At 47.5% G+C, this 229,736-nt stretch overlaps 7 protein-coding genes and 1 pseudogene across 9 annotated transcripts; 2 read left to right on the top strand and 6 right to left on the bottom strand.

The window, feature by feature from the left end:
• Nucleotides 1–9,619: 9,619 nt before the first annotated feature.
• Nucleotides 9,620–11,103, bottom strand: LOC119800668 (annotated as a pseudogene).
• Nucleotides 11,104–13,352: 2,249 nt separating this feature from the next.
• Sars1 (seryl-tRNA synthetase 1) lies at nt 13,353–29,645 on the top strand. Of its 2 annotated transcripts, XM_038311835.2 has the most exons (12): nt 13,353–13,613; nt 19,113–19,183; nt 20,414–20,494; nt 21,943–22,101; nt 22,994–23,137; nt 24,507–24,662; nt 26,753–26,974; nt 27,476–27,605; nt 27,864–28,021; nt 28,253–28,324; nt 28,854–28,983; nt 29,265–29,645. In XM_038311835.2, exons 1-12 carry the CDS (start codon nt 13,478–13,480, stop codon nt 29,414–29,416), a joined length of 1,611 nt encoding a protein of 536 aa, XP_038167763.1. In that variant the 5' UTR covers nt 13,353–13,477; the 3' UTR covers nt 29,417–29,645. The 2 variants fall into 2 exon arrangements, with proteins under 2 accessions (XP_038167763.1, XP_038167762.1); XM_038311834.2 differs by lacking the exon at nt 28,253–28,324 and having other exon boundaries at nt 13,356–13,613.
• A 14,063-nt stretch (nt 29,646–43,708) lies between these two features.
• Celsr2 (cadherin EGF LAG seven-pass G-type receptor 2) lies at nt 43,709–66,298 on the top strand. Its single transcript, XM_038311238.1, has 34 exons — nt 43,709–47,021; nt 51,592–52,239; nt 54,297–54,519; nt 54,888–55,003; nt 55,124–55,212; nt 55,621–55,778; nt 56,195–56,358; nt 56,516–56,641; nt 56,982–57,148; nt 57,432–57,719; nt 57,810–57,984; nt 58,213–58,354; nt 58,509–58,629; nt 59,051–59,234; nt 59,383–59,484; nt 60,162–60,256; nt 60,466–60,675; nt 61,153–61,336; nt 61,468–61,596; nt 61,697–61,877; nt 61,979–62,146; nt 62,246–62,372; nt 62,487–62,687; nt 63,019–63,193; nt 63,417–63,529; nt 63,663–63,742; nt 63,828–63,954; nt 64,050–64,172; nt 64,566–64,693; nt 64,895–64,983; nt 65,088–65,270; nt 65,412–65,579; nt 65,689–65,923; nt 66,271–66,298. The coding sequence occupies exons 1-34, from the start codon at nt 43,709–43,711 to the stop codon at nt 66,296–66,298; spliced, it is 8,760 nt and encodes a 2,919-aa protein (XP_038167166.1).
• A 4,888-nt stretch (nt 66,299–71,186) lies between these two features.
• Psrc1 (proline and serine rich coiled-coil 1) lies at nt 71,187–74,122 on the bottom strand. Its single transcript, XM_038312109.1, has 6 exons — nt 74,104–74,122; nt 73,966–74,023; nt 72,912–73,350; nt 72,099–72,213; nt 71,764–72,006; nt 71,187–71,284 (listed from the first exon to the last, which is right to left on the bottom strand). The coding sequence occupies exons 1-6, from the start codon at nt 74,120–74,122 to the stop codon at nt 71,187–71,189; spliced, it is 972 nt and encodes a 323-aa protein (XP_038168037.1).
• Nucleotides 74,123–77,340: 3,218 nt separating this feature from the next.
• Nucleotides 77,341–92,980, bottom strand: Mybphl (myosin binding protein H like). The gene is made up of 9 exons (XM_042054136.1): nt 92,833–92,980; nt 85,088–85,176; nt 84,185–84,380; nt 83,867–84,006; nt 83,577–83,736; nt 83,337–83,473; nt 81,463–81,649; nt 78,806–78,912; nt 77,341–77,598 (listed from the first exon to the last, which is right to left on the bottom strand). The coding sequence occupies exons 1-9, from the start codon at nt 92,978–92,980 to the stop codon at nt 77,341–77,343; spliced, it is 1,422 nt and encodes a 473-aa protein (XP_041910070.1).
• A 6,569-nt stretch (nt 92,981–99,549) lies between these two features.
• Nucleotides 99,550–180,449, bottom strand: Sort1 (sortilin 1). Its single transcript, XM_038311247.1, has 21 exons — nt 180,150–180,449; nt 153,291–153,350; nt 151,073–151,146; nt 136,322–136,424; nt 134,702–134,866; nt 132,958–133,031; nt 129,494–129,543; nt 126,990–127,120; nt 123,952–124,096; nt 122,911–123,066; nt 119,522–119,628; nt 112,966–113,068; nt 112,067–112,235; nt 111,090–111,280; nt 108,883–109,072; nt 105,369–105,485; nt 103,106–103,214; nt 101,834–101,932; nt 101,058–101,164; nt 100,703–100,814; nt 99,550–100,099 (listed from the first exon to the last, which is right to left on the bottom strand). Exons 1-21 carry the CDS (start codon nt 180,447–180,449, stop codon nt 100,085–100,087), a joined length of 2,577 nt encoding a protein of 858 aa, XP_038167175.1. The 3' UTR covers nt 99,550–100,084.
• On the bottom strand, nt 169,796–170,299 carry LOC119800897 (peptidyl-prolyl cis-trans isomerase A-like). Its single transcript, XM_038311248.1, has one exon. It carries the CDS (start codon nt 170,288–170,290, stop codon nt 169,796–169,798), a length of 495 nt encoding a protein of 164 aa, XP_038167176.1. The 5' UTR covers nt 170,291–170,299.
• Nucleotides 180,450–185,057: 4,608 nt separating the features above from the next.
• Psma5 (proteasome 20S subunit alpha 5) lies at nt 185,058–214,815 on the bottom strand. Of its 2 annotated transcripts, XM_038311320.1 has the most exons (9): nt 214,659–214,815; nt 211,203–211,269; nt 203,183–203,309; nt 200,148–200,215; nt 198,917–199,024; nt 198,722–198,780; nt 197,307–197,409; nt 192,274–192,360; nt 185,058–185,297 (listed from the first exon to the last, which is right to left on the bottom strand). In XM_038311320.1, the coding sequence occupies exons 1-9, from the start codon at nt 214,685–214,687 to the stop codon at nt 185,220–185,222; spliced, it is 726 nt and encodes a 241-aa protein (XP_038167248.1). In that variant the 5' UTR covers nt 214,688–214,815; the 3' UTR covers nt 185,058–185,219. The 2 variants fall into 2 exon arrangements, with proteins under 2 accessions (XP_038167248.1, XP_038167249.1); XM_038311321.1 differs by lacking the exons at nt 185,058–185,297; nt 192,274–192,360 and adding an exon at nt 197,060–197,101 and having other exon boundaries at nt 197,286–197,409.
• Between the last annotated feature and the right edge of the window lie 14,921 nt (nt 214,816–229,736).

Below are 229,736 nucleotides of genomic sequence, written 5' to 3'. Positions count from 1 at the left end.
CCACTGGGAAACGCCCATCTGTGGGCGCCTCAGTCCCCGAGGCCTAGGGCATCATGGGAAGGAACATCTTATTTGGAAAGAACACAGGAGACCAGGGTTTTAATGGGGTTAAAACCCCCATTTAACTAGGTTTAAATTAGGTTTAACTAGGTTTAAATTTAACTGGGTTTAACTAGGGACTCCGGCACACAATGACATGGACCAGCTATGGCCATGATGTCTACTAGGTTACAGAGTTACTAACCTCTAGATTGACCAGAAAGGGACTGCATGTAAGGCAGATGCGGTCCAGTCTTCAGGAAGGAAGAGCAGGGATGTTTACAAGGTCTGCACCTGACCGGGCCACTTGTCACCCCCAAGCCTCTGTCATGTTCTCATTTCATTTGTGTGCTAAAAATCTAAAAGACTCCTGGCTTCCATTTCCGGTGACACTCCTTTAAATGGTGAGTAGACTAACTAAAGACTCACAGGTAGGGTGGTTTCCTTTCCCCGCTCCTCCCTTTTACTCCAGCTATAACTGATGAAGTATCTAGAAAAAAATTCCAGTTAACTTTTTCTTCCTACTCCTGAGAATTCTACCTCTTTCATCCCATGCCAGAATGACCGTCTCTTGGTTGAGCCCCAGTTGCCCCATGGTCTACACCAGTGCCCTTTCCCCAGTGACAGGCAGTTGGCACAGAACAGAGCGGCATTTCCGAGTGGTTTGTCGGCCACAAAGTGGCTTGCTCATCTGGTTATCCATAGCTGCCCTGGCAATGGTTTCGAAGAGTCAGAAAGAATTGAAGCTATGCCATGGCTTCTAACCATCAAAGGCATCCACGGAGACCAGGTGCAAGTAGAAACTTTCCTTTGACCCCCGCAAGCTGTCCCTTATTGTGTGATCTCAGGACGTTGACCATGCTGAGATAGTCTTGCATGGATATGTACCCACAGGCAGTCTCCTGCAGCTCCTTGGGCTTCTGCTCCTTGTGGAATGGCTGCTTCCTGTGATGGAGATCACAGGAGATACTTAGACTGCTCTTCAAGATGTGGGAAAAGGTTCACCTCTGTGGGCTTCTTTATTTGGATATCTGGAATCGAGTGGGGCCCCCACCCAAGCATCCTCAGACCGCACTGATTGGATGAGCCTTGGAGGAAGGGGTCACCTGTTGTTTATCTAGCTGCTCAGCAGCTTCAGACAACTTCAGCATCTCTACTAACATAATATACATACTGCGTAAATCACCCTTTCAAGGCCCCCAATTCAGTGACTTGGGTATATCGATTTTAGTTTTCTGTGCTGCAGATGAAACCCAGGGCTTCTCACATGTCAGGCAAAGTGTTCTACTTCTGAGCCACATCAGTGACGATGAACATACAGTTTAGAACACATTAGCCCTAGAGCCAGGGCTGTGGTCGTTTGCACAAGCTTTAGGGGCAGAGCATTGGCTCAGGAAACAGTGTTTAAATTCCATATGGATATCTAGAGTCCTAAAATACACAATTTCATCCTATCGTTATCCTTGTATTTGGCTGGGAATACAAACAAAGATTATGGTATATCAAAGGACCAGGGGATTTCTTATGTCATCAAGACCTTTTTTTGTCTGACTCTATAGTAAAGCTAAGATTGACTATATTTATACAACAGAAGCTTTGTAAAAGATTTTTCAGTTTTGTGAAATCCTATTGGTGTCTCATCAGGACGGGTCGGATTTCCTTTTTAGTCTGTCTCTCAAGCATTTATAGTTTGTTAGGGATGGATGTTGCATGCCTTTTTTTAAAATAAAAACATATCTTTTGAGCTGTCTCTCTTGAATTATGGGTGTGGGTGGCTGGACAGGGGAGCAGGAAATGGTGTCTTTGACATGAAGTCAGAAAAAGTGAACAGAGAAAGGAGCACAGACTTTAGACCAATATGCAGGATGAAGGCTGGATCGTTCTTGCCACCTACTGAGGAATTAATGCTGAACGCCTCATTTTCTGTAATAATAAACTGATACCAAGATTGGGTGAGGGACAAGCGATCTCACACGTAAAAGACAGCATGTTAAGTCCCTTCCCCAAGTCAGGCTTCTCTTGCGTGGCATTAGCCAGCCACACAATGCTTCACGAACACAAAAGAACTTAGCTTCTCCTGGTAGGAAGAGGATTATTACAGACTAGAAGTGGAGAAAGTTCTAGAGATATTACAGACCTATCATTCCCCGGGAAGACTGGGTTTTTCTGATTCTTTTCTTTCTTTCCCTCTAGTTGTGTACGCTGAGACCCCAGAACTGTACCCCCCACATGAGTTTAGACTGCCACAGGCATTTGAACCTGAATTTTATACGGCATGAATGTTCTACATTGGTCTTTGGCTGGGGCAGGATGGGGACTCTTTGGCATCCAACAAGTTTTTCCTCCTCCAGCCCCTCCCACTCGTCTGTCATCAGAGCCTTCTTTTTTCCTGGCTTTTCAAGAGAGGGTCTATCTATGTAGTCCTGGCTATCCTGGAACTCACTCTATAGACCAGGCTAGCCTCAAGATCCACCCGCCTCTGCCTCCCAGTGTTGGAACAAAAGGCGTGTGCCACCAAGGCCTGTCCTTAGAGTCTTTTATATCCTCTTTCTCTTCCTTCATCCCTTTTTTTTTTTTTTGTTTTGGCTTTGTTCGGCTTGGTTTGTTTTTGAGACACTGCATGTAGCCTAGGCTGGCTAGAACTGATTATGTAGCCCAGGCTGGCCTCAAACTCATGGCAATCGCACATGCCTGACTGTGTGTTTTGGTTTTATGTGTATGTATAGGTCTGTCATGTTTTTGTTTTTGTTTGTTTGTTTTTATTTTTGAGACAGGGTTTCTCTGTAGTTTTTGGTGCCTGTCCTGGAACTAGCTCTTGTAGACCAGGCTGGCCTCGAATTTACAGAGATCCACCTGCCTCTGCCTCCTGAGTGCTGGGATTAAAGGCGTGTGCCACCACCGCCCAGCTAGGTCTGTCATGTTGTTGCTGTGTGTGTGTTGAAATCTTTATTCATTTACTTTGTATGTGAATGCGTGTTTAGTCTGTGTGCATGTTTGTGCATCACATGTATGCCTGAAACCTGTGGTGGGCAGAAAGAGGTGTCAGATTCCCTGGGACTAGAGTTTCCGACAGTTGCTAGGCAATATGTGCCTGCTGGGAATTGAACCCAGGCCCTCTGGAAGAGCAGCCAGTGCTCTTAGCTGCATAGCCATCTCTCTGGCCCCACTGTGTTTTGTGCTTTTTGTGGGTTTTTTTTTTTCTGTTACAAAATAAAAAGTAAATTTATTCAGCAACAATGATACATTTTAGCATTATACAGTAAACAGAAGCAAGTTTCTCAGAGTTTTCAAATTTCTTGCAGGTTACTCTTTGACATTCAGGAACACTAAACAGTATATCCAGAAATTCTCAGCAATTTCAAGGTTATGATTATTTTAAACATACTTCCAACACTAAATTCATACTTCACACTCTGTTATATAGATAATTAAAACTCGTGTTTAAAGGAAGACATACTTGTCAGGCAGTGGTTGTGCATGCCTTTAATCCCAGCATTCAGGAGTCAGAGGCAGGCTGTGTAATGAGCTGTTCTGTCTCTTTAAGAGAGAAGCCACGCCCCCATCCTCTGAGGCAGGCAGATCTTCCTTCCTGCTTGCTGGGGGACCAGTGGCCTGTGCCATCCTTGCCTGGGACTGGCTGTTCTTGGAACCCACTGCCAACTGCCTGCCACCACATGGCCCGCTGCCTGCCCCACTCAGGACCTGCAGCATATTTTTATTAATCCATTTTAGGCTGATCTCTGTGAATTCGAGACCAGCCTGGTCTACACAGCTAGTTCCAGGACAGCCAGGGCTACACATCAAGACCCTGTCTCGAAAAACCAAAAAAAGAAAAGTAAGAAAGATCTTCTTGTAGTGTTCCAAAGGAGGACTGCCTTGCTGCTGCTGTGTTGTGAGATAGGATCTCACATGTTCCAGCCTGGGCCTGAACTGGGCCAAGAATGACCTTAACTCCTGATCCATCCGCTGAGAGGGACCATGACTAGATAATAAAGATGCTGAACTTCCAAGATGGCTGGCTTCTTCTTGGCCTTCCTGACCTGAGCCCCCAAAGCTTGGTAGCTTAAAATCAAAGGACTGAAGGGTCTTTTATCCTGCCTGGAGGGACTCCAGTCTGTAAACCCAGCCAACAAGTTCAAGGCCAGACCAGGAGGCGTACCTGGACCTGTTTCCCTATCTTTGTTCCAACTGTGCCAGCCCCACTCCCCTCTCAGCCCCTCCCCTCACTCCACTCCCTCAAGGACGGACCAAGTTTTGGCTTCTCCCTGCTTTGCAGAGGGTCTTCTGTGTGCTTTTGTAGGTAGTAAAAGTCTCTTTTGCTGTCCCGGAACTAGCTCTTGTAGACCAGGCTGGCCTCGAACTCACAAAAGACCCACCTGTCTCTGCCTCCCGAGTGCTGAGATTAAAGGTGTGCGCCAGTACCTCCCAGGGAAAGTCTGCCTTTACCAGGTGATTCTGTTTGCTGTCTGAGATTTCTCCGCCTGCTGTGCTTGAGACTTTTCCTGCTTTCTAATCCTTTATCTGGCAGAGAAAAGACCCTGACCCAGTACCAGTGGAGTGTGGGTTCTCAATGACCACCAGGCTACACCTGTGGATGTTAGAGGACTGTTTGCAGGGGTTGGTTCCTTCTTTCCACTCTGTGGGTCCCTGGGCTTGAACTCAGGTCGTCAGGCTTAGTGGCAGGCCTTTTCCTACTAGGCCCTCTGGGCTTGAACTCAGGTCATCTGGCTTAGTTGCCCGTCTTGCCCGGTTGCTGTTAGGTTGGGAGCAGTCCCTCGCATCTATCCCAGCCCCCCAGGCCTGGTCTGGACTTCAAATCCCAGCAGGCCAGGTCCTGACCCCTTCCTGGGGGTGGGTCTCCCTTTCTCCCTCCTGGGGATCGCATTCCTGTGGCTTCCCGGGATCCCCACCCCCACCCCCCCACCCTCCCCCCCCCCCCCCCCCCCCCCCCCGCCTTGGGGCCACCCGAGAGCACAGATCTCCCATTAAACCTGGATATTTCTTAATTTGGCTTGTTTTGACTGAGAATTGTTGTGTCGTCAGAGAGCTCGTGTTAGGAAATATTCCTAACAGTTGCTTGTTTTTGTTTTGTTTTGTTTTTCTGAAGCAAAGGCTCAGTATACAGCTCCAGGTTAGTCTTTTTTTTTTTTTAAAAAAAAAAAACTTTATTTAACTTTATTTCATGCACATTGGTATAATGATGTCAGATTCTCTTGAATTGGAGCTACAGACAGCTGCAAGCTGCCATGTGGATGCTGGGAATTGAACCCGGGTCCTCTGGAGGAGCAGTCAGTGCTCTTAACCACTGAGCCATCTCACCAGCCCCCCAGGTTAGTCTTGAACTCGCTGTGCATCTCAAGCTAGCCTCACCCTTGAGATTCTTCTACCTTTGTTCGCCGAGTGCTGGAGTTAGAGGCGCCCACCACTGTGTTTGCTTTCACGTCCTTTTTCTGACTCCCGTGCCCTTCAAATGAGCAAAAATCTCGTGACTTCCTTGACAGGCAGGGCAAGCTGGTTGTGTATGACCCAATTCTGTTTTGCCTGGGTGATGCTATTGCCGAACTTGGGTCATAACTTGCATCCCAACTCAGATGCTGAGGTCTGCCCTTCCTCGGTAGGACAATTTAAAGAGCCAGATTAATGGTGAAAAGCAGCAGAGGCAGAAGCAGGCAGGCCACTGAGTGGGGGTTAGATCACCAGCCTGGTCTACAAAGTTACACAGGGAAACCTTGTCTCAAACAAACAAACAAAAATGAGAAGCAGAGCCAGGTGTGGTGGTACGCGCCTTTAATCCCAGCACTCTGGAGGCAGCGGCAGGCGATCTCTGTGAGTTCAAGGATAGCCTGGTTACGTAGGAGTTCCAGAACAAAACAAAACAAAAAAGTGGGAAGCAGAAAAAGATTTGCTCAATATGACCACATTGGAAAGAGGGACAAAGGGATCCAGGGAGCTCTCCAAGTCTGTCTTTAGGGTCTTGAAGTGAAATCTAAGTTTAAATAGAGGGCTGAAGATGTACACAGCTAAGCGGCTCCAGGAAAGGTGTGCTCCTGCCCACCATGTGGGCTTCCGGCTCAACCAGGTGCGCTGTCAAGTTCTGAGACATCTGGGAGACCTCTTTCCTGACTTCCCCTTTCTTTCTCAGCGTGGGGTTCCTGGGCAAATTCCTGCTTTCGGGTCCTTTGTTTCACAGTGAGATTGAGGGCTGCAGTGTCCCAGAGTCCCTTTAGAATATCTTCATTCTGACATGCTGCAGCACTACGCTGTAGCTGCTGGTCCTGGCAGTTAAATATTTCAAATATCACTCCTCCCTGTGGGATAAAATGAAAACTCTAAGGAGTAGAGAAGGAAACAAAATGTTATCTGTTAAGCCCAGAATAAATGCTTTGATGATGTTGCCTGTTCTCAGAAAAGCCTAGAGGCAGGCACGCACTGTTCCTGTTAGGACCGAGAAAGAAATTCCAGTAACTGTGGCCCTGGCCCACAGGTTCCCAGCACCCTCCTCTGCTCTCCCTGGAGCAATCCTCCTGCGGTACTCCTTGGTGGTCTTTCCTCCCTCCTGGCCTAAGCTCCCCTCTTCTTCCTTTACTCCTGACCGGTCTCACAGAGCCTTCAGGTCACTGATTTTGAAAGGTTCTGTCTTCCCAAATGGATGAACATGTGTCATAACCACACGGTAGTGCTGCTGTTTGTTTTCTTAAATTTAACATTTAATCCGTAAATTAAATTTAATTTAATCCGTAAGCCCCAAGACAAAAACTACAGGCAGAACCAAGCTTGAAACCAGACAGGTGGGGCAGAATTTCACAGATAATTTTAAGGATTCCCCAGTCACTGACAAAGAAGAGTGTCCAGAGAAGAAGATAACTTACTACTTTGTCTAATTTTTTTTTCTTTTTATTTGTTTTTTGAAACAGGGTTTCTCTGTGTAGCCCTGACTGTCCCAGAACTCACTAAGCAAACTGGGCTGGCCTTGAACTCACAGATCTGCCTCCTGTGTGCTAGTATCAAAAATGCATGTCACCACCCAGCTAACAACTTTGTCTAAACCTTTAAGAAAACATTTAAAGGCTGAGAATGCAGCTCAGTTGATAAAAGTGTTTGCCAGCATACTGGACGCCTGAGGTTCAATTCCCAGTACCATAAAACTAGGTGTAGTCACCCTTGGCTTTATAATGATACTCCACCCCACACATTGAACAAAAGCTGGTTGTGGTTGTCCCAGCACTTGGGAGGCTGAGGTAGGAGGATTGACGTGAGTTGGAGGTCAACCTCTGTTGTGGAGTGAGACTGTCTCAATACCACAATTAAAACCCAAAGTAGTCAGGCAGTGGTGGTACACACCTTTAATCCCAGCACTCGGGAGGCAGAGGCAGGCAGATCTCTTGTGAGTTCTAGGCTAGCCTGGTCTACAAGATAGGCTCTAAAGCTACAGAGAAACCCTGTATCAAACAAAAATAAAAATAAAATAAAACCCAAACTAAAACAACAGCAAAAAAACCCAGCTAATGGAATGTGACTTGTGACTAATCTTAGCCTTCAGTGATTAATGGGTGGTGTTCGGGTAGAAGGCCCACCCCATGCCCCCTCCCCTGGGAGTTTCCTCAGTTCAGACTCCGCCCCCAAGAAAGCCTGCCAAAAGATGACCCCTCCCCAGAGATGCTTCAGACCACACCCACAGGGCACACACACACACACACACACACACACACACACACACACATGCACGCACGCACACGCAACAAACACGTGGTTTTCTGGTCTTCCTTCCCTATCTCCTCTAGGGGGCTGGAAAGCCACCCAGGAGCGTTGGTATCCATTAAACATGGGTTCTTTCTAATTCTGCTTGATTTGGTCTGATTCGGATTATCGCCTCAGCAGAGAGGCTTATTGGGATGCAGAAACTTTTCAAGAAGAGATTTGCTTTGAATTCAAAGACAACATATTCCAGTGTGGGCTATAGAATGAGACCCTGTTCAACTAATTTATTTTTAATTAAAAAGCTCACAACCCCACATAGAGTGCACCTTCTTACATGGTGTAATGTGACAGGAGTATTGGCTTGTCACCCCAATTCTGTCTGGGGGATAGGCTGGCTCAGCTCCCCCACCCCCAGGTCTGGTAGCTTTCCTTGATCCAGGGACTCTCACAATTCCTTTTGAGCCACCCAGGGGGAGCAGCCTCCCCCTTTGTTACAGGTCTCCCTGAGAGAAGGGGATGGGAAACCCAGAACTGGAATGACTCTGAGAACAGCACAATAAAAACTAGCATGGAGCCAAGTGAGCATGTGACACTCGCCTTTAATCCCAGCTCTCGGAAAGCAGAAGCAGACGAATCTTTGTGAGTTTGAAGCCATGCAGGTCCACATAGAGAGTACCAGGACAGCCAGGACGCCAGAAAGAGACCTTGTCTCAAAAACCAAACAAACAAACTAGCATGTGGGTTGGAAAGATGGTCTCGGTGGCTAAGAGTGCTCACTCACTGCTCTACCAAAAAGCCATGCTTTGCATCCCAGCACCTCCATCAAGTGTCTCAAGAACATATATAACCAAGATGTGACCCATTGCATTTGGTTACAGGGTCACAGTCCTAGGGTAGCGTCAGGATGCAGAGAGAAAGAAAGGGGAGAGAGGGATGGAAGGAGGGAAGGAAAGACAAAGGAAGGAAAGAAGGAAGGAAGAAAGGAAGGGAGGACAGAAGGAAGGGATGAAGGGAGAGAGGAGACAAGGAAGGAAGGAATCGAAAAGAAAAAGAGACTGGAGAGATAGCTGGTTTCCCTTCAGCACGGATGATCCTGATTCTAAACTGATAAATGCGCAGTGCCACTAGGCTAATTCTTATACTTACGACGTAGGATGAGTATTTTAATCTTGTCACGATTTTATTTATGCTACACCTGCTTGTTGGGATGGGGTGTATGCAACATGGAAATCAGTTCTTTCCTTCCTAATTGTGAGTCCCAGGAATTGAACTCAAGAATTTAAGCTTCCAAGCAAGCACCTTTACCTGAGGAGCCATCTCACCAGCCAGCCCTAGCACAAGCATTTTTAAAGAGAGGCCTTTCTTTCTTCCTCTCTTTTTCTTTCTTTCTCTGTCTCTTTCTTAAAATACTACCTAGAGTTACCTAAGGAGATTTCTTATTTTTTAAATTAATTTTTATTTCATATGCATTGATGTTCATGAATGTCTTTGTGAGGCGTTGGATCCCCTGGAACTGGAGTCACAGACAGTTGGGAGTTGCCATGTGGGTGCTGGGATTGAAACTAGATCTTCTGGAAGAGGAGCCAGCACTCTTTTTTTTCCTTTTCTTTTTCTTTTTTCTTTTTTTTTAATGGGGATGTTCACAGGACTTTCTTCGATTTAAAACTGTAAACCATGTTAATCATCTCGATGGGAAAGGCTTACATTTCACAATTCTGAACGCGACTTTATAACCTCCATGCTGGGGTAACACCCTTATGTACCCATCTTGCCAGAATCCGCTCCCGTGACCCCTGTCAACATGCCCATCATTTACCAAGTCAAACTTTCTCTCTCATCTTGAATCCAGCATCAACTAACTTTTCCCTCTCCACCTGGCGCATCAGCCTAAAGCCATGTGTTGTGCGTCCTCTGACCAGACACACGTGCCTTGTCTTTCATCCTCTAGCGTCCATGTCCACAGGAAGCTTTTGACATCTGCACATGACCAGTGACATCTCCGACACTTACACATATTGGTCTTGCTGTAGATGTATTGATTGTTGCATCAATGGAAGTGATCAGTACCAACGAAGGCCTTCCCTGGCTCCCTAACTGCTTTCAGCATCTCCTTAAGCTCATCACAATGTTTGCACATGCCTTCCACGTGGAGAGTACCACTGTAGCCATAGCGCTCCTGAGGGGCAGGGTACAGCTCCAGCCTTTGGTGTCTAAGGCTGACAGTGTGGTGTAGGAGTTTCTTCAGGGCATACATGGAGATTTGGTTCCCATAGAAGCTGAACTTGGTGAGCTGGGGGCAGTTGCGATACGGCGATCCTCAAAATGACAGTCCCTAAGTCCAGGGCCACCAGGGTGGGTCCAGTTTTTACTAACAGAATGCAGAGGGGTTCAGGACTTAAGTTAACCTGGCATTTTCCGAATTCAGTTGTTGCCACTGACTGATGCATGGGAACTCAGAACAGTTCCACTCTGATACCGAGAGTGTACAATGAGTCACGGCCAGGTGATCCAAGGGGGTCCTCATGGACCCAAGCAGCTGGTGCAGGTGGCCCTCAAGGAAGGGGACAGTATCCAGATGCAGCTGGTGGAGGCACTCCAGCTTGAGGAGCTGCGGGGTGAACCCGCTGATGAGATGTCTCCTCTCCTCTGGGGAGATAAAGTTATCTTCATGGATGCTGGTGAGGGATGTTGCACAGGTTCCTCACATGCCCAGGTAAGGAGCCCAGTTAAGCAAGAAAGCTGGGTTGCAGGAGAAAAGAAGGCCCAGTGTTTCTACATACTCCAGGCTCACCTTTTCTGAGAGCTTCTTGTTATAATGGGATGGTGACTAAATCTGATGCCATTCCCCCCACTGCATGAGGTAGGAGGACCGCTGGCTAAGGGGTCCATCCCGGACAACCAAGCCCACTGCCACCTTTAAGGGCTGCTTCACTCCTGCCTTAGAATGGCCTGCCACTGCTCGAGAGTCTCACTTGAGACCTGTAGTAACCAGTCATCCATGGACCCAGGCCACACACCCAAATAGTTTTTCCGACCCGCAGGCCATCAATCTAGCTCTTTCAGTTTGTACTCCCTGGGGTGAGCCTTCTGGATAAGCAGTTTATCAATCTCTTCTAGGACAACTTGTACTTGGGTTTCCAAGTTGATTGTTCTCCTCCTCAAAGCTCCCAGAGGGAGTTGGGGGAAGGGACAGGAAGACACTATAGTCCTCAGGACATCAACATGATCACCATCATGGCTTGCTTAGATAGTTGTGATTATGAGTACTAAGGGTAGGCTCTTTATAACAGTGTTGGCCAAGGCCTCATCTCTCAGCAGGCTCTGCCCAGCCAGGTCCTGGAGTGTGAGTAGGGTCTTACTGCTCATCTTGGTGGCTCTTCAGGGAGAAAGATCACGAAGAAGCATCAGATGTGACAGAGAGCTTTCTATCCCAGTCAGCTAGGTACGACTATGAGCTTCTGGACCGAAACTAGCACTCTTAACCCCTGGGCTATCTCCCCATCCCAAAGAGAGAAGTTATAATTTAATGATAGAACTAATGGCAAAACATGCCTAGAGGAATTCTTTAAAAGATTATTATATGAGTGTTCTGTCTGCATGTACGCCTGCACACCAGAAGAGGCCACCAGATCCAGATCTCAGTACAGATGGTTGTGAGCCACCATGTGGTGGCTGGGGATTGAATTCAGGTCCTCTGGAAGAGCATCCAGTGCTCTTAACCTCTGAGCCATCTCTCCAGCCCCGTAGAGGAATTTTTTTAAGTTTTTTTTTTCTTTTCTTTTATTGAGAAGCCAGAATTTCAAAGAAATAAGTACATTGGCAGTTTCCATGAAGGATCAGAGCAGAGGCACTCCCTCCACCCCCACCCCACAGAAACCCCTGTCACTGCTTTAATACTTTATACAGTTTTGACCCTCACAGGCTTTCAGTGGCCTCAACATTTCGAGGAGGCCTTCACATGTTTTCTGCTAAGACTGTAGCTGTACTTAACATTTATCCCCATTATAATTTTTTCCACTTGATTTCCATTTTCTAGCATTCTGGTTGCTTTTTAGAAATAGGATGGGACACAAGAAGGTTAGAGTAGGTTTTGGGGGGGCTGTTGGTTTTGATCTTTTTAGTAGATATTAACTATGTCAATGTTTGATACTATACAGAAGTGGTAGGTTTGGGATTTGGTTGTGTGTCTTTGTTTTTTAAACAGATTTTTTTTTTTTCCAGAGACAGGGTTTGTTTTTGAAACAGCCCTGACAGTCCTGGAACTCACTCTGTAGACTGGGCTGGCCTTAAACTCACAGAGATCTTCCTGCCTCTACCTCCCAAGTGCTGGGATTAAAGCCACCACTACCCAGTTAAGACAGGTTCTTATTATATAGTTCTGGCTGGCTTAGAACTCAGTATGTAGACTGGGCTGGCCTTAACTTTACAGAGATCTGCTGGCTTCTGCCTCTGATGACACATGCAACAAGCCTGACTGGGCTTTGATTTTTGACATATGCTGGCCCTGAACTCATGATTCTGCTTCTCCACCTCCCAAGGGATGAAATCATGGACAGGCACCACCTCACCTAACCAAGGGAGGTAGTTTCAAATGAGGTCTTCTCACTTTAAGAGTAACGGTGAGCCGGGCGGTGATGGCGCATGCCTGTAATCCCAGCACTCAAGAGGCAGAGGCAAGCAATCTCTGTGAGTTCGAGACCAGCCTGGTCTTCAGAGCCAGTTCCAGGACAGGTTGCAAAGCTACACAGAGAAACCCTGTCTCAAAAAAACAAACAAAACCAAATAGTAGCTGCGAGTGTGTAGAGTACGCATGGTGGTGATTCCAACACTCCCCACACAGAAGCAGGTCAGCCTGGTCTACATAGAGAGATCCCTTCTCAACGAAGCAAGAATAATATGAATGTATTTGTAGAGCAGCTTGACAAAGCTCGAATTCAGTAAACTTGGAATAGTACCCAGTCAGTTTCAGTCCTAAATAGATGCCACAGCTTCTTACAAAGGCCAGCTAGACGACAGGCATTTAAGAGAGATGTACATTATCACATGGAGTCATGGTTTTAAACCTAAAACAGTAGCCCAAACCGCAGGAGACCAGTAAAGGACACACCAAGACCACCCTGCCTCCTCAGTCTCCTTCAGGGTCTCTATTAAATTCATCATTGTCTCTGGCCCTATACTTCAGTGGGCTTGGCACAGGCTTGTTGGAGAACAGGGCTAGTAGTCTAAAAAGAAAAATGAAGATGGTGGGGAGGCACACACTTTTAGTCCCAGCACTCTGTTGGAGGCTATTCTGGTTTACAGAGTTATAGGTGAGACTTTGTATCAAAATCTTGAGATTCGCTAACTGGGTGAACAAATATGTAGCTGTCCTTTGGTAACAAGATAGAGGAAGGCTGACGTCAGCAAGGCGCACTGGCTTGTCAGGGGCAGGCTTCTGCCCACACTGGGAAACGGCCCTTCAACAAGAGGAAACTTAGGCATTCACAATTTCACTGGGCGACCAGATGGCTGGCTCTGCAGAAAGAGGCATTAGGCAGGAGGCCACGCCCTTTCTTTTAACTCCGCTCCCTCCCGACTCCGCCTAACACTGCGGCTTCCGGCTGAGAAAGAGCGTTCGCCTGCCGCCCAGCGCCTGCGCAGCGAGGCTAGGTCAGGGCGCAGGCGCAGTGCGTCGTTCCCCCGCGGCTTGCTGCGGTACACTCCTCACTTCATTTTTAGTGTAAAATCGTGAAGCAGAAAGATGGTGCTGGACCTGGATTTGTTTCGGGTGGATAAAGGAGGGGACCCAGCCCTCATTCGAGAGACGCAGGAGAAGCGCTTCAAGGACCCGGGGCTGGTGGACCAGCTGGTGAAGGCAGACAGTGAGTGGCGACGATGTAAGTGCCTGGATGCTCGCGGCATCTCTCGAATCCTAAACTCAGCCATCGCGTCCGAGGCCACCACTTACACCTTTTGCCAGATGCTCTCTGGCCTGACGGGCTCCAACGCCGCCTGTCCCTAGAAGGGGCTGGGAACCCGGCTGGTCCCACTCTCCCGGCAGCTCCGGCGGCCCGCAGTCCCTCCCGCGCGTGCTCCGTGCCTCCTGTGCCTCCAGAAGGAGCAACGCGCACGCGCAGGGAGAGCTGTCAGGCCCTTGAGTAGCTAGAAGAAAGCCAGAGCTGGAGTTTTAATTGAGGGCGGGTAGAAATTTCTTTTCCTAACGTTTTGGTCGTTCTCAGTGCTTGCTTATCCTCAACAAAGCCAGCGTGGTCTTCCCGGTTTTGATGGGATCAAAGGCTTCTATCTCAGATTGAGTGGCATCTGTCGCACCGTAGGTTTTACTCCACCCCATTCGAACCATTCGGGGACTTTGGAGGCTGCTCTTGGATAAAAGCAATGATCCCGAAGCTTTGGGGATGGCCATTCCTCTAATCCTGTGGGCATACCTTTAAGAATCAGGCTTTTCCGTGCTAGTTCGGAGAGGAGGGAGGGGTGCTGTAAGGCAAGAAAAACCTTGTAATAACTGAGGATGGTTGTGACTTGTGGTCGCTTTCTGGGAAAGACGTTGGCAGAGTAGAAGTGACCCAGCATCATTCATGAAATTAAATAAAGCTCCGGAATCTTCTGCCACCGAGTGTGCCTCTGGAATGATCACCTGGCAGACCGGATGTTGTCGGTGGCATGTGACTCGTTTTGTCTGATGCAATAGGTCTGCAACCAGCTGAGAGCTTGGTTTATAAGAGAACACGCTGCAAAGGCTGTCGCGATCCAAGAGTGTCACGTTTGTTTTGGTGTGTTTTATTTTTTTAGTTTTAGTGACAGATTTCTCTGTGCACTCCTGGCTGTTCTGGAACTTGTAGATCAGGCTGGTGTGGAATTCAGAGATTTGCCTGCCTCTGCCTCCTGAGTGCTTGGATCAAAGGTGTGCACCACCATGCCTCTGAGTGTTAATGGTTTTACCTTTTGGGGACATTAATTTTACTGTTAAAAAATGTTCTTGGGGCTGGGCAGTGGAGGCGCACACCTTTAATCCCAGCACTCGGGAGGCAGAGGCAGGTGGATCTCTGTGAGTTCGAGACCAGTCTAGTCTACAAGAGCTAGTTCCAGGACAGGCTCTAAAGCTGCAGAGAAACCCTGTCTCAAAAAAAAAAAAAAAAAAAAAAAAAAAAAAAAGTTCTTGGGTATCAAAAAAAATTTGCTTAGCTTACAATTGTATTCATTCAGTATGTTCCAGGTACTCTAATAGGTTGGTTTGTAAGAGTCTGCACTCCAATGTAAAGTTTTTAGTTGTTCCAATCTGAAAATGCCTCCATTTTTGTTTGTTTATTATAAAAGTATTTAAGCCAAGGGTGGAGGTGCCTGCCTTTAATTTCAGCACTCAGGAGGCAGAAGCAGGTGGACCTCTTGAGTTTGAGACTAGCCTGGTCTACATAGTGAGCTCCAGGCCAGCCAGGGCTACATAATAAGATCCCGTCTTGGAAAGAAGAGAAAAAAGGGAAAATATTATGAGCTGGAGCTGGTGGCATTCACCTATGATCCTAGCACAAGGGAGACTGAGGCAGGAGGACCTGCATTTGAAGGCCGGCATAACCTTCCTGAAAAACAAAACACACACGTATTCTGAGCACCTTGCCTTGAATCATAACCAGGAGTAGCATCCTGTAGCCATTTAGGCGTTGAGCAGCTGTTGCTGTCACTTTAAACATGTTAGGTAGTCTCATATATAACATACACATCGAGGAAATTTGGTCCTTGTCTGTAGAGATGATTGGTGGGCTCCTCAGAGATCCATAAGCTAGACAGATGTTAAAGGACAACTTTAAAAAGTGAGCATTTGTCTTTGTCAAGGCTCGTCTCCTCTCCTCTTGTCTCAGCTGGGAGTGCAGGGTCGTGCTCCCACACCTGCTTTAGGGGTGGTGAGCACAGATTAAACTAGGACCGTGGCAGTTATAAAAAGAGAACCCAGAGTTGGGAGAGACACAGGTTGTTGGGTGCTGTGGGAAACTGGAGAGAGGTAGGTGGCTAAAATATTTTTATTAATATTTTTCTCCAGCCTGGTCTCTAAAGCTGAAAATATTTTTTTTAAAGAAATGCATATAAAAGGGAAAAAAGATTTTACTTTTTCAGACAGGGTCTCTTGTAGTCCCTTTGTAGTTGAGACTGACCTTAAGCTGATCCTGCTTCTTACTTCCCTGATTCTGGGATTACAAGTGTGCACCACCATACTAGGCTTGGGTGTGTGTGCATTTGGGGCTGTGCCTTATGGGTTTTGAACCTATGGCTTTAGTATACGCTGGATAAGTGCTCTACAACTGAGCTATGCCCAACCTTCCTTCAAAAGAAAATATTTGTTTGTTTGTTTGTTTGTTATGAGCTGGGCTGTTGTTATGTTGCCTGTTCTGTCCTCAAACTGGCAGTCTTCCTGCTTTAGTCTCCTGGGCATCTGGGAATACACTCATACACAGCCATGACTTTTTATTTTTTAATTTTTATTTGAGACAGTCTCAAGTCTAAGGGTGCAACTCTGGCTGGCCTCAAACTCAAGATCCGCCTTCCTCTGTGTCTGAAGTGCTGGGATTAAGAAAATACCACACCCAGTTGTCAATTCTGGAACCAGCACACTTTGTTCTATAAAGCAATTAAGTGTTTCAGTGAGATGAACAGAAGGAGATGGCTTTCTGGAGTCTGGCTGAAGAAAGTGGAAACAAAAAGACAAAAGGCACATCAGTCACCTTGAACTTAACAGAAACAGAAAATAGTTTCAGTTTGGTGGCATGGAACTTTAACATGGGCTGTCTCCATTTTGGTTTTTAGTATGGTTTGTTGGAGCTATGAAACAGTGGCCTCCCATAATTTTTTTTAAAAACATGCACATATAACATATACACATGCAAACATAACAATGTTCCAGTGTTCAGCAGCGCACCTCATCCTTAGAGGGTGTGATAAAGGTTTGTGGCATAAATGAAGATCTGTGCTCAGGGAAGTTTGTTTCATTTTGGTGTTTTATTTTTTTTAGATGAGGTTTCCTCACAGTGTAACCCAGTCTGACCTCAAATTGACAGACCCCTGCCTCAGTGCAACCGTGCCTGGCTGTTAAAACGTCTAAAAATTATCATCAGTGTTCTTGCTGGGCTAAGCATACTTCCTGCCTTATTCCAGATGTGTGCGCTGCCTCTGTTTCATCTGCCTTCTTTGCTACCCACCCTGATGCCATTACAGTGCCTCCTTTGTTGACTGTCTATCCTTTTGCTCTCTTCCTCCCCTCTCTCTCTGAGACAAGGTCTCATTAAGTAGCTCTGGCTGACCTAGAACAGGCTGGCTTCAAACTCACAGAGATCTAGCTGCCTGCCTCTGCCTCCAGAGTGCTGGGGTTAAAGGTGTATATGTGTGTATGCAGTGTGTGCACATACGCAGGTGCATGTATGTTCATATGCGTGTGAAGGTAAATGGGTGTCTCAATCACTTACCACTTAATTTGGGGTTTGCGTTTTGGTGTTTGTTTGTTTTAGAACAGGTTCTCTCTAGTCCTGGCTGTCCTGGAACTAACCCGTAGACCAGACTGGCCTTCAGCTCAGCTCACAGAGCTCCCCTGCCTCCGCTTCCCCAAGTGTACCACCACACTAGGCTTTCTCCACTGATTTTGAGACAATGTCATTCAGTGGAACTGGAGTTCACCCATTGGACTGCACTGGCTGTCCCACAAGCTTCAGGGGTCCCAATTCCGGTCTTGTTTTCACAGCAGACACTGACAACTAGAGCCATCTTTAGCTCCTGTATGTCCGCTCTTGTGTAGACGTTAGCATTCATTTCTGTCAAACGTGTATCCAAGAGTAGAAATAGGGTCAGAGATGGCAGAAATTTAGTAGATACTGTCAGTTTTCCAAAGTAACTGTAAGGATTAGTGTTCTGTGTTCTGTCAAGGCTGGCCTTGAACTCCAGCCACAGCCTTCCCAGATTTGAGGTACTGCCACTCCCAGACCTGACTCCATTTTGACTGTAACTAGAGCTGGGCATTGCGTTAGTTTCCATGAGCACGCCTGGCCATTATTACTTCGTGGTGGAGGTTCCAGATCATATGCTATGGTGCAAGAGACAAAAGATTGAGACAGAAGAAACAAACTCATGATTTGCATTTGACTTGATTGTAACACGTAGAACTGGAATTATTCCTTAACTAACAAGCCCACTGGATATAATAAACAGAATCAGCGCTGTTTGCTCGTTTAAGTAGGGGGCTGGGGAAGGTTACCACCTCGTCACTTTAAATGAACTTGAAGACGATTGGGCAGGCTTCAGAGAAGTGTCCCCCAGGTGGCTCTGTTGTATTGCTCTGTGGTGATGTATCGATTATGATACCTTTATTTGTGTTGTTTTTAATTTTGTGTATGTGTGCACATGCTCAGGTGTCTGTGGGATGCTGTGTGCACATGAGTGCAGGTGCCTAGGGAGGCCAGAGGCATCAGATCCCCTGGAGCTGCAGTTGCAGGCAGTCGTGAGCTCTGTGGTGTGGGTGCTGGGGACTGAACCTGGGGCTTCTAAGGAAGCTGTTCATGCTCTTTATCTCTGCCACCTCTCCAGCCCCAGGTTCTGATACTTCACCTTCAACCCCAGACTGGCCTGTCCTTGTCACCAAATACTGGGGATACCCTACTATAGTCGTCTCTGTCAGCTAACTGTAGAGGTCTAAAGCAGAGGTCAGCACTGAGTTAGTCAGCTTTTTGTCAGAGATAGAAAAGTTGGGTGTGGTGGTGCACACCAGGAGGCAGAGGCAGGCAGCTGAATTTGGGGCGAATCTGGTCTACATAGTGAGTTCCCATTCAGTAAAGACTATGTAGAGAGACCCTCTCCTCTACCCCCCCCCCCCAAAAAAAAAGATGAAAGAAGTCAAATATGTGGCACCTGACTGTAATCCCAGCACTTGAGAAACAGAGGCAGGAAGATTGTCAGCAAGTTCTAGGCCAGCCAGAGCTATGTAGCAAGACCCTGTCTTTAAACAGAAAAAAGAGCCGGGCAGTAGTGGCGCCTGCCTTTAATCTCAGGCAGAGGCAGGCGGATCTCTGTGAGTTCAAGGTTAGCCTGGTCGACAGAGCTAGTTCCAGGACAGGCTCCAAAGCTACCGAGAAACCCTGTCTCGAAAAACCAAAACAAACAAACAAACAGAAAAAAGCCCCATAGCAGTTAGGAAGTAAAGGAAGAGAGGTCCTTGGTGCTTGAGGCTAAGTGTGTGACTTCCCTTTAGGTTCCCTCTTAGTGCCTGCCACCTTCCAGTTCTGCCAAACTGAAGACCAAGCCTTTACTACATAGCATAGAGCCTTTGTGGGAGGGGCCATCATGGTCAGGGAGTATCCTAATGACAAGCTTCTCTAACATATTTTTGACTTCTTTGATTTTAGGCAGATTTCGGGCAGACAATTTGAACAAACTGAAGAACTTGTGCAGCAAGACTATTGGTGAGAAAATGAAGGTATGAGAACTAACAGGCTTGGGGCTGAAGTCGAGCTGGTGGATCTGTTCTTATTTATTATGTGTCTAAGTGAATGCCCATGTGTGTAGGGGTCCACAGAGGCCAGAGGAGGGTACCGTATCATTCATACATATACACGTGGTGAGCCAGAACCAGTGCAGAGCGCAGCACAAGGTCCCACTGAGAATTCCTGATAGCGTGCATCCTTAGACAGTATTCTGCTATACTTTGAGCTGTGAAAATGGTTATCAGTTAAGTTTTATTTCTGTGGAACTTGTGATTAATCACTTACAGGTCAGAGATCCCATAGTCATTAGGACTTATTTTTTAAGATTCATTTATTCATTATGTATACAGTGTTCTGCAGGTCAGAAAAGGACACCAGATCTTACTACAGATGGTTGTGAGCCACCATGTGGTTGCTGGGAATTGAACTCAGGACCTCTGGAACAGTAGGCAGTGCTCTTAACCGCTGAGCCATCTCTCCAGCCCTCATTAGGACTTTTATACTCATGTGTACACTACCTAAGTATCCTTTGGATCCTCTACACAGACACAGACAGTGCTAGCCAAGCCAAGCGTTTCACTGTGTGTGAGGACCAGAAATGGTGACCTGCAGTAATGAGTGAGAAACTGGGGGTGCCCCCCCCCCCCGTGTCCGTGCCCCCTCACTCTGTGCGCGCACGCTAGCGTTTTGTCACATTACCTTGAGTGTTCCTCTTCTCACCTCCGTCCATGTTTAACCCTTAGCCTGTTGCCCAGTGTTCCTAGAGTGTTAACAAATTTTATCCTCAGGGCCCACCTTTGACTACCACGTTGGTTTTTTGATTTCTTTTTCTTTTGAGCCATGGTTTTGCTACATAGCCCTGACTGGCCTGGAACTGGCTATATAGACCAGCTAGTCTTGATCTCACAGCAATCCTCCTGCCTCTGTCTCCCAGGTGTCTTGTAGTTTTTGTAGCATTTCAAAGACCTTCATGGTTCCTTGGCTGTTCTGTGTGTGGGAAAAGCTCTCAGCTGTCCGGGATCAGGAAGGAGGTAGTGATGGAAAGGACTGGAAGCTGACTTCTGCCTTTCTTCCTGTTCACTAACTTCTCTACATGTTTCAACTTACTTAATGTAACTGCAGTCTGATTAGTTTATAGGATGTGTTAATTTGGCATGCATTTCATAAAACAATGTCAGTTTTTATTTTTAATTAAATTGCCTTTTCTTTCTTTCTCCCCACAGAAAAAAGAGCCTGTGGGAGATGATGAGTCCGTTCCAGAGGACGTGTTAAATTTCGATGACCTTACTGCAGACACGTTAGCTGTAGGTTTCTGCCCTCTTCTACAATGTCTCTGTTGCTGTCTTACCCTCATTCCCGGAGAGAAAGCTGGCTCCATCCATGCAGCATTGTGGCAGCCTTGCATTCTTGTGCAGGACTGTGCTCCTAACTATCTTATCCTCTGCCGGAGACTCATAAGTCATAGGAGATAGGTGGAGTGCGGAAAGGAAGGGGAATAGGAGAGAAGGCACCGCACTAACTCGTATGTTAGCTCCATTTTCTGCTTTCTTCCACAAGGGAAGGGATTCCTCAGTTTACCGCAGTTAAGCAGTGGGTTCAGGATGGTAACTTTCTGTTTTTGTCACCAAACTTTTCTTTGAAACCCCTAACACATAGCAAGAGTATAATATAAACCAGAGAAGCAAAGGCGCTGTGCTCCGAGGCCTGGGCAGGGCTCCTTTCTGTCCATCTTGATCTGGTAAGGGCTCCCGGGATACAAGACAAACCTAAGGCACAGTCTCTTGCTCCTAATGAAGTTGTTAGCTTCCTGGAGAAGTTTAGATGGGAATGCATAAGAGTGTTAAACTGGTTCAGTCTGGAAAATTAGAAGTGCAAATTAAGGGAAAATTCTCTTAGAGCCAGGATTAAACTCCTGGGATGGATATGAAGCACAAGCAAAGCCAATCTGCACATTTCTGGCCCCCGAAGAAAAGGCAAGTGCTCAAGCATTTTACGGCAGAACTGTCCGCCCTGTGGAATCAACCTGTGTTTTTAAATGCATTTATTTTCAGTACTTGACGTTGTCTTAGAGCTGGGTCTCACAGAGCCCAGGCTGGCTTCAAACGCATTATGTACTCAGGGTTAATCCTGACTCCTCCACCCACTGAATGCTGGGTTACTGGATGGCCTGGATTTGCAGTCCTCCTGCCTTAGCCTCCTTCTTGCTCAAATCAGCAGGTGCAGGGTATCATGTCTTATCATTTTGGTTGGTTGGTTTGGGGTTTTTTTGTTGTTGTTTGTTTGTTTGAGACAAGGTTTTTCTGTGTAGCCCTGACTGGCCTGGAACTCAGTCTGTAGGCCAGGCTGACCTCAAACTCAGAGATCCACCTGCCTCTGCCTCTCAAGTGCTGGGATTAAAGGCGTGTGCCGCCACGACTCAGCTTCCACGTCCATTTTTAAAATCCTACCACTGAGCCGGGCGGTGGTGGTGCATGCCTTTAATCCCAGCACTCGGGAGGCAGAGGCAGGCGGATCTCTGAGTTCGAGGCCAGCCTGGTCTACAAGAGCTAGTTCCAGGACAGGCTCTAGAAACTACAAGGAAACCCTGCCTCGAAAAACCAAAATAAATAAACAAACAAACAAACAAACAAATAAATAAATAAATAAAATCCTACCACTGTGTGTAGTGTGGGAGATGGTTGGGTGATATTTTATTGCTGCCCTGCCTCTGCTTAGTGGACTCTATATGTGAGTCTGGCTTGTTCTTCTGCAGGCCCTGAAAGTCTCACAAATTAAAAAAGTCCGGCTCCTTATTGATGAAGCCATCCAGAAGTGTGATGGGGAGCGGTTAAAGCTGGAGGCGGAGCGGTTTGAGAACCTCCGAGAGATTGGAAACCTTCTGCACCCCTCTGTGCCCATCAGTAATGATGAGGTAGGTGGGGCTGGGCCATGCAGGGGGCTTACTTACTGCCTGGAGCTGTGGAAGGAGAGCCGAGCCGCTCAACACTGGCGCTCTGTCGGAAAAGCCTGCTTTTGTGTGTTCCCTCTGCCCACCAGTTGAGCATTGCAGGAGTCAGATCCCAGCCTGATTGGGAAGTGGCAGAGACAGCAGGTAGGAGGAGACTCCTGGCACAGAAATCTCTTCTAAATGGGGCTGCTGTCTTACACTGCGTGTTGCCCCTGGTAGCAGTAAGTCCTATGGGAGGGACCTGCTAAATCAACCTAACCCCCTCTCACCCACCCCCCGCTGGGAAGCTGCAGGTTGAAGGGAAATCTACATGAGAAAAGTTTCCTGCCGAGCGGGAGCTTCCCCAGCACAAAGCTGCTCTGAGCCCCGGCTTTGTTCCCAGACACCCTAGCTGTGGCAGGGCCCATCTGTGCCTCTTTCATTCATTCCCTTGTGAACACTAAACTTGCGGCGGCTGGGGTATGTGGAGGCCTTGGAGCCCGAGCCGACCGAGGTCAGGGCCCAGAGCCCACCCTCATGTGGCTCAGAGACCAGTGAGCGCCTACAAAGAAAAAAAGTCCCGCATTCTCCTCTGTACCCCAGGTGATGCCGATTGTCAGAGACGGTTCCCGCGCAGGATATTTGAGGAGCCATTTAAAAGGGTAAAGAGAAAGTTTACATTAGGTCGCAGAGCAAATCAGGGCTCCCAGTTTGCCGACTAGGACCACTTTTGTGACTTTGTAAGTCGCTTGTCTGTTGAGCGCGAACTCCCTTCCCCATTGGCTGTGTAGGAGACCGGGAGCTGACCCGTGTTTAGGCGGTGCACGAAGGCGCTGCTGCTCTTGGCTATGTTTCCCTCCTCGGTTTGTTTCCTCAGGATGCAGACAACAAAGTAGAGCGCATCTGGGGCGACTGTACCGTCAGAAAGAAGTATTCCCACGTGGACCTGGTGGTCATGGTGGACGGCTTTGAAGGCGAAAAGGGAGCCGTGGTGGCTGGTAGTCGAGGGTACTTCCTGAAGGTAAGATTTGAGAGCCAGTAGGGAGTAAAGAAGGAATGAAAAAAAAAGTCACCAAAAATGGTAATCATACTTAAAGAGGCTCACAAATCCTCCACTTGTACTCGATGCCTGCCTGTGAACGTGTAGCAATTAGATGCAATTCTCTTTCTGAGGCAAGAGAGTGCTTACCCAGATTCCGTAGAACAAAAGCCACTCAGTGATCCTTCATAATGAATATGTTTTGCTGACTGAATCAGAACAGTCTTTGCCATTGAGGAGCTCAGTGTAATTGGACAGTCAGACAAGTAACAAAGAATCAAAACCCAGTGTGTAAGCCTGCGGTCGAAGTAGACCCAGCGTGCTTTGAGCCCTGGTAGGTGGAGGCTGCTGGCACAGATTAACCTGGGGCAGAGGGCATATGAATTCAGAGAATCCTTCCGAAAGGAAATGGTAAATACTTTTGTAAATGTTGCACACTTAAGCATTCTGCACTTACAAATGAGGCTGATGTTTTAAGAATTAGCACACACAAACACCCATCTGTGCATCCTGCCTGCATAATTCCTTTACTTTGGTCTGTTTTCATGGGGCAAGGGTAGAGGTGGAGGATGTAGAGACAAGGGCTCCAGGTTCACAGCAGTTCTCCCTCAGCCTGGCAGGACCTACGATTACAAATGTGGGCCACTGTTTGAATCTTGCTAGATGGGGTGACATGCCGTTGGCCTTCGGTGTTAAGAATCTGTATACTTCCGATCTGACTTGCATGGTTATCTGTGGTTGTGTGAGTGGAACTGAGCTGGAGAGGTGCTCATCATGCTAATTCCAGATAACTGTACATACCAATTACCAGAGCAGTAAGGAGGCAAACAGGTACCGCATGGAGCTTAGGAAGAGAACCGGGCAATCGCTGCAGTCAGTGTCCACCGTCTTAGCCACTAAGAGAAAGCCCTGTTAGTGAAGTGAGCAAAGTGCTCTTTGCCGGAGCTGAACAACTCAAGAGCCAAAACTGAGTTGTATGTTAGCATCCTAAAACCAGGCCTTTACAGTTTAGGACTGGCTAATTTTGAACAACATTGATTATCCTTTTAATACCTGGTATTGAGTTGGGAAAAAAACTGACATGAAAATTGGTCTCTTCGGTTGAGTTCAATTAATACTGTAAATGTTTCCAAACATGAGTTTTTAATGGACCAACCAAATAAAATACCACATTAAAACCAGTATCTCCTGGCTGGTGTTGCAGTTTGTAGTCTCAGTCTCCCTACGGGAGCTACTGGGTAGTCCTGCTGCCCATTGTTGCCCGACTGTTGGTTCTGGTTAGGGTGTCAGATGGGGGGGGGCTGGTGACAAGACCCAACCCCAGGTGCTCTGTCCTCTGTCTGCTCCCTAGGGGGTCCTGGTGTTCCTGGAGCAGGCGCTTATCCAGTATGCACTCCGGACTTTGGGAAGTCGAGGCTATACTCCCATCTACACCCCCTTCTTTATGAGGAAAGAGGTCATGCAGGAGGTGGCGCAGCTCAGCCAGTTTGATGAAGAACTTTATAAGGTAAGTAACTTGGTAGACAGACTATCCATTGTGAGGCTCAGTGGTGACCGTCTCCAGCGCAGCTTTCTGCCGTGGGAGAGTACTCTAGTGTGCCAGTACAGCCAAGGAAGCAAGCTCGCTAAGCTTATTTGTTGGTTGGTTGGTTGGTTGGTTGCTTGCTTGGTTTTGGCAAGATCTCTCTGAGTAGATAGGCTGACCATAAACTATGTGTAGCCCAAATGGACCTTGAATTTCTGGACCTCCTGCCTCAGTCTACCAAGTACTAGAACCACAGGTTTGTGCTACTATGCTTGCGCAACAGAAATGTATTTTCTTGAAGTTTTGGAGGCCAGTTTCCAAAATGAAGGTATTGGTGTCTTCGAATGCTTCTATCCTTGGCTTGCAGATGGCCAGCCACCTGCTCACTGTACCTGCTCACTGTTCTCAGATGGTCTTCTGTGTATTTCTGATCACTAATTTTTTTTGAAGGGTTTTGTTTTCTGTCTGTCTGTCATGTTACCACATGACTTTATGTTACCCTGGACTTTATGAAGGCTAGGCAAGTACCTACCACTGAGTTATAATCCCACCCCATTTTATTTTGAGACAAGAGTTTGGTAAGTTACCCAGGGTAGCTTTGAATTCACTTTGTAACCCAGGCATGCCTTGAATTTTAAATTGCCCTGCCTAAGCCTCCTGAGTGTCAAGGTTTATAGGTTTGCACCAAGAGATGTGGTTTTTTCTTTCTTCCCTTTTTTTTTTTTTTTTTAGAGAGTACTGGGGCTGGGCAGTGGCGGTGGACACATGGCTTTAATCCTAGCACTTGGGAGGCAAAGGCAGGCGAATCTCTGAGAGCTCAAGGCTAGCCTGGTCTACAAAGCGAGTTCCAGGGCAGCCAGGACTGTTACATTGAGAAACCCTGTTTCAAAAAGGGAGAGAGTATGTGTGTGTCCTGGAGTTATAAGAACGTGCTGCTATGTCCTGCTTGTTTGTTTGTGCTTATTGTGTAGTCGTGGCTGGCCTCACTCTTGGGATTTGGCTTCCCCTGCAGTGTATGGCAGGCACCACACCTGGCTGTTTGCAGAGTTATCTGGGTTTCTTTTATGGTTTGGTGCTCTTTTGTCGTTACAGTTTTTACATTTATTTGGGTTGGGGAGGCTTATGCAGTTCCATGGCATGGAGGACAAAGAACAATTTTCTCCTAAGTGGACCCTGAGGATTGACTTTAGATTATCAGGCATGATGGCAGGCGCTGTTCCCCGTTGAGCCATCTCACCAGCCCAGCAGGTTTTTAATGTCAGTTAATTTAGTGTTAAAAGCCATGTGTAGTTGGCACCTACCATCTTAGCTAGTGTAGAGCAGAACCCCTCTCGGCCTCCCCCAGAAACTCATGTAATGTCTTTAAATTGAGCACACTCTATCACTAGGAGCTTAGAAGAGAAGCCCTTTTACCAGCTTCTCAGACAAGAGGACATTGGAAACGTGGTCTGACCTCACAGTCCTCTTCCTATGCCCTTCCGCTCCTTACCCCAGACTAGAACCTTTCATGGTGAGAGACTGTACCTCCTGTGATCCTTGAGCCTTCTGTTTGAACCTGGGACAACCGGAGGAGTCAGTTGAGCTTCAGAATGTCCTCTGATGAGCTGACTCTAACATAAATACGGCTGCAGTCTGCCTGGCATTCAGACTTGGGTTTTGTTCGTTGACTTAAGGACTTAGCACACACTTACTGAGTGCATAAGTAGATGCTACACAAATGCCACCATTGGCCCTTTAATATCATATTTTGAAGTTGTTAAATAAGTTTTTCTAGGTCCTCTAATTTGGATTTCTTTGTTCTTTTAAGTGTCATTGGATTTTTTTTTGTTTGTTTGTTTGTGGGGGCGGGGGTGTTTTGATCAATGCTCTATAGGCCTGGCTGGCCTCAAGCTCAGGGTTCATGCTTCAGCTTCCTGAGTGCTGGGAACTGTAGGCATGCACCATGCATTTCTTTGCTCCCTAGCAGGGGCTCCCTGTTTTAACATCTATTCCAGGCAGGAACACCCTCTGTGTCCATCGCTGTCTTTCCTATGCTCTTACCCAGTCTTCACTAGCCTGTGTTCCTCCTGCAGGTCATCGGCAAAGGCAGTGAGAAATCTGATGACAGCTCCTATGATGAGAAATACTTGATTGCCACCTCAGAGCAGCCCATTGCAGCTCTGCACCGGGACGAGTGGCTGCGGCCAGAGGACCTGCCTATCAAGTATGCTGGCCTTTCCACCTGCTTTCGTCAGGAAGTGGGCTCGCATGGCCGTGATACCCGAGGTATCTTTCGAGTCCATCAGTTTGAGAAGGTGAGTAGATGAGAGGAGGGAGAGTGGAGTGTTTGTACTGTCCAGATCATCCCAGGAGGAGCATGATCACATGACCACAGTCCCAGAGCCCCACTACGTACAGCTTTCCCATTCATTGCTGATGTCTTTGTGGAGAAGAGCCTGGAAAATACAGAAAGTGGCTTTGTGCACAGACTAGAACAAAGCTCCCAGAATCTTCTTTGCTAGTCTCACCACTTATGAGCTTTGTGACCTGCTAAAGAAGAGGAATGGTAGCATCCACCTCCCTAGACCGACTGGACAGCAAATGAGTATGCTAGGCACTTAGCACAGGACGGGGACTGTAGAATCCATTGTCCCAGTTGTTGCAGTCTGGGCAGTTCGAGCACTGATCTCCTTTGGGACCCAGGCTGGCCGGCCTGTCTCCCAGTGTGGGGCTAGCTCGCTGCTAGGACGTCTTTGCTTCAGCCCTTCAGCTGATGCGTCCATCACCGCTGTCCTGTCTCCTTGCTCCCCGTGCAGATTGAACAGTTCGTGTACTCGTCGCCCCATGACAATAAGTCATGGGAGATGTTCGAAGAGATGATCGGCACCGCGGAAGAATTCTACCAGTCTTTGGGGATCCCTTACCACATTGTGAATATTGTCTCAGGTAGGGAGCTCCGCATCCCTCCGTTCTCCCCTTTCTGCATCTCACAGATCACTATCACCAGCTGAGCCGCCCCACAAAGAGCTAACTCTCAGCTCAAGTCATTAAAATATCACACCTTCTCCCTGGGAGTGTTTGGTGAGGAGCTCTGAGTGTGACTTTCCTCTGGAGCTACGATGTGAAGGGAAGGGCTCTTGGGGTGTGCCACAGAGGCCTTCTGGAACCCCATCCTTCCTTCCTGAATCTAGGGTTCCTTTTCAGGCTCTTTGAATCATGCTGCCAGTAAGAAGCTCGACCTGGAGGCCTGGTTCCCAGGCTCAGGCGCCTTCCGTGAGTTGGTCTCCTGTTCTAATTGCACGGATTACCAGGCTCGCCGGCTGCGAATCCGATACGGGCAGACCAAGAAGATGATGGACAAGGTAGTCAACCCCCAGGGAAGCGGGCAGCAGGGCCTTCTGCACAGGGCTCATTTTTCTTATTTTTCTTTCTTAAGAGTCTATTCGTTTTCAGCTCAGTTTAGATCCAAAAGAAATTAGAAATGACTTCTCCTGAGTCAGGCCTGGGTTCTTAGAGACAGAAACCTAGCCTAGCCCTATTCTACAAGGTGATTCAAGCTTTTCTCTCTTTGCCTTTGTTTTCCTGAACTCCAGAGAAAGAGTAATCTCCGTTTCTCCACACAGAACAAGTTGGAGGCAGTGTCTGCCCTCTTTTCACCCAAGAAGGTCAGGTTGTAAGCTCATCTCTTAAGCAGTCTTCAGAGCTGGCCTTGTGGCCCACACCTTTAATCCCAGCTCTTGGGAGGCAGAGGCAGGCAGATCTCTGTGAGTTCGAGTCCAGCCTGGTATACAGATCTGTATGTTCCAGAACAGCCAAAGCTACACAGAAAAACCCTGTATCAAAAAAATAAACAAATAATTAAATAAATAAACCCAGTTTTCAGATCCTGATTCTCTCCTGAGTTGGTTTGGGATGGGTTAAAAGGAGGACCAAGCTGGTGGTTTCTTCCTTCCCTTCCCACCAAATCCTCTGAAATACTGGAACCTACTATCTGTCACGCATGCAAGCATGAGGAGTCTTCCAGGGTTATCCTGCAGGCAGTGAATACAAAACAGTTAAAGTTTTACAAAGCTGGAAGTGGGTGAAAGCCGTGCTTTGGATTGGGGAAGGAATGGCTGAGTGGCTAGTTGTGGTAGTCAGGAAGATCATCTGAGGACTGGGTTTAATGTTCCCCACGGAACCTGCTCTTCCCAGGTGGAGTTTGTTCATATGCTCAATGCGACGATGTGTGCTACCACCCGGACCATCTGCGCCATCCTGGAGAACTACCAGATAGAGAAGGGCATCATTGTGCCGGAGAAGCTGAAGGAGTTCATGCCACCAGGTACAGCTCCATCTTCACACCTTTCTGAAGAGGCCCTTTGCAGACTGTACCCCATTTTCATATGAGACACGGTCCCCATACTTCTGCCTACCTCACGGTGCTGGGAACATAGGGTGGGTGTCGTACACAGATCCTAAACTCAGACTGGAAAGAAAAGAGTAGAGAAGTCCCTTCATCTTGGGGGTATCCCTTCACTGAAAGAATTACTGACTACAGTCTTCACTGAGGTCCATGGGCTTTGACAGAAATGGCAGGTCACTTAGTGGACTCTTCCCTCGCAGGGCTCCAGGAACTGATTCCATTTGTGAAGCCTGCACCCATTGACCAGGAGCCGTCTAAGAAGCAGAAGAAGCAGCATGAGGGCAGCAAAAAGAAAGCAAAAGAGGTTACCCTGGAGAGCCAGCTGCAGAACATGGAGGTCACCGAGGCCTGAGCGCTGTCTCCTCCAGTGTGCCAGACTTCCTTTCTATCTGCTGGGATCTCTGACCTGCCTTGGAGCAGGGAGGCCGAGTACCACTCCTCACCCTGTCCCATCTGACTGCACAGCCGATGGGGAACCATCTGCCATGTACCAAGCAGACGTTTGTTCCCATCTCCTTGCATGGGCCAAGGGTCTCCTCACTGATGACTGCTGAACCATGCAATAAAGCATTTCCGGGGAAGGTGCACGACTTCCTCAGTCTGCTCCCCAGGCGTGAGCCCCATCTCTGCTGGGTCTCCCAAATAAGGCTGCTCTGCGTAGTGCAGAGCCCTTCAGCCAGTTAATGCAGGCTTTTTAGGAAACCTGGAATCATGACACAAGTTTTCAGGACAAGGATCATGATTCTCTGTCAATTCATTCCTGCCTAAAGGCAAGGAAGCTTTGGGACCAGTATGGTGGAAAAGCCTGCTAGCATTTATATTCCCTAGGAAGAACTCCTTGGAATGGGGGAAGAACTCCTGGTCATGGTAGTTGACACTCGGCATGAACCGTGGTTATGAGCAGCAGCTTCTGTGTTTATAGCTGTCCGCATGTGGGGAGACTCACCACATAGCAGTAATTTAGTGTCAGAGGCAGGGCAGAGGAGTGTAGTTCCTCTGTCCTCAGGGACTCCCACTGTGCCCTAATAGCTGGGCACCTGCACCCTGGGGAAAGTAGTATTCAGGCTTTCTTCCTTCCCCGGCTCCCTTTCATCTGTGATCTGTATCCTCGACTCTAATGACACCCTAGGTCAGTCTGGTGCTCGTCTCCTGGCAGGGTAAAGTGCCTCCTCTAGATGCTCCCTTTTATCTTCGTATGGTCCCAGAAGGTAGGGTGGGGACGTGATTATACCCGTCCCAGAGTGGGAGAGTGAGGTTGTGTGTCCAGGTGGTAGCCCAGCTCAGAGTGGCCGGGTTTGTCTCTTAGGGAGATCGGGAGCTCAAGTGTGCCCTGGCCTGTGACGGGCCTTTAGCTCAGCCCACCTCCATTGTGTGGCCCATTACCGAGCAGGGAAAGAGCCCAGTGCTCCGCTCCTACTAGGGGGTGGTCCCGTTAACCTTGCTCTTGGGTGCTGCAAGGGTGACCACCAAGGCTCTGTTGCCTGCTGTGCCAGCTGGGGGCCTCCAGGCAGGTCCCATGGCCCATTGGCCTCAGCCCTGGGGAAACAAAGCCTGGGCAAGAGGACAAAAGAGCAGGCCGCTCCCATTTGTCATTCAGGGCCAGAAATTCCCATTCCCATAACCTTAACATTCAGTTTGAAGAAAAGCAGCCTGAACCGTGATCGGGAGGCTAGGCTGCCCTGCTTCAAAGTCTATTAGGAATGTCTAGGTGGCCCCGTGTCTGTCTTGGGCCTGGCCGAGGTCTCCATGGCTGCCTTCCCCACTTTTCTATCCTGTCTCTTAATGCCTATAGTCTTCTGGCACAGGGTGCTTTCTGGTCTTGCTGAATCAGCTCTTGCCTCCCCTGCACTGACTGACTTCTCTTTACCTTGCTAGTTTTCTGTAGCTGGCTGTACTTGGACTCCAGACGACCTGAACAGTTAGTCAGTCATTCTTCCCACACCGGTGTTCCTCTGGGTGACCCAGGTGGTCTGTTTCTTATTTTGTATGTGTTTGTTTTTTTTCTTCAAGACAGGGTCTTACTATGTAGCCCTGGCTGCCCTGGAACTAGCTCTGTAGACCAGGCTGGCCTCGAACTCACTCAGCTCTGCCGGCAGGTTTGCGCCACCATGCCCACCTGCCAAGTGGCCTGTTAAACAGATGCGTTCCTCCTTCTTGGAACCAGAGGAGAGAGAAAGAAAGATATCTGGCAGAGATCTTCCTCACGAGAACCTGTTGGCAGGTGGGCACGCCCTCCGACCCTGTTGCTAAGCTCCCTGGGAGCTGAGCTGATAGAGAGAATAGGACATGGTCTTCACTCTCATTCTACTGGGAGGGTGTGGCGTCCTCTCCTCCAGAGCGAACCAGACTCCTTTGCTGGGAGCACTGGCCCAGGCTGATGCAAGCCTTGTTTAGGATGGGCTGACCCACCTGGAAGCTGAGCAGTTGGGAAGGAGCCCAGATAACCTTGACTCCACCCGCAGTTGCCTCCGCAGCCTCCAGCAGATGCCCTCATCCCTGGCACTTCGACTGCCCCATCTCCAACCTCAGCTACCCAGGTTACCTCAGCAAACAACCCCCAGAGGGCCTGTGGAGTGAGTCAGAGCCCTGAGTCCCTTAGTAGCTTTTGGTTCCCACACCCAGGAATCCAGGTCCCAAAATGCAGGTCTGTGTGCATCAAGTAAGCTGCTGGGACCTGATGCTGTCCTGACTACCAGAGAGTCAACTACAAGTCAGGCTTCAGAGGATTCTCAAAGGTCAGGCAGGTGCTTTGGACCCAGTGTTTGCTAGGACCACCTGAGCTCAGCCTGCTGTGCAGACCACCCCACCCCAGTCAAGCATACGCTCCCCAAGGCTGACCCTCCACTCCCTCCAGTCTGCCCAGCTTTACCTTCGCTGAAGCTTTTCCCGTTTATGCGGGGTCCACAGGATACCTCCCCCCAAACTCCAGTACTCCTATGGGGGTGCCTAGGGCAGTCCTGGCTGAACTCCCAGGATAAGTCTGACAGGCAGAACTGGGATGGGCCCCAAAGAAATGTGTTGCATGTCACAGCCTGTGCCAGGATGAGGGGCCTCTACTACTCTCCCAGTCACCTCCCAGCCTGGGGTTCCTCAGCCCCTCCCAGACAGGCGCAAGAGGGGTGCATCCTCGTGGCCCCCACCTACACCAGGGCCTGACTGAGCTTAATGCTCCGCCTCTGACGTTGCCCTTTTAAGAGCCCTCCCAATGGGGGCGGGGTACTGCAGGCAGAGTCTTGCAGAAACCCTGCGCTGTTCAGCTCCCCCACCAAGGTGCCTGGAAAGACCTATATCCCGGTTCTCCAGGCTTTGGTCAGAGGCAGAGGGTCCGGTGATCTCTGAGGGAGCAAACCCCCTTTCCTGGAGGTACGGATCCTCTCTAGCTGCTCTAACCGGCTGGTTTGAAAACCCTGCGTTTTGGAGTCTCATATCCCTTAGTAAGATTGGCCCCCACCCTCTCGCCTACAGAAGCCTGCTGTCAGAAATAGTCTGGGAAATTACATTTGCTGAGGTGTAAATTGCTGATAAGAAGGTATGACCCTTAAGGGACAATTGGATTCCTGAAACTGAAGAATTAAGCTCCAAATTGAGACTAGCATCCACCCCTTCCATCTTGTGTCAGGAAAAAAAAATTCTTTTTATTATTTCAAACCACCCCTATCCTTGTGCCCAGTGTTTCATACTCTGTCTCCTGGGTCTTATTCTTAAGCTAGCTTTCTCAAATTTCCTCTCCTCATCCTCGCCTCTGCCTCCTCTCCCCCAACATCAACCTGCTAACCCTGTCCCCCATCTTCTGACTGCATCCTAGCTGTTTTTTTCCCAAAGATTCCTCATCAAGGGACTCTTGCAATTCTACTGCCTCATCAGTATCCCCAGCCCTCTGGTGTCTCCCCCTTAGGGGAATGTGGAATGTCCCAGATAGAAGAAAGCTTGAGCTGCGGAGGGAAGGTTTGAGGCTGAGGAAGTAGCTTGGGAAAAAACCAGCACCTGCTGTTTCCATAGGCATCTGGGACCTTGTTTTTCCATTTGCCTGGTCTTCAGTAAGACTCGGGACTCCCAAGCATGCAGACTGAGCCTCTCCGGAATTGCAAGCCCCGAGTCCTTACCTGACAGGTCCTTGTCCCCACAATATGTCCACGTGTATTCCTGCCCCAGACACCCGGGACTTACCCTTGGCAGTCTCCTGCTCTGCATTTCAGGCCAGTCTGCACCGAGTTCTCATCGTGAGATCTGCTCATCTGCTGGCATACAGACCACAGGTCCCCTGCACAGCCTCCTTAGGGTGCCAGAATAGCCAGTGATGGGTCAGCCAAGATCCTCCTCTGGGAAGGGCTGGTGACAGGGCTCAGCTGGGAAAGCCACTTACCTACCACCAAGCATGATGAACAGAGTTGGATCTGCAGGACTCAGATGTGGAGGGAGAGGACCAGCTCCTGCAGGCTGTCCTCTGACCTCTGAAAGCATACACACGTACACACAGTGAGTAAGTAAAGGGGGGTTCCCTTTCCCATTTTCATAAAAAAAATCTTAGTGAGCGTGGTCTGGCAGCAGCAGCTGCCTCAGTCCACACCAGACTGGTTGGTCAGACCCAGTGTCTCGCCGGAACTTCATTCATGTGTTTTCTGCCTGTGCACTACCTCCTCCGTCTCCCTGGCAACCTTAACAGCTAAGTTATTAACAGCTTTGCGGTTTTCTGCACAGCCTCAGCCCCAGGCTCCACCTTATCCTTGCTGTGCTCAGGGACCACATTCAACCTCAGCTGCATTTGGGATGGACCTTAACATCATTATAGAATACCAGTTTTTTAAAATTATTTTTATTTTATATGCATTGCTTGTCAGTATGAAGGTGTCAGAATCCCTGGAGCTAGAGGCACAGACTGGTAATCTGCTGTGTGGGTGCTGGGAATTCAACCCAGGTCCTCTGGAAGAGCAGCCAGTGCTCTTAACCGCTGGGCCATCTCTCCAGCCCCAGAGTGCTAGCTTTTTAAGTCATCCCTAATAAATATCTCTGGCACCGTGGATAGAACCTGCCATGGTGAAAGTGTCTGTGCCATCTTTCACTGAGCCCAGTTGAAAGTCTCACAGTTGGGGCATCAGGCCTGCTGTCTCTAGGTACAGGTGGCAATAAGGATGCAGTTTTGAGGCTAAAGTGACACCCAACCGCCTCCCAGATGGAAGTTCCAGGCATGAAGAGACACCTGCCAGACATCTGTGCGGTCTATCCTATCGATTCATTTACTCATTTGATCCATATTTCCTGAGTGTCTACTATGTGTCAGGTCACATACTAGCTGTGAGGTGTTTGGGACACAGTCTCCCGGGTCCTGTGGATAACAGCTGTGCACCAAGTAAATGGCAGGTGCATGCCCTGTGTAATTGCTAATTGCCATACATGAAGAAGGGGGCATTTAAGACTTCTCTGTTCAGCAACTGGGAAGAGGTCCAGTATCCAGAACAGAATGAGGTGTAGAGGGAGAATCTAGGCCACCTTATGGGTTAAAGATTTCTTTTTTTTTTTTTCCAGTGTGCAACAGGGTAGGATTCTCAGAAGGAAAGCAACATACTCAAACTTCAGTGTGAAATGTTACACTCTGTGAAGGACACCATGAAAGGTCCTTAAATCATATAAATCCTTTGAGGGCCTGGTGGCTCACACCTGGAATGCAGAGGCGGGTGGGTCTCTGTGAGTTCAAGTCCAGCCTGCTCTACATATGTGTTCCAGAACACCAGGGCTGTGTAGACAGACCCTGTCTCACAAAATCAGGGAAAACAAAAACAAAATATAGATAAATCCAAAGTGTGGCCCCTTACCAAGAAAACAGACTATGTCATTTAAAAAGAAAAGGGGAAGTGCCATATGGGGCAGCGAGGTGACTCAGCGGGTAAAGGCACTTGCCAAGCCATGACGACCTGCGTTGGGCTCCAGATCCCATAGTGGATGGAGAGAACTAATTAAAGCTGACCTTTGACCTCCACGGCACATCATGGCAAGCATGCGCCCACATTCATGTAACACATTATACATATCAAGCATACCGGTGATAAGTTAAAAAGCAGCACATGACTAGACGCTATGCACAAAAATCCGGCTTGAAAGCAGAAACTTCAAAAGACAGTTAAGAGTTTCACTTGGACTGGGCATGAGATCGTGCTAGGAACTCTCATTCATGCTCCTGGTTGTGGCCATGTCAGAGCCCCTGTGGATGAGCAGGGGAAGAAAGCTGGGCCTGCATCTCTGGTGCAGCCTGCTGAGGGGCCCAGAGTAGAGGCAGTCCAAAAGCTGTGGGAAATACGGCAGTGCCAACAGTTGTTGAACCCTAGGGAGAAAGTATGTATTATAGCATCCTTTTTAACTTATTTTTTTTTTTTCGAGACAAAGCCTTATGTATCCCAGGCTAGCCTTAACCTCCCTATGCAGCCAAGGATGATTGCGTTGGCCTTCCTGACCCTCCTGCCACCACCCCTTAAGTGCTGAGACCTCAGTCTTGCATCACTGAGCCCAGTTTATGCAGCACTGTGGTGTGAACCAGGGCTCCAGGAATGCTAGACAACCGTCCCATTGAGCTCCATTCCCAGCGTGTCTTGTTTTGCTTGCTTTTGAGACGGGGGTTTCCTGGTGTAGCTCTGGCAAGCCTGGAACTTGCTATATAGTCCATGTTGCCCTTGAACACAGTACTGGGATCAAAGGTATGTGCCCACCACACGCTTTTCCTCACCCTCTGACTCTTATAATCTTCCCACCCTCTCTTTTCCAATATTCCCTGAGCCTTGGGTGGGGGTGGGGTGATCCAAACGTTTAAGGCTGAGCACTCGACAGTGTCGATTCTTAGCAGTTTGGCCGGTTATGAGCCTCTGGATTAATTAACTCTGGAGAAACTTCTCTAGCCAAAGTTGAGAGCTGCACTGCTAACCCCTGGATATAAACATAACTGTTTAGAAGGCAGCTTGACAATGTGACCGTTTAACAAAACAAGTAGCAGGTTCCTTCTAGGGCCTATGTCCTTCACAGCCAAGAGCTTTTTTTTAAAAAAATTTTTTATGATTTATTTATCTTTGTTTTATGTGCATTGGTGTGAAGGTGTCAGATCCCCTGGAACTGGATTTTCAGACAGTTGTGAGCTGCCATGTGGGTGCTGGCCAGGGCTTTTGACCAGGCTTACAATACCTGGTATGAATTTGCTAGTGTGGGAGGGGCCTCGAATCCAGCCAGAAATTAGCTGATTACCCCATAACTCTCATGCCACTGTTGTACCAGTGGGTATGTCGTGTAGCATTCAGGGTTTATTGCTGAGTGAGACCACCGCTGACCTTTCTCCCCCGGTGACATGTCCAGCACCTTCTGCACTATGAAAGTTGGCCAGCAGGGAAGAAGTTTTCAGGTCAGTTCCAGCCAGAATCTTCTGTCCTATAAGCAAAGTGCGCCGAGTCTTCAGCAGCAGTACGTTTTTATTTTTGTTTGCTTTCTATTTTGAGACAGCTCTCACACTATCGCCTTGGCTGGCTTGCTATGTAGACCAGCTTGGTCTCATAGAGATCTACCTGTCTCTGCCTCCCTAGTGCTGGGATTAAAGGCATGCGCCGGCAACAGTTGGGTCTCATTGACTTCTGGTGGGCAATCAAGAGCAACGGCAATAAGCTGGGTTGTTTGGGACATTGTGACCTTACTGAGAGGTGTACCACACCTGGCGCTGAAATTGTCATTTCATGCAGGGCCATGTGTTCAAACTCCACATTAACACACACACACACACACACACACACACACACTTTTCTTTTTCTTTCTTTTTAAAGATTTATTTATGCATTTTTTGTACACAAATGCTCTGTCCGCCTGCAGGCCAGAAAGGTGCATCAGATGGTTGTGAGTCACCATGTGCTTGCTAGGAACTGAACTCAAGATCTCTCTGGAAGAGCAACCAGTGCTCCTAACTGCTGAACCATCTCTCCAGCCCACATACACATTTTTCTAATTAAATTAGCTTTAATTTAATTCTCTAATCTAATTTAGATAACTTAGTAGGTTTCCATAAGGGTTTTGGCTAAGCCATGCCCCACCCTCTCCTCTCATTTATCCCCTCCCCCATCCTCACTTAAACCTTTAATCCCCATATTCATCCCCACCACTTCCTCACCCCAGGTCATTCTGGAGAATTTACACTTAAAATTTTTTTATTAGTGTGTGTGTGTGTGTGTGTGTGTGTGTGTGTGTGTGTGTATGTGTGTGTGTACAGGATCAGATCATTCTCAAGAACTTACATTTTAAAATTATTATTAAAGGGGGGGGGGCTTGCAGCAGCATGTGTGAGGAGGCCAAAGAACAATTTTGTGGAGTTTGTTTTCTCCTACCTTCGTGTATGTTCCAGGCTTCAAACTTGGTTCTGTAGTGTCATCAGGTGAGCCAGTTCATTTCTTTCTCCTTCCCTCCCTCCTTCCTTCCCTCCTTCCTTCCTTCCCTCCCTCCCTCCCTCCCTCCCTCCCTCCCTCCCTCCCTCCCTTCTTTCTTTCTTTCTTTCTTTCTTTCTTTCTTTCTTTCTTTCTTTCTTTCTTTCTTTCTTTCTTTCTGTGTATTAGTTACTTTCCTATTCCCGTTATAAACACCATGACCAAGGCAGCTTATAGAAGGAAGGGTTTATTTAGGGCTGCAGTTCCAGAGGAATAGAGTCTGTCGCTCTGCTATCCTATCAGTGTGGCAGGAGCAGCAAGCTGAGTGCTCCTGCCTCATCACTATATGGTCCTGACTGCCCTAGATCTCCAGACATAGACCAGGCTCTAAAGTCCCAAAGGCTACCTCCAGTAACAAACTTCCTCCAACAAAGCTGACCCTCCTAAACCTCCCACAGAGTGCCATCAGTGGGCACTAAGTGTTCAAATGCCAGAGAGGACCCCCTCACCCCCACTGAAACCTCCAGGGTGTGTATGTGTGTGTGCCCATGTGCTCACGAATACACGCACACAGAAGTCAGAAAACAACCTCAGCTCTCCGTCCGTTCCACAGGTTCAAGCTTTTCAGGTTGCTGATTAGATCTGCCAGTTCCCACCTTCCCAGTGCGGGGACTATAAAAGTAAACAGAGAGTCACTTAGTTGCTTTTTCTGTGGATCCTGGGCTTGGAACTCAAGCCTTCAATGCAAGGCAAGTGTTTTACCTACTTCACTCCCGACCCAGCTGCTTCAGAAACATCCTGCCTAAATTACATAGAGCCAGGGCCATGCCTTATCCCAGTGTGTACTTGCCATAGGCCTAGGGACTAGTCTTCGATATAGTTCCCAGCACACCACACATGCCCTTTTGAGTTAGGGTTTAGCTATATTGTATGGGCTGACCTGGGACTCTGATTCTTCTGCCTCAGCATCCTACCTGAGTCTCCAAAGTAGCTGAGATTACAGACATACAATATATTCTCTTAGGTCTGTCAGACTTCATTGGACCTGGGTAGGAACAGGTAGGCAGAAGACCCAGAGTTCCTTATACCTGAAAATTTCCATGATGCAAGCAGCCCTTCTAGGGGGCTCAACACCAGGGTCACCCCATTTTGAGTCTCCCGGTGATGCATATAAGACTTGTAATTTTCCCTCCTGTTCCAGGAACGTGGAAAAAGCTGAGGAGTGAGAGGAGGAAGCTGTCTGTCCCCCTAAGGGGTTGAAACTAGGGGGAGATTAAGTACTATTTGCCAGCTGTGTCCGGAGATGAAAGAAGGGTTCCTTACACACCCCAACCTGTCTTCCTTGAGCAGAAAAGCCACTTGGAGGAAGAGCTGGAGGCCCGAGCCTTCCCTGGCAGCCCTGGCCTCCTGGCTGGGTTTCAGAACCATGGCCACATTCCAGAGTCCAAGTTGCTCTTTCCTCTACCCGAAAGCTCATTTTGGTAGCACAGGGAGCCAGATGAGCAAGAAGCTACAGTTTCTGTATGCGTTGGCTTGGGCCTTCATCAAAAACGAGTCTCATTACCCAACCCCAATTCAAAGGATAATTAACAGACAGTATAATTTCCAAGCATTCTCTGCACCACATGGCCATTAAATGAAAAGCAAAATGCCCACACAATCCTTGGATCCTCCCAAACCAGAGTCTGAGGAAGTCAGGAGAGGCAGAGCCCTGGGCAGATCACTTACTCCACTCCTCTATCTGGAGGGACTTTGTCCAGTTCATCTTGGGCCAGATTGTAGGTTACCCCAGGGGTCCTCCTCCAACCCTACCCACCCACCACTCCCAGGAGAATAGTCTAACACAGCCTTCTACCCAGCTTCTCTTGTATTCCCTGCAGAAGAAGGAAAACTGGCTTGTCATTTTGGGCATGGCTGTGAGGCCACATGGGGGTTCTCAGGTCTAGAGCAAAGGTGGGAGTCCTTTACTGTGACCTTGCTGTGACCAGAGGGCAACCATCAAAGACGGCATCTGATTCAATGCTCTTCCAAGCAGATCCCTAAGGATCCCCGAGGTCCTCAGAGCAGCCCAGGGATTCTCGGTTGCAGTGGCAGGGGAAGGGGGAAGACACAGGCTTCATTCTTTATCCCAGGCATCTGCTTCCTAGCTGAAGACTTGGGTCAGAGAGCTGGCTCAGGGGAAAGCTTGTTCTGCGCAAGTCTGGCACTCCGGGTCCAAGGCCTGAAACCCTCCGTGGAAGGAAAGAAACAATTCTCAAAAGTTGCGTCTGGTTATGGCACATGCCTTTGATCCTCAGGGGCAGAAGGAGGCTGATCTCTGTGAGTTCAAGGCGTGCCAAGGCTACAATAGTGAGACTCTGCCTAAAAAACAAAGAAAACAAAAGTAAGAAAAAAAATCACACACATGTAATAAAACAAATCAGTGAAAAATTCAAAAACATTACATGCAATAAAACAAGAAATTTTAATTAATCAATTAAATTAATTAAGGATTAAATTAAACAGGGATTCACTATGCAGCCTTGGCTGGCCTCAAACTCACAGTAATCCACCTGCCTTTACCTTCCAGGTGAGTACTGGGATTAAAGGTGTGTGCTACCATGCCTGGCTAAAAATTTTTATTTTTTTTTATGTATAGGGGTATTCTGCCTGCATGTATGTCAGTGCACCATGCCAGTGTAGGCCAGAAAGAGGGGACTGGATCCTCCAGGGACTAAAGTTACGGCTGGTAATGCACCACCATGTAAGTGCTGGGTTTGAACAAGGGTCCTCTGGAAAAGCAACCAGTGCTCTTAACCACTGAACCATCTCTCTAGCCCTTAAAGTATTTTTATGAGAAAGATCTTCCACTATAGCCCATCCTACTCACTCAGTCCAGTACTAGGGATAGAATCAAGAGCTTTGAGTAGCTAGGCAAATACTGAGCTCTATTCCCAGCTTGCCAAATACACTTTTGTTTTTGTTTCTGAGACAGGATCTCCTGCAGCTGCAATACATAGCCAAGGATGACCTGATCCACCCTCCTCTGCTTCCCAAGTGCTGGGATCTTAGGCCTGAATCACCAGACTCAACTTAAACCTTTTATTTTCATTTAGTGTGTGTGTGTGTGTGTGTGTGTGTGTGTGTGTGTGTGTGTGTATGTGTACTTGCTTATGGGAGTATAGCAGTTGACATTTGTTTTTTGTTGTTGTTGGTTTTATTATTTGTGTTTTAGTTTTGGGGTTTGTTTTTGTTGTTGTTATTTTGTTTTGTTCTAGCTATCCTGGAACTAGCTCTTGTAGACCAGGATGGCCTCAGACTCATAGAGATCCACCTTCCTCTGCCTCCTGAGTGGTAGGATTAAAGGTGTGTACCACCACTGCCCAGCTGGTATTTGATTTTTTTTTTTTTTTTTTGGTTTTTCGAGACAGGGTTTCCCTGTAGTTTCTAGAGCCTGTCCTGGAACTAGCTCTTGTAGACCAGGCTGGCCTTGAACTCAGAGATCCGCCTGCCTCTGCCTCCCGAGTGCTGGGATTAAAGGCGTGCGCCACCACCGCCCGGCTGGTATTTGATATTTTTGAGACAAAATCCAGTGAACCTTCACGGCATCAGTTAGTCTGACCAGCGAACTCTTAGGATCCTCCTGTGTCTACTTCCCTGACACTGAGAGGACAGATGTGTGCTACTGTGCCCAGCCTTTTAATTAATTCATTTATTTTTATTTTAGAGACTATAACATAATTACATAATGTCTCCATCTCTTTCCTCCCCTCCAGCCTCCCTGTATCCCCTTCCTTGACCTCTGACAAGCTCAGCCTTCTTTTTTTCCATTGTTGTTGCATGCATACACACATTTATATATACATGTATGTTCCTATAAACCACCTGCTCCATCTGTATAACATTACTTGTATTTTTCAGGGCAGGCCATTTGGTATAGGGAAGAGCGCGGGTACTCTTCCCTGCCAAAGACCATTTCTCCCACTGGAATTCCTTAGTTGCCTGTAGTTCTTTGTGTAGGGCTGAGGCCTCCTGGTCCTCTCCTTTCTACTTTGGCGTGTTTACTATTGTCCTTATTCAGCTCACGTTTGGGCAGTCGTGTTGGGGCTACTGTGCCCACCTTTTTATGGGGTGTTGGGAATCCAAACTCAAGACCTCGCTCTTGCACAGTCGTAGTTGTATGATGTTATGCTCTTAGGACTCTTTCGGGGGGCCCACCACCCAGCTCCCAAATGTACCACACAAGAAGTCTTATTCTTAGTTACAAACATCCAGCCTTGGCTTGGCTTGGCTTGTTTCGTGCTGCTTTCCTTAACTTAAATTACCCTGTCTACCTTTTGTCTCTGGGCTTTTCCCATTCTCTTACTTCTGTAAATCTTACTCTGACTCCGTGGATTGCTGTGTAGCTGGGTGGCTAGTCCCTAATGTCCTCTTCCTTCTCTAGCTACTTCTCCTTCCCTCTTCTCCCAGATTTTTCCTCCCTCTCTGCCTGCCAGCCTATCCTTTCTATCCTTTCTCTTACCTCACTATTAGCCGTTCAGCTCTTTATTAGACCATCAGGTGTTCTAGACAAAGTATCACAGCTTCACAGAGTTAAACAAATACAACATAAACAAGAGTAGCACAGCTTAACACAATATTCCCCACACAGCAGTTTCTTGACTGACAGAGCCATCTCCTGGAACCCAGACTGCCACCCTACTCTAATCTGCACATCAATTACTTTACTCACCTCTCTCTCATTTTTTCAAAAGGGAAATTGACCAAGGTCACATAGCTAGCATGTGAGGGTTGGGGTCAAGACTGGAAAGGCTCAGTCTCCTTCCTCAGACAACCTGACACCCTCATTTCTCAGGGTGTAAGAGGGAGAGAGGCTCTCTGACTTGCCCAGCCTTACTTCCTGGCTCTTTGGGACCAGATTCTTGTATGTACCCCTCTCATTGTATTTTTCATACCCCTTCCAGAAGAAGGCCCTGTGGTCCTGTTCCGTGAAGGGCTCAGTAATCCTGTACAATATGACTCTGTCTAGTCACAAAACTGCGGTAGAAGGAGGGCAGAAGTTGGACATTGATCTGGAGGGACCAGGGGGCCTGACTATAGATCAGTGGAGCCACATGTCCTAAGACCCAGGAAGCCTGGGTCCTCTGCAACCAACTCTCGCTGGGCCTAGATATCCGGTAGTGTTAGTGTATTTGTTATTCTGGAGCTCCTAGTTTGCCTCTCCTGAACTACCCAAGTGGTACCCAAGATGTATCGAAGATGTGCTTGTCAGAGGCATCCAAGTAAGATCACAACTTCTGGGATCTGGGCGAGACTTTGTAAGTGTTGAACGAAGCCTTTTTAGTTCTGTCTGACCTGGGACCTGTAGGATGAGGCATCAATGAGGGTTCTCATGAGTAGTAATACTGGAAAGTTGCCTTGTGTGTCTGCGCCCCCACCTCTCCTCCCCCCCACGAAGGCCTTCAGAAGATTTTGAAAGCGCACTAGCTATAGAGTGAGACGTGATTATCATTCCCTGTGTGGCTTCTGATTGCTCATTCCTCTTTAAGCTGTGGTTGGGATCCAGGACTGGTTGGAAGCATGTCTGATAACACTGGGAAGAAAAATGCTACCAGCGGCGGGAATCTTAGAGCATCTGTGCAGAAGAGGGCGCTGGGTGGGACCCACCTCCTTCGGCGCGTTGGGCGTCGCCGCTTTAAGACGGCGGCGGCGCGAGCAGGTCTATGGTAATAAGCCGCCGCCACCGCCGCTCTGCAGAGCTTGCCCGCCCGCCGGGGAGGCGAGGGAACGCGGGTCTGGGCCCGGGACCGCGGCGACCGGCAGTAGCCGCGGCGAGGACGCGGGGAGCGAGAGGGTGGCGCAGGGCAGTCGTTGGCAGCCAGGCCCGGGCCGGAGCGTGCGGCTCCGCAGGCGCAGGTGGGCGATCTCGCGCGGGCAGAGGGGACACCCTAGGTCTCGGGAACCGGGGACCCGGCAGAGCCAGGGGTCCTCGCGGCCCGCGGGAGCAGGTGGAGAGCGCCCAAAACGCAGGTGGAGGCGCAGCGTGAGCCTGCAGTGGTCGCGGTGACTCGGGAGCCGGGCGGGCTTCGAGAGTAGGGTAGCCCGGCGCATCGTGGGGCACAGCGCGCGGCGCCGCCGAGCCATTTAGGTGCAGGCCCTGCGGGACGCACAGGTGGCCCCCGGGGACCGGCGCCCTGGCCCGGGCATGAGGCGCGGCGGGGCCGGCAAAAGCCGGAGGAAGAGCCGCCGCGGCTGTTGACCCGGCTGGCCGGGAACGGGGAGCGATGCGGAGCCGGGCTGCCAGCGCCCCCCTCCCAACGCCGCTGCTGCCGCTGCTACTGCTGCTGCTGCTGCTGCTACCGCCGTTGCCACTACTGGGAGATCAAGTGGGGCCCTGTCGTTCTCTGGGGTCCAGGGGACGCGGCTCCTCTGGGGCCTGCGCCCCCGTGGGCTGGCTCTGCCCAGCCTCCGCTTCGAACCTCTGGCTTTACACCAGCCGCTGCAGAGATTCGGGTATTGAGCTTACTGGCCACCTGGTGCCCCACCACGATGGCCTGAGGGTCTGGTGTCCAGAATCAGAGGCCCATATCCCTCTTCCGCCATCCCCTGAAAGCTGCCCCTGGAGCTGTCGTCTCCTGGGTATTGGAGGACACCTTTCTCCACAAGGCAAGCTGACCCTGCCTCAAGAGCACCCTTGCTTAAAGGCCCCACGGCTCAGATGCCAGTCTTGCAAGCTGGCACAGGCCCCAGGGCTCAGGGCTGCGGAAGGATCACCAGAGGAATCTATGGGTGGGCGCAGGAAAAGGAATGTGAATACAGCCCCCCAGTTCCAGCCTCCCACCTACCAGGCCACAGTGCCCGAGAACCAGCCAGCTGGCACCTCTGTTGCATCCTTAAGAGCCATTGATCCAGATGAGGGTGAGGCAGGTCGACTTGAATACACCATGGATGCCCTCTTCGATAGCCGCTCCAATCATTTCTTTTCCTTGGACCCAATCACGGGTACTGTCACCACAGCTGAGGAGCTGGATCGTGAGACCAAGAGCACCCACGTCTTCAGGGTCACTGCCCAGGATCATGGGATGCCCCGACGGAGTGCCTTGGCCACACTTACCATCTTAGTTACTGACACCAATGATCATGACCCTGTTTTTGAGCAACAAGAATACAAGGAGAGTCTCAGGGAGAACCTGGAGGTTGGCTACGAGGTGCTTACGGTCAGGGCCACCGATGGGGATGCCCCTCCTAATGCCAACATTCTGTACCGCCTGCTCGAGGGGGCTGGAGGCAGCCCCTCGGAAGTCTTTGAGATTGATCCCCGCTCTGGGGTGATCCGAACCCGTGGCCCCGTGGATCGGGAAGAGGTGGAATCCTACAAATTGACGGTGGAAGCGAGTGACCAGGGTCGGGACCCGGGCCCGCGGAGCTCCACAGCGGCTGTTTTCCTGTCTGTGGAAGACGACAACGACAACGCACCCCAGTTTAGCGAGAAGCGGTACGTGGTTCAGGTGCGGGAGGATGTGACCCCGGGAGCCCCGGTTCTCCGAGTCACAGCCTCGGATAGAGACAAGGGCAGCAACGCCCTGGTGCACTATAGCATCATGAGTGGCAATGCTCGGGGACAGTTCTACCTGGATGCCCAGACCGGGGCTCTGGATGTGGTCAGCCCCCTTGACTACGAGACAACCAAAGAATATACGTTACGGATACGGGCTCAGGATGGCGGCCGGCCTCCGCTTTCCAACGTCTCTGGTCTAGTGACAGTGCAAGTCCTGGACATCAATGATAATGCCCCCATCTTTGTCAGCACCCCGTTTCAGGCCACTGTCCTAGAGAGTGTCCCTTTAGGCTACCTAGTTCTGCATGTCCAGGCGATTGATGCTGACGCTGGTGACAATGCCCGCCTGGAATATAGCCTGGCTGGCGTTGGGCACGACTTCCCCTTCACCATCAACAACGGAACAGGCTGGATCTCTGTGGCTGCGGAGTTGGACCGGGAAGAGGTTGATTTCTACAGCTTTGGTGTGGAAGCCCGAGACCATGGCATCCCGGCGCTCACCGCCTCCGCCAGCGTCAGCGTCACCATCCTGGACGTCAATGACAACAACCCCACCTTTACCCAGCCGGAGTACACAGTCCGGCTCAACGAGGACGCGGCCGTGGGCACCAGTGTGGTGACGGTGTCAGCCGTGGATCGTGACGCACACAGTGTCATCACCTACCAGATCACCAGTGGCAACACCCGAAACCGCTTCTCCATCACCAGCCAAAGCGGAGGGGGACTGGTTTCCCTTGCCTTACCCCTGGACTACAAACTTGAGCGGCAGTACGTGCTGGCGGTGACCGCCTCTGATGGTACGAGGCAGGACACAGCTCAGATCGTGGTGAATGTCACCGATGCCAACACCCACCGTCCCGTCTTCCAGAGCTCCCACTATACAGTAAACGTTAATGAGGACCGACCAGCAGGCACCACGGTGGTACTGATCAGCGCTACGGACGAGGACACTGGGGAGAATGCCCGAATCACCTACTTTATGGAGGACAGCATTCCCCAGTTCCGAATTGATGCAGACACCGGGGCCGTCACCACCCAGGCCGAGCTGGACTATGAGGACCAGGTGTCTTATACCCTGGCCATCACTGCTCGGGACAACGGCATCCCGCAGAAGTCTGACACCACCTACCTGGAGATCCTGGTGAACGATGTAAATGACAATGCCCCCCAGTTCCTGCGGGATTCCTACCAGGGCAGCGTCTATGAGGACGTGCCACCCTTTACCAGTGTCCTGCAGATCTCGGCCACTGACCGTGACTCCGGTCTCAACGGCAGGGTTTTCTACACCTTTCAGGGAGGGGATGATGGAGACGGGGACTTTATTGTTGAGTCGACATCGGGCATTGTGCGGACGCTGCGGAGGCTGGATCGCGAGAACGTGGCCCAGTACGTTTTACGAGCGTATGCAGTGGACAAGGGGATGCCACCAGCCCGCACACCCATGGAAGTGACGGTCACTGTGTTGGATGTGAATGACAATCCCCCTGTCTTTGAGCAGGATGAGTTTGATGTGTTTGTGGAAGAGAACAGTCCCATCGGGCTGGCTGTGGCCCGGGTCACAGCCACCGACCCAGACGAAGGGACCAATGCACAGATCATGTACCAGATTGTGGAGGGCAACATCCCTGAGGTCTTCCAGCTGGACATCTTCTCGGGAGAGCTGACTGCCCTGGTGGATTTGGACTATGAGGACCGGCCTGAATATATCCTGGTCATCCAGGCTACATCCGCTCCCTTGGTAAGCAGGGCTACCGTCCATGTCCGCCTCCTTGACCGCAATGACAACCCACCAGTGCTGGGCAACTTTGAGATTCTTTTCAACAACTATGTCACAAACCGCTCGAGCAGCTTCCCTGGGGGTGCCATAGGCCGCGTGCCTGCCCATGACCCTGATATCTCAGACAGCCTGACATACAGCTTCGAGCGAGGAAATGAACTCAGCCTGGTCCTACTCAATGCGACCACAGGAGAGCTGAGACTGAGCCGGGCACTGGACAACAACCGGCCCCTGGAAGCCATCATGAGCGTGCTGGTGTCAGGTAAGGAAGATGCCTGGTGGTGTTGGGGTGGGAGAGGCCTGGGCAGCCACTGGAGATGGAGTATCATCCAAGGAGAAGCTGGTGACCCCACTCTACCAGGTGGGTAGCCCAGAACTGAGATCAGGAACCAGCCTGAGAAGAAACCCCAGGAATCTTGGCGGCTGGCACAGGCCCCGCCTGCTGCCCCAGGCTGGGCTGGGCTGCTTTGGTTGGCTGCCCCCTGCCTACCAGACTGTGACGTGGTGGGGGAAGTGTAGTGAGACTGCCCTGACTATGGATGCCAAGAATTGTGGAAAAAGGGCGCGTGGAAGACTAACCGAGCTGGGGGAGGGGAAGGGAAGCCCTTTGCTGGGAGAGGGGAGGCAACTTGGCCCCTCAGCACCCCTGCCACCCTCATTAGGATGATCCTGTGATCTCACACAGCCTTTGGCAGGTCAGAGGGCTACAGGGACACAGGGTTCCACCAAGGGGTCAGGACCCTGCTCTCCTCTCTCCCGCCTCTCAGCAGAGCTGCAGAATCCGGCTGACACGGACTTTGTCTAGAGCATTCTTTCCCCTCCAGGCAGAAAGAGCCTGGCTCGGCTGCCCCTTCAGAGCTCCAGGCAGGAAGTAGAGCTCATTGTCTTTCAAACAGACCTCACTGTCCTGAGTTCTTGGTTGAGGTTTTGGTTGGGGGAGGGGTCGCAATGAAGTCAGGGCAGACGGACCTTCTGGGCCCCTCAATTCCCTGTGGGTTGTTCTTGGGGCTGCTAGGCCTTCCTTGCTGTCATGATGGCCTACGCTCAGGGAAACAGACCCAGGGATCAGAGTGCACCAGAAATCCTGAGCACTGAGGGCAGAGACTCCACAGTCCTGATTTGGTGGGGGGAAGAACAGAATTCTAGGGGCGTGGGAGCCTGGCCGGAACCCAGACTGGGCATTCCTGTTGCTTAGCCAAGCGCTCAGCCTGCAGACACCTCAGACAGCAGGGGTTGGGGAAGGAAAGCAGGCCTGGGTGACAGTATTCTATCCTTTCTGTCAGTTCTGGGGTGAGAAGTAAGGTAGGCCTGAGGCAGACTCAGTAGCCAAGCACCTTCCTGAGTCTGGGAGTTGGGACTTGGGAAGGAGGTGAAGGAGGAAGAGATTTTCCCAAGGGTGAACCCAGGCATCCACTCCAGGAAGCTTTCACACATCAGGGAAGGGAAGACGGCTCTAGCCCCTTCCTGATCATACTTCTTATGGGACAGATACTTCCTGGTCCCACCTCTCAGAGGCTGCAAGGACCAGGGAGAATGAGCTCGAGAGGCTGTGGATTCTGCTTTGAGCCACCTGAAGCCTCAGTTCCCCTCCAGGAGGAGGAAGGCTCATCTGGACCACCCTCATCTGTGCCTGGCACTAGAGGCAAAAGAAGGAGCCTTTGCCTCCTGCCCTCCATCCAGAGCCTTCTGTAAAGAATCTGGCTAGACATCTAGGGCCAGTGTGGAGGCCAGCCCCTCTTAGTCTTTGTTACCCTAGCAAGGCACACAGCCTCAATCCACAGCCCTTGTGGCTAGAGGGAAAGGCTGGGGCAGCACCTAGTACCACTGTGGCTGGCCTTTTTACCCTTACCTCCCTCCCCCATCAGCCCTGACCCTTGGAGGCAGTCACCAAGGCAACCCCAAAGTTCAGGAGGCTGGGTGAGGGGAACTGACGCCCACTGCCCCTTTGTCTTCCTTCTCTGGTTCTTTGTCTCCTCCTTCCTCCCACCCTGCCCATGGGGACCCTCCTGCACTGCCTGTCTGTCACCTTCTCCCCGCTCCTGTTTCTCTTTCCTTCTCCCCCTTTTCCTCCACTGTTGGCTCTTTTCCTGGACCTTTGTTTTCCCCTGTTGGTCTCTGTGTTTAGATTTATCTTCCCTTCTTCTCTATGGCTGTAACTGCCCTAGCCTGGGCTCCATGGCTCCCTGTAGCCCAAATGGTCCAGGCAGCTGCCTTCTTCAGACACACAGGAGATCCTGCTCAAGGCTTGCTCACCTCCCAGACGGCAGAGCCTCTGCCAGAAGAGGGAAGTCTGGGAGTCTGCTTCTGGCATCCTCCTGGGTACAGCTGGCTGAGGCCGAGATCCAGGTGGTATTTCCTGGGTCAGAACCTACCCCAGTTCTTCTGTCTAAAACAACTTAGGCAGTACACTGGTGGCTCCTATTCCCAACCTGCCTTCGCAACTGACGGGAGACCCAGGTCAGGTCTGGGAAGAGGGACAAAGAGGAGGGAGAAAGAGCAATGGGTTGGTTGCTGGGGTGGGGACAATAGCAGAGGGGCAGGTGGCCACAGATGGTGAGCCAGATGGGAAGTAACAGAAGCAGGCTGAGAGAGGGGCACAGACAGGGCCTGGGCTGGTGGAGGGGACACAGGCAGGAGTGTTGGTTCTCAGGGCCAGGGGATGGCAGAGTTTCTCTTGCTCTGTGTAGAGTCCTGTGTTGCTTTCTGTCTGGAGGGAACTTCCCACTAGAAAACACCGGGCTGTGACATCAGCTCCTGCTCAGACCTGGGCCCAAGTGCAGGCTTCTGAGAGGAGGAGGCAAAGGAATCTGATCATCATGGGGACCTAGGAGCAGGCCAGAGGGCTTGGAGGACTGTGGGCTGTTGTCTTGGTACCTTAGGCAAAGCGGGAGGGCAGAGGTGAGCCGCAGTCAAGGCAGCAGGCTAGTTAGTGAGAGCAAGCAGATCACAGCAATGAGGCTGGAGAGCAGGGAGGCAGGGGGCCCAGGGCACTGCTGAGATGGGTGGCTGTCTTCAGTAAACACCTGGGCTCAACTGACTGCCCAAGGACAGCCACCTAAGTAAGTGTCACATACACAGAACAGAGTTCCATAAGTCTTTCCTACTTCCGCCTCAGCAACACTGGCTCCAGCTCTTTCCAACTTGGGTGCAAATTTTGCATCTGATTGGAGTGTCTGTTGCCATATTTCTCTCTCTCTTTCTCTCTCTCTCTCTCTCTCTCTCTCTCTCCACCTTCCTTCCTTCCTTCCTTTCTATTTCTTTTTCCTTTTTTTTTCTTGTTTTGTTTTTCAACACAGGGTTTCTCTGTGTAGCCCTGGATATCCTGGAACTCGCTCTGTAGATCCTGCTGGCCTCAAACTCAGAGATCTGCCTGCCCCTGCCTCGGAGAGCTGGGATTAGGCGTGTGCCACCACCAGCAGCTTGCTGATGTGTTTTCAAGAGTCCAAGGGGCTCTCATCAGCATCTTAGTTTTTACTGAACACTCACTGTGTGGAAGACACTGTATTACATGGGACTTGCCCCTGTAGCCCTTCCAACCCATTTCCCTTTCTCTACAGTCCAGCTTTCATTTTTAATCTAAACAAAGTCTATTCCTGTGTGTGTGTGTGCACATTCAGGTGCGCATGGCACTTCTGAGCACAGGGTGTGTGGGCGGAGTGAGACACCCGTGCATGTGTTAGTGAGTGAGTATGCTGCCTGGGGGTATGGCAGGCAGACCTTTGGGTACAACTTGGTGAGCCAAGTCGGTGATGAGTAACTAGGAGGCCCTAGTGCCAGAGGAGAGACCAGCCCAGTGGTGGAAGTGGTCTCAGGGCGGAAGCTGCCCAGGCTCTTCTACTCAGATTCCCCACCCCCCCACTTACTTTCTCCAGCTTGGAGCCGTGAGTGGTGCTGCCCCTGGCTAAGGTGGCTCAGCTGGATTTCCTGGGGTGGGATCCCCCAGACTACCCAGAGTTGGGCGGGAAGAAGGCTTTGTGTGAAGGGTGTTGCCATGGGGATAGCAGGCTTGCATGGAAGCAGTCGGTCATGGAGCCGAATGCAAGGGGGACCTGATGGCCCACTGACCCAGTTCATCTTCCACTCCCAGCCTGTACAGTGTGGTGAGAGGCAGGGTTATAGAGGGACGGAGACGTGCGGAGTAAGGGAAGGGAGTCTCTCATGGTACCCTGGGCCCTCTAGGAAAGTGAGCAAGGGCCAAAACACAGTTTGGGGGCAGAACCCAGAGACTGGTCCCAGGGGACAGGGCTTATAATGAAAAGGTTGAAGGGCATAAACACTGGAAGGCAGTTCATGCATCATGCCAAAGAGTATTGAGAAAACAGGCAAAGAACAGGTTAGAAAAATCTCATTTCCTTACGCACACATGGGGTAACCCCTTAAGGAGCGACTGGCTCACAAGCAGTGTGTCTCACTGGCCACTTTTGTGCCATCTAGAAAAAAGGTTTCTTGGGTACCTTGTAGGGTATGGGCTGGATTCTAACCTGTTTGCACCCTCTATTCCTGGGGTTTCCTCTGCCTGGTGCTCCCTCATCCTGGTGCTCCTTCCTCCTGGTGCTCCCTCTTTCTGATGTTCCTTTTACCTAGTGCTCCCTCTTGTCAGTGCTCCCTCCTCCTGATGCTCCCTCTTCTCAGTGCTCCTTCCTCCTGGTGCTCCCTCCTTCTGATACTTTCTCCTCCTTGCTCCCTTTTCTTCACTCCTCCTCCGATGTAATCACACAAACTTTCTCCCTCCTCTGCTCAAAGCCAGGGTTTGTGGCTTGGCACTTCTGTTGCTTGGCACATCTGCTCTGTCTACCACAATCCTAACATTGATCCACGTTGCTTCTCTTCAGATGGTGTCCATAGTGTGACAGCCCAGTGCTCACTACGCGTCACCATCATCACAGACGAGATGCTCACACACAGCATCACGCTACGCTTGGAAGACATGTCCCCAGAGCGATTTCTGTCCCCACTGCTGGGACTCTTCATCCAGGCTGTGGCAGCCACATTGGCCACACCTCCAGATCATGTAGTGGTCTTCAATGTACAAAGAGATACTGATGCCCCAGGCGGCCATATCCTCAACGTGAGCCTGTCTGTGGGCCAGCCCCCAGGACCCGGGGGTGGGCCGCCATTTCTGCCTTCAGAGGACCTGCAGGAGCGCCTGTATCTCAACCGCAGCCTGCTCACCGCCATCTCAGCGCAACGCGTGCTGCCCTTCGACGACAACATCTGCCTGCGCGAGCCCTGCGAGAATTACATGCGCTGCGTGTCCGTGCTGCGCTTCGACTCCTCGGCACCCTTCATCGCCTCCTCGTCCGTGCTCTTCCGGCCCATCCACCCTGTCGGGGGTCTGCGCTGTCGCTGCCCGCCTGGCTTCACAGGAGACTACTGTGAGACTGAAGTGGACCTCTGTTACTCAAGGCCTTGTGGACCCCACGGGCACTGCCGCAGCCGAGAGGGCGGTTACACCTGCCTCTGTCGCGACGGCTACACGGGTGAGCCTAGCACAGGGACCATGAGGGCAGCTAACCACGGGGGCAGCCCTGCAGGGCTGACGCTCTGGTCCAAGCCCAAAAGCAGGCTAATGATGGGGCTGCCCGGTTCCTTCCAAGAGTATAAACTCCAGCCGCACCAGACAGTCTTAGATCCTGCTTGCTGTTTGACAACTGCCTGCTTAGGAAGTCAGAATGAGCAGCCTTCTGTTCGCTGTACAAGCCCACACACCCACACGCGCACTGGCACATGCACGCCTGCACACATACCCACTGAGACTGTATAATTGAGGTCAGTTCTGCACCTGGGTTTGTGTTCCAGCTCTGCCACTAATAGCTGTGTGGAAATGAGAGTTACTGAGCTTCTCTTCCCACAGTCTTTAAGATGGAGAGAACTCATTTATTTAGGTCAAGAGTTGCCTGTGAGGAGGACTCATGTAAACAATTTGACACGCAGAGAAAGCTGGCTTGTGGAGAGTGTTGGCTTTTGTTTAAATGCTGAGGTGAGGCGACTTGATCCAGTTAGAGGTGTTGCTGGCCTAGGACCAGGACTTGGTCCTGCTGAGTGAATCCCTTCATTAACTTTCCCCACCCAGGAGCTGGGGGAAGGCACTGAGGAGCTGGGTTTGGAGGTCTAGGAGTTCCAGGACACTGGCCTGTGGAGCCCTGAGCAGAGTGGCTCCATTTCTGCCTCCCTGTCAGCCACAGGCCGCAGGTCTCTTCACACCCTGCCCCTCCCTATAGACGCTGTTGCTCTTCGACTAGACTCTCTTGCTCCTTTTCCCTCCCAGACTCCCAGGCCTTATGTCCTCCAGCATCGGGCTCACGGGTTCTGCCAGTAGTGTAGGCAGGCTCCCTGCCTCCTGCCGTATCCTCCTGCCCAGAACTTGCCAGACTTGACTCTTCTGTGCTGCTGTCGGGGGAGAGGGGAGGGTGAGTTTGGGAGAAGGAAGGGGAGTCTTTGTCCAGGAGGATGGGGAAGGGGGCTCAGAGTAGGCGAACAACAGTTTCCATGGAAACAAGAGCCAGTCACTAGGCACAGGAACGGAGAACCTATCTCTGGCATCAGAATGGGGAGGGAGAGAAGGGAGTAGGGTTTTCCCATCTGATGTCTGAATTTTCACTCCCCGATTCCTCATCTGCCCTCAGGCTCAGGCCCCACCCTCTCTGTATTGTTCAAGTGCGTAAGGAACCTTAGTTCAGACCCCAAAGTTCTGTTCATGGAGAAGCCCCAGCTACTTCACACCATCGATCCCAACCCATAACCCAAACAGAAGTGGAAACACAGCCACATTTCCAGGGAGGAAAGCTGATCTCCATGCCTGACAGGAAACAAAAGCACCGGTGGGGAAGGGGGAAGCCTGGGGACTGGCACAGCCCTCCGACTGTTCTCTAGGTCCTTCCTTTCTTGGCATTTGCCTCTGCAGGGGCCAGGGCCTTGGGACCAGGGTCCCTGACAGGGCTGGAGAAAGGCTAAAGAGCTCCGAGCGGCTTGTAGTAGAACATACAGGGAACCGCAGTGAGAAGGGTGTGGTGGGCCACTAAGAGCACCTAAGGGCTGGTGTGTGATGGACTTCAGAGAAGAAAGCCACTCAAGGGGGAGTGAGGATGCTTGGGAGAGTCTGGGGTCACAGGAAATAGTCCCAGGGATATATTAGACTTCCGTCCCTGGAGATATCCAAGAGAGACAATTTAAAACAAGAAAGGTAAATTTTTGTCTCGCGGTCTCTGCAGTTTCAGTTCCAGCGGCTGGTTCCTTTGCTATAAGGGAATCAGAGGGGCAGAACATCATGGTGGCGGGAGTGTGTGGTAGCGCAAAGCTGCTCACCGAGGAAAGAAGGGGCGTGGGACAAGATGCAGGCTTTGAGGGCACACCTCCAATGACCTGCTCCATCCAGCTTGCTTCTCCTGATGTTTCTAATCCCTCCTGAAATAGCGTCACCAGCCAGGACCAAGCCTTTACCATATGAGCTTTTGGGAGGCGGTTCATTTTCAAACCATAGCAGGGGGACCTCCCGTTGCCTCGTCAGGGTCTCACCCTGCTTGTCCTTTCCCTCCAGGTGAGCACTGTGAAGTGAGTGCCCGCTCAGGCCGATGCTCTCCGGGTGTCTGCAAAAATGGTGGTACCTGCGTCAATCTGTTGGTGGGAGGTTTCAAATGTGACTGCCCATCTGGGGACTTTGAGAAGCCCTTCTGCCAGGTGACCACACGCAGCTTCCCTGCCCGCTCCTTCATCACCTTCCGTGGCCTGCGCCAGCGCTTCCACTTCACCTTGGCCCTCTCGTGAGTGACTAAGCTCTGGAGTGGGCAGCAGGGCCCTGTGAGAGTGCAGGGTACCTCCTGGTAGGTGGGGTAGCAGGTCAGGCAGTGAAAGTACCTGAAAGTACCGAGAGCCGTTGTTGACAGAGCCCTTGGAGTGACCTGTAGGCTTTGCCAGCCGGCTGTCCTCACTCTCAGGATCTGCCTGGCACTCTTCCCCAGCCCTTGAGGGTGGGAAGCCAAGATGCCAGGGTGCTTGTTTGGGCTCATCATCTGCATTCTGACTCCGTAGCCTTAGCCAAAGCGTCAGCTTTGCTGTTGCTTGGGTGGATGGGGCACTCGCCTACAGGAGGGTGCCCCGTTCCGTGCCCCCATGAGAACCCCCTAAACAGGTTTGCTACCAAGGAGCGGAACGGCCTGCTGCTGTACAACGGGCGCTTCAATGAGAAACATGACTTCGTGGCTCTCGAGGTGATCCAGGAGCAGATCCAGCTCACCTTCTCCACAGGTGAGCCCGGCGCCTCCCTCCCAGCCAGACCTGGCCCTGGCCCCCATCCCTAGATGTGCCTGCATCTCTGCCACTCCCAAATCTCTTCCTGTGACCCAGCTTACCTGGTTCTTTCTCCAGGGGAATCAACCACGACGGTGTCCCCATTCGTTCCCGGAGGGGTCAGTGATGGGCAGTGGCACACGGTGCGATTGAAATACTACAATAAGGTGGGTGTGGTGAGGGCAGAGGAGCTAGAGCGGGGGCCCTGTTCTTGGCTTATATGTTTGCCTAGACCTGAGCATGTTTTGGGGTTTTTTTGTTTGTTTGTATGGTTTTTTTTTTTTTTTTTGGTTTGTTTGTTTTGAGACAGAGTTTCTCCATGTAGCCTTGGCTATCCTGGAACTCGCTCTGTAGACCAGGCTGTCTCACAGAGATCCATTTGCCATCACGGCCTAGCTGGCCTGGGTGATTCTGTGACTGGTCACAGCTCTCCTGCCTGAGAAGAGGGAGGAGAGCTGCCACTTGTCAGGGCATTTCCGACCCACTGGGTAGTCCGTGACTGTGGGAGTAGGTTTGTGGGGAGGTATAACTCTGTGCTGGGCTCTTTGTCTACCGCCTCCCTTCTCTGTCCACAGCCACTGCTGGGCCAGTCAGGGCTCCCACAAGGCCCTTCTGAGCAGAAGGTGGCTGTGGTGACTGTGGACGGCTGTGACACGGGGGTGGCTCTGCGCTTTGGAGCTATGCTGGGCAACTACTCTTGTGCTGCCCAGGGCACTCAAGGAGGCAGCAAGAAGTAAGCGGGGAGGGTGGACTCGTAGCTAGGGAGAGGGCGGTGCTGGTCAAGGGGGGGGGAATAGGGCTCCAGAGTGGGAACCAATCAGCGGACTCGTAGCTAGGGAGAGGGCGGTGCTTGTCAAGGGGGCTCCAGAGTGGGAACCAATCAGATTGCCCCCCCACCCTAGTCAGTGTTGGGGAGTTGGATTCAGGCCTTGGTGGGCTGTGAGCTGAAGGAGTGTGAGCTGAGAGCACACATCTGTATATATTGGGTGTCTACATAAGTACCCCGACTTCCAGGGCACTGCCCTACACGGCCTCTTGGCCTCGGCCAAGTTCTCCCTTTCTTGGACCTAGTGGCGGGGTACAGAGTGGGGGCAGGTCGGGGTGGGGAAGAACCATAAACTTAAACCCATGTCTCTTCACATTGTCTAGGTCTCTGGACCTGACGGGGCCCTTGTTGCTCGGTGGGGTGCCAGACCTGCCTGAGAACTTCCCTGTCCGGATGCGGCACTTTGTGGGATGTATGAGGGACCTTCAGGTGGATAGTCGGCACGTAGACATGGCCGACTTCATTGCCAACAACGGCACTGTGCCTGGTACGGAGGCCTGGGGGTAAGGGCAAGGCTGGGAGCCAAACGCCGAGAGGAGTGGCTGTGCGTGGCATGGGAACACCAGCCTGTGTGGTCCTTCTAGCGGCTGCTGGTCTTCAGAGCCCAGCCCTGGGGTCCCTGAGTGCCTTCTTTTCCATTCCAGGCTGCCCCACCAAGAAGAACGTGTGTGACAGCAACACTTGCCACAACGGTGGCACCTGTGTGAACCAGTGGGATGCATTTAGCTGCGAGTGTCCGCTAGGCTTCGGGGGCAAGAGCTGTGCCCAGGGTAGGAGTGGCAGCCACCCGAGGCTGGGGCCCCGGTGCTCTTGGTGTCTGGGATCGCCGGCAGGGCTGGGGCAGGCTCTGGGCAGGGCTCAGGGAGCTGGGCTGTGGGCGGAAAAGCGTGTCTGGGCAGAGCAAGGAGAAGGTGGGCAGGAGACAAAGGGCCTAGTCAGAGGCAGGCCCTGGGCACAATGTAGGGCGGGCCCAGGACAGGTAAATGCTCTGGAGGGCGGGGCACTGAGGGGATTGAGTATAAGGAGAGCCCAGGCCCCATCTCTCAAGGAGCCACCACCGTTCCTATGTCACTGCTCTGCCCTTCAGTCACTTTTCATCTGCCTTCCCAGAAATGGCCAATCCCCAGCGTTTCCTGGGCAGCAGCCTTGTGGCCTGGCATGGCCTCTCTCTGCCCATCTCTCAACCCTGGCACCTCAGCCTCATGTTCCGCACACGCCAGGCAGATGGCGTCCTGCTGCAGGCCGTCACCAGGGGGCGCAGCACCATCACCCTGCAGGTGATGCAGGGCACGTGGGAGTGTGGCAAGCCCTGGCCTGGCTCGGGCTGTAGGATCCTTCAGGGGGTTGGACGCAGGTGGCCGGGCTTTGGGGGAAAGCGAGAAGTTGGCTGGGCCCATTTGGTGGGTCAGTACTGCCATCTACTGGGCATCAGGGGAATAAGCAGTCTTTCCTCTGCCCACAGCCAGGCAGTGGTATATGCATTTGGTGTTAAGGAAGCAGGGCAGTGGATTGGAAGAGGCTATTGAGGTGATCAGCTGATCTTTCCCCCCTCCCGTACAGCTTCAGGAAGGCCACGTTGTGCTGAGTGTGGAGGGCACAGGGCTCCAGGCCTCGTCTCTGCACCTGGAGCAAGGCCGGGCCAACGATGGTGACTGGCATCACGCACAGCTGGCACTGGGAGCTAGTGGGGGCCCTGGCCACGCCATCCTGTCCTTTGACTATGGGCAACAGAGGGCAGAGGGTAATCTGGGCCCTCGGCTGCATGGGCTGCACCTGAGCAATATTACAGTCGGGGGAGTGCCTGGGCCAGCCAACGGCGTGGCTCGAGGCTTCCGGGGCTGTCTGCAGGTGAGTCTCCAACCCTGGACGTCCCATGCCATCCCATCTCCACCGGGAGCCCTGCTCCGCTGAGGGCCAATGTTGCCCTTATCCCTCCAGGGCGTGCGGGTAAGCGAGACACCCGAGGGCGTTAGCAGTCTGGATCCCAGCCGCGGAGAGAGCATCAATGTGGAGCCAGGCTGTAGCTGGCCGGATCCCTGTGACTCAAACCCATGCCCCGCCAACAGCTACTGCAGCAATGACTGGGACAGCTACTCTTGCAGCTGTGATCCAGGTACGCTAAGGGTTCTAGGAAATGAGGCCGGTGTCAGGGCTTACACTCTGTCTCTAATATGCGACCTGGACTCAGTCGCGTCTCTGAGTCAGCATCGTCTACACTTAAAGGGTTTAGCCATCTGGTGCAATGTTTGGGATGTAAGGAAGTAGATGAAGATGACTTAGGTGATGGAAGAGAATCCAGTAGAGGACAGGGAATGAACCTTTCTGGTCCTTCTTGTCCCAGGTTACTATGGTGACAACTGTACTAATGTATGTGACCTGAACCCATGTGAGCATCAATCTGTGTGTACCCGAAAACCCAGCGCACCTCTTGGCTACGTCTGCGAGTGTTTACCAAATTATCTTGGGCCATACTGTGAGACCAGGTGGGTAGGTCAGGGCTTATGTCTGGTGTCTCTCTGAGCCGTAAGAGTTGGCTGAATTGCACCCAAGGTCAGAAGGACCATATGTGGTTGAAGCAAGTGGGAGAGAGAGGTAGTGGCAGAGGGGGCTCATGCCTGTTTGGGTTTCTTTCTGTAGGATTGACCAACCTTGTCCCCGTGGCTGGTGGGGACACCCCACATGTGGTCCATGCAACTGTGATGTCAGCAAAGGCTTTGACCCGGATTGCAATAAGACAAGTGGCGAGTGCCACTGCAAGGTGACAGTCCCAAATAAACCCCTAATATGGCCACCCTGGCCTCTATCCTGCAACTCCTGGCCCTACAGGGAAAGCAGTATGAGATGGGCCTTTTTACAAGGAGCTGAGGGCCCTGTGCCTTTGCCCTGTCTGGCATGGCAAGTGGCTGTTCGTCCTCATTATCTGGGTACAGGGGACCCAGGACTAATCTTGAATCAGTGAGCCCTGGAATAGCTATATGGGCTGTCTGCAGCCTGTTCAGAATGTCTGGCTTCACAGTAATAAGTTCAACTCCAAGACATTACCTGCTGCTGAGAATGTTGAATCCTATGCCCATAAGGACCCTAGTGGGGGAACTCTCTCTGGGAAGGTCACAGTTTGAAGGGTTCACTAACATCCAGGAAAGACATCTTTGATCCAATGACCTCTCCTCCCCTCCTAGGAGAATCACTACCGGCCCCCTGGCAGCCCCACTTGCCTCTTGTGTGACTGTTACCCCACTGGTTCTTTGTCCCGAGTCTGTGATCCCGAGGATGGCCAGTGTCCATGCAAACCTGGTGTCATTGGGCGTCAGTGTGATCGCTGTGACAACCCTTTTGCCGAGGTCACCACCAATGGCTGTGAAGGTAAGTTTCTTAGGAGAGGTAGATTCCCGCCTCCCTATATGCTACGAGAGTTCATTCCAAAAGGCTGGCAGTGGGTTGGGTATGTTGAGGGACGGTTGAGGAGCCCGGACATAGCTATTCATAGGTGACCTTGTGTTCTTCTCTCCAGTGAATTATGACAGCTGCCCACGGGCCATAGAGGCTGGGATTTGGTGGCCCCGTACACGCTTCGGGCTGCCTGCTGCTGCCCCTTGCCCCAAAGGCTCCTTCGGTAGGTTTTAGAGGACTACAATGGGGTATCAAAGACTTGATCTTGCCTGTCAGTGGAGTAGAGACAGCAAGCCCCCGGCTTGTAGATGCTGGAGTTCCGCTTTCTGGTTTCTAGCTCCTGGAGAGGCCATGCCTCACCTTCCTTCACTCCCCCAGCTAGGCTGACCACGAGAGCATGTGTCCTACATGAACGGAACTGTTGAAAACCCTTTGTGTCCTGGGGCCAGGGTTGGGTGCTAAACTCAAAGATGAATCGCACGAGGCTCCTACTTTTGGCTAACTACCTAGTACTGGGGTTGTTTTTGCCATATTCAAGGGGAGATAGTCCTGAAGAATATGGGGTGCCGGGTACCCTTCCAGCCACAGAATGGGGGTTGATGCTGGCCCTTAGATGAGCAATGAGCAGAATTCAAAGGTAGGAAGTAGTAGAGTACAAGGTGGTAGCTGAGTGGAAGGGATAGTGATATCTTGGGGTGTGCAGGGGAGGTTACAAATCTCTGTTCCCACGGTCTTTGCTTGTCCTGATTTTGAAGAGGTTTTGGGCTCTGGAGTTCTGTACATCTGTCCTCTTATTTCCTTATGAGCTGCTCATCCCTGGCTGGCTCAAGAGGTCCTGCAGATGGATCTTGGGGCCTCCTGTGTCTCCCTAAGCCCCACCCTCTCGCTTCTTTCCTTCAGGGACTGCTGTGCGCCACTGTGATGAGCACCGAGGGTGGCTCCCCCCAAACCTCTTCAACTGCACATCAGTCACCTTCTCGGAGCTAAAGGGCTTTGTAAGTTGACCCCCCCATCTTCTCCTCTTCTTCACACCCGCTCCCCCCCACCCCCGTCTTTGGAAGCGGAGCTTCTGAATCCCACTCCTGCTGTCCTGAGGCTCCTACCCCCGTGCCACCTCTTCCCCACCAACCTGAGGCCCTTTTACTCCATAGCCCCAGTCCCCACCCTCCTGTCTGAGCCGCTGCCCTTCTGCCCCTCCGCCCAGGCTGAGCGGCTGCAGCGGAATGAGTCGGGCCTGGATTCGGGACGCTCCCAGCGGCTAGCCCTGCTGCTGCGCAACGCCACCCAGCATACCGCTGGCTACTTTGGCAGTGATGTCAAGGTGGCCTACCAGCTGGCCTCACGACTGCTGGCTCACGAGAGTGCCCAGCGGGGCTTTGGGCTGTCTGCCACGCAGGACGTACATTTCACCGAGGTGGGGCTTCAAGTAGGCATAGTAGGGCCCAGTGAGAGACCCTGCTCTGGCCATCTTAGGGGACAGAAGGGGATACACCCCTCCCGTAAGGCCACACCCCCCTGGCGTGAGGCCTCTGTGACAGCCTGTACGTTATGATGCAACACAGGTGATTCAGAGTATCTGAATCAGCATCAGGACTCGAGTGCCCAGCAAAGGCTGCTTGTACTGAGGCGTGGGCTGACCTGAAGTAGAGCCCCTGCCTGTTATAGCAAGAGCTCAGTCTTCTCAGGGAACCAAAAGAGGCATAGGCGGGCACACTGAGTAGCTCTGATCTAGAGGGTGGGGGATGGGTTAGAGGCAGAGTACCCATGATGGCAGCGGGTACAGTGATACACTCCCAGGGAGGCAGTGGGGACTCCTGAGGAAAGGCACACTCTGTCACTTGGTGTGAGTCTGACCACAAGCACATGCCACTGTGACCATGCCCATCTCCAGAATCTGCTGAGGGTGGGCAGCGCCCTCCTGGATGCAGCCAACAAGAGGCACTGGGAACTGATCCAGCAGACAGAGGGTGGCACCGCCTGGCTGCTCCAGCACTACGAGGCCTATGCCAGTGCCCTCGCCCAGAATATGCGGCACACCTACCTAAGCCCCTTCACCATCGTCACCCCCAACATTGGTGAGATGGCGCCAGACTGGGGAGGGGTGTGTGGAGAGAGTCCCCCTTCCAAAGGGCCGCCACATGGGGGCGGGGGTAGGGTGTCTGCCTGCCTCACCTGGTGTCTGACTTGCGACCATATTCCTCCTTAGTCATCTCTGTCGTGCGCCTGGACAAAGGGAACTTCGCTGGGACCAAGCTGCCCCGTTACGAGGCACTGCGTGGGGAGCGTCCCCCAGATCTTGAGACCACAGTCATTTTGCCGGAGTCTGTCTTCAGAGGTCAGCAGGGACCGTGGATGGGGCACCGACTTGGTCCGGGGTACCCACGCAGATGGCACAGAGGGCAGAGCCAGCTGAGTGTAGCAGCACTTTCTTCCAGAGATGCCCCCCATGGTGAGGCCTGCGGGCCCCGGCGAAGCCCAGGAGACCGAGGAGCTGGCACGACGGCAGCGGCGGCACCCAGAACTGAGTCAGGGAGAGGCCGTGGCCAGCGTCATCATCTACCACACCCTGGCTGGGCTCCTGCCCCACAACTATGATCCGGATAAGCGTAGCCTGAGGTCAGTGGCCGGGACAGAGCCTGGGAGGTTAGGGGAAGCAGGCGAACGTGGAGGCTCCTCCTAAAGATAACGGTGTCCTGTGGCTGCCCTGGTGTCGTTAGGGTTCCCAAGCGCCCAGTCATCAACACACCTGTGGTCAGCATCAGCGTCCACGATGACGAGGAGCTCCTGCCACGTGCTCTGGACAAGCCCGTCACAGTGCAGTTCCGCCTGCTGGAGACCGAGGAGCGGACCAAGCCCATCTGTGTCTTCTGGAACCATTCCATCCTGTGAGCCTGTCACCACCCTTACCCCATGGTTTTGGACCAAGAGCCCAGGCTTCTGGCTGCCCACCCTTCTGCCTCCCTAACCCTGCCTTCTTCTCGCAGGGTCAGCGGGACTGGTGGCTGGTCTGCCCGAGGCTGTGAAGTCGTCTTCCGCAATGAGAGCCACGTCAGCTGCCAGTGCAACCACATGACAAGCTTTGCTGTGCTTATGGATGTGTCCCGACGGGAGGTGGGGCTCCGGGGGCAGCCCAGAGCTGTGGGCGGGAAGCGAGCTGGGGGGCTGGGTGCCTGGGCCTTGCTCTTCCTTGACCCGTCCCCCCCACTCCTGGCACTCATCCCTCAGAATGGTGAGATCTTGCCACTGAAGACTCTGACCTACGTGGCCCTTGGAGTTACCTTAGCTGCCCTGACGATCACCTTCCTCTTCCTTACTCTCCTTCGTGCCCTACGCTCCAACCAACACGGCATCCGACGCAACCTCACCGCTGCCCTGGGCCTGGCCCAGCTGGTCTTTCTCCTAGGGATCAACCAGGCTGACCTCCCTGTAAGATACTTCCTGTCCCACAGGCCTTCCCAACTTCCTGTCCCAGTCAAGGCTCCCTGGTGACCCCTCTCTAGCCTTCTTCCATCCCTGCTCCCACCGCAGTGAATTGCTAAAGAGCCCAGTCCGGGACCTAGCCCACAGTTTGCTCTTTACTAGCTCTCTCTTGATGCTCCAGCGTCCCAGGCGTTCTCACATATAGCCTGGGCTTCCTCTGAGGCAGCACACACCACCAGGCCTCCCCAATGCCTCCCACCCCCCCACCCCCCACCCCCACCCCCGCGCACTCCTCGTACCAGCTGTCTCGGCTCCTGACCAGTGTCCTGGCCCTCAGTTTGCCTGCACAGTCATTGCCATCTTGCTGCACTTCCTGTACCTCTGCACCTTCTCTTGGGCTCTGCTGGAGGCCTTACACCTGTACCGGGCACTCACGGAGGTGCGAGATGTCAACGCCAGCCCCATGCGTTTCTACTACATGCTGGGTTGGGGCGTTCCTGCTTTCATCACAGGTACCTTGCCTCCCTCCATATCGCTAGGCCCTGGGTCCACGTCATGTACCCCAAACGCGTAGCTCAGGTCCCAAGGCTCCCTTCTCTCTATACTCAGTCAGCCTGGCCTTGGGTGTCAGGGGTTGGGTTTCATCCTGAAGAGGGCTCTGGCCCTTCTATATGCTCCACTCCCGGCTCTGGGTGTCCTCTACCCTGAGCTCCTTGCTTTGCCGCTGCACTCCAGGTCTAGCTGTGGGCTTGGATCCTGAAGGCTATGGGAATCCTGACTTCTGCTGGCTCTCCATCTATGATACACTCATCTGGAGTTTTGCTGGACCGGTGGCTTTTGCTGTTTCGGTAAGTGCTGAGTTGGGGTGAGCAGGTTAAGTGTGTCCTCCAGATCCCCTTGAGGAAGAGCTGAGGCTTCTGGGCAGAGCAGAAACCTTGGTCTGTGCTCTCTGGTCCTCTCACGTACCTCTCCACTGCCCAGATGAGTGTCTTCCTGTACATCCTGGCAGCCCGAGCCTCCTGTGCTGCCCAACGGCAAGGGTTCGAGAAGAAAGGCCCTGTGTGAGTATCGGCAGGTGGCTGGGCACAGGGTGGCACTGGTGCGGAGGACCTCATGGCCGATCTCACGGATTGCCCTGCCTTCCAGCTCCGGCCTGCGTCCCTCCTTTGCTGTCCTTCTGTTACTGAGTGCCACGTGGCTGCTGGCACTGCTTTCTGTCAACAGCGACACTCTCCTCTTCCACTACCTCTTTGCTGCCTGCAATTGTGTCCAGGTACCTGGCCCCACCCTGCTGAGTGGAAGGGAACATTCCCGGGGGTGGGTTGCCTGGGGGTGGGTATGTCAACTGTTGCTCTCTCTGCCTGCCAGGGCCCCTTCATCTTCCTTTCCTACGTGGTGCTCAGCAAGGAGGTCCGGAAAGCACTGAAGTTTGCCTGCAGCCGCAAGCCCACTCCTGACCCTGCTCTGACCACTAAGTCCACGCTGACCTCGGTGAGGGAGCCTGGGTCTGGGAATAAGAGGTGTCTCGATGGAGGGGGGAGCAGGCCCATAGAACCTGTCTTTCTCTGTACTTTTTACCTGGGCACCCTTATCTCCGCATCCCTTCCTCTAAGGAGGAAGGGGTAACGTGGTGTGTGTGTGGCCTTGGGAGGAGATGCTGTCCCAGGCAAAGTCAGGGCACTGGGTGTGTTCAGTGTTGCACAGCAATGGCATAGCCGTGACCATTGCTCGGTCCCATGGTGAACATACAAGGTGCCTTCCACTTTAAGACCTGGGCATATGACAGGGAGAACCTGGGGCAAGTTCCTGGCACCCTTTACTTTCTAGTTTGGGGCCCATCCCTCCAACTCCCCGTCTCACTGGCTTGTCTTGTCTCCTGCCTAGTCCTATAACTGCCCCAGCCCCTATGCTGACGGAAGGCTGTACCAGCCTTATGGAGATTCAGCTGGCTCACTGCACAGTGCCAGCCGCTCAGGCAAGAGCCAGCCCAGCTACATCCCCTTCTTGCTGAGGTGAGCCCTGGAAATGGGAGTGCTGAGGAGGAGGGAAAGACTATGCGTGCTAGAACCAAGACTAGCCAGTTGCTAGGAACTGTCTCTGACTGTGGCCAACACAGGTCACAGCTTGGATTAGAAGCAGTAAGGGACACAAGGTAGGACCTGGGAATCTCACTAGCAAGACTGACCCCTAAAATGTGGTCTTGTCTTTTTTAGGGAGGAGTCCACGCTGAACCCTGGCCAGGGTCCCCCTGGCTTAGGGGACCCAGGCGGCCTATTCCTAGAAGGTCAAGACCAGCAACACGGTGAGGACAGGAAGCCATGGCTGCCTAACAGGGCAGGGGCCTAGCTTTTGCTGAGGGTGGGCTGGGCAGGTGGGACAGTTGTGATCCCTCCCCTGACCTCCCAGATCCCGACACGGACTCTGACAGTGACCTGTCCCTGGAAGATGACCAGAGTGGTTCCTATGCATCTACCCACTCATCTGACAGCGAGGAAGAGGAGGAGGAGGCCGCCTTCCCTGGCGAGCAGGGCTGGGACAGCCTGCTGGGGCCTGGAGCTGAGAGACTGCCCCTGCACAGTACCCCCAAGGGTGGGCCAGCACCAGGGCTGCAGCCTTTGGGGGGCAATGGAAGCCCAAGAGGCTAGGGCTTATTGAAAAACAGAACTGGGGTGGTGGCTGTCCTGGCTGCCTACCCTTCTCTGGGACTCATCGACTTCCTTTCTTTGACAGAGGTGGGTCCAGGGTCTGGGAAGGTCCCTTGGCCAGGAGACTTTGGGACCACAAAGGAGAGCAGCGGCAGTGGGCTCCTTGAAGAGCGGCCACGGGAGAACGGAGATGCCCTATCTCGGGAAGGGTCTCTGGGGCCCCTTCCAGGCCCTTCTACCCAACCTCACAAAGGTGAGTGAGTCTCCCGGCAGCTTCACTCCCATATCCGCCGGCTGGGGTTCTGTCGGATACCCCAGTGCCTCCCATCCACAGTTCATGGTACCCACCTCCTCACCCCCAGGCATCCTCAAGAAGAAGTGTCTTCCCACCATTAGTGAAAAGAGCAGCCTCCTAAGGCTGCCCCTGGAGCAGGGCACAGGGTCTTCTCGGGGCTCCTCAGCCAGTGATGTCAGTCGGAACGGACCTCCTCCCCGCCCACCACCACGCCAGAGTCTGCAAGAACAGCTAAATGGGGTCATGCCCATCGCCATGAGCATCAAGGCAGGCACAGTGGATGAGGACTCATCGGGCTCCGAGTGAGTCGGGTTGGGCGGGAGGTTCAGGGTGTCACCTGTAGAGGGCCTGGCTGGGGCACAGCTGCCTCTGAGCTTCATCAGGCTACTCTGTCAGGCAGTTGAAAGACAGATGGGCTAAGTGGAGTCTAGCTCCCTTGCGTGCCCAGACACCATGGTGCTCTGTTGGGGGCTATCCCAGACCCCCTGGGCTTTAAGTGCTGCCGCCTAGTCCAGGGCAGCATGAGAGGGTGGGAGCCGGAGCTGCTTTTCTGTTTCTTTCTCTGGTGGAAGCTGCTCACTGTCTCCTCTGCTGCTCCAGCTAACCCTCTGTCTGCCTTCTCTGCCACTCTCCTCTCCTGCCTCTCCAGATTTCTCTTCTTTAACTTCCTGCATTAACCCTGGGCCGGTGTTCCTTCGTCCCCCCGAAGCTCCCTCCCCTCCCCCTGCTGCGCTCATGCCCCGCTCCTGTCTTCTGCTTTATCCTGCCCCTGCTCCCCACTGCCCGCTGAAGCAGCGATGAAACGTCCATCTGAGGAGCCTGGGCCTTGCATCTAAGGCCATCTAGTGCCAAGTCCCTCCCCCACCTCCCCCCTCACTGCACTTTGGACCCCTGGGGCCAACATCTTCAAGACAAAGTTTTTCAGGAAAAAAAAAAAAAAAGAGGAAAAAAAGAATTAAAAAAAAAAAAGGATCTCCACTCTTCATGACTTCAGGGATTAATTTTTTTTATACGCTGGAAATGGACTCCCCTTCCCTTCCCAAAGAGGATAGGACCTCCCAGGATGTGTCCCAGCCTCTCTTCAGTTTCCCATCTGCTGTGCCTCTGGGAGGAGAGGGACTCTTAGGGGGCATGCCCCTCGTTTGCCATCACCGAAAGGAATGGACAAAGCCACATGCGCCAGGGGCACAAGCCCCTGCAAGGCTGCACCGGACAGGCCTCAGTTGGTGAGGGGTCAGGACAAAAAGAAAAACAAAAGGCCCTTTCTGCCAGCCAATTCCACCTCTCCCAGGAACTGAAAAGGCCTGTCTGGCCAGGGGCAGAAGGACTCGTCGCCCCTGGACCCCCCCAAATGCTGCATGAACCATTTTAAGGGGAAGCCTGTGCCCCCACTGGGGAATGACTGCCCCAGCCCCTCTCCTTTTCCTGGACTCTGGCCATGTGCTGCAGCCCAGGCGTTTGCTCAGTTTGCTGACCCCAAAGTGCTTCATTTCCCCGGCCCGACCTTCTGGGGAGGGCCAGTCATGGTTAAGTTGGGCTTCTTTGCTGTGTGTGTGGCACCAGGAGGAAGAGGAAGCACAGAGCTGGCTTGGTGGCCCTGAGGAGCCGCACCTCAAGCACAGGTTGCAAGTCTGGGTTCTGGTGCCCACTCATCCCTCCCTCCCCAACCAGATGAATGCTATTTTGTCTGACCTGCTGTGGCCTCTGAGACATGTTCTATTTTTAACCCCTTCCTGGAATTGGCTCTCTTCTTCAAAGAACCAGGCCCTGTTCCTTCTTGCCCCCCTACTTGACCCCAGCTCCCTGTGAAGAGAGAGTTAATATATATTTTTATTTATTTGCTTGTTGTGTTGGGATGGCTTTGTCCCAGGGGGTCTGATGTGGCCATTGCAGGCTGGGTGAGTGTCTAGCAGACCTGGATTTGGGGCCTGCCATCCTTCCTCTTGCTCTGTTGCTCCCCTCCGTTCATTTGAGTCGCTCTTCTCTCTAAGCATGTGTCCCGGACATGTCACGACTTACCTTCTAAAGCAGGTGGCTAGAACAAAGGCTCCGGGCAGGAAAAGATGCCCCTGCTCCTCACTTGGAAGGCTGGCCTCTGGCTTTTCTGCCATAGATTCTCACCTGCCCCCTGGCCTCTTCCCCTCAGCAATTCCCGTAAAGGGTTAAAAATTTAACTGGATTTTTTTTTTTAAACTACTGATGACTTGAGTTAAAAAAAAAAAAAACAATACAAAGATGCTGGATGCTTACTTCATACTAACCATCGGACTGTACAGCTTGATTGTCGCTGTGAATATGGTAGCGTTTTGGTCCCCCCCCCCTCCATACTACTGAATAAACTAGTTCTGTGCAGGTGCCGCGTCATCATTGCTGGCTTTTGTGTTGCAACCTGGGTGGAGGCCTGGATTTGGGGAAACAGGATCGGTAAAGCCTTGAAGCTCCCACGAGGAGGACAGGGAGACCAAGGCCATATCAGCAGAGAGCCCCGAGCCTGGCTGTTTGAAGTATGATAAGGTGGGTGGGTAGGAAGATATCTTTATTCCCCAGGATACAGAACTGGCATGGCCCTAGAGGCTCCACACATCAGACTGAGCCCCAGACAGGAACAAATTCTCTGGGGCAGAATTCAGTAGCCAGGGAGAGATGAGTGACAGGTGGGAATTTGTGGGCCATTTTTTTTTTTAAAATCTGTTCTATGGGAGAATGAAGCATATCCTCATTCTGGGGATAAGTGTGTGCCTGGGGACATCGCTTCTAGTCTGTTTTTGTTTGTCAAAGGCCCGTCCAACCAAAGAGTACCGACTGTGGAGGCAGTAAAGCACGCCCCAGAAGCAGGCGAAGTGGCCTAGTTTGTCTGAGCCTTAGTTCCTCGTCTACAAAAGGAGGACAGTGGTAACAGCATTTGCCTAATTGAGCTTTTATGAGGATTAAATAACTTAACACATGCAAAGCGCTTAAAGCTCTTCGCAGGTGCCGAGCAAGAGGCCCATAAACACCTGTCTTCCCAGTTGTTGCTTCAGGGGTGGATGGGTGGGAAACAGAGCACACAGACTGGAAAAGAGAAATTCAGGATGGCTGAACAAGAAAAGCAGCTGTGGCGGGCAGGTAGGCATTACCAAATGAATGCCAGCCACTTCAGCAGGTCTGGAGTAACCTTGGGTGGAGGCAGAAACTCAAGATTGACCCAGTGTGAGAGGGGAACGTGCCTTGCCGGTTCCAGCCACCAGGTGGCAGGGACTGTGGCTGGCTTTGCTTCTTCAGCAGCCACAGGGACTTGGATCAAAAAAAAACCAAAAAAAAAAAAAAAAAAAAAACCCCAAAACAGCACAAAAACCTGCCCCCTACTGGCCATGCTTAGGTATGTGTTCTTAGGCCTGTTGATACTACAGATGCCAGTCAGAGCCTGAGGTCACCAGCTACTCCTGTTTCCTGAGTTCTATGTGGTGGCCTTTCCACTCAGAGGATGGAGGCCCGGGCTGGAGAACAAGGCAAGTAAATCCTAGAAGACCCCAGGAAATCAGGGAATTCAGCTACTGACTGGTTGGTAAGCCTGCCTTCTCTATGGCCCACCTAGTAGAATTCCCCCCAAACTCTCATTAGCACCAAGCCCTGGGACAAGCTGACTGACAGAAGATGAGGTAGGCAGGAGGCTGGGGAGCACACCTGAGGCTTTGTTGCCTCATGCCAAGGTTCTCCAGGACAAAACACACGCACCTGTGTGTATCCTCCCTCCCGCTACCAGTTCTTAGAATTTCAGTGACTCTCGGGGCTCAGGGAAAGGAGAAGGTTGAGGCAGTTGCCGCTGTGTGTAGGCCTGTGTGCTTACCGGTGTGTTAAATGAATCTTTTTTGGGGGCAGGGGGTTGAGACAGAGTTTCTCCGTATCTTTGGAGCCTGTCCTGGAACTAGCTCTTGTAGGCCAGGCTGGCCTCGAACTCACAAAGATACGCCTGTCTCTGCCTCCCGAATGCTGGGATTAAAGGCTGTGCACCACCACCGCCCGGCAAATGAATCTTATATCAGTCATATAAAGGAAAAGAAATGGAGGCCTCCACATTTAGGCATCATGGAGAGGTGCACCAAAGGCCTAAGGAGGACGCCCGTGGGCATATGGACACGGGTTGAGATAGTTGTCAGCTGTTCCCTTTTTCCATTGTTCAGCTGCCTTTGTGGAAGGAAGCTTTTTCTTCATAAGGAATCGATTTAGTTCTGACTGCAAAAGTCAAAGGCTACAAAACCAGGGAGGTCCTAAGCTGGACTTGTTCCTCAAGTGCCCACCACTGTGCGTGTGCTTATTCTAAATGAGTGCACTCCGTCCAAGTTACAACATGAGGGCACTACAGACATTTCTAAATTCTGATGCCGGCTGTCAAGTCCAGTAGTGGAGAGGGAAGGGCAGGAGGCACTGATGATGTCAGGTAGATAGGGCTAGGCCTTCTAGTATCTTCTGGCTGAGGTGGCTAGGGAAGCTGAACACCACCAAAGGGCCTCTTTATCCCCTAAGGGACTCCACTGTCTTGGCAGAAATAATATTCAAGTTTAAGATATAAGTAGCAATAGACTTAGGTCCTAGCACAACAGCCTTGGACACTGTAAGTTAACCTGCATCTGGACTGTCCAAAACCACGAAACTGCAGAAAGGCGGCTTGATCCCAGTAGAAGGGCAACAAGAGACTAGTCACAGCTGGATGAGCAAAAGGGTCAAAACCCTAGGACCGAGTGCTCCATCCCAGCTCACCTTACAGTTACACAGAGGTTTACTTCAAATCTATTAGGATCTACTTTCAGATACACAGAAAAATAAATATATATATATAAAAATTCATTTTATTGAAGAAAAATACACTGACGAGGAAGCTTCTCATTGATTGGCCTGAGGAGTTACTGAATCACAGCAAGCAAATAAGCCTTGCGTGCCAGGTGCCTGCCTGGCCTCTCCAGACAGGCCAGAATCCAGGGGAGGAAACAGTTCAGGAAGGACCTCTCCTAGAGACCATGGAGGCTGCTCACGTAAGTGGCCGGTGAGCCACAGTCTGGGAAGAAGGTCGAACTCTCTAGGCTGACCACCAGGGGGATGGGAGGAGGCTGTCACTCTGCCCACATTTCTCATTTTGTTTGTGAGTTTCTCCACCACCAAGTGACTTCTCTCTTCTTTCAGCCAGCATGGGAGGGGTTTTAGTCTCCTCAAGCTCAACCCACCCCACCCTACCCTCCCTGGGCTGTACTTCAGAGATCAACCGTAGAGGCACTATTTCTCCTGGGGTCAGGAGGGGGACTCCTGGGGACTGCTGGGGGGAGGGGCCAGGCTTCGATGGCTAGGATGGTAGTGTAGTGGTTCCTTGCTGATATGCGCTTGCCGTCCGGTCCTTTTACCTGAAGAGACAGATGGAGGAAATGCTTTGGAGTACCCTTTTTCTCATGCCCATCTGGTACCTGCCAAGTTCAAGCCCCTCAGGATAGGAAAGGGCAGATCCTCTCTCCCCTCTCTTCCCCACTCCACACAGAATTCAAGGATGCCGTGCACAGCAGCCTGGGAGCCTAGCTGACGAGGGCAGAGGGACCGGTCTTACCTAGTAGGTCCAGGGACTGCAGCTTTCCTGAGAGGCTGCGTCCTGCCTCGGGGGGCTCTGGTGGTTGGAAGATTCGCTCTCTGGGGAACAGGAGCTTGGCAGGGATGAAGAAGAGATGAATCAGAGCCCAGTTCTGCTGCCCTTCTCAAAAGGCAAGACTGGATGAAAGCTTGCGCCTCCTGAACCCCGTTTTCCCGCCAGCAAGCGGGGTTGCAAGGATGACAGAATTACAGCCGTAGGAGGCGAAGGCCAAGCTGAGCGCAGCACATTCTTCTACCTAATGTTTTATTTTTTGTTTGTTTTTTGAGACAGGGTCTCTCTACATAGCTATAGTTGTCCTGGAATTCACTATGTAGACTATGCTGGCCTTGAACAGAAATCTGCCTGTCTCTGCCTCCCAAGGGCTGGCATTAAAGGCATGCATCACCATGCCCAGCTCTATTTTTTTCAGGCATGGTTTTATATAACTAAGGCTGACCTTGAACTCTTGATTCTCCAGCCTCTATCTTCCAAGTGCTGAGATTACAAATGGCCACCATGCCTAGCCTGACACATACACCTATTTTATCTTACCTCTGTGTCCTACGGCACTTGGAAGCCCTTTCCGAGTTGAGAGAGACTCTGGAGTTAGGGTACTTTTGCTAGGTGGTACACTCCGGCCAGTGAGTGGCATTCGTGTGGCAGGCCTGGGGATGGCTGAGGGAGGTGGTAAGCGAGCAGAGGACTTAGCAGCTGCTCCCTGTAGTCGGGTTGAACACTGAGAGTTGCTGGTTGAGGGCTGTGGAGCTAGGACTGGTCTGACCGGGACTGGTGGGCCTGTGGAGGGGAGTGAAGACATTTCTGGGTGAGTCCCACCTCTCCTCTCCTCCATGCCAGCGTCACCCACATCTTGGCTGCCCGGGTCTCACTTGCTGTTGTCCGTGCATTGGGCCCAGTTTTCCGCCGGAGGGGAAGAGTTGATTGTGCAAGAGGAGAGAGCGCTGGGCTTCTGGATGCAGGGAACAGGTTGCAAGTGGGCGATTCCTGAAACCGAGCAAGGAACAAGAAAGGACTAGAAAGGAGACAGCATGTGTTCTGCCGGCTGAAGGCATGAAGGAAAAGATGTGGGAGGCAGGCCGTTGTCTAGAACCAGCGAGGAAGAGATTAGCTGCCAACAAGATCTGTGGTAGGTGTTTTCTTTCTTTTAAAGTCATTTTATATTTATTGTGTGTGACATACACATGTATCCAACATACATGTAGAGGTCAGAGGACAGCTTGTGGGCGTCAGTTCTCGTCATGCAGGTCACAAGGTTTGAACCCATGTCCATCAGGCTTGGTAGAAAGCCTCACTGATCCATCCCATCTATCTGCCTATTGCTGCTTTTTGAAACAAGGGAGTCATATGGCCCAGGCTGGTCTCAAACTCAGCATAGAGCCCCTCAAGGATGACCTTGAACTCCTGACCTTCCTGTCTCTACCTCCAGAGTCTTGGGATTACAAGTATATACTTAGACATTTCCATTTATCATATGCATTTACGTGATGCTGGGGCTCAAACCCAGGGCTTCATTTATGCTAGGCAGACACCACCCACCCAGCTCCACCTCCAATCCAATTCACTTAATCCCAACAACTCCACGGGTAGATTAATTTTCTCCCTCTGACCAGTGAGGGAACCACTTGTCGTTGTCTGGGGCACCTTGTCTAGGGCACACATGCAATCCAACCCTCCACGCTCACCTTTTTTGTGACGGGAAGCTTCTTTCCAGCTGCCACCCGAGCAGCCCTGGTAGACCCCTTCTTATCACTGCTTCGGAGTCCGGCTAGGCTGCTTGGGGACGGTGTGCTCCAAGAGCTCACAGTGGGCAGCAGATCCCGGACAGGGCTGTCCTTCAGGACAAACGTCTCCCGCCGAGGGCTGGGCTTCCCTCTGGAGCTGGGCTTCCCAGGGCCAGCCCCTGCACCCTCCCGATCTTGCAGGGCACACTCCTCTAGCTGAGCTGCCAGGCGGTTGGCTTCATCAAGGATCTCCTCCAGCTTCTCTGGACTGAGCGGGCCCAGACTGAACCTCACACCCTGGAGATTGGGAGCTACTGTGTTCGGGTTACTCCGGTGAGAGAGGCCCCGTCGGAGAGGTTTCTCTGGACTCACCAACACTGTTAGGTCTTCCTCCTCATGACTGAGAAAGCAAACATGGCACCATGCCACACAAAAGATTGCAGAAGGCATGCCTGAAGTAGAGGCAGGGACCGTCCCAAACCCCGACTCCACGCTGGCTATGAGAACTGCCTTTACATGAGATACCTGGTTCTGCGGAGGCCCAGCAAGCCTTTAGCTTCTCCTATTTTCTTTTTCCCGCTCCCCATTTTCCAAGACAAGGTCTCAACTCTGTAGACCAGAATGTTCTCAAATTCAAAATCCTCTGTGCTTCCTCTGTGTGAGTGTGTGTGCATGTGCGAGCGCACGTGTGTGTATATGCACACACACTCACTCAGGTCTGTCCTGGGAGGAGGGGGGTGGTCTGCACACTCCATGAATTCCATGGACATGCCTCAACATGCCCACACACATTTACCTTTCATTTACATTAACCCGGAAATGTAACTCCATCTTCTCCCCACCAGCATCCAAGTTGTGTCCTAGAGGCCCGATTCCTCCATACTGGTGGCATCAGAGTACACTATAGGCTGCTAAATTACCAACCCCAGCTCTAGAGGCCAATAAGTTAACAGTAAAGGGTTACAGTTAAAGGTGTATCGTTGGAGAAAAATAGGGAGGATAAAGGGGCTGGTACCTGTCAGATGGGGACAGCCCTCCAAAGTCTAAGGTCTCATCCACAATGAACTTGACATCTGAAGGGATGAGAATAAAAGTCAGCTATCAGTCCCTGCAGACTCTCGGGGCCTCATTCTCCCCTCCATGGTATCTTTACCTTCTTTCAACTCTTCCATGCCCAGGCAGCCGAAGCGAATCAGTTTAGACCTGAGCAGGAAAGACAACAAGCCTACCTCGGGTGTCTATCATCCTGCCCTATGCCCCCATCTAGACTCAGGGTGCACTATCTGGGGTGGGGAGGCATGGTGATGGTAAACTAAGAGCCAAAAAACAGCACGTGCCCCTGAAACTAGCCCGTTGTTTTCGGGAAAGGTGCAGAGAGCTCGGGCTCCAACACCTGATTGTAAATCTGCCTCTCTCTGCACATTCCTCCTCCCCCTTGTTATTATCCGGGATTCGCCGCCACACTTCTCCCACCACCTTTCCACTTCCCGGCACCACACCCCCGCCACACCTCCGGCGTACACTCCGTTTTCACTTCCCACTCCGCCTCACCGTCCACGCAGGATGCTTTTCTTCCACAACCTTCCAGTTCCCGGGAATAGGCTCCCGAGGGGCGGAGCTTCTTTCGAATTTCCTAGGCTCCACCCACTTCTGCTCCAAGCGCACAGCGATTGGCGAGTCCATGAGGGCGGGGCTGAGGCGGGAACCGTCGGGAAGACCGCCGAAGAAGGTTGTAGGGTGGACCTAAGCGCAGTTCCCAAAGAGGCTCCATCTGGGGGCTTCAGGGGATGGGGGCGAAGTCACAAGTGCTCGCGCGCGCATGCCCGGGAGTGCCTCCTCCTGACTGCGCGCCAGAACCTGCAAGGAGCGGCGACGGTGGGAAGGGGGGCGAAATCGGCCAACCAACGTGGGCTTGGAGCCCCGCCTCTTCTTCCGCCCCCACCTCCTGCCGTCCAGGCCGCTCTAGGTTTAGCGGCTGGACTTTTCACTTGCTTGCTGAGACCCCCCAATAGACAATCTCTCCAGTCTCGAGGCACAAGAATTCTTCACTTAGCATAAGGCCATTTCTCTGAGATAGCTGATATTTCTCCTCCCTGTTTCAATCCCAAAACGACGTGTATGAACAACTATTTAAGAGTTTAAATAATTAAGGAAAAAGAATTATACTTCCAGGCACACTTCTTTGCTAAGAAGGTATCCCATAAGTGTCGAATTCATAAATAATAATAGTTTTTTAAAAAAAGGATTTCAGGGGCTGGAGAGATGGCTCAGTGGTTAAGAGCATTGCCTGCTCTTCCAGAGGTCCTGAGTTCAATTCCCAGCAACCACATGGTGGCTCACAACCATCTGTAATGAGGTCTGGTGCCCTCTTCTGGCCTTCAGGCATACACAGAAACAGAATATTGTATACAGAACAAATAAATATTTTTTTTTAAAAAAAAAAGGATTTCAGGACAGTGCTACTTAAACGCAGAAGGCTTACATACCTAGAGATCTTGCTCGTGAGAAGATTTTATTCCTTTGCCAGGACGGTGTGAACTTTAGTGATGGGTCTGTAAACACTTTAGCAAACAGCAGAGGCTGAGATCTGACCGATCCTTAGGGCACAGTCCCTGTGGATATCCCACACCTTCTGTCCTAAGCCTGCTTCAGACAGAAGGAGGCCTTGGCTGTTGTGTACACTGTTGCCTGGCTATGATCTGACCTCTCTTCTCCATTCACACCCATCCACACACACCCACACACCATCTCTGTCTCTTTCCTGTCTGTATTTTGTTGGTTGTTTTCTGGGACAGGGTCTCATGCTGGCCTTAAATTCACCAGTAGCCAAGGATAATCTTTTTTTTTTTTTTTTTTTTTGGTTTTTTGAGACAGGGTTTTGCTGTAGTTTTAGAGGCCTGTCCTGGAACTAGCTCTTGTAGACTAGGCTGGCCTTGAACTCACAGAGATCCACCTGCCTCTGCCTCCCGAGTACTGGAATTAAAGGCATGTGCCACCACTGCCTGGCTTTGCCAAGGATAATCTTGAAATCCTGATCCTCCTGCCTCTACCTCCCAAGTGCTGGGATTAAAGGCCTGTGTTCCTCTGCTATATGTATATAGGACTATCCTCTAAGCCAGCTGCCACCATCTCCAGGAGTTCCGTCATGCCTGCTCGGGAAAGATCAGCACAGCTGGGCCTGTGGCCTGTTTACTTTCCCTCATGGAAGAAGTGGAAACAGAAAGGTATGGGACCCTCACCTGAGTGCGCAGCTGGCCCTCTCAACCACGTGTGTGCCATTCTGTCCTGACTGCACGTGGTTGGGGGAGGGGCTACGGGATATAAGTAGGGAGATGGGAGGGAAGAACGTTTCTTCTGGCAGCCATGGAGAAGCGGTCATCTCTGTCAGACTGAGACCTTCCAGGGACGGCAGCTTTAAAGTCATGGGTGCTCCTGTCTAGACCCTTCAGTCACCGCTCTGTAGGTAAGCCTATTAAGTTCCTTGTGGCCTCTGGGTAAGCTTTGGTGGACTCCTAGTGTTGGTTGTCATTGGGACCTTAGGAAAAGGGTAGACGTTGTTTTATGTCTCTCCCAGGAAAGAACTCTCAGCAGCCACCATTTCTGGCTCTTGACTACAATCTCTAACAGGTGATTCATGAGGACATTAGATGTGCTTGTTGTTTTCTGAATTTCCCCAAGGCCGACAGGAAGTAGTAACTTTTTAGTTGGGTAAGAAGCTGATTTATGACCTAGGTAAGGTATCGTCACATGGAAGCTTAATTCTCACGAAACTCCAGAGAAGAACTGGAGTAGACTCAGCCTCTAGTGAAAGTAGATCTCTTTGGTTTGACAAAAAGAAAGCCTTTTGGATTCTTCTCAGCCAACCCATGCCCCTTTCTTAAAAAAATGTGGCCCAATGGGCTGGAGGAGAGATGGCTCAGTGGTTAAAATCAAGCACTGACTGTTCTTTCAGAGGTCCTGAGTTCAATTCCCAGCAACCACATGGTGGCTCACACCATCTGTAATGAGATCTTGTGCCCTCTTCTGGCCTGCAGGCAGAACACAGTATGCATAATAAATAAATAAATCTTAAAAAATGTGGCCCCATATCTCCCCACAGCCAGAAATGTTTTCTCTTTTAAGCCCATGTTTCCAACCCAGACTCTCTGAGTGAAATAGTTGAGAGAAAATGGAGAGGCCGGCAGTCAGTCCCCGGCTCGGCCGCTTACCAGACTTGGGGGGTTGTGGGCTTAACCTTCTCATTTATAACATGAAGATTAAAAGAGAGACATCACTTCGTTCAGTTCCTGATGCATAAAAGGCTATTTCTGCAGGGGTGCTCTCTCTCACACACACTCTCCCCCTGACTACCTTCCTGTTCCTGCTTTCTCTTGTTCCCTCTAGCGATTCACTAAGGTTCTTGGGAACCCAGGGCACCAGAGGGACAGAAGGCAGCTTCAGGCAACAGTAGGGTTGGTCTCATGAGCTGATGAGAGCCCTGTCCTTCTGCTGACACTCGCCAGGGCTGACTCTCACGGTCACCCATCCGCGGTGTGGTCTTAGATTGACAGGACAGACTTCTCCCTGGCCTCTCAGGAAGATGCTCACTAGAGCAGGGCCTTAATGCTGAAGGGAACCAGCTGCTGAAGTTCGGTGCTCTACCACCGAGCTACACATGTGTGACACAGCGGTCTCAGTTATCAAGCATGTAACAGGCTGCTTCAGAAAGCAGTGGCTTAGGAACTGGGCCTGGTGGGACGGCATGCCTGCCATCCTAGCACTTGAGAGGTTAAGGCAGAAGAGTCTCGAATTGAGGATCTTAAAAAAGATTTTATTTATCTTTATTTTATGTGTATGTGTAACTGCCTGTGTGTATGTATATGTAACACATGTGTGTGCCTGTCCCTGCAGAGGCCAGGAGAAGGCATTTGACCTCCTGGAACTGGAGTTACAGATGGTTGTGAGCCTTCACGTGGGTGCTGGCAACTGAGCCCAGTGCTCTTAACCGCTGTTTGGCTGTTGATGATGTGAATAAAAGGGACACACAGGAATGGGACGGACTGTGGTCATCTTTTTATGGATTCCTTTGCAGAATATCTTCAATATATGGCTTGTTATAAGAATGCAAAAAAAAAAAAAAAAATAGAAGCAAGAGAGACAGCATCCCAGGGCTTGGGTCCACGGGCTGTGCCTTCGGTTAGTTATGTGGGATCGTGTTGTGCTGCTTGCTGGTGTGTAATGGTTATATAGTTATACCAGTTTACAGACGAAAGCTGGGGGGAGACGACAAATCTTTTTCCAGTGCCTCATGCTATGTAGAACCGAATTTGGTTCTGTGATAAATGGTCTGGGGTAAGTGATAAAGTCAGAAACCTCAGCGGACAGGCTGGGGATGTGACTCATTCTGTAGAGAGCCTGCCTCACTTGCATGAAGTCCTGAATTCAGTCCCTAAAATCCCGTAAACTAGAGTCTCAAGCCTGTAATCCCAGCATGCAGGAAGTGGGGGCAGGAGTACCAGGAGTTCAAGGACATCCTTGGTTTATGTGTAGAGTTCAAGGCCAGGCTGGGATATATATAAAACTCTATCTCAAAAAGAAGTCGGCGGGGGGAGAGGGACCACTTCTGTAAGAGAGAATGTGTGGATATAAAGGAACAGAAGAAAAAGAGGAATCTTAGGGTTTTAGGATCATCCAGTCTGGTTGAAAGACTGCAACCTTCATGAGTTTTCCCTATGTAGAAAGGCTCAGAAAGGACATTTCGAGAATTGAGGATCTATACATTTATTTAGCTTAGGCCAAGCCAGCTAAGAATACAGTCTTGTCAGTCATGCTTCCCGGAGGCCCTGCAAGGAGAGACTATGTTAGTAACACCATACCAGACAAGCAGAGCGCATCCGGGATGCGCTGAGACCATCTCTCTTCATGGTCCCTGGGTCCAGTGCTATAAATTCATTGCCCACCATGCTTAGCTCCTGAGCACCAGCTGGGAGCCAGAAGGGAACCAAGGATAAGTAAGATCAACACTGACACAACATGGTATCGACAGAGAGGGCGGGGAGGGAGAGAAACGTCTATAAGCCAGCTGGCAGAGAAGGCTCTCCTGAGGAGAGTTCGCGCATTTAATGCAGCCCATAGGGTTTTCATTTACTACGTATCGTTGATGGGCTTAAATAAATGGCTTGGAGGATCGAATTCGTGCTCAGTTTTCTTCAGCCAGGAGCTGAAAGTCAAGAGGAAACGTTGGGAGCTAGGTCTCTGTTGGTCTGCCATGGGCCTTTCTTTCACCTCAGCCATCAGCTTATACACAGCATTTTCCCTGTGAATGATGGGGAATTCGAAACAGCTACCATATTCTAGATAATGATCCAAGCGGCCCTTTGCCAGTGATGAGCGGCTTGGAAACCACATACCCAAATGTTAAGTTATTGTTGACATTTAACAGAAATGATTTTCTTCTGTTGAGCGGGGAGAAATGCGGAAAATTTAAAAGAATGTGGACAAGCCACTGTGTTTCTTACCCGCTTATGATGGTGAGGCAGGAACACTGAGCAGAACTGTCCTCTACCTACAGTGCGGGTCTGCCGGTAGGGACTCTGGTCTCTTCCTCTTAGGGTCCCCACCCAGCTCTTCCCACAGAACACCCTGATTAGGTAGAAGCTCACATTCCCCAAAGATTATTAGGTTTCATCCCTATCATTGACCTAAGTAGAAATGCGCAGGCTATGACATAAGCAGACCTTCTCTATTCTAGTTCCCTCCAAAGAGCTGATAGTGTTAGAACCTAAGGGGGGGAAAAGAAGGCGGGCAGTGGTGGCACACGCCTTTAATCCCAGCACTTGGGAGGCAGAGGCAGGAGGATCTCTGAGTTCAAGGCCAGCGCGGTCTACAAGAGCTAGTTCCAGGACAGACTCCAAAGCTACAGAGAAACCCTGTCTTGGAAAAAAAAAATCACCATGAACACAGGGTTGAGAGGCTCACATTCATCCCAAACTCAACAGCATTTGCCGGAGCATGAACTAATCCATCGAGACACCATTTCCCTCCTTCCTTACCTTCCTCGAATCTCCCGTCTTCCTAGGACAGCCTTAATGCGGAGCTACAAAGACGCAGACATTTCTCAGTGTTAACATTGCAGATATCTCTGGGAAACCTCCTCCCAGAGCACTGGGAATGAATGTCCTACTTAACTTCGGGGGTGTTAAGCTAGCTGGGGAGTCTATATGTAGAGAACAGGATATATAAAGGCCGCCTCTCTCATGATTCATGCAACAAATATTTAGCTACAACCTTCAGTGTGACAGCAACTAGGCTGGACACTGGGGACAAAGCTCTCATCGAGCTTATGGTTTAGCTGGAAGACAAATCTATAAATAGCTATGTAGAAAATAATGTGCTGGGGTGATATGATCATATTTACTGTATATAGGAATATAGGTATAAAAATCCTCCAAACCCAATAATATGCTAGTTCCGTGAGGGAGATTCTGACAAAGTAGCAGGAAAGGATATAAATGAATGGTTATCTTAGAGAGGGAGGGCCGTGCAGTGCTATCTAAGGAAGCCAAGGGGAAAGCAAAATAAAACCAGTAAACTTCTGCAGCATTCCTGGACTGGGACAGAAGATCACAGGGCTTAAAGAAAAGGGATCTGAGCAAGGGGCCTTGATCTTTGGTGATGGCATTCTAGAGAACCATCTCTCCAGCTAACCATCACTGTACACAGTTATCTCTGCCATCCCCCAGCTAACCATCCCCAGCTAACCATCACTGTACAGAGTTATCCTCCACCATCCCCAGCTAACCATCACTGTACACAGTTATCCTCTTATATTTCACACTGGTCCTTTAAAAAAAAACCTGGCCGGGCGGTGGTGGCACACGCCTTTAATCCCAGCACTCGGGAGGCAGAGGCAGGCGCATCTCTGAGTTCGAGGCCAGCCTGGTCTACAAGAGCTAGTTCCAGGACAGGCTCTAGAAACTACAGGGAAACCCTGTCTCGAAAAACCAAGAAAAAAAAAAAACCCTGAAAATAGTGATTCTTCCTACACTGTTGAGTTGTGATGGACAGAAATGGAACCTTGGGTGGTAAATACGCTCCTAGAGCATCTTAATGGTGACAGTGATACTCGGGCCTCAGTCAGTGGTGATGGTGTTCTCTTGACTGGATCTAGTCACCGAGGCGATCACCTCTAGGCATGTGTGTGAGGGTGTTCCTAGAGAGTTTTAACCGAGGGAGGAAGACCCACCCTAGTCATGAGTGACATCACCCCATAGGTTGGGAGCCTGAATAAAAAGATAAAAGGAAAACATGTGAGGAGCATGAGTGTTCATCTCTCTCTGCCTCCTGATGTGTCCAGACGTGAGGGAGCAGTCTCATGTTCTTCTTCCTGCTACTACGATCCACCCCTGCCCTATTGTGCCTTGACAGACAGTTCTTCATCGAAGGGAGGGCCTTTTCTATCTCAGCTTGAGTTTCTCTTGGAGGGTGGAAGGAGGAGACACTGGCACCCTAGGCACTGTTTCTCCATCCTTACCTTTGACGTCCACCCGACAGTCCACGGACGCCTCCCCCAGGGCATTGATGGCCTTGCAGGTGTAGATGCCGCCATCAAAGGGACTAGGCTTGCGGATCTCCAGGGAGCAGATACCCAGCTGACTGAGGGCTCTGTACTTGGGGTTGCCTTGGAGGTCCATCTTGTTCTTTAGCCAGATGATCTTGGGCTGGAAGATGAAGGTGAGAGGCAGCAGAGCAAGTGAGAGCTGGTCGTCCTTCCTGTCTCCGTGTCTAGGACTCTGCCTGCAAGGCTTGTGGATGATGTCTTCCTGCAAGGGTCCCTGCCCCCGATGTTGTGGGATTGGATTCCTCTTTCCGTGCCTTTAGCTCCTTTGGCTGGAGCTCCTTCTTGGGTTTGTGTAGAGTGACTGAACCCTAGTCCACTCCAACAGATGTCCCTGACTTGGAAGAAACTGCTCCAGGAGCCATCGTGTGTTATGACTGGACATCAAGGTCTACTTTTTTTAAATTAAAAAGAAGTTTTGGGGGCTGGAGAGATGGCTCAGAGGTTAAGAGGATTGTCTGCTCTTCCAAAGGTCCTGAGTTCAATTCCCAGCAACCACATGGTGGCTCACAACCATCTGTAATGGGGTCTGGTGCCCTCTTCTGGCCTGCAGGCATACACACAGACAGAATATTATATACATAATAAATAAATATTTTTAAAAAATTAAAAAGTTTTAAAACAGGGTCTCCCTATGTAGACCAGGCTAGGCAGGCTGGTCTCCTTGTGTAGCCTTGGCTATTCTCCCTATGTAGACCAGGCTAGGCAGGCTGTTCTCCCTATGTAGACCAGGCTAGGCACTCTGGTCTCAGACTCACAGAGATCCCTCTACCTCTGCCTCTGTAGTCTTGGGACTAAAGGTATGTACACCTAGCTATGAGCTCCACTTTATGTGCATGTATAAAATATATGTATAAAACATATATTCCCTGGTGGTCTAGTGGTTAAAAAAACATATATTTAAGCCATCCTGGTGGCACATGCCTTTAATCCCCGCACCTGGGAGGCAGAGACAGATGTATCTCTCTGAGTTTCAGGCCTGCCTGGTCTACAGAGCAAGTTCCAGGTCAGCCAAGGCTACACAGAGAATCCCTATCTCAAAACAAATTTTTAAATAACATTTATGTGTATGTGGAGAGGCAAAGGGTGCACTGGAGCCATAACGCATGCGTGGAGGTCAGAGGCACACTTATCCACCATGTGGGTCCCAGAGACTGAACTCGGGTCCTTGGGCTTGGGAGCAAGCACTGTTACCCGCTATCTTGCCAGCTCAGGGTCTCCACTTTTCATGTGCATATTGTGATCCATTCATATCCTACCCCACTGCTTGTGAGTGGTTTCTGTCGTCGTCCCTCCACCACCACCCCACACTCCCATTTCGGAAGTGGTTTTTCTAGAGTGGTTTTTATCACAATTCCCCTTCCAAGATGTTATCTCCACTCAGTCCGACCTGCGCTTGTAACCCGAGTTACTTGGTAACAGCTGCTATGGGTGTGGAGTACAAGGAACAGATTGCATGCAGAGCGAGCGGCGTGCATGCGTGTAATCCTGCACAGACAAGGCATGAGGAGCGACTAAAGAGAAGCCAGTGGGAATCGGACACTTCTGCCAGATAACTAGCTGGAAGTGATGTCTTCGTACATGAGGACTTCAGCCTCAAAGGGAACATCGTTTGCATCCATCTATCTTGAATTACAGACACCCTGACAGTTCCTAAGCAACCCGCTGTCCCGGAGGCAGATGGTGGCACTGAGAGCAGATGTTCAATTAGAATGCCCTGTGACATAGCTCAGGATGGGACAGTAGCGGAAGCAGCTCAGGACACCCCGTCCGCCGAACTCCCCACTCACCTTGGGAGAAGCGCGCACAGAGCAGAAGAGCTGGGTGTCGTAGCCAGTGATGGTGGTGCAGTCTGCCAGAGGCTGGGTGAACGTGGGGGCTTCCGAGAGGTCCCGCTGGGCAAACCCTTTGGTCTTGTAAACAGGAGCTGTGGGTACCAAGAGGAACCACGATGTGGCGCCTGAGAACCTTGCCCCGCTTCAGTCCTGTTCTTTCTCAGTCTTGGCAGCCCACAGTCTCGGCTTCCTTACCTGCTTTCTGGATGTGGGCAAGGTGAGCTGTGATAGGAGCCGTTTCGCTGAGCCCACACTGGTTCTCCGCAAAGACGCGAAAGGCATAGGAGTTGCCAACGATGAGGTTGGAGACGACGCAGCTGGTGCGGTGGTAACGCTCCAGGACCGTGAACCACAGCTGTGGGTCCCCGGGAGACGTGTGAGACACCACAGCTTTGGGCTTTTCTTTCTTTATTTTTTGTATCACCCCACGTGGAGCTTCTGGATGCTCAGAAAGCCTCCCTCCCTCCGTCCCAGACTGGCCTCACCCCAGACTTCTTGTCAGCCTTCTGCACCGTGTATCCCAGGAGTTCTGTATTGCCCGTATCTTGTGGAGGTGTCCATTCCAGAGTAGCATTGGAGCCCCAAACATCCACCAACTTAATACTCTGAGGAGGGCCTGGCTTCTCTGGAAGGGCAAAGCCATGGCAGTGGGCACCATGCAAAACCGCATGTGTTGATCTCACTTAGAAACACCCCTGTCTCCTTTCTCTGTTCAGAGGCCTCCCATCCCCTACCAGCATTTCAGCGACTCCCTGTTCATCCCGGAGAGCCTAGAGACCACCTCTCCCATTACCCAAACTTACCAATCACCAGGATATTGATGGTGGCAGTGGCCTGCAGCTCACCAAGCTGCACAGAGAGTTGGTAGCATCCTGAATCAGCACGCTGGGCTTCTCTGATGAAAAGAATGGAGTCCTGCTCCCCACTCCGCACACTCACACGACTGTTGTCCAGGGCAGAGCCATTGTGAGTCCAGGTGGTGTGAGGTTTGGGTTTGCCCTGAGCAGTGGGGATAAGGCTGGAGCATCCCCAAGAGGCTCTTGTATACATACTCTCTCCTCCTGTTGCTGCAGGGAGTCTACCCCAGACCCACAGGTATTTTTTTTTTTTTTTTTTTTTGGTTTTTCGAGACAGCGTTTCTCTGCAGCTTTTTTAGAGCCTGTCCTGGAACTAGCTCTTGTAGACCAGGCTGGCCTCGAACTCACAGAGATCCGCCTGCCTCTGCCTCCCGAGTGCTGGGATTAAAGGCGTGCGCCACCACCGCCCGGCACCCACAGGTATTTTGACATGGAGCTGCATTCTTTAAACTAGAGGGCTGCGTGCGTGCATGCATGGGTGCATGCGTGCATGTGTGTTTGATAGACTCCTCCAGGGAAATCCCTCCTTTCAGTATCGTCTCCAGACATAGAACTGGCTTTGAGTTTTTTTTGGATACTCAGAATAGCTGGTTAGCTGAGTGGCTGCCCCCAAACCCCTAAAAACCCTCTAAAACTGAGGGCCTGGCGGCAGGGCCTGGCTTAGCTTTGCCTCCTCTCATTGGGCATATCTGTCATCCACGCCTTGGGAGCGTGGGATGGTGGTGATCTGGCCTCAGACTTCTGGTATTACGGGTCTTCTCATCCAAGGCCAGAAGGATGGCCACAGCCCTAGTTCTGTCTCCAAGTCAAAGCCCTGACCTGGTCCCAACACGGGGTTGGTGTGATCACCTGGAATGGGATTAGTAGGTTCACTGTGTCCCCAACCTTCCGGATGTAAGTCTGTCTCAGGGCCCGAGGTAGCCAGATCTTGGGGTGCTCTGAGTGATAAAAAGAACAGGAAACAAATACTTAGAGGAAGTGGGTGCTGGCCAAAGTGACCATCAGATTAAGCCCCTGTCATAGGGGATGTTCCTAGAGCCTTCTGTTGCGTTGGGGATCAAACCCAGCAATTTCAGTCACTCTGGGGCTTGATCATTAGACCATACACCCGCACCCATTCCATTGCTGTGCTGGGACGTGGGGACAGGTGACTGAAGCAAGAGGCTAAGGTCTCCGGAAGGAACACGGGAGCTGGATATGGTGACGCCCACCTGTGACCTCAGCACCTAGGAAGTGAGCTGGATGGACTGCATGGTGAGGCTTCATCTCAGCCCAAGAACCTGGACCCTGAACCTGGTGCTGGCTTTGGTTTGTAACTCTCAGCCACCAGCTTTCCACCTGTTTGTTTTCTTCCCTTCCACGTGCCAGACCCTTCAGTCTTCACAGCTGGTCTTCCCAGTGATGCTTTGCTTGGTCCTTCATAACACTGCTGCCCAAGTGAATCCTCTCCTGGGTGGTGCCGGCCTTGAGAGACGGCTTTCTGCTCTGCAGAGGAGTCAACACCCTGTCCTCCCACAGAGGCAGCACTGAAGACATCCCAGAGAGAGCCAGTGTCTGGGTCCCTTCTCTTCATGGCCACCCTGCTCCCTACACTGTGTGGCATTCTTCCCACAGGTAGTAGATCACTCCATACAAACAAACTCTGGGGAAGAGTGGGTCCCTTCCTTGCCTTTGCTCTCCAGGCACGTGGCAGGAAGCACGCGGTAGGCGAGAGGTGCTCAGGGGGTTGCAGGGTTTGTTCTCAGGAGGATGCTGAGGGGTAACCTTGGCCGGAGAAGTGCAGACATCCCACCTGGCTCACTTGAGGACCATTTTTTACTCCTACCTTTCCAGGGTGACTGTTTCCTCCTTTCTCCAAGGCAGTCCCTGCTGCTTTTGTCTTAAGTTAGACTGCGGCAGCGCCTCAGTTCCCACGACAACCCAAGACTTCCTGCCAAAACTGCTTCCTAGTAGTTGAAGAAATTCCACCCTGGTACATTCCTGCGGCCTGGGTGCTTGACAGGGCATTCCAAGTTTGCTGATAGCACACATTTCTCTGAGAGTACTCTCCTGTGCATTGGGCCCAACATGAGCATCTTTGCTTATAGACTGAACAGCTTGAATGCATACATTGTATAAAGCAACCCTTTAAATGAAGCGAGCTAAAAGAAAATAATAGAGGTCCTACTATGTTCTTCGTACGCCACATTTTATAGACCACCCCCATTATGACCTCCAACCACTTGTCTTCGGAAGTTAATAGAAACACGGACACCTGCTGACCATCTCGTTGATCTAGCTTCCTTATTTTGCTGTTCTCACTTGGGCTGGACCTGATTTGGTCTGTACCTTTGGAAGCTGTGTGTTAAGGGGACACGAGTGTTCTCAGTAAGAACAGGGCAGGCATGCTGCCCAGACTGCCCAGTGACCCTGCTCGCTCTGCTCTCTGCTGACTTTGGTGGCAGGGGGGTGGGGTGGGAACAACAGAAGTGTTGTATGATGTGTTCCTTTTCTGTAGCCATCTTGGCAAGCAACCAAGGGGTTGAACAGAGGCGGATGTGAGAGATTTTTTTTTTCTTTTTTAAGGAGAGAAGTAATTGAAAAGAAAGATCAAAAAACCTCGTCTTGTTGGCCTCGGTTTTCCATTGTCAAGCAAGGAAATAAGCTTTTGCGCTTGCCAAAGGGACACGCTCCTCTGTCCCTGTGCTACCTGCAGGCCATGGGAGTTAAAAAGGCTCTTAGTGAGTACCCAGAAAAACAAGCCAACTGGAGGGGTCAAGGCTCAGAGAGACACTGACTTGCTGAGCTCCAGGCTAGGTGTGGAGTTGTGCCTGGCACCCAGGACTCCCGCCTACCTAGCTGGAACCAGAAGTCCGAAGGACCCATTTTTCAAGCATGACTCATCCATCCAGTCTCCTGCCCTTATCAGTGTCTCCCTAGACCAACGAGCCAGAGTCAGGGCCTGGTATAACCTCCAGCAACCCAGAGGATGCAGGGAAAGAAGGGAGACAGAAGGGGTAGGCTCAAGGACCAAGCAGGATAGGAGCCACATTTCCCACTGGGAGACACATTAACTGGGACCTACCTTGCTGAGGTTTCAGCTCAAGACCAGGTCTGGCCTTCTGCTGATTGATTGATGGGAGCTGATATCTGTTTCTACCTGGCATTTCTTATTTCTTACAAATTTTCTCAGAGAATCCTTTCACCCATACCAGAGAGAAAAAGGAGCATCAGCTCAAGTGTGCAGAGCTGGGAGGATGTGCAGAGCAGCCTTTGAGGTTTCAAGGGGAGCCCACCGTGGAGATGGGGGTGGGAGAGGGTCTCCCTGAGACTCTTTATTTATGAGTCTTTGACAAGATGATCATATTGAAGTCACCAGGGTATCCCTGACTCTCAGGGAAGAGCCACAGATGGCTCTGAGGGTGACCACATGTTGGTTAGTAGAGAGGGTCTGGCAACTAGCCGTGCCCTGTCAGCGTTGGGTTCTGTCACCTTCCAAATTCAACCTGGTCAGCAACCTGACCCTCTGCTCAGAAAGTTAACTGAGGGTTTCTTGGAGGCCTTTCTCTTCACGCCTCTGTGTAAATTGGACTGACCTTGGGGAGGTTTCCCCATCACACCCAAGGGCATTTCCTCCTCAGATGTCAGGAAGCAACAGGACTCTGAACCCAGAGCTCTAAGGAAGAGCCTCAGTGTTCTCAGGCCAAGACCGATGGCCAGTTTGATTTTCTCCCCTTGTACTCCTGGGGGGAAAGGATTTTGAAATTTCCTTTGAGAAACATTGACCTCTGAGCTGAATTGTTCTCAGCATTTTCTCTCCAATAGGATATTGTCTGAGTCTGAAAAATGTAGCTTAGTTCAGGTCCTGTAATCTTGGCTCTCCTACTATCTACCCCAACTTTAATCTCCTGAAGCTCATGCTCCTTTTTTCTATTCTAATAGGAAATAATTGGCCATATCCTCCCATAATTTTCTGCTACATGGCCAGAGACTTTCTCTCCTGAGATTGTATGGCTCATCACTGCTACTAACTATGGCCTGGAGAAAAAGAGTACATATATCGGAGAGTGTGTATGTGTGTGCGTGTGTGTGTATGTGTGTGCACGCGCACATGTGCACAAATAAATGCATACACACATAAACACATGCCTATGTGAGTAAGTGGTTACCAAAGCAAGGACAAAAGGTTCAAAGCCATCTATGGATTTGAAAGTAAATATTTCTAGGGATTCAAGAAGGAAGCAACGGACTTTCTCAGAGAAACATTTACACTTACACACTCTACATTGGTAGGGTGTGGTTGGAAAAGAAAGAGAAAACCCTCCTTATAAAGGACAACCTTATAAACCCTCCTTGAAGACTATAAAAGCAAGATTAGGAAAACCAAAAGGCCACAGAAGCAGAAATAACAGTTCTCTGTGAAAAAGACTCACCATCCCTTTCCGATCTTGCTCTCATGATTGGGGGCTTTGGACCCTGCTCACTGCCTCTGGTCAACACGGCTCCACTCAAGTCCTAGTTATTTCAATGTTCATCCTTTTAACCCCTGCAGGTCCTCTCTCTCCCTCATTCACTGTTTAAAGCGGGGGTTTCAGCACCAGATATGGGAAGAGAGGACGTGACTGCTCCAAGGTATGGTTGAAGGGAAGGTCTTTATTGTCAATATGAGGAAGAGGACAGCCAGAGGCATCCGGAAGAGTGAAGAGCAGAGAGAGAAAGTAGTGCACTAAACATGACCAATAGACTGAACCCAGTCATGAGAGGAAGAGGCGATAGATAGAGGGAGACAGGAGGGGGGACGCCAAGAGAGAGCCAATGGAACCAAGAAAGAGCATGACCAAATTGTAGGGTCATATGGGAATGAGAAGGGAAGGGAGGAAGGGAAGCCCAGGAGCTGGAGAAGTTGAGGGTAAGGTTTAGGGGGCGGGGTGAGAAAAGCTGAGAGGAGCCACGGGTACTGAGTGAGCCTGGAGGCCAGCAGACATGGCATATCTGGTGCGGTACCTCCTAGGGATGCTGATAGGAACTGCCATTAGCCATTAGATCTGAGTTTCTTTTGGACCTGACACTCACCAATTCAGTGCTTGCTTCAGTGTTGGATCTCGTGGTCATTCTCCCCACCCATAAACTACAACCTTCCCGTGATCCGGAGAGTGGTGCACCCTCTCCACACCTCTTTAACAAAGAGTCCTTGACCACCAGCTCTGATGTTACCTGACACACAGTACATCTGAGCAGCAACTGCCCTACCAGGGACCGTTTCCAGTGACCGCTGCTGCAGGCTAGGTACTATTTCTCTCTGATGTAGTGTGAGCAGAGAGGATGGGGATTGTTTAAGTGCCAGGGCTGGTAAGAAATGACTTTTCCTTGCCCCCCCCCAACTTCTATCTGTAGGCAGATTACCATAGGATCCCTCAAGTGGCAAGCCCCCATAGGAAAAAGGCCAGTGTCCCTAAATTGCTTTGTGGAGAATGATCTCCCTAAGAGGGACACTTATTTTGATTCCCATACTAGCAGTAAGAAGCTCTCCCACACCAGCGCTGTTTTTGAGGTGTATGTGTTTCAGCAGCTAGCACCCCTCATGGATACTCTTCCCATTTGCTTCTCATCCTGAATGCTGCCATACTGCAATTCTGTCACCACAGAGGCGTGTTCCTCCCCACCAGTCTCCCTAGCTTCTATCCCGTGTCGCCTGTTCCTCTCTTCCCTGTGAGCCTGGAGTTCACAGTCATGACACCCACTTTCTTGCATAACCACCCAGCTCCTTCTGTCCCCTCTCACTTCATTACACTCTCTTGGCAGTGCCTAATCCTGGTTAAATAAACCTCCACCCACACAATGTCTGTGAATGCACAGACAAGCATGTAGGAGAAAACAAAACTTCTGCTGACTTGACATAGAAATACAATGTCTGTGTATGTGAAATTCTTGACAAACAACGCTGCATGTATGAGACATGACACCTTAGATGGGGGCGTCATAGTTCCTCCCTTCCATGAATCCCCTCAGCCCCTGAAGATCCAAATGTGAAGTGTGAATAATAGTATATAAGTGATCTGTGAAAATGGAATTGGTTATGTAAATGATTAAAATATATGCTGACTTGACTGTTATGATGCTTTCAGACAGACTTTGATAAAAAAATTTTTTTTTTCTGAAACAGGGTCTCACTATGTAGATCAGGCTAGTTTTGAACTCACAGAGATTCACCTGCCTCTGCCTCCCAAGTGCCGATATCAAAGACTTGTATCACTACTGTCCCCACCATCATCCCTGCCCTGGCCGCCCCTCGTCACCCCTGCCCTGGCCGCCCCTCGTCACCCCTGCCCTGGCCGCCCCGCCTCACCCCTGCCCTGGCCGCCCCGCCTCACCCCTGCCCTGGCCGCCCTGCCTCACCCCTGCCCTGGCTGCCCATCGTCCCAGAATCAGTCCATCCTTCATAGGGCTGTGGCCTGATGACTCTGCCCCTCGGTCCTGGCATTGTCTCTCTCCCTGCCTGTGCCATCGCCTCAGTGGCCCAACCCATTAAGTACATTACTGCCTCAGGATCTTTGCACTTGATCTATCTACCGACAAGTAATCCACTTAAATATCTATTATATTGCTGCTCAGATCATACCCTGTTCGTGAGGCCTTTGCTCATCATCCTATTTGGAACATGAAGTTTGCTTGCCCCTTCCCCCCAGCACTTGGACTCCTTTCCTGTGGTACTTTTGGCCCCGCACTGTCTTCCACTTATCTGTCCCCTTCCTTCTATTAGAATATACATTGAAGGCATTGTTTTAGTTAATTCTGTTTATTTTTCTACCTGGATACTGCTAGGATACGGTCTAGCATATACTAGGTAAGGAAGTCAGTATTTGTGGGGGGGGGGAACCACAGAGGCAGGCCGACTCCTCTTCCTGTGAGATCAGCTCCCAGGCCTGGAAGACACTCAGAGGTTCAGATGGGATACAGGTGCACAGCTGCTCAGAGCAATTCTGTTGAAATTAGTGGCTGACCATCTCTGTCTCAGGGCCCAGCTTCTCCAGCTCAGGGGTGTAGCTCTTCCCGAGCCTCTCCTTTCGATCCTTCAGGTTTTTGACTCCTGGACACACAGTACCTCGGTGGGGCACTGAGGATAAATGCCAGCTGCGTCATCCTGATTTGGCCACGCAGTTGGCCTGAAAGTCCATTATTGGTCATTTGCAGCCTGTTCTGATTATGCCAGTGAATTTCTGCCCACTTGGCTGTCCCTGCTGTCACACGCTCTCTGCAGCACCCCTCAGATTCTGTGCCCTCTCTGAGGAACAGGCGGTGTTAGGAGGCAGTCAGTCTTCGGAACTCAGAACTTAGGAGTCATAGGTCCCCCGCCAGTCATCCTTCAAGATTGCTAGGTGGGTTTCAGAAGCTCTGTGAACTTCAGCAACATTTTTGGTTTATCTTTCTCAGGGTTAAGAGTCCAAGAGTAAGTAGCTGTGCTTTCGGGCCCTATTTGGAGACAGAACGTGGTTGTCCGTCTCTTTCTTGGAAATGTTCCCATGTTGGTTTAGCCTCTTCCAATGCAAATCAGATCGTTCCCTAAAGTTCTGCCCTGCTTGGGAGATCTTTAAAGTCTTTTTACAGAGAAGAAACTGAAACTGAGCAGTTAAGTTGACTTGTCCAAGGTCACCGTGGAGCTTGAGGTCACCCTGGGAAAGGAGACCGGAACTTCGCCTGCCTGTCTAGAATGTCGTTTTTTTTCTCCTACCTCTTCTCTTCCTAGAGTTTATAGGTTCCTTGTGTGTGGTTCAAATCTCCTGCAAATTTAACCGGGTGTACCACTGGGACTTTATTGGGCTAAATGTTTAGCATAGCCACAGGGTGGCTAAAGACCATCACAAAGAAGGGAGGAGCTATTTCTCACGGCCTGGGTCTGCAGACCCAGGTGTAGTGGAGACACACTTTCATTTGGTTCCTGGCAGTTTTCCAGGTAAGCTGGGGGAGGGGGCTCAGCCAGGACAGTTGGGGCTGGGGCAGTTAGCAGGGCGATGGCGCTGGAACGGGCACCAAGTAGAAAGTAGAAATGGAGTAGTCTCTGAAAGGCTCTGCTTCCACAGAGCTCTGATTAGAGAGGCCACGGCCAGGTGAGCTGGTGCATGGCATTAGGTTATGGTCCTGACGCTGTAGCACGGCCCAGGTGGAGGCCATCCAGGATGCTCAATCTCTTCATAGCCTTGGTTTTGGGATCCTTCTTCCCCTAGAAATGTCCACGACCTCACCCCCACCCTCCCACCCCGTTCCTTTCCCAGTTGGCTATGAGTCTACTGGGTCCTCCCAGGACTCGTGACTATTCTTCATGGCAAAAATATAAAAATATAAAAAATCATTGCTAGTCACTGTAAAGTGCCGCTTCGCTGGCTGACTTTTCAGCTAAAGAGCAAACCACGGAGATATTTGAGTAGCACGTCCCAATTTGAGAAGGAGTGTGAGGACTCCCATGAATATTCCTACGTTATCCTCAGTAGCAGTTCCCTAAAGTTCTTAAAGCCCGCGCATACAGGAGTGGGTGGACCCCTAAAGTGTATCCAAGACAGTGGGAAGGTCTCGCCTGGCCTCCCCTCCCCTCCCATGCTTCTCAGCATCCCCACCCTCACCTTCAATAGAGGGCAGGAGCTGCCGAGAGGGGCTGGCTGCCTCCTGCAGATGTGAGACCTGGGTTCCTTCAGCATCCGCTGGGCCAGCAGCTGCTTCCACCTGCCGCTGGGAGCCTGAGGCCACCTCCAGTGTGGTGGCTGTCTCCATGCTGGGCTCCTGCCGAAGATTTTCTTGGATGCTGCTGAGGGAGGGGCTGAGCACCTGCTGTCCAGGCTGATCTCCCCGGGGTCCGCAGCCAGTTGTGGGTTTATGTAAGTGGGCTGGCTTTTCCCCACCCACCTACTCCCACTGAGGGGTAAAGTAGGGGCCAGGGGAAGAGGAGGATCAGAGAGCAGCCCAGAATAGCTCCAGGAGGGGGGCCAAGGTGGCCCTGTTATCTTGGGCGTGAGATGACACCCCTACAGCATCAGGAGGGAGAGGGGAGCTGGAGCACAGGGTGCACGGCAGGGACTTCTGTCTTTGGAGAGAGACTTGCGTGATAACTCCTGACCTCCAGCCCATTCAACGGGGCATAGTGTCCCGAGACCAGCGAACTCTCAGGTACAGCTTTAGCTGCCCCCACACTTACTGAACAGCAGGTCCACACCTTGGCCTTCATGGGCCCCTCCCTTTGCTGTCCCAGCCCCAAGGGCAGGGCAGGGCAAGGGTGAGGACAGTCAGTCAGTCCTCTGCAGCCAGACTACACTGGTCACACTTGAACTCTGTCGTCAGCTAGCTATGTGACAGACAGCCTGCCCCTGTGTATGTGTGTACCAGGGGTAGTCTTGCACCTTCCCTTGTGGCGCACGCACACGCGCGCATGTGTGTGTGTGTGTGTGTATGTATGTACACCGGGGGTCATCTCCCACCTTCCCTCGTGTGTGTGTGTGTGTGTGTGTGTGTGTACCGGGGGTCATCTCCCACCTTTTGTGTGTGTGTGTGTGTGTGTGCACGTGCACGCGTGTGAATGTGTGTGTGGGTGCGTGTGGGTGTGTACTGGGGGTTGTCTCACACCTTCCCTTGTGTGTCGCGCACGTGCATGCGTGTGTACCGGGTCGTCTTGCACCTTCCCTCGTGTGTGTGTCTGTGTGTGTGTGCATGCATGTGTGTGTATGCATGTGTATGTGTGTGTGTATGTTGGGCTTGAACCCAGGGCCTTGCGCTTGCTAGATAAGCCATCCCCCAGCTCCCCACCCCCAGCATCTCAGACGCTGGGTTTCATTTGTGAAGTGGAGATAATAATAACCATAGGGTTATGAGGATTAAACGAGGTAATCTCTCTAAAAGTGCTTAGCAGAGTGTAGCTGACTAAGTGCTGGATAAATGGGAGCTATTTTTAGTCCAGGCCAGCATTTTCCCCTTTGAAAGCTGTCAATGGCTCTCTTCCTACGAGATAAAGCACAAATGAAGTGAGAGGCAACCTAGTACAGAGAGGAAAGCTCCCTAGGGACAGGGACGTGTGACATCTGGCTGCACCATTCAGCCACCAGCTGATGGCTCTGAACCTCAGGTCTGTGTAACAAGGGGCAATGATGCCAGGATGATACCCTGGGATACAATAAAAAAGCTGGCTCATGGCCAGCCCACAGTCAGTGCTAGCTACACCCAAAAGTCTGATTTCTAGGCGTATTCAGCCATTCTGCTACACACATTGTACCCTTCACCCAAATATTAGGTTTCCTATTACATCCCCCCTTTTCTAACTCAGGGACCTGCAATGCTGTATTTATTTAAAAATTTTCCCTTTATTTTTATGTGTATCAGCATTTTGCATGCATGTATGTCTTTGCTTCATGTGTATTCCTGCTGCCTCTGAAGGCCAGAAGAGGGTGTCAGATCTTCTGGGGCTAAGTGAGTTGTCAAGTGGGTGCTTGGAACTAGACCCAGGTCTTTGGAGAGAGTAGTCAATGCTCTAACTGCTGAGCCATCCAAATGCCACATCCACACTTTTGAAGGTCAGAGGACAACTTCCAGGAGTCAGTTCTCTCCTTCCATCTTTTGAGTCCCCAGGGTTAAACTCAGGATCGCCGGGATTGGTTGTAGACATCCTTATCCACTGAGCCATCTCATTGGTCCCATATTGTTTGAGAAAAGGCCTTCTACTGAGATCTGGAGCCCATCAATCGGGCTGGGCTGGCCAGCCAGTGAGCTCCAGGAATCTTCTGTGTGTGGGATTGTTAAATAGGCTTAAGGCTTGAACTCAACTCCTCTGTGTGGCAGGCACATTACTGACTGCTTTTTCTTATTTAGTGAGACCCCTTTTTTTATTCTGTACTTAGTCATGTTTTTTATGGAAAAAGCAGTCTATAGTGTTAGCCCCTTTTTGTCCCTCAGATGTAGAGAATGTATAAAGAATCAAATTTAGAGACCCCTCAGGTCTGCCCCGTAGAAAATCCAATTCAGAGCTGGGCATGGTGGCTCTCATGTATAACCCCAGCACTCTGGAGGTAGAGGTAGGAGTACCATCAACTTTAGGGCAGCCTGGGCTTTCTGGAGCAGAGTCTTAGAACATGCTAGAATCCCTTTAACCATTGACTTAATCCTGCCTGATGGGTGGACCCTTCAAGAACAAGGCCTGTGCCCTGGCATCTCCAGACACAGATGTGGGAGCACCGAATGGAAATATTGGCTCAAAATGCTCTCCCACGGCAAGGTGGGATGGCTAATGGCTAAAGGCAGGTGGGCAGAAGGCTCCTTCAGGCAACACTTGGAAATGAGGAGGCTGAGCCACTAATGGACCGAGAGAGGAGCACATATGGGAAGCTGCCACAGCTGACTCTCTAGAGTTCACTTGACAAAGGGACCACAGGGAACACACGGTTCAGGAGTGTAACCACACGCCGCTGTGTCCACAAGTGTAGAAACACACACTTCAGGAGTGCAACCACACGCTGCTGTGTCCACAAGTGTAGAAACAGACACTGGAAAAAGTGTTTGTCGGGCTGTTGGGCTTCCAGGAGGGGAGATGGCCCTACGCAACCCCATGGGAGGCAGATCTTGATGAGCATAAAGAAAATGAAAAGGACAAGAGAGTTAGGAAGCTTTTGGGCAGGCAGTCCATTTGGGAGCCGTTTTCTCAGAGTATCTGCCACCTTCCAAGCTGAAAGTGTACTAACTAGCGTCAAGCTAGAAGCATCTAACTGATGCTTCTCTGGTTGCCAGAGTTTTGATTTTTGAAGGCAGAAAGCTAGAACTCTAATAAATCGTAGCTTACTCATCTTGGTAGGTTAGGAACCAAAGTCCAGGCTGTTTTATTTCTAACCCAAATACTGCAAATATACAGAAAATTGCCAGTACAAAGTTAAACACATCCAGATTTATTTACACAATGCTAAAGAAGTTTTGCGTTTTATTTCCATTTTGTGGGATTTCGTTATGGGGTCTGGCTTTGCTGTATAAGTGACAGGTCTTTGAAACTTGATAATCCCACCTCACATGCAATGTCCTGTCCCATGTGGGCAGACATCGGGAGTTTTCAGTGTACATGCAGTGGTGGTCACCATCCTGTTTAACGCTGTCCCAGAAAGGCAGCTGCCCCTCACAGCCGGGGCCGGGCTGCATGCTCAGAAAGGGAACAATGGACAAGAGGGGAAGATGACAGGCACGTGGGGACCCTGAGCATTTCTGTGCATGAGGATAAAGAGAATGCAGCCCAAACCCTCCGCCCTGGAGCCTCAGAACACCAGGAAGTGGCAGAACTGCCAGGGGACAGGAAGTCACCAGACCACAGCTGAGGGCATGCGGAGGACGAGAACTGCACTAAAAATTCGGGCCATACCGATAAATCGTTAACATGTGCACTATACAGTTTGTACATGTATATATGTACACACACACATATATATATATATAAAGGTACAGATTAGCTTGTGTTATTCCATATAAACAGATACAGAAGAATGTACCGGTGTGAAAAAGTGCACGCAAGTCCTTGAAGACAATTTCAAGTTAGTGCTCCAATTCTTACTGTTATAATGCATGGAACCAGGAAATCAAGCTGCACCCGTGGTTTCAGTGACTCCACAGCAACTCATACCTGGCAAAGCACTGGCCGACAGGACACAAAGTCTGGTACCTGCTTGCCAACTCTGGGCTTCCCTGTCAGTACATCATATGACAAATCTCAAACTTTGGTTTTGTTCCAAAAGACATTTAGGTTCACATTGCTTTCCCTCTGGTAGGAAGGCGATAAAAAACCGAGAAGCTGCATCCCATTCTATTTCAGCAATCTTTGTGCATCCCAACGGAGCTGAGAGGGCTATGCCAACACATGGATGAACCCTTTGCCAGGGTGCAGAGGGGCAGGTTTCTTCAGAGCGCTGGAGGAATGAAAGGCTCTACCCATATGGTTTACTTGCAGGGCAATAAAATGAGCAATGCCAAACCAGGCCTCTCATCGTGGGGCTTGGTAGAAGGGTGCTGTGCCCCTCTCTGCATCCTAGCATCCCGATGAAGGGATGGTTTGGTACAGTGTGCCCAGCCATGGCTTCTAGACCTGACCAGCAAAGGAGCTAATACTTTACTAATACAATACTACACTGCAGAAGAGGAAAAGCTAGGAAGCCCAAAAGCATGGGTCTGCACACCAGAGTGCTGATTCAGAGACAAGACTGACAAAGCTCCTGGGGCCCCTGTGGAGCTGCCGGCGCTCTCTGAAGGTCTCTGCTGCTGTGACCAGTGTCCCATTCAATTCACAGCCTTGGCACATCCAGCCCTGGCCTCAGGTCTCAGGAAAAACCCATGGCCCTGAGGTCTCAAGCAGAAAGCATGTTTTGGATTTAAAACTCAGGCCACTAGAGACTTTGATCTGTCTGAGCTATCTAACAGCACTAAGTCCCATCGCTCACATCTCTAGACTCGATCCTCCACCCCCACAAGGCTGAGAGTAGTGGGTGCCCACCAGCGACGATGCCAAGGCTGAGCAGGACAAACCAAAATCTTTTTTTTTTTTTTTTTTAAAGACATGAAGAGCTTAAGAATCTTAAATCTCTGGCTGGGGTTGCATATTTGTGAACGTGACTGATTCTGAGAGCTACTGTGGAGGAGCACTCCCTGTGCTCCCAACAGTGACCATCCACCAAGGCAGAGGGGACACTCCGGATTGCCATAGCTTTTTATTTCAGTCATGAAGCAGGGGAATAAAGTTTCGTTTTCTAAAGAGAAAACAATGCTCTGAAGAAACGCCACTGACCTGTCCTCGACCCCAGCAAGTCACACCGCTAGGAAGCTCCACTCCAGATACTGAGCACCTTCCTGCAGAACCACGGCTCAGAGTCCTGAAGACCGGGGTGACTGACTCAATTTTGGCTGCTGAGCTCTACGGCAAGAACAGCGAGCAGCTTACGAGAGGGTGTAAGCGAAGCAAGCAGAGCGCTGACGGGTTCCACAGAAACCTCTGAGTGTTAGAGACCAGTGTCAGCTCCATCAGAAAGCGAGTGACCGCCGCCACACATTGCCTTATCTACCCACATCAGCCCCGGGATGTGCTGGACGGGTAGCATGTGGCGGGAGTGGGCCTTTCCCCTTTGGCAGGAGGTGAGGATGGACAGAAACTTTGATAAATTCTGAGCTTGTATATCTTTGGAATCATTATAAATTTTAGAATCATACAAAAATCATACATTCCGGCTCTAACAAGATGAAGTCTCCTCACGGAAATGGTCCTAACCTCATTTTCCAGCAGAAGTTCCCCTGACTCATTAGCTGCAACATGCAGCGTCTCCAGGACTCTCCATCCACTTCCTCCCTCTCTCCTGCTGCTGTTCATTCTGGGGAGGAGTCAGCCATCTGCTCAGGCATTCTGACAAAAGTTTGGCACATTTACTTTTTACTGACTTTATAGCTACAAAATGAAGTAGCAGCAAAATGGCATCAACTCAAGAGTGTCCCAGTTGTAACGACTGGGAGGAACTGCGATGAGAGTAAAGCAGGGATAAGGGACCAGAGCCCACCACACCGTTGCCCCGTGTGGCCAGTATTCAGGCTGTACTAAAAAGGAATCGTTACAGCGTTCCAATACCAGCTGGCCACCCCAAATCCACCCATCATATCCTATAACTTATTTAATTTGGAAATACCAGAAAACGTCCTTAAAACATGAAAGTAATGTACTACACAGGGCATCACCTAGAAGCACACCTTCAGTGGGGTCAGCCCAAAGATTCTGCCCAGCAAATCATCAGTGAAAACATGAGAAGGCCGAGAAGGATGGTCTGGTCATAGAACTGTGATTTTTAAAATATCAATCAATCTGGAAACATCCCTAGTCCTGGTTCTATGGACAGCAGCGACGGAGGAGGAAGGAACAAGCAGCCGTGGTTGTTCAACACTGAGCCTCTGCAGTGGGTGCCAGGAAAATGGAAGGCTGTGACTGTCAGTCCTGGGGCTGCATTGTGCGCGCAACAATGCACTCTAGGAAAGGCATGGCGGAGCCTGCATCCTGTCCTTGAGAGGCCCACTGGCCACACAAAGCACAGCTTCAAAGAGCTCAGAGCAGCCAGAGTTTTGTCTTTAATAGGAGTTAGGTCTTGTCGACTCTCTGTTGCTCCCTCCTCCTTGCCACAAGTTAAAAATATGGCCCTGTAAGTTTTCCTGATTTAATGTCTTGGAAGCACGTGGTTAAGTTAGTTGCCAAAGGGCAATTAACAAGGGTATTGCCTAATTAAATGGGAACAGAAAAATCACCGTGGTCTATAGTCACGGGTGGGGGTGGGGGTGGGGCCTGGAAGACAGCAGGGCTGGGGCGCAGTGTTCTCTGAGCAGGGCTGTCCACAGATGGGGAAGAGCCAGTCAGCCAGTGCCAGTCACTGCACCTTGTTTCCTTCTTCGAGGCTGCTTCCCATGGCCAGCAGAGCCCAGGGTCAGCACCAGGTATGATGTGAGAGTTGAGCTGACAGTGGAGTTGGCAGATGCCCTGGGGTAGGCACCACCCAGAACACACAAGAGTGGGGGCAGCGAAACAATCCCTTTGAATCCTACTTCATTTCCCTTGACACACAAACAAACCAACAGGAACCTAAAGCCACACGTTTACAAAAGACAGAACTTGAAACAAAAAGTTAAAAGAATTTAAAATTTCCCCCCTCTTCTCAGAGCCAACTGTGAGATCAGCCAGGGTTCCCCACCCCCACCCTGCGTTCTTTAGTGTAGGTCCTTTGGGCTTGGATGAAGCAGCAGAAACAGAGCTGGGTCCGACGCACTGGGAAATTTATTTCCCCAAGTCTGTAGGAGGTACTGGGGCTCCACCAGCTCGGTCCCAGCTCCTCTGAAGAGCTATTCCAGGAGGTCCTGAAAAGAGACACGTGTCACTGACAAACCAAGAAAGCTGTTTTGAAAGCATTGCCTATTTTCTCGGCTGGTCAGATTTTGTAGCCAGTTAGCGCTGCTTCTAGCTTATGCACAACTTGGCCCCAACTGTATCTTTAAAAACTTAAAATAGATGTATTTATTTTCATCTTGCATGTATGGGTGTCTTGCCTGAATGGATGTCTGTGTACCATGAGCACACCGGGCACCTTTGGAGGTCAGAAGAAGGCACTAGACCCTTGGGGCTAGAGTAAGAGATAGTTGTGAGCCACCATTTGCAGAGAATGGAGCCTGCGCTATCTGCAGAAGTAGCCAGTGCTCTTAGCTTCTGAGTTATCTTTCCGGAGATTGTCTTGATCACAAGTAGAAAAATAAATTTTGTTTTGTTTTTTGAGACAGGGTTTCTCTGTGTAGCCCTGAATGTCCTAGAACTTGCTCTGTAGACCAGGCTGGTCTAAACTCACAGATATCCATCTGCCTCTGCCTCCTGAATGCCTGGATTAAAGATGTGCACCACCATTGCCTGACTGTAAAATAATTTTTAAGACTGAAATTTTAGGATAAGTTCTCAAGAAGGCGTCTCACCTCATCTGAATCATCATGATAACCGCTTTTAGTGTGGGAGGCTGTGTCCAAAGCGTCCACCCCGTCAGCCTCGGCGTGCTGCTGCAGCACAGAGTATCGGTGGACCAGGAACCTGGGGAGGACACCGCGGTTAGTTTCCTGAGCTGAGTTGGGAGCATTTCTTATAGCATGGGGTTCCCTCCGATTTCTACACTCATGGCCGTGCAGTGTGCAGATATAAGACACAAGACCTGGGCCTGAATCTTGAGGGCTATTACTCTACCTAGCTTTCAGTCAAGAGGAAGGGATCACGTGGGCCACAGTGGCGCTTTTTGGCTTGGATTCAGGACCTCTGATCCACTTCCCCTCTTCTTACCTTCCGCCGCAGACATATTTCTTCACAATGAGCACTCCTGCTACAACTGTGACCAGCATCAGTCCCACGATGGCCAGGATAATAGGAACAGAATTCGACTTGGAATTCTTGATAAATTAAAACACAAACAGAGGCACAGTTAGGCACGCATGGTCTAGGGCTTCAAAGAGGCTGCTCGTCGCTTTGAATGACCTAGAGTCCAAGGCACTGAGTTCGGGCACTTCTCCACCCCCCAGATGAACCGTCTCAGTGTTACCAGGAGGCTAGCACACCAGCACGGGGAATCTGAACTCCAAATACCCAGATGCTGCTGTAGGGCAGGGTCCTCAATGTCAAAAGTTATCATGGAAGCCTTGGCAACTGCCTCAAATCAGGCATGTCTAACCTTCTGACATTGCAATGTGATGCTGTCCTCTATAAACTTCATGCTTGAGAACTGTTCAGTTAAGCTCCCCACCCCCACTGCATAAAGAGTTCACATTTTAAATAAGTGTACAATTTTGTGCTGGGTCGGGGGTGGACCGCCTAGAAGAAGATCACTATGGTCAGGGTGACTATTCCTTGCCCCTTGTTTACAACTCCTGGAGCTTAAGGGTGGAGCCGGAAGTGAGACTGAGAACAGAGGCTGAATGAATCTATAACGAAGCTAGCATCTTTAAGACGTGTGTCACTGCTATTCCAGGAAGGCCACTATATGACATCAAGATTTCTGTTGTTACTTAACTTCTGGCATGTTTTTAAAAATAAGCCTTATATCATTGTTTCGTGTAACCTACCTGCTTCTGGGTAGGAGATATGAAGTGTGTGTTTTCAGTGTATCCAAGAGGAGGCGGAGCTGGATTCTGGGACAAGCTGTGTCCCTGTGGGCGGGAGTCCTGTGCAATCACACACACAAACACTCTGAGGACAGCCACCAGCAGTCCAGGGCAGGGGTGCAGAGAAGGAGGAACGTGCCCCCTTACAAATACACACACCCACACACTCTTCCCTCGTTGCCCTCGGGTCCCACCCTTGTCAGGGTCTCATCCCTGAGAACAGCATGGAGGAGGGGCTTCTGTGGCACTGTGACGCCTGCTTCACCAGGAGGCCCTCCCTAGTGACCTCATCTCCAGGGCTCCACCTGACACAGCAGCACCACGTTTCCTAGGACCTGCTGTGACGTGGTCCACACCTGACTGCTCTTCAGCTTTTCACATGACACACATACAGGGCTCATCTCAACAACCCTCCCTACTGTGCAAATCTCCAGTCCACAGCCCTTTATGGTATTTTCTTTTATATTTCTTCTCAAGAGGCTTGTTTTTATTTTATTTTAGTTTCTTTTTTTTTTCAAGACAGGGTTTCTCTGTGTAGTTCTAGCTGTTCTGGAACTCTCTCTCTAGACCAGGTTGGACTTGAACTCAGAGATAAACCTACCTCTGTCTTCCAAGTACTGGAATTAAAGGCGTGCATCAGCACTGCCCAGCTTTGTTTTATTTGTAAGGTGTGTGTGTGTGTGTGTGGGTATATGTATAGCCATGTGTGAGTACAGTACCTACAGGATCCCTTGGAGCTGGAGTTGTAGGCAGTTGTGAGCTGCCTGACATGGGTTCTGGAGAATAATCCGGGGTCCTCTGCCAGAGCTGACGTACTGCTGACTGCCAAGCCATCTCTAGCCCCATTTGTTTTGGAGAGTGTCTCATGCAGCCCAGGATGACCTCAAATGAGCTATGTGATAGTTCAATATGTGTATCCTCCACTCTCTGAACACAACTTTTTAAATATTTTTTTTTTCTGAAGAACTCTGGGCCTCAGAAACCCCACAACCCCATGCGTTTGAGACCTTCCTAACTTTACACAATACCATTTTCCCCAAGCACACACCAGCTCTTAGCGGGGTGACCTCGTCAGTGGGGTATGTGATGGGTCCTTTGCCCTGACAGCTTCCTGTGAACGTTCTGCAGAAGCATTGTGGACAACTCCACACTGGTGCCAAAGTGTAACTGGTTTTTCCTGGCAGAATGTGAAATCCCACCTGTACCTGGAAACTAGATCTGTTTTTAACATACCTGTTTCTTGGGGTTCAAGAAATTGCTCGTGCATTTCTTTTTCAAATCTTTTACTTCTCGGGCTGGATTCATCCCCCCTTGGCATCTGTCTCCTGGGATTTTCCGGTACCTGAAAGACAGGAGATTGTTCACCAGGGCTGGCAGGGGCTGCTGTTTTCTGGGGGAAGGCATAGAGTCAGCAGTCAGGGCCTCTGGCTGGGGTGCGCCTGACCATTGCTTTGCAGGAGCTGTGGCCATCTGTCTAGTGGGCTGTGGGGTATATGGAGCCTCAAAGAAGCAAGTTTGTGAAAGTCTCCCAAAATGTCGTCAGTGATGGCGACAGTGATGGAGGTGGGCTTAACAACCGGGAAGCACAGTAATAACACAAGGGTTGGCTGGCTATCAGCAAAGAGGGTCTCTACAGAGCAGCGGAGAAGCCAAATGGCTGCTCCAAGTCGTGATGTTTGTATTAGATGATATGCAAGAAGCATCACACAATAAACACCACACACACACAACACCACACACATCACACACATGCCATACACACAACACACACAGCATACACACAGCACACATATCACACAACAAACACATCACACACATATCACATACCACACACACAACAGCACACACATACCCACAGAACACAACTACCCACAGACCACACACACACATACACCACATACACATACCACACACACCACACTCAAAAGTCTCAGACAAAAAAGGGTGGAAGGGAAGAAGATTTTTTTTTTAAAGAACATAAGAATATATTCCTGGGTTCTCACCTCTTTCCAGAAAACAAGATTTGAAAGTGGCAGAAAGTTCTCATCTCTGGGAAACAAAAAACCTTACAAACCCTCCAGCTTCACTTGCTTTTGAACTGACTTTAAAAAGCACCAGTGCCGGGTGGTGATGGCGCATGCCTTTAATCCCGACACTCAGGAGGCAGAGGCAGGCGGATCTCTGTGAGTTCGAGGCCAGCCTGGTCTACAAGAGCTAGTTCCAGGACAGGCTCCAAAGCTACAGAGAAACCCTGTGTCGAAAAAACAAAAAAAAAACCAAAAAGCATTAGTCTTGGGGCCATACAGCTGCTCCTCCCCAGCTGAGGTGCAGCATCTCTGATGTGTGGGTTGTGGCGATCATAGCTGCCTGTGCTCATTTTCAGGGCCTTTTGTTTTAAGGCAGGATCTCACACTAGTAGCTCTGGCTGTCCTGGAACACACTAGGTAGACTAGCCTGGCCTTGAACCCACAGAGACTGACCCGCCTCTGCCTCGCAAGTGCTGGAATTAAAGGGGTGCACAATTTTCACGCCCAGCAATTTTCATGGACTTAAAAGGCCACTTTTGTTGGTGACCTTTGGCATTAAAGGACCCCAAACCTGCAACTTCAGACTATGGGAGCACTGCTTCTGAGCATGTGCTGTTCTGAGAGGAGCTACGAGGGGAAGCCACACGTGTGCAGGGCGCTGACTGTCTCGCCTCTCTTCACGTTTATTCACGCCCTCTTTTCTCCAGACAGGGTTTACCTAAGCAGGGCTGGCTGGCCTAGAAGGAGCCGTGTGATGCAGACTGGTGGTGAACTTAGGCTGACCCTCCACCCCGTGGCCTGAGTGCTGGGGTTCCACACAAGCACTGCCCCCATCAACCTTCATCCTGTTCTTTATCCCACAAGTATCGCTAACCCTATCCTTAGGACTGTGGACTTAAAGCGTGTTCTCGGGTTTCTATAAGCTTGGCTACCTCCTCAGGAAGTCCTGTTTGGCAAATGCATTGTTTTGTTGGCTGAAATTCTATGAGGGAGGCAGAATAGGCCTGGGTCCAGGGCTGGGGGTGGGGAGGGGCACTGCCTGTGGGGTATTTTGTGTCGTTTCAGGGCTGGCACAGGCTCAGCATTTCTGTGTCTTGCTGTCTGGCACATGTCTGTCCCTTTCCACTGCACCCAGAACTAAGATCCCGAGAGAGCTTATTAACGAGTAGCACAAGAATGGGAAGGGGTGTCCATCAGCCGAGAGAGCGTCTGGGCCCCCTTCGAGCGGCATCTTCTCCTGCGGAGGCCACTGGAATATGAAATTAATTAAAATGAAAAAGGCAGTTCCTCAGCTGCGCTGGAGTCAAGAGCCCCAGGAGGCCGATGGCAACCATCTGGACATGGCAGATGACACTATTTTATCACCACAGTAGGTCTACTAGACGGTGCTTTCATGAATGTTCTGGAATACTGCTCATTCAGAACTACATGGGTATAAGCTGCTCTGGCCAGAGCAATGAGGACCTTACCCATTTGTCGTCAGGTGCTCCTCTTTGCCATACAGACAGAATTCTAACTCGTGCCCCTTCAGTTCCGGCTGCTCGACACACTCTGAGGCATTTTCTGGACGGAAGTAGCCAAAGTCACTGCAAGAATCAACAACAAGGACACTTTTGAGGTTATCTGCAAGCCAGCACATTGCCACTAGTCAAGAGGGAGGTTGACATTCCCGTCAAGGATGCTCCAATTGAGGTGTGAACAGTTGCTAAGGTGGTGGTATCTTTGCAGGTATGTGCCCGAGTGTGGATCTTCAGTGCCTCCCCACACAACGGCATGAAAGACTTGGTCCCCAATGGGATGCTACCGAGAGGTGGCTGAGTCTTTCTAGGGGCTTAGTGGAGAGGCTGCAGGTACCTGGGGCTCTGGCTTCTTCCTCTTTTGTCACATTTTGGTCACAGGGACCAGTTTGCTCTGCCTAAATGTTTCTATCCGGAAACCACAGGCCCAGGACCACGGAGCCTGACCAGGGCTTTTATTGGACACAGCTTTTCCCTTACCCTGGGCATTTACCAAAGTCACAGAAAGAAACCAGTCCCTTAGGAAAAGCCACAGAGAAGGCTGATGAGAAAAGATGGACTAGGCCCCTCAAACTTGCGAACAGACAAGATCTCCGGGGTAGGGGACCTACAACTGCCCAGGCTTGGGGAAGGGCCAGACTGCTGCTTACAGTAGGGCAGGGTCCCCAACAACAAAGGGGCCTCTGCTGCATAAGCAACAGATCTAAATTCAGATAATTCTTGACTTCACCTCCACATGTCACTCATTAACTGGTGCTCTTGGGAATACATGTTCTTGTATTTCTCTCCTGTCCCTCTTAGCTTCCTAGATAGCCCTAGGCTCCTTCCTGCCCTTCACCCCTCTGTGTACATGTGCATGCACTTGGCATGTATACACGTATATATGTCCACACCCATATGTACTGACCAGAAGTCAATGTCAGAGGTGTACTCTATACTCCCGTTATGTTTGGAGTCGGGGTCTCTCACAGAACGTGGAGCTCAACTGACTGGGGAACTCCGGATTTGCCTCTCTCCCCCCCATGCCTACCACTGAGGTTACAGATGTGTGTCACCAGGTCTTGCTCTTGTGTGCATGCTGAGGGTCAGAATTCATAGTCTCATGCCTGTCCAGGAAGCTCTCAAGCCACTGATCCATCTCCCCAGCCTCCCCTTCCATTCCGTCCATCTCCCCAGCTTCCCCCTCCATTCCAAAGTCCATCTCCCCAGCTTCCCCCTCCATTCCGTCCATCTCCCCAGCCTCCCCCTCCATTCCGTCCACCTCCTTGTAGTACCTCTCGTCCACCCTCCTGTTTTCTCCATGGCTGATCCTTTACATAACATCCATGGTTTTGGTCCTGCTTTTCCCACCCACCCTTGCATCACAGAGAATATGAAAAAGGAAGTCAATCTCTTCACCATTCACTAGGGCCTTCTCCTCAGCCTACATATGGTTCCCTAGAAATCATTTCCTTATCTCTTTCCCCCTCTCCCCAATTCCCGTCCCCAAAGCTCTCTTTTGGGATTGAACTCAGTGCTTGACGAGTGCTCCAACCCTGAGCTATATACCTGGTCTCTAGCCATATTTCTTATAGGAATACTTTTAATTACTTTATTTTGCTCATTTAGATCATTAAACACCCCCCCTACACACACACACACACACAGAGTGCTTGGGACTTAACCCAGACCTTCACCCCACACGTGCCAGGCAAACATTTTACTGCTAAACTAAACTACATCTCTAGCCCCTCATTTATTTTATTTATTTCATGCATTTTAGCTTCAATGCCCTCTGCAAGCTTGAAATATGTCTAAGCCCCCACAAATCTTACTGGTCATCAAACCCAGTCTCTTCTCCCTGGTGCCCGTCCTTCAGCAGTTCCACATCTGTCTGCAGCAGCACTTTTCCCCCACCACCTGAGAGGGAAATTTAGCTCAATTGTCTTCCCCCTGGACTCTGACTCAATCATTCCTTTCTTTTCCTTTTGAAATCGTAGCCCTAGCGGGTCTGGGACACCCTGTGTAGATCAGGCCAGCCTGGCGCTCTCGGGGCTCAAGTGTCTCCCTCTGTATCATGACCTCCCTGACTGCTCAGAGCTCTCCTGGAGTGGCGAGGCTCACGGCAGTCCACTGGCTTCCTTCCTGGATGCACAGAGACTAATGCCACCACTCATCGGCACTTAGCTCGATGGCACCTCCTTCACAAGGCCTTCTGTGATTCTGCTCCATTCCGCCACAGGGGAATCCTCTCTTCACCTACCAGCTACTGTGTGTGTGAGTCTGCTGAGGGAGACGGGAGCTTCAAGATGGTACTGTCTGTCTGAGACAGTAAAGGCCAAGGGGATTTCCCAGGCCAGATCTTCCCCAGGACCAAGCACTCTGGGAAACAGTGGCAGCTCAGGGGCGGGGTCAAGGGCAGGAAGCCCTGTGTAAGTCAGAGGTGAGCGGAGCAAAGAGTGCTTCCTGTGGGGTGGAGACGGGGAAACGCGGCCGGACCTGCATCTCCTTCAGGGATGGAGACAGGAGGGGCAACACGGCCAGACCTGCATCTCCTTCAGATCTGCATTTTGCTGTCACTGTAGCTCAAGGAACTAAGACAAGGGAGGCAAGGCTATGTCCTCTTTCTTTGTCCAAGTGCTCTAGGACCCGCTTTTACTTCCTGTCAGCATCTGTCACAAGCAGCAAGTTACTACCTGCGATACCATACGTTCCTATTTGCCCCAACTTTCCTCATTTGAGTGACTCTGGCCTCTTTCACATCAACACCAGAGCAAGGAAGTGACTCTTCACCCCTGGTGGTCCTGAACTCTAGGGAGTCCATCGTGGTGGCCTCTAAACCTCAGTGACACTTAGGGACAATGAACAGATTGACGTCACCTCTAGTGGCAGGATCAGTCTTGCCAGTGATCCAGAACCTAACACCTTCCAGCAGGCTGTCTGCAAAGCTCAATCTCCTCCATGTCCCAAACCACTTTTCCTGTTGTGTTTGGCTCATAATTCTATATACTACCCCAGCCCCCTGTGCACAAACCCTCTTCCTTTTTAAAACTTAATCTTTTTAAGACAGGGTTCTCATATATCCCAGATTATTACTGAACTCACTATGTAGAGGGAGACCTTGAACTTTTGATCCTCTTGCCTCTACCTTCTAGGTGCTGGGATTATTAGTATGACTCAACACAGTTTATTTGATGCTGGAAATTGAACTCAGGGCTTCATGCATGCAGGCAAACACCATACCAACTGAGTTACCTGCCAAGACCATTTTCCTTCTTATATAATTTCTGTCCTTCCAACTGTGTCCAGAGACTGACTAGCATGATAAAATAACCCGCCTAAATGTAAGCAATGTTTGGTTCCCTTTCTTGGTGCTTCCCTTTTGTGAACAACAGGCAGGGGTCATCCAGTCTGGGGGAAAGGAGAGTCAGTTTTCACCTCCCCACAGGTAGGACAAGGGAGAGAGGAATCTGGGGAGTGCTGATACCAGAGGAAGTCTTCCAAGGAACAGGGACAGAAGGAGGGCTGCTTAGCCGCCACATAGTCTCGCCCATTCTGACAGACAGATGACTTTCTTAGACGGAGGAACTGTTCTTTATAGCCCAAAATACAGCCATCTTTGTAATCTCCAGGGTCTGTGGAGTGTGCCAGCCATGTGGTATAGTCATCCTCTTCACCTAAAGGACAAATGGAATGTTCAGGAAGTCAGCGCAACACACAGCCCACCTACAAAAGAGAGAGGCAGCTGCCAGGCTAAGGGAAGGAGGTGGAGACAGGTGTGGATAGCTGATTCAAAGTAACTTTAGTCTAGAACCTCCTACAGCTGCACTTTCTCGTGACAGAAGACGACTAGAGAGAAGACTTGCAGATGGCGAGCCATCTTGCCTTCTGTTGGGATTAGAGGCAACCTTTGTTTTAAAGTGAGGCTGTATAGGGAGCACTAGGGTCTCTCTAAACCAAGAGGCTGCTGTCTGCAGTGATGGCCTAGGCATTCCATCCCTGGAGTTGTCAGAGACAAGCAGTCATGTTTCTCATCCTGGGGCCCATTGTTTAGTATAAGACACTAACGAGGCAAGAGCCCAGGCCTGACGTGACCACACGTAGTTGGTTTCAAGCAGAAGGCCCAGCTTTTCTCTAGAGGCCACTGGCTCTCTGACACCGGATGTTGACATCTGTTTCTGCTTTAGTATTCCACATCATCTATTCCTAGGAATATTGATGTGGTATGTCCTTCTGTATATGTGTTGCTTTTATTGGTTAATGAATAAAGCCGTTTTGGCCAATGGCTTAGCGAGTAAAGCCAGACAGAAAATCTGAACAGAGATAGGGAAAGAGAGTAGATGGAGTTGAGGGAGACACCATGTAGCCACTGAAGGAGAAAGATGCCAGAACATTACTGGAAGGTTACAGCCTTGTGGCGATACATAGATTACTAGAAATGGGTTAATTTAAGATGTAAGAGCTAGCTAGGAATATGCCTGAGCCATTGGCCAAACTGTTATAATTTGAAGTTTATAAATTATAATTTATAACAGTGTGATTATTTGGGTCTGGGTAGCTGGGAAACTAAGGTGTGGTCTCTGTTTACAGAAAACACTTGCAGCTGGGAACCTAAAGAGTGGTGCCTGGGTTTTACCTTCGGGGCTTGCAGATCAACGGTGAGCCAGCCTGCTAGGGAGCAGGTGCCTAAAAAATATCTCAGCCATCTTAATCTGCTGAGGGACAGACTCGCAAGGCAGCTCCTTCCACCCTCTTCACTGCAGTGAAGACAAGGGCCTCAGATTTCAAACCACACTAAATGTCTTATAGAAGGGCGAGGCCAGGCTGGCAGCCCTGTGTCACAGGAGCTAAAGGATTAACTGAAAACTTGTCTCTAAAATGAGTCAGACTTTGAGCCCTTGATTATACGATGCCAACATGTAAACACAGGGCTCTCCTTTAGCCTACATTTTCTTACTGTGACACTCTGGGGCACCATGCGCTGGACACTTTCTTCCTGACACCCTTGGTTCCTGCCCAGTGTTCATTCTACAGCCTCAGCTAGAACCCACATTCAAACTAAACCCCCAGCGAGACTCCCTCCCTTCAGTGTTCTGAGTGGCAGGACCAAGGAGCGGTCCTTGCAAACACTTCCCTTCAAAGCTGGCTTTCCACAGTCCCACAGCACCTGCCTACGACCCCCCCACGTCACAAAATAACCTCCGACAAACACATTCAGGTATACTATTCTTACAAGCCAGAAGACTGGCTCATAAAAGTACTAAAGATCCCTCCTGCAGTGCAAAGCTACACTGTCCTATATGGCAGCCCTCGCCCATGCGGCTGGGATGAACTGAGTCATGCTAGGGTTTGTTGACTTAGAAGGAAAGAAAGTAAACTATCCCAGCAATCTTTCACATCACTCACATGCCGAAATGATGCTCTGGACATTTAAAGATAATTCTATCACCTATTTTATAATGCAGATGACAGAATAACTTAAATTACACAGGCGCCCTTTGTATTCCTTTGCACAGTGCTAGCCCCAGGACTGCTCTGCTATTCCACTGCTGGATTGCCCACAAAGAACATCTCCCATCGCCTTCCGTGTGCATGTGCCTTTGACTATCCTGGTTGAAAGAGATTCCTCTGAATGGGTTCTTTGGGAAAAGGAGTGTAAAATCGCAACTGGGAAACCCTGAAGGAGATACTCACAGTTCCGCTCAAGGATGTCTTTGAAGTCGACCGTGTAGGAGACCCACTGGCGGGTGATGAAGGACTCTGTGAACCCCCAGATGCTGATGTTCATGGACCGGGCTCCGGGCTCCGAAGCCAGGCCGGTGAAGTAGATGGGCTCCTGTGTGAATGCGTAGCTGTGCCAGCACTGGCCCTCATCTGTGGAGAACCTGCAGCCAGAGCCAGAGAAGGATCATGACAGAGGACCAGCGTGGACTGGGATATCAGGGACGCACCTAGCTGCTGGTCCCCAGTCGGAGGAAACCCTTGTCTGACAATACTGCTAGCTGGCAGGGTCTGAGAAAGGATTCATTCATAGAACGCATGGGAGAAAATACTTCTTTCCAAGGAAGAGAAAGCAGTAACCGAGGGAAGAACAAGTTTCTAAAGTAACAGATTCCAAATCAACAGGAATTTAGATAGACTTGAAATACTTCACATTTTTTGTATCATTTGTACTTAAGTCATTTATAACTCAGAGTGCTTGGGCAATCTATATTTTAGAGGTGGGGGCAAAAGAAGATCGATTTTTGTCATTTAGTTGTGGTGTGTGAATGCCACAGAGCTTGGGTAAGAGGACAACTAGCTGGAGCGTGTGTGTGTGTGTGTGTGTGTGTGTGTGTGTGTATGTGTGTGTAGTGGTAGGGTCTGTTTATTCCTTCCCCCATGCGGGGGTCTAGGTATTGAAAACTCTGATCATCAAACTTGGCATCAAACACCACTACTTGATGACCCAAGGGGGGTGGGAAATCATTTTCAGTGATAAAATACACAGCTAGGAGGAGGAAACGCAGTGTCACCTAATCTGCTCTGAACATAACCCCCCTGAGAGCCTTCACTATGGTTCTGCAGAGTCTCCCAAGGTAAATCAGGGCCCATGATTCTGTGCAACAAGCCCAGGAGCTTCCCCGACACTGCCCTCTACAGACACGTGTGGGAGCCGAGAGCATGCATACTTAATCACATTGATAGGACGATTGCTGTGCTCAATGGCCACGATGATGCCTCCAGAGTCCAGGATGGTGTAATAGTGGGGCCCTTCCAGCATCTTCGCCCAGGAGTAACCCCCATCATCTGAGATGTACACGTCTGGGACCATCACCGAGATGGCGTCTCCCACACTACCTGCAAAGACAGTGACCATTAGCAGACATTAAACATAAACTGATAAGAGAACACTTCTGAATTAATTTACTACTCTATTTTTCACCAGATCTGTTATACTAGAAAGAAGGCCATCAAAACGGGTGTTGCTACTGCCAGTGAGAATCTATTAAAAACCCAAAGCATTGTTATAACGTGGGAAATTCTATCCAGGGATCATGTTCTAGTTACCTGCAGCAGCTGTCTCTGTGACACAGCCTAGTGTTGTCTGAGTGAATCTTAAGTTGAGGGACTGCCCAGGTCAGACTGGCCCAGAACCACATCTGTGATTGTCTTGATTGACGTGGGAGGGTGCAGCCCACAGTGGGCGGCATCAACCCCTTAGCAGGTAGTTTTGGGTTGTATAAGGAAGCATAAGGAAGAAGGCTAAGAAGCATGAGACTGTGAGAGACAGAGCCTGGGAATAAGCCCAAAACAGGCTGCTCCATGGTCCCTGCCCTGACTTCCTTAAATGTGAACTGTGACCTGGAAGTATAAGATGAAAGAATCCTTTCCTCCTCAGGCTGTATTTGACCAGAGTGGTTTATCAAAGCAACAGAAAGGAAACTGGAACAGAGCACAGAAGCCACCTGCAGTGACTAGTGAGGTGGGGTGGGGGTAGGGGTGGGATAGGAGAGGTATCTCAGAGGCGGCGCTGTCTCCCTGGGCTTGGCGGCTTCTATCCACAGTGGCGCAAGGGAGGGCTCCTTACCATGAGCGATGACGATGCCCACGGCGTTGGGCTCCGAGAGTGGGGCCATGGGGACATTCAGCTTCTGGGAGATGCTGTAGGAAGCATGAATATGAAGGCTGCACTGTGAAAAGAAAGCAAAGTGCAGATTGAAGCCAAAGGCGTGATGATGCCCCACTCATCCCACAGAGACTCCCGGTAAAAGTCTGAGTGTAACTCAGACCTCAGGGTGATGATGTTTAAAACAAACAAACAAAAACCTGTGGTGAAGCTCATTTCATAAAATGTGCTATCTGGTTTTTAGAGTATACACCTAAGCATATTCTCACTTAACAAGTCTCCACTTTCGTCTCCCTGTAGCCTGAAACCACTGTCTACCGTCTGTCTCTCTAGATCTGACTACTCCAGGCTCCCTCCCGCATATAAATGACATCACAGAGTTTGTCTTTCTGTAACGGGCTCATTCCACTCTGCAGTGTCTTCGGGGTTGACCTCTATTACAGCATTTGTCGGAATTCCCTTCCTTTCTAGGCTGAATAATACTCCATTGTGTGTGAGTGGAGGTGGAGGAGTGTATACTATATTTTATTAGCCCATTCTACTGATGGAGTTACTTCCATTTCTTTGGCTGTTGTAAATAATGTTGTCACAAACATAGGCGGCAAGACTCTGCTCTCATTTTTTCCCCAGCTGGGCATTGAATCAAAAGCTATACACATATTATTATTAGGTAAGGGCTCTACTGAGATCCATCCATAGTCCTTACTTTTAAATTTATTCTGATATTAGGTATTACTAAATTGCCTGGGCTGGTCGGCAATTCTGCCTTAACTTCCCTGGTGGCCAGGATGACAGACATGTGAGACTATTCCTAAGCTTAATTCTTTTTTTTTTTTTTTTTTTTTTTTGAGGCCAGCCTGGTCTACAAGAGCTAGTTCCAGGAGAGGCTCTAAAAAAAAAAAAAAAAATTTGGATATAGAAGCATAACTGATATACAGGCTAATGTTTCACTGAGCACAGATACAAAAATCATCAACAGATGCTAGCAATGGAATTCAAGAGCATTGTTGTCATTCACCACGATCAAGTAGGAGTCATCTTTGGGATGGCAGGATGGCTCAGTGGTATGCAATTCCATTTATACAATATACCACTTCAGCAGAATAAATGATAAGAAACACACAATCACCTTCATAGATGCAGAAAGTTTTGATAAATTCAATGTTCTTTATGCATAAAAATTCTTAACAAATCAGGCTGAGATTGCATCTCCAGATAATAAAGGTCACAGGCAACATTATATTCAAACATCAACAACTGGCCAGCACAGTGCTGAACAGAAGGAGAGTGAGAGCATCTTCGTCTTGTTTCTGATCATACAGGAAGTGAACTCAGGATTTGAAATGTTTGTCCCATACAGAATGGATGATGTGTGAGTAGAGAGAGGTTAACCTTGATTTGAAAATTATACAATGTTTATCTGTATTAAAATGCCACATGGTTCCCTTAAGTATGTAACTTTTTATATTTTATGTATCTGTGGTGGTTTGAAAGAAAATGGCTCCCAAAGGGAGTGGCACTGTGAGGGGTTTGGGCTTGGAGGAAGTGTGTCACTGTAGGGGTGGGCTTTGAGGTCTCATACATGCTCAAACCACGCCCAGTTAGACAGACCAATTCCTGTTGCCCGTAACTCAAGATGTAGGACACTGGACCACTTCTCCAGCACCATGTCTGCCTGCTAGCCACCATGACGATAATGGACTGAACCTCTGGGAATGGAAGCCATCCCAATTACTTTTCCTCTATAGGCACTGCCATGACCTTGGCGCCTCTTCATCATAGCGCAACCCTAAGACATTATCCAAGGACCAATGATCTGAAAACTGTTGTAGGAGATGCTCGCCAGCTTGTTTGTAAGGAGGTCACTTGTTTGTTCCCGGCTGCTCAGCCCCGAAATAATCACACAGAAACCATATTATTTGAAATACTGCTTGGCCAATCACTATAGCATATTCCTAGCAAGCTCTTACATATTAAATTAACCCACTTCTATCATTTTATATTTTACCACGAGGCTCATGAGACTACCGGCAAGGTTCCAGCTGGCAGCTCCCGTCTATCCTCTCTGGCGGCTACATGGCCTCTCCCTGACTCCACCTTCTTTCTCCCTGCATTCAGTTTAGTTTTCCAGGCCTAGCTTTATGCTGCTGCTTTATTCATTAACCAATAAAAGCAACACCTATACAGAAGGGCTTCCCACACCAGAAAACAACTTTTAAAAAGGAATTGTTTTAGGGCTGGAATGATGGCTTAGTGGTTAAGAGAACTGACTGTTCTTCCAGAGGACCCGGATTCAGTTCCAGCACCCACATGGCAGCTCACAGCTGTCTGTGACTCCAGTTCCAGGGGACCAAAACCCATAGCAAAATACTAATGCATATAAAATTGAAAAAAATACAAAAAAAGGTAATTGTTCAGCTAAGGATAAGTCCAGTCAAGGCAGTGAATGATCTGTGTGGCAGGAACTACAAAACAAAGAAGCTGTGAGAGACTCTGAAGAGGCAAACCAAGGGAAGGAGCTCTGTGTGCATGGGTCAGAGGGGTCGATACTGTTGCAGTGTCTGTACTCCCCAAAGTGAGCTACAGACTTCACCTCTAAAATCCTGTTGGCATGGGTTGGGGTGGGGGCTGGGGCTGCAAAATTGGGAGTTTGAGTTTAGCCTGGGCTATAGAGCAAGATCCTGTCTCAAAAAACAAGCTGGGCAGTGGTGTTGCATGCCTTTAACCACAGCACATGGGAGGCAGAGGCAGGTAGATCTATGTGAGTTAGAGGCCAGCCTGGTCTACAGAGAGAGTTCCAGGAAAGCCAGAACTCCACAGAGAAGAAGCCCTGTCTTGAAAACAAAAACAAAACCCAACAAAACAAAACAAAATAAAAAACCCAAAAAACCCAACAGCAACAACTACCACAACAACCAAAAACAAAACAAAACAAAACAAAACAAAACAAAACAAACAAACAGACAAAACTCCAAAACAAAACAAAACCAAAATGGTGGTGGGGGGGGGGAGACAAAAATTCTGGCATCATCTTTCCAGGAAACAGTGAGAAAATCCTGGAATTTATGTTTTTAAAGACTGTGAAACACCAAAGCAATAAAGGAAAAGAAGGCCGCACTGCCTGGCTTTACAGGGCTACACGGAACAGAGCATCCTAGACATAAATCCATAAAGGAAATCAACAACACTTGAGAAAAGGGCAACCTCAATAAATGTTGCTAGGGAAACCTTATATCCATGTGCAAAAAAAAAAAAAAAAAAAAGGATGTGAATTCTGATTTCATACCTTCTACAAAAGTTCATGCCAAACCAGTGGTTCTCAACCTATGGGTCATTACCCCAATGGGGGTTGCATATCAGATATTTACAAATTATAGTTAGGAAGTAACCAATGAAATAACTTTGAGGTTGGGGTCACCACGGCATGAACTGATTTAAAAGCCTGCAGCATTAGAAAGTTGAGAAACACTGTACTACACAGACTTGAATGTAAGACTACAAATTAAAATACTAGCAGAAAACAGGAAAAATCTCTGTGATACAGTCTAGGCAATAACTTTGGAAATAATCCTAAGGACACACACAACAAAAAGCAAAACTGTACAAATGGAATCACATTAAACTAAAGTGCTTCTGTAATGCTCAAGAAATGCCCAAAGAGGGAAATGACCATCCACAGACAGATGGTATCTGCAAACTACACACAGCACAGGGGGCTGGACAGCAAGAACCAAGTATTTTTTTTTTTTTTTTTTTTTTTTTTGGTTTTTCGAGACAGGGTTTCTCTGTGGCTTTGGAGCCTGTCCTGGAACTAGCTCTTATAGACCAGGCTGGCCTCGAACTCACAGAGATCCGCCTGCCTCTGCCTCCCAAGTGCTGGGATTAAAGGCGTGTGCCACCACCGCCCGGCTCCAAGTATCTAATTTCAAAGGCAGTAAAGAGCCCAGGGTATTAGGTTCAATGTTACTCACCATTGGGGAAATGCAAACTCACCACTGGGGAAATGCACATACAACCACAAGGCATCGTCACCTCCAACTTGTTAGAATGGTGACTTCATTTGTATTAACAAAGGATAACAGCAACAAGTACTGGTTAAAGTCGTGTAGCAAGGGGAGCCCTTGTACTCTGTTGGGGAAACGTAATTAAAGCCATCACCACACAGAACAGTGTGGTGTTCCTCTTGAAATTTATACAACTGCCAGGAAGTCTACTTCTTAGCATTTACCCAAAAGAGAGGAAGCCAGAATCTCCAGGAGACATATATCTACAGGCTATATCCACTGTGGCTCAACTCAAGAGAGCCAGCCCATGCGTTTTTAACAAAAAGATGTATTTTAAAGCTTTCCTTTGCCTATGTTTTGCCTGCATGTATGTGTGTATGAATGAGAATGTCGGATTCCCTGGAGCTGGAGTTATAGACAGTTGTGAGCTGCTGTATGTGGGTGCTGGTAATTGGACCTGGGCCCTCTGGAAGATCAGGCAGTGCCTTTAACCATCTGCTGAACCATCTCTAGCCCTCGCCCCCAGTCTAAACTGCTGAACCATTTCTCCAAGCCCCATACTATATATCTTTTGATGGATGAATGGAAAAAGAAAATGTGGTCTATGCCCGATGGGATGTTAGTTCTTCTCAACAAAGGAGAACGGATGGAAGCCAGGAGAGCTGGACTCTGCTGGCTCCCAAAAGAACCTGCTGTTTGCCACCACATGGATTTGAACTGGGGAAACTGCATGCTAAATAAAATAAGCCAGGCATGAAAGACAAATACCATCCAATGTAACTTAAATGTGAAATCTCATAAAACACTAAACTCATAAAAGCAGGGAGTAGAGAGGCGGCTGCGAGGGATCAGGAGGCAAGGGGGAGGGGCCAAAAGGTTTCAGTTACATTGGACAAGTAAGTTCTGGGGAGCTAGTGAGCATCATATAAACTGTGTAATCTGCTGAGGCTAGATCTAAATGCCCTTATCATACATAATAAAAAGATAACCGAGTTAATGAATGTGTGTACTAATTAGTTTGAGTGTGGTCATGTATACTACAATACAGTGTATACACACAGCAAAATGTCATACTGTACAGTATAAATATGTGCCATTTTAACTCGTCAATTTTAAGTCAGTAAAGATGAGGGAGAAGAGTAAATGTCAGTAGGTAGGGGAATGTGTGAAAGCAGTTTAACAGCCCGTGCCCTCCAAGAAGCTCAAGTGAGCCAGATGTGGTGACACCTGCTTGTAACATCTGCGCTCAGGAGGTGACCTCACAGACATGGGTAACTCTGAGCTCAAGATCAGCCTGGTTCACACAGGGCCAGCCAGAGCCACATGAGAAATCCAAAAAAAAAAAAAAACTTGCTGGGCAGTGGTGATGCACGTCTTTAATCCCAGCAATCCGGGCAGAGGTAGGTGGATCTCTGAGTTTGAGGCCAGTCTGGTCTACAGAGTGAGTTCTAGGACAGGCTCCAAAACTACAGAGAAACCCTGTCTTGAAAAACAAAACAAAACAAAATAAAAAAAATCAAAAACCAAAAATATCCTCCAATGGCCACAGGTTGGTTCTCACTGGACGGACACTAAGGACGGCTAGGATCTCCACAGACTGTAACTAATCAGGGTTTGGGGAGACGGACCTGACTCCTGCAAGGCCACGGAGAGGCCACGGAGGAGGAACAAGCAGGGTGTGTGGGGGAGAGCAAGGGTGTGTGACCACAAGGGTGTGTCCGTAAGGAGAGGGTGGAGAGAGCCAGGCAGGACAGAGCCTTCATTCACCAGAGTTCGGACTTTACCCAGATAGCAAAGCGGAACCAAGAGAAGGTTGGGAAGGGAGAGGCAGAGGACCGGAAGGTGTCCCGGTAAGCAGAGGCCACCACTCCTGCCTTGGGTGATGGTGAGAGGAGCAGGGGCAGAGCAAGCCCAAGGCAGAGGGACAGGAAAGGGTGAAGAAGACTGGGGTAGACACAGTAAGCGTGGCTACAAAGGGAGCGTGTGAGGTAGGGGTGGTGGCGGTGCCTTTTATCTCATGCCATGGAGAGCACCACCAAAAACTCCAGGCTAGAGAAGCAGAGCGACCCTGTGTGGAGCAGGTCTGAAGGGAACACAGGAACAACCAGCTCTCCCAGGGGGTATTGGCCCATGCCTGTTCCAAGTTATGAATGACTGCTCTTTGGCTTCTGAAGGACTTCTAAAGCCTCTTCACCACCACGGAGACACCTGGCTAACAACCAGAACATCTGTCCATTCTGTCTTCATTCAGAAATTTAACAAAACAAATTAATGGTAGGCACTCCATCTTTTTTTTTTTTTTTTTAAAGACAACTTGTAGTATCTTATCTTGGCCTCTCCATATGGTTTCTACTTCATAGATTCTAAGTGAATTCATTGTTCTGGAGCCTTCCACCTTCACTTGGGACCCTGACTGGGGATGAGATCTCATGATGTCAGAGCTTAGCACTGCTCAGAGCAGGGCGGACTGCCTGCGTTTCTGCACACACGGATGACAGCGGGTGCCAACAAACCTCATTCTTGTTCTTGGCGGTCGCGTCACACTTGCTGTTCTCCGGCTTCCGCAGGTGCTCCCACCGTCCTCCCTGGTCAAAAGTGATCATGCTCTGAATAGAATTATCTGGACAGGGAAAGAGTGACGACGTAAGCCCGACACCCTGGAGGTCTCAGAGTCGGCCCACCATGCCAGTTACACATCTACGCTTTCACAGAATATAGATTCCATGTGTTTCCCCTCACACCCCGCTCCCTTTTCCTTCCCCCTTCCCACTCTGCTTTGACTCTGGAGTCTCCTGAGCTCTTAGCACCTTACACAGGCTCAGCTCAGCACTGGTGAACAGCAGGCCTGAGGAAGCTGTGCCACTTACAGGGCATCCCCGCCAACTCCAGATACCATCCGGAGTGCACACTCCCGAGAAACCCAAAAGCATTCCTTTATGCCGTAGTTTGGACCTTAAATTCCTCCCTCTTCTCTACTGCCCACATTCTCAGAGCATGGCTGCCAGACTGAGAGAAGGCCAACGAGAGGAAGTGAGGTCCCTGGCTGTGTCCTTGCAGGGGCATCGGTATTTAGCCTCCTTCTCTTCCTGTGTCTGAGGTGGTGGTTTTGGCTGCTATTACTTCCACCACGATGTGGCACCACAGACCCAAGAGCAGCAGGGATAACCAGTCACAGGCAGAAACCTCTAAAACTGTGAGCCCAAATAAACCTTTGCTCTCTATAAACAGATTGTCTCAGGCATTCTGTTCTCGTAAATGGAGGTCAACCCATTTTAACTCCTGACCAGTAGGGATAGACCAGTGTCCATTCTCCTTCACTGTTGATTCCTTGGAAGAAAAATCTACCAAAGGCAGGGATCCCAAGTTTTATTCAAAGACATACCAAGCTCATTTCAGGGATTCTCAAGATTATTTATTTACATTTAATCCTGGATTAGTAACGTCCAGCTAGAGTTGTTCTCACCTTCCCATACCCCACCTGTTCTAGTTAGGATTACTACAGCCGGATGGAACACCATGACGAAGGCAAAGGGAAGGGTTTGTCTGACACTTCTACATCACAGTCCATCACCGAGGAAGCCAGGGCAGGAACCTGGCAGCAGGAGCTGAAGCAGAGGCCGTGGAGGGTGCTGCTTACTGGCTTGCTCATCATGACTTGCTCAGCCTGCTTTCTTATATACCCAGGACCAACAGCCCAGGGAGGGTAGCATCCACAATGGGCTGGGCCCTCCCCCAACAATCACTAATTAAGGAACTGTCCCACAGGCTTGCCTACAGCCCATTCTTACAGAGGCCTTTCTTTTTTAAATTATCTATTTATTTATTTGATGTGCACTGGTGTTTTGCCTGCATGTATGTCTGTGTGAGGGTGTCAGACTCCCGCCCTGGAACTGGAGTTAGAGACTGTTGGGAACTGTCATATAGGCTGGGAATTGTACCTGGGTTTTCTGGAAGAGCAACCAGTGCTCTTAACCACTGAGCCATCTCTCCAGCCTCTTGGAGGCATTTTCTTAATTAAGGTTCCTTCCTCTCAAATGACTTCAGCTGTGTCAAGCTGACATGAAACTAGCCACACTATCCCTCTCACGCCCCTTTAAAAAAACTGTACATTGTATTTACTTAATTATTTGTGCTGTGTGTGCCATGTGCCACAGTGTGCATGTGACTGGATGACAACTCTGGGAATTTCTTCTCTCCTACACGTGGGTCCTAGGGTTCAAGCTAGGTCATCAGGCTTGGCAGCAAGCACTTCACCTGCCAAGCCATCTTCCCTGCCCTCCTTTCTTTCTGTCCTAATGCCTCCTTCCTGTGACCTGTTCTCAAGGGCAAACTGCTACAGATTTAAATGAAGAGATAATAGACTTTGAGGTTTCAAGAAACATCAACGAGGAAGGCAGATGAAGGAAAATTCATTTCTTCAACAAGCATTTATTGAATGGCCAGTGTGTAAAAACTACTGTAGGCCTCTGGGAATAAATATACCAGAGAACAACACAGAAACCTTATTGAGAACGGGGGGGAAACGCCTTAGGAAAAACCACCTGCTGCACACACCTGAGGGTCTGAGTTCCATCCCCAGAACCCACAGTGGAGGGCAAGAACAACTCCTCCAAGTTGTCCTCTGACCTCCACGTGTGTATGTGTGCCCATGTGCACGCGTGCACACATACACACATACGCACACACTGCCACCATCATCACCATTATCACCACCATCAGCAGCAAAAGCTTATGAAATTCACACTCCAGCGAGATGAAACAAATGTTAGAGACAGTGAACATGTGAACTACATAGAACGCGTACATTAGAGACAATGAACATGTGAACTACATAGAATGTGTACGTTAGATACCGTGAACATGTGAACTACATAGATCGCGTACGTTAGAGATAGTGAACATGTGAACTACATAGAATGCATAAGTTAGAGACAGTGAACATGTGAACTACATAGAATACATATGTTAGAGACAGTGAACATGTGGACTTCATAGAATGCATATGTTAGAGACAGTGAACATGTGAACTACATAGAATGCGTATGTTAGAGACAGTGAACATGTGAACTACATAGAATGTGTATGTTAATCACATGGAATATGTGCTATGAAAATCTGGACATCTAAGGTAGATTGGAAATGTGTGTGGGGAAGGGAGAAGGTTTGAATTTAAAACGGGCTAATGCAGGCAATTCTCACTCAGAAAGTAACACAGGAGCTGACTTGAAGAAGCGCTCTACCTGGCAGACCTCTGAGGAAATGGAACTGCCAGCAGATGTGTGATGAGTTAATGTGCGGCTGGCACATCTGAGGACTGACCGGAACGGGGGGGGGGGGGGGGGGTAGTTGAGTGCCAGAGAGCAAATGAGAGAGAAAAGAGCTGGATGTGCGGTCAGGGAGGGGACGCGGCATCAGTGTCACCCAGGACCTCGGAGGCCACTGAAAGGCATTTACAGAAGAGAAACAGCCCTTACCTCCACCAAAATACAGACACATAAGAAAGCTTTAAGGGTCTTTGTCCTTGGAAGTAATGTGTTTCCTCACATAGAGCCTTGGTTCTATGGCAAAACCCTGGGAGAACTTTCGCTGGCCTAGTACTATGCTCTCTACATGAAAAACAGATACAATGTTAGCTCAGGCTCATTCCTCTAGGCCTAACCCTCCAAATACAGAAGACTCGTAACGTACACTTCCCGCTGTGCACCCATTCTCCTTCCCACTTCTGCTGCTCTGTGATGCTCTACTTCTGCCTGTGTACTTTCTCCACACAGTGAGGCCACAACACACAAGGGCAGGCTTGTTGGCAGGACAAGCACATCACTGGGGAAGGACCATTAGGCTCCTGAGGACCTCAAATCCTGACCCGTTCAGCTGAAGGAGCCAGAACTAGGCCGAGCCTCACCTTCGGAGAGCATGCTCGTTATGTAGACTCCACGGAGGGAAGTCACGTTGGTGAAGTCGGTCTCTCCACCCGTGGTGGTGTAGAGATGTCGGTCTAGAGACTTGGAGTAAACGATGCCACGGTCATCAGAGGTAAAGATCGTGCCAAATCCGGTATCTGATGTGAGAAAGCAAACGAAAACACTGAGTCTTGAAAGGAACCAGAGAAATAAAACAAACAATAATCTTGTCATGCATGCCTGGCCCAGCACATTTGTTGATCACAGCTTCACACGCAAAGTCTTCACGTTTGTCTTTAACCCCGGCAGTCAGCTTAGATGTTGGAACCCAGGAGACACCGTTCGCTGTGTGATGTAATCAGAAAAGCTCTTCCCAGGGATATTTTGCTGGCATATGCATTGTATTTAGGTTCATATTTTACACATTTCTAAATCTTTGTACTTTAGAATGCTTCTCAAACTCTTTTGTGAAGAATTTTTTAAAAAATTCGAATATATCACAAACTGATAGTTTTATATAAAAAATTATCACTAGAAAAGTGAAATTGGAAAGAGATAAAATGTCAGCCCTAACTTTCTATCATTATGTTCAAAAGACATAGCGATGCTTTATCAAGTGGCTGTGAGTTTCTAGGCTGGGGAAAGCAGTACATACTTGGAATCCCAGCCTCCAGAGTTAAGAACATTGTGAGCCTGGACTGCAGGGGCTACCTGGACTACAGCATAAGCCCCTGTCTCAACACAACATCGAACAAACCAAAGCCGGTTTCTGACTCTTTCCTGTCCTTCCCAGACTGCTTACACTTCAGTCCCACTGAGCAGTCTGCTCCGGGGAGCTCCGCCTTAAGGCACAGCCACCCTCACAGACCACCGGAGGCACCAGAACAAGCGCCTTTTAAAGAGGAAGCACATCATCTCTGGGGTATTAATAAACCTCTTGGGGTAAGAAGAGAAGTTGACATGTACAAAAGAAAGCTTCTCAGAGCAGAGTCCCAAGCTTACATCTCTGTGGATTCAAGGATGGGTCACTAAACGGCTCTTACCTCCAGGTTCATCTACATGCATGAATACCATGTCATCATTGGCTGCCAGAATGGAGTAGAATTGTTCCTGCCCCACGGAAGGAAGCTGCGCCATGCTCCACGTGTCCCCTTGGTCTGTTGACACGTGGATCCTTCTTGTTGTATCCTAGAATAAATATACCAATAACTGTATTTTTAATCTTCCGTCAAGGTGTCATGTCAAGGACATGAAACATTTTTTTAAATAGTTGTGTTAATCCTTTCCTCGGTGGGTACAATTGCAAGAAGTCCCATGGCAATTCTCTAAGCTGCTCCCACTCATCTCCAGGCAATGAAGCAGTCCATTCTATCTTGGCTTTCTCTGGCCCCTTTCTTCCTATGGTCCTCCCAGTCGCTGGCACCCCATCTCCTTCAGCAGAGCGAAGGGTGTGACTAGGTCGACTTGATAACATTGCACATGCTTGCTTGAAATTCTCAAAATGATTGCCACTTGAGCATCTGGTCTCTCTGAGATAACCCTGGCTTTAGAGAATAAATCCAAAGAAATAGATAATTGATGGCCTAGAAGATGAAGATGAAATCCATGTTGGGAGGCCACAGGAGGATCAAGATGAGACAGACATGCCTCTAAGGAATTCTCTCCATAGCCGTGAAGGGGACCCGTGCAGGCTAGGAGGAGGCCAAGGAGTCCAGAATTCCTGTAAGGATACGGGTCCGTGAGAATTTGGATAGGGGTCTGCTAAGAAGCAACTGCCCTGTCTCTGCTAGTTTACTTAAAACAGCACCTGGAGACCAGCAGGTGTAGTTCAGTGGTAGATGCCATGTCTACTTCCCATCCCAGATCCCCCTCTTAACCTCACGACTTCAGTGAAACCAGTTCTCTCAAGGTCACCCACAATCCACTCTTCCAACCCAGTGGGTCACTCACTTGGGTTTGCCAAGCTGACAGCTGCTGCCTCTGCAAATGCTTTCGTCACTTGACTTTCATAGCAACATGATGTCCTGATTTCCCCAGCCTCAGTCCTCCCTCCCACCCAGGCTTCTTAGATAGATTCCTCCTCTCTTGGCAGCCTTCAGTGGAGAAGTGCTTCAAGCCCTGCTCAATCCTCCCATCTTTTCTCTACCTACCCACTCCTCAGAAGAAAGTGGTCCAGTCACACGGTTTTAAGTACCATGGAATTTGGGGAGATTCGTATACACAAATACTGACTTGTCATTTCCTCTCAGATACATAATAGGCATTTCATATCAACACACTGAATTCTTGGGTTTTCTCCCACAGACCTGCTCCTCCGATAGCCTTTGCTGCTCTGGGAAATGGCACTGTCAAATATCCAGTTGCTCAGGCCAAAGACTTGGGTGTTTCCTATGGCCTCACTTTTTTCCTCTCTGACAAGGAACATCTAAGGCACCAGCTCAACCAATTGGCAATACATTTAAATACACACATACAATCTCACCACATCTCCCTTCACCCACTGTTAACAGTCTGCTTCCAGTTCCCTTGCCCCTTGAATACCTGACAGCCTCTCAGCTGCTCCTCTTGCTACCTCCACCCTTGCCTTCTCAAGCACACCTATTCTGCTACAGTGGAAGCCAAATCATACTACACTCCACCTAGAGAATAAAAGTCCTAGCCAGGCAGTGGTGGCACACGCCTTTAATTCTAGCACTCGGGAGGCAGAGGTAGGCGGAACTCTGTGAGTTTGAGGCCAGCCTGGTCTACAAAAGCTAGTTCCAGGACAGGCTCCAAAGCTACAGAGAAACCCTGTCTCGGGGGTGGGGGAGGAAGCCTGTGGGTTATGGCTTCCCACCCCACCCCACCCCATTTCCCCAGTGCTCCAGCCACACTCACGCTCCTTGTCTTCAGGAGGTCTGAGGGGCTGTCTCTGTCCTTGCTGATCCCACCCCAGGAGTGCCCCTCCTCAGGTCACATCCCCCAGATCCCACCCACGCACAGGATCTGTAAACAGTGCTGCCAGTCCCTGCTGGTCCCCATGTTCAGGCTGTTTGGTTTGTCCCCTAGACAGACCTACTTGCTGTGGTGGTCTGAAAAAGAATGGCCCCATAGACTCATGTGTTTGAATGCTTGGTCATAAGGGAACGGTGATACTTGACATGACTAGGAGGTGTGGCCTTGTTGGAGCGGGTGTGGTCTTAGTGGAGGTAGTGCATCACTGGGATGGGTTTTGAGGTTTCACAAGTTCAAGCCAGGCCCACTGTCTCTCTCGCTGCCTGCCAATCTGGAAGCAGAACCCTCAGCTCCTCCAGAACCATGTCTGCCTGTGTGCCACCATGTTTCCCACCGTGACAATGGACTAAATTTCAGAAATGTGATTCAGCCCCAATTAAACGTTTTCCATTTTAAGAGTTGCTGTGGTCATGGTATCTCTTCACAGCCAGGGAACAGTGGTTGAGACACTTGCTTAGCATGGGCTTCCCCACTTGAACACAAGCTCAGAGAGCAGGAAATGTGTGTATGTATTCACTGCTATCTTATGGGATTTAGAGTAGTACCCAGTACGTAACAGACACTCAACTAGCATTATATATTTTATTATGATTATAAAATAATGTGCAAATGAGTTGCTTTCTTCCCCCTCCAGATATTCATGTCTGAGTAAAGCCAAACACTGGGCCTACATGTCCAAAACCAAGACTAGTCCCAGTGACAGGGTCAACGTCCACAGTATCCCCTGAGAGTTAGTCTCTGTCGACAGAATCTCTTCTGAAGCTTTTACTGAAATATTTAAAATCACAGAGTTGGCAAGATGGCTCAGTAGGTGAAAGTGTTTTTGTCACCAAACTTGATGACGTGGGTTTGATCCCTGGGGTCTACACGGTGTACAGAAAGAACGGACTCCTGCAAACCATCCTCTACTCTACACACATCTGCCATGGCATGTGGGGACACATATCACCCACAGACAAAATAAATCAGTGTAAACATTGTTTTCAAATTCAAGAAGATAAGAAATGCTGTCAGGAGTGCACAGGAAAAGAGATCCATGTGGTGTGTGTTAGCAGGGATGTCAGACCCTGACGAGGCAAATACTCACCTTATCAGCCATCACAGAGGCGAAAAGGAAACGGCCCCCAAGACCAAACGAGTAGATTTTCACGCCAATGGTTTTGAAGGTTTTCCCCAAGTCAGACGTTCTCCATAATTCCAGCGCACCAAGGTCAGCTTCTTAAACAAGACAAAGTATCGATTAAAACTTCGCTTACAGGTGCCTGCCATCCACGGGGCCGCCCTAGGGCCTCTCGTATTTTAATACAGAGAAGGCACTTCTGTATTAATGCACGTTCGGAGCACAGGACAGCACATGCGTCACGGCATCGTACACAGACTTACACTTGGGTCTGACTTAGGTGAGGTTTTCTAGTGCTCATGACTCACAGTGTTGTACAACAGCAGTGATGATCTGTACTCTCTTCGTGGTACTTTAAGATGATCTTATTCTGTTTTAAATGATCTTGCTTGAGACTTTCCTTTCTTGTTTATCATCTAACACGCTACACTATTGCTCCATGACAGTGGGCCCTGGGTGTTTTGTCCTCTTTGCACTCGTGCGTAGTCTACAGCAAGGACTCAGGTATTTGTTGCATGAATAAAAGAAGGATGTTTTCTTTCTGCTTGGATAGTGTAGCACAGATTGGGAGGCCAATAGTTCAGCCAACATGAAAGCGATTCATCTTCTACAGGAACCACTATGCCTGTGAGTCTCCTATTGTTCATGGCCTAGTGTTTGCTGTATCTACACTGCTATTATGGCTTGGATATGAAATGTCCCCCACCGGCCCATGGGTTTAAATGCTTGGTACTGTTTGGGGAGTTGTGAGATCTTTGGGATTGCGGGTCACTGAGGGCAGGACCTGAAGGTAGTAGCATTTACTCCTGATTCTGGTACAAGCTCTTTGCTCCCTGATCGGCTAAGATGAGAACAAGCAATGGCGGTGAGCTTTTACTCCCATGCAGGGCTGCTCCAGCTGCCATGCTCTCCTGGTTACTGTGGTCTGCACCCCAGAAACTGCAAAGGAGAATAAGCCTCTTTTAGCCAAGTTGTGCTACATATGCCTACTGCCAGGGACAGAGCTGCTTCAGCCAGCATGCCTTCCCCATCATGATGGACCCAATAAAGGGTACAAGAAAGAGCCAAATAACCTCTCCTCCCTTCAGTTACTCCTGCTAGTGTTTTGTCAGAGTGATAGTTTGAGGAATGGCCCCCAGAGGCTCATATATTTGAATGCTTATAGTTCACCAGAGAGTGGCACTACTTGAGAAGGATTAGGAGGTGTGGCCTTGTTGGAGGAAGTGTGTCACTTAGGGGTGGGCTTTGAGGGTTCAGAAGCCTAAGCCAGGCACAGTGTCTCTCTCTTCCTGCTGCCTGTGGATCCAGATGTAGAACTCTCAGCTCCTTCTCCAGCACCATGTCTGCCTGCACGCCCCCATGTTCTGTGCCATGATGGTAACGGACTACACCTCTGAAGCTGTAAGCCGGCCCTAATTAAATGCTTCCTTTTATAAGAGCTGCTGGGGTCATGGTGTCTCTTCACAGCAACAGAACACTGACTGAGCTAAGCAGTGATGAGAAAAGTAATTATTCCAGAGATTTGGTATCAAAGAGTGCACTCTAGTGACAGCCTGACCGTGTGGCTTTCAGTCTAGTTCTGGAATGAGCTCAGACTAGTTCAAGGACTGAGCAAGAGTCTGGAGCTATGGGACAGATGGGCACCAGAATGCTGTAAGTATGGCTCAGTGGGCCATTCTAGTGGGAACTCGTGAGGGCCAGAATTCTGAGAGAAATGTAGATGTGAAGGCCAGTCTTAAGAGAAGAACAAGATCTCTGTTGGGAACCGGGTGAGAGAACGTTCATGTCACACTCCCGTAAAGAATCTGGCTGCAGTGTGCCTGTGATTTGAAATGTTGAATGAGACTCAACTGAAAACTAATGGATTAATTTACTTGGCAGAGATGTCAGGCAGTAACATTCAGATTCTATTACGGTTACTGCTCCCTGGGTGTATAGTCAGGATTGCGGCGAGAATTCAGAGGGCAAGTCGAGAAGGATGTGAAAAATCTTCAGTTTGCCGAAGAAAGGAACAAGAGTAAGTTTCAAGTTGCAGGCAAGGCAGGTGAGGCCAAGTGGATGTGACCATTAAAGAGACTAGCTGTGCCGATTACGGTGGCACCAAACACTCAGCACCGGGGCAGCGGGAAAGGTGCCATGAGGGCCAGACCCCACCTGATTAAACCAGAGCCAACATAACCTCTCTCCCCTTAAGCCGCATTTGTCAGGTATTTGGTTACAACGAGGAATGTAGCACATACAACCGACCGCTAAGATGAACTTTGTCATTTGCGTGTATGGTTACACTTTTACAATGAAGGAATTTAGTTGTATTTTCAAGATTTGAAAAGTAATTAACTTTGAATTTTCTGTAGCTACTGAATTTGCAGGAGCATGGGAAAAAATCTTTTATTTCTAACCCACACAACCCAGAATATTCTACCATGAATGGGCAGCCAGGGCACTCTTTTCTGGGACTACAATATACTTACTGCAGGAGCCATTCACATAGGTGGTAAAGAAGATGATGTTGTCTGCTCCCCTACAAAGAGGCAAAGACAGGGATAAGAAATGGAGTAAGGCTACTGAGAGACAACGTTAGGCCCTGGCAGCAGCTGGCATGCTGCTCACGGTGCTTGGTCAGTTTACAGTGAGCATTCAAGAGGAAAAGTGGGGAAGCCGCTCGGATGGTCCCTGGTGGCGCTCCCCACAGCCTGCACCCCTTTGTCTCCGAGAGCCTCTACCTCACTGTGAGAACTCTCCCGGTCACACTGACGGACCTGCACTCCTACTCTGCCGCTGGGCGCACACCATTCCCCCGCAGCTTCAAGCTTCCCTCTCCTCACTAAATCTTAACCTCACAACTCCCAGCACAAGCTTAAAAACTAGTCCTCCTGCGGGGCTCTCGTGGTCACTCTAACTGGAAGTCTTCTTTCCTTTTCTGCTGCAAATTCTAGAGCAGTGGCTTCTCAACAAGTTCTGCCTCGCTGCGGACACTTGGAGTGTCTGATGACAGTTGTGGTTGCCACACCTGAGATGGGGTGAGGAGGAGGCAGAAGTTACTCCCGGCATCTAGTGGGTACAGATCGGGACCCTTCTGAACACCTCGAAGTGCACAGAACACTCCCTCAGGGATGATTCCCGTCCAATATGTCAATGGTAGTGAAGGCAAGAGTCCCTGTTCAAACAGCCATGGAGCCGGCCTGAGGGAAGTCCCATTCTAGAGCACTGTGCCCAATGACACACTGTCTGCCATCTGCTGCTATTTGTCACCTGGCCAGTTGTTTTAATTGTGTGGCATGTGCCTCATTGCCTCTGCCACAGTGATTGGCTTCTTCGGGTCAGTTGCTGGGTTTTAGGCTTTGTGGTTTTCCATCTGAATTTAGCCCGGTGCTTTTTTTCTGGGGTTGGGTGGGGGTTTGAGACAGGGTTTCTCTGTAGCTTTGGTGCCTGTCCAGGAACTAGCTCTGTAGACCAGGCTGGCCTTGAACTCACAGAGATCTGCCTGCCTCTGCCTCCCAAGTGCTGGGATTAAAGGCGTGAGCCACCACCACCCCATTTTAGTTAGCTTGGTGGTTTTTATGAGCTAAACAATTTACTTCTTTTATCAAATAGACAACTAGGTCAGAAGTTGAATTATCTAAATGAAACTTGGAAAGGTGGTTTGCGGGGAAGGAGATCCTGACAGCACTTACAGGTTACCATCAGCAGAAGGTCCTGGGTGTAAACATGCTTTTTAGAACTTCAGGCTGGACATTCCTAGAGATCAATGGTCTAAACGTGAGTTACCAGCATCAGTAGCCTAGCTACCCTGAGTTTAGAGCTAAGCAATTAAATATCATACAAAAGTAAAATATCAGGGCTGGAGGGATGGCTCAGCAGTTAAGAGCATTTGTTGCTCTTGCAGAGGACCTGAATTCGATTCCCAGCACCCACATGTTGGTTCACAACTATCTGTAACTTCTGGACCAGAGGGTCTGATGCCCCTTCTGACTCCCATAGGTACCTCGAGCATGTGGTGCATATATATACACATAGGCAAAGCTCATTAGAAAAAAAAATAGGGCTGGAGAGATGGCTCAGCGATTAGGAGAGCTGACTGCTCTTTCAGAGGTCCTGAGTTCAATTCCCAGGAACCATGTGGTGGCTCATAACCACCTATAATGAGATCTGGTACCCATGTCTGGACTATAGGCAGGAGACTGTGTAAATAAATAAATAAATATTTAAAAGATTGAATGTAAAAAAGCTTGTGTAAAGCTGGGTGTAGTGGCACATACCTTTAATCCCAACACCCAGGAGGTAGAGGCAAGCAGATCTTTGCGAGTTTGAGAGCAGCCTGGCTTACATAACATGTTTTAAAACAGCCAGGGCTACATAAAGAGACCCTGTCTCAAAGCAAAACACCACATATGCATAATGAAGAAACCTTGCATAGGCAATAAAATAGAATTCAAAAATAGCCTTTTATTATAAAGATGAATTTCAATGGCTAAGATTACCACACCTTAAAATGATATGAATATTTTAGTTCTGTTAGAAGTGATTTGTTAATGTAGTTAGCACACAAATGACTTTCTTGCTGTCAAGTCCCATCCAGTGCCAACACCACTGATTAAAACATGAAATCAGGTATGGCATGGGTATAGCAGCACTCCAACATCCTCCTCTAATGAACGCTTCTCATTTAAGTAGCATAGCTAGTATTTTAAGTGCTTTGGGTAGATATATTTCAAATATGTATGACTTATGTCTTCTGGTTCCCTAAGTAGAACACATAAAGCCCTTGGGATATGGGGTCGTTGCCATGAACATTAATCATATCAAGCCATAATACAGTGTTCTCCCAGAAGTTACAAGTGTCCTTCCTTGATCTAGCACAGTAATTTTGCCCTGAGTGCTGTCTGTTTTTTCACGGCTCTCCTGCCGGCTCCCAGCTTTCAGGTGTAATTCTAGCACTGTTGCATGCTTGCTGCTAGCAGCCCCACAGCTCATCTCTGGCAGCGATCTGCTCTTAACTGGGGAACCAGATTTGTTGAAATGAGTTGGTGGAAAGGAAGAGCCTCAGAACACGGACCTGAGCTAGCAGAATGTGGGAGGTCTGAGGCTGCCGACTCAATGCTTGCTTCACCACCCTCCAGAGTCTGCAAAGAGGCCTCCTTTCGCCAAGGGGAACCTGACACCCAGAAAGGGTAAAGTCACTGACTAGAAACAGAGCTGGGCTCGGACAAAGCAACTTCGCTCCCAAGCCAGAGCTGCCTCTGGTAGACGGTACACGGTCTTTGGGCAGGCACAGAGGGTAGGGCACGCTGCCAGCGAAGGGAGTGTTTTCTTGCTGCAAATGGTGGCACTTGCACAGTCTGGAAGCCCTTTCGGCTCTTCCTGCGTTCACACTATGTTTTACGCAACTGAAATGGAGTGCTAGACGAGGAAGTGTAAGCCCAGCTATAGAGAAGTACCAAAGATCCCGCATTAAAGCCCCATTTTATGTCCCAATTGATGTAACCAGCTATGGAGAAAAAACTCTTTGTAGGCAGCAGTCACATGACTTATAACAGTCATTGAGACAAAAATCCTTTGCCAACACAAATAGAAGCTCCTCCAGGGTCAGGTCTGTGTCCTGGCCCTCTTCCTATCCCCTATGGAGCTCCTCCAGGGTCAGGTCTGTGTCCTGGCCCTCTTACTATCCCTATGGAGCTCCTCCAGGGTCAGGTCTGTGTCCTGCCCCTCTTCCTATCCCCTATGGAGATCCTCCAGGGTCAGGTCTGTGTCCCAGTCCTCTTCCTATCCCCTATGGAGATCCTCCAGGGTCAGGTCTGTGTCCTGGCTCTCTTACTATCCCCTATGGGACCCTGGAGAGCACTTGGCACAGAGCAAGTACTTGCTATTTATTCATGTGACTTCTAGCAGCACTAAGGTTTAGGGCTCTGCACAGATGGAGTCTTGTGTTACTCACCATTTGGCCAAACATACTGCTTTGTGGATTTCTTCCCATTTTTCCCCAAAATTCTTGGACACCCACAGGCCATTCTGAAAGATTATAAATGACTTATCAAAATTCCAGCTTTATTCTGTGCAGCTGTTTATATGACCTTTCATGATTCACTTCCAACCAGTCAGTACCATAGAAAGACATACTGGAGCTGTCTGAGCAAAACACACACACACACACACACACACACACACACACACGCACGCACATATTTTTTAGACTCTGAGTCTTGGAATTGAGAACAACAAATTCACCAAAAGCACCCTGTATGCCAGGCCCCGTACCAGACACTGCATTCCTGCCTCTCGAGGAGCTCACAGTTTAACAAGGGACACAAGAGAGCTCACTACCATATGGAGTTATGGATGTGGTCCAGCGTAGAAGAGGGGAGTGGAGGCACAACGCACAGTGACAGCTGACTGACTGAAACGACGGGCGGTACTATCAAAAGGAAGCAGGGGACGCTAGCGCAGAAAGACAAATGAAGACTAGTAAAGGCAGGAAGGGGACAAACATGGAGGAGCATGAAGGTCACAGGATATCAATGGTGCAAAAGCCCAAGGTGAGAAGATGCGGAGAGGTGAGGTGCACTCAGGGGAGGCTGAGGAGCCTGGCTTTTATGTGAGCTCTCAGCAGGAAGGTCACTAAGAGGGAACAACAGCGTCACCTTTTAGGTCACACCATAGATGAGAATGGGGAAAATGGATTTCAGAGCATCCCAGCTAGAGGTAGGATATGAAGTGAGTGCCATTTAGTTTAGTAGGAGCTAGAGGCATTCAACCATGGCCTTGAGGAATGGAATCAGTCAGAAATGAAGCCAGAATAGAACTGACTTTTCCAATAGTTTAGTGTGTGTGTAAGTCAATAACGTCAGGTGGGGAGGTGTGGGGTACATTGTATCATTAACTACTATAAATACTGTAGGAACACACCCGAGAGGGAGCAGAGAAGCTCAGCTGGGACTGAGCTGGAGCTGCCTGTGGGACACACCTGGAGAAACCTGGGGTCAGCAAGACAGGAACCTGCTGGCCTCTGGAGAAGCCAAAGCAGGAGGTAAGGATGTGGGAGTCTTTACATTCTAAGCAGAAAACAGCAGGGGAGGTGCTTAGTGCAAAATGAACAGAAGGCAGTGAGAGTTTAAGAAAGAGACCACCAAGGAAGTCCATCTAGAAAGGTAGGGCCAAAGAGTATGGGGTCACAGAGCCAAGCAAACGGAGGTCGCGGGATGCGTGATTGGCCACTGCTTTGAAATGCAGCCGTTAAGAACAAGATGTCTGTCAGTGTCAGGAGCCCACTGAGTAGCCTCAGTGGGGGTGGGACAGAAATATCCTGGTTCAGCAGAAACGGACTGGGGCCCCTCTAGGCGGAATCAGTCTTCAGTGCTATTCTCTCCAACTTCCTCTCCTCTGTAACAGTGACACTCTTAGGAGGGTGGCAATTCATACTGTCCTTCACAGTTCAAGAATGGTGACTGCAAACGTTTCTCTCCTTCCTTATTCCAGCAGCTGCAGAATTCACTCATTAAAATAACATACACTGGCAATTCTACATCACACATACCTGGAACAGAGGGTCTGCAGAAGTCATTCCCAGACAGGAGGAGTGTAAAAACACATATTTCATCATGAGGAGACTTAAGGAAAAAGTCCTTTAAAGCTGGGATATTCTGGTGCTGTAGACCAGGAAAGGCAAGCTCAGCTGGACTCACCTCAGTGCTGAGGGCGAGCAGGTAGTCGGAGTTCTGAGGGCTGTACATCATCTGAGTCAGAGGATGAAAGGGGAGGTCTGTCTGCACAAAGTTCTTGGCGAAGTCTGAAGACCTGAACACTCGGCCTCCTCGGCTTCCACCGGATACCTCTGCTGTTAATATCACCTGGCCCGAGAGAGGAGAGGTCAGGGTTAGGAGGAACATGGTGAGGGCAGAGGTGTGTATGTGTCTGTTTGTCTGTCTCCAAGTTCTAGTCTTAAAAGAAAGATACCCTGAATTGAGCCAATGTATACCTGTTTTGTTTTGTTTTGACTCCAGTTAGTTTTAAGATGTTGCTTCCCCAAAGACTACAACGTTGTCAAAGGGAACAACTACCACATAGGTATAAAGGGTTTTGGTGCATTTTGGATGTGAATCAGAAAAAAAATCTGCACTACACCCCATTGGTTTGTGATCAGTGTGGTAGTTTGAATGTAACTGGCCTCCATAAGCTCATAAGGAGTGGCATTATGAGGAGGTTCCGGTGCGGTTTTGCTGGACTAGGTATGGCCTTGTTAGAGGAAGTGTATCACTGCAGGGGCAGGCTTTGAGGTCTCCTTTGTTCAAGTTTTGCTCAGTGTGACACTCAGACCACTTCCTGCTGCCTGTGGGTCAAGATGTAGGATCCCCATCTTTTCCAGCACAATCTGCACACCACCACGTCACACCATGATGATGAGGGACTGAACCTCTGGAAATGGAAGCCACCCAATTAAATGTCTTTCCTTTGTAAGAGTTGCCATGATCATGGCATCTCTTCACAGCAACAGAAACCCTAAGACAATCAGCATCAAACTATGTTTAATGCCGGGCAGTGGTGGCGCACGCCTTTAATCCCAGCACTCGGGAGGCAGAGGCAGGTGGATCTCTGAGTTCGCGGCCAGCCTGGTCTACAAGAGCTAGTTCCAGGACAGGCTCTAGAAACTACAGGGAAACCCTGTCTCGAAAAACAAAACAAAACAAAAAAAAAGCAAAACAACAACAACAACAACAAAAACTATGTTAAATATTAAAAAACCACAATACCAAACTAAAACGCTGACCTAATTTTATTTATGCTGCTTGATAAAACACACTGACAAAAAAACACCTTACACCGTAGGGGAGAAGGGTTTATTTGGCTTTCAAGTCCAGGTTACAGTCCATCATTGTGTGGAAGCGAAGACAAGGATTTGAAGCAGTTGGCTACATCCACAGTCAAGGGCAGAGTGTGAAAACATGCATGCCTACTCTTGTTTAGTGTCCTTTCTACACTTGCACTCCCTATGTTCCTCTGCCTAGGGAACTGTGCTGCTCACACTGGGCTAGGTCCTCCCACATTGATTAATGCTATCAAGACACCCCCACAGAGATATGTCCTTGGGCCAGTTTGATCTAGACAATTCCCCAGAGACACACCCACAGGCCAGTTTGATCTAGACAACTGTCCACCGAGGCGCTTCCTGAGTGAGTCTAGATTGTGTCGTATTGGTAATTAAAACTAGCATCCCAATGCAAGACTGTGGACCCCTGGGTCACTCCGACACTGACAGCTTCAGACGGCATGCAGTACCCACTTCACATTACAGGAATGAGTCTCACCTTTCCGGAGTTCTCAGGACCAATCGCCATGCCAAATTCAGTCCGAATGAAGGTGTTATTGATGAGGTTTGTAATATCCTTAAAGTTCTTTCCATAATCCTCACTGAAAGAGAGGAGAAGGGAAAAAGAAGGATATTTAGAGTGTGGTGTAGCAAGCTTGCTAGACTTCTTGGCCTTTATTCCCCTTTCGTGACTTTCTCAGTCAGGGTGGAATTAGTCTGAAGGACACGATACTTTCCTTGCCAGTGACAGGTTCCAGAATGGGGGAGTGAACTAACGTAGAGCCAAAAAGAGAAAAAGGCCTTCCCAGGAGATTTTCTAGGAAGCACATTACAGATAAGATACTTGTTAAAGCCGGGCGGTGGTGGCGCACGCCTTTAATCCCAGCACTCGGGAGGCAGAGGCAGGCGGATCTCTGTGAGTTCGAGACCAGCCTGGTCTACAAGAGCTAGTTCCAGGACAGGCTCCAAAGACACAGAGAAACCCTGTCTCGAAAAACCAAAAAAAAAAAAAAAAAGATACTTGTTAAAACTGGTTGGCCTTCTTCCGGACCAGTGGTTCCCAAATGGGGTGGATTTGTTCTGCACTCTGAGGGATGTCTGAGGACAGCTTTGACTGTCTCAATCCAGATACTCTTTAGGTTGCCAAACATGCTGCAATGCACAGGGCAGTCCCACAATGGGATGCTATCTGGACCCAAATGTTGAAGCATCGTTGCTGAGAAACACCACAATGTGGTATGCGAATACAAAATTAATTAATCAATTAATTAAGATGTTTTTCACAATGAAAGGGCAACTGAGGTAACTCTAGAATCCCAGAAACGCAGAGCATACAACACAGGACGTTTCTCTGTATTTAGTTATGTGAATCAACAATTTCCTCGTTAGTCAAGCTAGTTTGAATGGGGCCTCTGCTAAACTGCAGCCGAAGAGCTCCTAACTAACCTGTGAGTCCACGTTACCGTGGTAAAGCCAGTGATTAAGTGCTCATGGTTCTGATGTTTTCCTGTGAGAGGTTAGCATCCCTCGCTCAGGCATAAGCTACTAGCTCAAGTAGCCTGAAAACTGCAATTAGAGAAAGCAAACAACCAACCCCAACTTTTGGTTTTGCAGTTTTCCCCAAAATTCCACTCCAATAAAGCTTCTGGGAAGCTGGAATCCACGTGTAGCCTTTTGAGAAGAGAATCAGCAGCTGTCTGATGATAGGCCTAATACTATGGACAACTCCCTGAAAATGACACAGAACACTCAGACTGAATCTTGATGCAAATTACAGGGACTGGACCTGATGCAGGAGCTGGGCTTTCAGCCTTTGTCGGAGAAGCTTGTTTATGAAGTAGGCTGAGAAGAGACTGGATGCTCAGGCCTTACTGGGGCATCTTCACCAGCTCCCCACCTGCTGCCAATGCTTGCTCGGGGAACATCACAGAAAATGCGGAAAGAAGGGAAAAGCTGGAAGACGGGGAGGGATGCTGGGAAATGCTGGCCGTGACACGGCAGTCATGCTCCTGGAGTCACACCAACCGTGGCTACCAGCACAAGATCAAGCTGGCCCAAATTCCCATGGGGAGAGGACCTCCAGGCCCCACCCACCCTGCACTGAGGAGCTACAAGCAGGTAGCTACGGGGAAGGGGGAAGCATGTTTCTTTGTTGGATGAAGAATGGTAGGTTTCTCAATATTCTGGTCAATGAGCTCACATCCTTGCACATACAGACAGCAATCATTGGCCTTCTGACTTATTAAAAAAAAAAAAACAGAAAAGGGGGAAAAAACTAATAGGAGTAATAGGGGGTGGCATTCGGAGGGATACGGGGGAGCTAGAGGGAGTAAATGAGGGATTTATATGATCATTATATATACATATGAAATTATCAAAGAATAATACATATATATATATAATTCTGATTATCTACTGGTGAACACATTGCAAGCCAGGTTCTCAGAACCAGAGGAAATCTGCATAGTGTTTACATGTATTACTTTAATAAGATACTATAACTTTTGGGAGAAACCTCAGTAAATAATCAAACTGAGGACTACGAGAGAGGCAAAGCATTGAGGAGACCACTGTGTGACCCCTGTGTTCACAGCGGCTGTGCAAGGGGAAGCAATTTATCAAAAGTCAAGTAGCTACTTAAAGACTAACTTGAAACCACAGTCCAGTCCTCTAAGTCTTAGCCCCAAACTAGAGACAACTTCTATTATTTGTGAGGAGTCTTTTCTTCTTACAACCTGTGAATAATTTCTCTGGTCAGTCTCTACTTGGCAGTAGAAGCCAGAGGCACAGGGACATGCCTATGCTTGCTTGAGCATTCTCCGAGGATAATACAGCAAACCACATCTTGGAGTTACTAGGGTGACACCTCTACATCCTACCCGACACACACACACACACACACACAAACACACGCACACGCACACGTGCGCGCACACACACACACATTTCCTAGATAAATAAGACAGAGAGTGGGTACTATCCAGCAGTTTCCTTTGCTGCCCTATCTCTGGCTTTGGAGCACAGGAGCTTTCTTGTCTTCCAGGCAGCCAGCAGGAGACATGCATAGCAGTGCTCAGCTCTGCAGGGTGCACACCACCAATAGCTCAGACAACTGTCCAAGGGGCTGTGGTGGCTTGATTATCCCTGGCTTACAAATCTTCCTTCATAGCATCCCCAGGGAACCTTCACAAACCTGTTGGCACAGCTGCTTGCTTTTTAAGAACTTGGTAACAATAAACACATCCCTGCCCTCCAGAAAAAGAAGGCCACATAGGTGGAACAAAAAAATCCCTGGCAACCCTCCACTACGTTCAGCTGCTTAGCAAGTGGAGAGAACGGGTAGAGCTAACCACTGGGAGTTCAGTGGGTTTCTGTTGATGTACTTTATGCTCCAGCATGAACTGGAAATCAATAAAACATCCTGAAAAAGAAATCTATTTCTCAAACTCCATATGACAACATAATTATAAACAGTAACCAAATGATTGCTAACCATGGAAACCCTGTAAAACCATCTGCTTTAGAAATAAGTCTTAATAACAATTCTAGTCACATCTTCTGGTTACCCAGAATAAGTAATCACTTAAGTCTATGTCTGTGGTGTGAACATGGGCATGAACGGTTTCAGCGCAAGATGTTACCAAGCACAAATGTATGTAGAAAAGAACTTGTCTAAGTCACTTGGCTATGATAAAGGAATGCCATATTCTGGTGGCCCAGAAGCCCAAGAGCAGGGCACTGAGAGATTCCATGTTTGCTGAGGTCCAATTCCTACATCTTTTATTTATTTGCTTTTTTAACTGGGGGCTTGCTATGTAGCCAGGTTTGAACTCACTGTGTAACATATCCTCCTGCCTCAGGCTACCAAGTACCTTATGACAGGTATATACCATCACACTTAGCTCTAAAACACCCTCCTATCATTGTGACTGTGTAGGGCTAAAAGGTTAAGCAGATCTCTGAGGTTTCTTTTAAACGACACTAACACTATCAACAAGGGCCTTGCTCTCATGTGCTGATCAAACCTACCTAAGGTCCCTCCTCATATGTACTGGAACTCTTGCTTAAGGAATGGGGCCACTCACAGTGGGTTGAATCTTCTCATATCAATTAACTATCAGAAATATCCCGCACAGGCATGCCAAGGGCGAACCTGATCTAGACAACCTTGGGAAGAGGGGTTTCGAGATAGGGTTTCTCTGTGAAACTTAGGATCCTGTCAGGAACTCACTCTGTTGACCAGGCTAGCCTAGAACTCACAAAGATCTGCCTCCACCAAGTGCTGGGATTAAAGGTGAGCACCACCATGCCAGGGCTATAGACAACTCTTTGAGGCTTTCTTCTTGCAGGGTACGCCTTTATTCTAGCACTCAGAAGGCAGAAGCAGGCAAATTTCTGCCAGTTTGAGGCCAGTCTGCTCTACATAACAAGTTCTAGACCCTCTCTCAAAATGAGTAATAAATAGGTTTTATTCTCAGGTGATCCTATTATGCCAGGTTGACCATTTAAAATGACCACAAACATTTCAATCAGATATGGTAAGACACCAGGTACAGTGCATCCTGAAGCACACACGAAGGGATAAGTCAAATAAAAACTACTACCACACAAGCTTCCTAAAATATATAGGTTACCCAAAGTTAGAGGTTCTTGCCATTTCTCTTGGTTACCCTCCAAAACTTTACAGCAAGATCCCATTGCTAAAGGTACCACATGCTTGAGTCACAAAGCACAGAGAGATCCAGCTGGTCTTGACCAGGAAGCTTCACCTCTACAAGGTAGCTTATTTTATTTTATTTTATTGAGCTGTACATTTTTTTCTACTCCCTTCCCTTCTCCCCTCCCCTACAACCCACTCTCATGGACCCCATACTCCCAATTTACTCAGAATATCTTGTCATTTTCTACTTCCCATGTAGATTAGATCTATGCATGTCTCTCTTAGGGTCCTCATTGTTGTCTAGGGTCTCTGGTATTTGTAGGCTGGTTTTCTTTGCTTTATGTTTAAAAACCACTTATGAGTGAGTACATATGATAATTATCTTTCTGTGTCTGGGTTACGTCACTCAATATGATGTTTGCTAGCTCCATTCATTTGCCTGCAAACTTCAAGATGTCATTATTTTTTTCTGCTGTGTAGTACTCCATTGTGTAAATGTACCACGTTTTCCTTATCCATTCTTCAGGCAAGGGGCACTTAGGTTGTTTCCAGATTCTGGCTATGACAAACAATGCTGCTATAAACATAGTTGAGCACATGCCCTTGTGGTACGATTGAGCATCATTTGGATATATACCCAAAAGTGGTATTGCTGGGTCTTGAGGAAGGTTGTTTCCTAATTTTCTGAGAGATTGCCACACTGACATCCACAGGGGCTGTACCAGTTTGTACTCCCACCAGCAATGCGGGAGTGTTTCCTTTACCCCACAACCTCTCCAGCATAAGTTGTCATCAGTGTTTTTGATCTTGGCCATTCTTACAGGTATAAGATGGAATCTCAGAGTTGTTTTGATTTGCATTTCTCTGATGACTAAGGATGTTGAGCATGTTCTTAAGTATCTTTCAGCCATTTTAGATTCCTCTGTTGAGAATTCTGTTTAGGTCTGTATTCCATTTGTTTTTGGATTATTTCTTCTTTTGATGACCAACTTCTTGAGTTCTTTGTATATTTTGGAGATAAGATGTGGGGTTGGGGAAGATCTTTACCCATTCTGTAGGCTGTCATTTTGTCTTGTTGACTGTGTCCTTTGCTTTACAAAAGCTTTTCAGTTTTGGGAGGTCCCATTTATTGTTTCTCTTAGTGTCTCTGCTACTGGGTTATATTTAGGAAGTGGTCTCCTGTGCCAATGCATTCAAGTGAACTTCCCACTTTCTCTTCTATGAGATTCAGTGTGGCTGGCTTTATGTTGAGGTCTTTGATCCATTTAGACTTGAGTTTTGTGCATGGTGATAGACATGGATCTGGTCTTGATTTAATTTTGGTAAGTGATATTTATCCAGAAAGTTGTTCATTTCCTTTAAGTTTTTCAATTTTGTGGAGTACAGGTTTTTGAAATATGACCTGATGATTCTCTGGATTTCCTTTGTGTCTGTTGTTATGTCCCCCTTTTCTGATTTTGTTAATTTGGATATTCTCTCTTTGCCTTTTGGTTAGTTTGGATAAAGGTTTGTCTACTTGTTGATTTTCTCCAAGAACCCACTCTGTCTCATTGATTCTTAGTATTGTTTTCTTTGAATCAATTTTGTTGATTATTTCCTGCCATCTAGTTCTCTTGGGTGAGTTTGCTATTTTTGTTCTAAAGTTTTCAAATGTTCTGTTAATTCACCAGTTTGGGATTTTTCCAGCTTCTTTATGTAGGCATTTAGTGCTATGAACTTTCCTCTTAATATTGCTTTTATTGTGTCCCATAAATTTGGGTATGTTGTATGGTCATTTCATTGAATTTTGGGGAGTCTTTAATTTCTCCCTTTGTTTCTTCCTTGACCCATTGATGCTTCAGGTGAACAATGTTTAATTTTCATGTGTTCGTGGGTTTTCTGGAATTAGTGTTGCTGTTGAATTCTAATTTTAAGCCATGGTGATCTGATAAGGTACATTGGGTTATTCCATTTTCTTTTTGTATCTGTTGAGGGTTTTTTTTTTTTTTTGTTACCTTGTACATGGTCTTTTTGAGAAGGTTCCATGAGGTGCTGAGAAGAAGATATATTCTTTTCTGTTTGGATGGAATATTCTATAGATGTCTGTTAAGTCCATTTGAGTCATAACATCTGTTAGTTCCCTTATTTCTCTGTTCATTTTTTTGTCTGACTGTCCTGTCCAGTGGTGAGAGGAGAGTGTTGAAGTCTCCCACTATTAGTGTGTGGGATTTAATGTATGATTTAAGCTTTAGGAGTGTTTCTTTTACATATGAGGGTGCCCTATATTCGGGGCATAGATGTTCAATTGAGATTTCCTCTTGATGGATTTTTCTTGTGACTAGTATGAAATGCCCTTCCTTGCCTCTTTTGATTGATTTTAGTTTGAAGTCTATTTTGTTTCTTGATGGATTTTTCTTGTGACTAGTATGAAATGCCCTTCCTTGCCTCTTTTGATTGATTTTAGTTTGAAGTCTATTTTGTTAGCTATTAGGATAGCTATACCAGCTTATTTCTTAGGTCCATTTGATTGAAATTATTTTTAACCCTTTACTCTGAGGTAATGTCTGCCTTTGAAGTTGAGGTGTGGTTCTTGTATGCAGCAGAAGGATGGATTCTGTTTTCATATCCAATCTGTTAGCCTGTATCTTTTTATAGATAAGTTGAGTCCATTTATATTAAGGGATATTATGACCAGTAATTGCTATCTCCTGTTAATTTATTTTTCATTGATGGTGACGTTATTTTGTGTATTTTCCCTTCTTTGGATTTGCTGCTATGAGATCATCAATTGTCTGTGTTTTTGTTGATGTAGCCATCTTCCTTGGGTTGGAGATTTCCTTCTAGTACTTTGTGTAGGACTGGGTTTGCGGCTAGGTTAAATCTTGTTTTGTCATGGAATATCTTGTTTTGTCCGTCTATGGTGATTTGAAGTTTTGCTGGATATAGTAGTCTGGGCTGGCATCCGTGGCCTCTTAATGTCTGCATAACGCTTGACCAGGACCTTCTGGTTTTCATTGTCTCCACTGAGAAGTCAGGTGTAATTCTGATAGGTCTGCCTTTATCTGTTACTTGGCCATTTTCCTTTGCAGCTCTTAATATTCTTTCTTTATTCTGTATGTTTAGTGTTTTGATTATTAAGTGGTGAGGGGACTTTTATTTTGATACAGTCTATTTGGTGTTCTGTAAGCTTCTTGTATCTTCATAGGTATATCTTTCTTTAGGTTGGGAAAGTTTTCTTCTATGATTTTGTTAAATATATTTTCTGTGCTTTTGAGTTGAACTTCTCTTTTCTTCTATACCTATTATTCTTAGGTTTGGTCTTTTCATGGTGTCCCATATTTCCTGGATATTTTATGTTAAGCTTTTGTTATATTTAATGTTTTCTTTGACTGATGACTCTGTTTCCTCTATTGTATCTTCAGTGCTTGAGATTCTCTTTTCCATCTCTTGTATTCTGCTGTTTATGCTTGCATTTGTGGTTCCTGATTGTTTTCTCATGATTTCTGTTTCTATAATTCCCTCGACTTGTGTTTTCTTTATTGTCTCTATTTCAGTTTTCAAGTCTTGAATAGTTTCTTTCATATGTTTGATTGCTTTCTCTTGGTTTTCTTTAAGGGATTTGTTGATGTCTTCCGATATTTTGTTTGTCTTTTCCTCCATTTCATTGAGGGAATTTTTCATTTCCTCTTTAAGGGCCTCAAACATTCTCCTAAAGTTATTTTAGGTCATTTTCTTCTGCTTCATCTATATTTGGTTGTTCAAGTCTTGCTGTTGTAGGGTCACTAGTTTTTACTGGTGTCATGTTGGTTTTTTGTGGTGTTGCGTGTGTTCTTTGTCTACCCATCCTTTCCTCTGATTGGTGTAGTTGGGGCTGTCTGTGACTCTAGTGATCAGTCTTCCAGGTGCCAGTGGATCCAAGGCTCAGATGGTTGCTCCTCATGGTGCAGTTAGTGCCACAGTTCCAGTCGCTCTGTTGATCACTGCGTGTTTCTGAAGGTCGCTCGGCACTCCTGGGTTTTGGTCTGCTCCTGTGGAGTTCACTGTCTCAGGCCTGCTCTAGCTTAGGTTGATGACTCAGTCCTGTTTCTGTAAATGTCCCTAGTCTGGATGCACTATTGCTGAGGTCCCTGACTTGGGGTTGGTCTTGCAAAGGTCTCTGGCTCTGGTCTATTCTCTCAGAGTTTTCAGACTTGGGTGTTCCCAGACCTGCAGAGGTCCTGGCTCAGGCCTACTCCCTCAGAGGTCCCAGTCTCACACCCGGACCCACAGAGGTCTCTGGACAAGGTAGCTTTTATAGTGCTGGAAAGTGTTATGTGCTCTACCAGAGGAGAAAAGGAGCTATCATCTTACTCAGATGTGAACACTGCATGCTACAGTAATGACCAGCCTTACAAGGTGTGGCCACCCATGCAATGGTGGCAGTAACATCATAGGAGTAACCAGCCAATTTCTAACTGGAGTTGAAGCCCACTTCTCAAGATGGAACCCACAGCACACCTGCACTGTTACTGGGGCCAAGAGCTTGCGGCAAGATAGGCTGTAGGCCCCAGGCGAGAACCTGCCACTAGTACTCTGCTGAGTGGACACAGGTTAACCCAACTCCTAATGATTTCCTACTAAACCCGAAGACTCGTGCATCTTCCAGACTTCATTGGAGATGCTTCATTTTTTCAGCAGATAGCAATTAATACCAAGACCTACAACTGGTCTTGAGCCATGAATAAGAGATTGTGGAGCTCTCGGCCCTAAATGGAACATCTGTGTCACACCCCCTCTTCCCACGGGACAGGAAGCATTGTGGAAGAGGGGGTGGAAAGACTGTCACAGCCAGAGGTGGAGGGTGGCAAGGAAAGTGTCTCCTGTGCCAGCCTTTCGATGTAGGCTCAGTGTCGTTTTCACCACAGGAGATGGTAAGAGACAAAAGGACCATGTGTTCAACTCCAACCTGTGCTACACAGTGGGATTCTGTCACAAGCAACAAACATGTATATGTGTATATATGTACTCATATCAACACATATGTATGGAAAGTTCATTAAAATATATAGTGGCATATTGCTTTTAACACAATTTCAATTCTATATTATCAAGAATTTTTAATCAAAGCAAAAGAAAGGTCCTAGACACTCAAATTCCTTTTATCTAACAGTTCTATGGTTTCATTTTTTGCATCCATATTTTTATGATTTCCATAAAATATATTTTCCCAATAATTATAAAACAACAAAATATTAAAAATAAAAACATGAAGTAGCATCAGACAGTGGGAAAACAGATTAGAACAGTGGGAGTTGGGTTAATATGAATCCAAATTCTACCATTTTCGCCTGGCTTCTGCTTTAGGTCCATGACCTTTGGCACATTTTAAAAAGCTACATTCTCCTGACTAATAATTGAGGTTTTTACCTGAAAATCTCAATGTAATTGGCTCAGATTATGCTTTGTGAAGCTGTCACAAATGCTGAGTCCGCTGAATATAGTGGCACACGCCTTTGATGCCAGTTCTCAGGAGGCAGAGGCAGGCAGATCTCTATGGGTTTGAGACAAGCTGGCCTGCATAGCAAGGTTGAGGTCAGCCAGGGTTTCTAAGGAAAAAAAAAGGCAAAAACCAAACAAAAACAAAAACTGACCCAGCAAATGCTGAGTCACTGCTCCTACAGGAAATACTGTGTGAGTCTTCTGTGAATATCTGGTCATAATATTCACCAACCGATCAGTATATAACCTTGCTTCTGTTTAAAAATAGCCTTTAATCCCAGCACTCGGGAGGCAGAGGCAGGTGGATCTCTGTGAGTTCGAGACCAGCCTGGTCTACAGAGCTAGTTCCAGGACAGGCTCCAAAGCCATAGAGAAACCCTGTCTCGAAAAACCAAAAAAAAAAAAAAAATAGCTGATTTAAAATGTGTTGCCGCTTCACCAATTTGACTTTAGGCCAGCAACTCTTACTCGTCAAGTTTTACGTAACACGCACTAACAAGTGTCTGCTTGGGACGCTTCTGAGTTTCCTTCTGTTTAGGAACAACAGTGCATCAACATCATGGAGAGCAACATCAAACTGCCAGCAAAAGTACAAGAACGTAGTACCTTGCCACTGTGAAATAGATCCTTGTTTATAGTGTGAGAGCGGACAGCAAGACAGAGCAGTACCTGTCGGGTTTCGTGGTGGTTGTTGTTTGGGGGGGAGGAGCTTGCACATCTAGGCAAGCACCCTACACCAAGCTCTAGTCTTCCTCCAACCACCGTGCTGTTTAACTTCAGCTGGAAACAAATGACCAGGGTGGGTTTTTGTTTTTGTTTTTTGCTTATGTCTACAAACAGTCACAGACGCAGCATGAGTACTAAATTTGGAATTACAAATCAATTTAAGTATACAGGCAGTTTGCAAATAAAAAAATGCGTGAGAAATAAGCACCAACCATGAACCACGTAAACACTTTCAATTAGGGAAAACTACAGAACTGGACTTAGTTTTTAATTAGTCATCAGCCTCGCTGCTTTCATGCTGAGATCTGCTGTAGTGATTCAATCACAGGAAAATAAGTAAAAGAGACAGAGACTGGATAGCTTGAGGTGCCTTCTGGGAAAACCTGGACTGCTGTGAGTACGATTCTCTGAGTGATTCTATTGAAGATCCAGAAAGAAAATGCCTCTAGAATGCCTCTGTACTCATGACAGAACGTAAGCCACGGATGGAAAGCCACCAGGATCAGGTCCCAGAAACGAAGCATGTGTTACTGGATGGTGGAAAAGGTAAGGCTGTCTTCTGCCGTGGCAAAGACTGGGCTGAGTTGTGTTCATGAAGTACTGTTGTACAAAAGATGGCAGTTACTAGTGAGAATGGATTGGAAATGCAGCCGAAGCATTGCTAAGCTTGGCTTCCTGACAGCTGATAGTAAGGTGCAAAGGGAGAGAAAGGATTTAACATAGAATCATTAAGAAGGAAAGAAGCAGAATTTAAGGATTAAGAACTTAAAGCAGAAAATCCACAGTCCATTCATACTATAGGGTTAAAGAGTCAGCCAAAGAAACACACCTTGGCCCAACATACACAAGACCTGCAGTGGACACAGAGTAGAGTCAGTCAGGCAGCCCCGTCCCTAGCAGAGGGTGGTGGTGGCCATGCAGCCCTAGCAGAGGGTGGAGTTGGTCATCCAGCCCCGTCCCTAACGCAGAGGGTGGAGTCGGTTATGCAGCCCATCCCTAGTATAGAGGGTGAAGGTGATCATGTGGCCCTGTCCCTAGCATAAAGGGTGGAGTCAGTCGGTCATGCAGCCCTAGCTGAGGGTGGTGGTGGCCATGCAGCCCCGTCCCTAGCATAGAGGGTGGTGGTGATCATGCGGCCCTGTCCCTAGCATAGAGGGTGGTGGTGGCCATGCAGCCCTAGCTGAGGGTGGTGGTCATGTGGCCCCGTCCCTAGCCGAGGAGCTATTGGTAACTGATAGCTGTTGGAAGAGAGGAAGCTAATTTTCTCTAAGAGGAGGCCAAATATGCTCCAGGTGGACTAGATGGTCTTTTTTTTTTTTTTTAAATGAGAATACAAAGTTGGGTGGGTATGGAAGGCAGGGTGAAGGGGTGAGGGGGTGGGTATGGATCTGGAAGCAGGTGGGGGAGGGGAGTGAATACAATCAAAAGACAATGTATGTAATATTATTATATATTATATATGTAATAATATTAATATTATATATATCATAATAATATTCCATGGGCCTGATGATTCGGTGCTCTTTTAACTTATGATCTGCCTATTCCTTCAAGAATTCCTCTTCAGGTATCCTTTCTCTAAGGCTATGGAGGCAGCAGAGACCACTTCCTTGTATTTCTGGTAAGCCTTCACACCTAACTCTACCCAACAGGAGGCACACATTTACCTATCCCATGATTTGCATACCAAATGCTTTCCTGAGCAAAGGCAAATCGATAAACTATAGTCATCAAAACTGGAAAAGCGAGGAGTGAAGGAGTCGCTAGAGCAGATTCTGCCAGCTCTAGTCTTAGTTCTGATTGGGCAACTGAAACATTCAAAATCTCTTCTGAGTAGACAGCCCCTCCCTTTTCCATTCCTGAAGCAACAGGTGCTCTTTGACTGGTGTGCTCAACAAAAGTCATCTCAGGCCAGCCCAGCAGGAAAGGCAGCAGGGCACATTAACAGTTTCCTCCTAAACTCTGGGAGGGAGGACAGAATCCGATTTCACCTCACAGGGAGGAGAGAGAATGAATATTCAGAGTGACTGGCCAAGACTATGACAGCAATATTGAAAAGAGCCTTGGTAACATGACACCATATCACAAACAAGCAGGGTTGCTCTCCGTTAGCAGAAGAGGGGCTTCAGGGGTTTCGGGACAGCCAGGTGAAAGGCCTGAGTCAGCCTGCAGTGGCTGCGGCCAAGCAGCACATCACCGAGAAGGAAAAGGACAGCCACAGGTTCAAGAACAACGTGGTAAACAAAGCAAACACAAACAAAAAGAACTTGTAAGAAAATCGACTGGAGCATTATGTATGGAAGATAACCTGACATAGAAAGGGAGGAGTTAGATAAAAGCCTTCAAAATATGAGGCCATCAACAGTCAGAGAAGAGGTTTCCATTTGCTGCTACAGAAAGAACTGGGACGGCGCCGTGACACAGATAGGGAGGTGCAGCATAGGAACATCAGCCTCAGTGAGAGAATGGCTACATTCTAACTAACTGCCCAACAGTACTGATTAAATAAACTAACAGTCCCACGAAAACCAGGGTGACCAGTATAGGAGACCTATGGGCAGTTGCTAACAGGAATGGGAAGAGCCTGTGAAGCCAGGGCTTAGCAATGCTGGCCTGCACTAACAGAAGTAAGGGAGGAACTGGAGGGCAGACAATTGCCTTTTACCACCCTTCCCTCTGACAACCAGTGCAGCCATGCCTGTGGCTGGCTACATGCCACCTGTGGTCACCAGCCCAAGCACCCTTCCGCTCCATGCCAGGCATTACAGAGTCCTCACAGTGACCCTGAGGTGAACACTGTCATCATCCTCCTTTAATAGGTAACAGAAAGGGCTTAGGAGGCCATGTGACTTGTTCAAGTTTATTCTATTTGCAAATGACAGTGTGGAGATTCAACCTTCAGCCTGCTTGCCAACTCAAACTTGGCAGTCTTTTGCTTTTCTTTGTTGCTTCCCAAGACAATACAACCGCACAATAGATATAGCCCTGAAGGAGAAAATCAAGATAATAGTCTGTAAATAAAACTAAGATGGCACTCGGCTGTAGTCAGCTGCTCTTCCCTTTAGAATTTCCAAACACTTTCTAACATGACGATATCACTTCTACAGTGAAAGATAAGCTGAGGCAGAAAACTGTACTGGGGGAGATTCATTACAGCAAGGATTCTTAAATGCTAGAAACAGCTACTAAAATCAATGTAGAGTATTTAGCTGCTGTTCTAGTTGCAGAAACAAAGGCGTATGCTATGGGCCCTTTTAACAGCCAGACTCTATAGTACACTGCCAATCTATCAGAAACAAAGTTCTCAGTATAGAAACTTGACAGCAGTCAAGACATTCGTTCATTCATTCATTCATTCATTCACTCACTCACTCGCTCATCTAACTAACATGCATGCCTGCCAATTCCGTGTTAGTAACTTGGCCAGGGGCTAGAGAGTCCCCAGTGAATGCACTGCCCAACCTTCATGGAGTTTCTGGCAATTAAAATATGTGACTCCTTCCTGGCCTAAAGGAGTATTTGCTTATTTTACATTGCCATGCTGAATAGAAAGCTCTGGCTCCAGGCCGCTGGGCAGAAGTCAAAGGTCACACCTTCTGGGAGAGGAAAGAAGGAAGCTCTGCAATGTGTCAACCTCAGTTCCCTGCACCTGGGTCACAACCAGCTGTGGAACAGTCAAGTGAAGAAAGCTTAGACCCTCGCAGGGCTCCCAGAGGCTTGTGGATCTTGTGGTGTTTCTGTGAATGGCTGCTGGAATTTTGTGGTTCATTTAAGTTCCTTAGGAGGAGACAGGGTGATACACATGAAAAAGACGATAAGCACTTTGATCCTGCTGAGAAAGAGAACCTACTATGTAAGCTGCAGAAGATGTGCGGATGTCACAGATACATGTTTCACCCTCATCTAGTATGAATGCAGTAATGATGTAAACTGAGGTAGGGCAATGTAAGCAGCTCCTTCTTATGCAGAAATGATCATCTTATCTTATATAGAAATAACCTGTTTAGACATCAAAACATTAGATAAAGACATGTATATAGATATATATATAACATATATAATGTGTCATATATATATATACATATATATATATATATCATATAGATGCAGAAAATCCACACTGCCTTGCTGCCAGTAAGAACCCATGGGATTAAGGTGGACATGCACACCTGCAGACTCTCCCTTCAACTTGCCTTATTCCACCCCTGTGGCAGGTCAACCCATTGCCTTCAAGTTAAGTTTCTCCTCATTTTCTAAGTTGTCATCCAAAAGTGGGCTAAGCATCCCAGTCTGCTGGAATTTTAGAACCAAAGTTAACTGCTGAACTACCGTGACCATAAAAGGTGGGGCCTCTGACCGTAGTGCATTAGGTGGTCAAATGTCCCTGAGGTGTGTTATCCATCTCACCTTCGATATAACTTGGACTGTCCAAAACTCACAATCACCAGTGGCACTTGGAAAGTAGTCAGGACGAGAATAACCTGGGAGGGACAAAAGCACTCTGTCAGTAAGAAATGGAAGACACGGCCACCACATGCTGATAGATGACGACGCTAAGCTGTACTTCAAAGACTGATGACAGCCCTGCTTCCCGGGAACCTACAATGCGACATACCCTAAAACCAGACAGGACTGCAGGCCAGGCTTTCTGAGGTGCCCGTCTTATTCTGTGGCCTACACTTGAAGCCGTGAGTCAGGGATGCTCAAATATGTATAATAAAGAAAGGATTTATCTAGTTTGTATTTATATTACCGTAATATACACTCTCTTTTCTGCCCTCAGAGGTCAGCACACTGCGGGTGGTTGCTAGTTTTTCATGAAATTCATCTTGTATAAAATTATTTTTCTATGCAACAATATGCTTGAGAGAAAGGTTCTAGATAAATTAGCACAGGCATCTAGAGAGTATCAAGAGTCCACATAATAGTAAGAAATCTTAGCTAGGCATGGTGTACACACACCTATAATTCCAGCACGAGGGGGTGGAGGCATAGGATCAGGAGTTCAAGGTCAATTTAAACCATGCTGTAATTTAAGGCCAGTGGGGCTACATGGGACTGTGCTTGAAAACAAACCAAAAACACCTAGAGTTACCAACTTTCTCAGCTCAATGAATAAATCATAGAACTTAGGGCATAAGTCAAAATTGAGAAAAATCGAGATACTCTTAAGGACATTCTACTGAAAGCTGAAACAGTAATTATAAAAAACAACTTGCTTTGCTTATGTATATATAGGGTTTATGTGTCTGTCTATGTTCATGTATGTGTGCTTATGAATGCGTGTGGAGGCAACAGGTCAACATGGGTATCCACTTCGTTGCTCTCCGCATTATTTTGTGAAACAGGTTTTCTCATTGAACCTGGCACTGCCTGAGAAGATAACACGACCTGGTCAGCGATGTCTGGGGGTCTTCCTGCCTCTGCCTTACTGGTGGTAGGATTATAAGTGTGTGTGACCACATCCAGCCATTTCTTTCCAATTTTCATTTTTAAATTAAGTACGTATGTATGCTTATGTGGGGGTACAGAGACACAGACGTCCTCAGACGCCTTGGACCTCCTGCAGCTGAAGGCCTAGGTGGTTGTGAACATGGCTGCTTGGGACAGGAAGCAGGTCCTCTGCGAGAGCCCTGTGTCTCTCCAGCTCATGTGCAGCTTCTTCCATGGGTGATGGGGATCCAAACCCGGGTCCTCAGGCTGGCACAGCACACACTTCACCCACTGAGCACCTCTTCAGCCCTGACAACCTCCTCTCCAAAACGAGAGCTGTACTGGTACCGTTCCTGTGTACCTCACACTGATGTAGGCTTTGATATTGAACACCACCCCCAAGATAACGGAGCTAGTGATGCCAAGCCCTGACCAATGACCCAAAGTCCCTGCATCCACATCCTCCACACAGAGACCAGTGGTACATCTATTTTTTTTAAAGATAGGGTCTCCTATGTAGCCCCGGCTAACCTTCAATTCCAGATCCTCCTGCCCCAGCCTCCCAAGTGCTGGGTTACAGGCATGTGCACCAACACTATACCTATCTGTTGTAAGGGCAGACACCGGGTAGAGTTGGCATGGGCCCACAGATACCACAGTCCTTCAATACACTATGGGAAAGGGCAGAGGAAAAATACAGACTGGAGGGAAAATGCCAGGATGCACTGTCCCCTTTTCTGCTTCTATGTGGAGGTTCCTTGAAAGGTTCCCTTCCCAGGTAACAGCAACTCCCTGCTTCCTTTTCTCGCTCCTCTTGATGTTAAGGGGCCCAGGGACAAAAGGTATCTTTTGCTGTTATGGACCACTGAGCATCTCCTTAGCCCTGATAACCTGTGTTCCACAGTTTTCTGGTATTGCTGTCATGTAGCTTGCACTAATGTGGTCATTAATTAATCTGTTAATTAATACCCCCCACTGTACTTATCAAGCAGGGTAACAGTAGTCTTAAGACTGCTTTCAACTGGTTCCCAGGTCTACAGCAAAGCCAAACCAACTATAATTTCCTGAAAGTCTGTCCTGAAAACACATTTTCTGTGACTAAGGCTGAAGACACGTTCAGAAAATATTTAGTGTACACCTGCCCCAACCTACATTATCTGGGTCGATTGAAAGAGTTTAGAATATTACTTACCCCAGTGCTGTCTCCAACCCAGGACAAGGACACCGAGCCACTGAGGTCATCAAAGACATGCTATTAGGGAAAAGGAAATGAAATTTGTTTAGAAATGTCATCCTTCCCGGCAGTCCTTGCTTTCCTCAAATATTCAGACCTTTATTACCTTTTTACATTTGCTGTTTTGAAAATGCCATTCACGAGTGCTCTATCTACATAATTTCCATTTCAAACTCGTCCCTCTCCAACTCGTTCTGTTTCCCTTATTCTGCTTCCCACCTCCCGAATGCTGGGATTAAAGGCATGCACTACTACTGCCTGGTCCCTTAATCCCTCTCAATTTTGCAACCTCTTCTTTTAAGTGTGTGTGTGTGTCTGTGTGTGTTTCCTGCTGAATCCATTTAGTGTTGCTCAATAACTGATCATGGAGTGCCCAACCCCAATTGATACATCTACAACACAACCCCCACACCTACGGCTCAGGGTACATCACCCAAGAAGGAGCAGAAAGACTGAAAGCCAGAGGACCAGGATAGTTGCTCCGAGGTAGCATCTTCTATATATGACAAGGTGTTGCACCATGAAATCTTAACAATATGTCCACCTAAACGAGCCCTCCACAATGACAACACTGGCTGAAATCTCAGCATGGATGGGAGAAGTCTCATAAGGCCCTGTCCCTAGAGGAAGCACTACAGGCAATTGGTGGCTGTTAAAATAGGCGGAATCACTCTTCCCCAGAGATGAGCACTCTGATAGGCTATCCAATCCTTTATTATTCTTCTGCATAATTAAATTCATAATTAAAAAGGGGACACAGATTCCCAGAATAAAATCTGGGAGAAACGGGATAGGATTTAGCTACTTCATCCAAATTGCAGATGCCTTAGAGATTTCAAGTCTCTCATATAAAGTAAGCCAAGCAGATGAGTTAGTCTTCACTGCACCAGATGGGGAGGTGGGGAAGTCTAATTGCTTCTCCAACAGAGCTAAATATAAAGACATAGCAAAGTATTCTTAGGGCGCTTAAAAACAAGAGCTCAGAGCCCATACTGACAGACGTAATTATAACCCAATAAGCATAACTGAGTTTGCTAAGCAGTCTTCACAGTGCAGCTGGATAGTTAGTGGTCAGATTCCTCCTGCTTCCAGGCTGAACTGCTAAAGTGAAGGGAGGCAGAAGCAAGGAGCAAGTGGCTTCGTTCTGTCTTTCCAGCCGACAACAGAGATTCACAATAAACTTTATGAGGGCTGTGCTGGGGCCTGGGAGACAGAACAGAGAAAGATGATGTACTACATCTGGACTACAGGAAACATGCAAAAAGACAGCCACAGCCATCTCTGCAGGAGAAGTCTCACCCAGACACTTTCATCTTCTATTTATAAAATAACATATAGACAGGTGATGGCGCACACCTTTAATCCCAGCACTCAGGAGGCAGAGACAGGTGGATCTCTGCGAGTTAGAGGCCATCCTGGTCTACAGAGGGAGTTCCAGGACAGGCACCAAAGCTGCAGAGAAACTCTGTCTTGAAAAACCAAAATAAGCAAATAAATAAACCAATAAAATAAAATATGCTTGTCACTGAAAATGTAAACACTATGAGGAAGTACAATAAAGGATATGAAGTCATTCAGAATCCACCACACGGAGATATTCCAGGTTAATGTTTAATCTCCTAGTCTTTATCACTTATCAAGCTAATAAAATAATTCAAGAGGCACTATAATCATTTGAAAAGACTTCTAGGCATACAGAAATCACATTATGTGTGTGTGTGTGTGTTATGTATGTGTATAAACAACAAAATGAAGGTCCTTCTTTTTCCTGACACATGCCACTACCCTAAACCCCACTCCATGGTAGCTCAGCATGTACTTCTGCAAAGGTTGGCGACCATGCCTTTTCCTTAGGAAGACATATCCAGCTCCACCTATGCACCCTCAACATGTCTAGTGTTCCCAGATGTGAGCCCAGTTTCCAGCAGAGGGGGAACTTTCTATTTCTTGGTGTTCTCTGTGCACACTCAATAAGCATTTGTTGAAAATGATTATAACATATCCTTCCCAAACCACAACCTCCATCTCAAAATAGAGCATGCCTATAAACGGTCTGATGCCAGCTCCTCCGTCATTCAAGCCACCAATTCCAACAGAGAAGCAGGGAAAGGAAGAACCCTGAACACAAACTGCTTCGCTTATCTCCTAATTTTCTCTGTGGGCCTGACTGGGCTCTAAGTCCGTCTGTGCCATTTCCCCTCTGGATGCAAAGTGCCTTTGAGGTCAAAAGACCCTGCTGAACGTGCTCCATAAATAGTACTCGTGCTGCGCACAGGGCTTGCTCAGTAAACGCTGGTTAACTCTCGGGTGCTCAGGCCGAGCTAGAAGCCACCAAGGGACAGAAGGGCTATTCATACGCAACTCGCTGAGCATCTGGGGGAAAGCAGGGCAGCTAGAGACTCCTGGAACAAGAACATCACAGAACGACAGTGCGCCTTCCATGTCTCACACAGAGCAAGACCACACGCTCTCTCGGGAGACAAGACAGAGCCTGAAATTACGGCAACGAATGAGCAGGGCTAGCCAGGGTACCACCTGTACTGTCACCTACCCATGAGTCCCCGCCCCCCAAGGGAGGGTCTGGTTGTAACAGCTGACAGAGTAAACGGAAACTTTCATCAGCCCCGCACTGGAGCCTTGTTGTCTTCAGACTGTAGTCTTGTCAGTCTGAGACAATAGGGGCCAGCGTTTGCCTTTTTATACAGTACTCTGCACACACATTATCCACATCTCCTTCCTGCTCAGTCTAGGAACAAGAGCTGCTGGCAACCTCGCCCTCATCTAAACAACTAAAATGGTAATTGACCTAGCTTATTTTGAAGAGCTCCCTTGAAAATACAGGGCAGACTTATTAACTGTAATTGTGGCTTTCTGTTACCCTTGACCTTCTGCCCCACCCCTTCCCATTAACCATTTAACATTTGCTTTTGAAAACGTACAAGCTCATCGAAACACTCATCTGCCTACATAAGATGTGACTCATCTGTTGTATTTCATGCTCTAACATACTCATTACATCCCGAAATTAAAAGAGAAGACGAAATCAGATCTGACAGCAGGGCCAGAGCTCAAGCAGGGGAAAAAAGTTCCCACGGAAAGAAGGCAGATCCAGGAGACTGTCCGAGAGACTGTCCGGGAGACTGTGCGAGAGATTGCAGGTGCTGGTGGTCAGTTTATCAGCTTAACACAAATTAGAAACCCCTGGGAAGAGGGGCCCTTAACTAGACTTGCTAGATCAGAATGGCCAGTGGGCAGGTCTGCGGGGGCATCTTTTTGATTGCTAATGGATGGAGGAGGCCTAGCTCACTGTGGACAATGCTACCCCAGCAGGCATTCCCCAGGCTATTAGAAAGGTCTCTGAATGAGGTCTTGGATTCAGTTCCTGTCTTCAAGCTACTGCCTCGAGTTCCTGCATGGTTCTCTCCACCATGGGCTGTTAAGCTGTAAGGCAAAATGAACCCTCTCCTGCCCATGTTGCTTCTTTTGACTGTGGTGTTTATCACAGCCACAGAAAGCAAAGGAGGACAGGCACCCAGAGTCCAGATTCAGTCCTGTTCATTCACAGGGAAGAAACACAGTGTTAAGGAAAGGCTGGACAGCCCGACCCTGGTTAGGGACTAAGGCCACAGATTCTAATCGAGCCGTATCCTGTGGGTGGGTGTTACACGAGTGCCTGTGTGCATGGATGGAGCTCAGGGGCTGGCATCAGGAGTCCTTCCAGTCACTGTCCGCAAGTCCAGCCCTGTTGTCCTCTCCCTGGGTCTGAAGCTCACCTGGTGCAGAGACGGAGCCTCCACATTTTAACAGCTGACGCATACAGCGGAGTGTGTGGGAAGTGCTCAACAAAGATGGAGTCCAGTTTTCTTTTCCTTTCTTGGTTTTTCAAGACAGGGTTTCTCTGTGTAGTCCTGCCTGTCCTGGAACTCACTTGCAGACCAGGCTGACCTTAAACTCACGGAGATCTGCCTGCCTCTGCCTCCTGGGTGCTGGGATTAAAGACTCACCATGCCTGGCTGCTCTTTTTTTTTCTTTTTCTTTTTCTTTTCTTTTTTTTTTTTTTAAAGATTTATTTATTTATCATGTATACAACATTCCTCCCATGTTTGCTTGCATGCCAGAACAGGGCACCAGATCTCATTATAGATGGCTGTGAGCCACCATGTGGTTGCTGGGAATTGAACTCAGGCCCTCTGGAAGAGCAGTCAGTGCTCTTAACCTCTGAGCCATCTCTCCAGCCCATGCTCTTTTCTTTTTTTAAAGACAGGGTCTCACTGAGTAGCTTTGACTGATCTGAAACTCAATTTGTGAACCAAGATTTTGAATTTATAGAGATCTGCCTGCCTCTGCCTTCCTTGTCCTGGGAGGTATGTACCGCCATGCCTGGCCAATCTATTTTCTTTAACAGCCCCTGAGGAGCCCTAAAAAGGAGGAGGGAGTGAAAACAAAAGCCAGATCTATTTAATTTCCCCCCAATAATCATGAGGATGGCAGATCAGACCTCTGCTCCTAAAGGGGTTTTCTGCGACTGGCCAAGAGGATGGCACGTACATTCACCCCCCCCCCCCAAAAAAAAAAAAAAAAACGCAGAAGAAGAGTCCATGGGAAGCAAGTTTACCAGCTACCACACAGCGGGTGAAGGACAACAGTCACAGAAGGAGATAAACAGAGGGTCCTATGAAGTCCATAGCGTACTCCCTGGGATTTCCAGGTCACTGTGTTAGAAAGGCGACCTATGCTGAAGACACACTGCGGAAACGAAACCAGTAGTGTGTGGAATCCAGAAACCATGTTAGCTGGGCAGTAGTGGCACACACCTTTAGTCCCAGCACTCGGGAGGCAGAGGCAGACAGATAGATCTCTGTAAGTTCGAGGCCAGCCTGGTCTTCAGAGCAAGTTCCAGGACAGCCAGAGTTACACAGAGAAACTCTGTCTCGAAAAACAAAACAAAAAACAAAAAAAAATAAATAAATAAAATAAAAGCCATGTTATTGTGGGAAAACCAAAGGCCAGAGTTCATAGGGTAGAAGACTAGAGAGGGGAGACGTGCACAGAAGAGAACTTGGGAGGGCTGTGGTGGTTTGGCTGCACCCCCTGAGAGCTCTTCTAGGAGGTAATAAGAATTAGTAGGGCCCCTGTGGTGACATTAATAGCTCCCCAAGAATAGGACGAACTTGTAAGCCAGAGTATCTGCTCTGTTTCATCATGAGATGAAGCTCTGCATGCTATGCTGCAGCAAGACGCAAACATCAGATGCCTTGATGGTTTCCAGCATCCGCAACCGTGTGCTGAATATACATCTATTAAGAATTATCCAGGGGGCTGGAGAGATGGCTCAGAGGTTAAGAGCATTGCCTGCTCTTCCAAAGGTCCTGAGTTCAACTCCCAGCAACCACATGGTGGCTCACAACCATCTGTAATAGGGTCTGGTGCCCTCTTCTGGCCTGCAGGCATACACACAGACAGAATATTGTATACATAATGAACAAATAAATTAAAAAAAAAAAAAGAATTATTCAGGCTGTGGCACTGAGTTATGGCAACAGAAAACTGGCAGGAGCTAGCCAACCAGCCAAGTCTTTGATGAAGACCGACCAGTATACATCTATGTGAGGAAAATGCCCAAGAGCTGGGAGTCAGCTATGGGGTCCAGAGAGGACAGTATTTGGACCCCACACAGAACCAGCAACATGTCTTGTTCCCCAGACTCACAGAGAAAGACTTCACATGGCAAGAGAATGGAGCACTTAGAAAATTTTACTGTAGCATGTATAAACAACTGTGTCCCAGAAAGCTACTGTGTTCAAGAACATTCACAGGACAGCAAGGTATCTCAGTAGGCACTTAGCACCAAGCGTGAGGACCTAAGTTCAGTCCCTGGGACCCACATGCTGGAAGGACAGATGGAATCCCACAAATTGTCCTCTGACTTCCCCGCATACATGTGTTAAATATAACATTTTTAATTAAAAAGAATATAATACAAAAATGCCTAAGTCATTTATTATGACAAAATTTATAATATTTTGGGTTGGAGAAATGGTTCAATGATTAAGAGCTCGTACTGTTCTTCTAGAGGACCTGAGTTTGAGTCCAAGCCCCAATATCAGATGGTCTGCAAACACCTATGACTCCAACTATGGGGAATTTGATGCCGCTGGCCTCTGTACACACATACACACATACACATACACACACACACACACACACACAGAGAGAGAGAGAGAGAGAGAGAGAGAGAGGAGAGGAGAGAGAGAGAGAGAGAGAGAGAATTAAAAATTATAAAAATAAATCTTAGGAAAAAAATCACAATATCCAGTCAGGCAGTGACAGCGCACACTTTTAATTCCAGCTCTCAGAAGGCAGAGGCAGGTGAATCTCTGTGAGTTCAAGGCCAGCCTGGTCTACAGAGTGAGTTCCAGGACAGCCGGGACAGTTACACAGAGAAACCCTGTCTTGAAAAACAAAACAAAACAAAAATCACAATATCCAAGATTCCATTTTTAAAAAATGCAGGCATACAAAGAGCAAGAAAACATAACTGTAGTAATGAAAAAAATCAAAAATACCCAAAATACAAGTAATAGAATTAGTATACAGGGCATCAAAACAGTTGTTAACTGTATTCCAGGTGCTCAAGAGTTAAAGGGCAGGTTGACTGTGTTAAATAAAGGCACACAAGATGTATTTTAAAAACACCCAAATCTGCCGACTCTGGTGGCACAGGCCTATGACGCCAGCACTTGGGAGATGGAGGCAGGAGGATCTCAACTTTGAGGTCTACATAGGGAGGTACTACATAGGGAGACAATGTCTAACAAAAGAAAAGAAGAGAAAAATGAGAGAAGAGAACAGAAAAGAAAAATGCCCAAGCCAGATTTGTAGAAATAAGAATTGTCAAGTGTACAACGAAAAATAAACAGGTGGTTAGGTAGATGAAAAGGTGGCTAGACAATACAGACGAGCTAGGGAACCTGAGGAAATACCAGTATAATCCAACTGAGGCGAAAACAGAGAAACACCAGTAATCTAACAGATGCACTGACACAGGGAGTTACACAGACAGACCTGACATCGAGAGAAGGTTTGGGGTACAGGGACAGAAAAAAAGAAATAAATAGCTCCCAATTTAACCCCGGAATTCAGGAGGCTGAGGCAGGCAGATCTCTACGAGCTCCAGGCCCGCCAATGATACTAAGCAAGACCCCATCTCAAAAACCAACCAAACTCCTTCATTTTGATTAAAGCTATAAACCAGAGATTAGACAAACTCCCAGACCCCCAGCACAGGAAAGATGATGAAAACCACATCACGGCTCATCATTCTCAAACTGTCTGAAGACACTGGGAGAAAAATCTTGAAAATGTCCAGATGCCTACATACAAAGGAGCAAGGGTAACAGTATAGTTTTTTCCCTAAAGAACAAGACAACCCAAAAGCTAGGGGGGTGCCAGACATGACAGCCCAAACCTGTAGCCCCAGTCAAAATGCTATCTTATAATCTAAAATATATATATATACACATATACATACATATATGCATATAAACACACAAGCGCGCATATGCGCGCGTGCACATACATACACACACACACACATTTTTTTTGGGGGAGGGGAACAAGGTCTTGCTATAGTCCAAGCTGGTTTTGAACTTACAAATCCCCTACCTACAAATGGCCTCCTGAATAATGTGATTACAGACAGGTACCAGCTTGCCCAGCTTGAATGTTTTACTTTTGAAGTGATAAGGAAGGGTCTGAACCAGTGGGAAAGATCTGAAGGTACCTAAGTTCAATCTTTAAGAAAAAAAAAAAAAAAAAAAAAACAAAAAAAAAAACAAGAAACAAAAACCTGGCTGTTCTAGTCCATAGCTACCAATGCTCAAGATGATCTCCTTCTAGTCATTGCTCTCATAGCTTGTATGGTCATTTCTTGTATTAAGACTATTTACATATTTGTTCACTTTTCAAATTACAATTTTTTAAATCCAGTTGGACAGAGAGCCTTGTATCTGCTAGGCCAGTGCTCTGCACAGAGCTGTACCCTCTGTGCTATGTCATCAAATCTTAAAGCAGACATCATGATGCGGTACAAACGAAGACCTGCGTACACAGAGGTGGGAACGGATGCCTGAAGGCAGGTGCACAGGCAGAACACATAGGGCCATAGATGCAAGTCTTCTGAAAACCTTCCAAAGGTGACAGGGAGGGTTCGTCTCAATTGTCAACTTGATAGGATTTAGAATCGGCGTGGCAACAAATCTCCTGGTCCTATCTGTGAGACATCTGTAGATGAGGTTCTTAGAGGTGGGAAGAGCCGCCCACATGTGGGAGCATCTATTTCCTGTACTTGGGCTAGGATGAAAGAACAAGGAGAAACAAGTGGAACACCAGCATTTCTCTCTCTCTGCTTCCTGACTGGGATGCAATGTAACCAAGTGTCTGCTAGCCACGACTCCCCATCGTGATGGGCATGTACCCTCCAATGTGAGGAAGGCCAACGCCGCCTCCTCTGAGCTGCTCGGTCCGGTGTTTTGTGAGCAACAAGACAAATCACTGATGTAGAAAGCACAAGTGAAATGTTATTAATATCACCAAGTAGAGCTAAGCATACAGTAAATGCTAATAACCATATGTTAAAATAATTTCAAGGTCAGAATAAATCACATTAAGTTTAAACCAGAAAGAGAACGAAAGCACAGGAAAAAAAAAAATGTCTGATGCTTGAGAAATAGTATTGCTGCTTAAAAGACCCAGTGAAAGCTAAGAAGAGGAGGTCGTGTGTCATTTATCAGCCAGCAATGATGTTCAGTAGTAGAGTGAGCTGAAAATAATCAACCCATTGGCTCATTTATTCTAATCAAGAAAGGATAATTAGGGCTAGAGAGATGGCTCAGTGGTTAAGAGCATTGCCTGCTCTTCCAAAGGTCCTGAGTTCAATTCCCGGCAACCACATGGTGGCTCACAACCATCTGTAATGAGGTCTGGTGCCCTCTTCTGGCCTGCAGACATACACACCACAGAGTATTGTATACATAATAAAATAAAATAAATATTTAAAAAAAAGAAAGGATAATTATATATATCCCCTTAATAGCAGAGAATAAAGCTTTGTAGCTAGATAAACTTCAAAGACAGAAGAATTCTTTTTTTATTGTTGTTGTTGTTGTTGTGTTTTCAAGACAGGGTTTCTCTGTAACAGCCCTGGCTGTCCGGAAACTTACTTTGTAGACCAGGCTGGCCTCGAACTCACACATATATGCCTGTCTCTGCCTCCTGAGTGCTGGGATTAGAGGCATGCTCCATTACCACAATAATTCTTTCAGGAAAACTCAAAAGCTCTTATGGTATTCCCAGTGAATATTCTAGAAGTAAAACCCCAAACTTCATAATAACATTTAGGAGTAGGGAAGCCAGAAAACAGAAAAATAAATGAGTGTCTATCTTAAGCTGTACTGTAAAAAAGATGTCATGGCCATGTGTGGTAGGCACAAACCTATGACAGCACTCTGGAGGTCCAGGCAGGAGAAATTAGTTCAAGGACAGCTCCTGGTAGGTAACAAGATCCTGGTTTTAATTTTTTTTAATTTACATGTTACTTGTACACAAGCCCCTAAAATGTAGGGCGAGCTGCAGCAACTCTCTCTCTCTCTGGTAGACAACAGGTTATCAGTCTAACCTAGAATCCTGAAGAGGTAAATAATTCAGCACGAAGAGAACATGAGCTGTGCAGTCAGCCAAGTGCATGCTCCAGAGAAAGGACAGAATAAATAAAATTAAAAACTTTGTAAATATGCTGTTCAGTACTCAGCCAAAACTAGACTCCAGAGGAAGCGCAGAGCAGTGGCTAGTCACTCAACTGTACAGCACGCCCGAGGCCCACCAGTCAAGAGGTCAGCCAAGATCAGGGTGATTCTTTTAGGAGCAAGTGAACATGAAATTCTTGCAGCTTCCAGAAAGATTTATTTATTTCCTGTTCCAGCTGCTGGCCTAGGAACAGATGAGAGCTCACTGGGACAGAGTAGAGCAGGACTGGACACGGTTTCTTTTAGCAGATGACAAGGGTAGCACTTCCGGTCAGTGGCAAAGGAGCTGGGGAATACGTAAAATGCTGACTCTTGACTTCCCTCTCCCGTTCTAAATGGAGCAGAGGCTTAAGCATGCTGGAACAGAGTGAATACGTCTATAATTCTTCAGAAGACTGTGGGCAAAAATGATACAAAACCCAGAACCTATGAGGATTTACTTGGACTATTTTTGAAAGTATATATTTATACTCCAAAGAGAAGGTTGAAAAAAGCTTGGAAAAATTATTGGTGCTATGACAAAATATTGTTAGATTAAGAGTTTTCAAATCAAGCAGAAAAGGCGAGGGTCTCATCAGGTGTGGGGAGGCAGGACTGTAACCATAGCACTTGCAAGGTAGAGGCAGTAAGATCCAAGGTCAGCCTGGGTCAGACAGAACCACGTGTTATCCACATGACCACAGAAGTAGACATTGTGTTACCCATGAAAATTTTTTTTCACAATCCTTTCTTATTGAAAAAAAAAATATCTGGAAGAATTCCATTTAAACTATGAACGGTATGGGTTTGACGGCCAACACTCACATGGCAGGCCTGAAATGTCTGTAACCCCAGCTCCAGGGGACCCAGTACTCTCTTCAGGCCTCTGCAGGCACCAGGCACATGTGTGGTGCACAGACATACATAATGGCAAGACACCCACATATGTAAAATAATAAAACAAAACATGAACGGTAGAATTTATGGGACACGTTCCTCTGTATCGCTTTCAGCGCTAGGTGGTTTGTGAGCCACCCAATGTACTGCTGGGAACTCAACTTGGACTCTCTGTAAGAGCAGCAAATGCTCTTGAGAGAAATGAACCATTTGTCCAGCTGTGGCCCGTATTAGTTTATTCTTATTTTGTCACCCTGGCTAACAGACGGATGCATCAGAAGACTTAAGGACAGAGTCAGAGAGCCCCTGCCACACGGAGTCTGAAGAACACAGGTAGCTTCCACGAAAGGCAGATTGCTGAATTCACTTCCAGACCCTGTCATTCATGGACGCACTGATCTACCTTCCTGCTCACTCTCTGAGCTTTCTGTTCACTCGTTGGAGCTCTGGGAGCCAGGGGAGCTCTGGGCAGCAGGAAGTCACTGGCGGGCATCAGTAGTTGTCATCTGATCGTGGTACAGGTTTTCAGGAAACCTTTCTAACCATGCTAGAAATTAGGGACAGTATGTTGCTCCAGTCTCTGACGATGCCCATCTCAGAGCTGATGATGCCAGTCTCACCCACCCACTTCCTGCCGACTTAGCTAAGGAGGCCCACACACAACAGGCCATGGGAAACACAATGTCCCCTTCTGCAGTCATGTGGATAATCCGTGGTTCTGTCACAGGTGAAGAAAGACCTACAAAACACAACACTCTTCACAGAAATAACTTCATCTTCACATCTAATTAAATTGGAAGCCTAATTAAGTCACTGTTACTATAAGCTGGGAGAACTTGATGCTGGTCCATAGAGTCATTTTGCTTGGCAAAACTCAATCATGAGAAATCTGTGCCTATCTAGTTACACCTGATTTAAAAATCAAATACTGAAATATTTAACACTTGCCCCAGTGAGCCTGAGACCAGTTTACCAGAGTGGGCTGCAGGCTGAGGCACTTGCAGATGGCTCTGCCATCTTACGGTCAGGAGAAGCCTCTCTTGGCAAGTAAAGAGGAGACTTGCCTTCCTTCAACAAACCGTGCCCCATCAGTATCTGTGGGGGGTGGGCCCCTGTGGATACCACGTCTACGATGCTCAAGTTCCTTAAATCCAATGTCATAATGTTTAGACACAACCCCACATATCCCCTCCTCCTTAAATCCACTCTATGAATTACCTATATGATGTAAATGCTAAATACAATAAACAGTCGCACCAGGTTACTGAAGACATCCTGACAACGAAAACATCTGTATATGTTCAATATAGGCAAAAAAAAAATTCTGAAATTTTTAAATTCAAAATTAGTTGAATCTGTGAATGCAGAACCTGTAACTGCAAAGGGCCGACCATTGGGCTGCAGCCATCATGTGCTTGAGCCTATTCTGAGCCCTGGGGGAGAAGCAGGGATAATACAGGTTCAGGGTCTGTGCACTCGGATTCTGTAAACAGACTTCTCTGCTGCAGAAATGTAAGCACTAGGGCTAAACATGTCAGACAATCTGCAGATGATGCCTGTCTGCATGGAACGCGGCTCTAAGAACGCGCATCCTGCCTAGGCCAGGGACCAACGGGAGGAAGGAGGCACAGATCATCCCTCCTGGGAATCCATTTCCTTGAGGGTGAAAATGAATCCTCCTCCTCCATCCAGTGGGGTAGCTTTCATGGGTGAGCCTGGAAATTCAGACTCAAGCTCCCAGATGCCAACAAGAGGATGCAGGGACCGGATGCATGACATGCAGGAAAGGTCTGCAACCAACACTTTTGCGGGCAGGAAGACAATTTTTACAGAATTTAGTTCTGTCAAACAAGGCATTGCTAGAATCGGAAAACACGGGCCAAAAATAAGATCACAAATGTTCCAGTTCTCATGGAAGCTATTCTTAGAAATGAAAAAAAAAAAAAGCCAACCTAGACATTTAAAAAAATGCAAGTTTTCAAAATCTATTCAATTATTCAGAGTTCTCAGAGAGGCAGGATGATAGGGAGAACACTGGGCTAATAATCAGGTGGCCTGGGTTTATTTTCAGCTCTGCCAGAAGCCCTGTGAACTTGGGCAATGCTGCCTAACAGGGCGGTGGGGGGGGGGGGGGGGGAAGCCGCAGTGGCGACGTCTCTGCTTGCAGAGCGCTGCTGTTCTGTGACTCAGCAACGCGTTAGCCTTGCGGTTTCCCTCCTATGGCTAAGGAGCTGGGGATCTTTGCTTTTAAATCAACAAACTGGCCCCCTAATCCCAATACCCTTGTTACAAGAGCTACCTGCATTATCTGGATGCTCGGAGGAGCAGGACACTCTGGGAAAGGAAGCGGTGCAGACCTCCGGCGCAGCATAGTGCATGCGCCATAAAGCTATACATTAACAAGTTATGCCTTAGCCCTGCGTGGGAAAACTGCACGCTATCATTCTAATTCAATTCCCCTAAATCTGTCCTCTTCACCTATGGAGGAAACAAATCTGGGGAGCGGTGCACCTAGAGACGGCCAGGGACAGCAGCAGGAAGGGGCAGGACGTGGCAAGGAGAAGAGAGTTTTTGCAGAACAAACAGACAGGCAAACAAAATCTTAAGCAAGCAGACTGCAGGGCTCGGCCGAGAATACAGGCCAGTGAATACTGGAGGAAACCGCCCCACATCTGTGGAGAGCCCTGTGGGCATTAAACAACACACCACATTAGGGTGACATGAATTCTGGGGTAGCCTGATCCAGCTTCTTAATGCTCCAAGTCATGAGACAGACTGACTAAAAAGGCCAAGAAATTTTAAGGAAAAAAAATCATTAAAAAGAACAAAAGCTTTGGCACTTCAAGGAGCAGGCTTTTTTTTTTTTAAATCCAATTTCTTGAAGCAATTCATTTCTAATCCTCCCCAATAAGTGAGGTACATCTCACAGTGTTTACCATTTCGTTTTTTACAACCAAGTCCTGACTCAGAGCAAGGCCCATGAAGGAGAGCCATGTGCTAGCTGCGGGCCCTGTTGGCAGACCATAAAGCTGGCTGCTCACACATGGGTGTGGGGACTTAGTCCCTCTCCCTCTGCTATGCCACCCTGGCTTTCTTCCAGATCTTGGGTACACCAAGCTCTTCCTTACCCCAGGCCTGATGAACATGCTGTTCCCTGCCTGGGGTGTTCCTCCTGGCAGAATCCCATTCATCTTCCGTATCAGTTTAAACAAGGGCTCAACAAGTCCTTAGAGTCCCAGATAAAGGGCCTCTGCCAGTTAATCTCCTGTGGCTGCTTCTTTGCTTACCGTATTTATAATTATACATTGTTGCCCATTTTTCATTGATTCATAAAGCACACAGATATAAAACATAAATATAAAGGCAGAGGGCTATCTGGTTTTTTGTGTCAGCTCCCAGGATGTGGGATCCAGTACAGTGCCTAACACATGTGTGCTCATTAAACTACTGGTGGCTTAATAAATAAATAAAGTGTTTTAATTTTTTTAATAGGGTCTCAGTATCCCATGTTGGCCTTTATTTCCTATGTATCCTGTGGCGCCCTTGAGCTTCTGGTCCTCCGGCCTCCACCTCTGGAGTGCTGGGAGGATCAAGCTCAGGGCCTCACTCATTCACGTGAGCACTCTACCAGCTGAGCCACATCCCCTGACCCTTGACAGGGCATTTATTACAGCGGTGTTATATATTATTTATGTTTTTTTTAAAGTATGAGTGTTCTGTCTGCATGTCTGTCTGTAGACCACAAGAGGACATCAGATCCCATTTCAGATGTTTGTGAGCCACCATGTGGTTGCTGGGAATTGAACTCAGGACCTCTGGAAGAGCAGGCAATGCTCTTAACTTCTGAGCCATCTCTCCAGCCCCTATTTTATATTGTATATTATTATAAAGCATCACTTCTACTTTATAAAGGAAGAAAGTTGCTGCCCAATGTCACACAGCTGGTAAGTGACAGGACAGGGTCTCAAAGTCCTATCCGTCCAACTCCAGAGAGCACACCTAAATGCTGCTTTTGCTACAACACTCTGTGAGGCAAAATGAACTCGTGATACGCCTTCAAAGGGTTACAATCGGGAGGAAAATGCCTTTAGAAACCAAACTGAAGCTTTAGGTACTGCGCTACACGGTACAAGTAGCTGCTGCAGGAGGCCACAGGGGGAAGCAGGCAGGATTGGGAGGCCATTCAGACAAGATGAGAGCCAAGGGAACAAAGACGGTGAGCAGCAGAGCTTAAGGGACTGGCGAGGAGGTCACTCTAACTGGAATGGAGGATTAACATAAGCCCAGAAGCTGTGACGTAGGTTAAAGAAACATGTATGTAATAAACAAATCTCTTCAGCCTTCTGTTCTAACACCCTGCGAGCACAGGCCTGAGAATCACCTGCCGCCTAGTTGATGTTACTCTGGTCCTCGCTGACACCAGTAGGGTGGAAAGCTGCCCCGGCTGCCCAGCTGACGAAATGCTAAAAACCTGTAAGATTTCTACAGTCTCTAATCAACTAAAACTCAAAGGAAGAGAAGTTATTACTAAACTACAAACAGTCTTTATACAGAATTGTAAGTTATTTCAAACTCACTATACACCTGAAACTATCTTAACCAGGTAAGTGTGTATCTGGTGATTTCCTGATTAATTTGATCACTATTCCCCTCCATCATCCATAGCTTCAAGAAAGTCAGTTTGAGCTGGAAGTTCGGGGTGGACACAATCAGGATACATTATATACATGTATGCCAAAGAATAAATAAAAATATTTTTAAAACGGAAAGTCAGTTTGAAAGGATACTCCTGAATGAGCTGGCACATGACTTTAAATCTCACCACTGGGGAGGCAGAGGCAGGTGGATCTCTTCTGAGTTTGAGGCCAGTTTAGTCTATAAGTGAGTTCCAGGCAAGCCAAGGCTACACAGAGAAACCCTGTCTCAAGGGAAAGAAGGAAGGGAAGAAGGAAGGAGGGAGGGAGGAAAAAAGGGACGGAGGAAGGAACGGGTTCTTTCCTTTACCCACCTCCACCTTTACCAAGTCCAAGCCACATGTATTCCAGAAGGCTGGTTCCAGGCGCATTGGCCCTGTCTCCTTTGGATAATAAAATCTACCAAGCTCAAGTTCTTTACATTAAATGATGGAGTGTTAACATATAATTTTCTATTTCTTCCCACCTAATATACTGTAAATCATCCCCATCTGTAATGACCAACACCAATTGTGATTTTGTCTAGAGAATAAGTAATGAAAGAAAGTCCATACATGTTCACTCTAAATGCAATGTGTGTGTGTGTGTGTGTGTGTGTGCGAGAGAGAGAGAGAGAGAGAGAGAGAGAGAGAGAGAGAGAGAGAGAGAGAAAGGGAGAGAAAGGGAGAGAGAATTTGAGTGTGTGGGAGAGAGAGAGGAGAGAGAGAGAGAGAGAGAGAGAGAGAGAGAGAGAGAGAGAGAACGTTCTTGTGTTTGGTGCATGGGTGCATATGTGTTTGTGAGTGGGTGCAAATGTGTGTCGCACGCATGTGGAGGCAGAGGTCGATATCCACTCTCTCTCTCTCTCTCTCTCTCTCTCCTCTCTCTCTCTCTCTCTCTCTCTCTCTTTTTCTTACTTAGTTTTTATTCATAATCATAAACTTAACTCTGCAATCCAGCTAGACTTGAAGGGGAATGAGGAAAATATGGAACCCAAAAAACTTCAGTGAGAGCAGAGATTACAGGGTACTGCGAGCAGATGGGGCTGGGGTGCTCTCCTGAGCTACAGAAGGAATGGTCTGGTCTGTAAGAAGCCCGCAAGTCAAAAGAATTAGAGTTGTCCACAGTTGGAAATGGTGATCTTCTTGCTGGTCTTGCCATTCCTGGACCAAAAATGCTCCATGGCTTCCACAATGTTCATGCCTTCTTTCACCTTCCCAAAGACCACGTGTTTGCCAAACAGCCACTCAGTCTTGGTGGTGCAGATAAAAAACTGGGAACCATTTGTGTTTGGTCCAGCATTTGCTGTGGACAAGATGCCAGGACCTGTATGCTTCAGGATGAAGTTCTCATCCTCAAATTTTTCTCCGTAGATGGATCTGCCGCCAGTGCCATTATGGCGTGTGAAGTCACCACCCTGGCACATGAATCCTGGAATAATCCTGTGGAAGGAGGAACCCTCATATCCAAATTCTTTACATCCAGTGCTAAGAGCACGAAAGTTTTCTGCTGTCTTTGAAACTTTGTCTGCTAATAGCTCAAAGGAGACGCGGCCCAAGGGATCGCCATGGGCCATGATGTCGAAGAACACGGTGGGGTTGACCATGGCTGCAGCAAGCAGCGAGAGGGGACAGCGGCATCTGCAAAGCCAATATCCACTCTCTTACACAACCACTCTCCACCTTATTTTCCGAGACAGGGTTTTTCACTGAACCGGAAGCTTGCTCATGCAAGCAGAAGGGCTGGCCAGGAAGCCTCACGAATCATGTCTTTGCCTGTCTAGTACATCACACCTGGCTTTTCATGTGGGTTCTGGAGCTCAAATTCAGGTCCCTGTGCTTGCCTGGAAAGTGTTATATGGGATGAACTATTTCCCAGTTTATAGATACAATTTGAAAAAAAAATACTTTGAATTCATAGATATGGAATCTACAGATACTGAGAATCCAATACACATATTTCTTAATACAGACTTGGCTTCTGTGAGTACCCTGAATTCCCCAAAAATACTGTGTATAAATAAAATGTGTAAATAAATATTTAAGCATCTAAGTGGTAATGCATCAGAAGTTTGTAGAGACAACTACAAGACAGGAAGAGGGGAGCTGGTCCCAGCGGCATGGGGGAGACCTAGCTCTGCCCTTAGCCTGCACTATGCAGGAGAGCTGGTCCCAATGGCATGGGCACAGAAGACTTGGGGGGCTGACCAACCAACTCAGTTACTATGAGGTCCAGATCCAGGGCTTTGAGCTGGCTCACCCCAACATCTACCCCACCTATGAGCTGCTGGAGCTGGGGAAGGGGCCAGTCCTGCAGAACCAAGCTGCAGGATCTCTGTGAAACAGAAGGACATCTGAGAAGAGTCTCAGTGAGGGTCCAGTATTGATGGTATAGCAGAAGCCAGAGGCCTCAAGCCGGACCAATCCGTTGTAATGATCATTCGCAAGTAAAGCCATTTGTGCAAAAGGATATGCAGTGTGGCATGCCACACTGCACACTGCGGCTTCCACAGCGAGATTTTCTTCCTTGTGGGGGCAGCGTTACAAGGGTGGGGGGCGGAAATGAGTGGGATCGGGGTGCATGGCATGATTCACAGAGAATCAGTTTTTTAAAAGTATGAAAAAAAAGATATGGAGTCACACTAAATCTCAAATTATAACTATAGCTTAGATGTAGATATTAGATTTTCTTTTTTAATCAATGAAAAAAAGAAAACGAGGTTAAGAAAGACTGTTGTGTTCATGGTAACCAGTGAAGTCCAAACCCAGGTCTGATACCTGAGATTCTGCACCACAGCCACCGTGAAGCATTAACTCAAGTTAAAACTTGATGCAATCACAAAGGTAAGAAACAGAATAACGCTCTAACATATGTTTCTTACATTTCTGCCCACCTTGCCTCACTCCTGCTCGTGCCACCCCCACCCAAGCCTGTCAACCAACCCTGCCAAGAGAGGAAGGCATCTCTGCCTCATCCAGTTCCTTTATGCACGTTTCTCAGGAGCTGGGCCAAGGACTGTATTTATCAGGATCATTTAGCTGATAGCTGGGCCCTGTGGAGGCTCCGACCGATCAACAAGCTTTTTAAGAAATTGTACTAGTCATACTTACAAGGCACTTAAATGTTTCCATGATACATCCACTTGTGCTTTCTCTTCAAGCCCCATGGTAATTACTACATTTTATGCAAAGGGGACTGGAGTCTTAGAAAGACTGTGCTCGTTGAGGGCACTGTGACCTCAAGGAGCAGAGAGGGGCTCGCGCTACACAACGTAGACATGAAGTCTACTGCCTTGCTTTACCTCTGTGATAGATGCACTGATTTAAAACCTGTTTGTGAACTTCCAAATGCAGCGTCATGTTGGGACATCTGGGTTCACTCCCAGCTCTCAGCCAGTGAGCGATCGTCTAGCCTCCACAATAGAAGGAAAGCGTGTGGCCAGCCAAGGCCCTAACAATTTCTGACTCAACAGGCCATCCAACTTCAACAGTAAAAGCAAGGGTGGTGGCAAATTAACATACCTAACAATCCAGTCCAGCTGCGAAACACAGGAGCAGCTGGCATTCAACCCTGTCCCAGAGCTCATAAATATTCAAACAAAAGAGATGTGGTCATGGGCATCTAGGTTTCTCACGCTGTGGCTCCACAGCGTGATTTAAGGATATCCAGTTGGGCTGGTGAGATGGCTCAGCAGGTAGAGAGAGGTGATTGTCCTCGGGCGATTACCTGAGCTTGAGCCTTCCTACAAGATGCAGGAAAGAAGGACGCCTGGGAGCCGTCCTCTGATCGACACATGCTTGCCATCGCGTGTGCATTCCTGTGTATGCATGCACATGCGCACACGCACACACACAAATTCAAAAATAATATCTAGAGTCCAAACGTGTTCCTTAGAGCCCCTGAACCTCAGGGCCACCCTGTCCTCCATTCATCTCTCTTGCTGGGTACATCCCTTCAGCCCACAGCAATGGGCTGTCTCCAAAAGGGATGCTCTTTCTGGTTCTCCAGGGCCACCTCTGGCTTCTCTAACTCTGGTCTCAGATCTAGCACTTTCTGGTAAAACACTTTCACGGATGATCTTCCAAACGCTCTGCCCACACTGACTGCGCCCCTCTCCTATTCCCTGAACAGCTGTCAGTTTTACTTCTCAATGTGCTTTCGCAGAAACGTTAGTCTTAGCATCATTGCTCCTATTTTCCCGTCTCAGGGCCTGCACAGATCTCTCCACCCCGCCTTCCCAAAGCACTGCTCTGTAGATCCCTGCCTTCCTGCACACTCCTGGGGAGCCACTTCTGAACACCAAAATCCGTACAAAGGCATCAATAGTTTAGCTTTGTTAAAACACACCCCTCCCCCAGGCTCCACTCAGCATATAATAAGAGGCTCATGCACTGGGCACCTCCTAGTACATTACATTTAATATGATACTTCGACAAAACTTCCGATCTGACCCTCTGAACAATCAGAGAGTGTGTCTCTCTAGTTTAAAAAACCAAAACCAAAACAAATAAACAACTATGATTGTCAAGAGAAGAAAAATAATTCTCCATGATCATGGAGTCGTGAATGAGGAGTTATGAGTGAGGAGAGCCATAACTCAAGTCTGCATATTGAGATACATCTTGGGTATTTTGTATAGAACTAATTGATGTTTTGGGTCCCTCCTGCAAGGAGCAAGCGCCATGTAAACATTTGATTAGAGCTACTTCATCTGAGAATAATTAAACTGAAACTGTCTTTCCTAGTTCAATCTCTTGGTCCTTAAGGGAGTTGAACCAAGCTTAAAACTGGCAGGAGTAACATCAGAGCTTAACACACATCAAAACCTTAACACAGGAGTGTGTAACATCAGAGCTTAAGACAGAGTAAAATCTTAACACAGGAGTGTGTAACATCAGAACTTAATACACAGCAAACCCTTAACTAAAGCCAACTCAGGAGGAGTAATAGCCAGATCCCTGCCCCACGCACATGGAACCAAAGCACATTTTCTTCAGAGGATAACCAATCAAGTCAGCTCATCACATTAGAGTTTCCCCATGTGCGGTAGACTTAAAGTAAGTCTACTGCATATTTGCAAATACTTGGGTTGCTAGAAAGAGGAAAAACGAGCAAAAAACCCTCAAGTTTAGAAGAAAGAGAAAACAGACCACAACAAACCCCACGTTTACGGCTACATAGTTATTGGACCAGCAGTGTTTGGACTATCCCAACTAGTAGCTTTTATTAGTGTTAAAATTCCCAGGCATCAGGGGACAATAAAGTATTACTCCCCCTAAGATAAGAGGCAAAGGCACCCTCCTCTCTTTTGGGAATGCTTGCATCTTACTGAAGCAAGTGGCTGAGCACCAGCTCCAGACGTGAACCCCACACTCTGTGCAAACTCAACCAACAAGCTCAATAGCCAACATTTGCCTCCAGATTGGGAATCAAGTAACACCTGTGATCAGAGCCTCTGACCCCTTCTATGTGGATCACAGAATTTAAAAAAAATGTTTCTATGATAGTCTAAAACTTGCAACATCATAGATGAGGAATTGGGGGGTCAGAGACTGATACACAAAACACAAGATTGTATCACAGAGGGCTTTCTCAGCAGGTACCACGGGTTCTGTTTTTATAGTGGTTTCTCAAGACTGGATTAAGGATAGAGAAGTATTAGCCTCAATGTTTGAATAGACCCACATGCCCAGCTTTCACCTAACATTGATATAACACCTATTGAATGCTTTCAACCAAACTAGCTCCAAACTACTTTTACTAACCCATTTCTTTCTTTCTTTGTCTTCCCCCCCTCCCCAGACAGGGTTTCTCTGTAACTGTAGCTTTGGAGCCTGTCCTGGAACTAGCTTTTGTAGACCAGGATGGCCTCGAACTCACAGAGATCCGCCTGCCTCTGCCTCCCGAGTGCTGGGATTAAAGGCGTGCGCCACCGCCGCCAGGCCTATTTCTGAGTAGAGCCACCATTGAACAACAACGAAACACCTAGGCCAGACACACACAGACTGCTTTGTTCTTCAAGCACCATTACCCCTGAACCCCCCCCCACACACACACACACAGACCCTGAGGCCCCGAAGTGGCGTGAACAAGTTCCTACCAAATTTCTAAGCGGAGGGGGCAGAAGACACAAGAGACTTTCTGCTTACCAGGGCAGAGGACCGGAAAGCTGTAGACACTGACAGATGCAGTAGCTATTTCATAAGACTCCTGGAGCCAACACAATATAGCTCTTTCTAGAGGGGGCTACATGTCAAATTGGATGGGTTTTCTGCCTCCACATTAGTTCCTCATCATATAAAACAGCTGAGCCTTGTTTCTCCTGCCTCAAAACAAAGCCATAATTTCCTGGATAGCGGAGATCGAGGCGGTGGGAGATTGGACAGGATTCGAGGAGGCGGAGGCGAGAAGTTCTCCAGCTGACGGCCACAAACGGTGTTAAGCATTGCACGCCTTATGGTAACCACACAGGGTAACAGGTCACCTGTGCTGAAACTGAGGCGCACAGACATGGCAGTCACCCACTGGGAGTGACTGGGAGCCCACAAGCGATGCTCGCCAATGACGGAGCTCAGAAGGACCTGGGAGCAGCCTCCGGGAGCCTGCCATGAAAAAGCAGAGCGGAATAGCGGAGCAGGGTCTGCGGCTAACATTCCTACAGAAAGAAAAGAGCCTTTAGGAACTGGCCAGGCAGGAGCTGCTTCCAGCCACCTGCCTCGAACTTCTAATTGAAAATTGCAGTTCATGAGGCAAATATTGGAGTCAGCAGTGAATGTCCCTAACTATTATACCATATGCCTTTTGAGCCATTTGTCACACCTGGCTAGCCTTTCACCTTCATGTCAACCAAAGCTCAGCCCTTCAGGAGATCAGCCTGAGTGGAAGAGAACTCATCACAGCTGCCGCGGATGGCGCCTCTGGGGATGGCGAGCATCTTGCTAACATCAACCTCAGTCTAGTCTGTATGGGAGAAGGCTCTTCCTGAGGCCATGGCTTACTCTGCTCAACCAGAACCAAGAGGGGCAGCCTCCTGAATTCTCATGCCTTGACCCAAAATTGAGTGGAAAGGGCCTTGGAAGAAGTGAGACAAGCCGGGCGGGTGCTGGCACAGGTCTTTAATCCCAGCAGTTGGGAGGCAGAGACAGGCAGATATCTGTGAGTTCGAGGCCAGCCTGGTCTTACGCGGAGTGAATTCCAGGACTGGCTCCATAGCTTCTGAGAAACCCTGTCTCGAAAAACCAAAATATAAATTTAAAAAGAAGTGAGATAAACTAGAGTTTATCTAGTGGAGAACTGGAGGGTGGGGGTGGGGTGGGGGCAGAATGGAGACAGGCTTTTTCTGGGATAAATGAGGCAGCCAGGATGTTCTGGGACAGCGAAAGGCAACAACAATCTTCAGATTTTCGGGTGTTACAAAGGTCTGGTGATCCCCAACAGGCTGAGGGCAGCAGCTCTCTGAAGGCGCCAACAGACGCACTGAGTTCCGTCAGCCTGGACTCAGCCCTGCCAGTGTGGCAAACAAGCGCACGCATTCTTCTCAGGGCTGAGGCTGCACAACAGCCTCTCCACAGGGCCTGTTTGCTTAAGGAGCCCGAGGCTTTGATGTCCGGGTAAAAGTTGGGAAGTTCTGTGTAAAGAAGTAGCTCTAGTGGCAGGAGCAGAGGGAGGGGCGAGCGGCGGCTCCTGGCCCTATTAATCACAAGTTTAAAAACTTTTAAGGAAATTATCGAATGGTCTGTACACAGGAATGAGAAGCAAGGAAATTATGTCAGCCTCTGCTGCGACTCGGGCCAAGGCATTTCTACTGTTTCTTTAAGACAGGCTGTCATGCCTACCCTCAAAGGGGTGCTTATGGGGGAATGTTTTGAAGCAACCCAACTTAGCAACCAACATTAATAAAATCCTCTGGGCCTGCTCAGTTTCTCCCATGTACAAAGGTTATATGTGCTGTGAACATTCCAAGCATATAAAGGCAACAGTCGCTTCATACCGACAACAGCGTGGGGCTAAGAGCAAAGGAGGATGACCAAGGCTAAGGACATCTGTGGGTGACAAAAGCAGGCTCGTAACTGAGTGCTAAGAATCCGCTAATACAGAGGGTATTTTTATGCACGCATGTTTGTTTCTCCTAAGTATGCGAGCTTAGCTCCATTTTAAAGATTAGAAATGAGAAGTGGAGGCTTAAGGAACTTAGGGAAGATAACATAACACAGCAAGGATGCAAATGCAGGCAAGACTGGTCCAGAGCCTGCCCCACGGGGCTGCAGGGCCTTCCCATGGCATGCCAAACCCTCAGAACAAGATCAGGAAGTACAATTTTTGTAAGATGTAAATGGTGATCTCCCGCCTTTGTTTTCTTGCCATTCTTTTTGCTGTTTCAGTAACAGCCAATATTTATTTCCACTTTCTTCCTAGTCTATTGTACTTATTGATAATACCATAAACTAGAAAAAAAGTAATTCTCTGCTCGCTCACATCCCATAGAGCACCAAACCATTAACCTCTATGTGAACAACACATGCCATCAAAATAAATACAACGCACTTGAAGCCAACTTAAAACCAAGATCAAAGAGATGATGAAAGGGAACCTAGAGAGAAACAGGGAGGCTGGGGGGCGGGGAGAGGACAACCTATTGGGTTTCATGAGTTAAGCCCAAGTCACCGCGTAGGCTGAGAAGCCACACCACAAAGGCATACACTTTACTCTGTAAATTTCTTAAGATTAAATGCTGGGGGCTGGGAATATAGTTTAGTGGTAGCGCAAGCAGTTGCCTCGTATGAGCAAGGCGTGGGATTTAACCCCCAGCAACACCACCAGCCCATGCAATGGTACAAGTTCTTATAAGTTGAAGGAGCCAGTCCAGAGACCTGCTAAAGCCTTTAGCAGTTGGGCATCGTCACGTCCGAATTACCATGTAACTTGGCAGCCCCTCCTCCTCCCATTTCTGGGCCTTTGGAATGCATTCACAGACCCTCATGATAGGACTGAAAAGAACACAGAGCTGTAGGAAAGGAGAACTAAGAACTTCTGTGTTGTTTGTTTGTTTGGGGGGTGGGGTGGGGAGAGATTGGAGCCTTTCACATTATCCAGAAAAAAAAAATGACTTCAAACAGCTTCCTACTCCCGCAGTCTGAAAACATACAATGTCTTGACAATAAATAGTAAGTTGTTCTGTGATGCTGATGCTTTTACTTCACCCTGTTATAACGGGTCCTTGAATACCAGATCTCTTCAGTCCAGTGTAGCATGATGTTATCATCTGCATTATAAGACGGAGACTTGGGAAACACAGGAAATACTTCATAATTCCCAGAAGCTGAGCTTTTGAAAACCATCTTAATGATTTCTAAGGTGAAGGCGGTTAGCAAAGGCACCACTTAAAAGCAAAAACCAACAACAAAAAAAAACCAGGCATTTAAATTACTGAAAGCATACTCTCCTTAAGAATCACGGAAGGGTAATGACTGGGGTAGGGGAAGGGACTCATTTTAAATAAAGACTGAAGGGAAAAAAAACTAACAAGCTGTAACTAGATAAAATGAGAAAGAGAAACGCCTTTGCATATGAACTTCAAAGAAGAGGCTTCTGAACCAGGTTTCTCTGTCTGTTCCTTTGAGGTCGGTATATTATTAATGGCAAAGTCAACCAGGGATTGTTGCGGATCTGAGGGATGGGTTGTGCAGCAAGAGGAGAGTCTGAAGTGTGGGGCAAGAATGCCGGGTCCGGCTGGTGCAAGGAAGTTGTGGGCCTGGCATAATTTGCATGAAATATCAGTGTTGTAAATCCTTTCCCAACACCCCACCTAGAAAGGGAAGTCTACACAATTTTATTTTCCATTAACTAAGAAGATTTTTCCAGTCTTTACTCCCCTCTATCTGCACCCAGGCAGAACCCCTTAACTACCCTCAGGCAGCTTGCCACTGGGGCTGATCAGCACAGTTCTCCCTGACTGGAGAATCATGTCACACTAACAAGTATGAATCTCAAAAAAAAAAAAAAAAAAAAAAAAAAAAAAAAAAGTCCAAGGGGACACTGAAGTTCCAGAGATCCTGATGGAATGTAAACAAAGACAGAACAGGTACCGAACACCAGCCACCCACTCTTACCTCGGTGTACAATTTCTCTTTGAAAAAAAGGAAGAGAGATAACAGAGAAAATACACTGACCTGAAAATGCCTTTCCCGTGTGTGGGTTGCAACAATTGTTAATTTTAGAAAAATAGAGGAGGCAAACGCCCTGGCTTTGCTGAAACCAAGACTTTCCTAACAGTTTCTCAATGCAGCAATGTGTCAAGGTTCGGATACTTGTACCCAAAACACAGAAGCAACACAACTTCTTGGAACATCTTGACCAAGAGCAGGCTTAAGACACAGTCTCTGCTGTATGTTTTATAGTTATTAAAATCCAGGAAATGAAAGGAAGGTCGTGATCAGGTTCAACACTAGGTCAGAGGTCAGCTTTGAAGGAGTTAGGAAGATCAGAGGACTGCAGGTCACACACAGAAGCCAATACCAGTACTTCTGCAAACAGTCTCATCGTGGGTCCACTTACAAGGAAATATGGCACACTGGAGCCTATTTTCACAATAGGTTTGGAGTAAAGAAGTTCAGAGAGTCCGGGATGCGTGGAAAAGAGTGGGGTGACAGGTTATAACCCCGATTCTTGTTTGGGACAGTTGGCAACTCTGTGAGGTCATCAGATGGATCTTCCGGATAATTCTGGTCGGTCCTGCAACTGCTTCTAATCTAGGTCCTAGAGGCCCTGTTGTGTTCTTTGGGCTCTGCACACAGGATTTTGGTTTTTGGTTCGGGAAGCCTCTCAAGGTCATTTTGGGTCAGTTCAGAGGGTTCTGCACTTGCATCCTGAGAAAACATCTTGAACTGTTTTTTGAGGGGTAGCAGAGATGTCATTTTATGGCTGGGTTTCAATGTCATCGTCATTTACATGCGCGTTCCTTTAACTATGGAAACACAAGCCGTGACCTAACAACTGCTGTGGGATTTCTGGACGCCAACCTCGCCACCCCCGAAAGTACCGACCCAGAAGAGGGCACACCTCTGCTTCTGGGTAGCCCAACTTCTCCTGCAATCACTCAAGGGGTAATTATGCCTCCAGCTTCCTGGTAGGTAACAGCGTTGGTGAACCCGATGTTCTTGATTCGGGGTGGGGGCTGGGGACAAACGGGGATGACCAGGAGATCCTGACAACTTAAGAAGCAGAAGCAAAGAATGCGACGAGTGAAAGTCTCGGATTGCCTCGGCTGTGACGACACACAGCCCAGCGGGCCGCAGCCACCCCGACCCGCGCCGCCCCCGCGCCCCGTCGCCCTCCGCAGCCGGGGTCTCGCGCCAGCCTCTCAGCGTGCAGCGGGGAGCGGGGAGGCCGCCGGGGACCGCAGACCGGGAGGGGCGGCCCCACTGTGTGTGTGTGTGGGGGGGGGTCTCCCGGCCCCGCGCGCTCACCTGGTGCGTGTTGTTGGTCAGCTTGGCGACGAAGTCCGGGAGATGGCCGCAGCCCTGGTCCTCGGCGGGCGCGCCGCGGCGCCAACGGCCAGCGCGGGGGACGGGGCCCCCAGGCGCGGCGGCGCGCAGCCCCCAGCTCACCCCGACCGGCCCGGCCCAGCGCAGCGGAGGCGGCGCAGGCGGCGGCGGTGCGTCCAGCCGGTCCTGGCCGACGGCGGACGGCGGCAGCAGCTGCAGGAGCAGGAGGAGGCCGAGGGGCCAGCGCGAGAGGCCGTCCGCAGCTCCCCGGGGCCGCTCCATCGCCGCCGAATGCAGACGCCGCTGACACCTGCCACCCGGCGCGCCCGCCCACCCCCGCCGGCGCTGCGCCACACCCCCGAGCCCGGCCCGGCGCTGCTTGGATACGCGCAGCCGGGCCTCTCCGCCCCCATAGGCTGGCCGCCTGTCCTTCTTCCCCGGCCCACTCCTCATTGGCTCGCGTCGCCTCCGGCTTCGGGGGTCCTGGATTCGGATGCCAAGATGCGGGACTGATTGGCTGGAACGTGGCAGGACGGCTGAGGTCATTCCCCACCGTCTCTCGCTCAGCGTCTGCGGGCTGGGGGCCCGGAGTTGGCCTGGGGGCTCCCCGCCCCCGCTCGGCCCCCGAGTTCGCAGCGCCTCCCGAGACCCTCGGGTTGGGTTAGGATTGAGTCACGTTGCTTTCTCTCCCCGCCCCCGCCCCCTGAAATGCTTCTCAAAATCCCGTCGAGGGAAACTGCGTCTGGAAAAAGTCAGGGAATTCCTGAACTCCTCTCAGCTGGAAAAGGGCTCCGACGTAAACTGGTGCATCAGGATTTTAACCCGGCCCTCTGGCTCGCCCATTGTCTGCTGAAGGAGCCAAGAAGGTGAATGCGAAAATCCTATGGAGGCAAATGAACATCATTACACCCGTGACTCATGCAAGCCGCAAAAGTCTTTCCAACACGTTTGGCCTCAGTCACCTTCTTCGTCTGCGTGGAGGTAGTCCAGAAGCAGAATTCCTTATTACTTATTAGCTTCCCTGGACTTGGAAATATAGGTAACGTTGCCATCAAGTGTAGGTAAACGGGAAGAGAGTTGGATATATATGATCATTTCAATACAGGCACATCGTGATTTTAGTTAAAATAAAATACCCTTAATCCTGCAGTGAGTGCATCGCACCAGTTCCTTGTCAGAATATGATGCCTCCTAAATTAGTACCCGACGTCCAGTAAATAAACCCTCCACTGTTCCCCACGCCGCAGAAGCTGTGCACACAGCTTCCAGAACATGCACTGCTGGTAAAACCAGTTCTAAACCCTTAGCTTCACCTCTTCCCAACGTCTCAAGCTGTTTAGTAGGAACACACAAAGCCAGACAAAACGATACAAAGTGCAAAATCTACACCAGAGAAGAAGCAAACGGGAAGTTACTTTTAACTTTAAAGTAACAGGAAATCCAAATGAGAGTTTTGCTGTACAGAGAAATGGTACCATCCAACTCCAGCATGTCCTTCAAAGTACTGGTTTGTTTTTTGCAAACAAAACTATTTACATTATTTAGGGTTTTTTCCCCTCCCCAAAACCAGAGTAAGAAATGAAATGTGAAGCCTTTGAATGCTGAGGATGGCAAGTCAACAGAAAAAGTCCTCCAGCCTCTGAGCTACACAAGATGAAAAATGATGAATATTTCTTTCTGTAAATATAAACGTCACATTATTTTTTTTAAGTACGGCTTATGTTTAATTCGTGCCAACTATGGATTAGGTCACAAGGCAGCCTGTTCCAGTAGCATGTGATCAGTTACAGAGGGGAGAAAAGGGGCTACAAAGGAATATTTCTTTGTTTGGGTGACGAAGATGAATGGTCTATTGTCTTACTATGGGGAAAGAAGAAAGCTAACTCAACAGTGCCACCTGCTGGAGAAACTACGAGATCCATCTTTTAACTATTTGGTACAATTGTTTAGGTTTTTGTTTGTCCGTTTATTGGGGGAGGGACCGAGTCTTGTTTTTGAAGCCCAAGGTGGCTTCAAATCTTTGATTCTCCTTCCTCAGCCTCCTACATTGTGGGAATTGGGGCATGTGCTACATACCACTCCGGGATCAACCTTCTTTTTTTTTAATATGTTGCTTTTAGTTATATACCTAACAGTATGCTGGATTTCTTCAAACTGTTGATGATGTAACTTACCCATGCACCGAATTTTATTATTATTTTTAACACAAGGGGGATTAAACTCAGGATATTGCCCATGTTAGGCAAGTGCTCCACCTCTAAGGTAGAAAATACTATACATGAGATCTTTCTTTCCCTTTGTGTATGTCTGTGAGTGTTGGATCCCCTGGAACTGGAGATGCAGATTGTTGTGAGCTGCTATGTGGGTGCTGAGAATTGAACCCAGGTCCTCTGGGAGAGCAGTCAGTGCTCTTAACCACTGAGCCATCTCTCCAGCTCTGTGATCTTTCTTTATTCCCAGAAGTATGTAAATTTTACAAACATGTAAAGTTTCCCAGCACCCACATGGCAGTTCATACCCATCCAGTTCCAGGGTATCGGAACTAAAAACTATGCTTTTCTCAAATATATTTGTAGCAAAAGCATTAATAGGCAATTATCACAACACCATTCCCTTCCACAGTAAAGCTATTTCTTGGAGACAAGTAACCTTAACGTTAAGAAAATGAAATGTCTTTCTCTTTAAATAATGCACAGAGTAATTATAGCTGCTATGGCATTTACTCTTCTCAGTTACAAAGTGCAGACACACTGCCTTGGAAATGGGAGGAAGAACAGTAAACTGGATAGAGCTATGGTTTTTCTTGACCTTCTTTTCCTCTGTATACTTATGATTGATGCATCTCACCTCTTCAAAACAACACATCTGTTTCCATTTCTGCATTAATCTAGTGTTAAAAAGGAATTACTGGGACTGGAGCAATGGCTCAGAGGTTAAGACCACTTGCCGCTCTTGCTGAAGACCCAGGCTTGGACCTCAGCACCCACATGGTAGCTCACAACCACCTCTAACTCCAGTTCCAGGGGATCCAATGCCCTCTTCAGGCCTTCTTAGGCTGCTCACAAGACTCAGGCTCATGTGTGCACATGCACACACATGAAAGGGGATTACTGCCTCTTTTCCACTACATGTAATTTTCGCAGACCGCATGGAGACCGCAGATGGCATTTTCACAGCTCTATCACCAGTGCATTACTTAACACACAGTAGACAGCTTCCTCAAAAATGTCTTAAATGACTAAGTTGAGGGGCTGGAGAGACAGCTCAGCAGTTAAGACCACTGGCTGCTCTTCCAGAGGACCCGAGTTCAATTTCCAGCACCCTGTTCCAGTTCCAGGGGATCTAACACCTTCACATACAATTAATTTAATTATTTTTAAAAATAAAAAAATGACTGTTGATAGAGGATCTTAAAAAATATTCTTTATTAATTGAATTGATTCATTTAACATCCAGACTGCAGTATCCCCCCCCCCCCACTATTCCCTTACCCTACCTTCCCTCTACTACAGGATTTTTAATGTAGAAGTACTACAACTTAATACAACAGTGGCCAGGGGCTAACCAAATCTCACATCAGGATTAACATCAATAGAAATCTGTGGAAGATGATGATAAGCCTGCACTCTCTACTTTCATTGTGTGTTTGCGTGTGGCTCAAGTTCCTCCTCCTGTGAACTGTAGTTTTCAACGTACATTAGCACAAGCTACTTTGCACTACACTATGGATTTTGCATGAATTCAGCTACCCAAACAGTTACTATTTAATTTAACATCAAATAGTTCTAATGAAGCAGTACACAAAGTCCCAGCAAATAATTCTTAAGCTATCAATAAAAGGCAATTGATTCTTTACAACCCTCAAGTAAGTACTAGCCATATCTCAAACTGCCTGATATTCAAGGCCTGGTGACTTGAAACCTTAAAAATCTGAGACCAACTCCCAACAGGTTTTTTTATTGTTACTTTAAAACAATTTTACATTATTTTTGTTTTCCAGACAGGGTTTCTCTGTGCAGCCCTGTCCTGGAACTCAACTCTGTACACCAGGCTGGCCTTGAACTCACAATTTTAAAAATGTGTATGGATGCTTTGTCTGCATGTCTGCGTACCACATGTATGCCTGGTGTCTGAGGAAGCCAGGACACGGTACTGGAACCCCTGGAACTGGAGTTATAGATGACTGAGCTGCCGTGTGGGTGCTGGGAGAGCAGTTAGAGATGCTAATCACTAAGCACCTCTCCAGCCCTCCAACAGTTCCATCTCCTATGGCCACTGACATAGCCTTAGGCGCTTCATCTGTCAGTAGTGTTCCTATGGCCATTTCTGAGGCTTGAATGGAATTAACCAATTATAGAAGAGCAGCTCCTTAGAGGAGTTCATAATGCATTCCAAAGTCCAGCAGAAACTACTTCTTAATTTTTTACAGTTCTTTTATACAGCTTAGTATAGAACTCTCATTGCTACTGAGGTGAAGGCCATTCCTGTTTTTTCATAGTCCTTAACTTCATAAAAGGGTACCCTTCCCACACGGTCCATCAAGATACAAAAAAGAGGGATAGCCTTAGGGATGACTTATCCCAACTCATCAATATTTTGCGGTGGCCCCCAGGACAGTCTTTTGATGGTCAATGAGGAGTGTCTTTATATAAAGGAAACAACAGACTCAGACTAAAATGGATTTACAGTGGTATTAACACCTACCAACCACTAGGAGGTGCTGGGCTAGTCTGAATTCATCTCTAGCACCAAAGGCAAGAGCTGACTGCAGCCAAGAACCACTACAATAATTTTAGAACAGACATGCTCACAGAACAGGGGTATTAATCACTATCCTTTTTGCCTACCAACATAAACATTTAAAATTATAAGAGCACAGACAATGAACAATTATTTTAAAATTCTTTTATTTCAGAATTGCTGTAATGTACAGACATCATAAAAAAAAACACACATATACTGGATATTTTCCATGACATAAGAGCTGGAAATAAAGTTTCAGGGCTATCAGGAGAACTGAAGTGTCCCACAGGTGTCTAGGATAGCTCCTCCTCAAATGTCCTTGATCACTTCCTCCAGTTCTTCCTTTGTGAACATGTGGAAATTCTGACCAGGCTGCACCGTGGCTAGCTGCAGAGAAACAGAAAGGGGTTAGTAAGTAAGCGGAGTCGGACTTCTTGCTGACGGCCCTAGCTTGGTCAGAAGTGTTGGTGAGGCAGCTGTTTATTAGGACCAAGGGATCTGCTGTCCTGGGGTATCCTTTCCAGGCAGCAGGTCCCTAAAATAACTCTGACTCCCAAATAAAAATTCTTATTGACCAATTTTTCTATTTTGAGGTTAATCCACCACGTAACAGTTATGCAAACTGACATCACTGTTACCTCTTAAAGTTACTTCAGTAAGCATTACAAAAGCAACAGCATAGCACACAGAGCCGGGCCCTGCACTGGTGGCACACACCTTTAATCCTAGCACTCAGGAGGCACAGGCAGGCAGATCTGTGAGTCTGAGGCCAGCCTGGTGTACAGAGTAAGTTCCAAGACAGCCAGGGCTACATAGGGAAACCCTGTCTCAAAGCACACTTCCCCTCTCAAAAAAAAAAAAAAAAAAAAAAAGCAAACAAAAAACAAAACACAGAGCTAATACATTTGCTTTCAGCTAGATTACTTTAGGAATAAATAACGTGTGTGTGTGTATGTATATATAGGGTATGTATTTTTCATTATATATATATATGTATATATATATATAATTGTGCTCTTTTTAAAAGATTTATTAATGTATTTTATGCACATGAGTGCTGTGTCTGCAGGCATGACTGCAAGCCGGAAGAGGACATCGGATCCCATTATAGATGGATATGAGCTGGGAATTTAACTCAGGACCTTTGAAGGAGCAGTCAGTGCTCTTAACGGCTGAGTCATCTCTCTAGCCCCTAGAACTGTCTTTAAAGTCCAGCCCAGCCCACAGATAGCTCAGGAAGTGAAGACACCTGTCACCCAAGTCTGACTGCCCAAGTCTGATCCTCAGATCCTGCTGTGGAAGGACAGAGTGACTCTTTAAAAATTTTTCTCTAAGCTCATACAAATACCATAGTATGTATGTATGCCTGCCCTTACACACACTACACATAGAAAATAAAGTGTATATGCACACACACACACACACACACACACACACACACACACACACACGAATGTAAAAATCAAACTCAGGGTCCAGCATGCCCTACCTAGGCAAGCGCCCTAACCCTGAGCTATATTCCCAGCCCCAAAGAAATATATTTAAGGCACATTTGTAAACTTCCAAAATGAACTTGTGTGACACTGTATTACTTGCCCAGCCTGTGTCTCTATTTCCTCACCTGTAAAATGGAAACACTAATATCCATAGAGCAACAGTGCAGATTAAATGTTAATCCATGCAAATTATTTAGGACATTAAAAAGGACCAAACAACTGTTAAGCAATCATTCTTTGTTCTCTACATCTGTCTCTGTGGCAAAGGTGTTTTTGTTTAAGGGGAGAATGAAGAGCACCCAGCAGCACTACAAGAGGAAATCATTTTGGGTTCCAGTAATAACCCGCAGCTGGCAGTGCAAACCAACCAAAAGAAACACTACTTTAAAGATTTAAGTGACAGCATCATCTCTGTGCAGCACAGAACCCCACGATGGGGGCAACCCTGACAAACAGGTGTTAGTTCACATAGGTCTCAAATGGCTAAAGATATTTGGTTTTTAAAGTTTACCCTAATGTGTGTGGGCCTGCATGATTTTATGGGCACGTGTAGGAGCTCGTGGAAGCCAGAAGCAGGTGAAACTGGCGTTACAGGCAGTTGTATGCCATCACATGGGTTCTGGGAAACAAGCCTGGATCCTCTGCAAGACCAGTAAGTGCTCTTAACTGTTAGCCACCTTCCCAGGCCCCTGTGCTTGTTTTAAATGTCATCTTTTCCATACTGTCTTTTTACATTTTAAAACTGTACACAGTGTATGTTGTATGTGTGACAATGTGGTGTAGGAGGCCCTTCTGTATTTGTGTTGCTTTCACTGGTTATTAAAGAAACTGCCGGCCGGGCGGTGGTGGCACATGCCTTTAATCCCAGCACTCGGAAGGCAGAGGCAGGCGGATCTCTGAGTTCGAGGCCAGCCTGGTCTACAAGAGCTAGCTCCAGGACAGGCTCTAGAAACTACAGGGAAACCCTGTCTCGAAAAACCAAAAAAAAAAAAAAAAAAAAAAAAAAAAAAAAAAAAAAAGAAAAAAAGAAAAAAAAAGAAACTGCCTTGGCCTAGTTGATAGGGCGGAACTCAGGTAGGCGGGGAAGACAGAACAGAATTCTGTGAGGAAAAAAGCAGAGACAGGCAGATGCCATGGTTCTCCTGCCCGAGACAGACGCTGGTTAGACTCATGCAGGTAAGCCACAGTCAAGTGGCGATACACATTAATGGAGATGGGTTAAACTAATATGTGAGAGTTAGCCAATCAGGGATTGGAGATAATGGGCCAGGCAGTATTTGAATTAATACAATTTCTGTGTGGTTATTTCGGGGCTAAGCTAGCCGGGCAGTGGGACGCAGCCCACTCCTCATACAACAAACGTGTGTTCATATATGCAGGTACATGTGTACATGGAGACCAGAGGACAAACTTGGCTGTTGTTCCTCGGGTGCTGTCTCCCTTGTTTTTGTTCAGATACAAACTCTACTTGCTTGGGAATTCACCAAGTAAGCTGGCTGGCTGATGAGCCCCAGGGAGTCGCCTATCTTTGCCTCCTAAACATTGAGATTACAAGCACATACCATCATGCCTGGCATTTTTACATGGATTCTGAAGATCAAACTCAGATCTCTGTAAGCATTGTACTGACTAAACTATCTCCCACTCTACAGCATTTAGAAATAGGATTAATTGAAAGTTAGCAGACAAAACTAGCACAGTCTAGTTCTATAATTATTATTCTTTTTAAATAAGTAAAATTTGGGAGGGGGGAAGACATCTAACAATCTGATCTTGGAAAAGATGAAAATAAATGCCTTCATCACAAAGCCTGTCTAGCAGATTCTTCCAAAAGATATATCCAATTACAAAAATGTCTGAAGAACTTCAAGTATATTTTACTAATACATATTAAGCAATGTATTCTAGTCCAGACAGCCTATAAATGAGCTCTATTATTAGGGTACTACAACTATAACTAGAATTCTCACTTCTCTTAAGGTATCTTTACTTCTGCAATGTCAGTGAGAACAGAGATGCAGTATCAGTAAAAGGAATCAAGACTACAGGATAGTTCTGTGAGGTCACTCATATCCCGGGGTAATCCTCCCAAAAGCTTACAGGGGCTAAAAACAGAAACTTGGCAAACTGAATAAAAAGATCCTATAGAACCAGGAGGTAAATGAAAACTAACAGGTTTTGAACCCTGCACTGCCTTCAGGCACTCATCACCAGGCAAGTAAAATATAACCCATATAATTCACATGATATGCATTTACATAATTAATAAGACGCTTTATTATTTCACTCTACTCTTATAAAACCTCCATGAGGAAGGTGCACAGACGTCTTCTCTCTTTATCCATCCATGTGTATACTAGAGGTGCTAGCAAACAGGACTTGAGCTAGAAGTCCTGCTCCTCACTTCCTAAGGACACCAGAGGCTCTCAGTGTCACCCGACATTAGAACAGTGCTGAGTGTTTGGAAAGGAAGGCCCAGAGGTTCCGGGAGGAGTCAAGGAAGAGAACACTTTTGAGTTGTGTATTAACTGGACAATGAAGGAGAGGAAGTACAGGCTGGATGTGCAAATGCATACAAACATGAATACGGTATTTGCAAAACGAGGTAATTCTGTAAGGACAGGTGGAATGGAGGATGAGATGAAGAGAATACTGGCTCACATCTCATGCAGAGTTCTAGTGCAGCAATTTAAAAATCTAGAACCTTAGCTGTGATTGAACGCACTTAAATAAACTAAGCACTAGGTTGAGTCAGGTGACTCAGTGGCCGAGGATAGCCTGGACTATACAGAGAATTCAAGGACAGCCTGACCCACCTAAAAAGACCCTATTAAAAACAAACAAAACAAAAAAACTTAGAACTTAAAAAAAGCAGACCTGGGTACAAATCTCAACATAATCATACACCAGTCATTAAGTAAGCAAAGCTCCAGACCCTGGAAGGGTCTAGAGTGCCTCACTATAAGGCATTAGACTGGAGAGGAGTTCAAAGTCTTCTAGGCTTCTGCTGTGAGTGGCAAGTACACTGGCTGTTCTTATCAACCAGGATGAGAAATATTGGAAGGGGAAGCGGTTTTTCTGGAAAGATAATGTTTAATTTAGGACTGTTGAGCAGGGTGACAACATTAGATGGTCAGCTGAGAGTTCTAGAGCTGTCAGGAAATACGACAAGCAGGAGTTACCACAGCAAGGGGCAGTCTTGAGAACTAAAAAGCGGAAATAATGGTAATGACTAAGGAACGAGTAAGGAGACAGAAGATACCGAATATAGCTTCTGTCTGGAAAAATAGATTTAGCAATACAGTTATAAAGCAGGCTTAAGGAATGTCCCACAGCAGTAAAATCTAAGAGTCAACTGACAAGCCAGGTGCACATCAACAAGCTGAGTCAAAGTACCTACTTGTATGAAATTCTACAATGCAATACAAACCTACAGTTCTAAGAGTAGAGGTCAGTGGGGGAAGAGACTGCAATGGGGCTAGAGGGAATTTGGGAGAGGATAAAAATGTTTGTATTGACCATTGTGGCAGAGTTATAGTTGTCAAAGGTCAATGAATTCCATACCTGAATGGGTTGATGTTACTGTGTATAACTTATACAGAAAAGTTGATTTCTTTAAAAGACAGGACACACATTAAGTGGAAGATGTTTTTGTTGTTTTTAGAGACAGGGTCTCACTATTGTCCTGTCCTACAGACTGGACTGGTCTGGACTCCTGCATCATTCCTGTTTTTGCCCCAAGTGCTGGGATTACAGGTGTATACCACCATGCCCCACTTGTCTGTTTCAGAGATAGTCTTGCTATGTAGCCCAGGTTAGCTGGGAATTCAAGCATTGTCTCCAAAGGCTGAAGTTACAGGTGCGTGCTACCACCTTTTTCTTTAAATTTGTCTTTTCTCAGAAGAAGCATCTTGTAGAAGGGATGGATCCAAGAGCCAACTGAAAACCTGACCAAGAGGGAAGAAAGGCTTGAGAGCTGTACCTCTCCCATGGCTGGGGTTACTTCCGCCATCAAAATCAGAGGAGCATTTGAAGCTCTAAGTCTGGGGCCTCTTTTCCAAAGACTCAGGCTGAGAGCTTCAGTAAGAGCCCTGCTGCAGCGGAAGAGCAAGGAGACTCAGAGTTGGAGGTCACTGTGCTCACCGAGCCCAGAAGAGACAGACTGGCACTCTTCCCAACACCATACTGAAGGAACTAGAAGTATCTCTGTAGTGAAACTTGAACCAATTAGGTCCGAGAGCCTTGACTGAAACCAAGACTACATATGAGTTTGCCGAGACTCGCTCCTCCAGGACCACAGACTATCAGGAAGGGCTGACATCTCCCCAAAGGGTCAACATCATCAGTAGTCACTGTGCCACACATCTCTGAGACGGCTGAGAGGAATAATTTTAAAATGTCTGTTAAGGTAAAACTTGGGGTTGCAGAGACGGCTGAGTGACTAAGAGCGCTGACTATTCTTCCAGAGGATCCAGGTTTAATTCCCAGCACCCACACGGCAGCTCATAACTGTCTGCAACTCCAGTTCCAGAAGATCTGATACCTTCACACCAATGCACACAAAATAAATCAGTGAAAATAATTTTTTTAAAAAAGTGAAAGTCACCAAGGAATCCCACAGCAGTAAACAGACCTACCGACACAGCCAGGTGAACTTCAAAACCAGCGCTGAGTCAAAACGAAGGCACAAAGCAGCACATATTACACGAGATTCTAGGGTGTAACTTCGGGGCATTTCCCACTGAAATCACAGTAAAGCTCCTTTCTACTTCTGCTCAAAGATAAGCCAGGTTCCTCCAGTTCCCTGGACTCTGCTTTCTAGTACCCAGCTTTGCCTCTTTTGTGGCAGCCTCTGAAACCAACAAGAGGCCAGGACTCTCCATGCTTGCCTTTAGCTAACCAATCTTCCACCAGGGATTAATTCTACCACTCCACCCAGACACCCTGGTTGGTGCTGGTTTGATTTAATACCCACTTGGCAAACAACCTAATTCCTAGGCAAATACAGGACGTCTCTCCCTGTTTACTTCCAAGCCGGCACGTGTACTTATCATTACCTCCTTTTCTCCTGTCTACTGTTAACATCCTAAATAAGAACATCCAGAATTTGACCTGTGGTTCCCAATCTTGATTATTTGCCACCCCTCTATTCCACAACCCAGCAAAAGGAAAAAAGAAAAAAGAATTCCTGTTTGAGTTTTACTTTTTACAATGCTGGGGAGAGAACGCTGTGTTAGGCAAGCACTCTACTGCTGAGCTGCACCCATGGCCCCAACCCTTTGGTCCACTGCATATGCTATAATTCTCTTTCCTGGGATATATTTTGCCTCCCTCCTCCAGGATGCTTTCCTACCGCCCTACTCTCGTCACACAGAGAAATCTGTTCTTACTGCATCCAGAAGTTCCACCCACACCCTAATTATCTGTGAATCCCTTATACTGCACAGAACACTGCTTAGCTAGGAATTGGATTTTCTATATTCTTTGCCTGCATCCGGCATACGACTTAAAACAAAGCTGGGGTCCATATACTGGGGTCTCAAGAACAATGCTGAATTAATTTTATTTTTGAAAGACTGTTATCTGTACTGTTTTCGCCTTTTTTACAGTTTCCTCTACATTAATTTTTTCTTGTTTCTTCAATGCTGCTTTTTGCTAATGTTAATCGGTCATAAGAAAGAACCCTGTTTTTTGCTTCACTCTTCAATTCACTGTACTCTGGCTCCCACCACCTCATTAATGCTGATTATTACTCAAATGCTATCAATGACCTAAAATCAGTGCAGGCAGAATGATTTCCTTGATCTACCCAGTCTTCACCAGTGGAAGCGACAGCACTGTCAGGTCACAGCAGAGCAGGAAAGTACCTCTATGTTCGTGGCGTTCAGCTTCTCCTCCATTACTTGCTTGAGAATGATGAGCGAAGACTTGATGGCTTCCTTCAGTGTCATGGACTGAACAGAGTGGACGGGCTGTTAGTGAGCACATCCCTTCCTCAGCCCTCTCCCTCCTCGCCAACATTAATAAATTTACATCATATTATACATTATATAATAATATAAATATTCAAGTATATGGTAAGTAGAATATACTGATTCAGAAGAAAAATGTCTTACTTTGTGCTGCTAACTCCCACATAGAAAATGATCATTGAGAAAGAGAGAAAGGCCACACGTCTCTAGTGTGTACTTGAATTCCTTGATTCAGAAGATAACATAACCTGGGCAATATTCTAACAATGCCCAATTCACCTAAAAAGGCAATCCAATGATTCAGAAAATCCAGTTTTCATTTTACCTGTCTTAGGGTTCCTATTGCTGTGATAAACACCATGACCAAAAGCAACTTAGGAAGGAAAGGGTTTGTTTCCCCTTAGAGCTCTCAGGTCCCATTTTATGACTGAGGGAGGTCAAGGCAGGGAAAGAAGCAAAGGCTGTGGAGGAGTGCTGCCTACTGCTTCTTCCTCCTGCCTTGTTTGGTTTGCTTTCTTTGGGTTTGTTTGTTTTTCAAGACAGGGTTTCTCTGTAGCTTTGGAGCCTGTACTGGAACTAGCTCTTGGAGACCAGGCTGGTCTCGAACTCACAGAGATCCACCTGCCTCTGCCTCCCAAGTGCTGGGTTTAAAGGCATGCGCACGTTGGTTTGCTTTTTTATAGACCCCAGAAACACCTGCACAGAGATGGCACTACCACAGTGGGCTGGACCCACCCACACCAATCATTAGATCAAGAAAATGTCCTACAGATTTGCCTACAGGCCAATCTGATGAGGTATTCTCTCATCTGAATTTCCACTTCCCACATGGCTCTAACTTGTGTCAGGTTGATACACTTTGAGTTAAATGAATAAATATGAGGCACCAACTAGGACACCGACTACACCTCATATCCTCCACATCCAACATCTGTATTACCGGCCAATGGCATTTTATTGTGCTTTGTTTTGCAGCACTGAGCTGATACTACAGGTCTGTGGCAACCCTATGGTGAACAAGTTTACTGGGGACATTTTTCTAAAAGCATAAGATTACTTGTATCTCTGTGCTATTTCTGACTAATTGTCACAATAGTTTGAACTTCAATTTTTTGTTTTTTTGCTTTTTTGAGACAGGGTCTCTGTGTAGCCCTGGTTGTTCTGAAACTCCCTCTGTAGATCACGCTGGCCTCAAACTCAGAGATCCACCTGCCTCTGCGTGCTGGAATTAAAGGCATACACCTCCACCACCTGGCTTAACTTCAATCTATCACCGCTCCCCCTTTTCTTTTGTGTGTGAATGTTCATGTTTGTGCAGAGTCATGGGAGGCGGGGTTGAACGTGCATACATGTGGATGGAGGTCGGAAGACAACCTTAGATGTTATTCTTCAGATACCTTTTAAAATGGTTGAAACCAATCCCTCACTGGCCTGGAATTCACCAAGTATGCTAGGCTGCATAGCAAGTGACCCCCAGTGATCCACATGTCTTTGCCTCCAGAACATTGGGAATCAAGCCTGTGCTACAGGATCTGGCCGTCCTCCCTTTTTTAATGATATGTGTCTCTGTGTGGGTATACACACGAGAGCAGGGACCCACAGAAAAGGTGCCAGATCCCCTGGAGCTGGAGTTACAGGGAGCTGTGAGTCACCTGGGGGGCCATGGGTGCTGGTGCTGAGACCCGAACTCCAGTCCTCTGTAAGAGAGTGTGTTCTCTTAACCACTGACACATCTCTCCAGCACTGCTGGCTTTTATTAATGAGGATTCTGGGTACCATGCTTACAAAAGAAGCACTTTACTAAGAAATATAGCAAGTCACCTTTGATGCTGTTGCTGTAATTGCTGGAGTGCGGCCAGCCTCACAGCAACGCTAACCTAACAGATGTAGCAGCTGTCTGACGGCGCTACAGTCCATACACTCCTGGGCTTCTCTACATTCCAAGACACAGTAACACTAAAATGAGATCAAGTAATGACTGTAATGACTTCTAAGGATACCAGTAAAGGGAAGAGTCACATGCCCTTCACTTTAAATAAAAAACTAACAGTGGTAAAGCTTAGTAGAGTTTATCAAAGTTTGAGTTAGGCTGAAAGCTAGCCCTCTTGTGCTAAACAGGTAAGCAAGCTGGGAAGGAAAAGGAAAAGTCCTCTTTAAAAATTATTTTATTTGTGTGTGTAGGTACCCATGGGAGTCAGAAAAGGATGTTAGATCCCTTAGAGCTGGTGTTACTGGCATTTGTGAGCCATCAAATGTAGGTACTGGGATCTGATAGAGCAGTAAGTACTCTTAACTGCTGAGCCATCTCTCTAGGCCCAAGAGGAGATTCAAGTGCTACTCCAGTGAATGTGTGACTGGTGAGAAAGTGAGCAGTCTGGGTGTGGTGGTGCACGCTCTTAATCCCAGTGCTCAGGAGGCAGAGGCAGGCGGCTCTTTGCAGAGCTTGAGGCCATACATGATTATACAAGTTCCAGACCAGCCCCCACGGATGGTTACATACTAAGACCCTGTCAAAGAGAAAAGAATGAGAAATTAAGATGGGCTGGAGAGACAGCTTAGTGATTAGGAGCATTTATTGCTTTTACAGTAGCCCTGGGCTCACTTCCTAGCACCCACATGATGGATTACAATCATGTACAACTCCAGTCCTATGGGACATGACACCCTTTTCTGGCCTCCATGGGCACTGCATGTACGTGGTACACAGACATACAGGTAAAACAATGATACACACAAAATAAAATCTTAGAGTAGGGGCTGGAAAGTTGGCTCAGAGGTTAAGAGCACTGGCTGCTCTTTTAAAGGTTCTGAATTCAATTCCCAGAACCCACATGGTGGCTCACAGCCATCTATAATGTGATCTGATTCCCTCTTCTAGTATGTAGGCAAACATGCAGACAGAATACTGTATACATAATAAATAAATCTTTGAAAGGAAAAAAGAAGAAAGAAGGAAAGTCAAACAGCTTTTTAAGAGCTGATAGGAAGTTTTAGTGACTGAACAATCAAATCAGTTACAATATTCCTTTAAACCAAAGGCTACTCCACAGCAAAGCTCTATCTAACTTCTTCAGCTCAACAAAAGCTGAAGCAAGGAAGCTGCAGAAGAAAAGCTAGAAGCCAGCAGAGGTTGGTTCATGTGGCTTAAGAAAAGCCGGTCTTTGACCAAGAGCAGGTGGTGCACACCTTTAATCCCAGTGCTCAGGAGGCAGACACCAGAGGATCTCTGTGAGTTCTCCTAACAGCAGATAAATCAAGTGACATCCAGGCTGCACGGCTTTCATTTCTAGTATCAGGGACTGAGTACACAGCCTCATACATGCTGGGCAAGTGTTCTCCCAGGGAGCTGTCTTCCCAGCCCTCTCTCCCCTTTTTATACTATGTACGCTTAGCTGATGATGCACAACAACAGCCTGAGCACTGATCCCAGTTTGGAAAGAAAATTCTGTGGTAGACACTATTACACACCATCATATGCTACGGTAAATCTTTCATGAAGGTACAGTTCTTTGATGCCATAAACTCTCTTGTATCCCTTTAAGAAAGTGTCACGGCCACCCCAACCTCAGCAGCCATAGACATGAAGGCAGCAAGTGCCATGGGAAAAGAATTAAAATAAAAAATAAAATAAAAAGTCTTTGCTAAAGGCTCAGATGATTATTATCATTTTTAGTAATAAAAAATTGTGGTTAAACTATGAAATCTTTCACAGACATAATGGTACTGCACACTGTGGTGGTTTAAATGAGAAACGCTCCCCACGGGCTTTAGTATTTGAGTACTCGGTCTCCAGTTGGTGGTACTATTTGGGGAGGTTTAGGTAAATATTTGCTGGAGCAAGTATTCACTGGGGGCAGTCTTTGAGAGCTTAAAGCCTCACCCTGTTTCCAGTCTCCTCTCCCTGCCTCATGCTTGCATTGAGGATGTGAGTTCTTAACTTCCTGCTCCTGCTGCTGTGCCTGCCACCTGCTGCTGTGCCTCTCCATCATGATGGAGTTAAGCCATCTGGAATTAAGCCCAAATAAATTCTTCCCTCTATAAATCGCCATGGTCATGATGTTCTACATAGCAACAGAAAAGTAACAAAATCAGAGAATACAGTATAATACAGCCCTAACTTTTGTATAGACTTATCTCTATGCCAAACCCAAAAATACCTTTTAAGCATCCCTACATCAGGTGTTGATGTAAGTGGATATCCTTATGTGAGCCACCTGGGATATGCATGGTAGCCTTCAACCATACCCATGAGTCACAAAACCCCAAGCCTTCCCACTCCAGAAAGAAAGTCCCAGGTGCTCACTTGTCTCGATATCCACACTAGGCAAGATCAACTGCTAAATGAAGCTGTGGAGACAGAGGACAACACCGCCTGGTCCACACAGCGAACACCAAGACGACCAGGACGACACAGAGATCCTGTCTCCAAAGTAAAAAGCTCAGTGGCTTTACTTCCAGCACAGACTCACAACAACCAGAATGAAGCTGTATTAATTTCATTCATGAAAAGTACAAGAACAGACAAATCTACACCGGTAAATACAGTTGCAGATGAGGAAAAAAATTAATAAGTAGATCGTTTTGCTAGAAAAATAGTGTTTGATGTCTTGTTTTAGGTTGTGAATCCAAGGTGACTGTCAAAACTTAGAACAAAACTCGTCAGGCCTATAGTTTCAATAACAGAGAAGTTATAAGATTAGAGACTTATAAAATGACAGTGAAAGCCGGGCGGTGGTGGCGCACGCCTTTAATCCCAGCACTCGGGAGGCAGAGGCAGGCGGATCTCTGAGTTCGAGGCCAGCCTGGTCTACAAGAGCTAGTTCCAGGACAGGCTCTAGAAACTACAGGGAAACCCTGTCTCGAAAAACCAAAAAAAAAAAAAAAAAAAAAAAAAAATGACAGTGAAATTTGTAAGAATGGTTGATCACCTTGTGGTAAACTTCTTGCAAGGAGCTCTGGGCACCCTCTGAAGCAGAGCCGATTGCTCGAGCATCACACTGTACAAAGGTCCCAGATGGGTCCATATGGAACCTGAAAAGACAATAATGCTTTAGAGGGAGGCAATTCATGCCACAATGCCTCACCCTGCAGCCAGGACACACTACTCAAGTACTGAGGCATGGTTCAGGCACAGTTCCTAACACTTTTTGTTTTGAGAAAATAATTCTTTTAAAAGGTCCTTACTACTACTGATATATGCATCTGCACACATAGAAATGCCACAATGAAACCTGCTTTGTGTGCTAACCCAAAAATTTACTTTAAATCGTATTTTATCTTAAAAAAGAAAAAAATGTTAAGAAAATCACTAGCAACTCAATGGACCTCATTACAACCTTTACAGGAGTCTTTATTTTTGTTGGTTTGTTTGTTTTTGCTTTGTTTCTTTGTTTTGGAGATTTTCTTTTACATTTTGTTTCTGGTGGGAGGTTACAAGGGCAGGGAGCAGATTCGAGGGGTCTGGAAGGTAAATGGTATCAGGAAGCATGATGGGAAATCCACGAAGAATAAAAGTTTTAAAAAAGAAAAGAAAATCACTAGCTTCCTCAGGGTCTTGGGAGAGAAGAACATAACCATGGTTCTTATGTACACCCACGATGTTAACAGAATGACCATGGTATTTATGACAGTCTTAATCAATTAATCAATCTTATCTTTGACACACCAATGTGAGGATGAAGATCAGGTGGGAATAGCAATAAGGTAACTTCTAACTCTTCAGAGAATTAGCATTGCTTCTACAGAGGTTTTCCAGAAATCCCTAAATTCTCGCATAAACAAAACAGAAACACCGACTCAGAAGCCCTACTTTTTCCTAATGAATGCTTCTTTCTTTTTACTTTTCTTTTCATTTAATTTATTTGTTTGTTTGCTAGTTGGCTTTTCAAAGCAAGGTTTCTATGTATCCCTGACTGTCCTAGATCTTGCTTTGTAGACCGGGGTGGGGGTGGTCCTCAAACTCAGAGATGCCTGCCTCTGACTCCAGAGTGCTGGGATTGAAGGTGTGCGGCACCACCTAGTTGTTTCTTTCCTTTTAAAGCAGAGTGGCTCAAGACTGGTCTGTAACTTACTATGTAGCCACAGACAAACTTAAACTTATCCTTCTGCCTATACCTTCAGAACCCCAGGAATACAGGCATGCTCCTCCACACTGGTTTTATGTGGTAGTGGCATGAAACCAAGAGCTTTGTGTATACTAAGCAAGCACCCTACCAATTGAGTTATGTCCCTAACCCCTTCTGACTCTTCAGTAAACTTCAGAGATGATCTAAACAACTAGACCACACTACAATCATAATCATCACCACCACCCTAAAGCAGGGAGGGTGGGAATGGTACTCACAGCTGGGGTCCTTTCTCATCAACTCCTCCAAACAACAATGCTACTCCAAAGGGACGAGACTAGAACCAAAAAGAATTCATTTAGAAGAGGCTACAAATAATGGGAATGAGAGCGGGAAAACATGGGAAAAGGACAAATGCCCTCAGTATTACAGAACAGCAAGCAGGCTCAACACAAGCATCAGAACTAACTCACCATGGCACCTGGATCTGCATCTTCTTCTCCAAACTGCAAAGCCAGATTGGACACAGCCTGGGTGACACTCTCCACCGTCATTGTCTCATTATAGGTGAACCAATGGTTCTAGAAACAGGGCAAGGAATGATACTGCTTCCTTGGAAAAAGGAAACTCAAAACAGTCCACCAATTCTCTACCAAGTGAAAATTGAGGTTCGCATGCCTCTTCCTGTTTCTGAGACAGGGTCTCACTATGTATCACAGACAGACCTAGAACTTGTAATCCTTCTTCTACCTCAGCCTCCCAAGGGCTAGGATGACAGACAGATCACCTGCCCGTTATCAGTACCTTCTTGATTAATACTAGCCACTGAATACTTGGGACTATATCAGAGAGGGACAAGTCTGAAAGCCAGATGCTATGGCATATGCTCATGATCCATGCCATCAGGAGGATCATGAGCTCAAGGTGAGGCTGGGCTGTACACAGAAAGATCGCGTCTCAAGAGGGAGCAGAGGAAAACGAAGGCAAGAAGAGCAGGTGAGAGAGCACATGCGTGTACACACAGACAAGCTCTGAAATAAGAAAGGCTGCTAGCCTTAAAGACTAGGCTAACATCTAAGAGTAAAGTGGCAAGTTCAGCCTTATAGCAGTCAATGTTTTAGTAATCAAGTGTCAATTTTCCTCAAATACTCATCTTTTCCTGTTAGCGCTTATGTTAAATTATTCTTACATAAGTATGAAGAACAAGCATGCAAATAAAAGCAGAAATTTCTACCTTGCAATTATTTTTCTTCTTATACTAGCCTATTACAGTCAAACCAGATAACCATCGATTTTTTTGTGTTTTTTTTTTGTTTTATTAAAGAAAATCAACATTCTTAAAAAGTCACCTGGTACAAATCATTGCTTACCAGATGAGAATAATTTTATAAGCCTGGCAGAAAAGGCCTTTTACTATGATCACATCCCACCATGACGCTCCACAGAAAGCCAATAAGGAGATACCGTGCATGCTTTACGTAAGGTAAACCTGGAAGAAGCTGACCAGAACTTGCTTTAAGCTGCAATGCCTGGAGAGCTAAATCCCAAGTCCCCAGGGTTGTAGCAGGGGAATCAACCCACAACGCTCCCAAGAGCCATGTCTAATAGTAACACAGACACCTGCAATATCACCCACGTAGCTCTATCATCATTAAACAAGGAGCACATGCATCACAGTATAAAGCAAAGAAGATGCTGATTTACCTGTGTCTCCACTCTGGCTTTATCAATTAAAGTTTTAGCATCAGCAATTAGTCCACTCATGGCACAACCTGCAATGTAAAAGCAACAGTGACCAACCGGCCAAAACTTTCTACAACTTTTCATCCACTGAGTAAATACTAAACATCTGGCCTGGAACCATGGCAGCACTCTCACAGCCATCAACCCAACAGAATAATGGGAAACAATGGCCACTGAGTACAGGCGTAATGATCATACAATAGAAAACCAACCATGTTGACAGTGACGTGCAGACAGTCAGCCAGCCAAACATGAATGTCCACATACTGTAGCCTACAAGTACCTTTACAAATCTTACAGCGCACAACACACTTAACATGCATTTTCACCATTATTAGCTTATCTGTGTGTACATGTACAGTGTGTGAGTGGGTGCACATGTCCCAGAACACGTGTAGAGGTCAGAACAACTCTTGTAAAGTCAGTTCTCTTCCTTTCACCTTTTATAAGAGTCCAGGGATGGAACTCAAGTCACCAGGTTTATGCGTCACGTGCCTTTACCCACTGAGCCCCATGATGCACTTCTGAGCTAAGCAAATATTACAACCAAACCTGAGAAGATGAAACTTTCTCAATGCAGACTGCAGCAGAAGCCCTCAGGAAAACATCAAAAGCCTCTTCAGTTCCCTATTCCAACAAACCAACTAGTTATTTTAGAGAGGAAGTTGCCTGATGGATGAGTGTGACAAGATTACGGCTGTGACTGCTACTTCTACGCCACGACTCAAATCTCAATCTCAGTCTGCGTTTCTCTCCGAAGCTTCAGATCTATGAAGTCAAATGACCCTCAGTCCATCTAGTTGGATACTACTGTCTCAACTCACTTCCCTTGTCTTCCTTGGCCTTCACAACCAATCAGATCCTAAGTTCTCTTTTGGCTACTGCCTTCATTGAAGATTTTCATAATTTGGCTGATGACCAAATACTTGAACTACAAAAAACATTTTTTTTTTTAGAATGCTTCATGAATTTACATGTCATCTTTACACAGGGGCCATTTTTTGTTGTTGTTGTTTTGTTTTTACTTTTTAGAGACGGGGTTCCTCTGGGTAATAGCTCTGTCTGTTGTGGAACTCACTTTATAGACTAAACTGTCCTCAAACTCAAAGATTCACTTGCCTCTGCCTCTTGAGTGCTGGGATAAAAGATGCGCACCACCACTGCCTGGCTACACTAAAAATTTTCTTAACTATTAACACCCCTGCCTCCATTCTCAGCCCCCATCAACCTACCTTCAAAAGCTGTCAGGAGAATATTCTAAACTATTAGGGTTGCAGTGTCTCACTGTTTAGACCACTTCCTAGCAATGCAAAAGTAAAGTCCAAGCCATTTAGCAGGATTGGGGAGGGGACTTTCTATTCTCTGACCTCCAGACTTGTCTCTTGCCATACAGACTTCACTTTCCAATCATGCTAAAATGTTAATACCCCAATATTTTATAGCAGACAGCTTTGCTTTTCTAAGGCCTCATATATGAACACATCCATTTCCAGCCCTATTCTTATTTTTAGTTTTGTAACAGAACCTTCCCTAAATTGCCCAACTAGCCTTAAACTCATTCTGAAACCCTGACTGGCTATAGTCTTGCTGCTCAGCCTCTCAGCACTGGAATTAGAGGCCTGAGCTGCCAGGCTTGGCAAACTCAACCACGAAGGCTAATCTTCACTTTCTACTTGTTAGGGTTTAGAATTATAGGGGAGACTGGGGCAATACCTCCTGGTGTGTCTGGGGCAGGTTTCCAAAGGATTAACCAAACAGGGAAGACCCATTAGAGTGTGGATAGCTGGGCTGGAGCTAAAGGTAGAATAAAATGGAAATAGGAGAAAGCCAGGGACTAACATTAGCACTCTTCTCTTCTCTACTGCAGGTCTACTATGATGTAAACCAGATGTTCACAACGCTTTCACCACGATGACAGTGAACCCTCTGAAACTGTGAGCGGGACAAAAGAAAGGTTCCTTCTCTTAAGTTGTCAGATCTTTTGTCACAGTGGAGAAAAAAATAACTAATACCCATGACCAATGAGCCCAGATCAAACTTTTGTTTCTCCTTCACATCCTCACTGATCACACTGCACCACTACAAATAAGACCACCTGTTCCTGGAGGACAAACACCGTTTCCCTCTTGTCTATAGCTGTGGAGTCTAGTACGGCGTTTTCTGTCTGTGAATGAAGTGATACTGACCGACCTGAGACACAGCAGCCGTGACGCATCGACTGTAAAATCTGCTTCTCTAGCCAACAAAGAGAATACTACGCTCTCAGTTACCATGGCATTTAGTTCTTATAGCCTTTAAGCAATTAATTATTTTGCAAATGTTGTATTAATTAGGTTGAGCAAATTTGAATAGCCAACTACAACACAAAGCAGTAAAATGTAAAAGTACACATCGTTTAATGCTACAATGTCAAGAGCCAAAGCAAGAAAATTATACTAAAGACCAGAGAAAGGAGGTAAAGGTAGCTGGGAGGAAAACAATTAAGTCTAACACACAGGAATAGGGTTGATCTGGCCAACTGTTAACACTTTGAACCTTAAACACTTCAAAGATCTTGGGAGAATTATTCTTTCTCAGTGGACATTACAATTTTCCATACTATCTTGGCTCTAGCTTGCTTCCTATCAGGGTAAAATGGCCATCAACAGGAACTAGCTTAGGATCCAATCTTTTTGTATTTAAATATCATATTTTCCAAAGGTTGGGTTATAGTTCAGTGGTAGAACACTTGCCTAGCACCTGAGTGTATCTGGGTTCAATTTCAAGCACTACAGAAAGTAAAACACAGCAAATTTTAAGATGAAAGAATTCCTGGTAGTAGGTTAAGCATAACGAGTCCTGAGGCTGCTCTACTGCCTAAATTTATGGACAAGGCCTCCCACCTTGAAGATAACAGGGAATCAGAAGATAAGCATTTACTTTATGAACCTCCCTTGGATCACAGAAGATTAATTAACCAATGCCAAATCTTCTCATAGCTTCCACTTATTACTTACCTATATGAGCATCAATCTCTACAATTTTCTCGATGCTGCTAGGCTCCATTAGTGGGGAGGTAATTCTCTTCTCCACAGCTAGACACACACCCTCTGATGTCTGGATGCCAATGGCCGTAGAACCAAGCTAAAACAAAACAAGACAAACAAACAAAAGCCATGCTGCAATTATAATGTACAGCTCAAAGAAACCTCTGCATACCTAGTATGCAGGAAGAACAGAGAGCACCTAATAAACACTACACTGCTCTGTGAATAGCAAAAGCACTTACAGAATTCTGTACTTTGGAAGAGGAAGTCTGGGACGTGGGGGAGAATGGGAAGCTCCATGGCAAAGTGTTCACCTTGAATGAGCAAGGCTCTGGGTTCAGTCCCCAATACCAAAAATGGGGTGGGCACCCAATAAGGTCTGAACACGTGAAAACTGACCTATGTTAACACTAATACTGGGAGGAGGAATTCTAAAGTTCTAATCATAGTTTTTCTTCTCTTTTCTTTTTTTGTATTTTCCCCCTAGAATTCATGACTTTTACCTCTGCTATGTATACTGGTCTATCCAATAGGTTATGCTCCCCAAACCCATGTCTCTCTGGGAAAGAAAAGAGGAAAGGAGAGTGGGAAAAGAGAGGACCACCATCCTCACTCGGCAGTCAGCTACTAACTTAATCCAAAGTCACCAGCAGTCCACACATCCCCGCACCGCTCCAGTTCCCCCCCATCACCGCGTGTCTCAATTCTCTGTCTGCACAATGAAGACACCATAACACCTACATCAAGAAAGTGGTACCTACCACATAATAAACAAATGTTGGTCCTGCTACATTGCCACCCCACTCCTCTGAGAAAAGATCTCATCATGTAACTCTAGCGGAGCTGCAATTTGTTATGCAGTCCGGGCTTGCTTCTGCCTCCCAAAGTATGAGCCACAACCCAGTGTCATCTTTAGTCTCCTGCTCTGAATGTATCTCTTATTGATACACTGATTTCAAAAAAATGCTATCTTCACTATATTTCTCTCAAGAACTGACACTCTCTGTATTGTAAGTTAAAAACCAAATGAGGCTCTCATAATCAATCTTTCACCTCCAACTTTATCACTCACTATTAATTGACAAACCCTTAGCACAGCTCAACCCTCAGCAACACTAGCTGTCTACAAGAACCCTTCCTAAAGCTGTCTCCTGTAGAATATACTCTTCCTTCTGCCTCTCCAAATTTATCCACTACTCAAAGCCTCCTAAGACCACGTTTTATTCCCTGGATTCCCACTGTATCTACTTAGTTCTATAAAACAATGACCCATCAACTGTGAGCATGAGACTTATTAAGCCTGTTATAGTAAAAAAGACCCACAGAATTCCATGAATCTTTTTTTAAATTTAATTCGTTTTCATTTATGTGTTTCTGTGTATGTGCACTGTATGAGGATGCCTGCAGAGGCCAGAAGGCGGCATTAGATCTCCAAAGCCTAGAATAATAGGCAGTTGTGAGTCACCCACAACTGAACCCTGGAAGAGCAACAAGAGCTCTTAACCACTGAGCCATCTCTCCAGCTCCTCCACAAAACCACACACAGAGCATGTTTAATATGTCTTTTGTTTGTTTGTTATTTGAGACAGGGTTTTCTCTGTGTCACAGCTCTGACTGTTGTGGAACTCACTCTTTATTCTAGGCTGCCCTCGAACTTACAGAGATTCGCCAGCCTCTGTTTCCCGAGTACTGGAATTAAAGGCGTGTGCCACCATTGCCCAGAGTTTAACATGTCTTTAGACTAAATGTTATCAAAATATTTCTGTCTAATCTGACATGAAGCAACTTGCAGGAGGAAAGGTTTGCGTTAGCTCAGAGATGGAGGAGCTACAGTTCATAACAGGAGGGCAGGGACGGTGACGGAAACAAGAGCTGCTGTTCACACTGCACAACCACCAGGAAAGAGCAACCAACGCTAGTGCTCAGCAAGCTTGCTCTCCCCCCCTTTTTTAATTTTACTGATTTTTATTGAGCTCTACATTTTTCTCTGCTCCCCCCCCCCCTTCAACCCTCTCCCAAGGTCCCCATGCTCCCAATTTACTCAGGAGTTCTTGTCTTTTTCTACTTCCCATGTAGATTAGATCTATTTATGTCTCTCTTAGGGTCCTCATTGTTGTCTAGGTTCTCTGGGATTGTGAGTTATAGACTGGTTTTCTTTGCTTTATGTTTAAAAACCACTTATGAGTGAGTACATGTGATAACTGTCTTTCTGGGTCTGGGTTTCCTCACTCAAAATGATGTTTTCTAGCTCCATCCATTTGCCTGCAAAATTCAAGATGTCTTTTTTTTCTGCTATGTAGTACTCCTATGTAAATTGCATCACATTTTCCTTATCCATTCTTCGGCCGAGGGGCATTTAGGTTGTTTCTAGGTTCTGGCTATGATAAACAAAGCTGCTATGAACATAGTTGAGCACATGTCCTTGTGGCATGATTGAGTATCCTTTGGATATATACCCAAAAGTGGTATTGCTGGGTCTTGAGGAAGGTTGTTTCCTAATTTTCTGAGAAATTGCCACATTGACATCCAAAGGGTCTGTACAAGCTTTCACTCCCACCAGCAATTCAGAAGTGTTTCCTTTACCCCACAACCTCTCCAGCATAAGTTGTCATCAGTGTTTTTGATCTTGGCCATTCTTACAGGTGTAAGATGGAATCTCAGAGTTGTTTTGATTTGGAAGCTCTCTTTTTATGAAGTGCAAGATCAAAGCCCACAACTGTTGCCGCCCTCATTTAGGGTAAGCCTTCCCACCACAATTAACTTATTGTGAACACCCAGGTTTGCCTCTTCAGTGGTTCTAGATCCTGTCAAGCTGACAATCATTATTCATGAGTACATCATGTCTCATATATATATTTTACTCTCAAATGTATAAAATTCTAACTTTACTTAGCAGTATTATTAAATGTATACCAGCTTCTTATTTCATTTTGGGCAACTAATTTTGGTTTTGAGATAGGGTTGTCTAGGCTAGCTTCAAAATTATGATTCTCCTGTCTTAGTCTTTCATTACCACCCTGGACTCCCACTTTTTAAACAAAGGATACCTGTGAAACTATAGCAGATTGCCAAAAACTAGTGAATGCCCTAACGTCTTCCTAAGGATGCAAACTGAACACATATATAAGGTCCACTTCCTCCTCAAATCTGTGACTATAATAGAGGCCTTCTAAAATAAACAGACATAATCCCATGAGGACAAACAATGGAAGAGAGACTGCTTTAAGCAGACTCCAGCTAAGTTTGGTAGCTCATGTCTATAATCTCAACTACCAGGAAGGCTGAGTAAAGAGGATCAGAAAGTTCAAGGCTTGCCTAAGCTACATGAGTCCAAGGCCAGCTTGTTAATTTAGTGAGATTCTGGTTTTTTGGGTTTTTTTTTTTGTTTGTTTGTTTTTTCTTTTTAAGACAGGGTTTCTCTGTGTAGCCCTGGCCATCCTGGAACTCTCTCTGTAGACCAGGCTGGCCTTGAACTCAGAGCTCTTTCTGCCTCTGCCTCCTGACTGCAGGGATTAAAGGCAAGCACTACCTTGCTCAGCTAGATTCCTAAACTAAAACTAAACCTGAGGCTACTGGTTGATGGTAGAATACACACCCTAGCCCATGAGGCCACTCGCCAGCACTGCCAGAAATGAAAAAAGAAACCGATTCCCAGGCTACTTCTCCATTTGGAAAAGCTAAATGGCTTTTTCACCCATTGTTCATACAGATTCCTAAGTTTACTGTATGGAAAAGGTCTCTGGATCAAGGGACTCTAAGTATAATCAAAGGGTGGAGCATTATTACTGAAAACCAAGTAAGTAAAAATGTATGAACTCAATGTTATGAATCTCAGGCTATTTCCCTAGTCAGCGACACTGAGTTTGAGTATAGCATGAAATACATAAAACCCTATCTGAGCAGCCTGGTCTACAAGAGCTAGTTCCAGGACAGGCTCTAGAAACTACAGGGAAACCCTGTCTCAAAAAACCAAAAAAAAACCAAAAAAAAAAAAAAAAAAAAAAAAAAAAAAACAAACCCTATCTGAGGAAGCACACAGAAACAGAAAAAATAATCACAGGGCACAAAATGGCTCAACAATTTTGAACTGTTCTATTAACACAACTGCTGAATAATTTTACAAAATTGTTATGTGTAAGATATATATTGGGAGGGTTGCATTTCCTATTCCCAACCCTCTAGACAACTATGGGTGTGCAGAGAACAGATATGCAGAAAATGGCAGATTCTATCTTCAATAATGAAAATGTGGGATGATGGCTAACAATGCCTGTGTTCTAAACATAAGGTGAATGGCCAGAACATGATCAAATAAAACATTGAAGTAGGGCTCTAAAGATGGCTCTGTAGTTAAGAGCACCTGCTGCTCTTAGAGAGGACTTGGGTTCCTACAGTTACAATTTTAAGGGTTCTGGTGTCTTCTTCTGGCCTCTGAAGGCACTGCATACACGCGGTGTAAATACATGCAAGTAAAACCACCCATACACATAAAAAAATAAAATTAACCTAAAATAAAGTTTAAAGAACTGCTCTAGGAAACTGAAAACAGATGGCATGAACCTAAGGGACTGTTTCTTTCTAACACAATTTATAGAGCCATTTTACCTTTGACTCTAAAACTATACCGGTGCATGCCCTAAAAATTAAAATTAAAATAAGAATAATAAATACAAAACCATTGCCTAGAAAATTAAATATAAGACTTATGTGTTCCCTAATTGCCGTAATTTTTAAATTTGGGCACAGACCTCGGACCTCTCACTGGCCAGGCAAGCACCCTACCACGGCGCCACACCCATGGCCACTCCGCCACGGCACCAAACCCTGGCCACTCTACCACGGCACCAAACCCTGGCCACTCTACCACGGCACCACAGCCACAGCTACTCACTGCACAAGACAGAACCAAATTCACATCCACTTTTAATTTTTCCTAGTAAAGCAACTCTCAAATGGGGGGTCTCTTGCCCCTACCAAATTCAACAAAGTCTAGAGCATTTTGCGGGTAAGTGCCATTGGCATCTAACAGGTAGAGAAGGCCCCACAAAGTAAAGTTATTCAGTTCAATCACATAAAAAACCTGGCTTCACAGCACAAAACACGTTATCAGTCTACTCAATTTGGATTTCAATTTTCTAATAATAATTAAAAAAAAGAGGTCAATATTTCTGAGCAGGTTATTTTATAAAATATATCAAGGGTCTGCAAGATGACTCAGCAGGCAAAGACCTAACGCAAACCTGACAACCTGAGCTCAACTCCTGAATTTCCTGACTCCTGGAAGTTGTCCTCTAATTTCATACATGCCAGACTGTGTATACATGTGTAAACACATGAACACACAGAGTATCAAAATCCAAGATTTTTTAATATCTGTATACTCTAATGCTTAAATTTCTCCTCCTAGCCACCTTTGTAGACTGAGGAAAGGTAGGAGACAAGTCACATCTGAACTACGTCTTGTGTGCTATTCCTTGAACATAACTCAGTAATGCAACCAGTGTCAGACACCTAAGATAGTAACTTTGATATTACCACAGGTTTGAGAACCCATTCTAAAGGCGCAGCCCTACCACTGCTAGTTATATCTCAGTTTCATTATTTACAAAGTATTCCAAATGATCACTTCTAGCCAGAATTATTAGTCATTGTCTAGATGTGCATGTGCAAAGGGTGTTACACACATAACGATGTGCATGTGGAGGTCAGAGGTCAACGCTGGGCATCTTCTTCCATTGTTTTCCACCTTAGTTTTTAAGACAGGGTCACGCACTGAACTTGTACCTCACTGATTCAGCTAGGACAGCTACCAGCAAACTCTGGGGATCCACCTGCTTCTGTCGCTGCAGTGCTGGGATCACAGACAGACACCATTACCGTGGCTATTTATGGAGGTGCTGTGGACCCAGACTCAGGTCCTTGAGCGTACAAGGCAAACATCTTGAGTGGGCCATCTTCACTCTCAAGCTAGTCACGCCTTCTTTCTCACTGGCGTCTCACAAGACATCAAAGCAAACGGCAAATTAATTAAGCTCCAAAGCATGTGAATTTTCACAATGGTTCTTCTTACTATTATGGGCTACATTACTATCTAGCCCAACTAAGATTACAGAGCTCAAATCCTATCTCATTATCTCTAGAGAATCTAAAATTTACTAGTCCTAAAGGTCTTCTAAAGCAGGACAGTTTTAAGCAGAACCGTTGTCTAAATTGAAGCTCAAATTAATACTACAGCTTGAAATCTGACAGTTTAGCACTTCCTACTAAAGCACTTGAATCAGAGCAAAGATCAGAAGTACCTGCAGGTGGCCCACTGTTTTCTAGTTCTTTATCTACAATGTTTCCATTTCACTTCTAAGGCTTCACCTAGTCACTCTTTCCTGCCTTTCCAGATTCTTACACAACTACACAGCATCTTCCTTCTAAAAGTAACCGAGAGACCCAGCAGCTCTCTTAAGTCATGTGGGGAGTCACTCCATGGAACAGCTGTAAACAACTTATGTGCTTCAAAAGCAACTAAGCCCCTCAGAAGGAAACTCCAGAAGGCTGGACTTCTGAGCTAATATGAACTTTCCCAACAAAATGAACTATAGCTTAAAAAATGTTTTTAACCATATTTATTTGTCTATGTGTATGTGTAAATACACGTGTGTGCTAGGGAACTGTAGAAGTGGAAGGACAACTCGAGGGACTCAGTTCCTTCCTTACACCATGTACGACTTGGGGCAAGCACTTTTACCCGCAATGAGCAGGTTTGTGAGAAAGCTTTCCAAACAGAGGTGACTAGACAGACACTGTTTGGAGACAGATGACACAGGCATGTGCTTAGGGGAGTAAACTACCTACATGGCTCCCAGTCCTCGTCAGAGCAGTTGGACCTACTGTGTGAAGCCGACCCCAGAAACCAAAATCAAAATTTCTAGTTTGGGACCCAGACATCTTATTCTTTCTTTCTGGTAAGCATTCGTTTTCAATACTTCAAAGATTACAGATATATGTTTCTTACAACCCAGGCTTCTTAACTATCTACCAAATGAAAAGCTATTTAAATTATCCAACAAATTCAACAAATGTAGTTCTAACTTCAAGTATATATAGGTAGCCTTCCAATGTTTGGGGTATGTGTGAGTGTAAGTGAATGGTTGTGTGTGTGTGTGTGTGTGTGTGTGTGTGTGTCTGTCTAGAGATTGCAAGCAAGACAAGCACTCTACCAACCAAGCTATACTCTCAGCCCTTCATACCTGATTTTGTTTCTAGATTATAGGACACACCTCCTTTTAGTCCCCAGTATCTACTACAAATTTACAATTTTACCAACAAAACTGCATAGGCAATCAGTTATATTATCTGCTAAAAAAATAAAAAATAAAATAAAAAGGAACAGGGCCTGAAGAGATGACTTAGCTGGCAGTGTTTGCAGTCATACTTGAAGACCTGAGTCTGAGTCCCAGAACCAGTGCAGAAGCATGCCCCTGTAATCGTAGCACTGGAAGGTCAGAAGAACACCCTGTAATCCTAGCACTGGAAGATACAGAAAATCTGAATTTTGTTGGTCTAGCTAGTTAGTCAAATCAGAGAGCTCCAGGTTCACTGAGACGCCCTGTATCAAAAGTAAGGTGGAGAGCAACTGAAGACACCAGTGTCAACCTTGGTCTGGACATGTCTGCTCACACACACACACAAACACTGGAGCTAACTTTGGACTTCTACACTCCTCTTTAAAGTCAAGATTTGAAACAAAAACATGTCCCTCGATTCTCACTGAAGACAAAACTCAAACAATTATGAATCAGTTATCTGTTCAAAAAAAAAAAAAAATCTCAAAATGGATCTCAGAAATAGTATTATCAAAATTCTTATCAAAATAGTTGGTTAAAGAAATGTTAAAAACAGTCTCTAAAAGAACAGCTGAAACACTTATCACAAACATCCTTCTAGCAATGTGTGAGGACCGTCATGAAATCCAAAACTTTACTGTTTGCTACTATACCTTGATAGCCTCAATGGCATATTCCACTTGAAACAATCTTCCTTCAGGAGAAAAGGTATTCACACCCCTGTAATCAAACAAACAATGACATTAGAACTTGTCAGAAGTATATAGACAATATAGACACTGGCATCAAGTTCCTTGACAGCTAGCTCAGATGACTATGAGATATACAAGTTGCCAGTCACTCTGCCCACAGCAAGCTTTTTATATCTTTTGTTGGTGTTTTCAAGACACTCAGATCTATACAGAGAACACCTCTTCCCCCACTCCTAAGCCTAACCAAAATCTTTTTTTTTTTTTTAGTTTTTTTTTTTTTGAGACAGGGTTTCTTTGTAGCTTTGGAGCCTGTCCTGGAACTAGCTCTTGTAGACCAGGCTGGCCTCGAACTCAGAGAGATCCACCTGCCTCTGACTCCCGAGTGCTGAGATTAAAGGGTGCGCCACCATCGCCGACCCCAAAATCTTAACCAAACTGATCGAATGAAAGCACATGACCTGAATCAACCTGGATGAATTCTGAGCCAACCTATCAATTCCCTTGAAAAATGCATGCCCCAAGGCTATCACACCATTTCCAAGAAAATGCCATTTTTTTTCTTTTCTTTCTTCCCGTTATGTGCATTTGACGTTGCTGCTTTTTTTTGTAAGTCAGTTAAGAATATTTATCTACCCATTTGTATGAAACAGCATTATTGTATGAAGAGACTAAGATCCATATGGTTACTAAGACCTTTCCAGCTTCCTCACTATTCATGCCCCTCACATGCTAGACTACTCTAACATATCCTGCCCTCTTGTTTGCACCAGTGTGCTGCTGATCCCTGAGTAAAAGAGGCAAACATACCGTTAGCAGTAGATGCTTTCAGCACACAATCACCATTTAAAATGTTTTTGAATGAATGCATACAAATAACTGTAATGCTTAGTTTATGAATTCTAAACTTCAACATAGAGCACAGTGTTTTCAAATTTTAAACAAGACGTTCTTCAAAAGAATTGTGTGTGTGTGTGTGCACGCGCGCGCGCGATCAAATGAATTGTTCATAGTTATTTAGCATGAAAAGTAGAACTGGAATTAGAGCTCAAGAAATCTTACTTACAGAGACCAAGCTTTCAGCTATTCTATTATAATGTTTCTGAGAATTATTCTCACTAAAATGAGTGAAGAGAATCTCACTACCAGTTCCTCAATCAATATTACTAAAGTCATTTAGAAGGAAGTTCAAGGTTTTAAAAAACAGTCAATCACTGAAAGAAAATCTGGTATCAAAAGATCTAAGATTGAATGTTCTGATGGATGTGACTTCCTCCTCCCTACCCTCTTCTTTCCCCTACCACACACTGTCCTAAGTTCACATCGACTCCTCTAAGGTAGCAGCACTTCCTTCTCGACGGCCTTGTTACCTTTAACCTAACCATTGTAATAGCCTCCGAACTGGTGCTGACTTGTTCTTCTAATCCAACCAATTAATCTTATAAAAACAGTTGTGATGAGGCAACTCCTGAAAGCAAACATTAAAGCCTGACACAGGGGCTCGTGAGTGCAACCCAGAACTCAGAACACTGAGGTCAGCCTGGGATGGGCAGTTAGCCTTGGTCACCTTGGGCTATAAATGATACCTTGTCTTTAAAAAGACAACAAAAGACCAAAAAAGGGGAGCTGGAGAGATGGCTCAGGAGTTAAGATGGAGAGTTTGGTTCCCAGCACTCACACAGTGGCTAAAAACCATCTGTTGCTCCAGTTCCAGGAGATCCAACGCCTCTTCTGGCCTCAAGGGACACCAGACACGTACATGGTACATGAACCCCCCCCCCAATTTTTTAAGAATTTTTTTAAAGAAGAAGAAATCAATTAGCACACAGTTGTCTATAGAGACGCCAATCCTTACATTCTATGAAATCCATCAGTATCTAGCACCATCCCAGTTTCCCTTCCCACATCACCTACTAGCCACAACATGCACCGCACACATGTGGTAACCAGGCCGGACTTTTTCAAACATGCAGTATGCCTTTCAACTGGCCCTCCTTTGCTCATTCTTTACCAGCCAACAAAGCTGTTGACTCTCGCCATCTCGATAAACGAAAATTCTACTTTCTCAGGACCCATTTGAATTCTCAGCTTCTTATTCCCTAACCATGAATGCAGCCGCTCATCAGAACTTCTAAATACGGACTGAGATTCCTTCAGTGGCATTTTCTCGCTCATACTCCAGTTACTCCTGTACACAGGCGAGTAAGGATCTTGATTTTGCTGACTGCTGTAAAACCGGCATCCTGAACAGTGAGGGCCTTGTACCAAGCAAAAAAGCCTGACATCACCTGCTAAAGGTCTCTACTTATACAGTCCTGAGCAAACACAAACGAAATAAAATCCCAGAGCAACTAATACATATAAAGAAATGAACAAAACTTCAGATGAGGATCACAATTTTCTCAAAATTTTATCACCTAAAGATGATTCTCTTCAATACTCTGGAAGCCAAGAGTTAGCGACCATTTTGCTTGACAGGAGGAAATAGTTTTAAAACTTCACATCTCTCTTCTATGAGTCAGCAAAAGGATGAAAAAGGCTACTCCAGGTGCTACAATTTTGACAGGATCAGTATATTCTTGCCAGGAATTTCTCAGGCAACGCGGAACAAAGAAGATGTCTGCTTTCCCTAACTTTTAAAGGAACTTGACATAGCTTGCAAAACTAATCAAAACAGAAACTGAAAGTTAAAACGTCCACAGCAGTTATAGCAGCATTAGTTAGCATTTCTAACGCCTGAAAAGTTTTTTTTTTTTTAGTAAACACAAACGCACACCTTTAACTTCACAAGGCATTTGGCCTTCAACAGAACACTAAAATACCTTGCTTTCAACTTTTTTTTTTTTTTTTTTTTTTGGTCAAAAGGGACCAGCATATTACAGCTCTTCTGAGAATCACTGTACACTCCAGTTCCTACACAGCCAGATTGTAGGCAATTTATCCGGCACAGCTGAAACTGCCTTCGCGCTTTTTTAAAGACAAAACGTACAGCACAGCTTGTCTCCCAACAAACTCATTCAACAGTGGCTGGTGGCTTTTTATTCAAGGCAGCACATTTCACATTGGGGGGGAAAAAGCAGTCCCATTTAGCCTGAAAAGATGAACGCAGAGCTGGTGACCCCCTAACCTTATCCAGGTTAAAGGTCGGATCCCTCCCCACCGCCTGCCCCAAGCACAAACCCCAGTTCTCGCTTCCTCGGGGAGTAGGGACTAGCGGTGACTCAGCGGTAGGACAAGGGCGCCGGAACCGCTCCAGTCCAGCCTGGGGAACCCCGCTTGACGCCTCGGGAACCAGATTCCCCGGGTCCCGCCAGACTTGGGTTCCCGGAGCGCCCCATGACACTGCAGAACCCAGGCCGCGGCCCGGGCCCCGGGCCCGCCCACCCAACTCTAGACCCTGCTGCTTCCCGCCGGACGAACCTGTCGTACTCGGACCGAGTGAGGAACATGGCGAGGACCAGAGGAGGCAGCTGTGGAGACGCGGGGTTCTCAAGGGCCACACGACTCCAAGTAGCACCCTAGTCAACCACACCGCCACAGCACCAAGGAGCCTGCTCCCGTCTGCGCGTGCGCACGCGACCTTTATGGCCCGCCTCCCCGGCCTCCCTTCTATTGGTTGATCGAGATTCTCGCCGCGGTGATTTGACCGACTCGCTTCCTCGCCGGACCTGAGTTAACACAGGGAGGGCGGGACCAAGGCGCCCTTCCGCTTTCCATCTCCGGTGGTTGCTAAGGGCGCTGGGACTCGAGGCAGGTGGTGAGAGTGAACCTCTCCGAGGTGAGCCAGGCGCCAGATGGGCAGCTGCGAGACTCGGATTGACAGTGGGTTGGCGAGATCGTGACGGAAGTCCCGCCAGCTCTTCCTCCTCGCGCTCGCAGACCCAGCTCCTCGCGGTCTTCCCGGCTCTGTGGCAACCGGAACCGGCTTTGCTGAGGACTTTGACTTGAGCAGAGAGATGTGTGTGCCTCCGTGCGGAGTCTGCACCCGCGCGTCCAACGCTTCTGCCAGCCTGGCTTGTTGTTGAAAAAAGTTTTAAAAGTTGATAGGTTATGGTCTGCACGAAAGTTTTTCAAATTCTTGCATGGGTAAGGTTATTTTGCCAGGTTCTCCTTGGATTCGCACACATCCCACCACACCCTAGCTATCCGAAGTTTCAGATCCAAAGATTCAGGACTCAAGACCGGAGATTTAGGTTAGTCACTGCTTTTTCATGAACAAGTACCTTCAAGTACCTTCTTGTCGTATTATGCTTCTTGTTTCTTGTTTCTTTTCTTTTCTTTTTCGAGATAGGGTTTCTCTGTAACTTTGGAACCTTTCCTGGAACTAGCTCTTTTAGACTAGGCTGACCTCGAACTCAGAGATTTCCCTGCCTCTGCCTCCAGAGTGCTGGGATTAAAAGCGTGCGCCATCACCGCTCAGCTTGTTTCCTTTTCCTGAAGGTAGAGAAGCAACTTGAGAGCTTTTTAGAAACATTGTAAATGAATTATGTATCAAAGACAGATAGGCGACTAAGAAGTCCTAGCTATCTAGGAATGTAACTCGGTGGCAGAGTACTTGCTTAGCATGCATAAACCCCTGGTTTGAACCCGTCTTGGGAGTCGGGGGCGTCCTAGATGTGGGTTGGGGAAGGAGTGGTCAGAGTACAAAGTTTCGGCTAAGATTAATACCTAGTGGAGATACATTGTACAGCAGGGTGACGAGTTTATATCTTATACTTGAAATTTTCTAAGATCAATTTGATAACTACCAAAAAAGGTAGGAGGTAGTGAATGTTAGCTTAACTTAATCATGATATTATACATATATTAAAAAATCATTCCGGTGGCTGGAGAGATGGCTCAGTGGTTAAGAGCACTAGTTGCTCTTCCAGAGGACCCAAATTCAATTCCCAGCACCCACATGACAGCTATCAACTGTCTGTAACTTCATCAGAGGATCTGACACCTTCACACCAATGCACATAAAATAAAGTTAAATAAATTATAAAAAAATTAAAAAGAGAGAGAGAGCACCAGGTACTCTTTCAGAAGACCCAAGTTCAGTTCTCAGCCTCCTTGTCTTCTCATAACCACTTTTTATTCCATCTCTAGGGGATCCACTGCTGGCATCTAAACCTCTCTCTCTCTCTCTCTCTCTCTCTCACACACACACACACACACACACACACACACACACACACACGCACAAACACAAATGTCATTTTGGGCTAAGTGTGATGGTCCCTTTAATCCCAGCACTCGGGAGGCGGAGGCAGGTATACTTCTGAGTTCAAGGCCAGCCTGGTCTGCAGAGAGTTCCAGGAAAACCAGGGCTACACAGAGAAACCCTGTCTCAAGAAGAAGAAAGAAAGGGGGCTAGAGAGGTGGCTCAGAGGTTAAGAGCATTGCCTGCTCTTCCAAAGGTCCTGAGTCCAATTCCCAGCAACCACATGGTGGCTCACAACCATCTGTAATGGGGTATGGTGCCCTCTTCTAGCCAGCAGGCACACACACAGACAGAATATTGTATACTGTATTGTAAAAATATATTGTATATTGTAAAAATAAATAAATTTAAAAAAGAAGAAGAAAGAAAAAAGAAATACTCTTACTATAGCGAATACGTGGGCGAATACGTGGAGATGAAAGACACCTCTCCTAATATGCAGTGCAGTGATAAATGTCTGTTTCCCAGAATATACCTCTAGAGCAATATGCTTGTGCACATATGCCAGCAGTACAGGGGATTGTGGGTAAAGAGGAAAGCAGATGTCTCAACCTCAGTAAGAGACCCTGTCTCAAAACTAAAGTGGGAAGCGATGGAGGAAGATGCAGATGTCAGATGCTCTTAACTGTTGAGTTGCGTGTGCTCACACACACATAATCACATCATTTCTCACTGTAACACTCACGGAACGTCTTACCTGTGAATAGTCACTTTCACTGGCAGTTAAGCCAGGTGTCCCTCCCCCCGCCCAGGAAAATAATAAAAGACAGAAATAGGCAGACTAAAAGGTTCTTCGTAAGTAAGAATGATCAGTCTGAATCCCAGGTCCTGAGCCCTGGATCATCAGGTCTGAAACTTATATGGAGTGGTGAAATGTGTGTAAATCCAAGGAATGTCTGGCAACATAACCTTAACCATGCAGAAGTTAGGTTTTTGTCCTTTCTTTTTAAAAAGAGGCTTATTATTATACGGTGTTCTGGCTGTCTGTATCCATGCAGGCCAGAAGAGGGCGCTAGATCTCATTCTAGGTGGTTGTGAGCAAAATGTGGTGGTAGCTGGGAGTTGAACTCAGATACGAGTACCTGAGTTCTTAACCTCCGAACAATCTCCCCAGCCCCTCACCCTTACTTTCTTTCTTTTTTTTTTTTTTTTTTTTTTTTTTTTTTGTTTTTCGAGACAGGGTTTCTCTGTGGCTTTGGAGCCTGTCCTGGAACTAGCTCTTGTAGACCAGGCTGGTCTCGAACTCACAGAGATCCGCCTGCCTCTGCCTCCCAAGTGCTGGGATTAAAGGCATGCGCCACCATCGCCCGGCCCTCACCCTTACTTTCTTTTTTTTTTTTTTTTTTTTTAAATATTTATTTATTTATTATGTATACAATATTCTGTCTGTGTGTATGCCTGCAGGCCAGAAGAGGGCACCAGACCCCATTACAGATGGTTGTAAGCCACCATGTGGTTGCTGGGAATTGAACTCAGGACCTTTGGAAGAGCAGGCAATGCTCTTAACCTCTGAGCCATCTCTCCAGCCCCACCCTTACTTTCTTATGGGCTAAAACCTACCACCTTGGAGATGAAGATAATAGGCTAGTGGTAAAAGGCACCAACCACCAATTCTGACAATCCGAGTTTGAGCCCCAGGACCCACATGGTTGAAGGAGAAAACCAAGTCCTGCACATTTTCCTCTGCTCGCCACACACACTGCCTGGTCACTCTTTGTCGACTACTTGACACAACCTATAGTCAGCAGGGAAGAAGAACCTCCACTGAAGGACTGCCTACATCAGACTGGCCTGTAGGCATGTCTGTAGAATGTTGTCTGGTTGCTAATTCATGCAGGCAGCCCCAGCTTCCATAGCCTTGTGGTCCTGTGCTGTGTACGAGAGCTGGGTAAGCAGGAGCTGGTGAGTGAGCAAGCCAGCAACTCCTCCACGCGCTTCTGCTCTGGTTCCTACTTACGTTCCTGTCCTCAGTGGTAGACTGTGCCCTGAAGGATAAGACAGAAAACTCTTTCCTTCCCAAGCTGCTTTGGTCAGACTGTTTTATCACTACAACAACGAGACTACATCCCATGGCATTTGTGTCCACACATAAACAAAATAAATAAAATATAATTTAAATTAAAATACTGAAACCTACCAACATTTCTCAGCAACAAACCAGGCAGTTTGAAGCACCCAGCACTGTGGTTCAGATGCACTGCACTGTACACACCTCTGCCCCCAGAGAAGCCATTAGGAAGAATCCCTAGTTTGGATTCTTTTTTAAAAGCCTATCATTACCCAACTTTCAAGACTTTCTGACTACATGTAAGCTAGAAATTTTTATTTCCTTCCTTCCTTTATTTTTTGTTGTTTTATTTTGAGACAGGATTTCTCTGTGTAGCCCTGGCTGTCCTGGAACTCACTCTGTAGACTGAGATGTCCTCGAACTCAGAGATTCACCTGCTTCTACCTCCCGAGTGCTGGGATTAAAGGTGTGTGCCACCACACCCTGCAAAATGTTTACTTTCAAATAGCTTCCAGAAAGTGTATTACTGTTTCAATAACTTTTGATAAAGGCACACAGTAGAAGGGGATGGGGAATGTTTCTGAAACTTAACCAGGAAGAACACCTCAAACTCTGCATGGTTTTAACAGAAGTGGAGAATGGACACCCAGGCAGATAGTGGGAAGAAAGAGAGACTGCCTTTTAAAAGTAATTTTAAAACCTGGTGGTTTCTGTCTTTTTTTTAAAAAAAAAAAATGCTGGTGTGGGTAGTCATCTGTAATCCCATCACTAGGAAGGCAGAGGAAGGAAGACACACTACTAGTTCAAGGCCAGCCTACTCTACAAAGTGAGTTCTAGACAAATCAGAATTGTGTCATGAGACTTGGCACCAAAAATCAAACAAGACTTATCTATACTTAGTTGATGATAACATGTGCATATATACATAGTCTTTAAAATAAATGAAACTGGGGTGGAGAGATGGCTCAGGGATTAAGAACACTAGCTGCTCTTCCAGAGGACACCGGTTCAATTCCTAGTACCCACGTAGCAGCCCACAACTGTCTGTAACTCCAGTTGCAGGGGATCTGACATCTTCACACCAATAAATAAAGTAAATTTTATAAATAAATTAGAATACTTTTATAAAATAAATTTGAATAGATGTTTTTTTAAAAAAAATGAAACTGATATTTGCTACAACTTGGGTGTTTTGGGTAAGGCTGGGGTATAGTTCATTGGTTGAGCACTTCCCTAGCATGCATAATGCCCCGAAGTTTGATCCCCAGCACTGTACAGAGAGTTGGGGAGAGGTAAAAAAAAAGAACTGCTAAGCAGGTAAGCAGGACCCAAAAGCCAAATATACAGTTCTCTCCATATGAGGTACCTAGAATAGTCAGGTCATAGAAGGGACAGTGGTTCCCAAGGATAGGGAGGTAGAAATGAAGAGTCATAATTTAATGAGCACAGAGTTTTTTCTAGGAGAAAAGTTCTAGAGATAGTCAGTGGTAATGGCAATCCAATAACATGAATGTTCTTAATGCCACTGACACATGTGTTTACTAATTGTTAGGCAGGTAAATTCTGTCTTATGTGCAGTTTAAAGTTAAAAAAGGAAAGGGATTGAAATGTGAGTCTTTTGAGGATTAGTACCCCATGCACTACCCAGTATGCCACAGAGACTCTAGATTGATACATTGAGAGAGGAAAAAAAAAAGAGCTAATAAGTATTCTAATCACACAGAGATTAACGTGTGTCTTGGAGAAATAGAAGGCTCTTGTGCCGGTTTTTTTTTTTTTTTTTTTTTTTTTTGTTTTTTTTGTTTTTTTTTTTTTTTTTTGGTTTTTCGAGACAGGGTTTCTCTGCAGCTTTTTTAGAGCCTGTCCTGGAACTAGCTCTTGTAGACCAGGCTGGCCTCGAACTCACAGAGATCCACCTGCCTCTGCCTCCCGAGTGCTGGGATTAAAGGCGTGCGCCACCACCGCCCGGCTTCTTGTGCCGGTTTTGACAATGCTGGTATCAGACCCAGGACTCTGTGCATAAAAGCACGTCCTCTATCACCGAGCTACATGCCCAGCCCTGACTGAAGTAAAGTGAGAGTTCATAGTGTCACTTTTAATTTTTAGAGTGTTTTCTAGATAAAGCAAACAAGTTTGTCAGTGTGCTGGCTAGCTTTTTGTCAACTTGACAGAAGTTAGGACTGTCTGGGAAGAGGAAAACTCAACTGAGAAAATGCTTCCATTTCTAGGGAGCACTTTTTGACTAGTGATTGGTGCCGGAGGGCCCAGTCCACTATGAGCAGTGCTATCTATCCCTGGTCAAGTGTCAAGGTATATAAAAAAGCAAGCTGAGTAAGCCAATACACAGCTTTTCACCATGACTTCTGCTTCAGCTCCTGCCTCTGGCTTCCTGCCTTGAGTTCCTACTTTGGTTTCCCCTCATGAAATAAACACTTTTCTCCCCAGGTTGCTTTTGGTCGTGGAGTTTTAACACAACAAGAGAAACCTAACTAGGACATTAGATACAGCCTTTGTAAATGGAATACTGTCAGCTGAGAGTGCTGTTGCTTCATGGAGAAATGTCATCTAGACATTAAAGTTCCAAAATGAGAATTCTTAAACATTCTGGTACTTTTTTAAACATTTTTTTCCAAAGAAAGGAAAGGCGCTCCTTAACTGAATGTTGTCATAATTATTTTATGGATATAGCGCAAGATCTAAACTGTGTTACAATAAAGCATGTTACTTTTCCAAGTATGGTCTAGAAACCTTGTCTTTCCACAGGAAGTAAATAGTTTCTGAAGTTGATCGCTCAATAAATATTGGAGAAATAGAGTTCTTTGTTAATAACAGGATTTCTTGATGTTAGACATTCCTGGGCAAAATGCAGGAAATATGTGGGGAATTTTTAAAAGTGATTTCAAATCAACTGAAGTCTCTTTGCTCTTCTTAAATATTATGTTCTGCAAATCCATCTGTCCACATTTATCTCTAGCAGCTACAATTTGTTATTTACATAAAAAGACATTTTAGATTTGGCTGCTTCCTTATATGAGATTTTTTTAACCTCAATCATTTTGTAGGACTATTTAAAAATAACCACTTTTAATGCAAGGATATTGGGAGTTTTATCTAGCTTTGATTCTCGCAAGTGTCTCCAGAAATAGTAGTTGGCAGTCCTGGCTGATGACTGAGCATAGCGGGAGAACTCTTAGACACCGGGGGCTCCATGCTTTTGAGGTTCTTGCTTGAGGACAAGGAGCCAATGTTCATGCTGCCCAGGGCTTTGCTCTGCCCATCATAGGAGTCAGGCTTGGATCATAGGCTGCAGCCGCTTGCATTTTCTGTTCTCTTCCCTTTTATCTTGTACAGATATTTTTCTCAATATGTATGTCTTAGAACTTGTGAAGTGAACTGAGCCCTCAACAACTCAGAATGTGACTATATTTGGATATAGACAGGGCTTTTAAAATGGCCTTTGAAGGAGTCAGTTAGGGTGGCCCCTCTATACTCTGACTGACGTCCTTAGAAAGAGAGGGAACTGGACACACACAGAGTCACCAGGGAGAGATGCTCCCAGAGGAGAATGGCTATGTGAGCATACATCGAGAAGATGGCTCTCCGCAAACCTCAGAAGAAACCAAACCCACCGTCACCTTGACCTTGAACTTCTAGCCTCCACAACAAATTTCTGTTGTCCCAGCTCCCTGCCCTGTACTCTTTTGTTTTGGCAGCTTTTGGAAGTTAGCACACACGTCAGATTCCAATTTGCTATTTGCTCGTTGGTGCACCCAGACTAACACCAGTGGTAGAAGAGATCCAGGAAAACACAAAAGTTTAATGCCTTTCACTCCTGCTCGCCAAAGAGGATGCCATGCTACGTAAGTAGTATAGGAAGATGAGTGGTTCCCAGCACGAGGTGGCAACCCGCTTGCTAAAGGCTTTACCATTGAGAAAGTCTAGCAGAGGGAAAGCCCTTGCAAGCATAATTTCAGGAATTTCAAATCCATTGGAAGATAATACTTATGAGAACAGCATAGCTGTCTGGTTGCTGCTAACCAGACTCCAAAGAAGGATAATGGAAAAGCCAGAGTCTCCTTCGGTGAATGACCACATTTGAAAGACTGAGGCTCTCTTTAGTTGCTTACCAAGACATTTTATCCTTGTAACTGAAGAACTGACACAAATCAGCCACAGACTTGGGACTTGATAGTCACAGAGCTACAGAGTTAGACCTTATTTGAAAAAAAAAAAAGACACTGAAGCAATGGGTGGGGCATCTAGGTGGGCATCCTTAAGGATACTTGCACTGCAGGTCTTGTGTACTTTCTAAGATGGCAGAGATTATCTACCTCTCTACAATAGCATAATAAGAGGGACTACAGACTCGCTCTCCCACAAAAACCACACAGTTGTCTCTACCTCCTCTCCTGGCTGCCAGATTTTACTCCAAGCAAAGCCCAGCTGGTACCTGAGAAAGATTTTATATCACAGAGCTAAATGAGTTAACTACTGTGCAGAAAACAAAGGACTATTCTAATATTATTAAATTTTGAGGTTGCCTGATCAAAGAGGCTGGGATATAAAACTAGACAAGAGTCACTGACTCGGGGACACTTCTTCAGACAGAGGGTTTAATACCCTAACAAGGACCAGGAACTGAAAGTCACTGCTGGGTCATCCTAGAAACTTGTAGAAATTATGGTCAATGCTGAGCAAAGTAGAGATGTTTTTGGGTTGCCCCAATTACCTCACAGAGGAATAAACAGCAATGTAGGAAAATTTGCTGTACACAAATCAGTACTTTATATGAGATCAGATCATTGTTTCATAGAAGAGTCCAAAAGGAACACCCTTACCCAGGCCACTAAAGATGCCCAGGTAATAGGGGCAGCAGTATCACTAAGGTCTCTGCTGAATGGGGCTGTCAACTGGAGAGTCCCTGACTGAGCTGGGATTCATTCATAACTGTGGGAATGATATCAGTCCACTGTCCATACAATGGAGGCCAGATGGTGCTAATTAGGCACCAGATCCTATGCGGTCCAATTACCATAAAGACCAGCAAGATCTGGCAAGAGAAGCAGTGGGAATGTCCAAGTGATCCTGATCTTTGTTAGCGTCTGTCTCCCCCACTTTGGCTGTAATTTCCAGTAGAGCTTTCTATTGAAAGTATCGGGGGTGTGAAAAGATGCGCGCTGGAGCTTGTGGCGCCTACTTTTGTGTTAATTTGACTGGGCTATTGAGTTCCCAGGTTCCTTGATTAAAGACTGTTCTAGGTGAGTCTGTGAGGGTGTTTCTGAGTAAGATAGCATTGAGTTGGCAGATTCGGTAAAGCACTGTGGTGAGCCTCAGCCCATCAGCAGAAACCCTGAAGAGAACAAAAAGATTGATAAGAGGGAGCGCCATCCCGGCTGCTTAAGGTGAGATGTCGTCTTTTCAGGCCTTTAGGCGTGAACTGAAACACCAACTTGTGGGATAATCCTTTCATACACTGTAAAGTCGAGTCTCTGCCTAAGGCACCTTCTGATTGATTAAATAAAGAGCTGAATGGAGCCGGGCGGTGGTGGCGCACGCCTTTAATCCCAGCACTCGGGAGGCAGAGGCAGGCGGATCTCTGTGAGTTCGAGACCAGCCTGGTCTACAAGAGCTAGTTCCAGGACAGGCTCCAAAGCCACAGAGAAACCCTGTCTCGAAAAACCAAAAAAAAAAAAAAAAAAAAAAAAAAAAAAGAGCTGAATGGCCAATAGCTAGGCAGGACTTCCAGGCAGAGAGACCCGCAGGGTTAGAATATCTAGGTACCGCAGAGATGCCAATGAGATGCGGAGCAAGTAGAACATATGATGCAGAGAATTAACCGAATGCCATGGCAGAATGTAGATTGATAGACACAGGTTAATTTGAGCCATAAGAAGTGGTGGTGGGAAAGCCTAAAGGCCAAGCTTTCATATTAAGTCTTTGTGTCATTATTTGGGGGCTGGCCATCCAAAAACAATCCAACAAGAAAGCTTGCTGCAGGAGGTCTTCTTAGTTCTCAGGATTTCCAGCCTTCAGACTCAGACTTAAGCCATTGGCCCTCCTGGTTCTTGTTAATTTAGACTGGAATTGGTTATACACGGCTTCTCCGGGGTCTCCATCTTGTTGACCACAGATCTGAGTATTTGTCAGCCTCCATAGTCACGTAAGGCAATTATTTTCTCAATTTCCATCCCTCTCTTTCCCTTTCCCTCTTGAGGGACTAGGACCAGGTACAAAGACAAAGGAAAGAGGCTCTAAGAAGATTAATGTATGCTTCACTTAACATTTAAGATGGCTGACTTTTGGGTTAACCTTTCTTTCTCAGGCATTAGTTACAGTAATGAAGACTTAGTAAGATTGGAGACCAACTCTGGGCCCTAATATGGCACTATTACTCAAGGAAACCACTTGAGTAATATAGTAATATTAGTGACAGGTTGACTACATTGGATTGCCTTTATTCTGGAGGGGACAGTGGTCTCTTTTCACAGTGGGTATCACCTGTTCTGGGTATTGGTTTTCTTTTCCTACCCACAAATCTTCAGGTAGGACTGTTACCGTAACTCCCACCGCCAGGGAGCATATGGTATTCCCAACCCACAAGCATAGAACACTGTGAAGCAGTGCTTTAGGATAAAAGAGCTGAGGTGCAAGAGTAGCCCACAGAATCCACAGGCCATGCCATGCCATGCAAGGAAGAGTCTCACCTCGCAGAGAGCTAGAGTGATTTTCTTATTGCGAGAGTGAAGTTCAAAAGCAACTCTGAAGGGGAATCAGGATGTGGAATGTGCATTATGACCCAAGTGAGAAAAGGAGACACGCTCACTAACCAAGGACTGGACACTGGAACAGCCCCAGTTACCTTTCCTTCCAGAGCCCACTATTTCTAATGTCCCAAATCTGGGCTTGGCAGAGCTAGTCCTCGGTGGAACAACATTCTAATAAGCAAACACAGCAAGTGTCCAGTTGATCTACAAGCAGTGACTGCTCCAGGGGCACTCTAGACTCCTGAAGTCAAGTGACCAGTTAGTAAGAAGACGTGTCACTGTCACGACAGAGGGTACAGACCAGCTTAAAGCCCAGGTGATACGTTTAGGTGTCCCCTATTATTCTTACGGCCTATCGTAACTGCGCAAGCACATGGAACAAATACGACCAGAGAAGATCTGAACTGTCCCATAGTTCACCAAGACCTGCCAAGGTTGTGCTAAGGGCTAGGGGATTAGAATGGGTCACGGAGGAGAGAAAAACACTCTCAGCCTTGTTGTCTGAGATCAACTGTTATAGTTAATAACACTAACTTTGCTCTAGAAGTTTCCCTTTAGGAAGAGAAATGTATGGGAACCTGGAAAGCTTCTCAGAACCCATGTGAGGGAGTAGATCTGTGGGTAGTGACCGTGACGCATATGAAAATAATCCATTCACATTGTCTATTGCGGGGCCACAGGTAATTGGTTAACCTGGCTGCTGACTTTCAGAATCCATCAGTGTGTTTGCACCTGAGACCTTGCCTCCTATTGAGTTATTCTTAGCCAAGGACTTAATATGAGCTTACTAAAGCAGGCTCATTCCTGCAAGACTTAGGACCCAACTAATGTTCTGATTTGGTTAGGAACTACACATAGGATTTAAATTTCAGAGGGGTATTTGAAGAAACTAAGAGCAATTTTTTAATTTTAGTGTATTATTTATTTCTTTGAGACTTTCCTAAAATGGATTTTGATCATAATTCGCCCCTACTATTCCTCCAACCCCTCCCAGGTCCACCAACACCCCCCCCCCTTTTCCCACTCTCTCAACCTCATGTCTTTGTTTTTCTTTTAATAAGCCATGCAATCCAATTGTGGTACTTATATACTCACAGGTGTGAGTGTATCTACTGGAGCATGGTCAACCTACCAGAGGCCACACCCTTAGAGAAAACTGACTCTCCTTACCCTGGAAGCATCATCTGTCAGTAACTGTGGTGGAAAAGAGAACCAGCTTCCAGAGTTGTTCTCTGACCTCCACACATGCTCCGTAGCATGTGCCCACACATAAACACACACAGCGATAATGCTAAACAAAAAATTTTAAAAGAAAATCAGAAACCAACAAAACAAAAACACATAAACATTATATTTATTTGTTAAATATGTGAGAGAATACCCGATGAAACAAAATTAATAATCTTCTAAGGTAGTGAAGAATAAGAATATACTGTCAAGACTAGTTGAGAAAAAAAATGAGAAAATTACTAATATTAGCAATAAACAAAGTGGCATCACTATAGGTCCTATATACATTAAAATGTAAGAGGATACTATATACAATTCTGTGCCAATTTGACAAGTCACATAAAATTGGAAATGTATTACAAAACAAAACTTATCAGGACTGACACCAGAATAAACAGAAAATTTTATATTCTAAAGGAGTTGAATTCATAATTTAAACCACCCTACAAAGAAAGCTCCAGATGGCTTCACCGATGAATTCTTTCCAACGTATACACCGCTTTTAGAAAGGCATAAAAGATGTGTTCACACTTTCTAATGTTTATATTTTACTCTATCTGGGGCGTCCCATCCCCCACCCCCTTGCACCATTTATTGAGCACATCTATGTCAGGGCGTAGTGTTAACACTTTGGTTACAGTGGTGAATAAAAGGGGTCTTCTGAGCGGGGAGCAGGAGGAGGAACTTGGGTGTCGTTTGAAGAAGCAGATCCACAAAGCAGTGAAGTAAGTGCTAATAGAGCTATGTATGAAGTAACTCCGACAGATGGAGATGACACCCAGGGAAGGGGAGGCTCTCCAGGCTGGAGGAGGGACAGAATGGACAACAATATGTCTCGTGGTACGGGGATTCAAAATCTGGAAAGTAGATGTTTCTTTTCAATTAATCTAACTAATCTAAATACTTCCTCTCTTAGGCTGATTTTGTTGGGCATGACGTCATAGCAGTGAGGAATATAATACAGTAATGGTTTTTGTCATTCATTTTGTTCCTCAGTCCTGAAATGTGGGGGAACTACCAACTCTTTCATGTTCATGATATCTTCATTGACTCCTTTAGTACATTTTTACCAGCCCTGCCTTCTCCTTCAGATCTGATTAATGAATTCCCACTTCCTTGACCATGAGTCTCACCTGAGTCATCATCTTTTAATTAGATTCCTTATTTTTAAAAATGTGTGTGTGCGCATGTGTGTGAAGGTGGGTGTGTAGGTGTGTGTAAAGCCAGATTGTCTTCAATTTCTCGCCACTTTTTTTTTTTTTTTTTAGACAACATCTCACCGAACCTGAAGCTTGCCTTTTTGGTTTGTTTGTTCATTTGATTTGAGACAGGATTTCTCGGTAGCGTTGGAGTCTGTCCTGGTACTAGCTTGAACCAGGCTGGCCTCGAACAGAGATCCGCCGGCCTCTGCCTCTTGAGTGCTGGGATTAAAGGTGTGTGCCACCACCGCCCGGCAAAGCTCGCCATTTCTTTTGGACTGGCTGTCCAGAGGGCACTCTGGGTTTTCCTGTCTCCTGCTGGGCTTCAGGTCTGGGGTTTCAGTCTTGAATCACAGCGCCCGCCTTATACATGGGCTCTAGGATTCTAACGTCTTTGAGCTTTTACGGAAGGCTGTTTGCCCACTGAGCCAGCCCCCAGCTCCCATGCCCCTTCCTCCTGCCTGGCCACTGCTTCTACTCTTCATCCAATACAGTCTGCAATACATAAGGAGATGTCATTCCTCTACTGAAAATTTTCTAATGATTTGCATCTTACTTTGTCTCGGGTTCCTGTTGCTGTGATAAGACATCAAGACCGAAAGCCACCTGGGGAGGAAAGGCTTTGTTTCAGCTCACACTTGTAGTCTATCCCATAGGGAAGTCAAGCAAGAACTAAAGCAGAGGCAATGCTGCCTCCTGGCTTGTTCTCAACGGTGTGCTCAGCCTGCTTTCTTTCCATCCAGGACTGCCTGCACGGGCATGTCACTGTGCTTGGTGTGGGCTCTCCTGCCTCAGTCGTTACTGTTTTCTCAGTTGAAGTTCACTCTTCTTAGATGATCCAAGACTATATCAATTTTTTAAAAAGGCAAACAAAGAAAACTAACCAGTTCATGCTTCAAAGTTCTTCCCGTGACATCAGGGCCCTGGTGACCCAGGCGCTTGCTATGTTGTGACCCTCTCTCCTCCTAGTCTCCCTTTCTTTTCTCAGGGCTTCAGGTACCATCGCTTCATCGTTTCTGAGCCACAGGGCAGGCTCACTGCTGCCTCTGGATCTGTACTGGGTCTTCATGCTGACAGAAGGATGTGCACATGGCTCATTTCCTCACCTCATCCCGCTTTCTGCTGAAATGCCACCTTTTGGGGAACCAGTCTATCTAAAATATCCATTCCATTTGCTATTCTTTTACTTTGCTCTGTATATTTTGTTTTGTTGAGACAAGGTGTTGTTATGTAGCCCAGTCTGGCTTTGAACTCGCGAGCCTCCTGCCTTGCATCCCAGCACGTTCTGCTCTGTTTTCCCAAGTTTATAATAGTGTAGGCATTATCTCATACGTGCATCTACTTATTGGACGTATGATTTGACTACTAGAATTGAGCTGCACATTAGGCAAGTTCTGCTTAGTTTACCTTTCAAAATAGCTATCACAATCTCCACCTCAAGTCAGTTATGATCACTTGCTTGGACTACTTTGATATTCTACCTCCCCCAACCCCCACTACCACAGTGTGATAGCATTCTGGTTGATGTCTCTTTATATCTATTCTCTACATAAAACCATTTTGTGAGGGACCCTGTCTCTGCATTATAGACAAAATAAGCCTCTTTCCACCACATGCAAACCATTTCTAACCACATCGCCCACCACGGCCTCCCTCTATTCTCCCGGGAGTGCCCAAGGCTTGGATCATTTGTGTTTCTGCCTCTGTCCTGGAACATGCTCCGGCTTCTACTATGGTGCCGTTTCCTGGCTCACAGAGGGATGAATATTTCCTCCTCTGGTGATGCTTGTGTTGTATTTTCATACTGGACTTAGTTGCTTTTCTTCAGGGGAGAAGTTACAAATGTATGACTTCCTGAAGAGGGGATGGCTGGGTCTTAGTCACAGAGTAGCTCTCGCCACATAGGAAGTGGGGATGGGAATATGGTGCAGAGTGTTCAGAACGTAAGGAGTTGTGTATGTGGATACTACGAGGCACACATGCACAAAAGCTTGACACTCTGGGGAAGTAGAGAATCCAGTGTATCTGCAGCTTCGCAAACACGGGAAAATGACAAGAGATGGCTGGACAGACCTGGGTGAAATTGCAGGA

This window comes from Arvicola amphibius, chromosome 14 (genome assembly GCF_903992535.2).
Source record: "Arvicola amphibius chromosome 14, mArvAmp1.2, whole genome shotgun sequence".
Lineage (NCBI taxonomy): Eukaryota > Metazoa > Chordata > Mammalia > Rodentia > Cricetidae > Arvicola > Arvicola amphibius.
This window is presented reverse-complemented; position numbering and strand designations above follow the sequence as displayed.

What these genes read in the sequence shown, in the direction of transcription:
- Sars1 (XM_038311835.2), top strand. Translation starts at nt 13,478, where the DNA reads ATGGTGCTGGACCTGGATTTGTTTCGGGTGGATAAAGGAGGGGACCCA. An exon ending in AGACAGTGAGTGGCGACGAT is followed by an intron (nt 13,614 to 19,112) that starts GTAAGTGCCTGG and finishes CTTTGATTTTAG; the next exon opens with GCAGATTTCGGGCAGACAAT. An exon ending in CCAAGAAGATGATGGACAAG is followed by an intron (nt 28,022 to 28,252) that starts GTAGTCAACCCC and finishes CCTGAACTCCAG; the next exon opens with AGAAAGAGTAATCTCCGTTT.
- Celsr2 (XM_038311238.1), top strand. Translation starts at nt 43,709, where the DNA reads ATGCGGAGCCGGGCTGCCAGCGCCCCCCTCCCAACGCCGCTGCTGCCG. An exon ending in TTCTGGAACCATTCCATCCT is followed by an intron (nt 62,147 to 62,245) that starts GTGAGCCTGTCA and finishes TTCTTCTCGCAG; the next exon opens with GGTCAGCGGGACTGGTGGCT. An exon ending in TGGATGTGTCCCGACGGGAG is followed by an intron (nt 62,373 to 62,486) that starts GTGGGGCTCCGG and finishes CTCATCCCTCAG; the next exon opens with AATGGTGAGATCTTGCCACT.
- Psrc1 (XM_038312109.1), bottom strand. An exon ending in GGGCTGTCCCCATCTGACAG is followed by an intron (nt 73,351 to 73,965) that starts GTACCAGCCCCT and finishes TTGCTTTCTCAG; the next exon opens with TCATGAGGAGGAAGACCTAA. An exon ending in AGCTTCCCGTCACAAAAAAG is followed by an intron (nt 72,214 to 72,911) that starts GTGAGCGTGGAG and finishes GCTCGGTTTCAG; the next exon opens with GAATCGCCCACTTGCAACCT.
- Mybphl (XM_042054136.1), bottom strand. Translation starts at nt 92,980, where the DNA reads ATGGAGACAGCCACCACACTGGAGGTGGCCTCAGGCTCCCAGCGGCAG. An exon ending in ACCTACTAATCCCATTCCAG is followed by an intron (nt 84,381 to 85,087) that starts GTGATCACACCA and finishes CCCACTGCTCAG; the next exon opens with GGCAAACCCAAACCTCACAC. An exon ending in CTGTGCGCGCTTCTCCCAAG is followed by an intron (nt 81,650 to 83,336) that starts GTGAGTGGGGAG and finishes TTCATCTTCCAG; the next exon opens with CCCAAGATCATCTGGCTAAA.
- LOC119800897 (XM_038311248.1), bottom strand. Translation starts at nt 170,290, where the DNA reads ATGGTCAACCCCACCGTGTTCTTCGACATCATGGCCCATGGCGATCCC.
- Sort1 (XM_038311247.1), bottom strand. Translation starts at nt 180,449, where the DNA reads ATGGAGCGGCCCCGGGGAGCTGCGGACGGCCTCTCGCGCTGGCCCCTC. An exon ending in CAGTCCAAGTTATATCGAAG is followed by an intron (nt 136,425 to 151,072) that starts GTGAGATGGATA and finishes CCTCTCTTTCAG; the next exon opens with TGAGGATTATGGAAAGAACT. An exon ending in GCATGTAGATGAACCTGGAG is followed by an intron (nt 123,067 to 123,951) that starts GTAAGAGCCGTT and finishes TTCTCACATCAG; the next exon opens with ATACCGGATTTGGCACGATC.
- Psma5 (XM_038311320.1), bottom strand. Translation starts at nt 214,687, where the DNA reads ATGTTCCTCACTCGGTCCGAGTACGACAG. An exon ending in AAGCCAGAGTGGAGACACAG is followed by an intron (nt 199,025 to 200,147) that starts GTAAATCAGCAT and finishes CCCTGTTTCTAG; the next exon opens with AACCATTGGTTCACCTATAA. An exon ending in ATGCAGATCCAGGTGCCATG is followed by an intron (nt 198,781 to 198,916) that starts GTGAGTTAGTTC and finishes TTTTGGTTCTAG; the next exon opens with TCTCGTCCCTTTGGAGTAGC.